Below are 275,340 nucleotides of genomic sequence, written 5' to 3'. Positions count from 1 at the left end.
TCCAAAAAAAATCATGAAATCTATAAAAGCGCGTTCCAAAAATCATTTCCAGTTAAGTGTTACAGAAAGTGCAATAGAGTGAAACTTTTTTTTCCATACACACCACCCCCTCCAAGTCCTGACTTGGAAATATTCTGCCATTCCTTCACTGTCACTGGATCAGAATCTGGAATCTCCCTCCCTAATGATGTGCCAAAGGGTATTCTTTAGATGCTGTATAACTCTAACAGCACTGTAGGTGTACCTATGCCACACAGGCTGCAGTGATTCAAGAAGGCAGCTCGCCATCACCTTCTCAAGGGCAATTAGGGATGGGCAATAAATGCTGGCCTGGCCAGCGATACCCACATCTTGTAAATTAATTTTTTAAAGTTCCATTCTGAGGTACCTCAAAATAAAATTTAAATTCTCTTGATATTTACAATATGCGTTCCATGTCAGGCATATAATCCAAGGGGTTCTACAAAGTTTCCAGCCATTCGGCATGTCCGCTATGACTCTCACCAACTTTTACAGATGTACCATGGAAAGTATCCTTTCTGGATGTATCACAGCTTGATGAGGCTCCTGCTCGACCTAAGAACACAAGAAACTACAAAGGGTTGTGAATGTAGACCAGTCCATCACGCAAACCAGCCTCCCATCCATTGACTCTGTCTACACTTCCACTGCATTGGAAAAGCATGATGTGGAGATGCCGGCGTTGGACTGAGGTAAACACAATAAGAAGTTTAACAACACCAGGTTAAAGTCCAACAGGTTTATTTGGTAGCAAAAGCCACACAAGCTTTCGGAGCTCCAAGCCCCTTCTTCAGGTGAGTGGGAATTCTGTTCACAAACAGGGCATATAAAGACACAGACTTAATTTACATGAATAATGGTTGGAATGCGAATACTTACAACTAATTCTGATTAGCTGTAAGTATTCGCATTCCAACCATTATTCATGTAAATTAAGTCTGTGTCTTTATATGCCCTGTTTGTGAACAGAATTCCCACTCACCTGAAGAAGGGGCTTGGAGCTCCGAAAGCTTGTGTGGCTTTTGCTACCAAATAAACCTGTTGGACTTTAACCTGGTGTTGTTAAACTTCTTACTTGGAAAAGCAGCCAGCTTAATCAATGACTTCACGTACTCTGGACATTCCATCTTCTTCCAGTGAGAAAAAGATACAAAAGTCTAAGATCACATACCAACCAACTCAAGAACGGTTTTTTCCCTGCTGCCATCAGAGTTTTTAGTGGACCTATCATATATTAAGCTGATCCTAGCTATGACTGTAACACAATATTCTGCGCTCTCTCCTTTCCTTCTACCCTTTGTACTCTATGAATGGTATGTTTTGTAAGTATAGCGTGCAAGAAACAATATTTTTCATGTGTACCAATACATGTGACAATTATAAATCAATTCAAAGGCCTTAGACAATGATCTTGTCCAATTCCACAGTGGCTGTCCCAAGCTTCAGTGTGCTCCTCAGTACATAATACAACTATACCTTTACCTTGATAACAAGAAAATAATGTTCATCAGGGATTCCAAGAATCTTTGAATAAGATTTTTTTCACTTTGAACGGAGTTCGATAAACTTTCAATATATGTGCCCATTAGTTTAAATATATCTCAAGAAACTGAAATTAATAGATGTTATACGCTGGTTTAGGATTTATCCACAAATGAGGTGGCAGTTCTCAGAAGAGCCCTTAACAAATAACTAAGTCTCTACCCAAAATCTAGAAAGGACAAACCAGGAAGCAATACAGAATCAGGTGAGCATCAATGAGCAGGCGATGAAAGAGTCCAAGGACAATATTTGGGTTACAAATTTCAGTTCAAACATTTTGCTGGACATCTTAAAGATAAATAAAAGGTGGAATTTTTAAAAGGATGCAACATCTGAGAGATCACATGGTATTGACAAAGTTTAACTTTATCTCCCTGCACTCACTAGCCTAAATGGCTTCCAGTTCAACAATGCCTGGATTTAAATGTTTTCAACCTTGTTCTGAAATCCCTCCATGGCTTTGTCCCTCCAAAGCATTGTAACCTCCTTCAGCACTACAACTCTAAGGGATGGCCGCTCCAGCTAATTCTGGCATATTGCACATACCTGACTTCGATCACCTAACCACCTTGTAGCTACCTAGACCCTAACCTTTGGAATCCACCTAAACCTTTTTGTCCATCTGCCTGTCCGTCCATCCATCCACCCACCTACCTACCCATCTATCTACCTCGCTCTCTCTCGTTCTCTCTCACTCTCTCTCGCTTTCCTTCAAAACTCAGTAATAGCTACCTGTTTGCCGTCATAATATCTCTTTATGTGTATCAGTGTCAAATTATGTTTGATAATGCTCCTGTTATTGTTTTTGGGCATTTCACTACATAAAAGACACTATATGAATGCAAATTTGTCATTTCAAATGGACTACAGTCAGTGAGAAACCTTACACAGTATATAGGTTAATTTTAAGGTTTTTTTTACCAAACCCAGTCCAAAACAAGTAATTATTCTGACTCAAAAAGTTGGTAGGTTCCCATACTTGAAGTGCATGAAGAAAAGAGATGTTATGTTACACATGATTTATGCTTCAGTATTGTTGTACACAGTGAATCACGTTACATGGTGAGTGCATTTTACTTCTTAGGCTATTAAAAGCAACAGCATGCCTTGCATGCATCATTATGTGTTTTTAAAAAGTTGCCATAAAGTTTGTTTTGGCTTGGAACCTCCACAGCAGCCTGCCAGAATTGGCAGGGATAATTTAAATTGGCATTATGATCTATCAGGTGCCACTGATTGAGCCTGGTAAATATGACTGCCTCTTGCCCCAAGATAAAAGCTCTCCACACCATGGCATTGAACTATAAATATATTTGACCGAAGATTTTTTTTTTCACAAATCAAATGGAATTCCTTTGTAGAAAAAACCCAACAAGTTTATATTTGGACTGTCTAGTTATGTGGTAAGTGCTTGAAAGCGTATCACAGAGTAACTTTGAAGTACCCTAACTTTGACATACTTTGAGTATCACTGGTCTCACAGATAAATCACCAACTAACCAGTTTTTGATGAAATTCCTTAAGAGAGGAATTCTCAGCTAGGATACTGAGAATTCCATGCAGAATAAGTAATGCCATGGGATTTTTAATAGATAGAATCATAGAATCCCGACAGTGCAGAATGAGGCCATTTGGCCCATCAAGTCTGCATTGACTACAATTCCACCCAGGCCCTATCTCCCTAACCTGAGGTATTTACCCTGCTAATCCCCCTGACACTGAGGGGCAATTTAGCATGGCCAATCAACCTAACCCACACATCTTTGGAATGTGGGAGGAAATCAAAGCACCCGGAAGAAACCTACGCAGACACAGGGAGAACGTGCAAACTCCACACAGACAGTGACCCAAGGCCAGAATCAAACCCGGGTCCGTGGTGCTGTGAGGCAGCAGTGCTAACCACTGTGCCACCATGCCGCACTACCAGCCAAGCTACATCTTGGTGCTTGTTTGAAAGTTCTGGCGATGAGGCATTCCGCCAAATGACCTTCACAATCTGCTCACAGAACCATCTGACAGGATTCAACATCTCCTTTTCTCACAGGGCATTGAGGACAAAAACGTGGGCCGCTGCCTGATAGGCTCATGGTCAAAGGTATTTTTCCACGTAAACACCTCCACAAGTGGCATGGCATTCTCCAACTGAATAAAGCATCGGCCAGACATGGCCAGACACATCCTTCGCAGCACTGGGGTCAAGTAGAACCTCAGGACGTAGTGACGGCTGGTGTTTGCACACAGAAGGTCTCGGCACAGTTCTATTTACTCACAATGAAAACCTCTTTGAAAGCCACACTTTTTAGAGAAGTAAATATTAAGTTTTTTAAAACCACAACACAATAAGATTGTACAGAAGTAGGCACTGGCAATAATGGACCAGTTGCCTCAATTGCATGACAGCCATTATAGATTTAGAAGTTAAAAAATTGCCATCAGACTTTTTGAATGGACCTACCTCACATTAAGTTGATTTTTCTCTACACCCTAACTATGACTGTAACTCTACATTCTGCACCCTCTCCTTTCCTTCTCTATGAACGGTATGCTTTGTCAGTACAGCGCGCAAGAAACAATACTTTTCACTGTATACTAATACATGCGACAATAATAAATCAAATCAAAATCAAATTAAACATTTCATCCAAATGATAGCCAGTATTACAGTGTCTGCAATTCACGGATTACTTATGCTCATTTCTAATTAATTATCTCCAATTAATTATGCTAATTTCTAAAGCCTCAATGGAATATTTCTAATGGCTCAACCATTTAATGGATTTCTCTACATTAAACTATGTATGTAAAACTTATTGAAATATTTTGGGAAGAGAAAAACTTTCCATGTTAGAGATGTTCAGGATTCTGTTTGATCCAAGGATGTACAGATGACTCAAATGTAAGGATAGGCAAGAGAGTACCTCGAACAATTTCACCACTTAAATAAACATAAACTACAGTAATATTGTAGCAAACAATTTATTTTATATATGTCCAAAGCCATAATCCTAAAACAAGTAGCAAGTAAGTTTAAGTTTATTTATTAGTGTCACAAATAAGCTTACATTAACACTGCAATGAAGTTACTGTGAAAATCCCCTAGTCGTCACACCCCGGCGCATGGTTCAAGTACACTGAGGGAGAATTTAGCAGGACCAATGCACCCTAACAAGCACATCTTTCAGACTGTGGGAGGAAACTGGCGCACCCGGAGGAAACCCACACAGATACAGGGAGAACGTGCAGACTCTGCACAGACAGTTAGCCAAGCCGGGAATCAGACCCGGGTCCCTAGCGTTGTGCCACCCCTTTTTTTTGTTTTTTTAGTAAGAGTCTCATTAAGAGAGTAAGCAACAGAGTCTTATTAATTTTTTTTGCAGGGAGATTTACATTTCAGGGGCGGCACAGTGGTTAGCATTGCTGCCTCACAGCGCCAGGGAACCGGGCTCAATTCCAGCCTCGGGTGATGGTCTGTGTGGAGTTTGCACGTTCTCCCCATGGGTTTCATCCGGGTGCTCCAGTTTCCTCCTACACTCCAAAGATGTGTGGGTTAGGTTGATTGGCCTTGGTAAATTGCCCCTTAGTGTCAGGTGGACTAGCAGAGTAAATATGTGGGGCTACGGGGATAGGGCCTGGGTGGGATTGTTGTCAGTGCAGGCTTGAGGGGCCAAATGGCCTCCTTCTGCACTGTAGGGATTTTATGACTCTATGATAATACTCTGGATAGCACATTTTCTGCAATGGAAATACTATGCTCCAAATTGTGCAATTTTAAACAGAAAGAGCATTTCTCCAGTATTTGTCTTCATTTCATTAGTACCAGAAAAGTAAATCTAAAAGGAAAGGTTTGCACTTACTGGAATCAGCTGTTATTTGCTCTGGAAAAATAGTCTAAAACTGATTCTCCATTCGTAAGTGAAATATGTGGAGCCAGTCGATTCCCATAAACATTTTCACAGCCTGGTAGCAGCATCAAAGTCTTCTCATACTTTAAAATGTGACCCTATAAAGCAGTAGACTTGCAAAGATTGAATTTGCATGAATTTGGTCATGGGTTTAATCTCCAGGATGACTGATAAATCAAGGTGGTACAGTAATATAGTTCACTCATCAATTGTTAAGCATCGATAAACTGTTGAAATAAAATGCTTCACAGCGGGAACAGTTGAAAAAAAAGAAAGATTTGTGGCTGGGTTTTACAGGCTCCCACCAGTCGTGTTTTCAGCAGGGAAGCACGTAGGCTATGTTGAATGGGTAGCCCACTGCTCACATCCTGACCCAGTCTCCAGAATACACCAAAACCAGCAGCCTGTCTGCCATTTGTAAAAAGATCATCGCTTCTCGGCCTTTTGGCTAAGATCAAGTATATGGTCGGCAGCCCATTGTCGGCCGCACTTGGTTGAGGTCATTGGGTTACGCTGAGGCTTCATATGTTTCATATGAAGCAATTTTTAAAAGCGGCATCTCGGCCTTTTGGCTAAGATGCAAATGAGCTCAAGTCTTGGAGGAGGAACCTCCCCCTTCTCCAATCAGCTTGGCTCATGTAGATCAGGCCCAGGACAGGGTGGTTTGGTCGCTCGCCCTGTCTTGTCAGCCTGGATCGGAAATGTCTCAACTTGTTGAGACTCTGAATTGGATTTGATTTGATTGAATTGGAAAAGTATATTAAAAAAATCAACAAGTGTTTCAGCTGCTGACTGCGTCAATTGGCCTGTATATTATGCTGCCCACGTCATGATACAGTTAGCACGGGCAGGCAGGTGGTAGTGGGCAGGCCATTTTTTTTAGTCTCGCTCTCATTGCCAGTCTTTGTTGGATCAGGAGTGGGATCAGGCCGAGGTTCACACATGCACAATTGGCAGAGTCATCTCAGCCAACTAAACCACCAGCTGCCTCCATTGAAATGGGATTTTTGGTAGAACAGGAGTGTGAAACCCAAAGTGTGCAGATTGGAACAGGTCAGAACTTGGTGGATTCATTTGGATAGCCAGGGTACCCATTTGGAGAGACAAGGTGCCCCTTTGGATAGTGTCCCAGGATTCCTTTGGGAGAGGCAAGGGACCCTTTGGAAACAGTAAGGTCCCCTTTGGGAGAAGTAGGACACCCTGTGGGATTGCTAAAAGTGAACATGATTATTCATTTAATATGAACAAACTCATTGGAATGACCAGCTGTCAAAGAACTATTAAGTCACTGCTCATCTGATAACAAACGGTCAAAGGATACTAAGTGAGTTGGCATGGAAGGATAATGGAAAAGGAAATGGGTGGGAGGCATGAATTGGAATAAGGCGGCACTAAGTTGACATGAGGTGTGAGGGACATGGATTGGCATGGAGGTATGAGGGGACATGGGGTGGGTAGAGGGACATAGGTTGGCATTGGGGGTATAAAGTTTAAAGTTTATTTATTGGTGTCACAAATAGGCTTACATTAACACTGCAATGAAGTTACTGTGAAAATACCCTAGTCACCACACTCCGGTGCCTGTTTGGGTACACTGAGGGAGAATTTAGCATGGCCAATGCCAGCATGCCTTTTGCATTGTGAGAGAAATTGGAGAACCCGGAGGAAACCCATGCAGACACAGGGAGAACGTGCAGACTCCACACAGACAGTGACCCAAGCCAGGAATCAAACCCAGGACCCTGGCACTGTGAGGCAGCAGTGCTAACCACTGTGACACTGTACCAGTATGAGGGGCCACAGGAAGTGAATGGGGGCATGGGTTGACATAGATTGCCATGGACAGATAAGAGGGATTGCGTGGGGTGAGGAGAGGTGGAGGGCTGTTTGGTCTCTTTGTTCCAATCTTATCTCAAAACCGGGCAGGAGCAGAGATGTGGGCCTTCCACCCAGCCTAGCTTCCCCCCATCCCGCCCTCCCGGCAGCCTCTGCACTCAATGCCCACCTTGATTCCTATCAATGCACCCCACTGACCGAAAATCTGACCTATGGACAAACTCTTTTAAAGGTCAGGTTCACCAAGCTGGTAAATCTCCCGACCCTGCCTACCTGTCCAAGGGTCCAAAATCTGGGCCTTAGCTTAATTTCTCAGACATAGTCTAGAACAGGCTGCTTGGCCACGCCCATTGAAGAAATCATGCACAGAATAAGGAAATATTAAATAGGAAAGAAGAGAAAATATTAAATGCATGCATCTGATTCACAGGAAGGCCAGATCAAATGAAGAATGATTAATAGTGCTTTCATTCTTTTGCCAAGTGTAAACTTGATCAGTGAATGAGATCATGGTTATAGTTCTGAGTTAACACCACCAGCATTCTGATATTTACATAAAAATTAATCATTGCACCTACCTCACAGAGCAAAAAAAAGGCAAATGTTCAGTCCAAAACTAAACAAAATGGCACCCTTAAAATATAAGGTTAAGTATTTTAACTGTGAGCTGAGGTGTCACTTCATATTCCATTCTTAAGTAGCATAAAACTTTAACCAGAAGGAACCAGATATTGGCATTATCAACGATCGCAATTCATGTGATTGTTGCAAGTGGCAAGGGTTCAGTTCCGGCCTTGGGTCACAGTCTGCGTGGAGTTTGCACTTTCTCCCCCTGTCTGCTTGGGTTTCCTCCGGGTGCTCCAGTTTCCTCCCACACTCCAAAGATATGCGGGTTAGGTTGATTGGCCATGTTAAATTAACCCTAGTGTCAGGGGATTAGCAGGGTAAATATGTGGGTTTACAGGAACAGGGTCTGGGTGGGATTGTTGTCAGTGCAGGCTCGATGGGCTGAATGGCCTGCCTCTGCACTGTAGGGATTCTATGATTCTAAGCGCTTCTTATTGCTTATGATTCACTCAGGAAGTTTCCAGATATGGACAGCAGTAGCTCAGTAAGTAGCACTCTTCCCTTTGAGTCAGAAGGCTGTGGCCTCCAGTCTCACTTCAGAAAGTTTGTGGTGATAGTAGGAATTCACTGATAGGCATTAGGAATGTAATCATCGGATTATAACTTAACTTGGTCTTGTAATGTTAAAGAAATGTCAGCAATCGTTAACAGGCAATGCTCTGTGAATGGTTGCTTGATTGGCTGGTAAACTCTGCCAACTAGAAACTGATTAAGCAGTTGTAACGTGTTCGACTCTCAAAATGCGTGTATTAGGGCCTTGTTCGCAAAAGCGCGAGTTCAGAAGTGGATGAACCACAATTGGAGTGGACCACAAACAGAGTGGAAACTGGGAACTTTGAAGGATCACAGACTGTGAAAGCTGAGGATTGGGGTGACAGTCGGAATGTGAGAGGGAGCAGGAAAGGTGTTTTCTCACACCAAACCCATAAACACTGGAGCTGCAGGACCTGAGGATTCTAGGATAGAGCAGGAAGATAGAATCATAGGATCCCTACAGTGCAGAAGGAGGCCATTCGGCCCATTGAGCCTGCGCTGGCATCAATCCCACCCAGGCCCTATCCCCATAACTCCACATATTTACCCTGCTAATCTCCCTGACATTAATGGGCAATTTAACATGGCCAATTCACCTAATCTGCACGTCTTTGGACTGTGGGAGGAAACCAGAACACCCGGAGGAAACCAATGCAGATGTAGGGAAAACATGCAAACTCCACACAAACAGTCACCCAAGACCAGAATTGATGTGCAGGTTAGGTAGATTAGCCATGCTAAATTGTCCCTTAGTGTCTCAAGATGTGTAGGTTAGGGAGATTAGAGAAGTAACTGTGTGGAGTTACGGCGATAGGGCAGGAGGTGGGCCTGGGTAAGATGCTCTGCCAGAGATTCAGTGCAGACTCAATGTGCCAAATGGCCTCCTTCTGCAGTGAAGGGATTCTATGATTCTATGGGCACTGATAGACCATTCAGTTTGCTGGCACCCTGAGGAATTGAAGTCCTGAGCCAGTCATGAGGCAAGGAACCGAACAGTTATACGGAGAGACTGGTGAATCCCAGGTTCTCCTTGGAGTAGAGAAGGCTAGGAGGAGATGTGATCGAAATGTTTAAAATTGTGACAGGTTTATATGGAGTAAGTAATAAAGAGAAACTGTTTCTAGTGTTTGGAGAGTTGGTTAACCAGAAGGACCCTGGTTTAAGATGATCGAGGAAAGAACCAGAGATGACAAGAGGAAAAACTTCCTCATGCAACGATTGGTTAAGATTTGGACAAATGATGGAATCAAATTCAATAATAGCCAACAAAAGGAAGTTGGAAAGAAAATTTTGGGGATGCTGTGAAAGAGTGGACAAGTGATGGGATTGCCCTTTGAGAGAACCAATGCAGATGTGATGGGTCGAATGGCTTCCTTCTGTGCTGTACTAGCCTGTGATTCAACTATCAAATATTTGTGAGATGGTTTGGAAAGGAAAGTCCTTTCCTCTCCATCGAGAACATTTCTAATGGACAATGTTAAACTCTAATAATAACAGGAGACAACCAAAGAGGGGAATTGAAAGCTGGAGGCAGTGGATAACTAAGGAAATGAAATAGATCATGTTGGGTCAAATGTCTCTATAAATATTAGCTGGAACAATGTTGATAATATCCTCATATGCACAAAAAAATAGGCTATGTTTGTGTTGCACATGTTTAATTCATTTTACTATTTCCATCTTTGAGCCAATACCTGGGAAGTCATAACCACTGACAGATCACTTTGGCATCATGTCTACCAGGTCAGTTTGTATGAATTAGAGTCAGCGAGATTTGGTTGCCAAGCATCTGGAATGCCGAGGCAGCTCACCTAATGCCTCATCTGGCTTTCAGTGCAATGTGTGTAGCTGTATACAATTGCCCAGGAATGAGCTCTTCCCTCATCAGTGTATGGCCAAGACCTATCCCTCAACAGGAGATTGACCATCCCCTGAGGGCTCCTGAGTTATTTAGACATAACTCTCTAATGCAGTATCTTTTCATAAATCCTGAGAGCAAAAGCCAAATCCTGAGACTTCTGTGTGAAGAAGGAAATACTGCAACAATGTGGACCGCTCAAGTGTGAAAGGAGTCTGAAAAGTGATCTTAAAAAACACAGAAGTCAATTTAAGGAATGTGTAGGTAAGTCTTAAAAAAAACTTCAGGATCTAACCCCATGCGTGAATTAATATGGGAAAGATGCCTTCTTATCTACAGATATCTTGTATTTCAGGCAGCCAGGGACATAAGAAGGTATACAACATTGCATAAACATTTATTTCAATATTGAAGAGGTATTCCAAGGATGGAAAGCAGCACGAAATATCTACAACATTGGCGGATGTTTCACCCGCAGAACCACAAGGTCAGTGGGGCTTGGGGAAAAGAGACAAATATCAATAGGGACATGTACAAACTTTAGACTGCCACGAGCTATATCCTGGGTTCAATCTTCCTCCATGGAAAACATGTTTTGATCACGTATCCACTTTCCACATTAGAATTTTAATTGTTATCAAGTACTCTAACATCAAACAGAAACAAATTAGGAGAGTCATTAGGATGAGAATTTGTAATTCCTGGGCACAGTGGGATGTTTATCCTACCCAGCAGTTCTTTTTAATTAAACAAAGCACCCCTCCTGAGCGAACTAATATACATTGTCATCCAAACAACCTTGTTTAACTGGTACATGTTTGGATGTCTTCATTGTCAAAGTAAGAAGTCTCACAACACCAGGTTAAAGTCCAACAGGTTTATTTGGTAGCAAATACCATAAGCTTTCGGAGCACAGCTCCTTTGTCAGATGGGGTGGATATCTGTTCTCCCAGTAAGAAGTTTAACAACACCAGGTTAAAGTCCAACAGGTTTATTTGGTAGCAAAAGCCACACAAGCTTTCGAGGCTCTGAGCCCCTTCTTCAGGTGAGTGGGAATTCTGTTCACAAACAGAACTTATAAGACACAGACTCAATTTACATGAATAATGGTTGGAATGCGAATACTTACAACTAATCCAGTCTTTAAGAAACAAAACAATGGGAGTGGAGAGAGCATCAAGACCGCTCGACAATCACCAGGCAAGACTGTTCTCTTCCTGTTGGGGAGCACTTCAGCGGTCACGGGCATTCGGCCTCTGATATTCGGGTAAGCGTTCTCCAAGGCGGCCTTCGCGACACACGACAGCGCAGAGTCGCGGAGCAGAAACTGATAGCCAGGTTCCGCACACACAAGGACGGCCTCAACCGGGATATTGGGTTTATGTCACACTATTTCACATAAATATTTCTGCTTTTTTCCTCCTGAGTCTTTATCATGCGATCCTAGAATCAGAATTTATGTCACACTATTTGTAACTCCCACAGTTGCGTGGACCTGCAGAGTTTCACTGGCTGTCTTGTCTGGAGACAATACACATCTTTTTAGCCTGTCTTGATGCTCTCTCCACTCCCATTGTTTTGTTTCTTAAAGACTGGATTAGTTGTAAGTATTCGCATTCCAACCATTATTCATGTAAATTGAGTCTGTGTCTTATAAGTTCTGTTTGTGAACAGAATTCCCACTCACCTGAAGAAGGGGCTCAGAGCCTCGAAAGCTTGTGTGGCTTTTGCTACCAAATAAACCTGTTGGACTTTAACCTGGTGTTGTTAAACTTCTTACTGTGTTTACCCCAGTCCAACGCCGGCATCTCCACATCATATCTGTTCTCCAACAGTGCACAGACACAGAAATCAAGTTACAGAATACTAATTAGAATGCAAATCTCTACAGCCAGCCAGGTCTTAAAGGTACAGACAATGTGGGTGGAGGGAGCATTCAACACAGGTTAAAGAGATGTGTATTGTCTCCAGACAGAACAGCTAGTGAGATTCTACAAGCCCAGGAGGCAAGCTGTGGGGGTTCATTGTCAAACACAGTAAGACAGAGCAGCATTATTATATTCTGAGGGGAGGACAATTTGCATATCATGATTGAGGTGTTTGGCTCTCTTGAATGGGTAATTGGTTGAGAAGAGGGAGACTGAGAGGAGGACGAGAGCATTCATTCTCAGATTGGTAAGAAGTGGCAGCGGTGCACCCCAGGGATGTATATTAAGGGCTCCGCTTTTCACCAGGTGAATTTATGCAGTGGATGAAACCATAATGGCGGCACAGCGGCGCTGTGGTTAGCACTTCTGCCTCACAGTGCCAGGGACCCAGGTTTGATTTCAGCCTCGGGCCACTGTCTGTGTGCACGTTCTCTCCGTGTCTGCGTGGGTTTCCTCCGGGTGCTCCGTTTCCTCCCACAGTCCAAAGATGTGCAGGTTAGGTTGATTGGCTATGCTAAATTACCCTTTAGTCTTAGGGAGATTTGCAGGGTAAATACGTGGGACAGGACCTAGGCGGGATTGTTATCGGTGCAGGTTTGATGGGCCGAAAGGCCTCCTTCTGCACTGTAGGGACTCCATTCTATTCTGTTCTATAAAGTTTCATGGAATCCCTCCAGTGCAGAAGGAGGCCATTTAGCCCATCAAGCCTCCACTCTCCGAAAGAGTATCTTACCAAGGCCCTATCCCCGTAACTTCATATTCCCCCCACCAACCTACACAACTTGGGGCACTAAGGGGCAATTAAGCATGGCCAATCCATCTTACCTCCATATCTTTGGACTGTGGGAAGAAACCGGAGCACCCAAAAGAAACCCACGCAGACACGGGGAGAATGTGCAAACTCCACAAAGACAGTGACCTGAGGAGGAATTAAACCCGGGTCCGTGGCGCTGTGAGGGAGCTGTGCTAACCACTGTGCTGCCTTGCCCTATAGCAAAAAGATGCAGCATGTTTGGGTGAGAGTTGGAAGGTAGAAAGGAACATAGCCAGACTAAACGAGTGGGTAAAACTAAGATGGATAGTGTTCAATGTGGAGGGAGATTGAGGTTATCGACTTTAAATCAGAGAAAGACAAATCAGAATATTTTCTTAATGGTGAAAGACTCAGAGCTGTAGAGAGAGAAATGGCTATTCATGTACACAAATCCCAAAAAGCTAGCGGACAAGTACAAAAAATAACCTAAGGCAATATTTGTCTTTATTTCAAGGGGCTTAGAATTCTAAAGTGAGTAAGTCATACCTGTACGGAGCTTTGGTCAGGTCCCATCTGCAATATTACATTTACTTTTGAGCACTAGATCTTAGGAAAAATATATTGATGTTGGAAATGGAACAGTGCAGTTTTGGTGAAATTATATCAGAGTTTAAAGAATTAAATTAAGAAGCCAGGCTACATAAACCTGATGTATGTCCCTGAAACTCTAAACATAGGGAGAGATTTTCCAGCCATCCTCACCCCGAGACTGGAAAATTCCACCTGAGATCACCAGACCTTTACATGGTCCTGTCCCACCCACTACACTTCCCGTGGCAGGCAGGATGGGAAAATTCCACAAAAGTATAGAGATCCAATTGTAATAAGTCTTCGGAAGCTGAAGTCCCTTCACCAAAATCCCTTTATTTACAATTCCAACAGCAATGCACAGAGTGCAATCTACCTTCGGGTGTGCCAGAGGAACTGACACTCCCGGTCACATACAAGGAAAAGAGTCCCTGATTGGCCCATCAATTGACTCCTTAATCAAGGAGTTTGTATTCCAGTAGGCCAACCTCAATGGTCTGATTGAAGTCATTACGCCAATAGAGTAGCGAGAGAGAAAAACTACATATTCTAGAGTGGGAATCCAGGTCCAAAAGGAAATAATATTAAAGTAAAAGTAGACTATTCAGGAGTCCAATCATGAAGCACTTTTCACACTAAAGGGAGTGTAAATCTGGACCCTGCTCCCTAAAAGGCAGTGAATACTGTGTCAGTTGAAATTTTCAAGATAGCGATCTACAGATATTTTTGTTCAAGTTACAAGTGGTATGAAAAAAGACAAGTAAATGGTGTTGATGTATAGATCAGCCATGTTTCACATGAATGGCAGAGCATACATGAGCCTTAACTGGCTTACGCCTGTTGCTTTTCTACTCAGGAGCAGTTGAAAACAGATTTTCAACAGACCAAATCAGGGACCATTGTGATATAAGATTGCAATTTTAGAACTGCAAAAATGTTGACTGGGACGGATGTAGTTTCTTGCCATGCAAAGCCTGGTGGAAGAAGCAAAAGATTAGCAGCGATAAAATAGAATACAATTCATAGAATCCCTGCAGTGCAGTAGGAGGTCATTCAGCCCATCGAGCCTGCACTGACTCTGCAACAGAGCATTTTACCCAGCCCCGCCCCACGCATTTATCCTGCTAATCCCCCCTAACCTACACATTTTCAGACACTAAGGGGCAATTTAGCATGGCCAATCTACCTAACCTGCACATCTGTGTGAGGAAACTGGAGCACCCAGGGGGAAAACATGCAAACTCCAAGCAGACACCCAAGACTGGAACTGAACCCGGGTCCCTGGTGTTGTGAGGCAGCAGTGCTAACCACTGTGCCACCGTACCACAATTATAGGGAAATGCACGTAAAAGAAGATTCATACCAGAAATGAATCACCTTAAAAGGGCACTAAATACTTTCTAATCTATCATGGCCAATTTGCATTCCCTTAGTTTTTCCACCCACTTTGGACTCCTCTCTGTCATTTCAAAGCAGTAGATTATGTCCTTAAAAAAACACCATGTGAAGGTAAAAAATAACATATTATGGGAGTAATTGCATTTCTCATACATTTAGGTGAGAGTGAGGTAGCAAAAAAATAAAGGGCTTATAGCCACCTTCTTTCTCCAATAGTGGGGCAGTGATATTGGGTGCCTTTTCAATATGGCGCCAGGGTGACACGGTGGCACAGTGGTTGGCACTGCTGCCTCACAGCAACAGGGACCTGGGTTCGATTCCTGGCTTGGGTCACTGTCTGTGTGGAGTTTGCACGTTCTCCCCATGTCTGCGTGGGTTTCTTCTGGGTGCTCCAGTTTCCTCCCACACTCCAAAGATGTACTGGTTAGGTTAATTGGCCATGCTAAATTGCCCCTTAATATCAGAGGGACTAGCAGGGTAAATATGTGGGGATTGGGCCTGGGTGGGATTGTTGTCAGTGCAGGCTTGATGGGCTGAATGGCCTCCTTCTGCACTGTAGGGATTCTATGATTTTATGACACAACAGTTGACTATGTGCCATCAAGGACTGCCTCACCACTGTATATGGCGTAAAACATCCAATAATTAATAAGACCGGGGCTGCAAGATTTGGCATGTTTTTCTGCAGCCTGCATAGTGGGAAACACTAATGCAATTTAGTCTCAAATTGGGAGAATTCCACCCCCATGGTCTTGTTTCCTTCCTGTTATTGAAATAAAAGACCAAAATGAAATTAAAGAAGTGAATATGTAAACAGTATTCGCAGAGCGTCATGCCTCTTTGGCTAATATTACTTTGCCTATGTTGACGCAGAAAAGGGAGCAAGATGAAATCTTATATTAGCAAGATTTCAATCTGTGACCCCAATTTGATCGCCAAAAAGAATCAATTTAATTTTAGATTTTGAAATGATAAGACACAATCTAATTTTATTTATGGGCTAAATAGTTATTCCAGTCCTGGATGAATGGGCATCAGGTACAGAAGTATTCATACACTGAAAGGTGACCCTTCAACGCACGTTTTTTTGTATCTGTTTCTTTTCTGAGAGCCCTGAAGTAAAATTTCATTTTGCAATTTCCAGGACATGTACAATGACTGATCCATCAAAGAGTGGCAGTTTTATTTTAACATCTTGTCATCCGTAAACCTCAGCGTAATGAAAACACCAGACAAACCAAGGATGCAATCACTAGACAGGTCTAGCAGAAATGTTTCTTCTATGGAGTTGGTGTCCTTCAGATCCTTTGCTGAAATAAGTGCTAAAACAGATGCAATATTCTCTGCTCGCTTCCACTCAATCCTATTGTGGTAGCTTTTGATGACTTGTACACATCAACAAAAGCCCTAGTATGCAGAGCAGTTGTTGGCATCATTCTCCTGTACTGTAGTGAGATCTGGTTGTGTATCAGTGAGACATGAGAGTGCTAGATAAATTCCATCGGCAATATCTCCACCACATCCCACAACAATTAAAGTGAGCTCAGATGGCTGGACAGCTGGTTCAGGATGCCACAGCATGCGTTCAATTCCTGCACTGGCTGAGGTTATTCATAAAGGCTCCGCCTTCTCAACCTCACCCCTCACCTGAGGTGTGGTTAACCTAAATTTAAATTTGTTCTTACTGGAGCGACGGAGGTTGAGGGGAGACCTGATAGAAGTCTACAAGATTATGAGAGGCATGGACAGAGTGGATAGTCAGAAGCTTCTTTCCAGGGTGGAAGAGTCAATTACTCGGGGGCGTAGGTTTAAAGTGCGAGGGGCAAGGTTTAAAACAGATGTACGAGGCAGATTTTTTACACAGAGAGTAGTGGGTGCCTGGAACCCGTTGCCGGGGAAGGTGGTGGAAGCAGATACAGTAGTGACTTTTAAGGGGCGTCTTGACAAGTACATGAATAGGATGGGAATAGAGGGATATGATCCCCGGAAGAATAGGGGGTTTTAGTTAGGTCGTGCAGGCATGGAGGGCCGAAGGGCCTGTTCCTGTGCTGTACTTTTCTTTGTTCTTTGTTCTTAAATCACCACCGGTCAACTCTCTCTCTCAAAGGGGAGAGCAGCCTATGGTCACCTCGGACTATGGCGACTTTCACGTTAAAAGCATATTTATTGGTCTTAGTTCGAGAAAGAAGAGGGAAATTGTTAAGAAAGAAAATGAAGAAACTATAAGTTTTAAAAATATTGAGTGGAATTTTCCACTCTCACCAGCGGCAGGAGAGGCATTTATTTTCTTGGGAGGCAAAAAGCCAGTTTCCCAGTGGAGGAATAAATTCTTGGAATTTTATTCTTGGGACTTTCAAGGTGGGTTAAAAGTGGGTCGAGCTTCCTGACAGGTAATGTGAGGAGCCCCATTAGCATGCATTAACATCTCATGCAGATTCACGGGGTGGCACGGTGGAACAGTGGGGCAGCACAGAGGCACAGTGGTTAGCACTGCTGCCCTCACAGCGCCAAGGACCTGGGTTCGATTCCTGGCTTGGGTCACTGTCTGTGCTGAGTCTGCAAGTTCTCCCTGTATCTGGGTGGGTTTCCTCCCGGTGCTCCGGCTTCCTCCCACAGTCTGAAAGATGTGCTGGTTAGCAGCATTGACCCGAACAGGCGCGAGAGTGTGGCGACTAGGGGACTTTCACAGTAACTTCATTGCAGTGTTAGTGTAAGCCTAATTGTAACTAATAAATAAACTTTAAACTTTAAAATTAAAATGTCAGCTCGTCGGAATTAATCTCACCTTCCAAATTAAGTTCCCGCCAATGAGAACTTCAGTTTCACTGGACTTAATCTCCAGCATGAAAAATTGCATCCCGAATTATTGCATTATTGCTGAGAAAAAACAGAGGTGGAGAACATCCGAGTTGGATCACAATACGTGTGAACAATAGGCGACAGAATAGTGTCACATTGTTTGCTCTAGTATCCAGAGAAGGTGGTGATATGAATGGGGAATAGGATGCCAGTGGTGAGAAGCATTTTCCCATCTTCCCCTCTCCCGTTTTCCCTTAAACAGACATCATTGTGTGTTGACTTCAATGGTAATTACAGTCATTTTTTTTCTCTCCCTCTGAAGTACCCAAACTAAATTCCAGCGAGAGTAAACAGTAGTCTTTGAAAAGGGGAAAATAATTTCCAGATGGGACAAGGCTTTGCAAAGACATCAAGTTATAATGACATCCAATATAATAAAACTATCAGAGCAGACTCCAGTTCACATTTTGGATTTTTTAATCATAAATGGAAATCTTGGGGGATGGGTGATGGCATAATATCAAATCCCAAGCAATGCAGATCAACCTAGAAAATAACTCTCACACATTTGGAGATCCTTCCATTGTTTGCTTTGTAAGCATTCAAACTTGGAAATACATATATGCAAAGATAAAACAACATGGTGACAATCAATATTTTCTATTCGGTGCAAATTTTCTACTCAATTCCGAACTCTGAGTGAGTTAATTAAGGGAAGATGAACAATTTAGGGAAGGGATGTAAGTACATTGCTGCAGTTGAATGAACACAGAGGTTGGAGCTGGTTTGGAAAGTGTATGATTGTGGTTTGGGAAAACCACAGCAAGATAAAGAATGCCTTCCTCGTGTCCTCTGCGTCCATTCAATCTCTTGGAAAGCAAATTGTTATTGAATTCATTTTGTGTTGTCCCCTTATTGACCCGCTTATTTGAACATGGGGATTAGATTGGAATGATACATCACAAGTTAGAATCATAGAATCCGACAGTGCAGAAGGAAGCCATTCGGCCCATCGAGTCTACACCGACCACAATCCCACCTAGGCTCTATCCCCATAACCCCATGCATTTATCCTTGTTAGTCCCCCTGACACTAAGGGCAATTTTTTAGCATGGCCAATTCACCTAACCCACGCATCTTTGAAGTGTGGGAGGAAACCGGAGCGCCTGGAGGAAACCCACGGGGAGAAAGATTTGATTTGATTTGATTTATTATTGTCACATATATTAGTATACAGTGAAAAGTATTGTTTCTTGCGCGCTACACAGACAAAGCATACCATTCATAGAGAAGGAAAGGAGAGAGTGCAGAATGTAGTGTGACAGTCATAGCTAGGGTATAGAGAAAGATCAACTTAATGCAAGGTCGGTCCATTCGTGCAAACTCCACACAGACAGTGACAAATTAAGATACAACAACTTTTTTTGTTCTTTTAAAACAAAATCCCAGAACTTTAATTAAAATGTATTTTTTCCCTCCTCTTGATCTCGTATATTTCATGTGGATTTCTGTATTTAGTATTTTTTCAAAATATTCCTTGCAGCAGGCAAGGTGGCACGATGGTTAGCACTGCTGTCTCACAGCTCCAGATATCTGGGTACAATTCCAGCCTCGGGTCACTGTCTGCGTGGAGTTTGCACGTTCTCCCTGTGTCTGCATGGGTTTCCTCCAGGTGCTCCAGTTTCCTCCCGCACTCCAAAAATGTGCAGCTTAGGTGGATTGGCCATGTTATATTGCCCCTTAGTATACTAGGATGTGTAGGTTAGATGGGTTAACCATTGGAAATGTGTGGGGTTATGAAGATAGGGCGGGGGGGGGGGGAAAGGACCTGGGCAAGTTACTCTATCAGGGAGTCGGTATACATTTGATGGACTAAATGGCCTCTTCTGCACTGTCAGGATTCTATGATTCTAACTCATGCCTTTCATGGATAAACTCAAAAAGAAGACTTCCTATTTTCACTCTATGAACAATCTTTCTCTACCCTATTGGCATAAGGGTTTCTTGCTCCGCTACCTGAAAAGTTGGCGGGGAATATACTATGCCAATGCCAGATGCCCCCACAGCCATTTAACGCTCAACCAAGTGTTAATTGACTGGAGACTGGTCTTCTGTCCCCTCACTTCTGAGAAAGTCACACCTCGGAGATCTGCAGACCAAGCTGATTGGACAGGAGGGAAGGCCAGGGAGTGGTGGTCTTCATGGAGCTGCCGGGGTGCAAAGGGGAAGTACCTGGCAGGAAACCTTGTTGGGGTGTGGGGAAGTGGGGGAGCATGTCCTGATCTGGAAAGGGGGAGGAGGCAGTGGTGGAGGCAGCCCTGACTTTCCCACCAGCGACTTGAGCAAGGTGATCTGCCGAGCTTCCCTCAGCCACCCCCATCTATGAACTTCGCCTGCAACCCAAAAAATTGAAAACCAGGCAGCAAGCCATTGTTAATTGGCCAATAAATGGCCACTTAAAGAGCGTATTATTGAGATAAAGACAGTTAGGCCGCCTTGTCCTCCCCAATCCCGTGTAAATTTGCAGACAGGACGGCTGCCAAAGGAAATTTACCAACCTGCTAGTGGAACTATAACATCCTGCCCTTGAACAGGATTATGGGAGGTGGTTAGCTGGACCACTGTTATGCCTCTGTGAGAATTTTCTGATCATTCACGATTCTCCGATCTCACCAGCAGCGCATTCTCATCTGTGGGTTTCACTGGGGGCATGGGAGGAGGAAATCAATGGGAGATCCCATTGACAACAGCGGGGCCAGAGAACCCCACCGCCAGTGAACAGCACTCCGTCTTCCACGGGAAACACGTGGCTGAGAGGCTGGAAAATTTTGCCCATCATCTTCACGAGAAAGTTAAATCTTAGAGGGGTGGACGGGGGACAAATGATTTTTCTAATGTTTTACATTCAGTCCTAATTTAATCTGTTTATTGAAAGAGCATAAGATTTGGACATGGACACAAAGTAACAAATGAATCCATATTGTTTCCTCAGGCTATTAAAACTATTAACATGTTGTTCAAAACTGTGAAGCTATTGCAATTTCTCAAAATCAACTGGAAGATTACATTGTCGCCAACATCCATATTTGTGGTTATTGGAATTGCAAGAAGATGTCAGTGATTAAAGGGAAAGTGGTAAGTATTTTAACATGGTACACCATGGTACAATTTAGTAAAAGTGACGTACGCTTTAGAATAAACAAATGTGTTTTTTGAATGGACTGTGGTACGCGTTCCACTGATTTTTTTTTTCTCAACTGGGAGTGGATCTACAACTCCAGTAAATGTACATGAAACTACATTGTAAAAATGGTATCACTTTAACACTTAGGAGGTCTATTAAAATAATAAGGGCCATAGATCAGCTAGATAGTCAACAGCTTTTCCCAAAGGTAGGGGAGCCCAAAACTCGAGGGCATAAGTTTAAGGTGAGAGGGGAGAGATACAAAAGTGTCCAGAGGGGCAACTTTATCACAGAGGGTGGTGAGTGTCTGGAATGAGCTGCCAAGGGTAGTAGTAGAGGTGGGTACAATTTTGTCTTTTAAAAAGCATTTAGACAGTTACATGGGTAACATGGGGATAGAGGGATATGGGCCAAACGTGGAAAATTGGGACTAGCTTAATGGTTAAAAAAAAAGGGCAGCATGGACAAGTTGGGCCGAAGGGCCTGTTTCCGTGCTGTAAACTTCTGTGATTCTATGACTTTCAACATTAAAAGAGATAATCTTCATTCTGAATTAGAGGAAGTCCTTGAAGGTTCAAGAGGCCTACTCCTCCTCATTTTAATCCTGTGTGGTTTAATGGATGTTGAATGAGTAAATGTCTTGCCCAGCACCTTTGACTGTGCAGCACTGAGAAACCTCGGTAGTTGTTGCCAAGCCAATAGCGCTAGTTTTATGTATTCTCAACACATTGCCCAGGCACTTCTTTCACTTTGGATTGTAGTTACTCATTGAGAGAAGGTGTGCTCTTTCTAATAGGTGCGTTAATGAAACCTTTTTTCAGTTTGAGCGCCTGGAGACCAGTGCCCAAATGCTCCCTTCCCTATCCCGATAGCAGACTCATGTAAAATTGAATCTACTTCTTTTCCGCTGGGGCAATGGAGCCCAGATTTAGCAGGTGAAACACAGGCCAGACTGTCATTGGCCTCCCAGCATCTGAAATGAAGTGACCCCAATGTCAAACACTTTAAAATACTTCAAGCTAAGCCTAGCGTGGATCTTTGAGGTATGACCAGAGTTCTCACTCTCTGAAGAAACCAAAAGTCAGTCCAGGCCACTTGTGTAGTTAAGGATGACATTCTTGTCGCTGCTTTTGAGGTTGTTCATGTTATAATTTGCATCTCAGGACTCACAGTTACCAACTTGATAAGCCTTCCTCAGTCTTTCCATCTCCTTGGGATATTTTCGGAAAAAAACATAATAATTTTGATTTTGATTTGCTATTAAGTACAAAGTGTTCCTGCTTCTTCATGTTGTAGTGAACTCACAATTTTTTGTGCAGAATTTATACAGATGGAAATTTGGAATGTATTTGGAGTATATTTTCCGGTATTGCGTGTCATGGGAATCATTGTGTGTGGGATGAAAAATCTGACAGACCATTTAAAGGTCTGTTGACCTTAGGCGGGAATTTCCAGTCTCGGGGCGGGCGAGACCAATAAATCCTGCTCAGAGCATTTTCTTCTGTAATTCTGCATTTCCCAATAAAATGACGACTAGCGTAGTGAAATTGTCACTGGGCTAGTAATCCAAACACCCAGGGTAATGATCTGGTGAGCCAGGTTCGTATCCCGTCATGGCAGATGGTGAAAATTGAAATTCAATAAAAATCTGGAATTAGAAGTCGAATGATGACCATGAAACCGTATTCAATTGTTGTAAAGACCCATCTGGTTCACTAATGTCCTTTAGGGAAGGAAATCTGCCATCCTTACTTGGTCTGGCCTACATGTGACTCCAGACCCACAGCAACGTGGTTGACTCTTCCAGGCCCTCAGGGATGGACAATAAATGCTGGCCCAGCCAGCGACATCCACATCCCGTGAAGGAATAAATAAATATAATCAGTGGAACATGTGCAAGGACAGGTATGGGATCATGTGGTTCCAGTGTGCTACTCTTGAAATGTGGATGATGTAAGTTAGTACGGTGCTGGTTTGGCAAGCTACCGTCACATTAGATGTAGAATTAAATGTACTTCAACCCTTCCAGTATATTTCCTTAGTTTACTGCACAACTTCTTCCATCAAAAAGCTCCTGGAACTTTGTAACCCTATCAATGTTAAAGATTAAATCCATAAATTAAATGTTTTTTTTTTATTCATTAAAATATACTTTACTGATTAACAGACCACTGAATTAATTTCTTTTCTTGAGTCTGTATCTAATGCTATTAAACCCAAGTGATTTTATACTCCAAATTTCCGTCTGTAAAAACTCTGCAGAAAAAATTGTAGGCTCACTACAACATGAAGAAGAAGGAACACTTTGTACTAAATAGCGCATCAAAATCAAAATGAATACAAGTTACTTTAGGCTGTTCCGTTGCAAATTCTGTTTTGTAAAATTATAATGTAAATAATGAAATTTATTTCATTGATGGGCAGCACGGTGGCTCAGTGGTTAGCACTGCTGCCTCAGCACCAGGGACCCAGGTTCAATTCTGGCCTTGGGTCACTGTCTGTGTGGAGTTTGCACATTCTCCCTGTGTCTGCGTGGGTTTCCTCCCACAATCTAAAGATGTGCAGGTTGGGTGCATTGGCCACGCTAAATTGCCCCTTAGTATCAGGGGGATTAGTGGGGAAATACATGGGGTTACAGATGTTGTCGGTGCAGTGCTAACCACTGTGCCATCGGAAGATGGACTTTTTCTTAAAGTGTGGCAACCAGAATTGTACAGTAAGAAGTCTCACAACACCAGGTTAAAGTCCAACAGATTTATTTGGTAGCAAATACCATAAGCTTTCGGAGCAATGCCCCTTCGTCAGATGGAGTGGATATCTGTTCTCCAACAGTACACAGACACAGAAATCAAGTTACAGAATACTAATTAGAATGCAAATCTCTACAGCCAGCCAGGTCTTAAAAGGTACAGATAATATGGGTGGAGGGAACATTAAACACAGGTTAAAGAGATGTGTATTGTCTCCAGACAGAACAGCTAGTGATATTATGCAAGATCAGGGGGAAAGCTGTGGCGAGCTGTGGGGGTTACTGATAATGTGACATAAATCCAACATCCTGGTTTAGGCCATCCTCATGTGTGCGGAACTTGGCTATCAGTTTAATCAGTCACGGGCATTCAGCCTTGGATCTTCAGGTAAGCGTTCTCCAAGGCGGCCTTCACAACACACGACAGCGCAGAGTCGCTGAGCAGAAACTGATAGCCAAGTTCCGCACACATGAGGATGGCCTAAACCGGGATGTTGGATTTATGTCACATTATCAGTAACCCCCACAGCTCGCCACAGCTTTCCCCCTGATCTTGCATAATATCACTAGCTGTTCTGTCTGGAGACAATACACATCTCTTTAACCTGTGTTTAATGTTCCCTCCACCCATATTATCTGTACCTTTTAAGACCTGGCTGGCTGTAGAGATTTGCATTCTAATTAGTATTCTGTAACTTGATTTCTGTGTCTGTGTACTGTTGGAGAACAGATAACTACTCCATCTGACGAAGGGGCATCGCTCCGAAAGCTTATGATATTTGCTACCAAATAAACCTGTTGGACTTTAACCTGGTGTTGTGAGACTTCTTACTGTGCTTACCCCAGTCCAACGCCGGCATCTCCACATCATGACAACCAGAATTGTACACAGCAATCATAGAAGAAACATTCATAGAATGCCTCCAGTGCAGAAGAGGGCCATTTGGCCCATTAAGTCTGCACCAACAACAATCCCACCCCAGGCCCTATGCTCACAACCCCACACATTTACCCTGCTAATCCCTCTAGCCTACACATTCTGAGACACTAAGGGGCAATTTAGCACGGCCAATCAACCTAACCCGCACATCTTTGGACTGTGGGAGGAAACCGGAGCACCTGGAGGAAACCCACACAGACATGGGGAGAATGTGCAAACTCCACACAGACAGTGACCCAAGCTGGGAATTGAACCCAGGTCCCTGGAGCTGTGAGGCAGCAGTGCTAACCACTGTGCCGCCCCATGATGCGATCACACAAATGATTTATAAGTGGCGCGATTACCTCACTATTTCAGCTCAATATTGACCTTTTAATAAATCCTGACATCTGACTTGGTTTACTTGCTGCGGGCGAGCATTGTGCAGTAACTTCAATTTATTGTCAGTCAGGGTCCCCAGATCCCTTTCATTTTCTATTCAAGTCATTGTTCTAACTTGGATTTTTAGCCCCCACGTGAAATACTTTACATTTCCCAAGATTGAATTTCGTATGGTAGCTGTCTATCCAATTCCCAAGTACATTTAAATCTAACTGCAGCTTATCCTGAGGGTAATAAGATTATTAAGATCTCACTTCACTTTAAATAGCTGACAGCTCCACGCCAAACCTTCTCAGCTCTGAATATATTTCAATCAGTTCAGGAAACCAATGGAATAATATATCTCATACATTGCACATTGGAAACTATATGTCAAGAATGGAAATACAGTTTTACGTAACGTCTATCTCATGGGTGCCACGACGAGATGGTACAGAAGGAGAAAAGATCCACTTTCAGGAAACACCAGGCCCAAATAATGAAATAAAATTCAAGTTAGAATTCCAAGAAAAATGATAGTGAGTGGAAAAGATAGGAGCCACAAGAAACCAAGAAAATCAACAGAAATCAACTAACCTAAACACAAATACAGAACGCAGCTTACAATGTCTGCATCATATACTGCAAAATCATAGAATCCCTACAGTGCAGAAAGAGGCCATTCAGCCCATTGAGCCTGCACTGACAACAATCCCACCCAGACCCTACCCCCGTAACCCCAAGTATTTACTCTGCTCATCCCCCTGACACTTAGAGGCAACTTAGCATGGATAATCAACCTAACCTACGCATCTTTGGAGGAAACTGGAGCACCCGGAGGAAACCCAGGCAGACACGGGGAGAATGTGCAACTCCACACTGTCACCCGAGGTCAGAATTGAAACCGGGTCCCGAGCACTGTGAGGCAGCAATGCCGCCATCGTGCCGCCCAAGATATTTCTCCTAGTTTGGATTTGTCCGTTTTGGACACTCACTTAATATGCCTGTGTCCTTTCATAACATCCTGCTCTCATGTGCACTCGCACTGTGCATGCCTACTGGTCTCATCTGCAGACTTGCATTTGCAACTCTTTTCTTTTGCCCAAGCCATTGATGAACATGGGGGAAAGCAAAGGTCCCATATAGATCCCCAGGGAATGTTGCTTGTCATATTCTGTCAATCAGATACATACCCTTTAAGGAAAGACATTTAGTATTTGAAATTAAATTTGATTTGATTTGATTTATTATTGTCACGTGCATTAACATACAATGAAAAGTATTGTTTCTTGCACGCTATACAGACAAAGCATACCGTTCATAGAGAAGGAAACGAGAGAGTGCAGAATGTAATATTACAGTCAGAGCTAGGGTGTAGAGAAAGATCAACTTAATGCAAGGTAAGTCCATTCAAAAGTCTGACAGCAGCAGGGAAGAAGCTGTACTTGAGTCGGTTGGTACGTGACCTCAGACTTTTGTATCTTTTTCCCGATGGAAGAAGGTGGAAGAGAGAATGTCCGTGGGGTCCTTAATTATGCTGGCTGCTTTGCCGAGGCAGCGGCAAGTGTAGACAGAGTCAATGGATGGGAGGCTGGTTTGCGTGATGGATTGGGCTACATTCACGACCTTTTTAGTTCCTTGCGGTCTTGGGCAGAGCAGGAGCCATACCAAGCTGTGATACAACCAGAAAGAATGCTTTCTATGGTGCATCTGTAAAAGATGGTGAGAGCTGTAGCTGACATGTCAAATTTCCTTAGTCTTCTGAGAAAGTAGAGCGTTGGTGGGCTTTCTTAACTATAGTGTTGGCAAGGGGGGACCAGGACAGGTTGTTGGTGATCGAGACACCTAAAAACATGAAGCTCTCACCCTTTCTCCTTCGTCCCCGTTGATGTAGACGGACATGTTCTCCTTTATGCTTCCTGAAGTTGATGACAATCTCCTTTGTTTTGTTGACATTGAGGGAGAGATTATTGTTGCCGCACCAGTTCACCAGATTCTCTATCTCATTCCTGTACTCTAAATTCTAAATCAAGAAAAGTGTGAAGTTGTGCATTTATGGTATGAAAAATGATGAGAGGCTGGATAAAGTAAATGATACAATTTTAAAATGGGTGCAAAAACTGTAAAGACCTGCGGCTGTGTGTACACAAATCTTTGAAGGTGGAAGAAGATGTTGAGGAGGTTGTTAAAAAATTTACATCTGGGATTCTCGTTAAAGAGATATGCCCTGAAAACCTCCAAACTCATCCGCGGCTGAGATTCTCCGGTGCAACTGCAGTGAGTGGACTGTGGGAGGAAGCCGGAGCACCCGGAGGAAACCCACACAGACATGGGGAGAATATTGCAAACTCCACATAGGCAGCGACCCGAGGTCAGAATTGAAAAGAGAATTTGGCTGAGCACCAAATTCTCCATTCTCGCTGGCAGCAGGGCAGCCATGGACGAGATCGGAGAATCTTGCCCATGATGTGCAAATGCAAGGGATTTGTGCTAAATCTCAGCAGGTCTGACAGCATCTGTGTGGAGAGAATAGAACGAAAGCTTTGAGTCTAGATGATCCTTCGTCAGAGCTGCATACTAAATATTTGTTCGACACAAGTGTGTCCTCGGCTGCAGTGTCGATGTTCAGTTCTGGGAATCACAGTTTAAGGTGGATATCAGGGCCTTGGAGGGGGTACAGAAGAGATTTATAAAAGTTATACCAGGGATGAGGGATTTGTAATGTGAAGAGGCTAGAGGAGCAAGAAGCAATGAAGTTAAGAAGAGATTTGATAGAGGTATTCAAAATCATGAACTATTTAAAGTAAATAAGGAGTTTAAATAGGTTAAATAATATCAGCGCTCACAGGAAAATTGGTAAACTGAGGAAACAGATTTATATTGACAGACAAACTAACCAGAGATGAGAACATAAGAACTAAGAGCAGGAGCAGGCAATTCAGCCCCTCGAGCCTGTTCTGCCATTCAATATAATCATGGCTGATCTCATCTCAGCCTCAGCTCCACTCTCCTGCCCATTCTCCATAATCCTTCAACTCATTACTAATTAAAAACCTGTCCACCTCCTCCTTAAATTTACTCAATGTCCTGACATTCACCGCACTCTGGGATAGTGAATCTGTGAAATTCACTTTGAAATAAGTAATTTCTCCTCATCTCTGTTTTAAATCTGCTACCCCTTATCCTAAAACTGTGACCACTCGTTCTAGATTGCCCCACAAGGGGAAACATCCTCTCTACCTCTACGCTTCAATCCCCTTTAGCATCTTCTACACCTCAATTAGATCTCCCCTCGTTCTTCTAAACTCTAGAGTATAGGTCTAAACTGCTTAATCTACCTTCACCTTTGGAATCAAACTAGTGAACTTTCTCTGAACTGCCTCCAATACAATGACATCCTTCCTCAAATAAAGGGACCAAAACTGTGCACAATACTCCAGGTGCGGGTCTCACTAGCGCCTTGTACAGTTGCAGCATCACTTCCCTATTTTTATACTCTATTCTTTTAGCAATAAATGCCAAAATTGCATTTGCCTTCCTTATTACCTGCTGTACCTGCATACTAGTTTTGTGCAATTCATGCACTAGGACACCCAGATTCCTCTGTACTGAAGCACTCTGAAGTTTCTTTCTATTCGGTTAATAAGTTACATTTTTATTTTTCCGACCAAAATGGATAACCTCCATCTGCCAAATTTTGGCCCACTCACCTAACCCATCTGTATTAATTTGTAAATTGTTCATTTCTTTATCGCTACTTACTATCCTACCTATTTTAGTGCCATCTGAACATTTGTGTATATTATCCCTGTGTCCAAGTCACAAATATAGATTGTAAATAGTTGGAGCTCGAGGACCGAACCCTGTGGTACTCCACTAGTTACATCTTGCCAACCAGAAAAAGACCCATTTATCCTGACTCTCTGCTTTCTGTTGGTCAGCCAGTCCTCTATCCAAGCTAATAAATTACCCTAACCCCATGTGATCTTATCTTGTGTGTTAACCTTTGGTGTGGCACCTTATCAAATGCCTTCTGGAAGCCCAGAAACTCTAATCTACATAATCCCCATTATCTACTTTGCTTGTTAAATCATTGAAGAATTCCAACAAATTAGTCAAACATGATTTACCCTCCACAAAACCATGCTGACTCTGATGGTTTGCATTTTGACTTTCCAAATGTCCTGTTGTTACTTCCTTAATAATGGATTCTAACAATTTCCCAACAACAGATGTTAAACTAACTGGTCTATACTTTCCTACTTTCTGTTTCCCTCCCTTTTTCAGTAAGGGTGTTATATTAGCATTTTTCCAATCTACTGAAACATTTCCCACAACAGGAACTTCTTTCCTTGCTATTTCTTATTTCTATCCAGATATGGACATTTGTTTTTAATGCAATGAGTTGTTAGGATCTGGAACACATGACCTGAAAAGTATGGTGGAAGCAGATTCAGTAGTAACTGGATATAGTTGTTAAGAATTGTAATGTGTAGGGAAAAGAATAGTGTAGTGGGACTAACTGGATGACTCTTTCAAAGAGCTGATGCAATCATAATGGACCGAATGGCCTCCTCTGTGTTGTACCATTCTATGCTTACTGATGATGGCGCAATTTCAGCCCCTAATATTGCAAAAAAATACACCAGGATTGTCCTCCAACCACCCTCATCTCTGGCCAATCCCCTCATCCTCACTTGACATTTCTCCATATACCGCTCCTAACCCCAACATGTTGACTAAGATGGGCAAAATTAGCAAGTGGAAAATAATGAGTAAGAATTTGTGTCCATTGACATATCAACAAAATCCATCAAATTGGAACATTCCATCATAACAGCAAGCCATTTGATCCTATTGTGCACTGGAGTTTATCTCCACAAGAGCCACCTAGTCAAGTCCTTGCACTGTCCTGTGTGTTCTTTTTAAGTTTATTCTTTCATGGGATGTGGGTGTCACTAGCTAGGCCAATATTTATTGACCATCACTAATTATCCTTGAGAAGGTGGTAGAGAGTCCCCTCTGGAACTGCTGCAGTCCATGGGGTATAGGTAGACCCACAGTGCTGTTAGGAAGGGAGTTCCTGGATTTCAATCCAACAAAAGGGAAGACCTCAGTCGGTGCCAGGTGGCCTGTCCAGTTTCATTCTTTTTTGACTCTTTTGCAGCTGTTTGGTGCCTCTGAATGGCTTGCTGGGCCATTTCAGAGGGTATTTAAGAGTCAACTACATTGCTGTGGATCTGGAGTCACATCTGGACCAGACCAGGTAAGGATGGCAGATTTCCTTCTTTAAAGGATATCAGTGAACCAGATGGGTTTTTATCACAATCAGTAATACTTACATAGTCACCATTACTGAGACTAGCTTTCAATTCCAGGTTTATTTATTAATTAAATTTCAATTCATTATGCATTCCCTTTTTAATAGCTTTTTCTAATTTGCTTTTAGAATAATTTATGGTCTGCGCTCCAACAATTGAAAAATATATTGGCGTTGTCGGCACGCTCGATGTAAAGATTTTTTTCTCATTATCCAGTTCTCCTGAAGGTACACATTTGTGCCATCTTGTTAAAATATTGCCAGCCAATGGAAAAAAGTCCATCTCATTAGAACCGCCATAATGTTAAAAGCCTTGATCGGGTCGCTCCATCACCTTTTCAAATTAAGGTTTAAAAAAAGACCCATTTGTACCTTTAAATTTTAACTTGTCTTCCCTCATAACATGCAAATGAATCTGTACTGCACCTTCTCCATTGTTTCATATTCTCCTTATAATGCAGCTGCAAATCAAGACTCATTTGATCCTCCTTATAAGGTTCATAGAAACATAGAATCGTACAGTGCAGAAGGAGGCCATTCGGCCCATCGGGCATGCACTGAGAATAACGCCCCCCCCCCCCAGCCCCTAACCCCATAACCCCATGTATTTACCCCGCTAATTGCCCTAACCTACACACATTGGGACACTAAGGGAGAATTTAGCATGGCCAATCTACCGAACCTGCACATCTTTGGACTGTGGGAGGAAACCCACACAGACAGGGGGAGAAGGTGCAGACTCCACACAGACAGTTACCCAAGCTGGGAATTGAACCCGGGTCCCTGGTGCTGTGAGGCAGCAGTGTTAACCACTGCACCACCTTGCTCCCTTATTGAAGGTATTTTTTTTCTATCTTCTTAATCCTTCTACATAGAACTGCATCTGCCATCAATCCATCCAGTCATCCTATTAGTAAGCCCCTACAACCTTTCCCAAATTCAGATCTCAATTTGCCAAACCCTGCGTATAGACGCATTTCAGCAAGCTGTGGGTAATCACTTTCATGAACAGGAAATGACACATTTACAATCTTCTGATGCCAACATCCAGTACGGAAAACTTCCGCCTAACACTGGGAACTTAAAACTTGCTGGGGAGGTGATGGCCCAGTGGTATTATCACTCGACTATTAATCCAGAAACTCAGCTAACGTTCTGGGAACCTGCATTCGAATCCTGCTGCAGCAGATGGCGAAATTCAAATTCAATAAAAAGAAACGATCAGGAATTAAGAATCTACTGACGACCATGAAACCATCGTCGATTGTTGGAAAAACCCATCCGGTTCACTAATATCCTTTAGGGAAGGAAATCTGCCGTCCTTTCCTGGTCTGGCCTACATGTGACTCCAGAACCACAGCAATGTGGTTGACTCTCAACTGCCCTCCAAGGGTAAGTTGCTCTAAGGATGGGCAATAAGTGCTGCCCAGCCAGTGACGCCCATGTCCCACGAATAAAAAAATGAAAAGTGGCCCTGAAATGCATTTAAATGTTACAAGACTTGCAGGATCATAGATATGAATATAGAATGACATAGGAGATGTTAGCAGGAGTAATCGAGGACGAGGATTGAAATATTTGCATTCACACCTTCAGTTGCTGAAAGTGAGAAAAACATGCTGAGATATTGGGCGGGAATTTCTGGCTCTTCCTGCCAGATGGATCTTCCGGTCCCAGCAAAAGTGCCACCACCCCCTCACCCGCCCTGCGACGGGTTTCCGGCAGCGGGACAGGCAGATAATGTAAAATGCCTTAACATACAAACCAATTTCACGGCGGCCCCCAGCAGGGTTCCTGATCTGCCAGGGCGGGCACCAGTAGAGGAGTCTGTGGGAAATTCATATCAGCATAAAACCAATTTCCACAATCCCCCACCCGCCATTGAACCCACTCACAGGGGCACGGTGGCACAGTAGTTTCCACTGCTGGCTCACAGCTCCAGGGACCCGGGTTCAATTCCGGCCTTGGGTGACTGTCTGTGTGGAGTTTGCACATTCTCCCCGTGTCTGCCTGGGTTTTCTCAGGGTGCTCCAGTTTCCTCCCATCGTCCAAAGATGTGCAGATTAGTTGGATTAGCCGTGGCAAATTGCCCCTTACAGTCCAAAGATCTGTGGGTCAGGAGGATTAGCGGGGTAAATGTGTGGGGTTACAGGAATGGGGTGGGGGCTGGGCCTGGGCAAGATGCTCTTTTGGAGAGTCAATGGAGACTTGATGGGCCGAATGGCCTCCTTCTGCACTGTAGAGATTCTATGATTCTAATTATGCCCCGTGTATTTGGAGCACATAAATGGACTTCCATCTTGTTCTTCAGCGCTCTGAACCAAAGTAAGGAGGAGACGTGGGTGGGAGAGGGAGAAAATGTCCATTCCAAAGCAGAAATTACTCAGTTCCAGGTCTCTCAGTGGAGTGCCTTGGTCTCAAGGAACATTGATACACATAGAAATCTAATGCTACGCTGACCAAAAGAAAAATCTCATGGGAGACAGTGTCATGGTCGATTCTGATGCAAACAACTCTGAACAGCAGTAGGTGAATTAATCCTGGGGATCAGCAAATACATCGTAATCTTGTTCACATATAAGCCTTTCCAGCAGAGGGCCCTACATAGAAATCTCTCGCTTTTTTCAAAACATTCTCTCGCTACCATTGCGATCCTGAGTGCAACTTGAAAGCTTTGATTGTCATCCTCATCAAAATCAGCAAATGTAACATTGACTAAGTATTTAACTTGGGCCCCACACTTACTTTGTATGAATTCTTTCTGTTCTTTTATTTCATTCCTTTCTGCAGCTCCATGCTATCATCTCCATCCTGACGTTGAAGTTCTCTGCTCAGCTCAGCCACGTTCTAACGCTCATCTTGTCTTCGCCCCAATGTTCCACTCTATTACACCTGACGGCACATCCTCTTTGGAGTGAATATATCATCAATCCATGATGCCAAAGCTACGCTCCTGTTCCCTCTTATCATAGAATCATAGAACCCTACAGTGCAGAAGGAGGCCATTTGGTCCATCGAGTCTGCACCGACCACTATCCCAACCAGGCCCAAGCCCCATAACCCTATGCATTTACCCTAGCTAGTCGCCCTAACACTTACGGGCAATTTAGCATGGCTAATCCATTTAACCCGCACATTAGGGCAGCACGGTAGCACAATGGTTAGCACTGCTGCCTCACAGCACCAGGGGCCCGGGTTCAATTCCAGCCTCGGGTCACTTTCTGTGTGGAGTTTGTACATTCTCCCCGTGTCTGTGTGGGTTTCCTCCGGGTGCTCCGGTTTCCCTACAGTGCAGAAGGAAGCCATTCAGCCCATCAAGTCTGCACCGACCACAATCCCACCCAGGCCCTATCCCCACATATTTACCCTGCTAATCCCCTGACACTATGGGGCAATTTAACTTGGCCAATCAAACTAACCCGCACATCTTTGGATTGAGGGAGGAAACCAGAGCACCTGGAGGAAACCCACACAGACACGGGGAGAACGTGCAAACTCCACACAGGCAGTAACCCAAACCGGGAATTGAACCTGGGGCCCTGGTGCTGTGAGACAGCAGTGCTTACCACTGTGCCATCATGCCGCCCCCTATAGTCCATAATTTCATATTAATCATATTCTTGGAAAGACTCAAAAATGTGAATATCATTTTTAATCCAGCATGTAATCTGTTTGGGGTTAAAACTAATAGTTGGGGCAGTTTGTAGAAAAGTTTACCCAATATCTGACCCACATAATACCTAAACTTGGAGGGTTTAATGCCAATACCAGTTGGTCACTTTGACAAAACAAATCCCAATTTTGAAAATCTGAATATTATTTTATCGGAGAAATTTAAATGGCTTTTATTTGTGACACAGTACTTTACCCTTCACATGAAACCACTGTCAATTGTCAGAAAAACCCATCCGGTTCACTAATGTCCATTAGGGAAGGAAATCTGCCATCCTTATCTGGTCTGGCCCAAATGTGACTCCAGTGCCACAGCAATGTGGTTGACTCTCAACTACCCTCTGAACAAGGGCAGCTGGGGATGGGAAATAAATGCTGTGATGTGGAGTTGCCGGCGTTGGACTGGGGTGGGCATAGTAAGTAGTCTCACAACACCAGGTTAAAGTCCAACAGGTTTATTTGGTAGCACGAGCTTTCGGAGCGCTGCTCCCTTCATCAAGTGAGTGCAGGACTTGTTTCACAAACAGGGCATATATAGACACAAACTCAATTACAAGATAATGGTTGGAATGCGAGTCTTAACAGGTAATCAAGTCTTTACAGGTGCAGTCAATGCGAATGGAGAGAGGGTTAAGCACAGGTTAAAGAGGTGTGAATTGTCTCAAGCCAGGACAGTTAGTGAGATTTTGCAGAGGTTGCTGTGTCAGGGTTGTGTGGTGTTGTGGTCACTGTTCTCCTGAAGGCTGGGTAGTTAGCTGCGTACATTGGCCTGTTTGAGGTTGCGCGGTTGTTTGAAGGCAAGTAGTGGGGGTGTGGGGATGACCTTGGCGAGATGTTCGTCTTCATCAATGACATGTTGAAGGCTCCGGTGAAGATGTCGTAACTTTTCCGCTCTGGGGGAGTACTGGATGATGAAAGGTACCCTGTCCACCATGTCCCGTGTTTGTCTTCTGAGGAGGTTGGTGCGATTTTTCACTGTGGCGTGTTGGAACTGTCGATCGATGAGTTGAGCGCCATATCCTGTTCTTATGAGGGTGTCTTTCAGCATCTGTAGGTGTCTGTTGTGACCCTCTTCAACTGAGCAGATCCTGTGTATACGGAGGGCTTGTCCGTAGGGGATGGCTTCTTTAACGTGTTTAGGGTGGAAGCTGGAGAAGTGGAGCATTGTGAGGTTATCCGTGGGCTTGTGGTACAGTGAGGTGCTGAGGTGACCGTCTTTGATGAAGATGCGTGTGTCCAAGAATGCAACCGATTCTGGAGAGTAGTCCATGTTGAGTCTGATGGTGGGATGGAACTTATTGACGTCATCATATAGTTGTTTCAGTGATTGTTCGCCATGAGTCCAAAGGAAGAAAATGTATCTAGTGTATAGCGTCGGTTGAAGGTCCTGTGCGGTGAATAGGTCTTGTTCAAACCTGTGCATGAAGATGTTGGCATATTGAGGTTCGAATTTGGTCCCCATGGCTGTTCCGTATGTCTGGATGAAGAACTGGTTGTTGAAGGTGAAGACATTGTGGTCCAGGATGAACGGATGAGTTGTAGAATTGCGTCTGGAGATTGGCAGTTGTCAGCGTTGAGTACTGAGGCAGCTGCAGCAATGCCGTCATCGTGGGGGATGCTGGTAAATAAATAAATTCTGGCCAGCCAACAATGCCCATGTCCCACAAATGAATAAAAAAGAATTCTGAGTATCGTGTAGTATTGTACCTTATGTTATAACGTGAATCAAATTATAGTACTGATACCCTAAAACCTCTAATTTGTCATTAGGAGCCACCACAGTATTAATAGAAGTATAAAAATTGAGAGAAAGAGAATATGTATAGGGCCAATATATAATATTTTTTTCTGATACTTTGGAGTGAAATTTCTCTTGGCTTCTCCCACTCAGACACTATTACTTCTCTGAGAGTTGTGTTTATACATGAACACTGTATTTCCTTTGAGCATACAGACATGGAAGAGGAGATAAAGAACAAAGAAGTACAGCACAGGAACAGGCCCTTCAGCCCTCCAAGCCTGTGCCGATCATGATGTCCTAACTAAATGAAAAAAAACCCTTCTGCCCTTACTCGGTCTGTATTCCCTCCCTATTCATGTACCCATCCAGATGCCTCTTAAATGTTGTGAATGTACTTGCTTCCACCACCTCCTCTGGCAACGTGTCCCAGGCACCCACCACTCTGTGTGTGAAAAACTTCTCCCACACATCTCCCTTAAACTTTCTCCCTCTCACCTTGAAACTGTGGCCCTTTGTACTCGACATTTTCACCCTTGATGTCTCAAGAAAATTTACTGCTCATATATTTTCTCCCTTTTATTTAATAAGTAAAAGAGATAATGTGTATAATATAATCGGGGAGGTGATGGCCTAGTGGTATTATCGCTAGACTATTAATCCAGAAACTCAGCTAATGTTCTGGGAACACGAATTCAAATCCTGCCACGGCAGATAGGGGAATTTGAATTCAATAAAAAGTATTTGGAGTTAAGAATCTACTGATGATCAGGAAACCATTGTCGATTGTCGGAAAAACACATCTGGTTCACTAGTGTCCTTTAGGGAAGGAAATCTGCCATCCTTACCTGGTCTGGCCCACATGTGACTCCAGAGCAATGTTGGCTGATGCCAAAAGACAGCAACACACCAATCTAGAGTCCCAGGTTAGCCACATGGACTCCCATCGACTATGGCAAGGTCTATAACAGGCTACAAGATGAAGGCATGTAGAATTGCCAGTCCCAATTCACCTCTCCCCAATGAGCTCAAAGCATTCTATGCCTGTTTTCAGTAAGACATCAGCGAGGGCACACTTTCCACCCCAGAAGCCTCGGCTGAACCAATATCCGAGGTCACCATCGCAGACATCAGATCAGCCTTCTTGAAAGTCAACCCACATAAAGCAACTGGCCTGGATGGGGTACCCGGGCAAGCACTCAGATCCTGCGTGGACCAGCTGGCAGGGATATTCACAGACATTTCTAACCCCCCTATGCACCAGTCCGAGGCCCCTATCTGCTTCAAGATGACAATCATCATCCCTGTATCAAAGAAAACCAGGCAGCGTGCCTTAACGATTATCGCCCATGGCTCTGACATCCATCATTATGAAGTGCTTCAAAAGGTTAGTCATGGCACAAATCAATTCCAGCCTCCCAGATTGCCTGGATCAACTACAGTTCGCCTATCGCTGCAACAGGTCCACAGTAGACATCACTGCCTGGCACTGTAACACCAGGAACACCAGGATTCCAAAGGCACCTATTTATGAGTGAATGATGAAGGAGCAGCACTCCAAAAGCTTGTGTTTCCAAATAAACCTGTTGGACTTTAATCTGGTGTTGTGAGACTTCTTACAATGATGAGATGGAGTACAGGAAAGAGATAGAGAATCTAGTGAACTGGTGCGAGGACAATAATCTCTCCCTCAATGTCAGCAAAACAAAGGAGGTAGTCATCGACTTCAGGAAGCATAGTGGAGGACACGGCTCTGTCGATATCAACAGTGATGAAGTGGAAATGGTTGAGAGCTTCAAGTTTCTAGGTGTTTGGATCCCCAACAACCTGTCCTGGTCCCTCCATGCCAATGCCATAGATAAGAAAGCCCACCAATGCCTCTACTTCCTCAGGAGGCTAAGAAAATTTGGCATGTCAGCTACAACTCTCACCAACATTTACAGATGCACCGTAGAAAGCATTCTTTCTGGTTGTATCACAGCTTGGTATGGCTCCTGCTCTGCCCAAGACTGCAAGGAACTACAAAAGGTCGTGAATGAAGCCCAGTCCATCACTCAAACCAGCCTCCCATCCACTGACTGTGTCTACACTTCCCGTTGCCTCTGTGTGAAAAAATTGTCCCTCTGGACCCTTTTGTACCTCTCCCCTCTCACCTTAAACTTATGCCCTCTAGTTTTAGACTCCCCTACCTTTGGCAAAAGATATTGACTATCTAGCTGATCTGTGCCCTTCATTATTTTATAGACCTCTATAAGATCATCCCTCAGCCTTCTACGCTCCAGAGAAAAAAGTCCCAGTCTATCCAGCCTCTCCTTATAAATCAAACCATCAAGTCCCGGTAGCATCCTAGTAAATCTTTTCTACACTCTTTTTAGTTTAATAATATCCTTTCTATAATAGGGTGACCAGAACTGTACACAGTATTTCAAGTGTGGCCTTACCAATGTCTTGTACAACTTCAACAAGACATCCCAACTCCTGTATTCAGTGTTATGACCAATGAAACCAAACATGCTGAATGCCTTCTTCACCACTCTGTTCACCTGTTACTCCACTTTCAAGGAGCAATGAACCTGTACTCCTAGATCTCTTTGTTCTGTAACTCTCCCCAATGCTCTACTATTAACTGAGTAAGCCCTGCCCTGGTTCAATCTACCAAAATGCATCATCTTGCATTTATCTAAATTAAACTCCATCTGCCATTCATCAGCCCACTGGCCCAATTGATCAAGATCCCGTTGCAATCCAAGATAACTTTCTTCACTGTCCACCATGCCACCAATCTTGATGTCATTTGCAAACTTACTCACCATGCCTCCTATATTCTCATCTAAGTCATTAATGTAAATGACAAATAACAGTGGACCCAGCACTGATCCCTGAGGCACACCGCTGGTCACAGGCCTCCAGTTTAAAAACAACCCTCGACAACCACCCTCTGGCTTCTGTCATCCACCCAATTTTATATCCATTTAGTTACCTCACCCTGGATCCCAAGAGATTTAATCTTATGCAAGAACCTACCATGCGGTATCTTGTCAAAGGCCTTGCTAAAGTCCATGTAGACAACATCAACTGCACTGCCCTCATCTACCTTTTTGGTTACCCCTTCAAAAAACTCAATCAAATTTGTGAGACATGATTTTCCACTCACAAAGCCATGCTGACTGTTTCTAATCAGTCCTTGCATCTCTAAATGCCTGTAGATCCTGTCTCTCAAAATGCCTTCCAACAACTTACCCACCACAGATGTGAGGCTCACTGGCCTGTAGTTCCCAGGCGTTTCCTTGCAGCCTTTTTAAACAAAGGCACAACATTTGCCACCCTCCAACCTTCAGGCACCTCACCCGTGACTATCGATGATTCAAATATCTCTGCTCGGGGATCCGCAATTTCTTCCCTAGCCTCCCACAGTGTCCTGGGATACACTTCATCAGGTCCTGGGGACTTATCTACTTTGATGCGCTTCAAGAGTCCTTGTCCAGGTACCCCATCCAGGTTAGTCGCTTTCCGTGGATTGGCCTTCGAGAAAGCTGCTCTGACATCTGCAATTGTGACCCCAGATACAGGTTCATCCAAGGGTCCCACAGTGGAGGGCATGCTCTCGCTGACCTCTTGCTCAAAATAGGCGTAGAATGCATTGAGCTCATCAGGGAGGGGTGCATTGGAGCCGACGATTTTACATGCCTTCATCTTGTGGCCTGTTACGTCTTGCAGACCTTGTCATAGTCGGCGGGGTCGATATGGCTAGTCTGGAACTTTAGCTTGGTCTGGTACTGTCTTTTGGCATCTTTGATGGATCTCCTTAGATCGTATCTGGCTTTCTTGTATAATAAGGAGTCTCACAACACCAGGTTAAAGTCCAACAGATTTATTTGGTAGCAAATACTATAAGCTTTCGGAGCGCTGCTCCTTCATAAGGAGAATAAGTTAATAGTTAATAAGGTAATAAGTTAATAGAGAATAAGTTAATAAGTTAATAAGCAGAATAAGGAGCAGCGCTCCGAAAGCTTATGGTATTTGCTACCAAATAAATCTGTTGGACTTTAACCTGGTGTTGTGAGACTTCTTACTGTGTTCACCCCAGTCCAACGCCGGCATCTCCACATCATTTCTTGTATAAGTCAGGGTCACCTGACTTGAACGCCTCAGACCTGGTCTTCAGCAAGCAGTGGATATCCCTGATCATCCATGGTTTCCGTTTGGGGAACACACGGATTTGCTTCTTTGGCACACAGTCTTCTACACACTTACTAATGAAGTCAGTTACTGTCGTGAGATGTAGGGAGATGTACGGGGCAAGTTTCTGATACAGAGAGTGGTGGGTGCCTGGAACTTGCTGCCGGGGAAGATAGTGGAAGCAGATACAGTAGTGACTTTTAAGGGGCGTCTTGACAAATACATGAATAAGATGGAAATAGAGGCATATGGTACCCGGAAGGGTAGGGGGCTTTAGTTCAGTCAGGCAGCTTGGTGGGTGCAAGCTTGGAGGGCTGAAGGTCCTGTTCCTGTGCTGTAATTTTCTTTGTTCTTTGTTTGCTCTTTGTTCTTCATTGACTGTGAAGCTCCTTGGGACATCCTGAAGTCTGAAGAGTGCTAGTTTTTATTTTATTGCCAATTCTTAAGAAGGGGCTTGATCGGATAGACACTGAGAGATTGTTTTCCCTTCTGGGGAATCTAGAACATGGGGACACAGCCTCAAGTTAAGGGCCAGTCAATTAGGACCGAGGTGAGGAGAAATTTCTTCAATCAATGGGTTGTGGGAATCTTTAGAATTGTCTACCCCAGAGGGTGTGGACACTCCATTGTTGAGTGTATTCAAAGCTGAGGGAGACAGATTTTTCAGGGAATTAATGGATGTGGGGGAATCGGGCAGGAAATTAGAGTTGAGGGAGAAAATCAACTGTGATCATACTGAATGGCAGAGCAAGCTTGAGGGGCCAAATGGTCTAATCTTGGTCCTATTTCTTATGTTCTGCCTCTTAACCAGTTGCAGAATTAATTATTATTCATGTAAGATTCTCCATACTGTACTTCTTTTAATGTATGTGCCTGTTGTATCGTGAGTGTTGGTAGGAGGAGAGGGACTCAATACAATTATTGTTACTAGAGAGGCAGTGCTTGGTAGACTAACGGGACTGAAGGTGGACAAGTCCCCGGGCCCGGATGGAATGCATCCCAGGGTACTGAAAGAAATGTCAGAGGTAATAGCGGATGCGTTAGTGGTTATTTATCAAAATTCGTTGGATTCTGGGGTAGTGCCGGCGGATTGGAAAACGGCTAATGTTACGCCGCTGTTTAAAAAAGGAAGTAGACAAAAGGCGGGTAACTACAGGCCGGTTAGCTTAACGTCTGTAGTTGGGAAAATGCTGGAATCCATCATTAAAGAAGAAATAGCAGGCCATCTGGATAAGAATGGTTCGATTAAGCAGATGGAGCATGGATTCATGAGGGGAAAGTCGTGCTTGACGAACTTGTTGGATTTTTATGAAGACGTGACTAGTGCGGTTGACGGAGGGGAACCGGTGGATGTGGTGTTTTTGGATTTCCAAAAGGCGTTCGATAAGGTGCCTCGCAAAAGGTTGCTGCAGAAGATTGGGGCACATGGAGTTGGGGGTAGGGTGTTAGCGTGGATTGGGGATTGGCTATCCAACAGGAAGCAGAGCGTTGGAATAAATGGGTGCTTTTCTGGTTGGCAGATGGTGACTAGTGGCATGCCGCAGGGATCGGTACTGGGGCCTCAACTGTTTACTATTTACATAGATGATCTGGAGGAGGGGACTGAGTGTAGGGTAACAAAGTTTGCTGACGACACGAAGATAAGTGGGAAAGTGAATTGCGTGGAGGAAGCGGAAGGTCTGCAGAGAGATTTGAATAGGCTGAGTGAGTGGGCGAGGATCTGGCAGATGGAGTATAACGTTGGCAAATGCGAGGTTATTCACTTTGGAAGAAATAATAGCAAATTGGATTATTATTTAAATGGAAAAAAATTACAACATGCTACTGTGCAAAGAGACCTGGGGGTCCTTGTGCATGAGTCGCAAAATCTCAGTCTGCAAGTACAACAGGTGATCAAGAAAGCAAATGGGATGTTGGCATTTATCGCGAGGGGGATAGAGTATAAAAGCAGAGAAGTCTTGCTGATCTGTACAGGGCATTGGTGAGGCCGCAGTTGGAATACTGTGTGCAGTTTTGGTCCCCTTACTTGCGAAAGGATATATTGGCCTTGGAGGGAGTGCAGAGAAGGTTCACCAGGTTGATACCGGAGATGAGGGGTGTAGATTATGAGGAGAGATTGAGCAGATTAGGTTTGTACTCGTTGGAGTTTAGAAGGCTGAGGGGTGATCTTATAGAGGCATATAAGATATGAAGGGGCTGGATAGGGTAGAAGTGGAGAGATTCTTTCCACTTAGAAAGGAAACCAGAACTAGAGGGCACAGCCTCAAAATAAAGGGGGGTCAGTTTAGGACAGAGTTGAGGAGGAACTTCTTCTCTCAGAGGGTGGTGAATCTCTGGAATTCTCTGTCCACTGAAGTGGTGGAGGCTACCTCGTTGAACATGTTTAAGTCATGGATAGATGGATTTCTGATCGGTAAGGGAATTAAGGGTTATGGGGAGCAGGCGGATAAGTGGAACTGATTCACTTCAGATCAGCCATGATCTTATTGAATGGCGGGGCAGGCTCGAGGGGCTAGATGGCCTACTCCTGCTCCTATTTCTTATGTTCTTATGTTACCTTCAAGATCTCGAAGCCGACTCCAAAGTTCTGAAGGCAAAGACTAGTGTCGGAAATGGCTCAACAGGCACTGGTTAGCCTCTTGTATGTTGAGTTTGGACAGTGAGCATTACAGGCATGTTGGAAGGTAGGCGATCACTGCTGAGCTAATCTGATCCACTTGTCAACAGAGATTACTGGACAACATGGGAACCATGACTAATATTTGGCGCTATTGCCTCTGCTACTATTCCACAGCAGAGGCTAACTCAGTCAACTGTGAGTTGAATTTGCATCCCTCTGGTTTGTACTGCTCAGGAACTCACTCTCTCACACCAACTAAGCCATTGGGAAACTTTTACCATTTACTTTTCATTAAAAAAAACCCAAAATGAATACGATGAACAATACAACTGCCTGTGAACATACAAAACTGCAACAACTTTGCAAATAGGCTAGGTAAGGTCATTTGTTTAACTATTAAGCCACTGTATCATCCAATTAACATTATAATTAACCTGACCTTCAATGCTAAAAATATTATGAACACAGTGGGGAATGCTTGAAATTTTTTACATTCCTGATTCAAATAACAGCATTCCTGACTAAAGCAGCAGCTTTGAACCCGGCATTCGTAGCTGTAGACAATCTGGTGACCATCTTGATTTGTAAGTATCCATTTTTTAAAGCTATTTTGAGGATTGATTAGAATGAGCCGTAGCGATAAGATATGTGTGTTAGTGTGGATGGAATGGCAGGAGTGGAAGTTATCTCTTTTTATTCTCATCAGGAAAGAAACTTGTCAACAAAACCCAGGTCTATTCAATTTAGCTCTCTTTGGTAGGCACAGATACAACAAATTATCGACAGAAGTTAATGGTGAATTAGGTAGAATTTGCTGGAAAATGAATTACAGTTCCTCACCAATTCCCCTCCATCTTTTTTGTTGTGTACGATTTATTTATTTAAGTGCACAGGACCTTTACGCATGTCACATTAACTCCAGTGCATTACCAGCACTGAATTCCCCACTTTCAACATCCTTCGGGTTACAATTGACCAGAAACGGAACTGGACCGGCCATATAAATACTGTGGCTACAAGAGCCATGATGTGGAGATGCCGGCGTTGGGCTGGGGTGAACACAGTAAGAAGTCTCACAACACCGGGTTAAAGTCCAACAGGAGCCAGTCAGAGGTTGGGAATTCTGCAGGAAATAACTCACCTCCTAACTCCACAAAGCCTGTCCATCATCTGCAAGGCACAAGTCAGGAGTGTGATGCAACACTCACCACCTGCCAGCATGAGTGCAACTCTAAAAGCACTCAAGAAGGATGACACTACCCAGGACAAAGCAACCTGCTTGATTGGCACTCCATCCACCGCCTTAAACATTCACTCTATATACCACCAATGCACAGTCGCAGTAGTGTGTACCATCTTTCGGTTTGTTGGTGTTCAGATCACCAACAACCTGCCCTGGTCCCCCCCATGCTGACACTATCGTTAAAAAAGCCCATCAATGTCTCTACTTTCTCAGAAGACTAAGGAGATTTGGCATGTCAACTAAGACTCTCAACAACTTTTACAGATGCACCATAGAAAGCATTCTTTCTGGTTGTATCACAACTTGGTATGGCACCTGCTCAGACCGTAAGAAACTACAAAGTGTCGTGAATGTAGCCCGGTCCATCATGCAAACCAGTGTCCCATCCATTGATTCTGTCTACACTTCCCGCTGCCTCAGAAAAGCAGCCAGCATAATTAAGGACCCCATGCACCCCGGACATTCTCTCTTCCACCCTCTTCCGTCGGGAAAAAGATACAAAAGTCTGAGGTCAGGTACCAACCAACTCAAGAACAGCATCTTCCCTGCTGCCATCAGACTTTTGAATGGACCTACCTCGCACTAAGTTGATCTTTCTCTCCACCCTAGCTATGACTGTAACATTACAATCTGCATTCTCTCCTTTCCTTCTCTATGGACGGCATGCTTCGTCTGTGTAGCATGTAAAAAACATTACTTTTCACTGTGTACTAATATATGTGACAATAATAAATCAAATCAAATCATTTACAAGATGCATTGCAACAACTCATCAAGACTCCTTCGACAGCACCTTCCAAACCTGCCACCTCTATCACTAAGATGGACAAAGACAGCAGATGCATGGGAACACCACCATCATGAAGTTCCCCTCCAAGTCACACACCATTTTGTCTAAGAATTATAACGCCGTCCCTTCATGTCACTGGCTCAAAATTCTGGAACTCCCTCTCTAACAGCACTGTGGGTGTACCTGCGCCACAGGGACTGCAGCAGTTCAAGGCGGCAGCTCATCGACACCATCTCAAGGGCAATGAGGGATGGGCAATAAATGCTGTCCTAGCCAGCAACACCCACATGCCCTGAAAGAATAAAGAAAAACTCAAAGGGGCCAACTTGGTCTCAGTCTACATGGGAACTTTCTAGAACTGCACAGCTTAGAGAGAACACTGATCCTCAAGATTGTGCATTACTTTTCTTTTAACATAGGTTCAGCAAGATCCCACAATGAGTGACCAGTTAACCTGACTCTGGTGGCTGTAATGGCTTCAATCAGGTCATTGAGATTGGCCTATTGGAGTATGAACTCCCTGGTTAAGGATCAAACTGATGGGCCAATCAGGGAGTCTTTGCTTGTACTTAACTGGGATTGTCAGTTCCTCTGGCACCCCCGGAGGTAGACTGCTGACTGCTAGCACTCTGTGGACTGCTGTTAGAGTTTGTAAATAAAGGGATTTTGGAGAAGGGACTTCTGCCTCCACAGAATTATTACAGTGGCACTGGTGAAGGAGGAATATTGGCCAAGGTACTGGGAAAACTTTCGGCCCTTTTTCAAATGATGCCATTGAGTTGTTAAGGTCCACATGAAAGAGACAGATGGGACCTCTGTTTTAATGCTTCATCTGAGGATGGTATCTGGGATAATATAGCATTCTTTTAGTGTTGGGGTGAGCCTAGCTTCTGTTCCCAAATCCTGCAATGGAATTTGAACTCATGACATTCTAACTCAAAGACACTGGTATCCAACATGCTAATTTTTTAGATATGGCTCCATGTATTCATCGAATTAATCCCTCGGTCCAAGAGATTTCATTTTTTATCAGATCTTAACAGCAACTGTATCATCAGGTCAAGGATGAACAGAAAAGCTGGGATGCAAATTCTTTTTGTACAAGTGATTTATAAGAACATAAATTTAACAAGAAAATACAACATCATTACATTCCGCAACTCAATGCTGGAATGAAACATTAGTGCATCAGGCCTGTCCACTGAAAATTTACAATGGCTAAATAAAAGAAGAAAATTCATTCTTCCATTAAATAGCTGCAACATCCATTTCGAGCATCCAATTAAATACAAGTGCAAAAGATATAAAGTGTTATATTAAAGTACCGTTAAAGCAATGAGTGCGAGTTGCTAGATGGTCTGTAACTGTGAAAGAAAGATATACAATAATTCAGTGACATAATTCAGTGAGACCCGATTTGGAGAATGGTGTTCAGTTCTGGGCACTGCACCTTAGGTGTAGTGCAGATTCACCAGAATGAAACCAGGGCCAAAGGGGTTAAATTATGAGGACAGGCTTGTAATGCTTTGAGTATGCATAGAGGCTAATCGAATTGAAATATTTTAATTGATTAAAGTATTTGATAGGGTAGGTCATGGACCCTATTTCCTGAATAGGTGGGGTTATGGGAGAGGGCCTGGGTGGGATGCTCTGTCGGACAGTCGGTGCAGACTCGATGGGCCAAATTACCTCTTTCTGCCCTGTGGCAATTCTATGAAAGGGATGTGGAGGTTGCGGGCCTATCCAGCATTTCTTGCCCATCCCTAATTGCCCTTGAGAATTATGGTGGTGGTGATGTGGGACATTGTGAATGTGTAAAACCTTCCAGGAGAAGTACACAGTATTGAAATTCCACAGGATAATTCTGGTTGTACAAGAGAAATTGGAAACAAGTTGCTTAGGGGCGGGTGTGAGGAAACACTTCCAAACAAAGAGTGGGATTTTCCAGCCACGTTCGACCTAAGGCTGAAAAGTCCCGCCAGAGGTCATGGCGGCATGGTGGCACACTGCTGCCTCACAGCGCCATGATCCCAGAACAGCAGGACACAGCGCCAGGAGCCCTGGTTTGATTCCAGCCTCGGGTCACTGTCTGCGTGGAGTTTGCACGTTCTCCCCGTGTCTGCGTGGGTTTCCTCTGGGTGCTCCGGTTTCCTCCCACAGTCCAAAGATGTGCGGGTTAGGTGGATTGGCCATGCTAAATTGTCCCTTAGAATCAGGGGGACGAGCAGTGTAAATGCATGGGGATAAGGTCTAGCTGAGATTGTGGACGGTGCAGACTAAATGGGCTGAATGGCTTCCTTCTGCACTGTAGGATTCTATTATTTTCCATGGACCTTTGCATGGTTTGTGTCCCACCCGCTACGATTCCCGTGGCAGGTGGGATGGGAAAATTCCACCCAACCGGTACTGGAAATCTGAAACTTTTTCCCTCAAAGCTGTTGCGGTGAGTGGTCATCTGAAGCTTTCAAAATGGAGGCAAGGGTATGGAGGATTGAACTGAGCTGGGAGGCTAGAGTAATGAAATATCAATGGCAGAGCAGACCCTACGAGCTGAATGCCTACTCCTGTTGCTATGTTCGCATGTTTACGTTCACGTGAGAGCTTATAACATCTGCATGGCTACCTGAATGGAAGCGCATCATTGCAATGTGAGTTAAGACAGGGTAAGGAAGGGACCCTGGTTCTAAGAGGGATTAGTTCCATATCTGCAATGTCAGAGCAGGTACAAAAAAAAACTTGTGAGAAATTATGTGCAACTGGGAGCACACAATGGCAGGTTCAAGGGCAAGACTTTTTAAAAAAAAATTATTTGCTCACGGTGCCAGGGACCCTGGTTCAATTCCAGCCTCGGTTGACTGTGTGGAGTTTGCACATTCTCCACGTGTCTGCATGGGTTTCCTCCAGATGCTCCAGTTTCCTCCCACAGTCCAAAGGTGTGCAGGTTAGTTGCATTGGCCATGCTAAATTGCTTCTTAGTGTGACAAGATGTGTATGTTCGGGGGTATAGCAGGGTGAATAGGTGGGGTTATGGGAGAGGGCCTGGGTGGGATGCTCTGCCGGAGAGCCGGTGCAGACTTGATGGGCCAAATTACCTCTTTCTGCCCTGTGGCAATTCTATGAAAGGGATGTGGAGGTTGCGGGCCTATCCAGCATTTCTTGCCCATCCCTAATTGCCCTTGAGAATTAAGGTGGTGGTGATGTGGGACATTGGGAATGTGTAAAACCTTCCAGGAGAAGTACACAGTATTGAAATTCCACAGGATAACTCTGGTTTGTACAAGAGAATGCTAAACTTGAGAATCAGCTCATTCTACACTGTACAAATATACAAGGAGGAGTTATATCTGGACAATACCTACCAGTGAGTGGTAACTACATGGAGAGGAATAATGAGGCAGAGGGTAGGAAATGAGTGAAAACCCAACGAGGAGTAGGATCAGACCGGAGAACCAGTCCACAAAAACTTTGTGGGAAGGAGCAGCAACCCCCCTCACCATCCCTCCCCCACCCACTGAAGATAGCTTTTGGAAGTGTTTGATGACAAATACGTGCAAGAAACAATACTTCTTACTGTATACCAATACATGTGACAATAATAAATCAAAATCAAGTCCTTAGAACATAGAACATAGAACATAGAACAGTACAGCACAGAACAGGCCCTTCGGCCCATGATGTTGTGCTGAGCTTTATCTGAAACCAAGATCAAGCTATCCCACTCCCTATCATCCTGGTGTGCTCCATGTGCCTATCCAATAACCGCTTAAATGTTCCTAAAGTGTCTGACTCCACTATCACTGCAGGCAGTCCATTCCACACCCCAACCACTCTCTGCATAAAGAACCTACCTCTGATATCCTTCCTGTATCTCCCACCACGAACCCTATAGTTATGCTCCCTTGTAATAGCTCCATCCACCCAAGGAAATAGTCCTTCTCCTACAGAGTCAAAATTACTCTTCTGAGACTGTACCTCAGCACTTCTATGCATGAAGACTGAGTGCAGGAGTGGTGTGTCTCTCTGTAAGGCCCTGTTAACACTGATAAGCAATGTCCCCCCTCCCACCAAGACAAGTTGGTGGTCACCTGGGCCACCATGGTTAGCAGCTCCATCAGAGTGGATGCTAAAGTTTATTTATTAGTGTCACAAGTAGGCTTACACTGCAATGAAGTTACTGTGAAAATCCCCGCATAACCACACTCCGGCACCAGTTCAGGTACACTGAGGGAGAATGTAGCATGGCCAATGTATCTAACCAGCACCAAAGGAAACCCATGCAGACACGGGGAAAACATGCAAACTCTGCACAGACAGGAATTCAAGCTGGGAATCGAACCCAGGTCCCCGGAGTTGTGAGGCAGCAGTGCTAACCACTGTGCCACCGCGCCTCTATTAACTTTCATCAGGAGCCTGGATCCTCAATTTCAGCTGTGACAGATTCAGTATGATCTCACCCTCCAGTGAGTTGGCACAACAGTGTATATTTATATTGCACCGTTAGCATAACAAAATGTCTCAAGGTGATAGACTGGAGAGAAAAATAGAAACTGAGCAGCATTTGATAATGTTTGGGGCAAAAAAGCTTGGGAGAAGAAGTAGGTTTTAAGGAGCGTTTTGAAGGAAGAAAAGGAGGTAGAGAGGGGGAGAAGTGTAGGGAGGGAACTCCAGCGCTTAGAGTCCAGGCAGCTGAAGGCATGGCCATTAGTGGTGGAGTGATTAAAATCAATGATGCGAAAGAGGCCAGAAGCACAGTTATCTTGGGAGGGTTGTGAGAAGATTAGTCATATGGGGTGGGACAGTGGCCCAGTGGTTATCACTGCTGCCTCACAGCGCTAGGGACCTGGGTTTGATTCCCGGCTTGGGTCTGCGTGGAGTTTGTATGTTCTCCCCGTGTCTGCGTGGGTTTCTTCCAGGTGCTCCGGTTTCCTCCCATAGTCTGAAAGATGTGCTGGTTAGGTGCATTGGCCCGAACAAGCGCCGGACTGTGTTGACTAGGGGAATTTCACAGTAACTTCATTGCAGTGTTAATGTAAACCTTACTTGTGACTAATAAATTAACTTTAACATCTGGTGGGGTGAGGCCATGGAGGAATGAGAATTTTTAAATGGAGGTGTTACTTGGCTGGGGGCTAACGTAGGGGCGATAGGGCACCACTTCATTCTGCCCTGGTTCCTGCACTGTGAGTTCCTGGTGATTCACCAAGTGTAGACCCCCCTCTTCTATCCTCTATACTATATGTGGTGCCAGACATTGACTGGGCTTCAGGAAGAGCAGCCTCCTCTCCCTGAGATTACAGAGCTACTTCCACATTTGAAATGGAGGAAAGAGAAGAGGGTTTGTTTTTAAAGTGTAGGGTGAGTACGAAGAGAAGTAGCTGCTGAAAGAAGCTACAGTTGCCATGCCGGGCGGATAGGATGTGAGATAGAAGCATGAAGGCAAATAGAAGATAAGGAATGACAAAACCCTGTGAGGATTGCCACCACTCAGTGACCATGAGTACCCCACCCTGCCAGTGTGGACTGCAGGATCGCACCCACAGGAGAGTGGGTGTGCAGTGGGCACTGCCTCTCCAGTGGCAGCCCATTATCTTGGGTTAGTTATGCACGGCCTTTCTGAAAGGAAAAAAGGAGTGTGTTCACGACATCTTAGTGAGGCGCTTAGAGAATCTGTGTGCCACGGTAGAACAGCTGCCATGCAGAGTGCCAGATATGGAGACAAGTGGGTTGCAACAAGGGTGAGTATGAGGAGAAGGAGGTGCAGGGAATTGTTGCACAATGATTGCGGGAGAGTGAAGGAAAGTAAGGAGAGGAACAGCGGGGTTACAGATGATGGGAGGTGTGAGCAGAGAGTAGGGATTCTTACCTTGACAACTCTGATGAAATTAATTGAAGGTTCTGTGGCATTACAGCCACCTCCTAGGAGTGAATCTCCTGGCATCGACCTTCCCGGCAACCTCTTCCCACCCGCAATGGGGGTGTTGCCTGGAGAACATTCTTCCCTTTTGCGGAGGGAAAAAAGATCTCCCTCCTCCTCATCACTTGGACCAAAGCCTCCGAAGCAGCATCGAAGAACCTGAGGGCCCAATCTACAGATCTTGCAGCTATTTCCCACTTTACAAGTGGTTCCTGCTCTATGCAGCCAGAGTGCACCTCTCCTCGAAGGAATGCTGTCTACCTCTAAGTACCTTTAAGTACTTACTGTGTTTACCCCAGTCCAACGCCGGCATCTCCACATCATGACCACTTTAAGTAGGCATCAGAAACACCCCCAAAAACAAATGGGCAGTCAATGAATAGCAGGGGCAGTACTGGTTCTACACTTAAGTTATCATGAGGTGACGACACCAATTTCACGTGGCCCCCTTGTCCTGCCTCCAAGCATGCCTCTCAGACATAATCAAACGGCATGTTTCTTCATTAGAAGGGTAGGCCACAAGAAATAAAGAAAACCAGAGTACTCTAGGGCATATCCTAGTGGCTGTTCACTAAATAAGTTAAAGTCTTAAGGGATGATTTACTTACTGTCTCAACAAGCTATGATGCACAGAAATAGAGAGATACATTGAAAATAAAGCAATAGATTGATGACTTATTTGAAGGAACTTCCATATCACATTTGGGAATACAATTTACAACATCTTACTATCTCCTAGAATATCGTAGATAAGTGAAATAACTCCTCCAAGGCCGCTGTCCCTTGGCCAAATTTAGATTTATTTACACAGTAACCAACACTCAGACGGGTACTTCCTTGTACTGAGTATAAACCCACAGTGCCAGTAACCCTGACACTCCACATTATATACTCGTACAGGGCTCTCTGATTAGAGAAGCCATTACTGCTGCTCTTTCTGGTCAACCAAATAAACTAAATCAAATTAACGAAGGGACAAAATAAAAATGGGCAACTTCCAAAAGGAGGGGAACCACCCAAAACAAAGGACAAAGTAGAAAGGAAACTTAAAGCATCAAATCAAAATGTGATTAAAGGGATCAATAATGCACCCCAGTCCCTGCGGTGCCCAGCAGACACAGAAGGCATTAACGGTATCCTCGGACACAGCATGCTCCCTCTCTGGGGACACCCGGCTGCGAATATAGCTGCAGTAGAGAGGCAGACAGTTGGGTCGGACGACTCCTTCGGTCACCCGCTGTCTGGACCTGTTTATGGCAAGCTTTGCCCTCCTCCTTCCCTGTCCCCCTCCGCACTGGGTGCCCGTAGATCAGGAGTGTGGGACTGAAGTGCAAACAAAACATCAACAAAAGGTTTTTGACGAAACAAAAATGGTTGGAAGCCATTACTGCCCTAATCAGGGAGCTAGGATTCTAAGAGGTCCACATAGTGGGCCTCATTAAAGTCATTATAATAGGATTAAAATAAAGCTCTTCCCAGGTAAATAACTTTTTAAAGGTCATTTCTATTCCTATAAGCAAGCTTTTAATCATACAGAACAATTACTTGTCAAAGGAGTTAAAGAAACAGATGTCATTATATCAGTCACTGACATGATATGTTAAAATAAGCATCCTTTCTGAATGTATCAGAGCTTGGTGTGGCTCCTGCTCTGCCCAAGACCGCAAAAAACTACAAAGGGTTGTAAACGCATCCCAGTCCATCACACGAGCCAGCCTCCCATCCATTGATTCCGTCTACACTTCTCACTGCATTGGAAAAGCAGCCAGCAATAATCAAGGACCCAATGCACCTTGGACATATTCTCTTCCACCTTCTTCCGTCAGGAAAAAGATGCAAAAGAGAACACATTCCAACTGACTCAAGAACAGCTTTTTCCCTGCTGCTATTAGACTTTTGAATGGACCTAACATATATTAAGCTGATCTTTCTCTACACCCTAGCCGTAACTGCAACACCATATTTTGCACCCTCTCCTTTCCTTCTCCCCTATGTACTCTATGAATCCTATGCTTGTCTCTATAGCACGCAAGAAACAATGCTTTTCACTGCATTCTAATACATGTGACAATAAGAAGTCAAATCAAATCAAATCAAACAATAAGAATTTATGTAACACACCTGAAGCAATGAAACATCCCAAGCTTCATAACTGGGTGTAAAACAAAAGGAAGGAAGACAAAGCTTGTTTGAAGAGTTCTATGGAGGTTTTAAGAAGTGATGAGGCATGGCTTAGTTCGGAGTAAGAAGTCTCACAACACCAGGTTAAAGTCCAACAGGTTTATTTGGTAGCAAATACCATAAGCTTTCGGAGCACTGCTCCTTCGTCAGATGGAGTGGATATCTGCTCTCAAACAGTGCACAGACACAGAAATCAAGTTACAGAATACTAATTAGAATGCGAATCTCTATTGTCGTAGCAGACGCTACGACAACGGATGAATGAACACCGCTCGACAATCACCAGGCAAGACTGTTCTCTTCCTGTGGGGGAGCACTTCAGCAGTCATGGGCATTCAGCCTTGGATTTTCAGGTAAGCGTTCTCCAAGGCGGCCTTCACGACACACGACAGCGCAGAGTCGCTGAGCAGAAACTGATAGCCAAGTTCCGCACACATGAGGACGGCCTAAACCGGGAAGTTGGATTTCTGTCACATTATCAGTAACCCCCACAACTTTCTCCCTGGTCTTGCAGAATCTCACTAGCTGTTCTGTCTGGAGACAATACACATCTCTTTAACCTGTGTTGAATGCTCCCTCCACCCACATTGTCTGTACCTTTAAGACCTGGCTGGCTGTAGAGATTCGCACTCTAATTAGTATTCTGTAACTTGATTTCTGTGTCTGTGCACTGTTTGAGAGCAGATATCCACTCCATCTGACGAAGGAGCAGTGCTCCGAAAGCTTATGGTATTTGCTACCAAATAAACCTGTTGGACTTTAACCTGGTGTTGTGAGACTTCTTACTGTGCTTACCCCAGTCCAACGCCGGCATCTCCACATTATCAGTTCAGGAGTTCCAGAGAGTAGGTGGTCATTTCCAACTACAAGGTATAGGGATAGAAAGATAGATGTCCAAAAAGCCAGAACTAGTCACTGATCGCCAACCAGAAAAACACCCATTTTTTTGCATTATATACTTGTAAATTGCCCATGCCCCAGTTCCAGTATCCCCATAAATTTGAGATGGCGATAATGTTGTTGACGTTTACGCGGGAAGTACTTGGTGACTTACTGCCAGATCTACTGAGTTAAACATGCACAATAATTCTAACAGAGGCAATGTGGTAGTGGACGACAAGCATTTCAATTCCGCCGTCTGAGCTTATCTTTCGAGGGGATCAGACAGCTCTTTAAATGATGGGGTGGAAGCCAACATTTTTCTGGGGGGGGTTGCAAATCACCCCAACACGTCCTGCTATTGTCTGTGAGAGTGTAATTGGGATCACTGAAAATAAATTACCAACACAAATGGAATTTGAGGCGGTAAATTGCAGCCATTGTTCGCATCAAATTGGTGCTCACTCCAGCTGTCAAGGTACAAGCACTTTCACAAAAATGTAACTAACAATGGTCGTTGTGATGTCGGCAGTGCTAAGGAACACTGTCTACATGGGTGGACAATGCCGCCACAGGTCTGCATATGCAGTACAACCATTATTTGGTGACAGGCACCTTATTCAGGATTCATTGTGGTCCAAGTTTTAAAGTTTAAAGTTCATTTTTTGTCACAAGTAGACTTACATTAATACTGCAATGAAGTTACTGTGAAAATCCCCTAGGTGCCACACACCTGCACTTGTTCGGGTACACTGAGGGAGAATTTAACATGGTCAATGCACCTAACCAGCACGTCTTTTGGACCGTGGAAGGAAACCAGAGCACCCGGAGGAAACCCATGCAGACACAGCGAGAATGTACGGACTCCGCACAGACAGTGACCCAAGCACGGGAATCGAACCTGGGTCCCTGGCGCTATGAGGCAGCCGTGCTAACTACTGTGCCACCGGGTCACCGTAGGAAGTGACCAAGCAAATTGATTTTGTAAATTGATTGTGCCTCTCTTTTATGGCTGCATTTCCAAGTCATCACTCCACGGTTTCCTTTCACATCAGAACACAAAGGAAAATCTGCAAGGGATGGCCGAAGGCAAGAGGAAGATAGTCAGTCAGTGGTGGAGACAATAGAGATTCACCCTGTCATGATGTGAAAGGACAGAGGAGTTGTTTGTCGGAACCCAGAGGTGCCTGTGGGAAGACACACAGGCATCCAGGTTGAACTGGAGACTGTGGTTTGGGGCCGAGGTCCAGATTTCTGTACTTTTACTGCCTAATGGAAGGAGCAACAAAGATTGCAGCAAGCAGTTGTGCCAGAGATTTTGATTTATCTTGCAGCGCCTACTCCTTTGTACTTTTCAATGATCAACTCGTTGAAGGGCTTTGAATATTTGCTGATTTAATGCAGTGTTTTGTTTTTCGGCTGTGCGGCTCAGTACATCTCGATTGTAACTCATTGTGTGGCCTCTGAGGAACATTTCATTCCACAGGCACAGGACAAGCTGACTTTCCTGTCGCACCTGAATCCATGGCAGCCCTGATATCACTGCTGCATTAAGATATAACAAAGAAAGATGGGGAAGTAAACAGCATATTTCACAACCCCAGGTTAGGCCAAAGCAATTTGCACCAATTACTACCTTTTATTTCTTTATTGTCTTTCTTTATTTTTCTATCCCCCTCCACTCTTTCCCCCGATGTTATCCCCCTCTTTTCTTACATTTTCTCCCCCTTTGCTTCCCCTTTCCCCCTTTCTCTCAATTTTACCCTTCTCCCACCCATCTCCCCCCTCACCACACATCTTCATCTGTCACAGTTCTCCCTCTGATTTCAGCTTCTCTGCCATTTGGCCATTCACACCATCTATTCTCTCTATGGACTGCCATTAGCAGCCTTTCCCCTTGTTTTTGTGGCTATGACTCATCTTTCATTCCCTCACCCTGCAGTATAAATATCTCCCATTTTCTATGCCTTTTAGGCATGATGTGTGATACGCGATTAATTCACTCGGGAGGCTGGATCGTACCCGGGAAATAAAGGCTTTGATTAGTAACAAGAATGGAGCATACTGCATAATAATACAATCCCAGACTAAAGGGTCACCAGGCAGTGCAGTGACCTTTATACTCCTACAGGTAGGCGGAGCCAACCGGAGTGTACCACAGAACAATACCAACAGGTAGAACACCCCAACCCTAACCCCAACAATGACAACAGTAACATATGTACAAGTACCCATAGTGCTAACCATCTATGGTTCAGTATCCATAGTGGTAACCATCTATGGTTCACCACATTCACCCCTCCTTTAAAACAAAGGCCGGTGGGGCAAAAAAAACAGCACGAACTGTCCATATATTCACAACTTCAGTCGTATCGGAGGGCCGCACTGTCTCTGCGACCTCCTCAACACTGGCGGTAGCGCCAGTTCTGGTGACCGTGATGACCCTCTCTCCAAGGCGGTGTCCAGTGACTCCTCCAGTTCCTCACGGACGGGTGGACCACGAGGTGGCGACAATCTCCTGGACTCAGGAACGCTCCGAGGTGGAAACAATCTCCTGGACTCAGGCAAGCTGTACACGGGAGTAAGAGGATTAAGTGGTGGTCCCGATACTGCCCGCGCCGTGTCAGGAGGGGAGATAAAGGGCAAGGGGTGCGGGAGCGACGGGGGTTTCCAGGTCCCCTGCAGGCGCCAGATCTCGAATAGAGGCTGTGTCCTCTCGCCCGTCAGGATATGCCACATAGGCATATTGAGGGTTGGCGTGGAGGAGATGGACCTGTTCAACCAAAGGGTCGGACTTGCGGGTGCTAACATGCAGGAGGACAGGTCCTGAGTACGTCAACCAAGACGGCAGTGAGGTCCCAGAGGAAGACTTCCTAGGGAAGGTAAACATCCGCTCATGTGGGGTAGCGTTGGTTGCGTACACAGGAGGGACCGGATTGAATGGAGCGCATCAGACGCCAACGGGAGACTGGAAGACCCTTAGACCTCAATGCCAGTAAGACAGCCTTCCAGACTGTAGCATTTTCTCTTTCGACCTGCCCGTCACCCCTGGGGTTGTAACTCGTAGTTCTACTTGAGGCAATCCCTTTTGAGAGCAGGTATTGCCTCAAGTCGTCACTCATAAACGACGAACCCCTATCACTGTGGATATAACTGGGGTAACCAAACAGGGTGAAAAGATCCCGCAATGCTTTGATAACCGTGGCAGCGGTCATGTCTGAACAGGGAATGGCAAAAGGGAATCGGGAGTACTCGTCAATCACGTTGAGGAAGTACACATTCCGATCTGTCGAAGGAAGGGGGCCCTTGAAATCCACACTCAGTCTTTCAAAAGGGCGAGTGGCTTTAATGAGGTGTGCCCTGTCAGGTCGGTAGAAGTGCGGCTTGCATTCAGCACATACCTGGCAGCTTCAAGTTATCGACCTGACATCCTCTACTGAGTAGGGTAGATTCCGGGCCTTTACAAAATGGAAGAGCTGAGTGATCCCCGGATGGCAGAGATCATTGTGGAGGGCCTGTAGCCGGACCTCCTGCACACTGGCACATGTTCCACGCGACAGGGCATCTGGGGGCTCATTGAGCTTCCCCGGACGGTACATGATATCATAGTTGTAGGTGGAGAGTTCGATTCTCCACCTCAAGATTTTATCATTTTTGATCTTACCCCTTAACGTGTTGTTGAACATGAACGCCATGGACCGCTGGTCCGTGAGCAGGGTGAATCGTTTTCCAGCCAAGTAATGGCGCCAATGCCGGACGGCCTCCACAATGGCCTGAGCCTCTTTTTCCACAGCGGAGTGCCGAATTTCAGGGCTTGGAGGGTGCGAGAGAAAAAGGCGACGGGCCTGCCCGCCTGGTTAAGTGTGGCGGCCAGGGTGAAATCAGATGCATCACTCTCCACCTGGAAGGGGATGGACTCATCGACAGCGTGCATCATGGCTTTCGCGATGTCAGCTTTTATCCTTTCAAAGGCTAACCGAGCCTCTGCTGCCAGGGGAAAAGAGGTAGACTTTATGAGCGGACGGGCTTTGTCCGCATAATTGGGAACCCACTGTGCGTAATACGAAAAGAAGCCTAAGCATCTTCTCAGTGCTTTGATGCTAGTGGGTAGGGGAAGTTCAAGGAGGGGGCGCATACGGTCTGGATCAGGGCCAAGGACCCCGTTTTCCACCATGTTACCGAGGATTGCTCGGCGGCGCTTGCTCAGTACACACTTCTCCCTGTTATAGGTCAGATTCAGGTGAGACGCAGTGCGTAAAAACTTTAGGAGGTTGGCATCGTGGTCCTGCTGGTCATGGCCGCAGATAGTGACGTTGTCCAGGTACGGGAAGGTAGCCCGTAACCCGTTTTGATCCACCATTCGGTCCATTGCACGCTGGAAGACCGAGACCCCATTCGTGACGCCAAAGGGGACCCTTAAGAAGTGGTAGAGACGACCATCTGCCTCAAAGGCCGTATATTTTCGGTCCTCTGGGCGAATGGGGAGCTGGTGATAAGCTGACTTCAAGTCAATGGTGGAGAACACCGGTACTGCGCAATCTGGTTGACCATGTCAGATATGTGCGGGAGAGGGTACGAGTCCAGCTGCGTGTATCTATTAATGGTCTGACTATAGTCTATGACCATCCGGGGCTTGTCTCCAGTTTTAACCACCACGACTTGTGCTCTCCATGGGCTAGTGCTAGGTTGAATAATCCCTTCCCTGAGGAGCCGCTGAACCTCAGATCGAATAAAGATCTGATCCTCAGCGCTGTAACGCCTGCTCTTAATTGCGATGGGCTTGCAGCCTGGCATGAGATTCTCAAATAAAGATGGCGGGGTGATTCTGAGTGTCGAAAGTCTGCACGTGGAGCGCGCTGGGCAATTTGGAGGCTGCTGTTCTCCCACTGAAAGTGGAGGGAGTGGCCCATTGTATTGCAGTGTCACACTCCTCAGGTGGACCATAAAGTCTAGTCCCAGGAGTATTGGAGCGCAAAGGTGCGGTAACACGAGGAGCCTGAAGTTCTCATAAACTGTGCCCCGCACCGTTAGGTTTACCACGCAGCTCCCAAGAACGGTAACAGATCGGGACCTCGATGCCATAGAAATTGTCTGTCTGACAGTCTGTACTCGGAGACCGCACCGTTTCACGGTGTCAGGATGAATGAAACTCCCTGTGCTCCCGCTGTCAAACAGACAATGTATTAGGCGTCCATTTATCTCTATGCCCATCATGGACTTGTCGAGTCTGTGAGGCTTGGCCTGGTCCAGGATGATTGACGCCACCGTTGAGTCCTGAGTGCAACTGCAGGCAGCTGAGATGGTTGATGATGATGACCCCTGCTGGTCGTCTGCGGTCGGTGCCGACCAAAATGGCTGCGCCCATGGATCGCACGTGGTCGATGGCGTCGAAAGTGGCGGCACTTGCAGATCGCACGTGTCTTGCGTCGTCATCTTCAGGAATGGCGGCGCTCGTGAATCGAACGTGGTGGAAGACCTCGATGAAGCCGGAGACAAGGAGACAGATTCTGGAGAATCACACGCCGCACTGCTTGGCTTCGAGGGTGGTTTAGCTCTGCACACTTTAGCATAGTGCCCTTTCTTCCCACACGCGGAGCAAAATACCGTTCTGGCCAGACATCGCTGACGAGGGTGTTTTGCCAACCCACAGAAATAGCACCGCGGGCCTCCCGGAGCCGCCGCCGCCGTCAGGTCCGAGGTTGAGAGCACGATCGCGCAGTTCCTCGGAGCCGCTGGGTAGAGTTGAGTCGATGGCTGTACTTGCCACGATGTTCCCACGTGGTCGGTGGGGTAAGTTTCTAGACTTCTGGAGGCCGTTTCCATCGCATCAGCCAATTCCACCGTCTTAGCTAGGTCTAAGTTACGTTGCTCTAGCAGCCGCAGGCGAATATAGGATGAGCCGATTCCCGCCACGAACGCATCTCGGATCAAATCATTAGTATACTGGGTCGCCGACACTGGCTTGCAATTGCAGGCTCTGGCTAGCTGCTGAAGTTCGCGCAGGTACTGTCCCGTCGTTTCGCCGGGCTGCCGCCGTCGAGTGCCTAGTAGGTGTCGAGCATGAATCTCGTTTGGCGGTTTGTTGTACAGTTTCTTAAGTAGTTCAATGGCCCCTTTGTAGTCTTGGGCATCGCGGATTGTTGAATATACAGTGTCGCTTACCCTTGCGTGGAGGACCCGTAATCTATCGGTGTCGTTTTGAATGGCTGTTGAGGCGTCAATATAGTCTTGGAAACACTTCAACCAATGGTCGAAAGTGTTCGATGCTCCAGCTGCACGTGGATCTAAGGTAAGCCGATCGGGTTTTAACATTTGCTCCATGGTTTTTTTTTCAACCAAAATTTGTTACTAATAAAATTGATGCGCGATTAAATCACTCGGGAGGCTGGATCGTACCTGGGAAATAAAGGCTTTTATTAGTAACAAGAATGGAGCATACTGCATAACAATACAATCCCAGACTAAAGGGTCACCAGGCAGTGCTGTGACCTTTATACTCCTACAGGTAGGCAGAGCCAACCGGAGTGTACCACAGAACAATACCAACAGGTAGAACACCCCAACCCTAACCCCAACAGTAACAACAGTAACATATGTACAAGTACCCATAGTGCTAACCATCTATGGTTCAGTACCCATAGTGCTAACCATCTATGGTTCACCACAATGTGTAGATGCCGGCGTTGGACTAGGGTGGGCACAGTAAGAAGTCTCACAACACCAGGTTAAAGTCTAACAGGTTTATTTGGTAGCACGCGCTTTTGGAGCGCTGCTCCTTCATCAGGTGAGTGAATGATGAAGGAGGAGCACTCCAAGAGCTCATGCTACCAAATAAACCTGTTGGACTTTAACCTGGGTTTGTGAGACTTCTTACTGTGCCTTTAGCTTTGACAAAAGGTCATCTGGACTCGAAACATCAGCTCTTTTCTCTCCTTACAGATGCTGTCAGACCTGCTGAGATTTTACAGCATTTTCTCTCTTTGTTGCAACCATTAAATACTTTTAAAGTACGGTCAAAATTGCAATGTAAGAAAGACAGGACGAGCTGATTCAACTATTCTTTTTAAAAAATAACTTTTCTAGTTGAGTAACTTCAGGAGCATTGCAAGTGAGTTAACATCATTGATTGAAAAAAAGCCCAGAAGTAACTTTTCTTCGACCTTTAACCTAGCTTCTCAGATTTTAGGTGTTGGTCAATCTGTCAATCCAACATTTTTTTACATGAGGATAGAAGTTACTGCAGGTTGGGCGATTGCTTCAGGCATTGGTATAACATTCCTCTGCCTGTTATTTAACAGAAGGGACAATATATTTAAGATAAATGTGTTAACTAAAGCCTCCATTGAAATAGCAGAGGGAAGTCATTCTAAAGCGTAGTCGCAGAGGGAGGAGCCGAGGCCCAGGCCACGGAGTTTGGAGATGTGTTTCGTGGGAGTAATGGCGTTGAAGGCTGAGCTGTAGTCAATAAATAGGAGTCTGACATAGGTATCCTTGTTATTTAAGTGTTCCAGGGTTGAGTGCAGGGCCAGGGAAATGGTGTCTGCTGTGGACCTGTTGCGGCGGTAGGCACACTGTAGTGGATCCAGGTAGTTCGGGAGGCTGGAATTGATTCGTGCCGTGGCTAACCTTTCGAAGCACTTCATAATGATGGATGTCAGAGCCACCGGCCGATAGTCATTAAGGCACGCTGCTTGATTTTTCTTAGGTACCGGGATGATGGTCATCTTCTTGAAACAGTTAAGGACCTCAGATTGTTGTAAAGAGGTTGAAGATGTCTGACTGGCCACCTCCAATCTGGTGTTTGCAATCAATCACAATCTTATTGATTGTTGACAGATGGCTCATCTCTGAATACAAAGGTCAGTGGTTCATGTCCCACATCAGAATTTTCGTGAAAAATCTAGCCTGATTTTCAAGTGTAGCACTGAGGGATATTGACTGAGGCGAGGTTGTTATTTCGGTAAAAATTGAAACCACTCTAGTCTGTGAGTTCCAGCAAGCAAAGTCTTTATTCAAGCATATGATGGAGAGAGCGAACCGAGCTTCTCTCTAAGATACAGGATTTCATAGAAGCATAGAATCCATCAAGTGCGGAAGAAGGCCAATGAACCTGCACTAACAACAATCCCACTCAGGCCCTATCCCTGTAACCCCACATCTTTACCCTGCTAATCCCTCTGACACTAAGGGTCAATTTAACATTGACAATCAACCTAACCCGCACATCTTTAGAGTGTGGGAGGAAACTGGAGGACTTGGAGGAAACCCACGCAGACATGGGGAGAATGTGCAGACTCCACACAGACAGTCTTCTGAGGCTGGAATTGAACCCCGGTCCTTGGAGCTGTGAGGCAGCAGTGCTAACCACTGTGCCGCCCTTTGTAGCCCATATTTACATTTCTGATCTTCCTTCTTTTCATTATGATGTTTTGCATTAATTTCTTAACTGACCATACTGTTCCATCAGCAGATGTTCCCACTGTCTTATCCCTCAACCTTGTATATGGGGTCAGTCCCACCTTATCCCCTTCTTATGCTGTTCAGAAATGGATGCCTGTGAAAACTGTCATTGGTATAACTACTGGGCGAGCTGCTTCTGAAACATTCCTAGACCAAATATCCCATCATGCCTATAGTATTGGCTAAATTTCCCATCATGCCAGAAAAGAGCTCTCATAACTATTCTTGTCTACTTTATAACCTGTTAAATGCTCATCTTAATATCAAACTATTACAATTACCCCACTTCATTGTAAAGTTAAGTTTAAGTTTATTTATTAGTGCCACAAGTAGGCTTACATTAACACTGCAATGAAGTTACTGTGAAAATCCCCTAGTCGCCACACTCTGGCACCTGTTCGGGTACACTGAGGGAGAATTTTGCACGGCCAATGCACCTAACCAACAACTAACCACAACTAACCTGATCTGGCATGTGGGAGGCTTTCAAGTGTAAGTTGATAGGGATTCAGGACCGGCACTTTCCTGTAAGGATGAAGGATAAGTATGGCAAGTTTTGGGAACCTTGGATAACGAGAGATATTGTGAGCCTAGTCAAAGAGAAAAAGGAAGCATTTGTCAAAGCTAGGAGGCTGGGAACACACGAAGCAAGTGTGGAATACAAGGAAAGTAGAAAGAAACTTAAGCAAGGAGTAAAGAAGTCTATAAGGGGTCATGAAAAAGCATTGGCCAGCAGGATTAAGGAAAATCCCAAGGCTTTTTAATACATATATAAAGAGCAAGAGGGTAGCCAGGGAAAGGGTTGGCCCACTCAAGGACAAGGGAGGGAGTCTATGTGTGGAGCCAGAGGAAATGGGTAAGGTATTAAATGAATACTTTGCGTCAGTATTCACCAAAGAGAAGGGCTTGGTGGATGACGAGTCTGGGAAAGGGTGTGTAGATAGTTTGAGTCATGATGAGATCAAAAAGGAGGAGGTATTGGGGTTCTTGAGAAACATTAAAGTAGACAAGTCCCCAGGGCCTGATGGGATATACCCCAGAATACTGAGAGAGGCAAGGGAGGAAATTGCTGGGGCCTTGAGAGAAATCTTTGTATCCTCACTGGCTACAGGGGGGGTCATGATGTGGAGATGCCGACGTTGGACTGGGGTAAACACAGTAAGAAGTAAGAACTTCCTACAGGGGAGATCCCAGAGGATTGGAGAATAGCCAATGTTGTTCCTTTGTTTAAGAAGGGTAGCAAGAATAATCCAGGTAATTACAGGCTGGTGAGTGGTAGGGAAATTGTTGGAGAGGATTCTTCGAGACAGGATTTATTCCCATTTGGAAATAAATGGACATATTAGTGAGGGGCAACATGGTTTTGTGAAGGGGAGGTCGTGTCTCACTATCTTGATCGGGTTTTTCGAGGAAGTGACGAAGATGATTGATGAGGGTAGGGCAGTGGATGTTGTCGACATGGACTTCAGTAAGGCCTTTGACAAAGTCCCTCATGGCAGACTGGTGCGGAAGGTGAAGTCGCATGGGATCAGAGGTGAGCTAGCAAGGTGGATACAAAACTGGCTCGGTCAAAGAAGACAGAGGGTAACAGTGGAAGTGTGCGTTTCTGAATGGAGGGCTGTGACAAGTGGTGTTCCTCAGGGATCAGTGCTGGGACCTTTGCTGTTTGTAATATATATAAATGATTTGGAGGAAAATGTAATTGGATTGATTAGTAAGTTTGCAGACGACACAAAGTTTGGTGGAATAACGGATAGCGATGAGGACCATCAGAGGATACAGCAGGATATAGATCAGTTGGAGACTTGGGCGAGAGGTGGCAGATGGAGTTTAATCCGGACAAATGTGAGGCAATGCATTTTGGAAGGTCTAATACAAATAGAAAATATACAGTAAATGGCAGAATCCTTAAGAGTATTGATAGGCAAAGGGATCTGGGTGTACAGGTACACAGATCACTGAAAGTGGCAATGCAGGTGGAGAAGGTAGTCAAGAAGGCATACGGCATGCTTGCCTTCATCGACCGGGGCATTGAGTTTAAAAATTGGCAAGTCACGTTGCAGCTTTATGGAACCTAACTAAGGTTGGAATATAGTGTTCAATTCTGGTCGCCACACTACCAGAAGAATGTGGAGGCTTTGGAGCGGTTACAGAAGAGATTTACCAGGATGTTGCCTGGTATGGAGGGCATCAGCTATGAGGAGAGGTTGGAGAAACTTGGTTTGTTCTCACTGGAACGACGGAGGTTGAGGGGGCGACCTGATAGAAGTCTACAAGATTATGAGAGGCATGGACAGAGTGGATAGTCAGAAGCTTTTTCCCAGGACGAAAGAGTCAATTACTAGGGGGTACAGGTTTAAGGTGCGAGGGGCAAAGTTTAAAGGAGATGTACGAGGCAGATGTTTTACACAGAGGGCAGTGGGTGCCTGGAACTCATTGCTGGGGCGGGTAACTGAAAATTGACTTTCCAAGAGCGTAATCGGACACTGCGGACTCAATTTTGAGCCCCCTCCCAACTCCCCCCTTGAATCCGGGTTGAGGGTGGCACACTGGTTAGCACTGCAGCCTCACAGCGCCAGGGACCCGGGTTCAATTCTGGCCTCGGGTCACTGTCAGTGTGGAGTTTGCACGTTCTCCCCGTGTCTGCGTGGGTTTCCTCTGGGTGTTCCGGTTTCCTCCCACAATCCAAAACATGTGCAGGTTAGGTTGATTAGCCATGCTAAATTGACCTTACAGTCAGGGGGATTAGCAGGGTAAATATGTGGGGTTACGGGAATCGAGCGCAGGTGGGATGTAGCCGGTACAGACTCGATGGGCCAAATTTTTTTTTAATATACTTTTCCAATTCAATCAAATCAAATCCAATTCAGAGTCTCAACAAGTTGAGACATTTCAGATCCAGGCTGACAAGACAGGGCGAGCGACCAAACCACCCTGTCCTGGGCCTGATCTACATGAGCCAAGCTGATTGGAGAAGGGGGAGGTTCCTCCTCCAAGACTTGAGCTCATTTGCATCTTAGCCAAAAGGCCGAGATGCCACTTTAAAAAATTGCTTCATATGAAACATATGAAGCTTCAGTGTAACCTAATGGCCTCAACCAAGGGCGGCCGACCATGGGCTGCCGACCATACTACACTTGATCTTAGCCAAAAGGCCGAGAAGCGATCAGACTCGATGGGCCAAATTGCCTCCTTCTGTATTGTAGGGATTCTATGATCCTATGGAGGTGAGGGGAGCCTGACAGTTCAGATGCTTGCTGGAGTATAAGCTTCAAGGTACAAATGTCTGTGTGGACTTTGCATATTCTCCCCGTGTCTGCGTGGGCTTCCTCCGGGTCCTCCGGTTTCCTCCCACACTCCAAAGGTGTGCAGGTTAGGTGGATTAGACATGATAAATTGCCCTTTAGTGTCTCAAGATGCGCAGGTTAGGTGGATTAGCTATGCTAAATTGTCATTTAGTGTCCCAAGATGTGCCGGTTAGGTGGATTAGTGGGGTAAATACATAGGGTTACGGAGATAGGGTCTGGGTGGAATTGATGTCAGCGCGTCAGTGTAGGATCGATGGCCGCCTTCTGTACTGTAGGGATTCTATGATTCTATACAGTTGCTGACACGAACAATGTTCAGCAGGTCAGGAGGAGGAGGGAACTAACCCATCCCCCTCCCCAATGAGGCTAATTAAAGCACTTAACATTCATTAAGAACTTGTTAAAGAAGGTGGTGCATATGCTTTAGGCGTTATCTGGTTTGGATTAGTGGGAGGCTAGTGCAGAGTGGGGAACCAGTCATAGCTGCATAGATTTAAGGTGAGGGGGGAGAGATCCAAAAGGGTACAGAGGGGCAATTCTTTCACACAGAGTGGTGAGTGTCTGGAACAAGCTGCCAGAGGTAGTAGTAGAGGCGGGTACAATTTTGTCTTTTAAAAAGCATTTAGACAGTTACATGAGTAAGATGGGATAGGGGCCAAACGCAGGCAATTGGGACTAGCTTAGTGGTTTAAAAAAATGGGAGGCATGGACAAGTTGGGCCGAAGGGCCTGTTTCCATGCTGTCAACCCCTATGACTCCGAAACCTTTAGTCCTGACAATGCAACAAGCAATTTCAAACATATCAGGCCCACACTGAACAATAGACAGACTGAGCTCATCCAATTTTTATAAGTGTCATTTTATCTTCATTTGTGACTAAACTTTGTATGTGTTTGTGTTTGTAACTTCATTGTTTCTTAAGTAACTTCCAGAGCAATATCGTGAAATATACTAACTTGTTCTTTTTAAGTAAGAAGGTTATTTATTTTAAATTGATGTTCCCACTCCATGGGTAAGGAAGTACAGACGCACGCACTCACAAATATAATTGTTCACAGGTGACTTTGGGAATGAACCTTTTAAAGCATCTGTGACACGTGTAATTACAAAACTCAGCAAACATCGGCCCATATAAAAATATTTCTGGTTCAAATCTACTCAAATGGGGAAGAATGTGGAGTCAGATTGACGGCTTTTAACAGCCTTCAGTCCCAGCACCCAGCCAAGCTGATTTATTGATAATAAAGAGTTTCAATTCCCATGGAAAAAAAACCTGTGTTTTTTCTTACAAAAACATTAACAAGTTCATACATGGTTCACAAAAGTTAACTGTCAGCTTAAAAATATGATGGCTGGCATGTTTGTTACCTATTTGCATTTATAAGCAGCACAGTTCCTTATTTTAACTAGTTGAGACTCATAGAATCCCTGCAGTACAGAAGTACGCCATTCAGCCCATCGAGCCTGCACTGACAACAATCCCAGCCAGGCCCTATCCCCGTAACCCCATATGTTTACCCTGCTAATCCCCCTGACATTAAGGGACAATTTAGCATTGCAAATCCAGCTAACGTCTGCACATCTTATGAGTGTGGGAGGAAACCGGAGCACCCGGAGGAAACCCACGCAGACACGGGGAGAATATGCAAACACCACACAGACTGTCACCCGAGGCTGGAATTGAACCCCTGGGTCCCTTGTGCTGTGAGGCAGCAGTGCTAACCGCTGTGCCACCGTGCCATCCATCATAGGGATTATTTTGTACAACAATTGTGCAATCCAATACGGGTAATTCTGTCACTTTTACCAAATTTTGATTTCCATAGTAGTTTGAGTTTAGAAATGTAAGTAAAACGCAAAACGGAAATTTAACACTGAAGCTAAGTTGAATTGTTAGATCCGCATGCAACAACTTTCACAAACCCAGTTGTCCAATTCCCAGACTCAAGTAGGGGCATTATTTAATGATTGCGTAATTTAGAGAGACATATCGTACAAGCTAAACTTGGTTGCAGCTGCATTTAAAATATAAAACCCCCTTAACAATATCCTTTAAAGTTACTGGCAGCGATTCTCCCCAAAAAATTCTAAGTGTCAGGTTCATGTAAAAACTGGAGTTAATCCCGCTGCTTTATTCAGCGGGAGTTTCAAGATGAATCTCCCACACTCTGTGCGCTGCAGAATGCACGAGTGTGAATCAGTCCAAAGTTCAGGGGGCGGGGTTTGTTCCCACTGGAGAGGCCGGCAGCATAGCGCTGAGCGGGCCACTGCGCATGCGCCGATCTGTCAGCGCCAAGGCACTGCCGGCCTCCTGATTGATGGCCAGCTCCACTGACCCGCCCCCCTCCCATTGCTGACCACCTGACCTCCCCATGGCCCCGATCACTGGCTCCTTGGACGTGTCCGGGCCAGCCTCGACCGCCAACCCCCACCCCGGCCCACCTTGAACTCCCCCCTGCCCCCTTCCCCCTCCCCGGCAGTCCCGATTTCCACCCCCCCCCACCAACCGCTGAAGCAGCGGAGAGGGCTGGGAGAATCGCCCGCACTGTGATTAAAAATGATCTTGAATCGCACATAAATTGAATTGCAATTTTGACTTGACAAAGAGAGATTATGAGATTGCCTCTCCTGAATTGGGAAAAGAAACTACATTTCTGATGAAATTGCATATTTCTCTAACATAGAGAATGTATATTTCTATATAACATTCTCTGGCCGTGTTCACCCCGAAACCAGAAATTCCTGCCCGAGGTCAATGGACCTTTCCATGGTCCGCCCCTCGCTCGCTACAATTCCCGTGGTGGGTGGAACGGGAAAATTCACCCCATGCCTTTGAAAGGACAATATTGAGTTTGTAATGAGTCTGCCCTGCATTGACATCAACAGCACAAATTCCCCTCCCCTATTTTCTTCATCCCTATGATCTCAGCACTTAACCAGCAGAGTTTGCTTTTAATACCACTTAAAACTCTCCACCTTTGACGACTAGTATTAACATCAAGTTCTCCCAAGGCAGGTATGAGCAGCTAAGTGCTGGGTAAAGCTCCCCTCTACTTTGCTCCAACAATGTCTTTTAATTCCAAGCATGGAAGAACATTCCCAATGCAGCAGTATTACTTGTTCTATTTGCTAAATCAGCAGCCTTATTGCCTGAGTACAACAGCTAATTTGCATGGAACAGGGAGTGTACAGGCCTTAGGCACTGGGTGGTGATTCCCCAAGCTCACTTAATGAAGGATCCCTGCAAGTCGCAAAGAAAGGAGCTCTTCTTACACTACTGTGTTCATGATAGTATGAATTAATTTAGTCCCATTTCTGTCAAAACTATCTCACGGCTGTTTACATTGAAGAAGTAGGGGGAAAAAAATGAATTATAGAATCCCGAGAGTAGAGAAAGAGGTCATTCGGCCCATCGAGCCTGCGCTGACAACAATCCTACCCAAGCCCTATCCCTGTAACCCCACGTATTTACTCTGCTAATCCCCTCAGGGACAAGTTAACATGGCCAAAGAAACCAAAGTTGAGTTCAGAGGAACTGTAAATATTAAAGTCAATATTCAAGTTTGGTCAACAATCTTAAATTTGCAAAGGATCTGTCCACAGCATAAGCCTTGCCTAAGGCAGTCAAAACATTGAACAAGGGAAGTGGTAATCTTATTTGCCTGTCTTTACATGTACCCTTGACTACATTTTGCTCCATATATATTCATCCGTTACACTGGTTTGGTTTTTTAATTTCTTTCCCTATTCCTCAGCTATTTTTCTGTTTGCTATGACACATCTTTAAAGACGGTAAGATTGTGTAGGTTCCTTAAAGACATTGCAGGATTGAAGTGAGAAGCAACTTGCCCTGAAATGTGAACTTTGTATCTCTCGCCACAACTTCTGCCAGACCTGCTGAGCCTTCCCAGCACTCTCTGTATTTATTTCGGATTTCCAGAATCTGCAGTATTTTATTTTTGTTTGATGCATGGTCACTTGGATCAAGAATTGAGCATTTATTCTTCCCCAGTGGCTGAGCTTGGGTCTTGTCTATCCACGTGTCCTTTCAAGGCCAGATACAGACCGTCATCACCTGAGATTTATCATTCTACTTGCTTTGTTTCTGTGGAAATGAAACCTTAAGCGATCTCTGGGAAAATGAAAGTTACAGAAAGTTACTCTTCCTTTGTCTATTGCTGATTTCCACCAAGAACTCTTCAAACATGCGAGTCAATTAAAAGTTTAGTTTAGTCTGTAGATATTCTTTAGGAGCTCAGAGTGAAAAAATCACTCGAGAAAGCTGCAATTTCTTACACACTGAAGCCGTAACTTCATGCATAATATCTGGTAAAGTAGCATCGACAAGGGATTGTACAGAAACCCTTCAGAACAGTAATAACTTCCTGGAATTGGTATGAGCCATTTAATCTTCCTCAATATAATGGAAAATTAAACTTTGTTAGACTGGTTTAGGTTAGAAACTGCGATACAAATTAATCTAAAATAACAATTAGACTGCAACCAAAAATCAATACAGCAAATGTAATTTCATGATGGGCACGTTTTTAATTTGCATTTCCATGGATACACAAAAAAAAAGTTTGACAATTTACTAACTATTCCAACACTGCTTTCCTGGCACTCGCCCCTATCATTATGTGAGGTTTCATTTAATCACCAGAGTTCATCTTGATCCCAATGGTCCCAGTATAAACTACTGGAAAACAGCCAACTCCATTTCCCTGATTGTTGTCAATCCACCCCTAGCCTCAGAGACACTCCGTGGGTCCTCCACTTGTCAGGCCTGAATAATGCTCGAGTCCCAAGTTTCACAAGCCTTTGTCAACAGAAAGCACAATGGCAACAGGCTGCGATTTAGCCTGACAGCCTAATAATAGATGCTGGACTCAAGTACATTCAGTTGACTAATTTCAGGACAAAGAAAATCAGTCTGTCTCCGCAGAAGCAATGGAAGAGCCTGCTACCCTGTAACAAGGCTTTTTCCTTCATACAGTTACTAGGATTTCATTCCATTCAGGTCCAAATATATCTTCTGTCTACATTAGACACATTTAGGCAACCAAACCACCCTGTATTTCTTCCACGCATTTTAAAATTCTATCACAATAAATAAGTCCAATTTATGGTCTGTCCTGTCACCTGCAGAAGTTAATCATTGACCTGGATTTTGTGGTTAGTGGTGAAGTAACGGCAATCGCCACTAATCTTGGAGAAAGATGCCCAAGAAGATCCAGCAGCCTCTGTGGAATTGATTTCAAATTTCCCAGCGCTAACTTGATTTCGGTTGCTAACCATAACGTTTATTTATTAATCACAAGTAGGCTTACATTAACACTGCAATGAAATTACTGTGAAAATCCCCTAGTTGCCACACTCTGGTGCCTGTTTGGGTACACTGAGGGAGAATTTTAGCATGGCCAATTCACCTCATCTGCACATCTTTGGACTGTGGGAGAAAAGCAGAGCATCCGGAGGAAACCCATGCAGACACGGGGAGAACGTGCCGACTCCGCACACAGACAGTGACCCAAGCTGGTCACCGACAATCCCACCAAGGCCTTATCCCGGTAACCCCATGTATTTACCCCACTAATCCCTCTAACCTATGCATCCCTGGACACCAAGGGACAATTTAGCATGGCCAATGCACCTAACTCGCACACCTTTGGACCTTGGGAGGAAACCGGAGCACCCGGAGGAAACCCACGCAGACATATGCAAAGTCCACACAGACAGTGATCCAAGCCAGGAATCAAACCCAGATCCCTGGAGCTGTGAGGCAGCAGTACTAACCACTGTGCCACTATGCTGCCCAAATTAGATCCTCTCTCATTCTAAATCCCAATGAATACAGGTCCAGTCAATCCTGCCATCCCAGGAATCAGGGGTATGATGAGCATGGCGCTGAGATAGAAGATCAGCCATGATCATGTTGAGTGGCGGAGCAGGGTTGAAGGGTTAAATGGCCTATTTTTGCTCCAATTTTCTATGTTTCTAATTCAGTTGATGCAGAAGATTTCCATCTGTGGGAACTTCAACAATACACCCTTCGACAGAGTAGGAAACAATGACAACAACTTCTGGATGGCTATGTTTAACTGCCCACTTCCAGAGGTCAGAGATTGCAGTCAGTTATATTGATGGCATGCACTGTTAGTTTCACAATCATAATGATCGCTAAATCCAGATTGATACCAGTCTTAAACATTATGTGCATTTGCAATTATCTACATAGTTAAAATTTGTGTAGTGCTGTCAAGCTCTCTCTCTTTTGCACATGTTCATTTGTCAATCCCAACTGAATGTCCAGCACGAACTCTCAGGTCAAAGTTGTAACTCAAGTTCCAGACAAAAGGATAGATCCATCTGAGGAAAGATCTTGCAGGCATTCACAGAATCATAAAATCCCTACAGTGCAGAAGGAGGCCATTCAGCCCATCATCTGCACCGACAACAATCCCACCCAGGGCCTAACCCCGTAACCCCACATACTTACCCTGCGCGTTCCCCTGGCCGTAAGAGGCAATTTAGCATGGCCAATCAAACTAACCCGCACATCTTTGGAGTGTGGGAGAAAACTAGAGCACCTGGAGGAAACCCATTGGGCCCTGTTTTACCATTTTGATTCCAAGTGCTGGGCGGACTTGAAACTGGGAGTGTTTCAGATCCGACTTTTAGACCCGTTCTCAGGCGCCCCCATACGCACTCTGCCTGAAAAAATATCAGTGCTTCCAAATCATGCCCCGCCTGTGGGTGGGGCTTAACGCGCCCGAAACCCTGCAGCTCCGATCAGCGCCTCCAACCGTGCATGCGCAGAAAAAAATTGACAGAATGCTGCTCCCCTGCCACATCCCTCCCGGGCTGGCTAATGCCCACTCCCCCCACAGACATTGCCCCCACAGACATTGCCCCACCCCCACAACATTACTGACCCCCTTATCCCCCCACACCGCCACCACCCAAACCAATCGTGGGCCCCTCCCCTCCCCCGATCTCAGGCAGAGTGGCAGTGGGCCCCCCTTCCACTTCACTGACCCAAGGCAGAGTGGCAACAGAACCCCCTTCCCTCCACTGATCCCAGGCAGAGTGGCAGCGGAACCCCATTCCCCCCACTGATCTCAGGGAGAGTGGCAGCAGACCCCCCTTCCCCCTCACTGATCACAGGCAGAGTAGCAGTGGACCCACCTTCTCCCCACCCCCCTGATCTCAAGCAGAGAGTCGTCAGACGCTCAGCACTTACCTCCTCACTAACTGGGGCGCCCAAATCGGATGCGAACTTGGTGGTAAAAGGGGAAGTGCCAGTAAGGTTGGGTGTGCAGCCCATTAAGTCAATTTAAATGCATGCAAATGTTTCGGGCGTGGTCCCGATCGTGGCCATTTTCAGGGCTTGGTAAAGAGGGAACTGGCGCAAAGGGGCACAGATCACGCTACTCGCCTTACCCCCGACTTTACTAAGTTTTCGCGCCAAAAAATGGGCGCAATATGATAAAATCGGGGTCATTATTCCTTAAACTAATTAATGAAATTTGAATGTTTTTTAAGATTGTTAAAGTTTTCTGTGTCTAATCGGCTTGTGAGTACTTATTGAATGGCAGCTTAGAAAAATAAGATGACCTAATTAAGAGCTGCCTTCCTTATTATTAGTTACTATTAAATCTATCATTGTCAGTTGCATAAAATTGATGAGAGTTCCTTCTCCTTCATTTAAATGGGTAACTAGTCAATTAAAACGTGGTTGGAAAATTTGGCTTGTCACACCTTTATGCGGACAGTGGAAAATCCAGCGTGACAATAGCTCTTAGCGACCAGCTCAGTATTATTTGGAAGTCATGATGATGGCAGATAAATATACCAATTGTTCACAATAGTACACGGACACTGCTTCCTTTGCTGATAATGTATTAACAATCTCGCTGCAAGTCTGAAAACATGTACCAACCAACTCAAGAACAGCTTCTTCCCTGCTGCCATCAGACTTTGAATGGTCCTGTCAGTGTACCCGAACGGGCATCGGAGTGTGGCAACTAGAGGATTTGCACAGTAACTTCATTGCAGTGTTAGTGTAAGCCCACTTGTGACACTAATATGTAAACTTTAAAAACATTAAGCTGATCTTTCTCTTTACCCTATCGGTAACCGTAACACTATATTCTGCACTCTATCTTTTCCTTCTCCCCTCTGTACTCTATGAATGGTATGCTGTGTCTGTATAGCGCGCAAGAAACAATACTTTTCATTACATCCCAATACATGTGATAATAATAAATCAATTCAATCAAATCACAGAATCCCTACAGTGCAGAAGGAGGCCATTCGGCCCATCAAGTCTACACCAACCACAATTTCCAGGCCCTATTCCCATTAGCCCACAAATCTTCTCTTAATCGTTTCTTCTCAAGGGAAAACAGTCCCAGTTTCTTTAAAAGGGTTACATTTCTTTAATACAAAGATATACCTTTTCCAATTTGAAATGTATTTAACTATTTAAGCTGTGAGCAAAATGGAGCCAATCAAAAAAAAGACTTTCTTGGTTCAAAATAGGAGCTGATTTATTAACTGTTAAACCCTAAGAAAAATAATGAAAACACTAAGCATTCAGTGCTTGTGCAGATATAGATGATGTTGCAATTGTTCCAAGATAGCAGTTCACTCGTAGGTTTCCGCGAGAGTTGACTTCTCAAACTGGCGATACAATTATTCTAAGAGAGCACAGCCTACAACCTGTTTCCTCTGCTGAGGCTTTCTTGCTACTGCCTGCAACCCTTCCAATTTCTCTCTAATGGCTAGCAGCCTTGCCTCAAAATACTTCACCCATTGTGTATTTCCAAGGGGTTTTGGATGGGTGTGCCTATGGCAATCATTGTTTCAATGTCCAGTATTTTTCATTTTAAATGTCTATCTTAGTTACGAGTTTAAATGGGTGTCTAGGAAATGTCTTTCTTTCACACTCCCCTGTTGGGTGATTTGTTTACTTTGCATCTTCACCCTTGGAATGTGGCCTTGCATTTTTAAGTAGTTTGCTCAGTCTCCAAAATTTCCAGTCAGTTGAAAGTTGAAAAATCTTATTTTAAAAATAAAGGGTTATAGCCTTGTTACAATGCAAATAAACTATTGAATTTTATCATGAATGGTACAACATAGAGCAATCAATTTTACAGTTCAGACAAGGTAAAGATTTACAAAATTATTAATAATTTGCAGCATGTGTCAGAATTCTTAGTAATTAACAAGCATGCAGCTAAGTTTATATTCAATGCATAGTAAAACGTAATACCAAATTCATTCACAAAATGAAAATAAGTATCAAAATATATTAAATCATAAACTTCCCTCAAGGTTGGAGTTCAAAGAGCAGAGCTTGCAGCCAAATTGGGTTATACAGATTCAAAGATCTCAGGTCCAAACCTCTGGTGTGTGTTGAGCACCCGTATCTGCTCCGATCGCTGGCAATGGGAGATCATTGGGAGTGAGACTGTTACAATTGGCTTCAACATCTCTGTGAAGGGCGGCATGGTGGCACAGTGGTTAGCACTGCTGCCTCACAGTGCCAGGGACATGGGTTCGATTCCCAGCCTGGGTCACTGTCTGTGAGGAGTTTGCACATTCGGTCTGTGTGGGTTTCCCCCGGGTACTCCGATTTCCTCCAAAGACGTGCTGGTTAGGTGCATTGGCTATGCTAAATTCTTCCTCAGTGTATCTGAACAAGTGCCAGAGTGTGACGGCGAGGGGATTTTCACAATAACTTCATTGCAGTGTTAATGTAAGCCTACTTGTGACTAATAAATAAACTTTAAACTTTTTCAATGGAAGGGAAATGCTCCCTTGAGCACTACTGGATGTGAGGTGGGTGAGGATCATGCATGGAGCGCAAGTGGGTGACTGTCCAACTGATCCTCTGGGCTCGTTTGTGAAGAATGTCTGCTGGGGCTGAAGTACTGGAGGGGTGACTGATAGAACCAAAACCCAAGCAAGTCTCAGTGCCTTTATTAGGCCCGGGATGGGGTTTAAAGTCAACTCCCAGCACTCAGCCACTCTACTTCCTATGTCTGTTACCTCCTTCATCCCTACAAATCACCACCCCCCAGAACATTACGCTCCATCAATTGTTTTTTTCTGTATCCAAGATTTCCTTCACTTCATCACTGATGGATGTTTTTTCAAATGTCTAGTCTTTGAAGTCCCTTCCTAAAATCCTGCTGTTTCTGTTCAAGCTTTTGATTGCGTCCCTTAATATCTTTCATATGTTTTGGTGCCTAATTCTTGTTGATAATGCTCCTACGAAGTGCTCTGGGACATCTTATGTTTTAGACGATTCATAAATGCAAGCTGTTGTTGAAAGGCAGAGATAATTGAAGGAGAAGGGAAGCAAAATATCATGAACCTCAAGAGCCTGGTTGAAACTGCATTTCACCTGTTGGGACTATTCATGTCACTATACAGCGATTAATGAAGTTTGTACTACACCAGATCGGGCTCAATGCAAGTTGGCTCCCGTCCATGTAAAGTTGCAGCTGTGAATTAAACAATCAGAAGGCAACGTGAACGGCACTATTGTAGAACCCAAATAAGAACCTCCACCTCTAATTGAAGCAAACATACCTCATATTCTTTGTGTTGTTGGTATATTCCTATAACGCAAGTGATAAATTGGTTTGATGTTACAGATTATTCCCTTTGTAAAGGTCAGCTTTGAAATGCAGATAGGTTGAATTACACCAGACTTGGAAGTTTAGAAGCTCTTGGCACGAAACCTTAGAATGCACTCGCTTTATGAATGAAATTATGTGCATCTGTGAATGCTATATATATATATATATATATATATATACTTATCTCTAATACGCAAGATGAGCAACAACTCCGTGGCTGCAGAGTGGCATTATGTCATGGTTACCTGGTCAAACATGAAAGGTCAGTTGCATTTATCATGCAAATATTGCACCTTGGTTCTGGAAATAAACAATCACGAAGATGCTTAGGTGAATGGGATATAAAAGCTAAGCAAATGCTAAGGGGGGAATTTTCCCATTCCCGCCCGCCACAGGAATGGTAGCGGGTGGGGGCAGACCATGCAACAATCTGTTGACCTCAGGCAGGATTTTCTGGTTTTAGGGTGAGCGCGGCTGGAAAATCCCACCCTTAGTGTGAGCAGCAGTGAGGTGAGCATTATGTTGGGACAGAAACATGTAGGTTGTTGAGACAAGGCAGTGTAATTCGACCACTCAGGTTACTGAGTTTCCTATCTTGGATGTACAAAGAACAAAGAAAATTACAGCACAGGAACAAGTCCTTCGGCCCTCCAAGCCTGCACCAACCATGCTGCCTGACTTAACTAAAACCCCCTACTCTTCTGGGGACCGTATCCCTCTATTCCCATCCTATTCATGTACTTGTCAAGATGCCCCTTAAAAGTCACTACCGTATCCGCTTCCACTACCTCCCTCAGCAACGAGTTCCAGGCATTCACTACCCTGGTAAAAAATCTGCCTCGTACATCTCCTTTAAACCTTGCCCCTCGCACCTTAAACCTATGCCCCCTAGTAATTGAGTCTTCCACCCTGGGTAAAAGCTTCTGGCTATCCAATCTGTCCATGCCTCTCATAAACTTGTAGACTTCTATCAGGTCTCCCCTCAACCATCGTCGCTCCAGTGAGAACAAACCAAGTTTCTCCAACCTCTCCTCATAGCTAATGCCCTCCATACCAGGCAACATCCTGGTAAATCTTTTCTGTACCCTCTCCAAAGCCTCCACATCCTTCTGGTAGTGCGGCGACCAGAATTGAACACTATATTCCAAGTGCGGCCTAATTAAGGTTCTATAAAGCTGCAACATGACTTGCCAATTTTTAAACTCAATACCCTGGCCAATGAAGGCAAGCATACCGTACGCCTTCTTGACTACCTTCTCCACCTGCATTGCCACTTTCAGTGACCTGTGTACCTATACACCCAGATCCCATTGCTTATCAATACTCTTAAGGGTTCTGCCATTTACTGTATATTTCCTATCTCTATTAGACCTTCCAAAATGCATTACTTCACACTTCATAGAATCATAGAAACCCTACAGTGCAGAAACAGGCCATTTAGCCCATCGAGTCTGCACCGACCCAATCCCACCCAGGCCCTACCCCCATATCCCTACACATTTACCTGCCAATCCCTCTAACCTACGCATCTCAGGACACTAAGGGGCAATTTTAGCATGGCCAACCTAACCCGCACATCTTTGGACTGTGGGAGGAAACCGGAGCACCCAGAGGAAACCCACGCAGACACGAGGAGAATGTGCAAACTCCACACAGACAGTGACCCAAGCCGGGAATCGAACCCAGGTCCCTGGAGCTGTGAAGCAGCAGTGCTAACCACTGTGCTACCGTGCCGCCCTTGTCTGGATTAAACTCCATCTGCCATCTCTCAGCCCAAGACTCCAACCGATCTATATCTTGCTGTATCCTCTGATGGTCCTCATCGCTATCCGCAAATCCACCAACCTTTGTGTCATCCGCAAACTTACTAATCAATCCAGTTACATTTTCCTCCAAATCATTTACATATATATTACAAACAGCAAAGGTTCCAGCACTGATCCCTGATGTACTAATGGCTGTGGAAGAGAAAGAGTAATGCCTCTAGGTTACTGTAGCACATTTGCTGTGGCTTCCTCAGGGGAAGATTAGTGGTAGCCTGGGGAGAACTTGCAGCCTATGTTCCAGGCTGTAGATGGTGCAAAACAAGGGAACATGGAAGAAAACAGGAAAAGTACCAGTGAAGAAAGACAAAATTAGCCTCCAATAGAGAAACTATTATTTGTATAATATACAACACAAGTAGGATATGTCTTACAAATGAGAAAGAAAAACAAAGCATTAGCAGAACACCAACTCAAAAAAACCAGCCTCCCATCCGTTGACTCAGTCTACATTTCCTGCTGCCTCGGAAAAGCAGCCAGCATAATTAAGGACCATGCACACCCTGGAGATACTCTCTTCCACCTTCTTCCATCAGGAAAAAGGTACAAAAGTCTGAGGACACGTACCAACCGACTCAAAAACAGCTTCTTCTCTGCTGTCATCAGACTTTTGAACAGACCTACCTCGCACTGAGTTGCTCTTTTTCTGCACCCTAGCTATGACGGTAACACTATATTCTGCACTCTCTCCTTTCTTTCTCTATGAACGGTATGCTTTGCTTGTATAGCATGCAAGAAACAATACTTTTCACTGTACACTAATACATGCGACAATAATAAATCAAATCAAACTAGCCATTTGAAAGCAATGTTATATTGGTAAACTGGCTATTAAAACATTACATCCATGTAAAATAGTAAACAGAGGTTTTGTAGCACAGTGGGTAGCGTCCCTGCCTCCGAGTCACAAGTTCCAGGTTCAAATCCCATTCCAGGATTTGATTGTTCAAAAACAGCCAACCAATTTGATTATCTACCTGCAATTCCTTCCGTCAATGGCAGGCGGTAAGTGATTATTGGTCAACCATGTGATGGAAAGAAAGTTAAAGCCCCCTTACATCACTATCCAGTGCTCTAGACTGCAACATGCACGTGAGATTGTATGTCGCCATAGCAACTCGGACTCCGAGTGATCTGTAACACCACCACCAAATTGGTAAACAGATGTAAATGAAAATAAAGCCTTTATTAACTTTTTTTTAAAAACACCTACAGTGCAAAGTAACTTGGTAATAAAAAACTACTGTACATCAATAACACATTTCTATCTTTTAGTTTTGCAGAAAAGGGTGTATTTACACGACAAATTTAATATCAGTGCATTACACCAATGCTAATCTTCTGCAGTGCAAATTGGGTTTTAAGGTTTGTACTAACAATTGTTGTTAATTAAACAAAGTGGAGTCAGAGTCATTACTTTAGGAGGTTCATTTTATTTTACTCTTTTAGGTGAAGCCTTGACTGCAGATTCAGATTAGATTATTATAGCTACAGCATTAAGCCTCACACCGACAGTAGCAATGTAAATGCGCCCCAAATGGTTCACAAACAAATCGACATTTAATTGGAATCACAGCACTCGAATCAGAAAACCTGCAACTTCAGTTGCGATCATGCTACTGAAAATTAGTAGGATGAAGGAGGAAAGAATCTCTGAAGGTCCCTTAAACACACATCAAAAATATCAAGTAGTCTTCTGCTTCAACTTTTTGTACCAGACTGGACATTCTCTGTTTGTCTGCAAGAAAAAAACATTCAAATTAAGAAGCACGCAGAACCTGGGATTGATTTTCTCTTAAGGAATTCCTTAGGGGTAAATGAAGATTCTTCCCCCTCCTCCCTACCAAGTACCAATAAAGACAACATGAACTGCCATTTCCGTGGACACCCATGTCGATCTTATCTTGGACTCTTTGGTCATGAGAGGATTCACAGAACACAACAAAGTGACCCACATACTCGAATAATGGAGTCAGCAACAACAGGGATAAAAGAATCATTAAAGACTGGTCCACTGCGCGATTTAAGGAAGAAGGGGTAGTAGGAGGCACCTTGCAGATTTTCTTTGGGTACAAAAACTAGTCACCCCATTATTACATCCAGCAGGGGAGTCCAAGTTCGTGGACAGCCCAGCATGTACCAATGCAACTTATTTATTTACACGCCGTCATGAATTTGTACATATCTCAAGGTGCTGATACCAAGAACGCTTGTTCCGATTGAGAATTTATCCAATAACGAGGCAACAAAAACAAAAGCGAAGCAAAACACTGCGGAAGGTGAAAAGCTGAAATATAAACAGAAAATTCCAGAACCACTCAGCACTTGAAAAAATATCTGGATGTGTACTTGGCACACGATAACATTCAGGGCTATGGGGCAGATGCTGGCAGATGGGATTAGGTGGGAGTTCAGGTGTTCCTAATGTGTCGGTGCAGACTCGATGGGCCGAAGGGCCTCTTTTGCGCTGTATGATTCTATGATTAAGTTTGGCGACATCTGTGTAGAGAGAAAGAGCATAAGATTAAACAGGTGAAAGTGGCTTTGGAGGGAAGCCTATGTGTGCCTCAAAGAATCAACAGATCTCAATGTGGTGAACATAAAAACATAAGAAATAGGAGCAGAGATAGGCTATTCAGCCCTTCGAGCCCACTCCACCATTCAAAACTATCACGCTGATCCTATTGCGGCCTTAACTCCACTTTTCTGTCTTCCTCCCATGATATTTTGTTAAGACCCATCTGACTGTAAATACAAGCTGCCAAATCCCAAACAGCTGCCAAAATGATGTTTGCAATTTGTGATTATGAGAAGGGTTTCTGAAATCAGGAAATGACTTCTCTGACCAATTATGATGATTTTATATTGAAGTAAAAGTTTATTAAAAGAAAATAAAAAAGTACACTTAAACATAAGAATAGCTTCTCACAGTATTTTAAAACATTTCTACAAAGATCTAAGCTTCATCTTACACTTAGAGCTCACCTTCCCTTTTCTGATGGCAACAGTCCTTATAGATTTTTAAATATATAGAATTCCAGTCACTTGACCTCAAAATGCCCAGTTGCTCTTGAGGTGACAACAAACTGGTTCTCCAGGTCTGGCCTTGCCCACATTGTGTTTCCTTTCAGCTATGACCAGCCACCACACCATCTGCTCTGGGAAATTACCAGCTTCCACGCTGTCTTTCGGGAGAGCTGACCAGCTACCACACGGTCTTCTGGGAGGTCTAGGCAGTTACCCCCTCACATGTGTTCCTTCCCTTTGGTCTCTCTCCACTTTCAATTGTTTCGTAAAAGTTTCCTTTTCCAAGGACTGATCAAACTCCTTCATAGCTCGTACATTTTAAAAAGTAAAAACTTACTCTATTTTTGCCTCACTTACTCATAATTTTACTTGTGTATGTTCCCCATTGAACTAAAACAACCAGTTCAAAATGACTTATTTTATTGCCTTATGTAAATTCTTATTCAAGTTTCTCATGGCTCTGTCTGATTATTAATGCATCAAACCCACTTATTACTGATATTTAGACCCTTGCAGTCTCTTAATCCAATTATTGCCATCACACCCCCACCAGTCTGTTTACCTGTATATGAGAAATAAGACTGTTATTACAAGAAAAATATTATAATTCCTCATTTTTCTGACAGCTTGGTTCCCTTGAAAATCAGAAATCCGTTTCACTCAGCCTTGAATATATTCAGTGACCCAATGCTCTGGGGAACAGAATTACAGACACAAACAACCATCTGAAAGAAGGAATTCCGCCTGACGGGAGGACTTTTCTCGTGTCTCCATTATTATCTCAAAAGGTTGAAGGTCAGCATTAGTAAACACCCCGAGGTTGATATGTTGAATAAACCTGGCTAGATAGATCTGTTATCTATGTGTTGGGTATTGCTATTCTAGGAGCCAGTGCACAATCCTGTTTTCTATCCAGATTTTCTCTTTCACTTGAAACTATTGAACTTTGTGTTATTAAATGCAGCATATGGATGTAATATCTCGAAAACAGCATGTGCAATTATCATGCTCAAAAGTATTCTGTTGATGTGATGTAGAGAACATGTTCACCTGTCAGGTTTCTTCAGCACAATGTTTTTTTTTTATTGAGTAAATCTTTGTACACTCTACCTTTCCCTATGGTATACAGAAGCATAGAAACCCTATAGTGCAGAAGGAGGCCATTCGGCCCATTGAGTCTGCACCGACAACAATCCCACCCAGGCTCTATTCCTGTAACCCCACATATTTACCCTGTAAATCCCCCTGACACTAGGGTCAATTTTGCATGGCCAACCAATCTAACCCACACATCTTTGGACTGTGGGAGGAAACCGGAGCACCCGGGGGAAACCCATGCAGACACGGAGAGAATGTGCAAACTCCACATAGACAGTGACCTGAGGCCAGAATTGAACCCGAGTCCTTGACGCTGTGAGGCAGCAGTGCTAACCACTGCGCCACCATAATCAATGGTCTTTGTGAAACAGAATGCGGAAGGTTGAGACTCTTCTTAAAGTGAGAAACAGAAAATTGCAAATTGACATATATACTAGATTGAAATTAAGATTGCGTTCACATATGTTTCAGTTTTCATTGCAAGTTTGTTGAAAAAAAAGTTCAATTATGTAAAATTATACCACACTTTGGCTGCTCATTTATCGCAGCATGAAATTACATTAATTATATCAAACTAAAACCTCCTGGCGAGTGATCCATTTCATGTGCTCTAATTATGGGTCCTCTGCCATCCCATTAGCCTTTTTGAGTGACTGTGTAATGTCTGGAACAGCAGAACTATTCCTAACAGAGATGGTGTCTAAATTACATCACTTGTAACAGAAGTGCTTGGAGAAGATGGAAGTTGATATGTTAATGATGACACCCAGCGATAATAGCTTCTCATAGGAATGAACATTTCCTTGCTCAAGGAATTAGGGAACCTTTAGGGGGTTTCAAAAAACCCATTGTACCATTAAAATTTGTTCCTATTATTCCTTGTGTCTCTGCCTTTTCCTTCATGAAATGGATGTAAAATCACAGAATCCCACAGGGCAGAAGGAGGCCCTTCGGCTCATCGAGTCTGCACCGACCACAATCCCACCCAGGCCTTATCCCCATAGCCCCAGACATTTACCCTAGCTAGTCCCCCTGACACCAAAGGGCAATTTAGCATGGTCAATCCACCAAACCCGCACTTCTTTGGAGGAAACTGGAGCATCAGGAGTAAACTCACGCAGACATGGGGAGAACATGCAAACTCCACACAGACAGCGACTCAAGCCGAGAATCAAACACGCGTTCCTGGCGCTGTGAGGCAGTAATGCTAACCACTGTGCCACCCGCTATCAATGTCAGGAGTGGGACATAATAGCATTGAAAACCTTAATATGGAACAGATCTTTGAAAATATTTTTTTATTGAGAATCATGCAATCTGTTCAACAAAGTAGAAAAGGTGGAAAACATTTTGGAATATGATTCGAAATTGATCACTGTTGGAAATCTGGAACCTACAATGGCTGTGGATGACGAGTCAATTGAAATTTTTTTAAGACTGACGGCAATAGATGCTTTTTGGTGGTGTCACTGATCAAGGAATACAGATCAAAGGTGGGTAAATGGAGTGCAGCTGAGGGTTGTACATCAGCCATGACTAAACGGTTGAACCAACACGAGGGATTGCTTATTCCTGGTTCCTGTGTTTATGACTGGAAGAAGCCTAAATATTTGGGCTGGTGAAAAACTAACGTCTTCTTCACTCCAGACTAAAAAAAACTTACAAAAAGTGTTGGCTTTGGTTTGTAGATGTTTTCGTCCTCATGTGGGGGAATACTCAGAGACAATTTTGTTGCTTGTGCAATGGGATTGCTTTCGACTTCATCTCCAGAACCTGGCATGCCGCTACCATACTGCTTGTTATGCAAATTTATCAGAACTTGCTTCATTACTGCCAGTTCCTGCAAGATATAAACGTAACTGACATTAAAACAAGTCATCAGCACAGACAGACAACATAGTCTCAAATGCATTTGCTGTCTGTCCAATTTTATTGCTAATTGCAAGTAATCTACTCCTGTGTTTATTTAACAATGAAACAAATTGAAAGATGGATGCACCTTAATAACTGATCTAGCATTCAAAAATTCACATGACTGCAAACACGTGACTTCAATTTTCAAAGTTAACTGAGAAACAAGCTATGAATTATTTTATAATAACAACTGGGTACCTTACATGCACTTTCATCTAACAAAGGTGCGTGCCCATTTTGTGCAATTTACACATAGTGTTATAGATGCAGCAATAACTGGAAGTATAATGTTCACTATACCATCAACCATTCATTTAAAAATAATTGCCTATTTTTGGTTCTAGATCCGTCAGAGTAACAGTGGAAAATTAGGTATGTCAGCAAAATGGAAAGTGGTAACAGCTCCCTATATATATATGGGACCACCTCCTCATTTCCCATCCAATAAATAGGCAATGTGAAGAGGAAACTCCAGGTTAGATGTCTATTTAAAAAAAAAATCAATGCTTTAAAGAGCAAAAAAATGGCAGTTTTTTTGTTTTACACACATTTAACAGATAGCTCCCCATCACATTTAAGGTATGCAAAACCATTTAGTTTGGATTTTTGGGAAATATTAGCTATCTCAGATTACAGCAGGGATATTAAACATTTTCATCTAATAATCAACAACATGATTTATTCATAAAATTTTGATCAAGTTGAAATTTCAACATGAAAACCCATATTTAAAATTAAAACTCATGGCTTAAGCTTATTCAATAGATGTTTTCATCCTCATGTGGGGGAATGCAATAAGCTTAAATACACTAAAGTAGGAACTGGCGTACCAATGTCTTGATCACTCAATGCAAGTGACCGGGCAATTTGTGATTTGCATATGAAAAAGCTGTCAGTGTCGTGCAGCTGTCCTGGAAGGCAGCACAGTTAATGTCAACTTGTTGATGAAGATGAGGTCAGCGCAGCATGCAAAATGACTCCAAGCGGATTCACAGGGGCAGTTTGCAGTGTGAAGGTGGATAAGTTGTGATGTAAACCAATACGCTCATGCTGAATAATCAAAGTAACACAATTTAATCTGATTCTAGCACAGAATCGAAGATTTATGCTCCAAACATTAGGAAAGCCTACAAATGAATCCCACAATTTTAAGATTTGGTGGATTGTAAGGTAAAAATAGCAAGAAAGATCTTGTTGCCAAACATTCCTGTTATGCCGTGTGGGCGCTCTGCCAATATTCATGCCAGCTGAACCTCATTAACTAGACATCTGGAGATACGCTGGGCCAACATTTCTACAAACATCTTTAAATGACACAAGCAGGTTGTCTCCTCCAATTTTCTCTCATGGATTTCACTAGTGTATTCAGCTATAAAGTGAGATTCTTTCTGAAAAGGGACAAGGATATAGACGTATTTACTGTTACGTCAAGTATGGTTAATGCACCCTCTACCCCCCAACTCTAAATATAAGCCTGACCCTTACAGTACAAGTAGTATCGCCCTGAACTCTGGTTGAATTTTATTCTGACAGGAATGACTGCTATAATGATTTAAGGATTCTAGCATACAAAAGGATGGCTCTCAAATTATTACACTGAAGGGTAAGTGAAAGACGTCCAGTTTTGGAAACTAAATCTCCACATGTTGATATAATTTTTCAGAGATGGACTAAGTACTCTGCCATTTGAGAATCTCCATAAAATTAATACATTCAATGAAGATTACATGTTAATTTTCAAAAGTATGTCACAATAGAACCATTTTGAGCCTGTCAAACTGTTGGAAGTAAATACATTTAGCTAATTTTAGCATTTAACTGAATGTTTTTGCAAGGCGTAGATTTAGAGCTATAAATATTACACGTTAAATGAAGACACTGCATTTTCCAAATATATAAAATATTTTAATAGGAATGACATTTGTAATTTTTTTAAAGTTGTGCCAGCAATATGTTAAGATAGTAACACTCATTAATCTTCCCTGCAGATAAATTTTTAACCCTGTTACTGTCGATTGTACTTTAAAAAGCATAACAAATCCTTGGTCAAGATAACTTCTCATTTATATTCCACTTCCTTGTTCAATTAATTATAATTATATACCTAGAACGACTGAACAAGTTCACAATATAATCTTGCTAAGTTCTTTTGCTTTTCATGGTCTGATACTTCTGTGGTCCCACAGAAATTGTTGGAGAAGATTCTTAGAGATAAGATCTATACACATTTGGAACGGAATGGTCTTGTTAGCGACAGGCAGCATGGATTTGTACGAGGGAGGTCATGTCTCACTAATTTAATTGAGTTTTTTTGAGGAGGTGACAAAAATGATTGACGAGGGAAGGGCTGTGGATGTTGTCTACATGGACTTTAGTAAAGCATTTGACAAGGCCATGGCAGGCTGGTGCAAAAGATTAAATCTCGCGGGATCGGGGTGAAATGGCTAGATGGATTCAGAACTGGCTTGGCTATAGAAGACAGAAGGTAGCAGTGGAAGGGTGTTTTTCTGAATGAGGTCTGTAACTAGTCCACAGGTCCTTAAAAGTGGCAGCACAGGTGGAAAAGGTGGTGAAGAAAGCATATGACATGCTTGCCTTCATTGGATGGGGTATCTAGTATTAAAGTTGGCAAATTATGTTAGTTACATAAAATGTTGGTTAAACCACATTTGGAATACTGTGTCCAATTCTGGTCACCACACTACCAGAAGGACATGGAGGCTTTGGAAAGAATACAGAAAAGGTTTACCAGGATGTTGCCTGGTATGGAGGATATTAGCAATAAGGAGAGATTGAATAAACCGGGATTGTTCTCCCTGGAAAGACAAAGGCTGAGGGGCGACCAGATAGAAGTTTATAAAATTATAGGGGTATAGATAGGATGAACAGTTGGAAGCTTTTCCCCAGGGCAGAAATGACAATTACAAGGGGACACCAGTTCAAGGTAAGAACATAGAAAAAATACAGCACAAACAGGCCCTTCGGCCCACAAGTTGCGCCGGTCATGTCCCTGTAAGGGGGGAAAGGTTCAGTGGAGATGTGCAGGGGAAGTTTTTTTACATAGAAGGTGGTGGGGGCCTGGAATGCACTGCCAAGTGAGGTGGTTGAGGCAGATACATTAGCAACATTTAAGATTTATCTGGATAGACACATGAACAGACGGGGAATAGGGATAAGGCGGTTGGTCTAGATAGGACAACGTGATTGGCACAGGCTTGAAGGGCCGAAGTGCTTGTTCCTGTGCTGTACTGTTCTTTGTTCTAAAACCATTGTACCTTGTGGACCATTTGACCGAGCTTTAATTGGTCCTTTCAGTCTTCCATTCCATTCTGACTTAGAAATGCTGGAGCTTCTTTTATTAAAAGGAAAAATGAGTTGATCAACATAATAACCCCTTTCCTGCTCCTACTTCTCATGTACTTATGTTCTGCCAATTACAAGATAATTTGAAAAGAATTACCTCCCGTTGGTTCAAGAGTCTCTCTAGATCTGCTGCCATTTGATTTTTCATGCGAAGTAAAGCCGCCTTTTCTTTTTTTAATTGACTGAAGGAAAAGCAGATAGATTTGTTTATAGAAATGATAGCATATTTCTTACTGAACAAAAGCTTTCCCCCGGTTGTATACTTAACTTACCAGATTAAATGAACAGGAACCTCATGTGGCAATCAAAAAGTCTGGGGTCGCGTACCAACCGACTCAAGAACAGCTTCTTCCCTGCTGCCATCAGACTTTTGAATGGTCCTACCTCGCACTAAGTTGATCTTTCTCTACACTCAAGCCATGACTGTAACACTACATTTTGAACTCTCTCCTTTCCTTTTCTATGTACGGTGTGCTTTGTCTGTATCGCGCGCAAGAAACAATACTTTTCACTGTATACTAATACATCTGTTAAATAATAAATCAAATCAAAAATATCCCAACCTTAAAGATTAATACATGATCACTGGTTTAAAAGAATATATCCACAAAGCTCATCTTTATGAGAGAAAAGCGTTTGAAAAATGATAGCTAAATAAGTTAAAAATGATACACCATGGCTGCCTGTTTGGAGGTTGGTCTTGAGTATGGACACTGATACAAGCTGAGTTTGGTGTCAAATATAACAAAATGACATAGGCCAAGGATAAGTAGCTGCTGTTGAAGTTCAGCACAGCCAGATGCCGGAAACATCATTTAATGGGTTATGGCTTGTGCCCATATTGCAGTCAGAATGGTGGCGGAAACACAGACACATATTTTATTGGTGAACTGTGCTGCTCACTATTTGTCACTCGTCATTTGGCTGCAGGTCTTGGCACCTGTTCCTTGCTTAGCGATAGCTCAAACTCTCGCCAGCAAGAGGAAAGTTAAATTCTCTGGCAGGATGGAGATGTCTGTGACAGCAGTCATATTGACTGGTTTCAGAGCTTTCTGGCTGTTGTCCCAAAAACAGAAGCCAGTAGGTTTCCATCTTCACACTTAAGGCTAACCTGGATAGGCACAGAAATGTGCACACTACTCAGATCTGAGCAGGGTTGGGATCAGGAAGTAAGGTCAGGAATGGGAAGTAAAATCCACCATCAATCTTGGCTCCTGTCAAGCAAAGGCTAGGATAAAGGGGCAGGAAGTGGGATCCTTCAACCTGCTTCTGCCCACGTTATCATCTCTGCAACTGTGCAAGGTGCAAGTGCTTCAGGCTTCCTGGTAACACCTCCAGATGTTCTGGGTATATAAAGCAGCCTCTGTACCATAACATATTGCTGTGGCTTTAAAAGGAACATTGACTGTTTCAGAGCATAAATGGGCCTGGAAACATCATGGCAAAGTGGGTCTTGCATTCACTCAAACTGATGATGTGCATAATGCACTTGCATTTTTACTTTGCATTGTATTGAGAATTGGCTCAGTGTCTTTAACAGGTCAGAAGATCTACTAAGTGCTTAGATCCGTGTTCCTGCTGGTTGGATTATTTACATTTAGAAGTATTGGGAAATAATTGTTGGCTGAACAAGGAAATTGACAAATCTTGATGCTATTGGTAGTTCAAGGTGCCAATCTTTCCTGTTCGATTTGCCATTAGGAAAAACTTGCAAGCTGTCACTATTTTCCAAAGGCTTCTTGGTTGCAGACAAGGCAATAGTCAAGTTTTAACAAGCCACATAATGTTAAATCCAGCTGGCCATTTATTTGAGGAAGGACAGAAGAAAGTTTGAAGATGCAGCAAGGCCAAGGGAAGCTTTTGTTTCATTGCCAATTTTCATGGTAACAGTACAAACTGCAGATCAAGAAAATAGAGCACTCGGGACAAGATAAAAATCTACTGGTGGCAAGAGGCAGATAGAAATAGAAACGTCAACAAGAGCTGCCTGATGAACCTCTGCCAAAACCATCTTCTCTGGGGACTCTTTCAGTCAAGAGGATTTCAACTACATTTGATTCCATATCTTGCCTGTGCGAGGTTGACAACTGATGCCAGAACAGGGAATAACACTGTCACAAGATTTACCTTGGTCCTGCCAAAATAAATTGTTGCCATGGATGGTTACCCCCTTATTTATCATCTGGCCCTTTGAGAATGATTCATAGATATCTAATATGTCAAGATTGTCAGAGACCTAATCAGCAGCAGGGGACAAGATACCCTGAAGGCTACGAAAGTTTGCATGATGCAAATTCAGGAATGTTTTGTTATTTGGAAACAAGGACTTCAGTCCAAAAACAGCAAAAAAAAATTTAATCATACTTGGTGTCACTGAAAATGTTCCTCCCACCCTCCAATTTATTTCAAGCTCGGTCCACAGGTATAATTTATTCATCACCTCAAGTTCCAGCTCCAGATCATTATCTGCTTTCATGTTACATTATATACAAAACACTTTAAATAAACTTAATGCTGTTACTGATGATTTGTGGGTTCTCTGACTGGGGCTTCTGACAACCCTGGCAAACAAATTCCAGTTTGAGTTCAAGTTCAACTAAAGTTCAGTCTTTGCAAAACAGCTTCAAAGCAGAAAAAAGTTTCAGATAGGCCTGAAAGATAGGAATAACAGCTAATGTTGCATACGCTATAAATGTTAGTTTTTATTAAAAAAAGGAGTAATCACTGACATTAAACACAAGTTGTGGTAAGTTAAATGCTAACAGCGGCTCTTTCCATCAACACTAGAGGTGAATGGCTTGGTCAAACTAGCAACATAGGAGCAGATTCGAAAGGGCATAGACCCAGACCACACTGATTTTTTGCCAGTGAATAAAATCGCACACTAACTAGGTCCTTATAACAATGTGAAATGCTGACACTTGGTGCACCCACCCACACACGTGTGCACCCACCCACACACGTGTGCACGCACCCACACACGTGTGCACGCACGCAGGCATACACAAGGACCCAAATTTGAGATCTAGTTTCCCTGACCTAAAATGATATCAGCTATGGCAATGACCCCAGGGTAGAGAAGGTAAAGAGAATCCCGTTTGCTCTGTTAGGTATAACAAAACTATTGCAGCAAGATGAAGATTTTGATCAACTCAAATTTTATGGGATGAAATCCAATTTACATATTGGTATAAAAATTTAATTTGCTTCAGAGATGTGGTCACACAGAATGAGTTGAAAAAAACGTCAACTTAATAAGCAACTTATAAGTGTTTATACCTCTGGTTACTTCTCTGACCAGCCATTATGTTTTATCTAAATGGAAACCTCCTTCATATACAAGTAGAAGTTAGTTCCAGGACAGGCTGTCTGAAAGAAATGTGGCACTGACACCATAATGAACTTTCTTTTAGAAGTATGTGCTGAAGTGTACTACTGGAATTGATGGAATGTACTCTGGTCCTATTGAGCAATGCAGTAGCTATAAAAGCCTAGATTCTCCAAATGAATAGCAGCATCAATCCATTCACTTTAAATAAGCTAAATTCATTCCTAAATAACATCAGTAAGAAATCTATCTGAAAGCCCTTTCTCCATCATATGGGTTAAAAAGTGTAGAGGCTCTACAAACACATTGGTATCCATACCAACCTGCTTCAGCAGCAACTGGGTGGCAGAGAGGGTAGCAGACTATCTTTTCTCTCTGGGATCAGGATCCAAATCCAGCCCACATGGGCTGAAAATCCCCTTCTCCTTTGCCGGCCGTATGAGTTTCAAGTGAACTGAGATTGGGCAATCTCAACCCAGGTCACTAGTGAGTGCGATCAAATGCACTAAACGTGGCATAACTGAACATTAATACTCAAGAGTGGCCACAAGGACGGCTGGTGAGGGCAGCATAAACTTCACAATGGCAAGTGGTGACTGCTAAAATACTTTGGTGACAAAATACCCGGAACTTCACACTGATGGAACCTGGCCCGAGAAGGTCAATTCTGACACTGAATGCCAAAAAAGAGAAAATATTCAATTTCTCAGTAGTAGTGGCTCCAAACATGATGTACTCAAAGAAAAGGTGCAATAACACATGTTTTTTTCCACTTATAAGTTTGACTAAAATCTAGACTATAAATTGATGATCATGGACCTGTTAAACTACTTTCCAAATATTATATAATGGAAAAGAAATACCTGGAGTACAAGAAAATTCTCAAAATTACCTTGCAATTTTTGGCACCACTAGTTGTGGGTAGGTGAACACTCACTATAATCTACCCTTCAAATTTAGCCACAACTATAAACAGATTGGAGAGGAATATGGATTCAAGCCAGCTTGAGCTTTCAATTCATATAAAATGATGGATGTATTTAACTTCCAAGTTGTTGCATTTAGCATGGCTTGGAACACATTCTTAAACTGCACTTTTAAAAAAAGTTTTCATTAATTTTCTCTGTTGTCCAGCTATGTGGGGCTACGCTTGCATGGTTGCACTCCTGCCTGTCCTAACAATGCCTATGTAGTTTGAGCTATGGCTTCTCTTCCTGCCCCGTTGGAGTCCCTCACGGATAAACTTAAGAACTAGGAGCAGGAGTAGGCCATCTGGCCACTTGAGCCTGCTCCGCCATTCAATAAGATCATGGCTGATCTTTTTGTGGACTCAGCTCCACTTACTCACCCACTCACCATAACCCTTAATTCCTTTATTGTTCAAAGATTTATCTATCCTTGCCTTAAACTCAAATATTTATCTGTCCTTGCCTTAAAAATCTGTCATTGGTTCCCTTCTGACCCTTAGTGTGGATTTGAAAAGGTCACCCAAAAACCATGGGATGGGCATTGAAGAGTATGGTGATGACTCAGTCTCCGCCACCTTCCTTCATTTTATGATCAGCCTCTTCCTTTAGACTGCCTGCTACTAATAGCAGATGAGGCAACATTCCCTGTAACTGAACCTGGGGTTGACCTAGGACACTGTTTTGTCATACTTTCCTTCGGCTGAATCAGACTGGTGTCCTATTCAACCTGGAGTTGAGTTGCAGATCCCACATCCTACCCACCGATAAGACTTTATATTTCCATGTCAGCACCTGGCAAGACCCCCATGTCATTATAAAAACAGAAAATGCTGAAAAATCTCAGCAGGTCTGACAGCATCTGTGGGGAGAGACTGGAGCCAACGTTTCGAGTCTGGATGACCCTTCGTCAGGGCTAAGAGCAGAGAATCAGCAGTGATTCATACTATGAGGTTGGTGGTAGAGGGGTGGGGTGAAATGGGACAAAGGGAATGTAAATGAGGATTCAGAAGGCTGAGAAGGTGCTAAAAGTGTCCATTAAATGATCAGAATGCGTGAATGGCAGAACAGAGGTACAGATGGTTAAGGGATTGTCTGAAGAATGTGGCAGTTGCCCTGAAGGTTGGGCGGAGGAGGGGGGAAAAAAGGAGAGCCGGAATGTATAAGTGGAAAAATGGATGTGAGAAAGAAGGATGATAAAATGGATGAATGAGATGAAGCAAAGTAAATAAAATGGAAATGGGATAAAGATGGAGGGGAGAATTCATGCTCTAAAGTTGTTGAACTCAATGTTCAGTCCAGAAGGTTGTAAAGTGCCCAATGGGAAGATGAGGTGCTGTTTCTCCAGTTTGTGTTGGGGTTCGCTAGAACACTGCAAAATGCCAAGAAGACATGTGGACAGGAGAGCAGGGTGGTGTGTTGAAGTGGCAAGCGACAGGAAGGTCTGGGTCTGCTTGTGGACGGACTGAAGGTGTTCAGCAAAGCCGTCACCCATTCTGCGTTTAGTCTCTCCAATGTAGAGTAGACCGCATTGGGAGCAGTGAATGCAATGGACCAGACTGAAGGAGGTGCATGTGAAGCAATGCTTCACCTGAAAGGGGTGTTTAGGACCTGGGCCGGTGAGATGAGAGGAGATAAAAGGGCAGGTGTTGCATCTTCTATGATTGCATAGGAAGGTGCCATGGGCAGGGGGTGAGATGTTGCTGTGATGGAGGAGTGGACCAGGACGTCCTGGAGAGAACAGTGCCTGTGGAATGCTGACACAGGGAGTGGGAGATGGCGAGACGAAGATGTGCTGAGTATTGCATCATGCTGGAGTTGGAAGAAATGGTGGAGGTTGGGGGGTGCAGTTGAGAGCTCTGTCAATCACAGTCGGTGGAAACCCACGATTGAGGAAGGAGGAAGGCATATCGGCAGCGCTATTTTGGAAAGTGGCATCATCAGAACAGATGTGACGGAGGCAAAGGAACTGAAAGAATGGGATGGAGTCCTTACAGGATGTGGGGTGTGAAGAGCTGTAGTCAAGCTAGTTGTGGCAGTCAATGGGCTTGTAATGGATCTCCACAGCCCCATCATCATGTTTTCAGCTTTCAGAAACAGCAAGCCTTTATTCGTCACAATGCTATGAAGGAAGCAGTTACAATCCTTCTGGACCCTCTTGCTGGGCTTAATTGCACGGGTTATCCAGACACCTAAAATGAGACTTCAGAATGCCTGCAGCCTGTTCTATGGCATTTCATTCACCTGATGGGTAAGATAACCAAGAAAGCACGGTAGTTGCATATTGATCAATTTAAAGCTTTTCACGTTCATCAAATTGAGATGGTCACCACATGGGTCGAGTGCCACAACGCGTTCTGTCAGTTGGTTAATGTTCAGTGGGAACCCTGCCAGTCTGTAGTAATGTCTCTGTTTCACTGGGATGTATATCCAAGTAGTGGTCTGCCTGAACAGAGCAGAACTTTGTGAAATGGTGAGGTTGCCTGATTCGTGGAAGAATTTAGTTAAAGAAATTCACGGCAGAGGTAGGCTCGAGTTGTAGAGAAATATTGCCTGTTGGACTGAAGTAGGTTGCAGATCTTCTGTCGGCTGGTGACATATCACTCCGGTTAACACTGGGCAAGAAACATAGCTTGCTGAGGCAAGTGACATGCAGAAAACATCTAACCAAGACCATGTTCAGCTGTAAACTCTGGTGTGTCATTTAGGAAACACAGGTGGAGAAGGTGGTGAAGAAGGCATATGGCATGCTTGCCTTTATAGGACGGGGCATAGAGTATAAAAGTTGGGGTCTGATGTTGCAGATGTATAGAACGTTGGTTCGGCTGCATTTGGAATACTGCGTCCAGTTCTGGTCGCCACACTACCAGAAGGACGTGGAGGCTTTGGAGAGAGTACAGAGGAGGTTTACCAGGATGTTGCCTGGTATGGAGGGGCTTAGTTATGAGGAGAGATTGGGTAAACTGGGGTTGTTCTCCCTGGAAAGACGGAGGATGAGGGGAGACTTAATACAGGTGTATAAAATTATGAAAGGCATAGATAGGGTGAACGGTGGGAAGCTTTTCCCCAGGTCGGTGGTGACGTTCACGAGGGGTCATAGGTTCAAGGTGAAGGGGGGGAGGTTCAACACAGATATCAGAAGGACATATTTTACACAGAGGGTGGTGGGGGCCTGGAATGCGCTGCCAGGCAGGGTGGTGGAGGCGGACACACTGGGAACATTTAAGACTTATCTAGATAGCCACATGAACGGAGTGGGAATGGAGGGATACAAAAGAATGGTCTAGTTTGGACCAGGGAGCGGCACGGGCTTGGAGGGCCGAAGGGCCTGTTCCTGTGCTGTATTGTTCTTTGTTCTTATGTGTGTTTTGAGATGCCTCCCTCTAGAACCTCTGTAATCTGCCTGCATCTCCTCAGAAAAAGAGTAATAGAAGGATTCTAATTGCAAAGTTTACAAAAGGTGCATTGGCCATGCTAAATTCTCCCTCAGTATACCCAAACAGGCGCCGGAATGTGGCTACTAGGGGATTTTCACAGTAACTTCATTGCAGTGTTAATGTAAGCCTATTTGTGACACTAATGAATAAACTTTAAACTCTGAAGGACGATGTAAAAAGGGCAATAAAAGTCCCTCAGAGAACCAAATGTTTAAATTCTGACGAAGAGTCATCCAGACTCTGTTTTCTCTCCACAGATGCTGGCAGACTTGCTGAGATTTTTTAGCATTTTTTTGTTTTTGTTTCAGATTCCAGCAGTAATTTGCTTGTATTTTATATTAAAACTAATATTCAGCCAAAGAACAAATATATAGCCCCAACAACAAGATGGCTTTCGCAATGTGGTAACTACCTCAGGAAGTTCTGGTGTGGGTGGAGATAAGCGAAATGGAGTAGAAGTGGCAATCCAATTCAATCAAATCAAATCCAATTCAAAGTCTCAACCAGTTGAGACATTTCAGATCCAGGCTGACAAGACAGGGCGAGCGACCAAATCACCCTGTCCTGGGCCTGATCTACATGAGCCAAGCTGATTGGAGAAGGGGGAGGTTCCTCCTCCAAGACTTGAGCTCATTTGCATCTTAGCCAAAAGGCCGAGATGCCGCTTTTAAAAATTGCTTCATATGAAACATATGAAGCTTCAATGTAACCTAATGACCTCAATCAAGCGCAGCATCCAATCCATACTACACTTGATCTTAGCCAAAAGGCCGAGAAGCGATAAGGGGCAATCATTAAAAGGGAACGATGCTCCTTTTAGAGAGATTCTTGGGCACTTCACCAATGTCGTTTAGCAGTAGCCATTACCTGCACATTTTACTCAGCTTTGTACAACCAGTTGGCTGGAGATCAGGTAGTAAATCAGAGAGAAATCCAACACATCGGGTGCAATCTTCTCAAAATTTCAGCATTGGATCAGGGGAGGAAAGCTGTGTGAAACCCGCCAGCTTCACGGACGCCTGTTCTCACCGGATTTAATTTAAAAGTGCTGGCAAGGATCACACTAGCTAGTGGCATTTGCTACCAAATAAACCTGTTGGACTTTAACCTGATGTTGTTAAACTTCTTACTGTGTTTACCCCAGTCCAACGCCGGCATCTCCACATCATAAGGATCACACGACCGGGGGGAGGGGCCTAAACATGGCAGCAAGGCTGGGATTCTGAGATTTGTACGTCCCAATTTCAAAGTTACATTTAAGGCACCCCCCCCCCCCTCCAATCCAACCAAAATTGGGCCCCCCCTCCCCGCCCTCCCCATGCATCGGGGCACCTCTCCACAATGCCAACAGTGGGGCATCCTCCCCCCAACAGAGATCATGACCCTCACCCAAGCATTGGGGCAACCCCCCCACCACAATGCCACCATTGGGACACCTCCTCCCACCCCTTGGGCATTGAGGATCATTCCCCCCTCACAACCCCCGACATTGGGATCTCACCTCTTCACCTCACGCAGGGATCTTCCCCCTCGCCCTCAAATGGTGGTGAATTACCCCCGCCAGCCCTAGTCAGAGCCCCCACTGACATCGACCCCTTCATGTACACCCTTGGCACTGCCCTTTGCAGTATCAAGGGGCATTGTCCCTCAACCTCCGGAGCCTAACGGCACCTCCGTGCCCCCGGTGTGGTCAGCACAACTGGGTTTTGCTTTTCAAAACCATTAGCGATACGCGCCGGCGTGGTATCATGCCAGGGGATCGGGGAAAGGAAACACATTGTGGCTTGAGGTTACGGCTTCAAGCTCATTAATTATATTAAAGAGTATCTAAATCCATGGAAATTAGGGTCACACCCTTGTTCAAACTGAGATCTTGCCGGTGCAAATCCCATTTCTGGCCGCTCGTAGAATAGAATAGAATCTCTACAGTGCAGAAGGAGGCCATTCAGTCCATTGAGTCTGCACTGACCACAATCCCACCCAGGCCCTATCCCCGTAACCCCACCTATTTACCCCAGCTAGTCCTCCTGACACTAAGGTGTAATTTACCTTGGCCAATCAGCCTAACCCGCACATCTTTGGACTGAAACGGAGCACCTGGAGGAAACCCACACAGACACGGGGAGAACGTGCAAACTCCACACGTTTGACAGTGACCCAAGCTGGGAATTGAACCCGGGTCCCTGGCGCTGTAAGGCAGCAGCGCTAACCACTGTGCCACCGCTAAATCATGAAATTTAGCGGCAGTTATGAAATTTGCGCCCACGGCTAAGTGGGGCGCTAGATCGCGACCATAGTATTTTTTAAAAAGATTGGAATTATTTTAAATTATGCCAAGCATTACAATGCATTTATAACACATAAAATGGCCATCCAGCTCAAGAGGCCCATGCAAGTGTTCTGGCTCCAGACAAGTCTCCTCACACCCTGCTTCATCTAGTTCCTTCGACATATCGTTCATTTCTTTTTTCCTCTCGCGCTTGTCCACAGCTTCACCTTAAATTTGTTTCAACTATCTGGCAATGAGATCCACATTCTGGTCACTCCCTGGAATAAAGTTTCTCCTGAATTCCCTATTGGATTTATTAGCGATCTTCTTCTATGTTTGGCCCCTAGTTCTGGTCCCACCCACAAGTGGGAACATCTTGTCCATACTTATCCTATAAAACCCTTTCATAGAATCCCACAGTACAGAAGGAGGCCATTCAGTCTATCGAGTCTGCACCGACCACAATCCCACCCCTATCCCCATAATCCCATGCATTTACCCTAGTTTGCCCCCTGACACTAAGGGGCAATTTAGCGTGGCCAATCCACCTAACCCACACATCTTTGGACGGTGGGAGGAAACTGGAGCACATGGAGGAAACCCACGGAAGGGAGAATATGCAAACTCCACACAGACAGTGACCCAAGCCGGGAATCGAACCCGGGTCCCTGGCGCTGAGGCAGCAGTGCTAACCACTGTGCCATATTGCCACCCTTTCAGAGATGTAAAGACCTTGATTGCGTCACCCATTTGTCTCCTACTTTCTGGAGGAAAAGAAAGAGCATGTTTAATCTTTCCTGATAAGTATAACCTCAGTTTTGGTTAAGCTAATAATTCTTGACATTTACCAGACTTCATTCTCCAGTTGTGAAAGTTGTTCTTTATATGCCTGAATCTGAGCGTCTCTCTGGCGCACCGTTTCAATAAGGTAGCTGTAAGGCTGTTGTGTGTGATTAAGCAAGACATTGGCATTTTCAAGCTGGAGAAAGAAAATAAGAGAAATATCTTGTTGATAATTACTCTTACTAACAATTCAATTACATAATATTATTAAAACATTCACAGAATCAATCATCATAACCAAAAAAGAAAATGCTGGAAAATCTCAGCAGGTCTGGCAGCATCTGTAAGGATGCCTGAAGGGTCATCTGGACTCAAAACGTCAGCTCTTTTCTCTCCTCATGGATGCTGCCAGACCTGCTGAGATTTTCCAGCATTTTCTCTTTTGGTTTCAGACTCCAGCATCTGCAGTAATTTGCTTTTATCAATTATCGTAAGTTTAACAAGTCTGAATAAACCTGAAACAATCACAAATTAATTTTTTTATTCAATCCTGAGATGTGGGCATCACTGGCCAGGCCAGCATTTGTTGCCCATCTCTGAGGGCATTTAAGAGTTAACCATGTGCTGTGGATCTGTGGTTTGATAAAATATTCTTTTTAACTAACCTTTCAAAGTGGCAAGTACTCCATTTTGAGGATGTAAGTCACACACTTTGCCAGCACAGTTCTGCACCAGTTACAAGACATTTCCCATCAAATCATTCTAAGCTGTACAGAATTGTTCACACATTTGCACCATCATAGAAACCCTACAGTACAGAAAGAGGCCATTCGGCCCATCGAGTCTGCACTGACCACAATCCCACCCAGGCCCTACCCTCCTATCCCTACATATTTACCCGCTAATCCCTCTAACCTACGCATCTCAGGACATGAAGGGCAATTTTTAGCATAGCCAATCAACCTAACCCGCACATCTTTGGACTGTGGGAGGAAACTGGAGCATCCGGAGGAAACCCACGCAGACAAGAGGAGAATGTGCAAACTCAACACAGACAGTGACCCAAGCCGGGAATCGAACCCAGGTCCCTGGAGCTGTGAAGCAGCAGTGCTAACCACTGTGCTACCATGCCGCCCACTACAAGCTTATTATCTTTGTCTCAAAAAAGGCATGACAAAACCAGCTTTATATGTAAATATTAGCCAAACTTGTCCATATTTGTCCAAAAAACTTAAATATTACCAAAGTAATGCAGCAAAGAAATTCTGAAGAAACAAAGCTGTAAATGAATAGGAATCCAGCTGCATACAATGTCCACCTAGAACAAACAGAGCAACATATTATCCTGCCTTCACCATCTGTACGACTGGAATCCTGGAACTCTAGACAAATGCTGGAGGGGAGACCAGTTCCATACATTTTCTGAATGTGTCAAAAATTGTAACACTTCCAGGGATAAATGAAAACTATGTTAGAGTCCTCAGTTGACTCTCACTACTTCCAGAAGATTCCAATCCCATTGCACTCTGGCACAGGGACATTTGAGGGCTTTCTATGGCTCTGTGACCTATCCCATTTAAATGGATTGAGATGCATTCCTCCCTGCCCAGTTACAACTGGTCAAAGCGCTTTAGGTGATAGTTCAGACTAAAAACAACTGCCCACATTTTGCTGTCAAAATAATGGTGAGGCTAATAGCACTCATGCGCAAATGAAACTGCAACTTTAGGCAAGGGAAAATATGCAATTTAACGCAGAAATCTAAAGTTTCACCAACTCCAGTGTGTGGCTTTGACAAAGGGTCATCTGGACTCGAAACATCAGCTCTTTTCTCTCCTTACAGATGCTGCCAGACCTGCTGAGATTTTCCAGCATTTTCTCTTTTGGTTTCAGATTCCGAAATCGAAAGTTTGCTGTGTTAGACGCACTGCGCCGTGCACACAGCTAGCTTTGCAAATATTGCACCTCATTGTTCACCTCACAATTGAAAAGCATTAAATGGTGAAGAAGCGCAATACTTGCAGGCTGGATACAATCTAAACTCTCCACAGAAAGTTAAGTCTAAGTATGCTTTTAATCACATGATAACTGTTAATTACTCAGTCAATCTCTGATGCTGAACCTTAACTATTAAAAGTGTGGATTCCCATTCCTTCTGATTTTAATTGTTGGAGATTTTAAAAGAATGAAAAATGTAAAATTTGTAAATTTTAAAACCTTTTCCTTCACTTTTTCCCTCTCTTACTCAAGCTAAGTTTTATTTTCATCTTCATTTCTCTTTCTGTACTGAATTTGACGCTGAGTTCACCTGCTCTAAGTTCTTTTGCTGCTTATTTTACAGCCTTTCAATCCAGTTTGTTAAGGAGATACACAGTCGTTTGTCCATTCACTCAAGTGCTAGATATCTGGTTTCTTCTCATTTCACTTTCAGCAACTTGCCACCCAAAGTTTTAAGGCGGCAAATCTGACAAATAGCAGGTCTTCAGTCCTATGGCAAATTATGCCTCACTGTTTTCAATCAGACTGAACCAGGTTAAAATGATCAGAAGCTGACTCACGTTCATTACCTGCTTCCAATGATTGATGAACAGTTCCCCTCCCGGGCCCCACTGTTTCAAACATTAAGTCCAAGAGACACTCGAAAAAAGCCAATAAGGAGCTAGTTAAACCCAATCAACTCCAAAGAGCAACCTTCAACGCCCCCACCAGCTGATAAACTCTACACTGAATGCTGGGACCTCTTGCTACGCTTGCCCAGAGGCCATTTATTGCTAAATTGCCAATCTATAATAAAAAATGAAAACGTCGAGCAACACATAGGAACATTGGACAAAACCAAGATACTGTCATTAAATCATCAAATCCCTACAGTGCAGGAGGAGGCCATTCAGCCCATCGAGCCTGCACCGACAACAATCCCACCCAGGCCCTAGCCCCACGTATTTACCCTGTTAATCCCCCCCGACACTAAGGTGAAGTTTAGCATGGCCAATCAATCTAACCCACAGATCTTTGGACTGTGGGAGGAAACCCAAGCAGACACGGGGAGAACATGCAAATTTGACACAGTGACCCGAGGCCAGAATTGAACCCGGGTCCCTGGCACTGTGAGGCAGCAGTGCTAACCGCTGAGCCACCATGCCACCCAACTGGACATTCTGCCTAACCATTCCAGCGCGAGTATTTAAAGGGCTACTGTGAGGATGAAAATTACTGCCGCAGTATAACATTGCAAACAGTATCAAGTTGAAAATGACCAGAAACATGTTTTGGTCTTTAATTTTGATTGCTTTATAATCAATTACACTAAAATGTGCCCTTTAAAAGTTAGCTTAAAATTGCTTAATTTGAATTACTGTTTCGTTTTGAATACCAATAATTGAATTAACAAGATTGGAAAGTGTATTAGAAAATGGCTTAAAGTTTATTTACTAATGTCACAAGTAGACTTACATTAACATTGCAACAAAGTTACTGTGAAAATCTCCTAGTTGCCACACTCCGGCACCTGTTCGGGTACACGAAGGGAGAATTTAGCATGGCGAATGCATCAAACCAGCACGTCTTTCAGATTGTGGGAGGAAACCCATGCAGACACGGGGAGAACATGCAGACTCCACACAGACAGTGACCCAAGCCGGGAATCGAACCGGGGTCCCTGGTGCTGTGAGGCAGCAGTGCTAACCACTGCGCTGCCTGATAATACTTAACATTGAAAACAAAACTGCTAGGGAATGCAAGGGATGTTTCTTTTTTATTAAGATATCCAAGTAACCAATTATCCATAACAAATTCTGAAAACAGTCTGTCGCCCAAATATTAAGTTAATTTATAAAAGATGCTTCTGCTGATCTTAGTTTACATACAAATCCAATTGACTACTGAAAACAACCTAATGTGACTGTGATCATTTCTTCTCTTGTTTACGACGGAAAGATAAAAAAAATTTGATTTTTGTACATTTTACAAGTTTGCTTTGAAGTTAAGTCATTTTGCAACAAAATAATGTTGCTAAAATAAAGTTATTTCCACTCAATCTTAAAAATGTTTATTTATGGTAAGTCTCCAGAGAATTTTAAAATACTATTTGTGTTCAAGTTGTAAGCACTTGGCTCCATTTAGAGAATGACTCTTGTGATTGTGAGGTAAATGATTATGTTAAATAAAAAATTCCAGAATTCTGTTTTTGATATTTCATTATTCAGTTAATGGCATAGATATTATTAATTTGAGATGCACATTTGTTCCAGAACAAAAAGCCACTGATAAAAGCAAGCTTCACAGTGGTTTAGTTTTACTGTGGGTAGTCCCACTCCCTCTGCTGCTACTTGCTGATGCCTACTATTTTTCTGCATGCCTTCTGGGGTATATATATATATATTCCATCTAAATCATCTTGGATTATGATCAAATGGGACTTTTGTTATTCTTTCTCTATTAGTTCAGCATGCTTTAGCTGGGTCTGAATGATTGAGATCGTATAAAAGGAGCAGGCAAGTTTAAAACTGTTGGCTTTGGTTTAAAAAATGTATAAAATCTTTTACTTATGATCAGCTTAAAGTAGTGTGACACATTTTGGATCAGTATCTTTGCATGAGTTCCCTACTTAAAACAAAATAAATACTTCAAAAGTTGTTTTTAAAAACACGCATATCAGAATTCTGTAACATTGATGATTTTCCTCAATTTGTTTAAACGTAAAAACACCCAACGATACACAAAGGCTTAAATAATTAAGCAGAACTTGAAACAAGACAACCCTACCCACCCTCCCCAGTAAATTTATTGTGCAACTACCAAGTCAATAATTTTACCCGTGGAAATCATAGCAGTTCTGTTTGTTTGCCCTCAGTATATTACATATTTGGGAACAGTGTTTTTGTGGGACATAAGTTATCCTCAGGTAGGGATTCGTGACATTTAGCCATGTGTAGAAAACAGAAGTGTTAGAGCCAAATGTCCGGAGAATGGGTGCAATGTAAGAAGGGGGAGAATTTCCCATGGCGAGTTACTTCAACTGGAATGTCAACAGGTAAACAGTAAGGACTTCAAAGGCAGCAGAGAAGGGGAGAAACAAAAAAATAATTTGTTGGATACGAAAAACAAGCTACATATTAGAAAAAATGGGGGAACCAAATCAAAACCGACCAGTTCCTTTAGTAATTGTTCTGAAGAGAACCTCTCAGCATACAACTTTACAAACATCACTCTGGCACTCCAAAAGAAAGGATTTTATTCAAAACTTATGTTCTCTCATTAAAGTCAGTTATTTCGCCTCCTTTTCTTCACTGTTCTTGGAAATGCGCGCAGTGGGGAACACATCGATGTATAAAAAAGTCATTTCATGCCAAAGCTAGCTAAAATCAGCAACCATTTTGAAAGATGAAACCAAGCTGGGGACGTTGTATTTAAGATCATCAGTTTTAGCATCAACATGCACATGTATTTAGTTTTTAAAACATTGTAAAACCTTTACTCAGCATAACCATAATTTGAACTTGGAAACAGTGATCGCATCATAAATAAATGCCATTTCTTTCATTTAAGTCTGTTGGCTTTCAGCCATTGCAGAAATTGAGTTCGTGGCTAATTCAGCTAGTTAGTTAGAAAACAATATATATCATTTCAAAGGACGCAATCGATCAAAGACACCAACATCTTAACTCTCCCTTTTAAGATAATAAAAGAGAAAATGCACAAGCTGGCCAATATTTAAAATATTTAAGCTCTTGCTTTTGAACTAAATATTAGCAAATTAGTCCAAAGAGGTGCAGGTTAGGTGGATTGGTCATGGTAAATTGTGCCTTAGTGTCAGGGGGATTAGCAGAGCAAATACGTGAGGTTACAGGGATGGGCCCTGGGTGGGATTGTTGTCAGTGCACGCTTGATGGACCAAATGGCCTCCTTCTGTACTGTGGGGATTCTTTGATTCCAAATTTTGGTCTCAATTTCCTCCGACTTGAACTGTTTGTTATACATCTTCAGATAGGAAACAAGAATAAGCATTGCAGAGTAGAGAAGTACTTAATATTGGTGAGCCCTGGGAAACAGCTTAACTGAAGACAGAACAGATTCACATTCCCAACATTGACAATAAGCATGGATAACTCCACACAGAGGTTAGAATCATATGAACCCTACAGTGCAGAAGGAGACCATTTGGCCCATTGAGTCTGCACCCACCACAATCCCACTCAGGCCTTATCCCCGTAACCCCACATATTTACACTGTTAATCCCTCTAACTTATGCATCACAGGACACTTAGGGGCAATTTAGGTTGGTTTGCTTCTGGCTGGAGGAAGTCATAATGTAGATCTCAAAGGAAAACATTGATTCTGTGTTGATTTTGTTCATCTTCAGAACTGAAGAGGATGAAACTGTTTTCTGCAGCGATGCAGACCAGTCTAACGATGGAGGTAGCTTCTGTTAAACAGTTCAACATTTTCTTAACACTTTATGAGGTAACATGCAACAGGGTGGAATGCCAGCAAACATTTACCTGAATAAGATAGAGTTAAAATTGATTTTTTGTAAAATCACAGGAATTATCCAGATGAAATCTTGGTTTACACAGCTTAGAGGTAGGCAACATTATCAGCTACACTTTAACTGTGTAAAAGTTTGAGTTCTTGCTTCATTATAAAGCCTATTTTGTGTTCCCATAATAGCTGAGTGAGTAACTGCACCACTTTTATACAGAGCATGTAGATGAGCAAGGTCATAGCGGCACGGTGGCACAGTGGTTAGCACTGCTGCCTCACAGTGCCAGGGACCCAGGTTCGATTCCTGGCTTGGGTCACTGTCTGTGTGGAGTTTGCACGTTCTTCCCGTGTCTGTGTGGGTTTCGTCCCATATTCTGAAAGACGTGCTGGTTAGATGCATTGACCCGAACAGGCGCTGGACTGTGGCGACTAGGGGATTTTCACAGTAACTTCATTGCAGTGTTAATGTAAGTCTTACTTGTGACTAATAAATAAACCTTACTTTTACTTTAGGTTTGATCCTTGGACTGTTAATTTCAGCCAGGATGGGCTTAGTAATCCTTAGCTAGGGAGGTAAGTAAATTAAGCAGGGTTGCCCTTGTGTTCATCATTTCATGTCCTCTACTGGAAAGTGCAGAAGAACAAGCTCTGTGGTGATTATTCGGCATGGTGTCACAGTGGTTAGCACTGCTGCCTCACAGTGCTAGGGACCCGAGATTGATTCCCGGCTTGGGTCACTGTCTGTGAGAAGCTTGCAAGTTCTCCCCATGTCTGCGTGGGTTTCCTCCGGGTGCTCCAGTTTCCTCCCACAGTCCGAAAGATGTGCAGGTTAAGTGCATTGGCCATGTTAAATTCTCCCTCGGTACCCAAACAGGCACCGGAGTGTGGCGACTGGGGGATTTTCACAGTAACTTCATTGCAGTGTTAATGTAAGCCTACTTGTGACACGAATACATAAACTATAAACTATGCCCTGGCTCTGATGACATCCATTTTCTAAACTGTACATGACAAATGGCCACATGTGGTTTTCTTGGAACCATGTTCCGTATGAGGCGCATGCCATCAGGAAAGGTTGGAAATTGCAGTAAATGCCGAAAGCTAAGCAATTCTTTAAACGAAGTTTAAATATTGGATTATGAATAAAATGTCAAAATGACGATGTTAGCATGTTCACGAAAATTTATTTTAAAACAAACATTGGAAGAGGTAGTGAAAATTTCAAAAGGTATTTACAATAAAACAGCGCAGACATAAAAAATGTTATTTTATAATCTATTAAAGAGATAAATAGCTACTCAACATGGGTGCAGTCTGGGTCGATAGTGTAGGAAGTCAATGGTATGAACCAGCATCCTAATAATTCATGGCAGCATCCCTGTGTGACTATATGCCCAAGCAATTGTGACAGTGACAAGTTAAACTGCAAGTACTTTGAATGCAGGCGGTTCAATGAATTTGTCCCTTTCTAAGTAAGGTTTGTCATCACTGGGGAGGGGAACTCACCAATTTTCTTTGCTGATAGGCAGAGGCAGGACAGAAAAGCTGATTCTCTCCTTCCACTTAATTGTGCCCATTAGAAATACAAACAGTGCAAAATTCACTAGATTGTAGTCCAAGCCCAAACACAGTAAAATAACATTTTGGGATACTTTTCTGTTTTCCTTTTGGATACTTTTGGATGTTTCCTGCTTCCAATCCTCCCTTGTGTACATCATAATGCAGTCTTTGGATTTACCTTCTGGCTATTGAGTAATCATTAATGTAGTAAATATAATTACAACCCATGCATAGACAAAACAAAATAGTACTTTCCTGTTACAGATTTAACATGGAAAGCATCAGATCATAGAAGACCATAGAATCCCTACAGTGCAGGAGGAGGCCATTCGGCCCATTGAATCTGCACTGACCACAATCCCACCCAGGCCCTATTCCTGTAACCCCACATATTTACCCTGCTAATCCCCTGACACTAGGGTCAATTTAGCATGGCCTATCAACCTAATCTACAAATCTTTGATGGACTGTGGGAAGAGTACCTGGAGGAAACCCACGCAGACATGGGGAGAATGTGCAAACTCCACACAAATAGTGATCCGAGTTGGAATTGAACCCGGGTTCCTGGCGCTGAGAGGCAGCAGTGCTAACCACTGTGCCACCTGAAGAAGGGGCTTGCAGCTCCGAAAGCTTGTGTGGCTTTTGCTACCAAATAAACCTGTTGGACTTTAACCTGGTGTTGTTAAACTTCTTACTGTGTCCACCCCTTCCTATCAGGGATAGGAAGGACTGCCCCACCCTGTCAGAAATTTTGAAGATATCTACAAGGTTTTTCCACAAGAGCACAAATTTCACATTACCTATTTGTAAAGAAACCCAGTTTGTGGTGAAAGAAACTGAAATCTGATCAAATGTTTTTTGCCAGTATTTCTTGCGGAATGCATAATGGATTTGGTGGTAAGGATTTGTGGCTGGAGTCAAAGATGATAGTTTCAGTCTTCCCCACATTTAACCATTGTGCACTGCATTAAGACTAACAAATGCTCAACTGCAGCCAGCTATTATTTCTGACTCTGAGCCGTGAACTTTGCTGTCGTGGCCTGGATCTCGCTGAAATCTGGTGGGCTTCCCCTGCTGACTCAGGAAAATAACTCACTTGCAACTATCTCTTTATGCTATTTCTATGGCTGTGGCCTCATCACAGGCCTCGCTCCTCTTCAGCTTGTGGCCTTGATGTTATGGTTCGTTAGGTTTTCTATGATTTCTAACTCTGTGCCATACCCATGCTGATGGGAGAGTTTCTTAATTTGAGAATGTAATTTGCAGTAAGTCTCACTTGGCAACTGCTTCCTTTCACAGAATGCAACTCAGTGCAATCTCAATCGTGTCATAATGAGTCCAGAATCTCTGACTTCAGAATGGTCCACAGTATTGGGATCTCGCAGGCAACATTAATAAGACATTCCATAAAAAGCATCCGGCCCATCATGGTGAGAAAATATTTACTTTACCCTCATTGAATCAATCATAGAATCCCAACAGTGGAGGAGGCCGCCATTTGGTCTATCGCGCCTGCACCGACAACAATCCCACCCAGGCCCTATCCTGTAGCCCCACGTATTTACCCTGCTAGTCCACCTGACAGCAAGGGGCAAGTTAGCATGGCCAATCAACCTAACCCGCACATCTTTGGACTGTGAAAGGAAGCCAGAGTACCCGGAGGAAACCTACGCAGATATGGGGAGAATGTGCAAACTCCACACAGTCACCCAAGGCTAGAATTGAACCTGGGTCCCTGGCACTGCGAGGCAGCAGTGCTAAGCACTAAGCCACCATGCTTCTCCCTATCTCTTGTCTGGACCCCACACAATTGTGAACATTCCTGTTAAAATCTCCTCTCAACTTTCTCTTCTCTAAGGAGTACGTCCCCAGCTTCTCTAATCTATACACCTAACCGAATTCCTGCAGCCCAAGAATCACTCTGGCAGTTTTGCAGTCAGCAGTATAGCATCAGCACTCGCACTCATCTGAAGAAAGCTGCCCAAAAAGAGCTAGCAATCACTGTGGTGTGGCTTTCCCTTGCTCAGTAAGAAGTCTCACAACACCAGGTTTAAGTCCAACAGGTTTATTTGGTAGCACAAACCACAAGCGTTCAGAGCGCTGCTCCTTCATCAGGTGAGTGGGAGTTCTGTTCACAAACAGGGCATATAAAGAAACAAACTCAATTTACAAAAAGGATCAGCCCTCTGAAAGCTTGTGGCTTGTGCTACCAAATAAACCTGTTGGACTTTAACCTGGTGTTGAGAGACTTCTTACTGTGCTTACCCCAGTCCAACGTCGGCATCTCCACATCATGGTTTCCCTTGCTCAGCAGCATCAAGCCATAGGACCTCTGTTGTGCAGCAGTAGTGGCGCCAGCAAGCAGGATAAGCAGGCATCACAGAGTAGTTTTCTCTCAGACAGCAAATTATCCTTCCCCATTAACTTAAATTTTCACATAGAAATATGAAGGATGATTGGACTCAGAAACTAAAATATCAATATATAAACAAAATAAAGAAAAAAGTGGAATCTTATCATAACGAAGATGTTCCACAAATAAAAAACATGCATTTCAGTGCCAGTGAGGATGTTTGGCAATAATTATAGAGTTAGTACGTTGCTAAAAATCCAGTTACACCTCATTCAACAAGTGTAAAATTTTCAAGGGTTCCAACAGCTAGACTGACAGAGTTAAAGCGAAAGTTTGCATGAATTCACTGATTACTCTCCCAGAGAGACCTCAGCAGTGCATCCTCTGGAGGAGTGTAGGACTGTAGTATTATTGTATCGCTGATCCCAATATCTGGATTTTCACGTGATTCTGCACGCTGAAGACCGCCCCCCCCCCCCCCCCCCCCCAAAGTCACTGACAGTTTGAATGGAGTAATGACGGTTTGAATGCTGAGTGTACCACAAAATCTGGGCTAACATTCTTTTCTGGTCCCATTTTTTTCCCCAATTCCTACTTTCCTCTATATATTTTTGAAAATGCAATCTCCCATACGGCTTTCACTGTTAGTAACTTTTTAAAAAAAGCCTCCAAAGTGCAAAAGAGGAAAATTAGAGTTTGAGAGCTTTCCAAACTTGTTTACAAAAGGCATTTTATATATACATGTTTTTGTGATGTGCTAGCTGACATTTCAATGACATGACACTAACAGAACCAGTTATATGGGTGACGAGACATTATTCAGTTGACAAATTGTCCAGAGCTTGGTTTTTCAAACATCTAGAAATGTTGTCACAAGAGGAAAAAAATGGTATCCACTATCAACATGAATACATCAGGGAATATAGCTCGTTAGAATAATCAAAAGCATGATTCTGCTAGAACAACATCATCAGTAGGCAAAACAATAAAAACTGAAGCAGGAAATGGTGGCACAGTGATTAGCAAAAGGAGCAACACTCCGAAAGCTCGTGCTACCAAATAAACCCGTTGGACTTTAACCTGGTGTTGTGAGACTTCTTACTGTGCCTCACAGTGCCAGGGACCCGGGTTCAGTTCCTGGCTTGGGTCACTGTCTGTGTGGAGTTTGCACATTCTCCCCGTGGGTTTCCTCATGGTGCTCCGGTTTCCTCCCACAGTCCAAAGATGTGCGGGTTAGGTTGATTAGCCATGCTAAATTGACCCTTAGTGTCAAGGGGACTAGCGAGGGTAAATGCATGGGGTTATGGGGATAGGGCTTGGGTGGGATTGTGGTCAGTGCAGACTTGATGGGCCAAATGGCCTCCTTCTGCACTGTAGGATTCTATGATAGGCCTATATTTCTACATTGTATTGGACCTGCTACGAATATCTATGTATTGCTATCTGAGGAGGAAAGCTGGTGCATTATAATACTGCATTTGTTTCCATACTTCTTGTTATGGTAATTTCTATTTACTAAGAACTAGGATAGTTTATATTCCTTGGAACTTACGTTTCCTTGGAACCTTTAGTGAGCTGTCAACTTCATTTAAAAAGAAGTCAAGCACCATTAGCACCATTTCAAAAACGGAGGCATAGTACATCCAGAATAATTCTCTTAAAACAAATCTACTTCTCCAGATCACTATGCACTATAATTATTCCAACTGTTATAGGGTTCACAGCACACTGCACCATTCCAAGTGCCTATTAAAAAGAAACATTAGCTCCATTCATATTGCAAACAAGAATATTTCAAAATTTAGACTGAGAGCAGGAACTAACTAACTAACAAGTCTCAAAACTTGTGAAAGCATTCATGTTAGCTTCTAAGATGAAAGGTTGCCATATAATACTCCAGTAATGGTCAACCTCGTGCACAATTTGACCTCAGACTTTTAGCCAAAAAAGCCAAACTCTTTGTACTTATCACCCGCTCACTGCTGAAGTCAAACCTGTCCTGGTGCCAACCTACCCATTAATAGAATCACTGAATCACACACTACTGAAGGTGGTTGTTCAGCTCCCCGTGCCTGCACTTGTCAACATGTGACGTCAAGGCAACCGATCACCTCGCTATTCCTACCAAACCCGCCCTCTAATATGGCAACATGATATCAAGGAGCAGTAGATACACAGCCCAGTTCAAACTTAAAATCATTGGGAATGCAGAGCAGAGAAATCATTGTGCGGCAGCTAGAGAAATTAAGATATTGGAGAAGGACGTTAAGAGATTGAAGGAAGCTCTTTGCACAGCTTCGGCTCCGTTTGTGCTAGTTTTGGGATGGAGTTGGCAGGAACAAACGCTGACCTTGCTGACCAAATCTGCAATAGCGAGACGATGGGAGGGGGTGGATTTCAACCCATTGAAACTATTACTCATTGAAAGGTTGACTCCCTACTCTACGCTAAACATTTTGCCTTAGACACTCGCTTTTTACACAAGTGTATACAGTATAAAATCTTTCACCATGGGAGGATGACGTTCAGGCCTTAGTATCTGTGCTAACTCTTTGAAAGAGCTATTCAATTAGCCTCTGCCTTGCCCTTTCCCCAAAGATTTCTTCCCGTACAATTATATATTCAATTCCACTTTGAAAGTCACGATTACATCTGCCTCCACCACACTTTCAGGCAGTACATTCCAGATCATCATAACTTGTGCAAAAATACGCAACTCCCTCTCTGGTTCTTTCGCTAAATAACATAATTATGAGCATTTAACTATCTTTGTCAAAATATTGGTAGTCTATTTAAAATTATTAGGATGTTCTAATTCTAGATTTTGCTGAATATTGTATTCATACACAATATTAATCTACTTTTACCACTTCCATGGTAATATCTTTAATTGCTGATCAATTATTTGGCAATGAAAATACCAAAGGAATAGAATGATGAAAGTCTTCTTAGCTTACTCCTTTGGACAGCCTGTGCACTGCAACATGCACTGTCATGGTCTTCCATCAACTCAATCAATCTACATCAGGTAGCAGAATAGATAACTGCAGATAAGCTGCCCGTGTGAAAGAATTTAAACTTCCTAAGTACTGCATGGAATACAGATATCAATACAAAGCCCTCAAATTAATCTCTCTTTTAATCACATGATTATCATTACAACCTTGCTACCAGTTTTTAGGAAATGGGCCAAATTTTGTCAATCTTGCATTTGTGTTCCCTACTGGAACAGCCACATAAACACTGTGGCTACAAAAGCAGGTTGGGAATCCTATACCCTTTTTATCACCTACAAGGACAATTCATGATTGTAATGGAATACTCTCCACTTGCCATATGAATGCAGTTCCAACAACACAAGAAACTTGACACCCTCTAGGACAAAGCAGCCCACTTGATTGACACTCCATGTTAAACATCCACCACGTTAAATATTCATTGCCTCCATCAATGGCACACCATGGCTGCCATGCGTACCATCTATTAGATGATTGCAGCAATTCACCAAAGCTTCTTTGGCAACACCTTCCAAACCTACAACCTTGAGAAGAATAAGGACATCAGGCACAAGGAATATCTATACCTGCAAAGGTAGGTAGTGCTTTGACAAAGGGTCATCTGGACTCGAAACGTCAGCTCTTTTCTCTCCCTACAGATGCTGCCAGACCTGCTGAGGTTTTCCAGCATTTTCTCTTTTGGTTTCAGATTCCAGCATCCACAGTAATTTACTTTTATCGATACCTGCAAGTTCTCCTCCAAATCATATACCACCCCGACTTTGAAGTATGTCACCATTTCTTCAACGTCTCTGCGTCAAAGTCTTGGTACTCCCTCTACCTAACTGTGGGTGCACCTCCATTATGAAGACTGAAACATTCAAGGCAGCCAGCAGCCTGGTGTGCAACAAATTCTGGTTTTGTCAGTAATGTTCACTTCCCATGAATGATTTTTATTAAAATTGCTGCACATTACATTTGAGTTAACTGACCTGGTTATCCGTCAGTATTCTTTACCAGGTGAAAAAAATTGCACATTCTTTAAAAATTATTTTCAACAATTTTATCTTGAATTACACTTACACGCTCAAATGTTTAATAGAATGTCATCATAGAATCACTACAACAGAAGGAGGCCATTTGGCCCATCGAGTCTGCACCGACCGCAATCTCATCTAGGTCCTATTCCCGTAACCCCACATATTTACCCTGCTAGTCCCCCTAACACTAGGTTTCCTCTGGGTGCTCCGGTTTCCTCCCACAGTCCAAAGGATGTTTGGTTAGATGCATTGGCCATGTTAAATTCTCCCTCAGTGTACCCAAACAGGCGCCGCGCCGGAGTGTGGCGACTGGGGGATTTTCACAGTAACTTCATTGCAATGTTAACATGAGACTACTTGTGACACTAATAAATAAACTTTAAAACTCTTAATTATCTAGGTACAAAGACAATGATAGAACTATGTTTTGTGAACTATGCACATTTCAGCCCTGACCAGGTGTACGACTATTAGCCAGGTTGCAATGTAATCGGCCTACAAATTGCAGAAACAGCAAGCAATAACTGACCTTCATCCAGTATCTATTGTGGCCATAATAAATAATCCATTATAGACAAACAAGTTTCATTTTTGTCATACAATTTACCTCTTGACTTAATTCATTAGCGTGGATCTTCTGACAATCTAAGTCTCTTCGAAGGAGTGAATTTTGTTTTTCCAATTGCAACAGCCTTCTCGCAAGGTGAACACTGAGAGAGAAGAAAGGAGTTTGCAATTAATAGACTGAAACACATTTGTTCAATTAGAGTTACAACGTTCCATGAGGCTTCCATGATTTCTTAATACAGCTTGGTGCTAAAGAAGCTCACCTTTTATAACCTAACAATAAGAAAATGAAGAAAAATAAGATTAGTATTATAAGATCAAATAGGGGAAACTACACTTTTTGCCAGTGTCAGCTTCAGTGCTATAAAAAGCTTGCGTTTGCCGGTATGAAACACATTAATCAGATTGAACAGAATATCTATCACTTGATCCGACAAAGTGATGTGGCACGTGTTGTCTGTTCCTCGTTTTCATCATTACGCAAAGTTAGCTTTGAACTAAGTGAATCTAATCATAACGGTTGCATGGTATGTTCAGTTTACGACGAATCAAAGCAGCACAATGAAATGTATCAAGCCTTGGAGAATCTACTTTGTTCAACTGTTTCAACTCCTCTGCAGTTGCCAAACTTGGTTTCCAATGCTGTTTTAACCACGTTCAACTTTTAAGAGCATTCCGACAATTTATTTGCAGCCCTCTGATCTGTACACTTTCTTCAATTTTCACAAAACATCCACGATTGTAACATTAATCTCTTTTCTTTTACAGGAGAAATTGATTTGTCCATCTTGATTTGATTTGGGTTATTGTCACATGTATTAGCATACAGTGAAAAGTATTGTTTCTTGCACATTATACAGACAAAGCTTATCGTTCATAGAGAAGGAAACGAGAGAGTGCAGAATGTTACAGTCATAGCTAGTGTGTAGAGAAAGATCAACTTAATGCAAGGTAAGTCCTTTCAAAAGTCTGATGGCAGCAGGGAAGAAGCAGTTCTTGCGTCGATTGGCACGTGACCTCAGACTTTTGTATCTTTTTGCCGATGAAAGAAGGTGGAAGAGAGAATGTCCGGGTTGCATGGGGTCCTTAATTATGCTGGCTGCTTTGCCAAGGCAGCGGGAAGTGTAGACAGAGTCAATGGATCGGAGGCTGGTTTGCGTGATGGATTGGGCTACATTCACGACCTTTTGTAGTTTCTTGTGGTCTTGGGCAGACCAGGAGCCATACCAAGCTGTGATACAACCAGAAAGAATGCTTGTATTGTGCATCTGTAAAGCTGGTGAGAGTCGTGGCGTGCATGCCAAATTTCCTTAGTCTTCTGAGAAAGTAGAGGTGTTGGTGGGCTTTCTTAACTATAGTGTTAAGTTATAGTGTTAGATTAAAAGAAAGAATTCTGCTGAATGCCAAGTAAATACACACAGTGATGAAATCTCAACTCAGTGAATGATGTCAAACCACACAGAGATGATTTTGTAAATACTTCACCTGCTGAATGACAGACTTTGTATGAGTATAATGTAAAGAAACATGCCTTTCTAAATAAAAATGCATTTCCAAAGATTAAAAATAGACATTCTGTATGATTGGGAATCAAATCCCATACCCAATTCAGCAGTATTAATTTTCTTATAGAAAATCAAACCAAACCGGTTTCCTGCGGTTACACTGGGAAATCTGCCACAGAATAAAGCATGTCAGGGCAACAACGTGAATGACATGCTATTGATATAACTGAGATCATGTTTTTTAGTTTACCATTTCACTTGACGTTTAAGAGGCAGGAAAGGACCTGCAAAATAGTAAATTAGTATTTTTTTAAGGTTATGGAAGTTCTCCACATTATCATCACACTTTTTTTTATTTCCGTGACTACAGAAATGAGTATGCCTAGCATTGATCGCAGAAATAATCTGAAAACAATTTCTAGCGTGCATGAAGAACTTTCAAAATATACTTTCAACTTTGTGTGTAAATAATGTCTGTGTGGAGTTTGCATGCTCTCCTTGTATTTCCGTGGGTCTCTTCTGGGTGCTCCAGTTTCCTCCCATAGTCCAAAGAAGGGCAGGTTAGGTGGACGACAATGCTAAATTGCCCTTTAGTGTTCCAAGATGTGTAGGTTAGATGGATTAGCCAGAGGACTTGTGTACGGTTATGGGGATAGAGTGGGGGGGAGAGGGCCTGGGTAAGATTCTCTGTTATAGAGTCGGTGCATACTCGATGGGCCAAATGGCCTCTTCTGCACTTAGAAATTCTAGAATTAATTCAGAAAATACATATTTTAGATATATTACCTATTCCTTCGAGCACAAGTTAGATTACTGATCTTTAGCTATTCTCTGAAACAACTTATATTCCTTAAAAAGTGTTCATAACAAGAACCACATGTCAAGAGATCAGTAAGGGAGATGATTGTCTCAGATGTCTTTTCCTCCTATAAGATTGTTACTCAGCGTCCAACATTTATTATTCTGAACACAGGGGATGCTACCTTCATGAAATAAACTTAGCAAATCTTCTTTTGGAGGAAGGGTAACGGACCATTTACCATCATCTTCATGATTCAGAATTGTATTATGATGATGATTTTGTGCCATTACAACATGTCTGCAAATGCAACAATATAATGATGGGTTTTTGTTGATGGTACTCTTTTAATAAAAGTCACCATTTTAGATAACACATTAGTTAAAATTATGAAATAGAATCCTAACAGTGCAGGAGGTCGTCATTCGGCCCATCGAGCCTGCACCGACAACAATCCCACCCGGGTCCTATCCCTGTAACTCCCCTGTATTTAACTCCCCTAATATTAAGTATTATTTTTAAAATTTTGTAACTTGGACAAGCGATGTCAATACAAATACTCTCCAATCAAATCTCAGAACAAGGATAAATATCTGAAGTTCAAACAGCGGAGGAAATATACACAACCAAGAATTCCCCGAAATCTATCCTCAGGGTACTCCGTGACAATCACGCATCTTCAACAATCTCATCGGTGTCCCTACTGCACTTACCCTGCTAATTCCCGTGACATTAAGGGGCAGTTCAGGAAGGCAAATCAACCTAACCTGCACATCTTTGGGATGTGAAAGGAAACCGGAGCATCCGGAGGAAACCCACACAGACACGGGGAGAATGTGCAGACTCCATAAAGACAGTCACCTGAGGTCGGAATTGAACCCGGATCCCTGGCACTGTGAGGCAGCAGTGCTAACCACTATGCCACAGTTATTGTTTTCGAACTGAATTCAACGCGTTGGGAAAAAAGAACCCTAACATTAAGTATTATTTAAAAATGTTTGCAACTTGGACAAGAGATGTCAATACGAATACTCTACAATAAAATCTCAGAACAAGGATAAACATCTGAAGTTCAAACAGCAGAGGAAATAAACACAACCAAGAACTCCCCGAAATCTATCCTCAGGGTACTCCGAGATAACCACGCATCTTCAACAACCTCATCTATGTTCCTATTGCAGCTTGCTGCCTGTGGATTCCAAATAGGACTGTGGGAGAATCATAAACCTGGTAAGCACCACAAGGTAACATTTCCCTCAAGTTAGGCTAGGTAACATGTATGCGGAATGCTACTCAATTCAGTCAGGAGGCTGAAATAAAAACAGAAAATGTTGCAAAAACTCAGCAGGTCTGGCAGCATCTGTCATAGTTACAGAAATCCTAATTCTGGGAAGAGGACAGGGCAGCCTATTCTCACACTAAGGTTGAATTGAATTGAATTAATTCCTATTTTCTAAAGTTACAGAGACTATTTCCTGTTGCTAATAATATTTGCATCTATTTTTCTGATGTCGCAGCATGAATTCTTGGGTCTGTGCCATCGCCTTTGATGGAATAGGCTGTTTGCAGTACTAAGGAAATAATGGAAATAGCAAATTCAAATAGTGGAAATACATAACATCTGTGCAGTGCCAGTACTTTTTATTTTATTCAAATTCCCCAAATTGAAGGATCTTTTCAGAAGGGGAATCTGTTTCATAGAATCCTAGAGTGCAGAAGGAGGCCATTCGGCCCATTGAGTCTGCACCGACCACAATACCATCCAGACCCTGTCCCCATAACCACATGCATTTACTCTAGCTAATCCCCCCGACACTTAGGGTCAATTTAGCATGGCCAATCAACCTAACCTGCATATCTTTGGACTGTGGTTGGAAACCAGAGCACCCAGAAAAAACACATGCAGACAGGGGGAGAATGTGCAAACTCCACACAGATAATGACCCAAGCCAGGAATCGAACCTGGGTCCCTGGCGCTGTGAGGCAGCAGTGCCAACCACTGTGCCACCGTGTCAACAGGGGTGAATGCGATAAATCACTATTAAATCTGATAACTGCGCTTGGAATTATAAAAGATAGCTAGATGATCAATGCCAGAAATATTCGATTGTTTTTAGTTTCTGTAACCTAGCCTGAACATTGCCAAGTTGACTTTGAGGCAAGGGGGGAAATGCAGAGGTGTGGATACAAGGGTTTCAGGTGTATAGAAAGTGAAGGGCTACTAGACCCAATAACAGCTAGACGTTAGGGGTAGATTAAGTGGTGCAGATGGTAAACCCTTGTAGCCCCTGCTGGTTTATTTCACAGCCACACCTTCCCCAGAAAGGAAAGAATAAACGAAACAGAGTGAATGGGTTAAGGGGAAGTAAGCAGGAAAGCCAAAAAAATAGAGGCAGAAGGATACAAATCATAGAAACAGCAACACAAAGATATTAGAAGCAAGCCCGTTTGATTGGCACTACATCCACAAACATCCACTCACTTCACCACCGACACTCAGTCGCAGCAATGTGTACTATCCACAAGATGCACTGCAGATCAAAGGTTCTTAGACAGCACTTTCCAAACCCACAACTACTTCCATTTAGAAGGACAAGGGCAACAGATACATGGGAACACCACCACCTGGAAGTTTCTCTCCAAGCCACTCACCATCCTGGCTTGGAAATATATCGCCATTCCTTCGCAGTCATTGGGTCAAAATTCGGGAGTTCCCTCTCTAATGGCATTGTGGGTCAACCCACAACACGTGGACTGCAGCGTTTCAAGAATGCAGCTCACCATTGCCTTCTCAAGGGCAACTAGGGAAGGGCAATAAGTGCTGGCCAGCCAGCAACACCTATGTCCCATGATTGAATAAAAAAAGTAAAGAGTGATCATATTCTCTGACATCCACCGGAGGGAACCCTATTACATATAGAAAGATACCTGACGGCCTATGTCATCCTGTTAGTTGGTTGGGACATATATTCATGTTTGATTAAAAAAATGGAAAATTCTCTGGCATCTTTCAGTAACAGGATTAAGGTGTCAACCATAGTATTACAAAAGGGAATCAGCAACTCAAGAGCAAGGAAAATTAAACATGATGACTGTTGATAGCTGATTGCAATATTCAGTAAGCCAACGGTTCCGCATAAACAAGTTGAAATTATTTTCTCCTTATCACAGCTCCTCCTACACAATCAATTTTCTAAGACTGCAACTGTTGTTTAAAAGCATTCTTCTGGTGTTTTATCATACCTGCCATCTGAGGTTCTGTTGAGGCCTGGATATGCTCTTGTTCAACCTGAGTGATTTCCAATTGCATGCCAAGGCTGCTTGTCAAAATAGTTTTACCCAAATCTTTCTCACTTTGCTATTTCCTATTTGTCAATAAGGAATCTAGCTTTTAAAATAAAGGTCAGCTTGACTAAATTAAATGCGAGTAAAGCAACCAAATTTCAACGTTATGTTTGTTTACATGTGAATGAATTTAGATTCACCTTTCATATTTTGTAAGAACATAAAAACTAGTAAGTCCGGTACTTATTGCCTATATTCTTAACTAAATTATAGATATTTATTAACTCAAACGATTTTTCCTTATAAAAGTTGATTTGCATCACCAATGTGCAATAAATCTTGAAGTTACCAGGCTTTACAAAAGCATTTCGCAACATCCTCTTACTGATGCATTCAACAACATCCTGGCACGGTCGCAGGCACTGCTGCCTCACAGCACCAGGGACCTGGGTTCAATTCCCAGCTTGGTTCACTGTCTGTGTGGAGTTTGCACGTTCTCCCCGTGTCTGTGTGGGTTTCCTCCAGGTGCTCCGGTTTCCTCCCGCAATCCGAAAGACGTACTGGTTAGATGCATTGGCCATGCTAAATTCTTCCTCACTGTACCCGGAGTAAGGCTATTCGGGGATTTTCACAGTAACTTCATTGCAGTGTTAATGTAAGCCTACTTGTGACTAATAGACTTTACTGTACATTTATTCTCAAGAAGTTCATAATCTACAGCAACAAACTAATGATAAAAATTAAACACAAGGTTATCATGTTAGTGCAGAAGTAATCAAATCTAGTAAAGATTAAAGTCCAGATTCATTTCAACCGCTTGCTTTTTTTGGCTTTACTTTGACTGAAGACATCTAGTGTTTTTACTGTCTGCATTTCTCAAAGGTTTCTTCTTAATTAAACTTATGCCCTAGAGCAGAACAGAAGGATAAGAATGGAATCTCAGAAATGTTGGAGAAAGGGCTAATTAGAAAATGAAGACCTGCTCCTGTTTAAACATCTTGCATGTCTGCCCATTGAGATGTTAAACAACCTTGTTGAACGCAGTTGATTGCAGTATAAAATGTGGAAAAAGATTGCAAAAACAGGGTCTGAAACCCAAGACTGATAGATAGCTTCACCAGTATCGGATATGCTAATCAAGTTTGAATGGCTGATATTTATTGACCAAAACAGGTTTTTCATGAACACGTTTGTGGCCAAATGTTTTTGAATCAAGCATATAGTCTATTAAACCATTCATTTTTGAAGAGTCAAAGACAGAAAGGATTCATGGAAGAGGGAAAGCAGCCAGCATTCCTACAGAATTAGGGCAGGTAGGGACAAGAACGTGATGCTCTGCATCCCCACACATTTTAATATCCCTTAAATTCACCATCGGAAGTGACTGATGACATACTGCACGTCCGGCTATGTGTGGGTGCGCACGGTTTAATTAATTTCAATGATGAAATTCATGTATCCAATGTATTTCTCATCATAATAATGGACATGAGGGATGATCATTTGTCCATTGTCACCCAGTGTGCTATGGATAGTGCAGGGAAGGGCCTTAAAGAATGATTTTAAAGTTTATATTAGCAGCATGGATACCATTGGCAGTGCCACACTGTGGAGATGCCAGTGTTGGGACTGGGGTAAATACAGTAACAGTTTTAACAACACCAGGTTAAAGTCCAACAGGTTTATTTGGTAGCAAATAACATTAGCTTTGACGAAGGAGCAGCGCTCCGAAAGCTAATGGTATTTGCTACCAAATAAACCTGTTGGACTTTAACCTGGTGTTGTTAAAACTCTTACTGTGCCACACTGTAGCAGAGCTTTTGGGCTCTTTAAAAATGCAAGTGTCTTATTTTATTGAGAACCGGATTAGCAGGGTGAAGATCTCTCAGCTCTGGTCAGAAGCCTGAGTGGAACAAGGAAAAGGGGGAACAGGTTCACATTTTATTTTTGCGACTGCCCGAATTATGATGGGCATATTGTGCAAGAATGCAATGCGAGACGTGAGAAACATGAATGCATTTGTTATGCACAGGATTGTTATTGGGTGGGAATGAGCTGTGAATTTATTTTGTTTCACTGTCTGTAGGGAGTACATTCTCTATGATACAACTTTATTTTTGCATTTTTAATAGAACTTTTGTTTTGAAATTGGTATGATTAACATCAACTGAAAAAGGGAAAGTCAGACTGCTTTGACCACTGTCTGCGATTCAATAAGGTTCTCGTCACTCATAGTTGTTCGTGTAAGGGCTTGATTTTTCAAATTTAATTTCCTGCCATTTACTTCCTCTGGATTGGCGTTTTATCTTTGATGGCCACAGAGTTGACCTTTCCTCTATTGGTCTTTGCTAAGCCGTGATCATTGCAGATTGTTCCTTGTGATTTTCCTATGGGGTCTAGATTGTTCACAACTTGGAAGTTTGAAAGAAAGACAAAAGGGGGGGAGGGGGCCATAATATTCCTCGGATGGCCTTCCCACCAGGCTCTCTTCACCCCTGACCTCTCTGCAATTATACAGTGTGGTCGGCCCATCCACCCTTTCTCATTTGAATCACTCAAGTGGCCAATTGATGACCACTTCAGGGATGTTTTCTGCCCAGCCTCAATTATCAGGATGGCAGGAGTTTTGCAGGCATAGGGGGACGTGCCGGAAAAATTACCATGCTCACTCCTCAGGTGGGAAGCTGGGGTCAGACGAGGAGAGCACCTCCATCAACAGCCTCCTTTCAACATCTCACACCCCCCCAGAAGGTGTGGCCCCTGTGGGTGCACCCTCCCCCACTGACCTCACCAACACCCCCAACTGCCTTTTGCGCACCTCCATGTCCCAGGGCCTCATTTTCCCTCTCCTCTTGACCCCCACACTTATCCAGCTCTGGATTCCCAGGATTAAGACTCTGGGGACTTCTCGTAATTCCAGTCACATCCCTAGCAGCTTCTGGCACTGCTGAGACCAGAGAGTTGTCGGGCAATTGGTGAGGGGCCATCTCCAGTTACTTAACACTTGCTGGAGTGCTAAGCCAGTAACAGCGGCAATGGGTTCGCTGCTGATGCTTTGGATGGTGGAGAGAGAAACACTGCCATCCGGAGAGTCCAATGTGGGTTACCTACAGCAGCTAACCTATATACAGCACAGTCCCAAGGCATTTTTTTTCTTTAGTGATGGAGATGAGAGACATAAAGTGACCTTGACAATTCTACAATTAAAATCTCCAAACTTAAATATGTTTTGAATTTGATTCTACGTCAAAGAGCAGTGCAGAATGCCAGAAAACCATTGTTCATCAGCATCACCGGGTGGCACGGTGGTTAGCACTGCTGCTTCACAGCGCCAGGGATCCAGGTTCAATTCTGGCCTCGGGTTGCTGAATGTGTGGAGTTTGTACCTTCTCCCCGTGTCTGCGTGGGTTTCCTCCGGGTGCTGCGGTTTCCTCCCACAGTCCAAAGATGCGTGGGTTAGGTTGATTGGCCATGCTAACTTGACCCTGGTGTCAGGGGGATTAGAAGGGTAAATGTGTGGGGTTGCGGCATAGGGCCTGGGTGGGATTGTGGTCAGTACAGACTTGATGGGCCGAATGGCCTCCTTCTGCATTGCAGGGATTCTATGATTCTGAACCATAACTTTTCTCAAGGAGATTCAATGAAGTGCCGAAATCTGTGTCAGCATTATTCTGACTTTGAAGTGGGTAGCAAGAACCAGATATTTGAGTTTGGTGGTTAGTTTCAATTTCTTTTTCTGACTTTTAGTTTGATAAATGAAAACAGTTAGTGACACTGCTATTCTGTACTCTTCTGCAAATATGCACAATTTCCACAGAAGGTGAATTCATGATCAATAGGATAACTGAGATAATATACATAAATAGCAGTGACAGCACAATCTTGTAAAATAAGCACGATATTTGAAACACGATCAATAAATGATCCAACACAAAACAACAAATTCAAGGTTTAATAAGGGCACATTTCATGCTTGTATTTTGAGGTTCTTTGAGGTCAAATAAAGGAAAGCAGAAACCGGCTGTCTGGGAACAGCTACTTAATTCAGGAAAGAAAATAGTTATGATCCCCAGAGACTGATAACTTTTAAAAAGGAATCCCCATAACGCCAATGGAAATAAACCGATGGACAAATTTCACTTCTTACAACTTTTGCTGTCATAGACTAAAATCACCCCGGATCAAACAGTAATTAACAGGCAACTAGTATATTTAACTAAAGGAAAAGATATGTTTCACATCAACTAATGCAATACTTTTACTCTATACCACACTTCTGACAGATAGGCAGCATAAAGAAACAGTCCATAAGACCATAAGATTACTCAAAATTATTCCCAGCAGAGGTTCACCTCTCTGTCAGGCCAAGTTAGAACCTTGCACATCCTTTGCCAATCATTCCACTCCACTGGAGTTTAAGCAAGGCATATCTTGACACATCCTCCTCTGTCTCAGGTCACTTCAGTCCCAATGATCCAGAATTCCAGAGATTCTAGTATCTGCCCCCTTTAAAAGATTTAGTCGTCTCTGCTAAATGCATTTTTGCCATGGAAAGTTTTACTTCCTGCCCATCGTTTCCTACAGAACGGCAATGTCCTGTCGTTGGAAGAGTTCCAGTTCTTTCCTGTCTGTGCCTCAGCAACAGCTGCTATTTGTTTGGCTTGCTATGGTGAAAGGTTCTAAAACTGCCACCTGACATCCCAATAGGTTCCTATCTGAGTTTCTCTCCCCATGATAATCTGGCATCACTTGGGCATTTCTCCGAACCGAGGTCTTGACCATCTCTCTTTTCACAACTTTCTGTTTTTACTCTGAAAGTACACCTTAAAACTCAATTGTCGTGTAAAGTTCAGCAATCATGACATAATACTGCAATATTTGCTTGAACAGTCTTTGCAGAATACAAAAATGTTTCTTATTACACTGTACACGGCACGGTAGCACAGTGGTTAGCACTGCTACTTCACAGCGCCAGGGACCCGGGTTTGATTCACGACTTGGGTGACTGTCTGTGTGGAATTTGCACGTTCTCCCCATGTCTGCGTGGGTTTCCTCTAGGTGCTCTGGTTTCCTCCCACATTCTGAAAGACGTGCTTGTTAGGTGCATTGACTCGAACAGGCGCCGGACTGTGGCAACTAAGGGAATTTCACAGTAACTTCATTGCAGCCTTACTTGTGACTAATAAATAAACTTTATTTTACTTTACACATGGTCACATACTCTGTAGCTGGAAATAGCACAAAGAAGAAGTGTCAATTTCTTACCTCTGCTTAAGGCGTCGTTTTGCAGTTGTGGGAACATTAGCACCGTAGCCATAAGAGAAAAGAACACGTTCTGCATCATCCTCATTTTCCACTGCGGAAAAACAACAAAACTAATTGAAATATATACCAATAGACATTGAAAGGTCAAAATACATTCTAGTCTTGAATTAATATGTGGAAAACTGTACAGTACTATTCATTACTGGTAGGCATTTATTTATCTTTGGATTTTGGAACTATCTTATGATACCTCACTTTTTACATGAAATACAGGGCTTAGAGGGCATTGAAAATCGAGGCTCTTAAGCGGCTTGCAGTCAAAATACACAATGTTGTGTGCAACTGATTCACATAAACCAGAAACTATGTACTGACTCAGCTGGCCTCATTGATTGTCTATTGTTGTAGATATTCTCATTGTCTCTGAAATAGTGAACTCGGTCCACCCAATTTCCTCAGGGTAGCATCTGAGGTCCAGCTATCTTCAATTGCTTCATTGATGACCTTCCTTCCATAAGTGTTTTGAAAAGGTAAACAAATCCCCAGGACCTGATGGGATCTATCGCAGAATACTGAGGGAGACAAATGCTGGGGCCGTGTACAAAATCTTTGTATCCTCTTTAGTCACAGTAGAAGTCCCAGAGGACTGGAGAATAGCCAATGCTGTTCCTTTGTTTAAGAAGGGCAACAGGGGTATTCTGAGAAATTACAGGCCGGCGAGTCTTATGTCAGTGGTAGGGAAATTATTGGAGAAGATCCTTAGGGACAGGATTTATTCACATTTAGAAAAATATGGACTTATGAGCGAAAGGCAGCATGGCTTTTTGCGCGGGAGATCATGTCTCACAAACTTGATTTGAGGAAGTGACATAGATGATTGATAAGGGCAAGGACTTTGCAAGGCCTTTGACAAGGTCCCTCATGGCAGTCTGATACAGAATCCGTGATGAGCTGATAAGATAGATACAGAATTGGTTTGGTTAAAGACAGAGTAGTGGTGGAAGGGTGTTTTTCTGACTGGAGATCCATGATCAGTGGTGTTCCACAGGGATCAGTGCTGGGACCCCTGTTGTTGGAGGAGAATGTAGGTGGTCTGATTATTTTGGAGATGACACAAAGATTGGGGGAGCTGCAGATAGCGAGGAGGATTGTGAGAAGATACAGCAGGATATAGACAGGCTGGAGACTTGAGTGGAGAAATGGCAGATGAACAAATGCAAGCTGACGCATTTTGGAAAGTCTAATGCAGGAAGTGAGTATACAGTAAATGGGAATCCTTAGAAATATTATATAGAAGGATCTAGGCGTACAGGTCCATAGTTTCTTGAAAGTGGCAACACAAGTGGCTAAGGTGGTTAAGGCGGCATATGGAAGGCTTGCCTTCATTGGTTGGGGCATAGAGTATAAAAATTAGCAAGTCATGTTGCAACTGTATAGAACTTTAGCTACGCCACATTTAGAATATTGCGTACAGTTCTGGTCGCCACACTACCAGAAGGCTGTGCAGGCTTTAGAGAGGACACAGAAAAGGTTTACCAGGATGTTGCCTGGTTTGGAGGGCATTAGCTATGAGGAGAGATTGGACAAACTTGGTTTGTATTCACTTAAACGTTGGAGGCTGAAGGGTAACCTGATAAAAGCTTACAAAATTATGAGAGGCATGGATATAATGGATAGAGGGAGTCTGTTTCCCTGGGTAGAAATGTCAATTACTAGGGGACAAGGGGAAAGTTTAAAGGAGATGTGAGGGGCAAGTTTTTTTACACAGAGGGCGGCGAGTGCCTGGAATGCACTGCCAGAGAACATGATGGAAGCAGCTACAATAGCAACACTTAAGAGGTATCTTGACAAATATATGAATAGTCAGGGAATAGCGGGATACGGACCACGTAGAGGCTTGGTCGGCTGAAAGGCCTGTTCCTGTGCTGTACTGTTCTTTCACGTTGGTAGGTGTATCCTGTATTCTAAAATATCATGATAAATCTGATGTGGAGAAAATGTCCTCTATGCACATGCTGTAACAACTATTCTATTAACACGTTTACCATTTTGCTACACAACAGAGCAAAGAAATCTCTGCCTAATTCATAAGAACATAAGAAATAGGAGCAGGAGTAGGCCATCTAGCCCCTCGAGCCTGCCCCGCCATTCAATAAGATCATGGCTGATCTGACGTGGATCAGTACCACTTACCCGCCTGATCCCCATAACCCTTAATTCCCTTACCGATCAGGAATCCATCCATCCGCGCTTTAAACATATTCAGCGAGGTAGCCTCCACCACCTCAGTGGGCAGAGAATTCCAGAGATTCACCACCCTCTGGGAGAAGAAGTTCCTCCTCAACTCTGTCTTAAACCGACCCCCCTTTATTTTGAGGCTGTGTCCTCTAGTTTTAACTTCCTTACTAAGTGGAAAGAATCTCTCCGCCTCCACCCTATCCAGCCCCCGCATTATCTTATAAGTCTCCATAAGATCCCCCCTCATCCTTCTAAACTCCAACGAGTACAAACCCAATCTCCTCAGCCTCTCCTCATAATCCAAACCCCTCATCTCAGGTATCAACCTGGTGAACCTTCTCTGCACTCCCTCCAATGCCAATATATCCTTCCTCATATAAGGGGACCAATACTGCACACAGTATTCCAGCTGCGGCCTCACCAATGCCCTGTACAGGTGCATCAAGACATCCCTGCTTTTATATTCTATCCCCTTCGCAATATAGGCCAACATCCCATTTGCCTTCTTGATCACCTGTTGTGCCTGCAGACTGGGCTTTTGCGTCTCATGCACAAGGACCCCCAGGTCCCTTTGCACGGTAGCATGTTTTAATTTGTTTCCATTGAGATAGTAATCCCATTTGTTATTATTTCCTCCAAAGTGTATAACCTCGCATTTCTCAACGTTATACTCCATTTGCCATATCCTCGCCCACTCACTCAGCCTGTCCAAATCTCTCTGCAGATCTTCTCCGTCCTCCACACGATTCACTTTTCCACTTATCTTTGTGTCGTCTGCAAACTTCGTTACCCTACACTCCGTCCCCTCCTCCAGATCATCTATATAAATGGTAAATAGTTGCGGCCCGAGTACCGATCCCTGCGGCACGCCACTAGTTACCTTCCTCCAACCGGAAAAACACCCATTTATTCCGACTCTTTGCTTCCTGTCGGATAGCCAGTCCCCAATCCACTTTAACACACTACCCCCAACTCCGTGTGCCCTAATCTTCTTCAGTAGCCTTTTATGGGGCACCTTATCAAACGCCTTTTGGAAATCCAAAAACACCGCATCCACCGGTTCTCCTCCATCAACCGCCCTAGTCACATCTTCATAAAAATCCAACATGTTCGTCAAGCACGACTTTCCCCTCATGAATCCATGCTGCGTCTGATTGATCGAACCATTTCTATCCAGATGCCCTGCTATCTCCTCTTTAATAATGGATTCCAGCATTTTCCCTACTACAGACGTTAAGCTGACCGGCCTATAGTTACCCGCCTTTTGTCTCCTTCCTTTTTTAAACAGCGGCGTAACATTAGCCATTTTCCAATCAACCGGCACTACCCCAGAATGCAACGAGTTTTGATAAATAATCACTAACGCATCCACTATTACCTCTGACATTTCTTTCAATACCCTGGGATGCATTCCATCCGGACCCGGGGACTTATCCACCTTCAGTCCCATTAGTCTACCCAGCACTGCCTCTCTGGTAACATTAATTGTATTAAGTATTTCTCCTGCTGCCAACCCTCTATCGTTAATATTTGGCAAACTATTTGTGTCCTCCACCGTGAAGACCGACACAAAAAACTTATTTAAAGACTCAGCCATATCCTCATTTCCCACTATTAACTCCCCCCTCTCGTCCTCCAAGGGTCCAACATTCACTCTAGCCACTCTATTCCTTTTTATATATTTATAAAAACTTTTACTATCATTTTTTATATTAATTGCTAGCCTAGCTTCATAGTCTATCCTTCCTTTCTTTATCGCTTTCTTAGTCTCTCTTTGTTGTTTCTTAAATTTTTCCCAATCACTTGTTTCTCCACTATTTTTGGCCACTCTGTACGCAGCTGTTTTTATTTTAATACTCTCCTTTATTTCCTTCGTTATCCACGGCTGGTTCTCCCTTTTCTTACAATCCTTGTTTTTTGCTGGAATATATTTTTGCTGAGAACTGAAAAGGATCTCCTTAAAAATCCTCCACTGTTCCTCAGCTATCCTACCTGCCAGCCTGCTCTCCCAGTCTACCTTAGCCAATTCATCCCTCATCCTATCATATTTCCCTCTGTTCAAACAGAGGACACTGGTTTGGGACCAAACTTTCTCCTCTTCCATCTGAATCAGAAATTCGACCATATTGTGGTCACTAGACCCAAGAGGGTCCTTCACAATAAGATCCTTAATTCTACCTACCTCGTTACACAATACCAGATCCAAAATAGCTCGTTCCCTCGTCGGTTCCGTAACATGCTGTTCAAGGAAACTATCCCGACAGCATTCTAAGAACTCTTCCTCCCTTCCACCCTTACCGACTTGAGTCTGCCAGTCAATGTGCATGTTGAAGTCCCCCATGATTATTGCCGTTCCGTTTTTACACGCATCCCTTATCTGCTTGTTTATAGCCCTCCCTACCTCAACATTATTATTTGGGGGCCTATATACCACACCTACTAGTGTCTTTCTCCCTCTACTATTCCTCATCTCTACCCATAATGATTCCACGTTTTGTTCCTCAGAGCCTATGTCATCCCTCAGTACTACCCTGATATTATCTCTTATTAATAGCGCGACCCCACCACCTTTTCCTTCCTGTCTATTCTTCCTAAACGCCTGATACCCCTGGATATTCATCTCCCAGTCCTGGTCACCTTTCAGCCACGTTTCTGTAATGGCCACTAGATCGTACCCACTCGTGCTGATTTGCACCATCAACTCATTTACCTTGTTCCGAATGCTTCGTGCATTCAGGCAAAGTGTCCTTATTCCAGCTTTTATCTGGACCCGCTTTGATGAGTCGCGAACACCCTCTCCCTCTACTCCCTTATCTAAATTACCGCCTTCATTCACTTGCACCCTCTCCTCTACCATTAATTTTGTAATTCCCCTTACCCCTGCATCCTCCACCCCATCAATTAGTTCCTTGATCCTAGTCAACTCTTCTAGCTCCCCTCCCCCCAACCTATCTAGTTTAAATTCTCCCCAGTAACCTTAGCCAACCTACCGGCCAGGATATTGGTCCCCGTGTGATTCAAGTTCCACCCGTTTTTTGTATACAGATCACCCCTGCCCCTAAAGAGGTCCCAATGGTCCAGGAACCTGAATCCCTGCCCCCTGCACCAGTCCCTCAGCCACACATTCATCTTCCACCTCACTCCATTCCTGCCCTCACCTTCCCGTGGCACAGGTAGTAATCCTGAGATTACTACCTTTGCTTTCCTCTTTCTCAGCTGTCTCCCTAATTCCCTGTACTCCCTTTTCATGACCCCTTCTCCCTTCCTACCCACATCAGCGGTACCAATATGTACCGCTACCTCAGGCTCCTCTCCCTCCCACCTCAGGATTTCCGGGACGCGACTAGCGACATCCTGGATCCCGGCCCCAGGGAGGCAGACCACCATGCGAGAATCCCGCCTACCTCCGCAGAAACGCCTGTCTGTCCCCTTCACCATCGAGTCCCCGATTAATACCGCCTTCCTCCTCTTTTCCTTAGCCCTCTGAGTTACAGGGCTGGACTCCACTGCGGAGACACGGCCACTGCTGCTTCCCCCAGGCGGGCTGTCCCCCCCAGCAGTACTCAAGCAGGAGTACTTGTTGTGCAGAGGCAAATCCACTGGGGTGCTCTCAACCACCCTAGCCTTACCCTTCCTGGCCATCACCCACTTGGCCTCCTCCCGTTGCCCTGGTGTGACCACCTGATGATAGCTCTTGTCTATCACCTCCTCATTCTCCCTCATCAGCCTAAGATCCTCGAGCTGCAGTTCCAGCTCCCTAACACAGTCCCTCAGGAACCGCAGCTCGACACACCCCTCACAGATGTGGATGTCCGGGAGGCCAGATGCCTCCAGGACCTCCCACATCCTACACTGGGAACAACACACTGGTTTCACACTCATACTGGACACTTTATGTCAAGTAAGACAGTGAAAAGTTAATGAGAGTGTAAGGAAACAAAAACTCACCCCTGCTCGTCCAAGCCCTGTGAGCCAAAGCCCTGACAGCTCACTCAACTTCCCACTCACTCTGCTGCCCGCTACGATGCTGCCCGCTGTATACTTTGGTGCGCTTTTAAACCCTCCAAAAACTTCCCCAGGCCTCTCCTGGCCCGACTTCCGGTTTTGAAAAAAACCTCCGATTTTAAACCCAAAATTAACTGAAAAAATAAATAATTAATTAAAGTCAGAAAACCCACTCTCTTACCCTCAGCCTGCTCCTGGGAACAAATCCCTGATATTAACAACTGATATTAAACCCAAACAACTGAGATTAAACCCAAACAACTGATATTAAACCCAGAACAACTGAGATTAAACCCAGAACAACTGATATTAAACCCAAACAACTGAGATTAAATCCAAACAACTGAGATTAAACCCAAACAACTGAGATTAAACCCAAACAACTGAGATTAAACCCAAACAACTGAGATTAAATCCAAACAACTGAGATTAAATCCAAACAACTGAGATTAAATCCAAACAACTGAGATTAAATCCAAACAACTGATATTAAACCCAAACCACTGAGATTAAACCCAAATAACGGAGAGTAAATCCAAACAACTGAGATTAAACCCACAACAACTGAGATTAAATCCAAACAACTGATATTAAACCCAAACCACTGAGATTAAACCCAAATAACGGAGAGTAAACCCAAACAATTGAGATTAAACCCAAACAACTGAAATTAAATCCAAACAACTGAGATTAAATCCAAACAACTGAGATTAAATCCAAACAACTGAGATTAAACCCAAATAACGGAGAGTAAATCCAAACAACTGAGATTAAACCCAAACCACTGAGATTAAACCCAAATAACGGAGAGTAAACCCAAACAACTGAGATTAAATCCAAACAACTGAGATTAAATCCAAACAACTGAGATTAAACCCAAACAACTGAGATTAAATCCAAACAACTGAGATTAAATCCAAACAACTGAGATTAAATCCAAACAACTGAGATTAAACCCAAATAACGGAGAGTAAACCCAAACAACTGAGATTAAACCCAAACAACTGAGATTAAACCCAAACAACTGAGATTAAACCCAAACAACTGAGATTAAATCCAAACAACTGAGATTAAATCCAAACAACTGAGATTAAATCCAAACAACTGAGATTAAACCCAAATAACGGAGAGTAAATCCAAACAACTGAGATTAAACCCACAACAACTGAGATTAAATCCAAACAACTGAGATTAAATCCAAACAACTGAGATTAAACCCACAACAACTGGGTTTAAACCCAAACAACTGAGATTAAATCCAAACAACTGAGATTAAATCCAAACAACTGAGATTAAACCCACAACATTGTTCATTCTTGTTTGAATATGATAGTATATATAATAATTCCAACTCTGCATGTTGACCTACTTTCAGCTGATTGCATTATAACACCATCCAGCTCCTCTTCGAGCTTCTCGTAGGTCACCAATCGTGCTTGAAGCTCAGAGTTTTGTGCCTGAAGTTCAGTGGTATGCTTATCTGCTGATGACTGCAGTCTGTAAAATTCTTTTGTTAAAACCTGTTGAGAGGATAATGCAAGAACTCACAATTAACTGTAAACTTGTTTTTACATTCTAACTCGTAAATGCAAATTACATGGAAAATTTAACTATCAATTTACTAGTTAGCATGCTTACATAAAATTCCTCTGTGTGCTATTCAACACAGGCTTTAACTGATTTACTTTAAAAGGCTAATTATGCTGTTGAATTAACACACTAAGGAATTTTGCACTAACTAGTGAAGCTCCAGTGCTTTTATCAATGAGGAGTGAAGAACCATTTCATAGTCAGATGAAGGCAGCAGGGAATAATTGGATCTAGGCAGGAGAAGTGGTAAGAAAAAGGGGCGAGGAGAAACATGGAAGGGTAAGATGCAGAACGGAATGAAGAGGAACATGGAGTCGCGGGAGTCAAGAAAAGGAGAGTATGGGATAAAAGGAGGAAAGGGGATGGATGGTATAGGTCAGAAAGAGCAGCTACAGGAAGGGGGCAAGCGAGGAAAAGTGTTGGGTGAAAGAAAGGAAGAAGATAGGGAGAGGAAGGGGAAGAGGATGATGACAAGATACTGTAGAATGAGGGAAAGGGGACAAAGGAGAAGAGCGGAGAGAAGAGGGTGTGGACAGTGGAAGACCAGGGGAGCAAAGTTAGGGGCGGTGGTGGGGGTCAGAAAATCCCACCCCAAGTCTTCAGAGTGAATTTATAATTCTTTGGCTGGTTCATAAATAGGAGTGAATGAAAACTGCAATGCACTTCAGTTGCATCTATACTGAAGACTATACTGTACAATTTTCTGTACCCAGTAATGTACCTTAAATTATCAGGTGAAAGACAAGACGCCAGCCATTCATTAGCTTGTTTAAAAAAAAAGTTACTAGCTCAAGTTATTAAAAAATGCCTGAATATTTAAATTCCACCGAGTAAAAGCTTTCTGCAATGTCACAGAACAGAAAGAGGCCTTTTTGTCCATCAAGTCCATGCCAGCCAATCATGTAAGCCAACTGGTGATTGGCTCCCCACATCAGTGAATATTCCCTTCTTCCAAACAACTCAGTTACAAACTTCTGTACTAAACTACCAGAACTACACAAAGCACATAAAATATGCTGCTTGAATGGATTAGTATTTTTTCTGTATGAATGTATGAATCATGACTCATGCTAATATGAAAATGACGTGACTTAGAATACAGCCTTAAAAGTGCTATGTTAAGATAATTACGGACAAGGAGGTACAAGATGACCTTAAAAGTAGACAATCCAGCAGTATTCTCCCATTGAAATACTAACTCCTCAACTTACGGCGACGGAATTAATCAAGAGTATTTTAATTCCACTAACTTGGTCCATCTTGTACCAAGTAAGAAACATAAGTTGCTTTGGTATAGGTGAGAAAAGTTGGGCGAGGTGATTAAATGGAAATATTCCATTGGGATCTATGTTCAGGAGAAGATACCGATTTTGCAGTGCTTTCAAATGAGCTTAAAAAGGACTAACTTGCATCTATATAAAGCTTTTCATAACTGCCAGATATCTCAGTGTTACACAACGTAAGTAGTTTTTGAAATCTAGTCACTGTTGTCATGTAGAACTGTGAATCACTTTTAATGATTAATCTATCTTAAACCATGTACATTGATTAAACTTAATGATGGAAATAAAAAATGTGGGATATTTTAGCAAATGATTAAAAACAAAATGTATGGCATCCAATATTGACGATATTAACATCTATTCCTAATGGATTCCAAATCTGCATACCTAATACTTCTGAATAACTATTATAGGTGCCACAGAAATAGTTCAATTTCTTTTAAAGAGTAGATTTTACTTGTTAATTTTAGAAGTAGCAATTTCAGAGCACATGGACAATTTTGAGGGGTAGACATTTTAATTATTTCTGGAAAGCACTGGTTGTACTCATTAGATGCACCTCAAAAGTTTCATTGATATTCTAATACATCGTTTTCATTGTAGTAGTCAAGGTAACAGTCTGTAATTCCCAGGATCATGCTTCTGATCTTTTCAAAGATTGGAATAACATTTGTTACTTCCCAGACTTCTGGTGCCATGGTTTTACCTAATGAACTGAAACAATTTTTCTTTCAGAACTCTCAGACCTGTTCAATCTGATTGTGGTGCTTTATAAATATTCAAGTGCACCATTTTTTGATGGCTGGTGCTGAGTGTTATTTTTTCCATGAACATAAATCAATCCTGCATTCTCTCTGAAAGAGAACGCTCCCCAGGTCACTTTTAATTGTAATTTCAAACTCTCAACCTCTTAACCTTTGATTTACCATGGCACTTAAAAGTTTATGATCTGCTCAAGCACATCCTCATCCCCACCTTTGTTGTCCTTGTCCACAGTGAAATCTTTGCTCTCATGTCAGCTTCATTCTCCCATTATGATCCTCACAGCTTTGCTCCCTAAAGTCAAATGGGCACAGATTTGAGCGTATCTGGTTTAATCGCCCATCATCAGATATGGCTATCAGGCCGCAATTTCTTCAACCAAAACCGCCCAATACCCCATGGACCATCCTGGGGATGAAAAGTTTTGTCTAGCTTCTTTTCCCCATGACTAATGTGATGATACTGTGCCTTTAAGAAATATATTTTTATCATGCTGCTTGTAAGGGGTATATTTAAAATTCAGCTCCATTTTACACAATGCCGATTTGTCTGCACCAGGCAGCTCACATGTGCTGATTATGTGCATTGGCCATGCTAAATTCTCCCTCAGTGTATCCGTATAGGTGCCAGAGTGTGGCGACTAGGGGATTTTCACAGTAACTTCATTGTAGTGTTAATGTAAGCCTTCTTGTGACACTGATGAATAAACTTTAAAAGAATTAGAAAATATACTTTCCAAGAAGGGACAGCTGGTTCCCAGTACAAACTCAGAAATGTTTCAGGACATATTTTATAACAGGGCTCAAGAAATCTGCTGTTATTTCTTCTCCAGACTTTCCCCCTTTATCCCCCTGACCTTGAAAGCATCAATTCATATTGGGCTTTTGTGTTAAATCAGTGAAACAAAATGCATTGTGTGCTCTGATGCAGCTTAGCATGTACTGTCCCTTGCTATATTGCTAAATTTACTTTTGGTCCCATGGAATTTGGCCTCACTGATTGTGGATAGAATTTCACGACATGAAGTAAATACTGTTAGGAGTGCATAGAATTTGAATACAAAATAAAAAGCAAAATTCTACAAAGACCACCAGATAAGGGTGGCACGGTGGCACAGTGGTTAGCAATGCTGCCTCACAGCGCCAGGGACCCGGGTTCAATTCCAGTCTTGGGTCACTATCTGTTTGGAGTGGGTTTCCTCCGGGTGCTCCGGTTTCCCCCCACAGTCCAAAAATGTGCAGGTTAGGTTGATTGGTCATGCGAAATTGAACATAATGTCAGGGGGACTAGTAGGGTAAAAATATGGGGTTACAGAAATAGGGCGGGGTGGGATTGTGGTCGGTGCAGACTCGATGGGCCGAATGGCCTCCTCTAGTAATGTAGGGATTCTATGATCCACAGTGACATTGTTCATACGAAATCTCTCAAACCCTCATTCCATTGTCAGAAGTACACTATGGTAGGGACTTCTGATTGCCACCCTGGCTGGGCATTGTCCTGGATGCAAATCCATGGTTTGGAGTCAATTACATAAAGGCGATGGCTCTTATACATTTAACACCTGCCTTGGGACCTTGTCCTGTAAAAGGGCAGCGAAGATGAATTAGCGCCCAACTGTTCTATTGTGGGGAGGGGGGCCTGGCTGTTTTTGGTAGGGAGTTACATTTTTCCAAAAGTTACAGTTAGAAGTTCCTCGGCCGCTACTCCACACAGCAATATTACCTTTGGGAAAGAAGCATTATGCCCCCACCAGTGCCATGATGGTTTCGTCAAAATGGCTGCTTCACGCAGATTTGATCATATTAACAGTGAAACTGGCAGGGGAAGGTAGGTCTGTCACTTACAATGGCTTTAGATAAGATGAGGGATGGGTGCAAGACATTTCCCCCTCCTCCATAATTTTGGGACGAAAATAATGGAGAGGCAGAGGTGTGTCCTGTCACAGATTCTGGCCCCCCTTACACTGCCTGGCTTTCATCCTTGCGCACCATCGAAGATGTAGGTTCAGGGCCACTGTGCAAGGCAGTGGAGTTAAACAGCAAAATGGATAATGCAAAGTGGATCAAACTAGCGCTGTGTGTAATGATGTGGATTTTGATTTTTTTCACCCTGTCTTATGTGTATACTATCTGGTGGCTGTAAAATGAAAACAACACCAAATATTCTACCTCAAGTTTCTTTTGGTATTTGTCACATTCCACCTGGCACTGCTTGAGATTCCTGGCCGTTTCCTCTTGCACCAACTGAGCTCGCTCTGCATCAAACGTTTTTAGCTTTGTCTGATTCATGAGTTCAGATATGCGGCTATCTGTGCTGACTTGCATCTGTCTAAACCTGGAAAACAAGAGAGAGGTAGGAAAATATATGTAATGTCTGCTTTAGTCAATTTACATTAAATTATAATAATACTCACATCGCCATAGAGATTTCTAATGAATATCATTCAAGTCGGCTTCCCCAAGTAGGGCGAGTTGTCGTCCAAGTAGGGACGGCACAGTGGCAAGCACTGCTGCCTCACAGTGCCAGGGACCCAGCTTGGGTCACTGTCTGTGTGGAGTTTGCACGTTCTCCCCGTGTCTGCATGGGTTTCTTCCGGGTGCTCCGGTTTCCTCCCACAGTCTGAAAGACGTGTTGGTTAGGTTCATTTATCCGAACAGGCGACTAGGAGATTTTCACAGTAACTTCATTGCAGTGTTAATGTAAGCCTACTTGTGACTAATAAATAAACTTTATAAACTTTGTCAAAATGCTAGTAAGGAGGACATGTGTACCAAGAGTAGCCTAGATCAATTTAGGTTTTTTTCCCTCCAGATGAGGTTGTCTTAGGTTTGACAGTGGTGAATGCATCGTGTATATTATGTAGGAGGGCAAAAAAAAAAATCCTGTGAGGACTTATACTCCCAATTTCAAATTAGCCAAAAAGAACCTGGCTTAAATGTTGGACTTGGAAAGCACAGTAAGAGCTTTAACAACACCAGGTTAAAGTCCAAGAGGTTTATTTGGTAGCAAATGCCATTAGCTTTCGGAGTGCTCTCCTTCTTCAGATGGAGTGGAAATCTGCTTCGAAAGCACCAGGCCAGGCTGAAATCTCAACAAGCTGGATGCTGACAATCACTGTTCACACCTATACATAAAGGTTAAATGTTTGGGTGAGGTACTGGAGCGCTACAGCCTTCAGAGTAACCATGTGCCATGAGGGTCTGTTGGTGCAGAGGGGAAGTGAAAAACAGGAGTGTAAAATATTACCTCCAATGATATGCCAAAGCTAATCAATCTTATTAGGCAATTCACAGCATCAAAGTACATTACATGAAATAAAAGCAAATTGCTATGGATGCTGGAATCTGAAACCAAAAGAGAAAATGCTGGAAAATCTCAGTCCAGCTTTGGAGCTTTGACTAAGGGTAATCTGAACTCAAAACGTCAGCTCTTTTCTCGCCTTACAGATGCTGCCAAACCTGCTGAGATTTTCCAGCATTTTCTCTCTAAATTACATGAAACTTCACTTTGATATAACTGTATTAAAAAACAAAATATAATAGGATGTGAGATTTTATCAATTGCAAGCATTGGAACTTGGTCAAGACCTGATAAATGATCATTTTAGCTCAACTAATAACTTCTCCCCCTGCTCCATGCATCCCTTAAAATGATGGAGTTGCAGAAACTTTCCTTCTACTATATTTATCCTGAGTTTTGAAAAGGTTAAGAGTACTTATGTACAGCATATATAAAAACAGATCAATTATTTACAATTTCCTCCTAAAGGTACAACCAACAGTCCAATAATACTTCACAAATTAAACAAAAAATTCTCTTTTTAATCACTGCTCAAAAGTGGCCCAATAAAATATTATACATAATAGAGCCATAGAGGTTTACAGCATGGAAACAGGCCCTTTGGTCCAACTTTTCCATGCCGCCCTTTCTTTTTTAAAACCCCAAAGCTAATCCCAATTGCCCGCATTTGGCCCCTATCCCTCTATACCCATGTAACTATCTAAATGCTTTTTAAAAGATAAAATTGTACCCGCCTCTACTACCACCTCTGACACTCACCACCCTCTGTGTGAAAGAATTGCCCCTCTGGACACTTTTGCATCTCTCCCATCTCACCGTAAACCTATGCCCTCTAGTTTTAGACTCCCCTACCTTTGGGAAAAGATATTGACTATCTAGCTGATCTGTGCCCCTCATTATTTTATGGACCTCTATAAGATCACCCCTCCGCCTCCTACGCTCCAGAGAAAAAAGTCCCACTCTATCCAGCCTATCCTTATAACTCAATTCATCAAGTCCCGATTGCATCCTAGTAAATCTTTTCTGCACTCTTTCTAGTTTAATAATATCCTTTCTATAATAGGGTGACCAGAATTGCACACAGTATTCCATGTGTGGCCTTACCAATGTCTTGTACAACTTCAACAAGAAGTCCCAACTTGAAACCAAGCATGCCGAATGCCTTCTTCACCATTCTGTCCACCTGTGACTCCACTTTCAAGGAGCTATGAACATGTACCCCTAGATCTCTTTGTTCTGTATATCTCCCTAAAGCCCTACCATTAACTGAGTAAGTCCTGCCCTGGTTCAATCTACCAAAATGCATCACCTCGCATAGTATAAAATAATATCTGCCAACTCAATAATTAAAAACATTTACAAAACAACAAATTTATTTTATTTTACACATACTAGCAACTTGACTTTTGTACCACAGGAGCTGTACTACTTGATGGGTTATCTTTTATGTTACACACAGTGTTAAGTTTGGTTACAAAAATAATCCTTGCTATTTTGCAACAATACCATTCCTCCTGCATCCCTAACGCAACACATATGAAGGATCAAGCTTAATGAAATGCTGAAGCCATGTCTTATGGATCCGTAATGAAAGGATTTCATGGCAGCGAGTACCAACATCGAGTTATTGCTGCGTCCTCATCTCCAGACATAGTACAGGAATCTCAAAAACGCTGCTCCTTTTTCCGTCTTGACCTGAAGAAAATGCAGTTTGAGTAATTTCCTAAACCATTTTACATCTCAGCTGTATCACGGCATCTGTCATTGTTGGCTCAGAAACTTTGGATTGTATGAATGTGAGCAATCTTTTTTTTGCTTGCTTAGAAACTCTGGGTATGCTCAACAACTGTACCAAGGATTTACAGGCATTCAAAGCATGTATTTACTGCGCTGCAGCACATCTCTAATACCAGGAGCAAATAGGGTAAGAACTGTAATGTTTAACGATCATGAAAAATAGAAAACTTCAAAGAGGTATCAACAAATGTATGTTGGTGTGAAAAATTGTAAGACGGCGTATAATAAATGTGACACAATTATATTGTATCTTCGTTACATGGTTGAATACACAAACCGAAGTCTGTGCCCAAATATGTTGTGGTAAATTATTCTCATCATTAGAATTGCTAACATACGCCAACTTCTTTCATTAAAGCTATTCTGCAGCAAGCAGTTCGGTCAAATATTTTAAAATAATGATCTAATACAGCAGCTATAAAACCAGATTATTTTAGCAACTCCTCCCACCTGCCACAAGACATTTAAGGGCAACACAACTTTTTGAAAATGATAGGTTGATGTTTTGTGCTTCAAGGAGCGAATTTAAGATTTGGTTCGCCAAATCACAAGCAAAATATTTAAAATAAAAACTACTAATCTTACACTATACAAAGACGTAACCTATATTTGGATATTCTTAAAGAAATAGGCTATGTCAAATATAGCTTAATCTTACTACCCGGATAACACATTGCTTGCTACTCAGTACAACATGCTTGTTCTTGTAGAACTGCATATTTTGCATACTGGGGAAGACAGAGGGTAACGAGTGGGCAGATGAAGTATAATGCAGGAAATGTGAATTAATTTACTTTGGTCGCAATAATAAAAATGCAGCATATTTTTTAAATGGTGCGAAACTATAAATGTTGATGTTCAAAGAGATTTTTGGGTATGCTCATACAAGAAACACAGAAGGGTAGCATGCTGGTACAGCAAGCAACTGGAAGGCAAATGGTATGTTGACCTTTACTGCTGGGGGATAGGAGTACAGAAATAACGTCTTGCTACAAGTATACAGAGCTCTTGGTGAGACCACATCTGGATTACTTGCAGAATATTTTGCTCTCGTTGGTGGAGATCATATAATCCCTACAGTGCAGAAGGAGGTCCTTTGGCCCATTGAGTCTGTACGGACCACAATCCCACCCAGGCCCTATTCCCGTAACCCCACACACTTACCCTGCTAATCCCCCTGACACGAGGGTCAATTTAGCACGGCCAGTCAACCTAACCCGCACATCTTTGGACTGTGGGAGGAAACCGGAGCACCCAGAGGAAACCCACGCAGACACGGGGAGAACGTGCAAACTCCACACAGACAAGACCAGAATTGAACCTGTGAGGCAGCTGTGCTAACGACTGTGCCACCGTGCGGAGTCTCGGAGACGGGAAGAGCATTTTCTAAGATTGGATAATGACGTACTGGAGCCCCGCCTCCATCAAGTTCTGGGTGGGAAGGAACAGTCTGCCTTCTCACCCCACTGCCAATAAAGGTCCTTAAATGGCCAATTAATTTCCCTCGATCAAAGGCACTCAAACACCTGATTGAGGGACTGAACGTCAGGAGGGTGCATTGACGGTCAACCCCCATACACTTGCTGCTGACCCCTTCCCCCATGACAACCCCCACCCCTCTCCCTCCCAAAATTGCATAATTGGGGCCTTGGTCTCCGTGAGTTTATGGGACTCTTGTGCCGGTCTCTCAAGTGGCACTTCTGAGTAAAACGCTGATGGCTCTCAATCAGCAAACATCTTGTCCTGGGGAAGGGCCTCTGTATGATTGGTGCGTGGCTTGGCAGCCTTCCCAAAAAGAGGGGGGATTTGGGCCTGTTGCCAATTCTCCAGCCTCAATAAGATTCTGACCACTGCGCCTAGTTTTGGTCTCCATATTCAACAAAGCATAATACTTGCATTAGAGGTGGTACAGTAAAGATTCACTAAACTGGTCCTGAAGATGAGGGGGTTGTCCCATGATGAGAGGCTGAATAAACTAGACTTTTATGTAGAAGTGGCATTTTTTCTGTCATACTGGCAGCTTCCAGTTCGCAGGCCCTAACCGCCCCCTATGCACCATGGATGTGCAATCTCTCTACACCTCCATCCCACACCTTGACGGCCTGAGAGCTCTTCGCTTCTTTCTTGAAAAGAGGCCTGAACAATTCCCATCCTCCACCACTTTCCGCCTGCTTGAACTCGTTCTATCTCTCAACAACTTCTCCTTTAACTCATCCCACTTTCGAGCTTTGACAAAGGGTCAAACCAAAGAAGAACGTACAGGGTAAATGGTAGGACTCTGAAGAGTGCAGTTGAACAGAGGGATCTGGGAATACAGGTACAGAGTTCCCTAAAAGTGACGTCACATGTGGATAGGGTCGTAAAGAGTGCCTTTGGTACATTGGCCTTTATAAATCGGAGTATCGAGTATAAAAGTTGGAGTGTTATGGTAAGGTTGTATAAGGCATTGGTGAGGCCGAATTTGGAGTATTGTGTACAGTTTTGGTCACCTAGTTACAGGAAGGATGTAAATAAGATTGAAAGAGTGCAGAGAAGGTTCACAAGGATGTTGCCGGGACTTGAGAAGCTGAGTTACAGAGAGAGATTGAATAGGTTGGGACTTTATTCCCTGGAGCGTAGAAGATTGAGGGGAGATTTGATAGAGGTGTATAAGATTTTGATGGGTATAGATAGAGTGAATGCGAGCAGGCTTTTTCCGCTGAGGCTAGGGGAGAAAAAAACCAGAGGGCATGGGTTAAGGGTGAAAGGAGAAAAGTTTAAAGGGAATATTAGGGGGGGCTTCTTCACGCAGAGAGTGGTGGGAGTGTGGAATGAGCTGCCGGATAAAGTGGTAAATGCGGGGTCACTTTTGACATTTAAGAAAAACTTGGACGGGTTCATGGATGAGAGGGGTGTGGAGGGATATGGTCCAAGTGCAGGTCAGTGGGACTAGGCATAAAATGGTTCGGCACAGACAAGAAGGGCCAAAAGGCCTGTTTCTGAGCTGTAATTTTCTATGGTTCTATGGTCGTCTGGACTCGAAACGTCAGCTCTTTTCTCTCCTTACAGATGCTGCCAGACCTGCTGAGATTTTCCAGCATTTTCTCTTTTGGCTTTTATTTAGAAGATTGAGAGGCGATTTCATTGAGACAGACAAGATTCTATAGAGGTTTGACAAGGTAGATGCTGAGAGATTTTTTCTGCTGATTGGGGAATCCAAAACACGGGACACCGACTTAGGATGGGGGTGGGGTCAAACATTCAGGACCAACATGAAGAAAAATGTCTTCACTCAAAGAGATGTGAATCTTTGGAATTCTCTACTTAGGGTTGTGGCTGCTCCATTATTGAATACATTTATGGTTGCAATAGACAGATTTTGGTCTCGCGAAGAATCAAGGGATATGGAGAGTGGGCAGGAAAATGAAGTTGAAGCCCAAGGCTAGCCACGATAGTGCTGAATGGCGGAGCAGACTTCATGGGCCATATAGCCTACTCCAACTTGTGCCTTCTTAAGCATAATCCTCCAATTTATTGTGAGTGCACAGTAGTAAGTCCACCTGTCTATTTGAAAGCTTTAAAGTTTTGTAGTACAAGAGGTTAAAGTGTTCTTCTCAAAATATTTTTGTCTTTCATAATTGTGGAAAGAGCCAAGGTAGTCTGACACTTCAAACTGTGCTCTTAAAATGGAACTTACAATAGATAAATCTCCAAGCCACAATGATAGCATCGACAAGTATCAAAACAAGAATGGGAACAGTTATAACCAGGGGCTCTTGCCGAATTCATTTGTTCCCTGTGAGTCAAAACAATTTTTGCAGAGCAAAAGCATTCCATTATATTTTTGGTCTGAAGAAAGAAATATTTAATTAGATCATCAGTTTTGTTATCAGAAAACAATCTTTTCTGACCCAGTACTTGCTTAAAAATGTAGCTTTGCTATGCAAGCATGAATTACCTCAAATGGTGCAACCATTGCTCAGTTTGTATGTGTCAATAGCTCAACCACGTTGCCATTGAACAACTAATATGTTGATTTGCATTATGTAATTCTGATAAGATCTTAAAAATGTCTCAAAGCGTTTCACATACAACAGATTGCTCTGAAGTGCAATCACTATTTTGATGCAGGCAGCCACATTACACAAAGCACAATTCCACTCACAGATTAAGCATCCCAATTCTATTTCAGGTGATGCTGGTTGAAAAATGAATGTTGTCCAGGACACTAGGGATGCAATGCAATTTTCCATTTTATTTTTGTAACTTTTGCTCTTGCATCAAACTTGAAGAAGCAATCTGCTCCCACACTTCTGCTTGCAAGATACTAAGAGGGAGTATTAAATATATGCCCAGTGACTGCTCCTCTCCAAATTTCTAAGCCATATTAGTAGCCTAGCACTTAAGAACAGATGCCTATCAGCCATTCTTCTCAGTTACATTCATCTCTTTAGCTTTTCATTTGATTTATTATTGTCACGTGTATTGAGATTCAGACAAAAGCATACTCTTCACAGAGTATATAGGAGAGAAAGAAAGGAGAGGGTGCAGAATATAGTGTTACTGTCACAGCTAGGGTGCAGAGAAAGATCAACTTAAAGTAAGGTAGATCCATTCAAAAGTCCGATGGCAGCAGGGAAGAAGCTGTTCTTGAGTAGGTTGCTACGTGATCTCAGACTTTTGTAGCTTTTTCCTGTTCATATGCAATAGAGTCTTCATGGTGGGTTTATTGAATTATATGTGTAGAAGTGATTCGGTTTAAATTATGTTATATTTGGCTTTAAAAAATTTTTAAAACATTTTAGTATTCCACATTATGATAAATAAATTGACGTTGATGTTCCCCTAGATGCAACAAATCCCTATTTCAGAACCCTTAACTTGAAGAGAAATGAAGTACCAAATTCAGAGCCTGTTAAACAATTTTACTTAGTAAATCAACGCAGACCAAAGTTAAACCAATCTAAGCAGTCCAATCACTCAAGCTGCAAAGTACAGGTAAGATGTGCTAAATTTTACTAAAGATGGCCACAACCAAGAATTACTTTGCAACAAACTACAATGGATCTTTTGCAAACAAAGGATAATCTGATAAGAAATTGTCCAGCCTGTACAGGTCGCTCAGTTCATAAGCTATCACAACAAAATGCAGATTTTTAAAAAACTGTCACAGGATAAGAAGCAGGAAAGATACATGATACATACATAATGAAAAATGAAGCTACTTGTGGCTCAAATCTGCAACGCCCAGGCATCCTTTGATACTAAAAGATGCTGAAAGGGTATATTACAGGATTTATTAAACAATACTGCTCGCTATGTTTCCGTATTCACAGGAGAACCATATTATAAGCATTATATTATGCAAGTTGCATCTTGTAAAGTTCATTTTTCCCCAGGAAACAAGAAAACCTTTTTTTGAAATCAAGGATGATGATAGATTGAGATCCACATGTCCTCCCATCCACTGACTCTATCTACACTTCCCGCTGCCTCTGCAAAGCAGTCAGCATAACTGAGGACCCCACACACCCTGAACGTACTCTCTTCCACCTTCTTTCGATGGGAAAAGATACAAAGTCTGAGGTCACGTACCAACCGACTCAACCTGCTGCCATCAGACTTTTGAATGGACCTACCTTGCATTAAGTTGATCTTTCTCTACACCCTAGCTATGTCTGTAACACTACATTCTGCACTCTCTCCATTCCTTCTCGATGTACGGTATGCTTTGTCTGTACAGCATGCAAGAAACAATTCTTTTCACTGTATACTAATATTTGTAACAATAATAAATCAAACTATTTACAAATCACACAAAAATCACAACATTGTGGAATATTATAGAATATAGAACAGTACAGCACAGAACAGGCCCTTCGGCTCACGATGTTGTGCCGAGCTTTATCTGAAACCAAGATCAAGCTATCCCACTCCCTATCATCCTGGTGCGCTCCATGTGCCTATCCAATAACCGCTTAAATGTTCCTAAAGTGTCTGACTCCACTATCACTGCAGGCAGTCCATTCCACACCCCAACCACTCTCTGCGTAAAGAACCTACCTCTGATATCCTTCCTATATCTCCCACCACGAACCCTATAGTTATGCCCCCTTGTAATAGCTCCATCCACCCGAGGAAATAGTCTTTGAACATTCACTCTATCTATCCCCTTCATCATTTTATAAACCTCTATTAAGTCTCCCCTCAGCCTCCTCCGCTCCAGAGAGAACAGCCCTAGCTCCCTCAACCTTTCCTCATAAGACCTACCCTCCAAACCAGGCAGCATCCTGGTAAATCTCCTCTGCACTCTTTCCAGCGCTTCCACATCCTTCTTATAGTGAGGTGACCAGAACTACACACAATATTCCAAATGTGGTCTCACCAAGGTCCTGTAGAGGGATTATCTGTTATATTCATGAGGATGTATAACCATGGCATATCAACATGTGCTTTAACGAGAAGCTAATGCAGAGCTGTATTAATGCATTATGTATATAGGATAGCAGTTAGCAGGGGAACCCTAAAGTCATGAATGACTATGGCCCCAAAGATATTCAACTGATCCTCAATAGAGTTTATTTATGCAATACATATGGAAACAATTTTACTGAAATGTAAATGATATTTAGCTCTATAGGGAATTATTACTAGCAACTGTAACTTCTTTAGTACAGAAATTTATTGGTCGGAAACACCAGTAATTCCAAATTTATTTGAGCAGACCCTTGACATCATTGGTATCATTTTAGTAAAGTACTTCAGGAACAGAAACATGGAAGGCATCATTTTTGGATAAATAAAACAACATTTACGACTGTTTTATGATGCTTTAACACTGTCTCAGGTAAATATGCTTTTGTGCTTTCTGGTTCACTCTTGCCGTCAGGCAAGCTGATGTCATTCTATATTCCAGAAAATTCTAAGATTAAGAAATGGCTTGGTCCCGAGCATTCTGGACTGGAGAGGTTACATTCTATTCCACCTTAGGTCACATGAATTACTTATGGCATTCATCTAGATGCACTAATTTCTATGTCAAAAGCTGGTCGCTATGAAGGTGAATGACAAACTAAATTTCATTGTTGACTGTAAAAGAGACAATACTATTACAGTCTTTATTCGTGCATGAATATGATATTATTGCTATAAATTGCCTCAATACTGTGGACTGACAGCAATAATAGTTTCAGTCACACTTATACTGTGCCATGTAAATTAAATACATAAGCAATGCTAACTAATGTTACTAGATGGAGAGGTTATCAAAACAAAGTAGAATTTATTTTCCCTATTTCATTCAATTACATCAGTCCAATGGATATTTATATTTCAAAGCCACTCTGGGCAATATAAAAAACAATATTGCACGTGGATGAAGATAACCAACAGTGTTTAAAGTTTATCAATGTATTTTCATATATTTACAATGCAACTGCCCTTTTTATAGCAATGGAAATAACAATGCTGGATTCCTAACAATCCAAGCTGTTATGGGACTGGGATTGTAATCATTCACTGCAACCAATTATTAACTTTTTAATTAATGTAATTAAAGGTGTCTCAGGGTTTAAAGCTCCAGTTCCTTTATGTAACATCTATGGTGTTTCACCGTTTCCTCCAACAACAAAAATGGTAATTGTCATGGTGCTGTGCACCCCCTCTGCTGCCACTTCCCCCAGCTGGCAAATTTCAAGTTTGCTGGCATAACGCCACTGTGGTTCATTAAAGAATGATGCTGGAGAACTAGCAAGGATATGTTGCTATTGCACATCCCTTTTTAATCCAACTGTAACAAACTTTCCTGCCCAAGTGGGGGAATTTTCCCATTTCCTGCCCAAGTTGGGGGGGGGGGAGGAGGAGGAGGAGGAGAGAGAGAGACGTGGCCAGAAAATCCCAGCCATTATTTCCGAAGCAAACGAACCAAGTTAATTATGTGGCACTAAGTTGGAGATCGATTTTAGCAAAGGCAATGGACAAACAGAAGGAGAGAATTAAAAAAAAGGACCCCTTCATATAATTAATTACCAAAGGGAAACTATAGTTCCACGCTAAATATTGACTACAGTGAATGTGGTTTCACAATCTTGGATTAACCTTTCTGAATGTATTTTTGTTTGCAGAAGTAAGTAAGTTGTAGGTGAATATAAATGAACTGACCAATAAGGAAAGCTAATATTCTCTCAGAAATCAACAAGCAAAATGCATTTAGAACTATAGAACGTCAATAATGAGTCCCCTTTTATTATCTTGTAACGCATTAAGTATAACATTATGCTGCAAAAGTTCACTATTCTTAAATGTTTACCTCAGTTCCAACAACTGTGATAAAGACAACCCATCAACGTTTGAAGTCCAGCAATGACTTCTTGATCAGTTTTCAAGCAGCAACATTTAATCACTTTATAGAGGCTTGCAAACATTATCTTACTAAAGGCAGAATACTGCGGATGCTAGAATCTGAAACAAAAACAGAAAATGCTGAAAATCTCAGCAGGTCTGACAGCATCTGTGGAGAGAGAATAGAGCCAACGTTTTGAGTCAGGATGACAAAGGGTCGTCTTGACTTGAAATGTTGGCTCTATTTTCTCTCCACAGATGCTGTCAAACATTATCTTGTCTTTGATTGACTTATTTATACTTATGAACTTTGAAGGATTTCAAGATCAGCATAATACACTTCAGTTATAATCAAAATTGTGAAATGAATTTCTAGAATAGAGAACTTTCATTGTTGCAATACCTTAAATTGCACATGTGGGTTTCTCTTAATATTTAATTCTAGGTATTCAATTCTCTCATATTTTATTGTCTGCATCAAATCAACACTACCTTATTTAGATTATCACTATGCTGTGCTGTAATATATATTCTTGAGTCTACGACTCTAAAATACCCACATCCTATTTGGGAAAACATTCAAAATGACCTTTACAGTTTATTTCAAATTAATTATCCTTCAGAAAAAAGTATCATCAAATTTTCCTGGGTGTTGCAAGTGAAAAAAAAGGTTGATTTCAGTTTATTTATTGGTGGGACGTGAGCTAGCATTTATTACACATCCGTAATTGCCTCAAATGCAGAGGGCATTTAAGAGTCAATCACATTGCTGTGATTATGGAGTTACAATTAGGCCAAACTGGATAAGGATGGCAGATTTATTTCCCTAAATGACAACAGTGGACCAGATGGGTTTTTACGACAATCATTGGCCCTTTTTATTGAATTGAAATCTCACCATCTGCCGTGGTGGGGTTTGTACCTGGGTCCCCAGAACGTTACTCTGGGTCACTAGTCCAGTGACAATACCACAGCGCCACAGGTTCACTAAAAATCACCCAGATAATTGTAACATATTTTTTGATTACTGAGAATAGAATGTGCAAATAAAACATTTATGTTTAGTCATAAATAGTTTTTCAGAAGATTAAATTTACATAACTCTATATGTCCGGCTTTAATCTTGACTTTGCAATCTTATGCCTATCATTATTACTGGAGCTTTTTGTGACTACTTTAGAAAGTCCCTCAGTGGCGCCCTTTGAACTTGGAAAACTATTCTTAAGTTTCATTGAACTTTTTCTACAAAAATACCCTCGCTGCTAATGTTTTTATATCATATAAAGCACTATATCACCAATGGTGCAGGCTTCATGCCAAATTACAGTTGAACAGTCAACCAGCAAGTGAACTTTATTTTATACAACCCATACTGCAAGTGACGAAAATAGAGTGGCAAAACATGTTGAACCAACAGTGGATATTGCCATGGGAACACAAACTGCAAATACAACCCTAATTGTAAACAGTTCATAATGCTGGTTAGAAATCAAGATAGTCTCCACTAAGGGAGGGAACATTAGAGGGAGAATCACCATTTGGTCTCACATAGGTCTGTTCTCAGGTACTTATCTACAAAAGCAGACCTCAGCAGTTTTCCTTTTTATGTCAAGGGCAGTAGCACTTTTGACAGTGCTCAATCACTTCGTGGAGAATTTGTTTATGAATGTTTAAATAATACTTTGCGCTTAGAAATTACTCAAGGATTGCCTCTTATAACTACTTAAGCAGCAGGCTTCGCAGTGCATCATTCTGGAGCATTCCTGAAGCTCAGTGTATTATGTGATGACACAACATCGTCTCTGGTGATGTTTTGGTAAAATTTGCAAGGCTGAAATAGACAAGTTTCTCTTTTATATCTGAGATGGCCAAGTTGACTGACGGCAGCAGAATAGTCGATATACATTTCAGTCTTGGATTACCTATAATGATAAATATTTCACCACACATTCTTAAAAATTCTTGTATTGCCTTGCAGTACAAATTTATCTGCAGTAGAGGTTAAGGAAATACCAGCTTGGACGTCTTCCAAATACCAGATTGAAAATACTCTTATCGCATCTGTTGTTGATGGGCATGGATGCCTGGATATGTCATAGAATAGTTTTAATAGAGGGATCAGTGATTCGGGATCCAGAACGCACCAGTTAGCACCACCTTCATCCTCGGATACCAGCATACCATTAACATGCGTGCAGAGTTTAATGTATATATAAAATTCGATTTAACTATGTGGAGAAAAGTCCCTTCCATGTCTTTTAAATGGGAACCAAAATAAACCTGAAAGTTATATTTTCAAATCCATCTGACAAACATTAAGGTTCAGAGGGAGAACACTGAGCAATCAATCATTCTAACAACTCCTATTATCCACCTTTAACATATAGCATGTCCAAAGGCAGTTTACAGAGTAGCAAGAAGTGAAGACGCCAACTAATGGGAGACAAATATGAGGAGGTGACTAAAAACACAGCCTCAGAAGATTTTTAAGATTCAAAAGCAGTTTTTACGGAGGTGATTTCAGAGATCAAAGCCAAGGCAACTGAAGGTGTGTGTGTGTGTGTGTGTGTGTGTGGGCGGGGGTGTAGAGGGAGGGGCGAAGACTGGGAGGCCAGTGGGGGGCATGCACAAGATGCTGAAATCAGCAGTCCAAAGAGAGTGTGGAAAACGTGCAAGGCTGCAAAGGGATTTGAAGAATCCCTGCGTAAAACATCACAGATCATCTACTATTCAAGGTTATAAAAAATATACATGGTAATTTTGATGGGATTGTGGAATACACCAAATGTAAAACAAAATTATTTCTTTGCAATCTCATGTCCACACGAGCAATATGCTTCTCACATCGCCCCTATACTGTGAGACAACTGTTTTTAAATTGGAATTATTGAATGTTTATGACTGTTTAAATAATACTTTGCTCAAGGATTGCTTCTTATAACTATACTTAAGCAGCAAGCTTCGCAGTGCACCATTCTGGAACATTCTTGAAGCTCAGAGTATTACACAATGACATCATCATCTCTGGTTATGTTTTGGTAAAATTTGCAAGGCTGAAATAGACAAATATCAAAGATAAACATGTATCAAAATTAATGAGTAGGCTACACATTGAAATGTGATCATACATTAAAACTGAGATCCCTGCCTCCCACCATACAATACAAAACATGGTGTGCTGCTGAAAACAGTGAGATCCTTAAAAATGTAAAATTCAAACTCGCTCTCTTCCCCTGCCCATTCTCATCTATTCCAAAACCCGAATGCTTCAGTTCTGTCACACTCCTGGACAAGGAGGACTAGTATAGGCTGATTAGTTCAAAAAGGCTGCTCCCTTATTGGTCAGAGAATATCAGTCAGAGAGCAAGCTCTTCCAAGTTTCCACATTCGGGAATCTTCTGGAACTAAAATTAAAATCAGCTTTGTGCACAGGATTCAGAGAAAGGAACCTGAAAAGGACTTTAGTCTAGATCATGCGGTGAAATCTGAAGTTATGAACACAATAAACTGTATCAATGGGAACAAACAATTTCAAAGGGACATATACAGATTAAGTTGGCAGGCAAATTTTTGGTAGATGGAATTCAATCTGGGTAAATGTGAGGCCATTCACTTTAAGTCAATGAAAAGCTAATCAGAATATTTTCTTCATGTTCAACAGACTATAAATGATGGATGGACAATCTGCCATAAATTTGTGTATGTCCTTCATAGCTTGCTGTTGTCATTGACACCATGGCCGCGATTCTCCCATCCCAACCTGCAACTTTTCTGGCGGGTAGGGGTGGGAGATGCGCATCGCCGGTCTTGTTCTGGGATTTGCGCATGCGCCGGGAACGCATGCGCATCTCCCAGAGCCGACCCTGCCCAACTGCAGCAGAAATCCCGGCCTCTATGTCTTCTTCTGGGCCATTGTAACATACAGTCAAAAGCTGAGCTCATAGTACAGACCCTGGGCAACACACTTACCCAACAAAGGAATTTTGGTATCCATGAACACGAGTACAAAAAATAATTACAAAGACTTGAATGCTGGCCTTTATCTCAAGGGGGCTGTAGTTGTTCACACGGCCTTTGTCAGACCCCAACTCTGGGTGTCCTTGAATTGTGCATAAGCACAGAAGGTAGTCATTCAGCCTATCGAGTTTCTGATGGCTCTTCCATAAAACAATCCTGTTAGTCCCATTCCCCCAAGTCATTCCCATATCCTTGCAATGTTTTGTCCTTCAAGTGTTTAAGTCAATTACCGTTTGAAGAATACTATCAAATCTGTTTTCACCACCATGTCATGCAGTGCATTCCAAATTCTAACCAGTAATTGCATAAAATGTTTTTTTCTCATGTCGCCTCTGATTCTCTTGCCAAATACCTTAAGTCTGTACCTTCTGGTCATTGACCCTTCAGCCACTGGAAACAGTTTCTCGATCTATACCTTAATGATTTTAAACAGCCCCATCAATTTTGTCTTTACTTTCTCTATTCTAATGAGAACAACCTATTAACCCAACTCCAGTCTGTTCACATAACTGTAATCCCTCATCCCGAAAACCATTCTAGTAATCACTTCTCTACCTCCTCTAAAGCCTTCAGGTTGATCCTGAAGTATGGTGCCAAGATTTGGAAACAATACTCCAGTCAGGACTGAACTAACACTTCACACAGGTTTAACCTAAGCTTACAAATAGAGCCAGGGCATTCAAGGGTGAAATAAGGAAGCACTTTTGTACATGGAGAGTGGTAAAAGTCTTTAATTCTTTATGCCCCAAAGGGTTGCTGATGCAGGCTCGATCAAAATTTCCCAAACCAAAATCAATAGGTTTTTCCTCATGCAAGGGTATCAACGGATATGATCAAAAGCAGATCACAGGAAGAAGAGGTACAAATCTTCACGCCATAACTGAATGGCTGGATTGGCCGCAGGGATTGAGCAGAATACTCAAGTCCCTAAATTTTTACTAACAATTATAATCATTTTTAAAAACAATTGGCAAGGGTAATGACACTTGGCAAAACTACAAGAGCAGCGAATTCATAAATAAGTATAAACTCATCAAACGCACTCCTAAATCAACATAGTTACCCTGGAGGCCCATTTACAATGACTTTGAGCTACTGAAACAGGTCTTTACAGATGTTACCACTGAATGACTCACTTTTGAAATAATAAAATTGCTTCTTAAAAGCAAGGGTGTTAGCTACCAGTCACTGAAAATGTCCTGTCCAAAACCTAATGCCATCTTGCATACTGCTCAACAAGTCAGTTTTCGCATCATTTATCTCTCCCGAGCAAGTTAGTATCCTCAAAGCAAATACTTTCATCTAAATATCGAAAAGCACACAGAAGTTACAAATGGAAACAGGTCAATCACTCCAAACATTTGGTCAAGATTTATCCTCTCACAAGCAAATAGTTCCAAACACATTTAGTTATTGTGTTCCCAAATACCTTCAAGCCTTTGCCCTTCATCTACCTAACTATTCTACTCTTGGATCCTTACATTTCTTTACCTAAACTGTTAATGAATCCCAACACCCTCACAAGTCCATGTAAAGGGGTTTATCCAGGCTTCTGTCGTAAATCCTTTATATTCAATCTTGTCTTGTAATTTCTTAACTCTTGTACTCTGCCCCTTAACTACTGAAAATCAGTTGTCTTCTACTTACCTTATTACATCCTTTCATACTTTTGCTCATTTTTAATATGCTGTCCAGTAATTTGTATTTTTCTAATGAAAGAAAGACCTGGTGTATCAAACCTATTTCGTATTTTTATTTTCTCACACCAGAGATTAGCCTAGTGAATCGATGCTGCAACCTCCCAAAAACCTCTTTCTAGCATTGCAGCCCAAAACTGCAGACAACACTTATATCAGAGGGTTTATCAAAGTTTGTACAACTTTATCATTACCTCTTGACATCTTTCAGTTACTGCTAATTCATATTTCTCAAAGGGGCTAAATGAAAAACATTTCTCACGTTATCTAAAGTTGCCTTTGTGTTTCTATTCTCCGCAAGCCAGAATGGAGATTCACTTTCTAGGTCCCCCCCCCCCAATTAAATTCATGTTCAGTTGGCACTAGCGATTGGTGATAAATTAGAAATATTGCCATAGTGTGCTTAAAGCCAAACTTCATTTCCTTCATGTTTATATGCCGTCTCAGAGACAATTATGCACATTTGAAGGAATATCGCTCGCTTTTATCATTCTTCAGTTGACTTCTCTCTGTCAATCCTTCACAACAATCCAAATTTCCCTTCTTTAAGAGTACAAACATTTATTTGTGAATCATTATTTCTGTAAGATTAAAGATTCCTGCTCATGTCCACTGACACAGAGTACAGGAATGAGATAGAGAATCTGGTGAACTAGTGCGACGACAATAATTTCTCTCTCAATGTCAACAAAACGAAGGAGATTGTCATCGACTTCAGGAAATGTAGTGAAGAACATGCCCTGTCTACATCAACGGGGATGAAGTAGAAATGCTTGAAAGCTTCAAGCTTTTAGGTGTCCAGGTCACCAACAACCTGGCCTGGTACCCCCTTGCCGACACTATAATTAAGAAAGCCCATCAATGCCTCTACTTTCTCAGAAGATTAAGGAAATTTGACATGTCAGCTACGACTCTCACCAACCTTTACAGATGCATCATAGAAAGCATTCTTTCTGGTTGTATCACAGCTTGGTATGGCTCCTGCTCTGCCCAAGACCGCAAGAAACTACAAAAGGTCGTGAATGTAGCCCAATCCATCGTGCAAACCAGCCTCCCATCCATTGACTCTGTCTACACCTCCTGCTGCCTCAGCAAAGCAGCCAGCATAATTAAGGACCCCACGCACCCCGGACATTCTCTCTTCCACCTTCTTCCTTAGGGAAAAAGATACAAAAGTCTGAAGTCACGTACCAACCGACTCAAGAACAGCTTCCTCCCTGCTGCCATCAGGCTTTTGAATGGACTTATCTTGCATTAAGTTGATCTTTCTCTACACCCTAGCTATGAATGCAACACTACATTCTGCACTCCTTCCCTTCTCTATGAACGGTATGCTTTGTCTGTATAGCACGCAAGAAACAATACTTTTCACTGTGTACTAATACATGTGACAATAATAAATCAAATCAAAACTCTGGGGCAAACTTTCCCGTTCCGCCCATCATGGGAATCGTAGCAGGCGAGGGGCCGACCAGGGAAAGGTCCGTTGACCTCAGGCAGGATTTCCGGTTTCGGGGCGAGTGCAGCCAGAAAATCCCACCCTCTAGGTCTCTTCATACAGTTTTGACACCAGGTTCGAGTACAAAGGCTGTCAGCTGTAATTACAGTTGCTGCAGCAATGAACATTGGCTGCACCATAAACTACAAAATGATCCCGGTGCACAACATTTACTCAAAACATTACTAACATGATAAATCAATGCACGATTGTCGGGTTTTCTTCCAGACCATGAGCTATCACCTTGTGTAAATGGATATTTTCCAAACCAAGTATTAATCTAATGTGATATTCTTGTGCCAAACCAACCCAGTTTGCCTCAACATGTTCAACCAAATTTCAAGCAGCCTTGTAATTGATGTTAGTCTGATTACCATTTCTTTCCTGCTTATGTCTGGCAGAACATCATGTTTCTTTACACCGGGAGTGCCAAAACATCTTTTCAAAGAACCACATCAAAAAAACAGCTGTCAGCCGATAAAACAAAACAAAAACAAGTGACCCCTGACAGCTAAACATAAGTGGATGTCACACTAGAACAATACTGATATCAGATGTGACAACATTCACTTAGCAGGTTGCAAAAATTTGATTTGTGGTTTTGTAACATTTAGAAGGTTGAAGTGCGATCTGGTCAAGATATTTAATTGATAAAGGATTAGATTGGATAGATATGAAGAAGCTACTCCCTCTTGGGTACAAGAGGACCAAAATATCCTTCCTAAGGTTTGGTATCCAGAAGTAAAAGTAGGATCCCAGCAGAAGTCTGACCAGAGCTCTTGTACAGCTGTAACATAACTCCTACCCTTCTTTTCCAGCTCTGAAGTGATGATGTTAATCCAGAGGCCCAGGCTAAAACTCTGGAGATAGGGGTTCAAATCTCATCATGGCAGCTGGTAGAAGTTAAATTCAATAATAAATCTGAAATATAAAGTTAGTCTCAGTGGTGTTGATCATGGCTACTACCATTGATTGCTGTAAAAACCCATCTTGTTCACTGATGGCCCTTCGGGAAGGAAATCTAACATCTGGCCGACATGTGACTCCAGACCCACAGCAATGTGGTTGACTCTTAACTGCCCTCTGAAATTGCCTAGCATTCCTCTCAGTTTAAGGGAAATTGAGAAGTTGACATTGCAAGAATAAAAAACTCCCAAAATTCCATTATGCTTTGCAATTAATTTCTGCGCACATCTCACATATTCCCACATGAAATTCCATCTGCCTGGAATCTCTCCTGCCTTCCACCCTTATATTCAGCAGGAACCTTCCATTTCTTCCTTCTCCTTACCTCCATTACCCTGCTCTGTTCTTGCTTAAACCTTGTGGTTTTGCAATTCTAACAAAAAGTAATTGATCTGAAACTTTAATGTGGTTTCTCTCTTGACAAATGTGGCCTGATCTGGTGATCATTTCCAACATTCTGTTTTTATTTGATACGAAGTCGCAGTTTAGCATGTCTGTAGTCACACTCTTAATATGTGTGAAAACGCTTTTCGTGTTGTCATTGATATCCTTTGCAATGTGGACAAAAAGAAACAAGATTCTTGAATGGGGAAGAAACATATGTGGGTGAAGTCATGCATTAATAAACCTTTATGCATCACTTCAAATTGAAGCCTTTTCCCGATAACATAAAATGAACTTACATTCAGGCCACATCTCTTAACTTAAACATCTTCTCTGACAAATATGGTTCTTATTCAAAATAATATGGTAGCCAGATGAGAATACCAAATGCTTTACCTAAGGAATGCCCAGGGGAATACATTGTTTTCTCTCAATTTGCCAGGCACTTTTGTGTTTAAAACTAAGGTAAAAGAAAGACGATAACTCCCAAAAATAAGGTCCAATTCCCAAGAAGATTGAGGTACATAATTTCTCAGCAATACTTCAGCAAATGGCCACACCAATGATTGGGCCTGATAACTGCTGCTGAGTGGGACTGAAAGAAGGCCGGTATATATATTTGAAGCATGTACACTGTGTGCTTCTGTAACTAATCACAAGATTTCTAATGATAAGATAAAACTTAACAGAATATTAGGACGCTTCTTTCTTTTTTACTGAACATTCAATGTTGAACACTCATGTTGCAATGCTAATCGTGTGAAACTACCTATATTATACAACTTCTCATTCAATGCCAGACTAAGCAATGATGTCATTATAACATCCTTACACCACATATCAATATCAATTGACGCATAGCATAACAGCAACATGAAACCTCATGAGTTTGAAGCAAAACCAATTCACAGTACCAAGCTATATCAAAGAATGTGTTTCACCACAGGTGGCTGTCTCAGCAACAAATGCAGGAACTGATGGAAGAAAGTTGAACAATGGCAAATTGTCATTAAAATGTTAAACAATATTGTTTATTACACTGGCAGTATTCATTTAGGTAGCTATACTTCCACTTTTACACACTGGTACAGATCAAATTTGATCAGCTATCACAATCCAGATATTTACCAAGTCAAGAAAAATGAAAATTGAGAATCAGGATTGGCAGTTTTTTCCCCTCCCTCCCCTATACTACTTTTCCAAATGCTAGGATACAGTTCTATGGCAGGAGCTATATTCAATGTGAGAACTTTTACAATGAAAATCAGCATCCCACTGACAGGGGAAAGTATTTCAGTCAAGCCTGATTCTTTTGTCACGTGTTGTCCAGATTGGTGCACTTCCCAGTAAAGCTTATTAAAGATCAATAGGATTTGGGAAAGTTAAGTGACTTTTACTTTTCCTACTCCAGCAATATGTTTTCAACAACCTCATGTGTTGTCTGACATTAAGTAAGTGCAGTAAGGAGTCTAACAACAGTCTTGCCTGGTGATTGTCGACAATCACCAGGCAAGACTGTTCTCTTCCTGTTGGGGAGCACTTCAGCGGTCACGGGCGTTCGGCCTCTGATATTCGGGTAAGCGTTCTCCAAGGCGGCGTTCACAACACACGACAGCACAGAGTCGCTGAGCAGAGACTGATAGCCAGGTTCCGCACACATGAGGACGGCCTCAACCGGGATCTTGGGTTCATGTCACACTATCTGTAACTCCCACAACTTGCCTGGGCTTGCAAAGTCTCACTGGCTGTCCTGTCTGGAGACAATACACATTTCTTTAACCTGTGCTAAGGCTCTCTCCACTCACATTGCCTGTACCTTTAAGACTTGATTAGCTGTAAAGACTCGCATTCCGATCATTATTCATTATTCTGTAAATTGAGTTTGTGTCTTTATATGCCCTGTTTGTGAACAGAACTCCCACTCATCTGACGAAGGAGCAGCGCTCTGAAAGCTAGTGGCGTTTGCTACCAAATAAACCTGTTGGACTTTAACCTGGTGTTGTTAGACTCCTTACTGTGTTTACCCCAGTCCAACGCCGCCATCTCCACATCATTAAGTAAGTGAGCATGGTTTAGCAACGAAGCTTCAGGTTCCCCTGATCTATGTAGTTAATTATAATATGAATCCATTCACCTAATCACCATATAATTTGAAGAATATATATGGTCTTTCCAATTTACCTGCTATTTGTATTCTGATGTGATGCAGAAATCGTGAGGAAGAGGTTTTTTTGATGTCTTTAAAAATAATGCTTTATTCCCTAGCCAGAATATCACAGCCTTTAACAAAAGATGACAAAAGTGGAAATTCAATCACATTGTTTGAAGTATTCTGGTCCACACCAAAGACCTCTTGCCTCAACAATGGCTCGGGCTACTGTGTTACATGCCTTGAATCACTAAAGTTAGCTTCCCAGTACTCACATCGTGCAGAAAACCTGGACCCGCAGCATATAGGTAAAATTTCTAAAATGACTTGTATATAAATTACTATGGCAGTAGAAAATATAAAATGCAATCACTGGAAACAAAACGCTTATCCGGTTCTAACCAAGATGGACATGGAAGAATGATGAATTTTCTGTGCATTCAACCTGCAGAGGACAGGATTAATTCATCACAAACTTACTGTTCCAGAAGTTGGTCACATTTTGCGAGTGCATCTTTTTCTGCTTCAACTGCTCGCTCCTTTTCTGCAACTGCATTTTCTCTTGCTTCTCTTAAATTTCTGAATTGGAATAGATTTGAAAAATAATTTTCAGTGAATACAAAGCAAAATGTGGAAATGCACCCTGCGCCAAATTTATTTCCTTTCAATAACGAGTAGAAGGCACTACTTTCCTATAAGAAATTCAAAGATTATCAATCTTTGTTTATACAAACTTAGCGTGAAGATAACCATCATAGTAAGTTATAACATAACATTTAGAGTTACTGACAAAGAACTATCAATATTATTCAAAGTACTTCTTCTCCCTTTTCATATTACATGTGCAGTGGACAATGGGGAACCTGTGGATGTGGTGTATCTGGATTCCCAGAAGGCATTTGACAAGGTGCCGCACCAAAGACTGCTACGTAAGATAAAGGTGCACAGTGTTACGGGTAATGTATTAGCATGGATAGAGGATTGGTTAACTAACAGAAAGCAAAGAGTGGGGGTAAATGGATGTTTTTCTGGTTGGTGATCAGTGACTAGTGGTGTGCCTCAGGGATCAGCGTTGGGACCGCAATTGTTTACGATTTACATAGATGATTTGGAGTTGAGGACCAAGTGTAGTGTGTCAAAATTCGCAGATGACACTAAGATGGGTGGAAGAGCAAAGCGTGCAGAGGACGCTGAAAGTCTGCAAAGGGATATAGATAATCTAAGTGAGTGGGCGAGGGTCTGGCAGATGGAGTACAATGTTGGTAAATGTGAGATCATCCATTTTGGTAGGAATAACAGCAAAATGGATTATTATTTAAATGGTAAAAAATTGCAGCATGCTGCTGTGCAGAGGGACCTGGGTGTCCTTGTGCAGGAATCTCAAGGAGTTGGTTTGCAGGTGCAGCAGGTAATTAAGAAGGCAAATGGAATCTTGTCCTTCATTGCTAAAGGGATGGAGTTTAAAAACAGCGAGATTATGTTGCAGCTGTATAAGGTGCTGGTGAGGCCACACCTGGAGTACTGTGTACAGTTTTGGTCTCCTTACTTGAGAATGGATATACTGGCACTGGAGGGGGTGCAGAGGAGATTCACTAGGTTGATTCCGGAGTTGGGAGGGTTGGCTTATGAGGAGAGACTGAGTAGATTGGGGCTATACTCATTGTAATTCAGAAGAATATGGGGAGATCTTATAGAAGCATATAAGATTATGAAGGAAATAGATGGAATGGAAGCAGGGAAGTTGTTTCCACTGGCGGGTGAAACTAGAACTAGGGGGAATAGCCTCAAAATAAGGGAAAGCAGATTTAAGACTGAGTTGAGGAGGAACTTCTTCACACAAAGGGTTGTGAATCTGTGGAATTCCCTGCCCAGTGAAGCAGTTGAGGCTACCTCATTGAATGTTTTTAAGGCAAGGATAGATAAATTTTTGAACAGTAAAGGAATTAAGGGTTATGGTGAGCAGGCGGGTAAGTGGAGCTGAGTCCACAAAAAGTCAAGCCATGATATTATTGAATGGCGCAGCAGGCTCGAGGGGCCAGATGGCTTACTCCTGCTCCTAGTTCTTATTTTCATAGACTCCCTACAGTACAGAAGGAAGCCATTTGGCCCATCAAGTCTGCAATGACCACAATCCCACCCAGGCCCTATTCCCACATATTTACCCTGCTAATCCCCTGACACTATGGGGCAATTTAGCACGGCTAATCAACCTAACCCACACATCTTTGGACTGTGGGAGGAAATTGGAGCACCCAGAGGAAACCCACACAGATATGGGGGGAATGTACAAACTCCACATAGACAGTCATCCGAGACCGGAATTGAACCCGTGTCCCTGGACCTGTGAGGCAGCCATGCTAACCACTGTGCCACCGTCCATCCCTTTTATTCATAACACGGGTAAGAAAGTTTGAGGCCTTATAAATATAAAGTTTGGTTTGATGGAGGTTGTAGGGCAAATTAGCAGATAAACTTTCCAGTTTCATCCAGTTCTACAGCAAAAGAAAAATTTGGGAAAACCAAACCTATATGTAAGCACCAAGAAAAGACATACGGAAGTTTTAGTCACACTGGAAAAAACTGTTGAGATTTATTTCCCCCAGTAATTATGACTAATCATGCTGCTAAAAATGTGCTTACTTCTGAATTTTAACTTTTTCTGATGTGTCTAGCATGTAACGAGTGGGCAAATAAAGTAAAAAAGTAAAGTTTATTTATTAGTCACAAGTAGGCTTACATTCACACTTCAATGAAGTTACTGTGAAATACTGCAACCAAATGCTCTTACGCTGATGTCAATGTTAAATCTATCAGTGTGTTACTTTATAATGTAGCCTGGCTTCGGGCAACTCAGATCACAACTTACAGATTTTCACATTTAACTGCATGTACTTGAAGTTGCTGTTCAATTTACACCATAACAATGCTGAATGTGGTTACCCTCAGCATTATTTTCAATGCAAAAATCAGGTCATTGTAGCTTTACCTAACCTTTACAAAGTATGCTGTTAAGTTTTATGGTGATTGAACTCCATGAATCATTAAAAATTCTTCCTCTAGGACATAACTATAAAACACAAACTTTTTTTGAAGCTTGAGGTGCATACCAGGGAGGTTAGGAACAAACATAGGTTGAAAGAGAATCCTGTTTGACTAACAGTTGATCAGAGGTTAATCTCCATGTAATATTTAGAAAAGTCATTAAAATGAGTAATGTGGTGGAGTGGCATCAGTGTACTAACATGTTGCACCATAAATCTGTAGGGTGTGGGCTTGCAGCTATAACTACTCATGGCAAATGTTCGATCTAAGCTGGGTTGGCACTGAGTAAATGTTAGGCATTTCACTGCTATTGTTGAAGAAAATATATCACAGGAACAATCCTTCAGCAGCACTTTGATGCAACTCCTAGAAATAGTGCGAGCAGCAGAGGGCTGGAAAGAGTGAGCCCACTGAACCTGTTGTGTGTGAAATAAGTGGAAAAATTAACTTTTTAAAGAAAGGAATATTACTGTTATTTACCTTGTATTTAATTGCAAGCAGAATAGTACATGTAAATAAACACCCATGAAAACTAGGCTTGTAAAAAGATTTAGCTTATCATCACAAACAGGAAGCCGCTGCCACTTTCATGAGAACCAAGAGATTTAGAGCAAGCTGAGGCTCAACTATTGGGTACAGTGGATTCTAAGTTGTATTCAAATCCAAGGTAATGGATTGCCATTAAAATTACTCAATTTTAAAATTGCAATGTTAAAAGGTACATCAGCACTCTGTGCCTCCGAGAGAAAGGATCCAGGTGCAAACACTGACCAAACAAAAGTGTATGACGGCAGTTGTAAAGTCAAATAAATTGTGGTGGTATGTAAACAGATTTGTTGAATATAAATCCAAGGAGTGCTATTGATACTCTATAAACCATGAGAGAGAGAACAAAGGCCAGTATTTCATTCCGGTGTGGTCACCATATATAAGATGTGGAGGCAGATAAAAGGATCCAAATAAAGAATCTTTTTATGAACTTGAGTGCAGCGAAGTTAAGGAAAATGAATCACTTGTTTTCGTAAAAGAATGATTCTAGCTTTTTTTTTTAAAATGGGAAGTAATTAAGATGGATAAAATCAGGACAGAAGAACTCGACTTTAAACTATGCAAACCGTGAGCAAAGGAATGAATCATTCAACTTACGGATAGGACTGCCACCTAGTGCAAAATGTAAGGACTTGATATGAAGCATTCAAAGAGGAAATACTACGGCCTGAATTTTTCAGTCAGTGGCAAACAAACGGCACTCAATGTACATTATGTTTACAATCTACTGGTAGGATCTTGAGCTGCAAATTATGGTAATCAGGTAGTCTGATACAACACTGCAGTTTCTACAGGGGATTTGTATTGTGCGTGAGCAGGACAAACAACAGGATGCCTCTTCCATAATCAGGTAGAAGAATAGTTACTGAGACACGCAGAATATGAAACAAGAGGTGTAAACTCGAATATTTAATTAAACATAAAATTGTGAGCAGAAAAATAGAGACGGACAGGAAGAGATGAGAGTGAGAGAGAAATAAAAGAGACAAAGAAAATATTTTAAGTTGTAATAAAATATGCAATAATTGAAATTTGAAAGAATCAGACTCCACACTTGTAAAGTAAATTTTCAATGCCAGAGGGGCTGTTGGCAGTAATTAAGGCATTACACTATTAAAACTTCACTTACATGTGAATGGCCAGCTCTAACTTTTAACTTTAATGTGTCTCTAGTGATTAGGTATTGCAACATCATGCCCATCTTGTGTTTGAATGCTGATTCTCTTGGCAAGATATCGATACAGCACAACTTAGGGAGGAGGGGGAAAATTGGACAACAATTTCCTGATTTCAGTGTTTAGCTATGCATGTATAGATGCTGGGAGTTGTTATTTATTCCAATAGAGGTAAGTTCCAGTAGCCTTGTTGTTATTTCTACCTCAAAGTTCAGACCAATTAATTTCTGATTCAAAAAAAGATAGTTGCTTCTCGTTTGAAATTGAATAAGGTTAGAGAAAGGGCCTGAAAGAGAAGCAGCAGGGCAGAACAAATTAATCTGCTCAATAGTCTTAGTTCATCACTTCATTCTTATGCTGTTATCCAGTTCTGATGTGGAGATGCCGGCGTTGGACTGGGGTAAGCACAGTAAGAAGTCTCACAACACCCAGGTTAAAGTCCAACAGGTTTATTTGGTAGCAAATACCATAAGCTTTCGGAGCGCTGCCCCTTCGTCAGATGGAGTGGATATCTGTTCTCCAACAGTGCACAGAGACACAGAAATCAAGTTACAGAATACTAATTAGAATGCAAATCTCTACAGCCAGCCAGGTCTTAAAGGTACAGATAATGTGGGTGGAGGGAACTTTAAACACAGGTTAAAGAGATGTGTATTGTCTCCAGACAGAACAGCTAGTAAGATTCTGCAAGATCAGGGGGAAAGCTGTGGGGGTTACTGATAATGTGACATAAATCCAACATCCCGGTTTAGGCCGTCCTCATGTGTGCGGAACTTGGCTATTAGTTTCTGCTCAGCGACTCTGCGCTGTCGTGTGTCGTGAAGGCCGCCTTGGAGAACGCTTACCTGAAGATCCAAGGCTGAATGCCCGTAACTGCTGAAGTGCTCCCCCACAGGAAGAGAACAGTCTTGCCTGGTGATTGTCAAGCGGTGTTCATTCATCCGTTGTCGCCCTTTGGGGAATTGGGGCATTGGGAAACCATGCAGACGCTACGACAATGGATGAATGAACATCGCTCGACAATCACCAGGCAAGACTGTTCTCTTCCTGTGGGGGAGCACTTCAGCAGTCAAGGGCATTCAGCCTTGGATCTTCAGGTAAGCGTTCTCCAAGGCGGCCTTCACGACACATGACAGCGCAGAGTCGCTGAGCAGAAACTGATAGCCAAGTTCCGCACACATGAGGACGGCCTAAACCGGGATGTTGGATTTATGTCACATTATCAGTAACCCCCACAGCTTTCCCCCTGATCTTGCAGAATCTTACTAGCTGTTCTGTCTGGAGACAATACACATCTCTTTAACCTGTGTTTAATGTTCCCTCCACCCACATTATCTGTACCTTTAAGACCTGGCTGGCTGTAGAGATTTGCATTCTAATTAGTATTCTGTAACTTGATTTCTGTGTCTCTGTGCACTGTTGGAGAACAGATATCCACTCCATCTGACGAAGGGGCAGCGCTCCGAAAGCTTATGGTATTTGCTACCAAATAAACCTGTTGGACTTTAACCTGGTGTTGTGAGACTTCTTACTGTGGTTATCCAGTTCAACAGCTGACCAAAAGTCAAAGATTGCTGCTCCACCTCTTCAACTCAAAATTACTTAATCAGCCTAAGACCAAGAGTTTTACAAGATCTAAACTAAAGTGGACATGAGGTTGAAGAGTATTACAATTGTTAGCTTGCCATTGTTTGCTGACAACTCTGCCTGAGTGAGATGGACCTGGCTTCAAGCTCGACATCAGACACTTGACCACATAATCTAGGCTGACAGATTGAAGTATTGAGGGAGTGCTACATTGTGAAGGTTGCTCGTTTGTAGGTGATATGTTAAACTAAGGCAATGTCTGCCTATTCAGTGGATGTAAATATTTTAAATGGCAATGTTCAAAGAAGGGGTGGGGAGCTCCTTGATGTTAAACAACTGTATTTATATCATACCTTCAACTTGAAAAGAAATCAAAGCCTTTACACAGGCATAATCAGATAAACATGGTCATCTAGGAAAAGCAGGGATGGCTAAGATGATTGAATGGTGGTCAGAAATGGGTTTTAAGGAGACTCTTCAAGGAGGAGGGAGAAATGGAATTGTGGAAGGATCTCAGGAGGGGCTTCCAAAATGTTTGGAAGAGAGAGCAGGAGGTATGGGAGCGAATGGTAGGATAAAGGGGCAGAGGAGAAAATGCACAAAAGATTAAAGGAATATCAACATACACTTCAGGATTGATGAGGTGATGGGCTGGAAATGGTTATGAAGAAAAAAAAGTAAAGATTTAAACAGGCAGCTGAGAATCTTAAATTGGAAGCACTGACAAGGCAGGAGTCAATGCGTGGCAGCAAGGATTGGGTAATAGATGAGAAACAAAGACTTGCATTTATCCCCTGTAAAGGAGCGATTCTGGAGTAGGATGTTGGCAACAAAATTTAAATCAGATGAAATTTACAGTGAGTAAAAGATGGAATGCCAACTTGGCAATCATTGGAATAGTCCAGTCTGAAGGTGACCAAGCGTTTCAGCAGCAGTTATGTTGGTGAAGGTTGCAGGATTATGATTTTGAAGGCAATGTACACATTATGAAGTTCACTAGATGGATTCCATAGATGCGGGGTTTGTTTTATGAAGAGAGGTTGAGCAATTTAGGTCTATTCTCTCTGGTAGTCTAATTGAGGTGTATAAGATGTCAAAGAGGATTGACAGGGTAGAGGTAGGGAAGATGTTACCTCTTGTGGGGCAATCTAGAACGAGAGGCCATAGTTTTAGGATAAGGGGTAGCAGATTTAAAACAGAGATGAGGAGCAACTACTTCTCTCAAAGGGTCATGAATCTCTGGAATTCACTACCCCAGAGTGCAGTGGATGCCGAGACATTGAGTAAATTTAAAAAGGAGATAAAACAGATTTTTTGATAAGTAATGGGTTGAAGAGTTATGGAGAACGGGCAGGAAAGTGAGGTCAAGACAAGATCAGCCGTGATCGTATTGAAAGGGGGAGCAGGCTCAAGGAGTTGAATTGCCTACTCCTGTGCCTAGTTCTTATGTTCTTGTGTCTGATTTTGACATCGTGATTATTTGAAAATGTGGTGCTAAAGATTTGCAGGGAGCACTGAGGTTCCATACAAAGGCTCAGCAGTTAATTACGCTTTAAAAGATCATCAACGTGAAACATCCAATTCTTACTTCCCTCTTCACAGCTGCAGCCTGATTGGCTGTGTATTTTTCACCTGTTTAGATTGCACTTTATCGATTTATAAATGTGCCAATTCGATGTAATGTTACACTGTGAATGCAAGGTGTCCACATCACCACGAATAAAAATTGCTTCTCAAGACCAGCATTTAAACATACTTCTCAGCTTTCTCCTTTTTTTGTTAAACATCATAATCATTACTAACAGGAACATCTTAAAACACATGAAACAGGATCCTTCATAAGCCTATACACAAGATCAAATTAAGTGATTAAACTAAATAATGAAACAACAAACATATTTAGCCTATTATAACTACACTGGTTAATTCACTTTAACATTACTTGAATATTCAAATGATGAATTACATAATTGCTTGCCACATATGGTACAAGATTGAACTTGATTGTATAAATTGGAAAAGCATCAGAAATCGCTTCAAGACACATGCATGCATGTGAGACAAACACTATTTTATGCAATTGCCTATAGTCTCAGTTTCCAGTGCAGGTGAAAGTGGAATACTGCATGCAATTATAAGCAAAATACTGTGGATGCTGGAATTCTGAAATAAAAACAGGAAATGCTGGAAAAACCCAGCAGGTCAGGCAGTATCTGTGGAGAGAGAAATAAAGTTAATGATTTGAATCTGAAACTCTTTTGCAGAGCTAAAGAGAGAGAGTAATGCAATGGATTTTATACTGTAAGAGGTCTCACAACACCAGGTTAAAGTCCAACAGGTTTATTTGGAAATTGTTGGTCTTTAACCTGGTGTTGTGAGACTTCTTACTGTGTCCACCCCAGTCCAACGCCGGCATCTCCACATCAAGGATTCTATACTGTTTAAGAGGAACTGGAGCAGGCAGAGCAAAATAGGTCAATGGTAGATGTGAGCTAGGAGATTGATCTCTCTTAGCTGATACCTATCACTGACCTTCTATTTTGCTCCACCTGCTCCACCCTCTAAAATCCATCACATTTCTCCCTCTCTTTAGCTCTGAAGGGTCATACAGACTCGAAACTTTAGCTCTATTTCTCTCTCCACAGATGCTGCCAGGCATGCATTTTCTGTTTGTATTGCATATAACTTGCAAGTTGGCCTATAAAGTACATTTTAAAATCTGTGCATTCTTCTTCAGTGAGACACATAAACAAGAGTTTATCTTTGCATCTGAATCAGAGAAATTAACATTTCTTTTTGTCTCAGCAGGCCTGACAGCTACTGTGGATGGAGAACAGAGCCAACGTTTTGAGTCAGGATAACCCTTAGGCTCTGGCGAAGATTTCCTGCTGAGATTTTCCAGCTTTTCTGTTTTTGTTTCAGATTCCAGCATCTGCAGTATTTTATTTCGTTTTGTTTCCTGAGTATTTAGAATGCTTTATTTGAAGTGCATGCCTTTCTGATCACGATTCTTAAACATTGATCTTAAAAGAATAATGTTATCATATAATGTCAAAAGATAAAAACTTTCTTAGAACCATTCTTTAGGGCAGAATATAACAGCTTGGATTTATAAAGCACCTTTCAGAATAAAACATCCCAAAGCACTTCAGAGACCTAACAAAACAAAATATGACACTGATATTAGGGTAGATAGCCAAAAGCTGGGTTAAAGAGGTCAGTTTTATGGAGTGTCTTCAGGGCTGGATTGAGAGGAGCAGATATCTGAGGGTTGTAAAGCTGGAGGAGGAATGCATTCCAACCATTATTTTGTAAATTGAGTTTGTGTCTTTATATGCCCTGTTTGTGAACAGAACTCCCACTTACCTGACGAAGGAGCAGCGCTCCGAAAGCTAATGGCTTTTACTACCAAATAAACCTGTTGGACTTTAACCTGGTGTTGTGAGACTTCTTACTGTGTTTACCCCAGTCCAACGCCGGCATCTCCACATCTTGATATATTTCTAACTATCTTCTTTCCACACCCACCCTTTTACTCGCCCACAAACTTTAGGAGCTGTCATCTAAAGTATGACTCAAGTATCGCATGAATAATTTTTGACACTAATACTCTGATAGGTATAATTCCTAGAACTATTATGGACAATAATGCCTTACAAGTGCTTTAAACGGCAGTCTCCCAATGCATTGTTTATGGTATGTCGGAGGACATGGCTGCCCTCTCAGATGTCTTTGGGTTGCTGTTTTGCTTTGTCTCCCTTTCTGTTTATTTGCAGTTAAGGAGCAGGAACTCAATCACTTTTTTTAGCGACTGTGGATATTGCTTTACCTGTTTTCCCTCTCATACATTTCTTTGGAGCCACATCGAAGATGTTCAATTTCCAGGTCTGTTTTCACTCTGATCTGCTCCAGTTCATGACGAAGCTTGTCTTCATATTCATTTTTGTAATGGTCCCTTCCAAAGAAAAAATTCCGTATGCTTTAAGATTAATCTTCAACATCAAAAAAGATGTATGCTGAATTCTACAGGTCTATGATACAACTAATCAAAACACTCACTGCAATAAATCATGCTAAAGAACAATAGCAATGTAAATTCAGTGAAGTTAGACGCAAGTATTTTACGGTTTGATATCTGTTTTAAAGTTTGTTCATTATAACAAAGCTTGTTCATACTCCGCCATCATTTTCATTCTTCTATTAATATTGACATTTACACACATTTTAAAAGGAGCACTTATATTCAGCCATAACAATTTCCAATCTGATGCTTCCTAATGAATATTTGCAGCCATACAGAATATGAGTTTTAATAAACAATCAAAATTACTTTCACTTTAGTTTTTAATTGAATTAAATGTTAAATTAAGCATGGCACAAAAGCCACTGTGATCAAATAAAATTAATAATCAAAGTTCTCATCCTACAATCAGAAAGCTTATATGTCCTCTGCAAGCAAAAGGAATATATCCAGGCATTGTGCCTTTGTTGAATTAAACAAATGGTCAGTCACAAGGGGACATTGGTTCAAGGTGAGGGGCAGGAGGTTTAGGGGGGTGATGGTCTGAAATGCGCTGCTTGGGAGGGCAGTAGAGCGGGTTGCTTCACATCCTTTAAAAAGTACCTGGATGAGCATTTGGCACGTCACAGCATTCAAGGTTATGGGCCAAGTACTGGTAGATGGGATTAGGTGGGAGTTCAGGTGGAACTCTCACCTAACTCGATGGACCGAAGGGCCTCTTCTGCATGAACATATGATTCTATAAAAGGCTGGGGGACAACAGTATCCTGGTGCATTTGCCATGGCAACACCTCAATCAATCAAATTTCCAACCGATCAGCATCCTCTTCTCATGCAGTATAATTTGTTTCTCCTTCTGAAATGTGGCATTCACATGTCTGTCCTGATGAGTGCAAGATGAAAAGCTTTGGCAGCATGTTTCTTTTTCAGCAATACAAAAGTTCTGTACTATCAAGCGACTGTCAATTTAGAATCCAGATGTATTTATATTTTGCACAGTAAATAAAATATTAATTGATATTAAAACAATGTGTATTTGTATAACACTTTTGAATGCCCTAATGTGCTTGCAGGAACATAATCAGACAAAAACTTATCCCATATCAAAGAAGGAGACATAGGACAGGTAACACAAAGATTGGTTAATGGGGTAGGTTTTAAGTAGCAATTTATAGGAGACTGGTATAAAGGGAGGGGTTTACACAGAGCATCATAGGTCTCAGGGCCTATATTGATTGGCAGCTGTGCATTCATCTTTGAGGCAAAGGAAGTGGGGGATATACAAGAGACTAGAGGCAGAGGAGTACATAGTTCTCAGACAGTCAGGAGTTGGGCGAAAGGAAATAGGGAGGGTGAGATTATGAATAGACTTGAACATTTGGAAGATGATTTTACAATTAATATAATCAAGCACTTGGCTTCCCGACAATCAACTGATGGAAATACCAAGTAGCGCAGGAGTTGGGAGAGGTGATGAGGAGCTGGAACTGATAGTCAAGACTGACACTAAACAACATCATGTGAAAGGAATGATAAAATTCATGTGTGGATTACTGGAGACATATATGGAGCTCAACAGACAACCGACTGTTGTGTGAAGAACTGCTGTAACATTATTAGTATTTCCGTACTTTAAACTGTTTAGAAGTTAACATCTAACAATTATAAAAATGCTCATCGGTTCAGGGTTTTTGACAAAATGGAAATGATATCAAGGCAACTTCAAAAGTAATTAAATAGCAAACAGGATTCTGAAGTCCTGCATTTGTGTAAACATTATTTATTCATCTTGGTTTTGAGCTGAAAGCTGAAGCGTAGTGAAAGCGATTGGGTAATCTCTATCTACCATCGTTCCTGACCATGCTGTGGAAGTCTGTGTAAATTGAATAGCACTGATTTTTCAAATGTTTTAATATATGAAGCTTGCATATTCTCATAATTCAAAAGGATGCAATACAAGCCGTATTGAGACCTGTGATCTGACATGCTCAAATACAAATCCCGTTTTCATGAAATGGATAGGGGCTGAGTTCATTCATAACAAAGGATTCACCTTAAAAGCAGTATTGTTAGTTCACCCGTAAAATTATAGTGAAATACACAAAGGTATTAATAACACTGGAAAATAAACATGTAGGCTTGTGTTTTCCCTTCATTCTCAAATACGTAGCTTACTGTAATGATTGCGTTATCACAATAATAGATTATATACATTATTGTGGCAGGCGGGAAAATCAGAGAACAAAAAATTCACAGGTCTCAGGGCCTATATTGATTGGCAGCTGTGCATTCATCTTTGAGGCAAAGGAATTGGGGGATATAGAAGAGACTAGAGGCAGAGGAGTACATAGTTCTCAGACAGTCAGGAATTGGGCGAAAGGAAATAGGGAGGGTGAGAAAACAGAGACAAAAAAATCAGAGACAAAAAATGTGTTCAAGTGTTGAGGGAAGCAGCGAGCGCCACAGCATGCATAACCATCAGTTTACAACCCAAGCACTTTCGTTCTGTAAAACCAGCATTTCTGGTAAAATGGTACGACATAAATTCAGGACTTTACTGCAACATTTTGCATTTCTGCTGCTAGTTATTTGCAGGAATGTTAAATAAATTTATTGCACTCTCACACACAATAGTTTGTTTAACATTCATATTCATTAAAAAAAAACCAACATCCTCACTGTGGACAGAATGTTACCGGCACACCTGCCTGAGGCCAACGGGGAATGTCGGGCGTGCCGGTAACATTCCGGCCTGTGTGTCTCAAAGGCTTCATAGAGGTTAAACAGAATTATCCCCATAATGAAGAAAATTGAAGTGGAACATACGGTCACGAACTGGTTAGGGGCCTTTAACATTTAAAAAGAAACCTAAATGCCTAGTTTTGACCAACAGAACTACGTCACAGGATTTCATTAAAAAAACACAAAGTTTATTGTTTATGAAACAAATAAACAAAAATAATTACTATTAATTTATCAGTTTGGTTTATAAATATGTATGTTATGCACGCGTTTACTTCTTACTTCTCCTAAGAATTCTCTTACAAGAAATGTCAATCTTAAACTATTTACTTCTCGAGGGACCATCTGTAAGGATGCCACAGTCCCCTGGAAATGACCTTTAATTCACCTCAGTTCCAGCTATTTTCAGAGGTAAAACCTTCATTCACTATCTCTTGACTGTGGATGCCCCTGTCCCTTGTTCTAGTTACTTTTTAACACTCCCAAGCTAATTCAACTGATTACTACTCTCTTTTGCCACAAGACACTGAGGCCAACAGTAGATTCTCCCATGAGGCAATTTTCCAGCTTCTGTTCCCTCACATTATTCAAACGGAGGTTAAGGGGCGAATTTTCCCGTTCCGCCCGCAACAGGGATCGGAGCGGGCGTGTGGCGGACCATGGAAAGGCCCGTTGGCCTCCAATTTTGGGGTGAGCGTGGCTGGAAAATCCCACTCCAAGTCTCATCAGCTTCTATTATGCTTACAATGCAGGTAGGTCTGTTTAACTCTCATTTATTCTGGCTAATTTCTCAGAGAGTTGCAAACTGCATGAGGTCCAAGTTGCAACTAAACACTCTCTCAGCATACACTCAGATGAATTGAAAAGAGAGAATCTTCCTAAGTTCCACCCAACTCCATGACAATGAAGCCTGCTTTGAGCTGTCCTCAAACTAACCTTTAAGTTCATCATCCCTCATTTACAAATTTATTTGTTGATCCGAGTATCTGAGTTTTTAATCACCTTTCAGCGTTAATGCAATGCCTTTAAACTAATTTAGCTCTACTTCCCAAATCAAAACATTCCTCTGGACTACAACTTTGCCAAGATTTGTAGGCATCACATCTCCAGATCTTTTGCTGAGTAAGCCCACCTGCTGTTTTGTAGTTCTCTTTCTTCTGATTAATTAAACAAACATGAGTCAGCTTTTGAACTGGTATCTTGAGGTTTTCTGGCAATCTCCAAAGTCCAGCATTTTGATTACTATACTGTACTTTTCCAGTTGTTAATCCCGCAAGGCAATTTGGAGTGTAATAGGCTCCAAGCTTGTTTTAATTGTGTTTATCCAATTTTCTACAGTTAAATTTTACTTCCTAAAACTAAAAAGTATATTCTAAAACACATGGCCCACAAACTAGATATTCACAACGAATAAGAAGGTCAGTGATGAAGGTGTAAAACTTCTATCGAGTCTGTATTTGACCTTTGAAACAAATGACAGCAAATTCACACCAATCTTATTTGTGTTTCTTCAGAAGATCACAGTGCGGAGTTATACTAGACAAGAGTAGGGGATGCTGTGTATCTGGTGCTACCTGTCCTAAGGCGGTGAGAATCATTTTGAACCATGGAATTTGCACTGTTAGGTCAATGAACTGAGAAGAAATCCTTATTTTAATATGAAAATTTAAGTCTTAGACAATACGACATACCTTGAAATCACATATTTTTCATACATTTCCTCCCTAGCTCGCTTTGCCTCCTCAAGGTGAGTTTGAAGGCGCTCTATACGGTCTTCTTCATGGGCACAGCGGACATTCAGCTCCATATTCTGGCGATTCAAATATTCTTTATCCTTTTGCAGCAAGCTAACAGACTGTTGCAATGCTGCCACCTGTGTGGGCACAAAGAAGCATTTTTGATTGAAGATCATTAAAATTTAACCGTGTTATTTAATGATTTGAACAATTAGCAGCAGACAAACAAATTTTAAGATGGTGTTATATTTCCAAACAAGGTTGTTATTAACCAGGCTTCAGACACGGAAATCGTTCACAGGTTGTGACTTTCAGAAATGCTATAAATTCTACATAGAATCTGACAGTGCAGAAGGAGGCCATTTTGTCCATCAAGTCTGCACCGACCACAATCCCACCCAGGCCCTATCCCCATAACCCCATGCATTTACCCTAACTAGTCCCCCTGAGATTAAGGGACAATTTAGCATGACCAATCTACCTAACCCACACATCTTTGGACTGCGGGAGGAAACCCGAAGCACCCGGAGGAAACCCACACAGATGCGGCGAGAATGTGGAAACTCCACACAGACAGTGACCCAAGCCAGTAATCGAACCTGGGTCCGTGGCGCTGTAAGGCAACAGTGCTAACCACTCTGCCACTGCGCCGCCCCTAAAATATCAAATACTTAGTTACATTAACTTAATAAAATCTGCACAAAAATTACCACATTTCTTAATCACATAAATAATTATGAACAGTGACTATTTAAAAATAGTCAAAACATTTCAGGTTAGCGTAGAAAATAAGAACCATAATTGAGAGTAAAACTTGTACTAAGCTTTTATGAAAAGTGGTGTCGGACATGTATGATTAGTTTTTGGTTTGGTGTGATTATACAAACTAGTTTTTTTTTACATTTTATAATGTAGCACTATTTCCAAATAACCATTTTATAGTACAAATCAAACACGAATTGAACTTCTGAATTATCTCTAATGTTTTTGTCCAGATCATAAATAATCTGGTTAGTGCTCCACTGGCATCGTGACCACACATATATCAAATTCCAGAAATGCTGACATTTACTTTGGATGTAGTGTGCATGAAATGGATTATTTTGATAAACTTGTTTAACAAGCTAGGAACTTCACTTGTGCTTCCCACTCTGAAAGCTCTCAGTCCCAGGTACGTATCCACTTTTTGTTTGCTCAGCCGTCAACAATAAATTGGTAGTATTTAATTAAGATGCAAGTACTTGTGATTTATTCTTCCCTTCACCCTCTCTAAGGTCTTCCTCCCTCTATCTCCACTGATGGATTTGTAGCTATTGATGAGGCTGTGTTTGGTGCATCATGGCGAGGGAGATTTTCCCACCATCAAGTGTGGTGACCAATAATCAGAACTGGAAATGATGGTCATTTGCCATGATCTGGACCCAGTCACAATGTTGCAAATCAACATCCTTCATGAGCATTTCCCTCTAAAACCGGCTTCAAGCCTACTTCATCAATAGTGAAATAAAATCAATTCAATATTAGAATATAAATAAAAATCAAACCAATTTATTTTTTATCTGCTACTTGCAAATGATAGTTAATCGAGGATCTTCTATCCAATTTTCCTCATGTTTCACTTCTACAGCAACAATGAAAATTCGCAGATAATTCCATTGTGTGCTGTAACCCCTATTCTTTATCTTTGTCATTATGAATCACTCAAAGCACTGTAGCCCCACAGTAGCAGGATGAAAACTGCAATGTCCATGTTACATCTGTCACATGTACAAAATTTGTCCATCACAGCTGGAAACCGTCAACTCCCAAAGTCCAACTGAATTTTCCAACTCGAGTCAGGCTTTAGAAAGACAGAAGGGCAGGCCAACGGGGAGAAACATCTTACAGGCATAATTCTAAACAGTTAATTCTCTACTTAAAAAGTGTATTGATATTTTCTGAATTGTGTTATTTTTTAGCTCAATGCACAGCCTGGTGGAAATGTTGACTGAAAACATTGTCATGGAAATACCTGAATGATTTGAAAGCAGGGTGAAAGCTACAATTCTGGATGATTTTTGGTGGTTTAAACACACTAGTTTACAAAAAAAAATAGACCTTTACTTGTTTGGTTTCCAAGTGATTATTGATTCATCGTGTTTATTTTTTGTGATTCTTAGTATATTTGCATTGTATCAATTGGATGTTTGATTACTAATAGAAAAACTCTAATAAGATAACTGAGCAAATAGAATGTTCTGGACATGTTGTTTGAGGGATAAACCCATGCTCTTGTTTGAACAATTCTGTGTGACCTTTAACATCCCGCTGATAGACAAAATGGAGCCTCAGTTTAATGCTTCATCCAAAAGATGGCAAAACTGACAGAGCAGCATTCCCTCAGTACTGCACCGAAATGTCAACCTAACTTGTGCTCAAGTCTCTGGAACAGGGCTTGAACACGAGACCTTGGTGGTGCATGGGATGAGAGAGGTTGCTGATTGGAAACTCGAATTCCAGACAGCACTCGGAAGTTTCCATGCCTGTGGGGACCAGGAGCGGGCTGTGCATGCTCAATACAACACTTGAAGTTGGTAGGGTGTCGACATGAAAAAGAAAATAGAAAGGTACGAAAAGTCAGACCACGTGTCTGGAAGTGAAGCACCGTATTCAGAGAAAGGAGGCCCCAGTTAAGAAGAAACAGCAGAAAAAGAAGCTTCAGAGATAAAGGGCTGCAGTTGTTAGACCTTAAGTACAGAGGGCTCAGGAGAAGCACAGGCAACCACAAGGGGCCTGAGAGAAGCCCTGAAGATCTAAGAAGGAATTTGGTGAGCCCTGTGCTGCGGAACATTGGGGCAATATTCTGCTTGGCAGGGCCAACAAGCTGAAGTTGCGCTTGTGAGTTGGTGCTCGAGTGCAGACCCTGAACCCAAGAGAATGGGGCCTTGGGAGATGAGACTGAAATCCTGTGAGCCATTATTGAAGCGATTTCTTCAAAGCTGTAGACTGGAATCCCTTGCGACAGAGAAACAGTTCTAATGAGACTGGTTCACTGACGTCTGGGTGAGTTGAGAAATCCATGCAATCTGTCTTGTTCACACCTGCCAGTTCTTGTGCAGTGTGCTGTGTCTGATCATCATTTGCCTTTTATTTCACAAGTACCTTCTAGTAACCCTGAATGTTAGATTACAAGATAAATATTGTGAAGAGGTGGGAGTTGGACTGGGGTGGGCACAGTAAGCAGTCTCACACCAGGTTAAAATCTAACAGGCTTATTTGGAATCATGAGCTTTCGGAGCACTGCTCCTTTATCACTCATCTGATGAAGGAGCAGTGCTCCGAAAGCTCGTGATTCCAAATAAACCTGTTGGTCTTTAACCTGGTGTTGTGAGACTGCTTACTGTGCCAAGATAAATATTGTAATTTTAAAAAAATCTTTCTGACCTTGTACAGTAAAGTTTATTTTTGTTTGTTCAAAACCTGTGAAACCTTGTGACTTTATCCTCATAGCAAGTGTCTATTTTAAATAAAATGTTACTGGTTGCTAAGTAGATCGTACAGTAACCTTGGGGGTCTGGTCCAGGATCATAACAACTGAAAAGAAAATGATCAGTTAACACCCAGTGAGAGTTCGAAGTTATATTAACTCTGAGATTGGTAAGGACTGATTGATGGTCATACCTCTTTGGTTAAGTCATTTCTCTCTTTAGTTTGTGTTTTATGTGTGACTTCCAGTAATTCTAGCTTTTTCCTGAGGTCGGAAGCCTCCCGATCAAGTGCATCTCTCTCACTGAAACAAATCACATGGAATGTGACCAGACACACAATAACTATAATGTGCTGAGTTCAAAACAACTTGTATACATTTTTCACTCTTAAATCTCAACAGATATCTCAGCATTGCTAAACAATCATTCAGAGGTTTTATCACATGTGTAGTACATTATAATTCTTGCAATAGCTGCAATCACCCAACCCCATTAAGTTTACTACTTTTGCCAAGTGTTGGGTCTTGTTTTTGTATCTATGGGCGAGATTCCCTGGCCTCCCAGCCACGTGTTGTTTGCTAGCGGCGGGACTTTCTGGTCCCGCCGCTGTCAATGGGCATTCCCAGTGATGAGTCCCCATATTAAGTAAAAAGCGGGATTTTGACAGGTGCAAAACAGGCATTGCTTTTATCCCATATCAGGTTTTGGTCCATACTTGAAGTTGCGTACAAAATAAATATCAATTAAAGAAATTAACTACCAAAAAGAAGAACAAAAGAACAGTACGGTACAGGAACTGGCCCTTTGGCCCACCAAGCCTGCGCCAACGTCTTTCTAAAGACCTTTTGCCTCCACGCGGTCCGTATCACTTTATTCCCTGCCTATTCATGTATCTGTCAAGATGCTGCTTAAGTGTTGTTATTGTTTCTGCTTCGACCCCTCCTCTGGCAGCGCATTCCAGGCACCTACCACCCTCTTTGTAAAAGACCTGCCTTTCACATCTTCTTTAAACATTCCCCCTTTTATCTTAAAACTATGTCCTCTAGTAATTGACATTTCATAGAAATTCATAGAAACCCTACAGTGCAGAAGGAGGCCATTCGGCCCATCGAGTCTGCACCGACCACAATCCCACCCAGGCCCTACCCCCACATATTTACCCACTAATCCCTCTAACCTACGCATCCCAGGACTCTAAGGGGCAATTTTTTAACCTGGCCAATCAACCTAACCCGCACATCTTTGGACTGTGGGAGGAAACCGGAGCACCCGGAGGAAACCCACGCAGACACGAGGAGAATGTGCAAACTCCACACAGACAGTGACCCGAGCCGGGAATCGAACCCGGGACCCTGGAGCTGTGAAGCAGCAGTGCTAACCACTGTGCTACCGTGCCGCCTTGGGAAAAAGACTCTATCTATCCGTTCTATCCATGCCTCGTATAATTTTGTAAACTTAAAAAGAACAATGAATGTACTTACTGCTTTACTCGGTCGTAATTCTCTCTCTTATAGTCCGCTTGCTGAACAAGTTGTTTGGTGTCTGCTAGTTCCAATATAAGGCGCTGACAGCGGACTTCAAGATCAGAGCGAGTTCTCCTTTCAGATTCATAGCTCTAAAGATTATAAGTGTGGTACAGGATAAGTGCTAAATAAACGTACCTGAAACATTTAGCATGGTGCCATGGCTCTAAATTGATCATCTTTCCGCAGAAAAGGATCTCACTAACTTTAACAAAGGACCCAGGTGGAGAAAATACAAAATCTCTCAAAAATCTTGTGAAACACACATTATTTCCCAGCTTGTCCCAGTGATTGATAAATGGCTCATAGCCACCTGGCTACTTAATAAGCTGCAATTATTAAGTTTCTATCATTGTGACTTAATCTGTCAATCCTCTATCTTGGTTTATATACAAAGTACCGTGGAGACTGGACAGTTGTTTATTCTTCTCTGAAATTTTGTCCATCTTTTTCGAGCTACCTTATACAAAAATGTACTGGTAAATATTTTAACCAGAACTTAACAGTGGCCTGCAGTGGAGCAGTGGTTAGCACTGCTGCCTCAGTGCCAGGGACCCAGGTTCAATTCCCGGCTTGGGTCACTGTCTGTGTGGAGTCTGCAGGTAGGGGACGTCAGATGCAGGCCCTTCCCTCCACTTGTGAATATGGAGATAAAAGTAAGACAGAGGTGCACAGGCAGGCATTCAGATCCAGCAGATGCCAGGCTCAGAAATTCGGCATAGAGTCATAGAGGTTTACAGCATGGAAATAGGCCCTTCGGCCCAACTTGTCCATGCCGCCCTTTTCTTTAAACCCCTAAGCTAGTCCCAATTGCCCGCATTTGGCCTGTATCCCTCTATACTCATCTTACCCATGTAGCTGTCTAAATGCTTTTTTAACTGCTAAAAGACAAAATTGTACCCGCCTCTACTACTACCCCTGGCAGCTTGTTCCAGACACTCACCGCCCTCTGTGTGAAAAAATTGCCCCTCTGGACCCTTTTGCATCTCTCCCCTCTCACCTTAAACCTTTGCTCTCTAGTTTTAGACTCCCCTACCTTTGGGAAAAGATCTTGATTATCTAACTGATCTATGCTCCTCATTATTTTACAGACCTCAATAAGATCACCCCTTAGCCTCCTATGCTCCAGAGAAAAAAGTCCCAGTCTATCCAGCCTCTCCTTATAACTCAAATCATCAAGTCCCAGTAGCATCCTAATAAATCTCTTTGCACTCTTTCTAGTTTAATAATATCCTTTCTATAAGGTGACCAGAACTGTACACAGTATTCCAAGTGTGGCCTTACCAATGTCTTGTACAACTTCAACAAGACGTCCCAACTCCTGTATTCAATGTTCTGACCAATGAAACCAAGCATGCTAAATGCCTTCTTCACCATTCTGTCCACCTGTGACTCCACTTTCAAGGAGCTATGAACCTGTACCCGTAGATCTCTTTGTTCTGTAACCCTTCCCAATGCCCTACCATTAACTGAGTAAGTCCTGCCCTGGTTCAATCTACCAAAATGCATCACCTCGCATTTATCTAAATTAAACTCCACCTGCCATTCGTCAGCCCACTGGCTCAATTGAACAATATCCCGTTGCAATCTGAGATAATCTTCTTCACTGTCCACTATGCCACCAATCTTGGTGTCATCTGCAAACTTACTAACCATATCCCCTATATTCTCATCCAAATCATTAATATAAATGACAAATAACAGTGGACCCAACACTGATCCGTGAGGCACACCGCTGGTCACAGACCTCCAGTTTGAAAAACAACCCTCTACAACCACCCTCTGGCTTCTGTCATCAAGTCAATTTTGTATCCGATAACTACCTCACCCTGGATCCCATGAGATTTAACCTTTTGCAACAAGCTACCATGCGGTACCTTGTCAAAGGCCTTGCTAAAGTCCATGTAGACAACATCAACTGCACTGCCCTCATCTACCTTCTTGATTATCCCTTCAAAAAACTCAACCAAATTTGTAAGACATGATTTTCCACTCACAAAGCCTTGCTGACTGTCTCTAATCAGTCCTTGCATCTCTAAATACCCGTCGGTCTTGTCTCTCAAAATACCTTCCAACAATTTACCCACCACAGATGTGAAGCCCACCTGCCTGTAGCTCTGAGGCTTTTCCCTGCAGCCCCTTTTAAACAAAGACACAACATTTGCCACCCTCCAATCTTCAGGTCCTGACTATCGACGTGACTATCGATGATACAAATATCTCTGCCAGGGGACCCACAATTGTCTCCCCCAATGTCCTGGGATACACTTCATCAGGTCTTGGGGATTTATCTACCTTGATGCGCTTTAAGACTTCCAGCAACTCCTTCTCTGTTATATGTACACTCCTCAAGAATCACTATTTATTTCCCCAAGTTCCCTAACATCCATTCTTTTCTCAACAGTGAATACTGATGAGAAATATTCATTTAGGATCTCACCCATTCTTGTGGATCCGCACATAGATGACCTAAGGCATGCAGGAGGTATGTGTAAACGGAAATGACTGACTGATGGGGAAGCATAGCATGTAGTTTGCATAATCACGTGAAGATAATTTGCATGATGAAGCATGCAAATCATGATGATCATAACTATAACTGTACACTTTCCCATGCTATGAAAGGAAGCTGTGAAACAATTCATAACTGGCCCCAGCTGTTTTTCTACTTTCCTCCCTCTGCATTATGTAGTTAGACATTGGGTAGTACAGTTACACCTTTAACTAGCAGTCAAGCAGACTGCCTACAGGAGTGATGAACACCATTATATCAGAATATCTACAGACCCAAAACACTTTTCTTTACAAATTGCAGTTGTGATGTTACACCGTTTCCCAAAGCACAAAAAAATTAATACTCTGAGTCTGCACTCAGACATGTGTTAACATTTAAAGTTTTAAAAGCTTTTAAAATTCATTTATTAGTGTCGCAAGTAGGCTTATATCAACACTGCAATGAAGTTACTGTGAAAATCCCCTAGTCACTACACTCCGGTGCCTGTTCGGGTATATAAGCTTCCAGAAGGAGTTGCTGAACAACAATCAAAATGGGAAACCTATCTGAATTTACTGAGCAAATGTTACATCTCTATTATCGTTGCAGTTGAAATCAATCAAGACAAGGAGATCCTGGGTCTGCCTCGTCAACTCTTCATTGGATAAGCTTGCTGAACTATTTGGTAGGTTGGCTGATATATTTCTAACCATCTTCTTTCCACACCCACCCTTTTACTCGCCCACAAACTTTAGGAGCTGTCATCTAAAGTACGACTCAAGCATGGCATGAATAATTCTTGACACTAATACTCTGGCAGGTGTAATTCCTAGAGCTGTTATGGACAATAATGCTTACAAGTGCTTTAAAGGGCAGTCTCCCATTGCACTGTTTATGGTATGTCGGAGGACATGGCTGGCCTCTCACCCTTCTCAGATGCCTTTGAGTTGCTGTTTTGCTTTGTCTCCCTTTCTGTTTATTTGCAGTTAAGGAGCAGGAACTCAATCGCTTCTTTTAGCGACTGTGGATATTGCCTTACCTGTTTTCCCTCTCATACATTTCTTTGGAGCCACATCGAAGATGTTCAATTTCCAGGTCTGTTTTCACTCTGATCTGCTCCAGTTCATGACGAAGCTTGTCTTCATATTCATTTTTGTAGGGAGAATTTAGCATGGCCGATGCACCCAACCAGCACGTATTTTGGATTGTGGGAGGAAACCAGAGCACCCGGAGGAAACCCATGCAGAAACGGGGAGAACGTGCATACTCCCCACAGATAGTGACCCAAGCCGGGAATTGAACCCAGGTCCCTGGCGCTGTGGGGCAGCAGTGCTAAACACTGTGCCACCGTGCCGTTTAACAGGCCACTGTTAAATTCAGGTTAAAATATTTATCAGTACATTTTTGTATAATGTAGCTGGAAAAAGATGGCCAAAGTTTCAGAGAAGAAAATACAACTGTCCAGTCTTCACTTTGTAAATAAACCAAGATAGAGGATTGACAGATTAAGTCACAACGATAGAAACTTTATAAGTGCAACTTTCCTCAATGCTTGAAAACAGAAAGCTCCTAGTAAAACTATCTGTCCCATTTTAGAGTTGGAGACCAGGAGAAAACTCATTTCTATCACATTGGATAGAAATATAAATGTTTTCTTGAATTGTTACACAATCCACTATTATTGATGAGTGTATTCAACTTCCTTTCTCGTAAAGGTGAGATGGAAGCATATTGGTAATGTCACTGGACTAATAATCTCGAGGATCAGGCTAATGCTCTGGGGAATTGAACCCCATTACAGCAGCTGGTGGAATTTGTTTGCAATTAATAAAGTCTAGGATATAAAGCTAGTCTCTGTGATGGTGACCATGATAATATATTGATTGTTGTAAAAATCCACCTGTAATACCCTTAAAGGGAAGAAAGTCTGCCACTCTTATCTGGTCGGGCATTTACGTCATTCTCAAAATCTAGTAGCTTTAATGGCTATTAAATTCTTCCAGCTGCCCTGGTGGGGTTTATACTCAGGTTCCCAGGGCATTAATCCAGATCCCATGTCCAGTAACATTACCACTAAGCTACCATTGCCACAAAGCCTTGCCTGACAGGACACGAGGAAGAAGTGCGAAGATTGGAACATTGCAAGTGGTCTTTCCAGTAGAAACATGGCTTCCTTTTACCTGATCAGAGAGTCACGGAATGCATTCACACTATAACCGCGGCTACAGTAAGGAGGGATGGAAATTCAGCCTGAATCTAATGTCAGATTGGGCCCTAAACAAAATGGAAGTTTCAGCTTGCTTTGCTTCAGTGAGTTCAGGTTGTCGTGCACAATCTGCTCTGCCAATTCAGCCTCAGTGCTAAGGGCTTTCAACTTTACCTTGCTGACTGTGAATATCCTGACAGATACAAGTTAAAGGGCTGTCAAAACTATTTGGCACTATCAACTGAAGCAGAAAACATAACTTCAAGATGGAAACCAAAACAAAGATTTTTTTTTAAAAGTGAGATTTCTATTAACAGCAATTGAGACAAGTATTTTCACAGTAACTTCATTGCAGTGTAATCCTTATCAGAAAATAACTTTATATTAATAATGACTAATAGAATCCCTGCAGTGCAGAAGGAGGCCACTTGGTCCATTGGGCTTGCACCGACAACCATCCCATCCGGATGCTATCCCCATAACCTCACGTATTTAGCTTGCTAACCCTCCGGACACTAATGGTCAATTTAGCATTGCCAAACAAACTAACCCACACACCTTTGGACCTCAGGAGGAAACTGGAGCACCCAGAGGAAACCCACGCAGACACGGGGAGAGCGTGCAAACTCCACACAGACAGTTCACCCAAGACTGGAATTGAACCCGGGTCCCTGGCACTATGAGGCAGCAGTGCTAATGACTGTGTCACCGTGCCACCCCCGATGAAAACCAATGTTATTTTGTATGAAGCTAATACGCAAACATAAACTATCACTGCAGTGCCAGTCGTTCGTTAGGACGATCGCTGCTTTTTAAACCATCCACACCCACCAGCTCCATCATTCAGATTGAGTTAACAGGAAGGAAATTCAACTGCAGGAGTGACATTTAAACACGAGCAAGAGAAGTGGATTGGAGGTAGGAGCGTAAAACTAAACTGCAATCGAAGTTGCAGCGGGGAAAACACACTGGGGAGAAAAAAACAAAATGTGAGAAACCACTCTTTAAAAAAATAAAGGGCGGGGGGGATTTTTCGCTCTTTCCTCACCCTCTCAAGTCGGAAATTCCCATCCAAGGTCAACGAGCCTTTTAACAATCTGTTATATAAACTGTCTCACCCGCAACGATTCCCATTGCAGGCGAGATCAGAAAATTTACCCCAAAGTTGAGAGATAAATGGTGCAACACCCGTACAATTTCAAACATGTGGTCCGTCCAAAGGTTGCTTGAATATATAGGGTCAGAATTTAGAATTTTTTTTAAAAAGTGAGGTAAACAGTGCAAACGATTGTAAAAAACTGCAAACTCTTCTTTTAAATAAATTCACACAGGTGTGACTGTATTGCAAGTAAAAGTTACAAACATGAGGACGTCAAGACAGTCAATCCATCTAAAAATAATATATCCATTTTAATTTAAAAATATATCAGAAGTTACTAACCTCAATCATGCTGTTCAATTGATTTTTCTGGCTGTTGCTTTCTTCCCAAAGATTGGTTCTCTTTTGTCGAATCTCTTCAATCTCTTCTCTCAAAGGTCGCACAACTTCATAAAATCGTACCTAAGAATGAAGGTATGATAGAAGATTATAAACATTACGACACCATAATGACTTGAGCTATATTTCACAATTTACTAAATAAGAGCTACAAAACCATGTCTTTCACCCCAATGATGCTTCAAGAACATAGGGCCATAACCTCCAACCAGCAGCGCAAACTAATTCTCTGCTGGAATTACAAGAGTTTAAAGTGCATTGAACCGCTCTGGAAAACATTGTTCAAACCTCCACTGGCTGAAGCTGTTGGAACCTGCAGCACAAGCATCCCGGAAGGCCGCAGCGCAGGGCAACACCAACAGGTTCAGGACGGCCACGTCCCCAGTTATATTGCACTGGCTGTCGGATAGCAGGTAGGTTTATCAGGTCCAGTGCGACTGACAGGCCAGGGAGACAGTGCGTGTTTAGGTGATGGAAGGTGCGTGTGATGTTTGAAATAGTTATGCTGAAGTTAGAAGTGTTTTTATTTCTTCTAACTCTTTCATAATAACTATGAGTATAACACAGGCAAAAAACAACTGAAGTTAGCAATTTAAATCGCTTTGTTGGATAGTTCCCAGCGCAGTGCAATTGTCCGGGGGAAGTTGGCACTTCTGGACCATTGCTGCATAAACCCTTACCTGAGAACTTCCCAGAGGGATTCCCCAGCACATATTTCGTGTGCCCCCAAATCCGACGTTGGGGAGCCAGGTAGTTGCAGGCTTTGAATTTTAACCTTGAATTTAAGCCTTTCTAACATTATACTTAATTAATGGAAATAAATATAATTTGAGAAGACAAATGGAGGACAGTTACAAAATCATTCAGATACAAGACTGATGGGATTCCTTGCACTGCAGCACTGTGTTGCATGGTGAAAATAGAAATTCCAGTTCCTCTCAGTCTGATAGATTTTCAAGTTTGCTGACGAGTGGGTTGGATCTCAAACAATGACGAGACAGAGTACAGGAATGAGATAGAGAATCTGATGAATTGGTGCGGCAACAATAATCTCTCCCTCAATGTCAACAAAATGAAAATGATTGTCACTGACTTCAGGAAGTGTAGTGGAGAACATGCCCCTGTCCACATCAATGGGGACGAAGTAGAAATGGTTGAAAGCTTCAAGTTTTTAGGTGTCCAGATAACGGACATCCTTCCTGGTCCCCCCATGCCAACACTATAGTTAAGAAAGCCCACCAACGCCTCTACTTTCTTAGGGGACTAAGGAAATTTGGCGTGTTAGCTACACTCTCACCAACCTTTACAGATGCACCATAGAAAGCATTCTTTCTGGTTGTATCACAGCTTGGTATGGCTCCTGCTCTGCCCAAGACCGCAAGAAACTACAAAAGGCTGTGAATGTAGCCCAATCCACCACGCAAACCAGCCTCCCATCCATGGACTCTGTCTACACTTCCTGCTGCCTCGGCAAAGTAGCCAGCATAATTAAGGACCCCACGCACTCTGGACATTCTCTCTTCCACCTTCTTCGGTCGGGAAAACGATCCAGAAGTCTGAGGTCGTGTACCAACCGACTCAAGAGCAGCTTCTTCCCTGCTGCCATCAGACTTTTGAATGGACCTACCTTGCATTAAGTTGATCTTTTTCTAACCCCTAGCTACGACTGTAACAATACATTCTGCACTCTCTCGTTTCGTTCTCTATGAACGGTATGCTCTGTCTGTATAGCGCACAAGAAACTATACTTTTCACTGTATGCTAATACCTGTGACAATAATAAATCAAATCAAATATTTAATTATTAATCAAGTTTGAATTTTACTTCTTCATGATAGCAGAACTTTAAGAAAATAACCAAATGATCATATTACTGTAGGATATCATAAACTGTTTTGTTTAGATGCGAATTCCCATAACTGCAGTTTGGTTCAGCTATACCAACTTCTGTTCTTGCTGATGGCCTTCCTTAGATATATCTTCCGTTAAATTTTTGTTGAACGCATAACTAACCACTTCACTTGCTTATGGCAGTGGCCCTAAAGTCAGCACAAGAAATATTTAACAATGACTTCTGTTAACAATTTAACATTTATATAACTCCTTTCAGGAGAAAAACATTCCAAGGGGCACCAGGTTGTAAAACAATTTGGAGGGTCAACTATAAGCTTAGAGATAGAGGTGGGAATTAAGGTGGATCTTAAACAGGGAGAGGGCAGTGAAGAGGTAGAGCAGTGTAGCAAAGAAAATCCAGACTTTAAGGTAGATGGAAAAAAATGCTGGCAATATTAGATTGAAAAGATTGGGAGGTGCAGAAGGGGCCAGGGTTGGAGGAACAGAGTTGCGAAGGGGTGGAGAAGGCTACAAAGATAGGAAGCTGTGAGGCCACTGGACATTTAAATAGAAGGACGAGAACGTTGAATAGAAGGCATGAATGGATGGTAAACGCAGGATGCTGAATGAGCAGAGATGGTTGCAGGATTGAATTGGGGCTGCAGAGTTTTGGATCAGCTGAAGTTTATGGCACACTCGACGGTGAGAGCCTTGCGAGTAAGTACTGAGTCTGGACTTGATAGAGGTGAGGAAGAGGGTTTCAACAGCAGCTGGGCAGAAACAGCAGCAGAAATGGGTAAAGTTTGGGAGGTGAGAGTAGGCATGTTTTTTGTGAGATGTGGAGTCAGAAGTTCAATGTGAGATCAAGAGGAAATAGAGATTGCCAACCGCCTGGTTCAATTTAAGATAATGGCAGAAGAAGGGAATAGAATTCATGATGAAAATATTGTTCAGATCATGTTTCTTTCTATTGTGTCTCTGCTCTCACTCAGTCCTTCAACAGGACTTAGTCTCCAGGTGGGAGAATTCCAGCCAATGGTTTTCAAGTATGATACTATGGCACCATCTAGTGAGCAAAAACTGATCACTGCAGATCCAGTAACACGTGGAGGAAAATAAGCAGCTGTGTTTTTTTTAAGTGAACTATTGAATATCAAGTTTACACTTAATTGGACATAATCCAGGATACGTTGAAAATTAATTGCTGCTGGCAGGTTTACCGTACTTTCACTTTCTCGTACTGTATTTTCAAAGAATAAAAGCCCTAAATAAAAATCCATAGCTTTGTAGAATTATATAACAGCACAGAAATAGCTATTTAGCCAATACTCTGCATTCCAGCTCTTTGAGAGAAACTGTTTAGTTAGTCCCTCTGACTGCTGCTTCTCTGCACCTGAATAACATTCTTTTATATTTTGCATTTCAAGTCACTTAACTCTCCTTCTTCATGCAGTTCTCCCCAATGCATCCATTCACCTTGATGTTTCTTCATTTTTTTATCACAGCATCTCTACAGTGCAGGAGGCAATCTGACCCATTGAGTCTGCACCAACCACAATCCCACCCAGGCCCTAACATATGTGTAACCTCACATATTTACCCTGCTAGTCCCCCTGACACTAGGGTCAAATTAGCATGGCCAATCAAGCTAACCCGCACATCTTTGGACTGTGGGAGGAAACTGGAGCACCCGGAGGAAACCCACGCAGACACGAGGAGAAGGTGTAAACTCCACACAGACAGTGACCCCAGCCGGGAATCAAACCTGGGTCCCTGGAGCTGTGAGGCAGCAGTGCTAACCACCGTGCCGCCTTTCTACTCTCATTCTCAACCAATTCCACACAGGATCACAATATTTTCATTTGTTTCCCAATCTTTAAATGCTCCCCACCATGCTAGCTTAAATCTATCCCTACAGTGCCATTAATGGGAATTGTACATAACCGCTGCTTATGGCAATTAAATATTTTCCTCAACAGTACTGTGCAGTTAAAGAATTCGATTGCAGGGAAATCTCGCTGTTAAAGATTTTACTTACAGATACATATTCAGGGATGGAAAGCTGGTCTTCAGACCTGGTTTTCAATTCTGCATACTGATCTTCAGTCAATTCCAGATCGCGCAAACTGCGGCGGATGTCACCTGCTCGTTCCTGCAGCTGCTGATTCGTCTCTTCAAGTTGTTTCTGTCTCTCTAAAATGGTTTCCATTTCTTGCTTTCGTAGATCTTGACGTCTCCTGTGCCATAGAATAAAATCATTTGTTGGCAGCAGGTGTCATTTTTAAAATATATATATATTTTCTTTTCCTGTGATGTATCAGAACTGATAGCATCAGGAGCAGAGAAACAAAAAATATGAAAATTATTGGATTATCTGACTCAAAATTACACCTTGTATGTACCAGCCATTCTGATTTTTGCCCTCCAATTTATCTCCAGATACAGCAGTAGGTTCAGATGTTATTGGCACTTATGCTAAACATTCATAGAATCCCGAGTGCAAAATGATGCCATGTGGCCCAAACTCCAAGTCATCCAAGGACGGAATTGAACCCGGGTCCCTGGCGCTGTGAAGCAGCAGTGCTAATCACTTACCAAAAAATAAATCAGAATTAATTCTACATTGGAAACATTTGTTTTTGCCCCACAGGGATTCTATTGGAGGGGCTACAGCTCTAAAGTTTGGAAAACTGAATACAAGGACAGCACATTTCAAATATCATACCGTCCATGTGCTGCAGACTTACCTGGCATCGTCCTGCTGAACTTTCAGCTGGTTCTCCAAGCGGACCTGCAGCAACTGCTTCTGGTGAAGAGAGTCATTCAGCCTTTCCTCCAAGTCTTCTATCTGTACAGCAGAGAAACAGCGTAAGAACTGGGGGTCTGGGCAGAGTCGGGGAGCGTGGTGGTTGAAAACAAAGCATTACTGCAGATGCAGAATGTTGCTTGCTTCTGTAAAATGTTTCCCACTTGCACTGAAAAACAGATTCCGACAGCAGGGTTCAAACTTAGTCAAGGTACCTCACAAATGGCCAACGAAAAATCAAAGATGGGCGTGAGGAAGGCTCGGTGGCACAGTAAGTTAGCACTGCTGCCTCACAGCTCCAGGGACCTGGGTTCGATTCCAGGCTTGGGTCACTGTCTGTGTGGAGTTTGCACATTCTCCCCATGTCGGCATGGGTTTCCTCCGGGTGCTCGGTTTCTTCCCACGGTCCAAAGATGTGCGGGTTAGGTTGATTAGCCACGCTAAATTGTCCCTCAGTGTCCCAGGATGCGTAGGTTAGAGGGTTTAGCGGGATAAATATGTGGGGTTACGGGGATAGGGCCTGGGTGGGATTGCGGTCGGTGCAGACTCGATGGGCCGAATGGCCTCCTCCTGCACTGTGGGGATTCTATGAAAAAATATAAAATATCTGGAAGAAAAGTCACCCCTATTGATATATTGTAACATCTGGTCCAAAACCCGGAAAAAAACAATTTGTCCGGTATATTTTTTCAGCTGGTCCTGCAGTTCCCACACTTGTCACTTGCGATGCCACAACAGTCTTGAAACCACTGGATCGATGCCAGGAAGATGAGTTCAAACTTTCAAAGTTGCTGCCCCTAGCCCTTTTTTATCTAATCCAATGTATCCAGGATCTTTTGCCATCTTGCAAGCAGGCAGCTGTAGTGTGGGGCTGCTTCCCCAGCTTTATGCCCTCCTCCGTCCCTCCCCCAGTCAGAGCTGTTTGCGATTGCTGGTGCAGTTCATCTCACTGTCAGCTGCTGATGGTTCTTTCTCTCCCTCTGGTTTGTAGGTTACAGAAGATGAAATTAACATTAACTGTCCATCAAAGCGCTGCCTCCCCTCAGTGACAATATAAGTGGAGAGAGCGAGAGGGCACATTTTTTGCAATGTTAAATATTTATGTGTTTGTGTATGGAATTTTCTCTCTCACTTTCCAGAATTGCCAGAAAAGCACTGATCTGGAAATAGGATTTTGGACATTTTAACCTGATTATTTTAGTCAAACCTGTGCTCTCAGGGTTGCTCCACCTACTTTTCAACATATTTTCGATGTATCCTCTTTAAAATAAAACAAAATTATTGTCCCGATAGCAAACAGACACCTTTGATCAAACATATTTACAGATCAGTGCTTTCCTGACAATAATGGAAGAAAACTCTGGATACAACCACATACATATCATAAAGTCCCTGTAATCTCTTTTCACTCACATTATGTGTGTGTGTTTGTGTGTGAGAGGCAGTTTTTTTTCCATAGAAGATACCACGGTAAAAAATAATTTTGACCATGGCTTAAAGGAGATTCAGTATCAGATGTCTCAGTGGTGTGATTGCATGAGAGAAGGTGCAGAGGAGATTCACCAGGATGTTGCCAGAGCGTTTCAGCTCTGAAGAGAGGCTGGTTAGGCGGGGGGTTGTTTTCCTTAGAGCAGAGAAGGCTGAGGGGGGGGGGGGGGGACCTGATCGAGGAGTACAAAATTATGACGGACAGATAGGGTAGATAGGAAGAAACATTTCCTCCAGGGGACACAGATTTAAGGTAAGGGACAAGAGACTTAGAGGGGATTTGAGGAAAAAACCTTTTCACCCAGACGGCGATGGGAATCTGGAACTCACTGCTTGAAAGGGTGGTAAAAGTGGGAACCTCACAACATTTAAGAAGTATTTAGATGAGCACTTGAAACACCACAGCATATGGGACTACAGAGCCAAGTGCTGGAAAATAGAATTGGACTAAATAGATAGCTGCTTTGATGGCCGACATAGACAAGATGGGCTGAATGGCCTCTCTTTGTGCTGTAAAACTCTATCGGCGGGGTTTTACAACCTCGCTCGGGCGAGATCATAAATCTGGCCCGAGGCCAATGGAGATTTCCGTTCTGGGAACCTCGCCCGCCCAGATTCCAGTGCCTATGACTGTGAAAATAAGTCACGATCCAGTATTCCACATTTAATAATTTATCCGCCTAATTATAAAATAGCTGCATATATAAAGGGCTAAACTAATTCCTTTGGTAAGCTTCCCTGTAAATTCATGAACAACCCTGTTAATTTTGCACTTGTAAAATGGGTAAACCAGCAAAGGTTGCAAATGTCCCACTGGATCCTCACAGTAAGAAGTCTCATAACACCAGGTTAAAGTCCAACAGGTTTATTTGGTAGCAAAATCCACTAGCTTTCGGAGCGCTGCCCCTTCGTCAGGAACCATTGAGGGAAAGGAGAATTTGTTCTGCAATATCACGAGAGGAGAAAACGTTTTGGCGATATTGTACAAAGTTAGTACAAAGCATGCATTCAGTAATAAAGAGGAACTCTTCACCTCTGCACAATTAGGTGTTTAAAAAAATGCAGCATTGTCCCAAGAAATATTTTCTACGAATTTGTTGTATACTAAACATTGTTAAAAAGTATAAGCGCTGTTAAACTTTTTCTTCTCCATTCAAAGAAGAAATAGCAGTCACTGAGAGTAGAAAAGTTACTTGGAGCAGGTCAGCATTATGGCAAGTTAGTGCTATCATCTTTCCATATTCCAGAAAACAGGTAACTTGGCCCAACTGGTCTGTGATGGTGTTTATGCTTCACATCAGCCGCCTTTCATCTCACACCATCCAACTGTGTCAGCATATCCTTCTACTTCTTTCTCTCTCATACACATATATGGCTTCCCCTTAGAAGTATCTATGCGGTAGTCTGAACTACATGTTAAGTTCATTTATATATTAGTGTCACAAGTAAGCTTACATTAACACTGCAATGAAGTTACTGTGAAAATTCCCTAGTCACCACACTCCGGTGCCCAGGCCCTATCCCCGGAACCCCACATATTTACCCCGGTAATCCCTCTAACCAAGCAATCCGGGACACTGAGAGGAGAAATTAGCATAGCCAATGCACCCAACCAGCACGGAGGAAACCCACGCAGATGTGGGGAGAACGTGCAAACTCCACACAGACAGTGACCCAAGCCGGGAATCAAACTCAGGTCCCTGGTGCTGTGAGGCAGCAGTGCTAACCACTGTGCCACTGTGGTGGCAATTAAGACATTCTAACTGCTTGTTCAACAATTTAAAACATTAATGTGCCCTGTTCAGACTAATTTAAAGAGCTTACTTTCGTGAGGTATTCCACCTTCAGGTTGTCAATGATCAGGTTTTTCTGTGATAGTTCAATTTTCAGGAGTTGGAGGTTGTGAAGAAGCTCCTTCCTCTCAATGAGCTGTTTGGTGACTTTGGTGGTGGCTTCTCTCTCTTCAGATGAAGAAATGTCATCCGTCGGCACAGTTGTTTCTAAACTGATGTCCTCGGACTCAAATGAGCTGGAAATGTGGGCTTTGGTGTCATCTTTACATTTCTTCCGGGACATGGCTTTCTTCTGGAAGATTTACTGCGACACGGGATGAAGACACTGGATCTTAAACATGAAACAAAGAACTTTTAACCCTCTCTTCCTCAAAAGGTGAGGATGGGCTGATCGCCTCCTCCTAATGACCCACAGAAACGGGTTACAAACAACATAATAAATTGGGGTTTTAATAAAGCAATATTTTAAAAGGAAAATAAGTAGAAAAAAAACGGTTAAAACCAAAAAAAAACAATCAGTTGTTGTTGAAAGTTCTTTGTGCCCAAGTCAGGGAAGTACCTGTTTTTTTGGTACTCATTCACAGAACGTTGGCACCACTGGCAAGACTTATTGTCCATCCCTAATTGTTCAAGGTGGCGAACCACCTTCTTGAAAAGTTGCAGTTTGTACCGAAATACTCAGCACGTCAGACAGCATCCGCGGAGATAAAGATCAGAGTTAACGGACAAGATTTTCCAGCCATGTGTTTCCCACCGGCGGGAGGTGGCGCGTTGTTTGCTAGTGGCAGGATTCTCTGGTTCTGCCGCTGTCAATGGGAATTTCCATTGACGTCACCCCACACCGGCGGGAAACCTGCAGGCGGGGGTGCGCGCTGCCGGCGGGACCGGAGAATCCCACCAGCGTGAACGGCTGGAGAATTTCGGCCAACAGGTGCAGGCATGTCACAGATCTGAATGTTAACGCTGTTCTTATCTCCATAGATGCGGCCAGATCTGTTGGGTATTTCCTGCATATTTTATTTTTTATTTCAGATTTCCAGCACCTGCACCATTTTGCTCTTGCTGTTCGTTAAATGCAAGTACACCCACAGCGCTGTTAGGTAGGAAGTTCCAGATTTTGATCCAGTGACAGTGAAAGGGCGGCGATATAATTGTAAGTATATTCGTAAGTCAGGATGGCTGTGTGACTTGGGAGGGAAGTGTGAAGGTGGTGATGTTCCCATGCATCTATTGCCCGTGGCCTTCTGGATGGTACAAATCACGGGGTGGGGGGAGGGGGTGTAAGAGAGAGGAGAGGTGGGGTGTCAGAAGTCAGTATACTTGGCAGGTGGTACACAACGAAGCCATGGTGCATCATTGGGATAGGGAGTGATGGGGTGTCAATCAACAAAACTCTTTTGTCCTGCGGTGGTGTTGAGCTTCTCGAATGTTGATGGCACTGCATTCATCCAGGCAAATGGAAATTATCCACCATGCTCCTGACCTAAGGCTTTACCAGTGGCTAAAAGGCTTTGGAGTGTCAAGAGGAGAGTCTGACCCTTTCTTGTAGCTACAGCAAGGGTTCCAAACTGGGGTCCAGGGGATCTGTGGCAAGACAGGCATATTTGTCAAATGCTGCAGAGCTGCTTGTCCAATGTGAGAAGGCGATGCAGCTGACAAATGTATTTGTGACTGTGTGCCTCTATAGCTAGAAAAGGCTTGTTCACATTTGATTTCTGTTTTCGCACTTACTTCATGGCAAAAGAAAAGGGCATTGACATTAAGATAAAGGCAAAATACCGCGGATGCTGGAATCTGAAACAAAAACAGAAAATGCTGGAAAATCTCAGCAGGTCTGATGATGGAGAGAGAATAGAGCCAACGTTTCTTCATCAGACATAATGGGGCATCAACATAATGCTTGGGGTACCCCGATGCACTTGGGAAGTTCTTTTGCATTGCCTTTTGTGTCAGCTATCGATGTTCTGCTTTGTTTAAAGTTTAATTATTTATCACACGTAGTCTTACATTAACACTGCAATGAAGTTACCATGAAAATCCCCTAGTTGCCACACTCTGGCGCCTGTTTTGGGTACACAGAGAATTTAGCATGGCCAATGCACCTAACCAGAGCATCTTTGGACTGTGGGAGGAAACTGGAGCACCCGGAGGAAACCCACACAGACACGGGGAGAACGTGCAAACTCCACACAGACAGTGACCCAAGCCGGGAATCAAACCCGAGTCCCTGGCGCTGTGAGGCAGCCGTGCTAACCACCGCGCCACCAATCTTGTTCTTTCTCCTGTCTTCTTTTTTTCCCCAACAGAAGGAATGAACCTTCCAGTATCTGCAGTAGTTTGCTTTGTGTGTTTGAAGAGTTTGGATCACCTCCACCTCCCAAAAAGAAGTTTGAGCCAGTCCTTCTCCTCCCTGAGTGTTAAATTTCCAAGCTGTGTGTGATTTCCAGCATTTGGCATTGCAATGCTATTAATTTTAGTTACATTTAAACACAGCATCTGCTTTGGTGGGGGGTGTGATTTGAAGCAGATTTTTTTTCTCCAACTGTTGATCAAAGAGAAAGAGAATCATCTCCTGTTTTAAACAAAAGCAGAGTTAGTTGTCGTTATGATTGTACCAGAGGCCCATGGTAACCATGGCGCTCGCACAGTGAGCTCCCGAACCCGTGCCCTGTCCCGCTCTCAGTCACACCAGCACCGACTTACCCGGCTCAGCCACCGCTAGAAATCAAACACACTCTGCTGCAACTTGAAAATGCCGCCTTAGACCCCCAGCCACTAACCCACCAACATCCCGAACAAGGCCAGGGAAATAGGCACCAGCAGCGCCCCCTGCCCTGGATGACCAGGTCCCGCAGCGCCCTCTGCCCTGGAGGACCGCGTCCTGCAGCGCCACCGTGCCCTGGAGGACCTCGCCCTGCAACCCCCTCACTGCCCTGGAGGACCAAGTCCCGCAGCGCCCCCTGCTCTGGAGGACCGCGTCCTGCAGCTCCACTGTGCACTGGAGGATCGCGTCCTGCATCGCCCCCTGCCCTGGAGGACCAGATCCCGCAGCACCCCTGCTCTGGAGGATCGCGTCCTGCAGCGCCCCCTGCTCCGGAGGACCCGCCTCCCGCAGCGCCCCCGACTCTGGATGATCGCGTTCTGCAGCGCCTCCTGCTCTGGAGGACCACGTCCCGCAGCGCCCCCTGCTCTGGAGGACCGGGTGGGTTATAATCATCACCCAGCGTCTGAAGTTGGCCGACCAAAAAATGGCATCGACCCTTCATATTATATTTTGGATAAACACTATAATATAGCATTTTCCACTATAATATAGCATTGATTCACACCCCAAACAAGTTTAAAGTTTATTTATTAGTATCACAAGTCGGCTTACATTAACACTGCAATGTAGTTACTGTGACAATCCCTTTCCCAAAACCAGAGGATTTCAGCTCATAAAAAAATGAAAAACCTAACAACAGACTGAACAGAAGGAGAGAAATAAATGGGAACAAAACATAGATGGAAGGAAGGGGTATTGGCGGGAGAACCCCTTTCAAATATGATTTCTCACAGAAATGTGACAGCCCAGGAGGCCGTTTGGTTCATCGTGACTGCACGTGTCCACCAAATGAGTTATTCACCCAGTAGCATTCTCCCTCCCCCCCGTAACCCTGCACATTCGTCCTTTTCAGATAACGGTCTAATTCCCTTTTGAGAAGCACGTGTCCTCTTGATCCTTTCACAAGTGGAACAGTTTCTCCGTATCTGCTCTCTCCAGACTACGGAGGATTTTGAATACCTTCGTCAAATCGTATCTCAATCTACTCTTCTCCAAGGAAAATATCCCATTTCCCAAATCTCTCTACATAAACTGAAGTTCCTCATCCTTGGAATCTTTTCTGCACTCACTCTGGTGCCTTCACATCCTTCAAAAAGTGCACAGTCCAGAACTGGACACAATACTCCAGCTTAGGCTGAACGAAAGTCTTATACAACCTCCTTGCTCTTGAACTCCATGCCCCTATTAATAAAGCCTAGAATACTTTATGCTTTTCTAAACCACTCTGCATGGCGGCACAGTGGTTAGCACTGCTGCCTCACAGCTCTAGGGACCTGGGTTCAATTCCGGCTTTGGGTCCCTGTGTGGAGTTTGCACGTTCTCCATGTGTCTGTGTGGGTTTCCTCCGGGTGCTCCGGTTTCCTCCCACAATCCAAAGATGCTTGGGTTAAGTTGATTGGCTATGCTAAATTGACCCTAGTGTTAGGGGATTAACAGGGTCAACATGTGGGATTGTGATCGGTGCAGACTTGATGGGTTGAACGGCCTCCTTCTGCACTGTAGGGATTCTATGATCTGTCCTGCCACTATCAATGACTTCTGCATTGAAATGTTCACGTAAACATTAAAATGGAACTCCAGTCTTACTAATTAAAAAAATACTAGGGCTTTTGACCAATTTGAACTCTTTTTTTGATTTGATTTATTGTCACATGTAATGATACACAGTGAAAAGTATTATTTCTTGTGCGCTATACAAAGCCTACCATTCATAGAGTAGATAGGGTTGAAGGAAAGGAGAGAGTGTAGAATGTAGTGTTACAGTCATAGCTAGTATGTAGAGAAAGATCAACTTAATATAAGGTAGGTCCATTCAAAAGTCTGATGGCAGCAGGGAAGAAGCTGTTCTCGAGTCGGTTGGTACATGACCTCAGACTTTAGTATCTTTTTCCCGACAGAAGAAGGTGAAAAGGAGTATATCTGGGATTCTTGATTATGCTGGCTGCTTTTCTGAGGCAGCGGGAAGTGTAGACAGAGTCAATGGATGGGAGGCTGGTTTGTGTGATGGACTGGACTTCGTTTAAATCTTTTGTGGTTTCCTGCGGTCTTGGTTGGAGCAGGAGCCATACCAAGCTGTGATACATCCGGAAAGGATGCTTTCTGTGGTGCATCTGTAAAAATTGGTGAGAGGCACAGTGGACATGCCGAATTTCCTAAGCCTTCTGAGAAAGTAGAGGCATTGGTGGGCTTCTTAATGATGGCATCAGCACGGAGGGACCAGGACAAATTGTTGGTGATCTGGACACCTAGAAACTTGAAGCTCTCCTGGCCATTTCTACTTCATCCCTGTTGATGTAAACAGGGGCCTGTTCTCCACTACGCTTCCTGAAGTCGATGACCATCTCCTTCATCGTATTGACATTGTGGGAGAGATTATTGTCGTTGCATTTTTTTCACCAGATTCTCTTTCCCTTTCTGTACTCTGTTTCATCGTTGTTTGAGATCCAACCCACTGCGGTGGTATCATCATAATGCCATGCTGTTTGTTGAGATAAGCTGTCAAAAGGGGCCATACATGCAACAATATGAATTAACAGCATCCATTTCACACTGTGAGCCTGCTCCGCCATTCAATAAGAGCATAGCTGATCCAATTCAACAACATTTTTCTGGCTATCGTCTATTATCTTCTCAGGGAGGGCAGCAAAACTTAAGGGATGCCAGTAAAACTTACCTGAAATGGTCTATAACTTAAGGCATATTGGTAAAACGTATCCAAAATGGTCCAAAACTTAAGCGATACTAGTAAAACCTATCCAAAATGGTCTAAGACATAAACGATACAAGTAAAATTTATCCAAAATGGTCTTAGGGGAAAGAAGTAAGTTTTAAACCATTTAGGATGGGTTTACCTCTTTCCCCTAAAGACCATTTTGGATAAATTTTACTTGTATCGTTTATGTCTTAGACCATTTTGGATAGGTTTTACTCGTATCACTTAAGTTTTGGACCATTTTGGATAAGTTTTCCTGGTATTCATGAAATCCCTACAGTGCAGAAGGAGGCCATTCGCCACATTGAATCTGCACCGACAACAATCCCACTCAGGCCCTATCTCCACAACCCCACACATTTACCAAGGCGAATCCCTCTAACCTACACATTCTGGGACACTAAGGGGCAATTTAGCATAGCCAATCAACCTAAGCTGCACATCTTTGGAGTGTGGGAGGAAACCAGAGCACCTGGAGGAAACCCACGCAGACAAAGGGAGAATGTACAAACTCCACACAGACAGTGACCCAAGCCGGGAATCGAACCCAGGTCCCTCCCTGAAGCTGTGAGGTAGCAGTACTAACCACTGTGCTACCATGCAGCCCAGGTTCCTTAGGTTTTAGACCATTTCAGTTAAGTTTTACCAGTATGCCTTAAGCTTTAGACCATTCCGGATAGATTTTACCGTGATTCCTAAAGTTTTAGACCATTTTGGATGCATTTTACCAGTATTCCTTAAGTTTTAGGTTTAAGGAATACTGGTAGAATGCATCCAAAATGGGCTAAAACTTTAGGAATCATGGTAAAATCTATCCGGAATGGTCTAAAGCTTAAGGCATACTGGTAAAACTTAACTGAAATGGTCTAAAACCTAAGGAACCTGGGCTGCATGGTAGCACAGTGGTTAGTACTGCTACCTCACAGCTCCAGGGACCTGGGTTCGATTCCCGGCTAGGGTCACTGTCTGTGTGGAGTTTGCACATTCTCCCTTTGTGTGGGTTTCCTCCGGGTGCTCCGGTTTCCTCCCACACTCCAAAGATGTGCAGCTTAGGTTGATTGGCTATGCTAAATTGCCCCTTAGTGTCCCAGAATGTGTAGGTTAGAGGGATTCGCCTTGGTAAATGTGTGGGGTTGTGGAGATAGGGCCTGGGTGGGATTGTTGTCGGTGCAGATTCAATGTGGCGAATGGCCTCCTTCTGCACTGTAGGGAATACCAGGAAAACTTATCCAAAATGGTCCAAAACTTAAGTGATACGAGTAAAACCTATCTGACTTAAGGGATACCAGTAAAAGTTATCCGAAATGGGCTTGTAAACCTTAATGGGACTCCAGTCTTCCTGATTTAAGAAAAAACTAGGTCTTTTGACCAATTTGAGCTGGTTTTCCCGCTTTTTAAAAATGTATTTTTGCACGCTTGGGGGGAAATGATGGGGAGAAAGGGGATTTACTTAGTTCTGAGTTGAGTGTTGTTTGGGTGTTTGACAGTAAGGGAGGGGGTGAACTGTAGGCTTTCAGTCGGCCACCCGGGTTGACAGTCTTTCCTCTCCCGGGGCCGGTGCAGTTGGCGGCGGTTGGATTTAAAGTTTTGAATTTTGTTTCGGTTGGGAAGGCGGGAGAGGCGGCGGGGGAGGGATGTTAAAGTCCAAGAGTTTCATCAAGAAGACGCGCTCGGGCGGCGTGCTGAAGGTGGTGAGGGAGCATTACCTGCGGGACGACATCTTGTGCGGCTGGGCTCCGTGCGAGGAGTGCAGGGGCTCGGCGGCCGGGGGAGCACCGGGAGCGGAGCTCAGCCCCAACTCCAGGCCCAGGCCCGGCTGCGGCCGCCTCACTGACCAGCCCCACACCTCCAGCCAGCTGTGTCCGGAGCCTCACTATGTGCTGCCGGACACCAACGTGGTGCTTCACCAGGTAAAGGGGGGGCGGGTAATGTGACCATGTGCTGCATTTACATATCGCCTTTCGCCTCCTTTGGGAAAAGTCTGCATTTATATACCGCCGCCTTTGAAATGAGGAGGAATTTCTTCAGCCAGAGGGTGGTGAATCTGTGGAACTCTTTGCCTCAGAAGGCTGTGGAGGCCAGGTCATTGAGTGTCTTTAAGACAGAGATAGATTCTTGATTAACAAGAGGATCAGGGATTATAGGGAAAAGGCAGGAGAATGGGGATTAGAAAAATATCAGCCATGATTGAATGGCAGAGCAGACTCGTTGGGTCCAGTGGCCTAATTTAAAGCCAAACAAACATTTTCTGTTTTTTCATTCTGGTCCCTTAAAAAAAATGGGGAACGGATTGGGAGCAAGGATATTTGTTCATCCATCCACCCCTCCCCTACAAACAATTTTGAAAATAATTTCAGTTACGTATCGCGTCAGGCCACTTTTTGAAGCCGCGTGTGTGTTGACAAGGATGTCCATTCACACATCCCACAATTTGTAAAGATTTACATTTATATATCACCTATCATCACCTTTTCCAGCCAGACAGGCAGCTTCCATTTTTTTTATGCCTGGTGTCTTTTTTAATAATGCATGTCGACCAACATCATTGCTGTTGAACTAACTTTATTGATAACACATTTTCCCATCATAAACGCACATCTACAATGCATTTCTAATGTATGCTATCTGACCTTCAACCACCAGATCAGGTGACCCCACGTGTAGCACGGTGTGTTACATATAGTATCTAATACTGGAGTCCACAATCCACTATGGCAGGTGGTTCCCAAAAAGAGGAACCTAAAATGAAAACAAAATGCTGCTGATTCTGGAGATGTAATAAAATCAGAAAATGTTGGAAAAAACTGAGCAGGACTGGCAGCGAGAAATGTAGTTAATGTTTTGAGTCCAATAAGACTTTGGAATTGTTTTGTTGAATATTGCATTTGAAATATTATCTGTTTCTCTCTTCATAGAAACTGTCACACCTGCTGAGTTTTTCGCATCACTTTCTAATTTTAATGCTTACCAGTTCTACTGCACTGGAGTGCCCCAGATTTGTGAGATCCAGTGTCTGAAGTAGAACTTGAACCCACAACTTTCTAATGCAGGAGGTGGAATACCACTCATTGAGCTGCTGTGACTTTCTCACTCCCTATTGGTGCCAATTGTCCTCCTGTTTTAAATTGTAATTAATTATGAGTGCATGAGATTCCTGCAAATGTTTAAAGAAACGATGATTCTGATTGAATACAAACATAGATTTGAAATAGTTTTGTGATTATTGTAATTCTTTTGGGCGTTACTTTTTAAAAAATTAGATTGATATCCTTGAGGATCCTGCGATTCAGAATGTGGTGATCCTGCAGACAGTACTGCAAGAGGTCAGGCATCGAAGTGCTCCCGTATACAAAAGAATTAAGGACGTGATTAACAACGCTGAAAAACATTTTTACACTTTCACCAACGAACATCACAAGTAAGAGAAGATAAAACATGAACATTTAGGATTTAGTGCTTAGCATTCAATCTTGCTCAGAAAACATGCTGATGTTTCTTCCAACTCCTTGCCTAACTCTCAACATGTGGTAGTTTCCTCTGTAATGTGAGAGAGTGAAGCTCTGTTCTGGATGAAGGCATTATTGTGTTGAGTTAACCATCTGATGCTATTGAAATCTGAATTTTGTTCCTTGGTGGGAAATTACAAATGTTTTTTCTGATTTAGACATGAAGGAATGGCAGGTTGCTCTCCAGTTTTTTGCCTTTACTGAATAAAATTAGATAAAGTACTCTTATTTATTGGTAATTATAGCAAGTGTTGAATTGCAGTCCTATCCTCTTAATCAGATGGGTTGCTGGGCAGAAAAAACAGGTTGATAGCCAATCTCACTCGGGGCAACAATCTAATTGTTACAAATGCCCTTAGCTGGGAGAATGAAAATCATTGTGTGTTTCTGTTTGTTGAAACCAATGAATGGGTGGCATGTGGTGATAAGGAAATGCAAGACCACCACAATTTCCGATCCTGAATTTCCCAACTTGTCCCCTCTCATCCTTTCCTTCGCTCCATCTGTTTTTATATCTAGGAATATCACAGTGAGATTTTTAGAAAAGGTGTTTATAGTTGTAGAGTATCACAGCTGTCATGACCTAAACATGTTTCCAAGAGAGATTTTTCAAATAAAATTGGATTGGTGAAGTCCTTTGTTGAAACCCTCTGAAGTTACTGCACTTCTCTGACTCGTGGCCTTTTGAACAGAAAAGACTTTAACTCTCCTGCGAATGCCTTGAAACATTTTATTGCATTAAAAGATCTATATCAATTAAATGAATATTATGTAATGACAATTGTTCTTTAAATAATTAGTTCATATTAACAAATCTGTGCAACATATTACAATCATATTTCTTTAGTGTTGATACCATCATGTAGCAACAGGATTCAATGCTCTGACCAAGATTATTCACACAGTGATGCCCACTGTCAACAGACAGAATAAAACAATCCCAGCAACCCGCAAATTCTTGAGTCATGATTTAAAGTATAAAAAAGGTACCTAGGAGTGTTGAAACTACTGACTCATCCCATAGTTGAAGTGACATTTTATAAACTGTTTGCCAGTATCTGAACTTATTGATGATCCACCTCATAGCTAGAAATTATGTTATTCTCATTGTAATATGTTCAGTGAAAAGGTCTGTGCTCAGTTTTCAAAAAGCCACTATGTAGCCGAGAATATATTGTGACCTCATTATAGATTTACCTATCAGTAAATGAGAAATCAAGGTGAATTCACTTTAAAAGAAGTTTGTAACTTGTGACGCGTGCTGCCTCCTCAGAGACACCTATATAGAACAAGAACAAGGTGAAAGTGCAAATGACAGAAACGACCGAGCAATACGGATAGCGGTAAAATGGTACAACGAACATCTTAAAAAATCGCAAAACAACACTGTTCAACCTCAGGTTATCTTAATAACAAATGACAGAAAAAACAAAGAGCGTGCTGTGGAAGATGGTCTGGTGGCATTTACATGTAAGTATTGGGGGGGTTTGTAGAATTCAAGATATATTTCTTTATCTGTGGAAAATTTGTTCACAAGCCCTTCTGGGGTATTAGTAAAATTCTTTATAATATACTGCTTGAAAAGTGTGATTTATTCTCTGGAAAAGGCAACAGTAGAAGTGGGTGATTTTCTGATTATATAAAATGGGCAGAGAACAGTAAATATCGAGCTATACTCCAGATATCAGTAATTGACAAGCATATGATGAAATTAACATGGTTCTCTTACCAGTTACATCCTCCTGAGGCTCTTGTAATGGTTCAATAAAAATATTCATATTTCATGAGATGTGGGCATCACTGGCTAAGCCAGCAATTATTGTCCATCCCTAATGACCCTTGAGAAAGTGGTGGTGAGTTGCCTTTTTGAACTGCTGCAGACCATGTACTGTAGTACACCCATAGTACATTAGGAAGGGAGCTCCAGGAATTTGACCCAGCAACAGTGAAGGAACACCAATTTAGTTCCAAGCCAAAATAGTGTATCGGTAGGAGCGGAAATTGTAGGTGGTGATGTTTGCATGCATCTACTGTCCTCCTAGGTGGTAGAGGTTATGGGTTTGGAAAGTGCTGTATGAAGGAGCCTTGGTAAGTTGCAGCTGTGTACCTTGTATACATTGCTGCCATGGAGCATTGGTGATAGAGGGAGTGAATTCTTAGGTTGGTGGATAGGGGTGCTAATCATGTAGACTGCTTTGTTCTGGGTGGTTTTGAGTTTCTTGAGTGTTATTGGAGCTGCAATCATCCAGGCAAGTGGAAAGTATTCCATCATCATCCTGATTTGTGCTTTTGGGAGTCAGGAGGTGAGTTTCCTACCATATAATTTCCAGTCTCTGACCTGTTCTTGTCGTCATGGTGTTTAAATAGTTGGTCCAGTTCAGTTTCTGATCAGTCGTAAATCCCCAAGATGTTTATGGTCAGGGATTCAGCTATGGTAATGCCATTGAATGTCAGGGGGAGATGGAAGGATTCTCACTGTTGGGATGGTTATTGCCTGGTACTTCTGTGATGTGCAAATGTACCACTTATTAGCCCAAACCTGAATATTGTCTTGATCTTGCTGCATGTGGATATGGACTGTTTAAGCATATGCGGAATCACAAATGGTGCTGAACATTGTGCAGTAATTTGCAAACATCCTAATTTCTGACCTACTGGAGAAGGGAAAGTTATTGATGAAGCAGCTGAAGGTGATTGGGCCTAGGACACTATCCAAGGAATTCCTGCAGTGATGACCTGGTGCTGAGATGATTGACCTGCAATAACCACAGCCATCTCCCTTTGTATTAATTATGACTCCAACCAGTGGCGAGTTCACCCCAGATCCCCATTGACTTCAGCTTTGCTACGGTTCCTTGATACTACACTTGGTCGGATGCTGTCCTGAAATATAGGATAATCACACTCGCATCCCCTCTTGAGTCCAGCTGTTTTGGAATAAGGCTGTAAATTAGGTCAGGAACTGAATGGGCCTGGTGGAACACAGAGTGTCATTGGGCAGGTTACTGTTGATTAAATGCCACTTGGAAGATGTCAATGACAGTGCTACCATTACTTTGATGATCGGGAGCAGAACAATGGCGATGAGTGTAATTAGTTGGGTTGGATTTATCCTGCTTTTTGCAAACAGAATGTATCGTGCCATTTTCTACATTGCTGGGTAGATGCCAGTGTATTAGCTATCCTGGAACAGTTAGGATGTTTGGTGTGGTACTGGATCCCATGGCGTTCAGTCATTTATTCTATTAGGGACATTGACTCTCATGATCAAATAACGTGTTAACATTGCTGAATATAGTCCCACGTGTGAAAAATGATCCATAGGGCTCTTGCCGTTCATGGAATTCTAACCCAGCATAAACCATTACCAACAGGACACAAAGGATTAGGGTTAATAATTAGTCTCTTGTAGTGAGCAATATTAATGCATGTGAAAGTTTGTTCTTTGCTATTGCTAAGTGGAGTAATTTATGAAGTAAACAGGTTTGTCACCAGTTATATTTGTTTTAAGCAGGTTTAAAGAATGTGTAGCGAAATTTGTATAAAATGTTTGTGTGGAGTGTGTACCCCATTAAAAATGGCAAAAATGCCCACTCTGTCCAATTCAGTCATGTCTCTAGATGGCATTTTGACATGATGATATCAACCTATAGCAGACACATCAAAGTACTGGAGAAGTTACCACCAGTGGTACCTTTGCAAGATCCTGCAAATCTGGTGGCAAGAAAGAGGCTCCAACAGCAGCATCCTCTCCAAAATCAACATGCCTGGCATCGAGGTGCTAATGACTGCTGGGTAGCTCATGTCATTCGTATACCTGACACCAGATCCCAAAACAACATCTCTGCTCTGAACTTAGTTGAGAAAGGAGACTCCCAGGAGGACAAAGGAAATGCATCCCTGAGCAGGTCAAACATTCTCACTGAATCATGGGAGTCCCTGGCTTGTGCCTGACCAAAATGGAGAAGGGTCATTTGGGAAGGCACTGAACACATCAGGAGAGTTGGGAGCAGCTAAAGGAGAAGTTGGAGAGAGCACATAAACATCCCAGTGCTCTAAGTACCATCTGCCACAAATGTGGCAGAGTCTTCAGATCATGCATTAGATAGAACCCTTTGAACCGGAGTGAAAGTAAGTCATCCTCAATCCGGAAGGAATGGTTAAGAAGAAAGAAGACTTTGGTGGATTTGATGACGGGTCTGGGAAGACAATATGACGAGAGGTTCAGAAATCAATTTCATGCCAGCGTGAATTTCCTGCTGGATCCTCCGCTGGTGTCGAAAAACACCATCAAACTAATTTTCAACCTGCTCATGGGATGTAGAAGAAGGCCCAGTCGGAATCTTCCACCCACTCCTGATTCTTTGCGACGCCGGCAATAAAACACACCGCTCCAAAGCACTCTTGGAGCAATGTGGCCTCCAGATGTCGGGACTCATCTAAACAATGCCGGGGGCTGCTTCCAGAGTTTGGAATGGAGGCTGCCAGCAATCATGGCGCCTGGGACACTGCAGCAATGGGTTGGGGGAGCATCTATAGGTGGATCTTCCAGATTCAGTGTCATTGAGAAGGTCCATCATCCAGCCTCACTGTTCCTGAAGATCAAGTTGTCAGTGATGTTAGGCACCGGCAGGCTTGCCCTGCTTTGGAAAATGGCACAAAACACCTGGGTGCTTAATTATTGAGGTTGGGTCCAGAAATATGGCATGTTTTTCCACTGGCCTCTGCAGCAGGAAACAATCAACATTCCCTCCCTGCCACAGCACTTAGTCAATATGGGAGAATTCCGCCCTTTGATACAATTAGGCGGCACGGTGGTACAATGGTTAACACTGCTGTCTCACAGTGCCAGAGACCTGGGTTCGATTCCCGGCTTGTGTCACGTCTGTGTGGAGTTTGCACATTCTCCCCGTGTCTATGTGGGTTTCCTCTGGGTGCTCTGGTTTCCTCCCACAGTCCAAAGATGCGCGGGTTAGGTGGATTGGCCATGCTACATTGCTCCTTAGTGTCAGGGGGACTAGCTAGGGTGCATTGAGACGTGGGCATAGGGCCTCGGTGGGATTGTAGTCAGTGCAGACTCAATGGGCTGAATACTCTTCCTTCTCCACAGTAGGATTCTATGAATTGGCCGTGGTAAATTGCCCCTAGTGTGTAGGTTAGGTGGATTAGCTATGGTGAATATGCTTCAGAGGGTCGGTGCAGACTAGATAGGCCAAATGGCCTCTTTGCGCACTGTAGGGATCCTATGATTTCTATGAATTGTTAATAAATATAAACCGGGTCTTGTCAGTACCAAAAGGTAGAGCCTGCTCATCCTTCGACTTTCCATTAGCTATGCAATAAGACAAGTGCTAGTATCTTTGGTGCCATTTTCATTCTAAAAATAAATTTTCCAAAGTTATCACGAGTTGCTTCCTAAATTCGAAATTAGTGTGGCTTAAAAAAAAGAAATCACGTAACATAGTCAATTTTAACATGATAAGATGTGAAATCTAAGAATAATTGAACAAGCATTAACAGCTGAAATTGAATTAGCAAGGGTAAATGTACAAGCTTTCAATAACTCATAATCTTTGAGTGTTTGGTTTTGAGCAAAACCGACTCGTTCAGAACCAATTTCAGAGCATCCTGCAGCCAATAATAAATAAATTTGCAAGATTTCTGTTACGTATTAAAAATATGAAAGTTAGTGATGGATTAACAGTCATTCTTGTGAATTACTGGAATGGATGCTAATATAAAGCAGATATGATTGAAATGTGAATATTTCATTAGGTCACAATTTTACAACACAGTCCTTGGCTGATTTTGTTTAGCTATTTTCATTCATGTAATATTGATCGTACTATTCTTCCAATGGAGTGATTTAGATTTTGTACTGTTCAATGGTGACCATTTCATCCCTCCACCCCTTGCTTTTAGGTGATGAATATATCAAGAGTTTGGTTGCGAATCCTGAACTTGTTGATCGGCTAGCTTGTATTTCAGATGCATTTGTAAGTACCCTTCTCAAGATTGCTCTATGGGTCAGGGTGTGGGGAAGCTGAGAGGTTCTAATGTTTCATTTTGTCTTGTGTTATTTTACAAGGAAAATTGTAGTGATGTCAGTTTTTGGATTGAGTAATTTTCTGTATTTGTTTGTCAAGATCTCACGCACAAACCTTTGCTGATATGCAGCCTGAGTGCATGACCATAATATATCCTTTATTTTGTATTGATGCACCATTGGTTGATTGAAATGTAAAGATAGAATCTACAATTAATTGGCACAGTAGCTGTTATCTTGTGTATATAATCCTAATAATATAGAAAAGAATATTTAAAAACGTTAGAACAACACAAAGGTCAACATGATGTCCGTGATTTGAGATTTTGGTTTGAGACCTTCACAGAAGAATGCAAATTGCTCTTGCTAATAAAGTAGGAACTTTATCATATCCAATTGTCCTAATATCAATTTTTTGTATTTTTAAAAAAGGTTCTTGGGCATGGGTAGGCTGGCAAAACATTTGCCCAGCTACATACTGTTATAAAGCAGAGGTTGATCCCCCCTCTGAAAACTAACAACCAAAGAGAGACTACCTTGCCTCATAATCTGTTTAAAAAGTGTGTGAAGTGGTGTGACCTGCTCTTTAGCAACTCCTAGTAGTTAAATACAAAATAAATCCCCGACACTCATTCTAAAATCAACACATAACAATTTATTTATTTAACTAACAGTGAACAAATTTACTGAACTATTAACAAACCAAATAAGTCCCTTCTAACTATTAACTATTCCCAAATAACACAAGATTCTAATGGTGTGCTGTTCAAATAAATACAATTCCCACTCTAACAAAAAAATGAATTTAGTCACTCTCTAAATTACAACCAGGGTTTGTGTCTTCCGGAATATTCTGGGCCGTCTCTGTTGATTCTTCTGTCTGGAACTTCTTTCTTCTTTGTTACCATTGCTGTCTAGATGGTGTTTTCAGCTGAGAGCTGTGGCAGCTGGCAGTTGCTCTCTCCTTTTTGTCCCACTGCCCCCTTCTTTTATACCTGTGATGACTTTTCAATATTTCCCACAATAGGATTAGACCTAGATTGTCAAGACCATCAGATTTAAATTTAATAGGTTCTTGGTATCTAAGTGCCTAATTCAAATTGATTGGCTAAATTCAAAAGCCTGTTGTCTTGTTTAAGAATTGCTGCTTGGCCTTTCAGTTTCAGTTTGGAGCTCCTTATGTACTTGCATTTTTTTAACTCTCTAAGCACAGAAAAAGCACCACCTTTTAAAGGGACCATGCAATGCTTTCTCCCTAGCATTTTACAAACACCAATCTACAATTACTCTACCCAGCTTCGCAGCAATACCCTGAGAAGCTGCTTATTGGGTCTTTTCCTTGCCTGCTGCAGCCTTTGTCGTTATTATGCTCTCGCAGTGATGTTGCAGTCGAACATTTCAAGAAATTGACCTAGAGGAGATCTATGTCTGAGGGATATTAATCAACGATGCTGTTAGAAGTTACCATACGTGAAGTTATCAGAACAGTTTGTCATAAATGGGTAAGATTGTGGTCGGTGCAAACTCAATGGGCCGAATGGCCTCCTGCACTGTACGATTCTATGATTCCAGGTACATTGTGCTGCACCATAATAAAGAATGTGGACTCAGATTTTCTCAATTGCAGTAGAAAATTAATAGAAATATCACCTAACATGCAATACTCCTATTCAGCTGTATGAATCTTAAGTTGTTTTGCTGAAATACGGTTAACTGGGTATGCATAATGTAACCAAAAGTAAAATTTTGTTCCACTGTAGAATGAAATAGAGTGTGGTAGACTGATCTTCGCAGAACATCTGCCTTTGTCCAGAATACACCAAGGCATAAAATCTAATCATTACTTCCAAGGGACCTTCCGATCCAACAGGGACAACTATTTGGAAGCCACAGTCTGGATCCATGGAGAAGAAGGACAAAACAAAGAGGTAATTCTGGTTTTTCTTTGATTTACTACATGGTATTGCCATGTTTTTAGAAAAATGGAGTGGAAGTCTGGCTATTGGAAATAGCAGGGGTTTGGCATTTGGTGATTTCCACGTTTCAAACTTGGAATCAATCCAAACTGAGCAGTGGAAATCTATTGCCTCTGGTGGTAAGGGTCTTGCACCAAATGAGTTTGCATAGTGTTAGTCCATTTTACTACCAATAGTCTAAATTGTCTGCCTTGATTTCAAGACACGTGAGGGTCAAATCAGGGCAATACAGATGCTCTGTGGAGATGAATGACTCAAGTGGAAAAAGACAAAGTCTTTTGCATTAGGAGTTGCAAAGAATTTGATTCTGAATTCTGTCTGTTTTGTGAATTTGTCAGATAGTATCCTATTGAACTTATTTTTTTTAAAAATAGGCTAGACAGCAGTTGTACCTTCCACACAGTGGGTGGGATTTTACGGCTTAGCTCGACTCGAGACCGGAAAATCCAGCCTGAGGTCAACAGACCTTTGCGTTGTTCGCTCCGATTCTTGTGCGGAGTGGTATAATGCCGGCGTCTATCTCAGAGTCACTCCTCATAGTTGGCAGTCATTTCAAGCCTGCCAATTTATTAAATGTAAGATCTATTTTGTGCTACAGGAATTCCATTCCTTAGCTTATTCTCTTATTGCTACATAATCTGCACATGTGCCTTGAATATAATTGGAGTACATTTTTGATTTGAACTTGTGGACTTCTATGATTTTTGTTGTGGAGAGGAGCGTTTGAACTCTATTGGAAGTGGGAGAGGTATTGATAGCAGGTTTTAGTGGGCCAATGTTATGAAATGCTCAATTCGTTAGACCTCGCTATAGATATCTCCACTGGTTTTATAATTAATATATAGTTACTTAGTCATATAGAACTTGAGGTATTTCTGAAAGGAAGCTTTTCACTCATCAGGTCAGAGAAAAGAATGTCAAATTTCAAAGGGCGCAACAATTTATGCTACCTAAGAAAAGGGTGCTGATTGGTTGACAAGTTGATATTGATTTGTCGGGGTGTTGCATTGAAAATGCACCAGGGAAACTATTGTTCCCCATGCGTTTGTTTACTTCAAAAAAGGTGCAATGGCCGGACAATGTTCCCTTTGGTGCAGAGGACAGATCCCTATGTAGTAACATATGTAGCTTCTAGCAAGTGTTAGTGAGCCACATTGATAATCTTAAATTGTTTTTTGTATGATTCTTAGCACACCCGACATTGTTCAGCAAGTGCTGTCCAATCAAGGAGTCATACCTAATGTCAGACATTATGTGCTGACTTAGCAACCATTAGCTGGTTGATTATGGTCACTGATATGTCTGTTGTTAACAACCAAAGGTGTGTGTTGTTAAACTCTATCAGTTTTTGGAAAGCATGGTCTACGTACCTGGCAACACACTGGCACTGAATTCATATACCACGTTACTCAGGCAGAATGTCTTTTTGGTTTGATGGCTTTTTTGAATTCAACAGAAGCATTGGGAGCAATAGTTTCCATGGTGTATTCTCCATGACAATGCCTCGACCAATCAGACTCGACTTACCAACAAATCAGCGCCCTTTTTTCAAGCAATATAAATTGTTGCTCCCTTTTAAATTTGGCATTCTTGCATCTATCCTGTTGAGGTCAAGACAAAAAGGTTCTAGAGCATGTTTCTTTTTTCAGCCATATATAATATGTGAAGATTCTCCTTGTACTATTAATACTCCCCCTAAGCTTTCCTCTGCTTCAATGAAGAAAGTAACTTGTTAATGCACTGTAACCTCTCCAATCTGGGAACCGTTGTCCAAGGGCAGGATTTTCTGGCTGCACTCGCCCCAAGACTGGAAAATTCCACCCCAGGTCTACAGAACTTCCCATGGTCAGCCCTTTGCCCGCTACGATTCCCGTGGCAGGCGGAACGGGAAAATTCCTCCCCAGTTGTCTGGAAATGTTTTGAACAGAAACAAAGAACTCAAACTTGCATTTTAGTACAGTATTGTAGAAGCAGAAACATAAATGATGTTATATTTGGATAAGTAAAACAACTTTCATAATTGCTTTATGATGTTTTATCCCATTTTTATATTTCTGGTAAATATTCATACCCACAATGTTTTCCAGGTCACACACTTCTGGTTAGGTATTCTAATGTCATTCTATAATCCAGCAAATTCCAAAATCCAGAAATGACTTGATCGCAAACATTCTGTACTGGAGAGGTCACAGGGTATCAATAATGCTTTGTTTCCTTTCTAAATTATGCAGAATTTTTGTCCTGCATAAATTAATTGGGAATCACAAAATGTGGTTTTCAGAATCTTGGTAATACAAATGAAGTTTGAATTTATTTTTGTGATTTGACAGGTCCTTGTACAAGGGCTGAAGAATCTCAATCGTGCTGTACATGAAGATATAGTGGCAGTAGAATTGCTCCCCAAAGAGAAGTGGGTGGCACCGTCAGCTGTTGTACTTCAGGATGAAGGACAGGTTGAGGCTGATGAAGAGGATGAAAAAGAAGACCTTGTAAGAGATTTAATACTGTGCATGCACAATGTTTTCATAAATATTCATTAATAAAACCATGCAGTAATGAAAATAAATTATTTTCACCAAACTCTCCATTCCAGTATTTGAAAGTTAAAAACGATAGACTTAATCACGCCAGGAACTGCAACAATGATCTTGCTGGCTGCCAAGTATTAAAAGGATAAAAAGTGTGGAAGAACGTGACTGCAGGCTCTGTTTTGATTGTACTTACCGTTACCTACAAACCAATTGGCATCTGATTTATATTCAGCCAGATCAGATTTAACTATTCATAATCCACCCCTTGCTACATGACTTCTGCACATTATTTTATGCAAGGGCACTATATAGATAGCAAGTGACCTGCTTTTGTATACTTAAAATGAAGGATAAGTTCATCTGCATTAATAATGGTTATGCAAAAAAAATTGAGAAATTTGATTGAACTGTTATCATGTTGTTCAGATCAAGAATGCATTTATAAAAGTTGATAACATGCTTTTTAAAATTTTCTCTAAGCTGAAGAACATTACAGCCAAAAAATTTTCAAAGCCAACTGGAAAAGTAGTTGGGATAATTAAAAGAAACTGGAGATCGTACTGTGGCATGATTTCAAAGTCACAAATTAAAGAGGTGAGCTTATAATAGGAAAGAGATATTGCTTTCCTTTAAGTAATGTAATGAGTGATTCTTAAATGAAAATTTGTATTTGTACTACTGGTATCTGTGTTTTTATCTGCATTTCAAGTCAACGAGACACTTGTTCACACCAGCAGACCGCAGGATTCCTAGGATTCGAATAGAAACGCGGCAGTCCTCTGCACTTGAGAACCAGAGAATAATTGTTGTAATTGACGGTTGGCCCAGAAATTCTCGCTATCCCAATGTAAGTATATCAATTAAACATGCTTGTTAAATTTGCCTGGGAAAGATCATGAGCAAGAGTATTCAAACAACATAACATTTGAAAAGGAAACTCAAATAGTTTGTGACAATATCTGAGTTTGAAGATTGAAATAAATTACTCAAGGGCATCTGTCATTTTAAGTATAGTATATACTGGTGTTTATTTTCAGTTTTTTATTTCTTGCTCACAAAAGCTATTAAAGACAACTAACAGTTATTGGTACCTGATGGCTTCCACAGCAAAGAATCAACAGCTACATTGTAATCAATGCAAGTTTATTGGAACAATTTCTAAATATACATAATTCATTAACTTTTGCCCCCAAATCTTGGAAAAGCTATTTAATTGTAGATGGTCTGGAGTATGCTCTTTTCTACTTCATTCTCAAAAAGCAATTTAATTTGAGTTGATTTGGGTAAAGCAGTGGAAAAAAATGAATATGCAACTAAGTTTAAAAAAGCAATGTGTAGATAGTTTCAATTGGTTTAGGAGAGAAATCCTATGGACCGGATTATGTAGTCAGTGACGAAGTAAATGGCAAGTGCTGTTGCTATGCATTCAGCTACCTCACAAAGTTGTTTACGTACCTTTGAGTGGAGGCTCACTATCCCTAGACATCTGATCCAGTGTTACTTCCTCTACAGGGGGTCTGTGATGTCTTGAGCCAATCAGATTGAAGAATCCTCATTGAGACAGTTTAATTTAGGAATTCGATTTAAGTCATCTACAGAAAGTGAAATAAAGACAGGGAAAAAGATGGGAGTAAGAGATACAAAGCAAAAACGTGGAAAAAAAGTCCCCAACACTAACTAAATTCTGAAGGAATGGGACTCCACATTGGTAAAATTATATTTTCTATGCTAGGTAGGTCATGTGACAGTAATTTTGACAGACTGAGAAAAATTTATATACTCCTGACTGTACCAGCCGTAATATTTTCCTGGGTGCTTATTGGAAAGTACCCTAATTTCACAACCTTGTATGGATTTTAATGTTGAGCCGATGGGGGAGATACTGTTATAATGCAGTCTGTGGAAGAGCAGGGTAACCTGGACAGCAGTTTCCAGATTTCTGCATTTAATTGTACAGGTGTGTACTCTGAACGTCACTACCTAATTTACTCTATAATAATGATTAACTCTATTAGCCTCATCTTTATTCTCAATGCAAATTGAAAATTCACTTGCAAGACAATTTATAAGGAAGACAAAAGCAAACTAATTGGCCTTTTTTGTGATTTAAAGTACATTTGAGTAATCGTCTTCACTTTGGATGACTCGTCGTATTTTTAGCATTGGCAGTTATTTCAAGATTGCCTTTTTTTTTCGCTCCGAAACCATTTTGGTATTTCCAGTTTGAAAATGTGGAATGGCAGGAGATAAATATGAAAATAAAAACTAGTTCCAATCTTGTAGTCATCTTGTGGAAAGAAAGGGGAAAATAGGCAACAAGGTAAGCACAAATTGGATGTGTTACATTTGAATTTTTCAGGGTCACTTTGTCAGAAGCCTCGGAAATGCTGGGGATAAAGAAACAGAAACTGAAGTTCTCCTGCTGGAGCATGACGTCCCTCATCAGCCTTTCTCACAGGCTGTTCTTAGTTTTCTACCTAAGATGCCATGGCTAATCACAGAACAGGTATAGTAAATATCAAATTATTCAATCAGTCTTGAGTGGATATTGAGGTACAGGGTACCACAGTTTTCATATTACTGTACTTTTCTACTTCTTGGAAAACGTAAGAGCAGAAAATCAGACATTAACCCCACGAGGTAAATTTTCAGATAAAGAAGTAATAACATCTTTGGCACAACCTCTGTAGTCTAATGACTTTTCAGAGTTGATGTTATAGATAAATTTCACCAAATTCATGAGACTTTAACAGTGAACTTTGCATTTGTATGTGTTTGCCAATTTTAAAAAAAAATCATTGACAAATAGCAACATTTAAAATGGATGTTTTTGTCTGAGCAGGCATAACTCACGTGATGCATTAATGAAATAACTGTTCCATTTTATTGCAGGACTTGAAAAAGAGGATGGACCTAAGACACCTCTCTATCTGCAGTGTGGACCCTCCTGGATGTACAGATATTGATGATGCTCTGCATTGTCGAGAGTTAGAAAATGGAAATCTGGAGGTAAGATCTGATATAAAGTATACATTTGGATCTGGATACAAACAAAAATTTAGATTGCATCTGAGAAAGAGATTGTAGTAACAGTTTTTAAAGTTATATTATCTGGTTTTGCTGAAGTTTTATGCCACAAACTTGCCAGCAGGTTTGCTCGGTGTCTACCCACCTCTTATTAAAAATGATACCTCTTTGGACAATTCTTGCCCTGTGAGCATCAAACTTCGCAAAAGTTAATAACATCCACATTTCTTGCAGTTGATTGGCTGATACAAAAGTTTAAATTTAGTAATGTGCAATTTTCTTGCAAAGTTGAAAGTAAGCCAATCAAACTATTAAAAAGCTTTATTGAAAACAATTGTCAACTATTTTATTTCCCCAATTAAGGGCTCAATGAAGTTTGTAATGTAATACGATGCCTAAAAAAGAGTTAGATATCCCACAACACCTCTACCCAAAGCTCATCCCAGTGCCATTGCCCTCAGTGAAAAGCAACACTGAAACCCCTGTTATACTTCATAATGTTCCTGCATTCAAGTACCTTAAGTATATGTTCAAGTTGGGCCCAAAATTGGTACAATATTGATGAGGCATCGGCCCAATGTGTCATTTGGAAGGTCTGAGCTGTTTTTTAGGTTCAGACAAGTTGTGGGCATCGAGCAATTCCTTCATTGCAGCTTGTCAGTTTAATGTTGCCGAAAATTAGTTAGGATCAAAGAGCAAGAAGGGTCTGCAATGAGGCCTAAATATTTATACAGGAGGAGGAAAATGGACAGTTTTGTGAAACTCAATCCCTGCAAAACAATTTAAAAATACCATGGTTGCCAAGTAATAAAAATATTTAATCAAAATACATTGGTTTTCCTGTAACATATGCATCATAAAGATTTGTTGTTGAGCAGTGAAATGCATTTTACAGGGGGCAGATGGCTCAACACAACCCGCATGCCCCTATCTTTGTCAGAACTGGCAAATGAAGTAGCTTATTCTTGAATTGCCAATTACACCAATGTTAAATTGGAACCATTTGTTAAATTAGGAAGTTTAAACAGTCAACAAATCTGAGTATTGGCTGTGATTTAATTTACTTTGTTTCTACTTCTGATAACAGAACAACTTTTGAATTGTAAGCTGTGGCAAAATAATTTACTGAGAAATGTTGGGAAGACAGCTGGACTTCTGACAGTTAATAGGTTTCTTAATGCTCCAAATAATTTTGCACTCTTCCACTACTAGTTAATAGCCTGAATTTTTCGCATGTACAAAGCGTGTCCAGAAGCGGGTGCAAAACGAGTTCCCATGGGCGGTTGGCCCCGGAGCGCGATTTTACATTGGCTGACCAATCAACAGACAACTAGCATGGAATGTGTGCTGTGAAAGGCTGAGCACTGCTGGGGAGAGTGGAAAGAGGTCAGACACCGAGAAAAGGGAGGGTACGGGCAGTGTGCTTCCTCAAGGTGAGCTCACTGCGAGCTGTCTCAAGGAGCATCTGACCTGTGAAAAATAAATATTGACAGAAAACCTATGCCCCAAGTGACTGGACAGCACAATCATAGATAGACCTTAGTCCCCAGACACAATTTGTTCATTTTATTTGTGCCCTGACGGTCCATCCCACCCTGGATTGAGGTTGCAGCTTAAATATATAGACTGCCATGCCAATCAGTCTGCTCATCAATTGTAAAGGCAGACAGGCAACGTAAAAGTCTGGTCAGTTAGCTTTAATTAATTTAAATTGGGTCCTTAATTGTTGACTGGCACGCCTCCGACACTCATGCCTGCCCGCTGACTGAAATACTGTGCGAGTGCCTGATGTAGTCGGGATGTGTCCCCACGCATGGTTTTAGAAATTTCTGGGTCAGGCACATGCTCAAACCTTGTACGTAAAATTCTGGCCCATGTTTATGACATGTTTGTATGGTAAACTAAAGCATAACATGTTCTAATTCTGGTAACGGTCAGAGGTTGTATGTTTCTAGCTCTACAGTCCAATGTATGATCACGAATGATAATTTTGTTTAATTCCTTAATTTGAATGAAATTTTGCTTGCTGTCTGTGCACTTTAGGAATAATATTATTTGAATGTTCCAAACAGGTTGGAGTACATATAGCTGATGTAAGCCATTTCATCCGACCTGGTAATGCTCTGGATCAGGAGTCAGCAAATCGAGGGACCACTGTATATCTTTGTGACAAGGTAAAGATCCTACAATTCTAATTTTAATCAAATAATTTTGTAACGTTATATTTAATTGGACTTGTTTGGTGCATAACCATACATGTTAAATATGACAATGCAGGCATATGTTTTGGTCAAGAAACTAGTAGCTCTGGGGAACGTATTGTTTAATTTCGGTACATGCACAATAAAAGAGAATGTCACAAGAGCAATAATACTGGTATTTTTGATTTGTAATAGAGAATTGACATGGTTCCAGAACTACTCAGCTCTAACCTTTGCTCCTTACGATCCAACGTGGAGAGGTAACTTAGTTTTCTGTGCATGTTTCTTAATCTTAACTATAGCAATGAAAGGTACTGATTGAATGACAAGTACATTGTCCTTTCTTCCTCCTTCCATCCCACCCCTTTGCTCACAATAAGTAAATTAGATGATATTAAACATTCACTACAGAATGGGAAGAGGTTGTCACCTCCTTTAAACCTAAAACTAAGGATAACAACATATTAAATTTACAGTAATTTGATAAGTCAGTTCCTTTTTTTAACTTGGAAGATTTTGACAATCACTTAACTCGTGTTCAATTATTTTATAGGTTTGCATTTTCTTGCATTTGGGAAATGACACACAATGCTGAAATCCTACATACCATGTTTACAAAAAGTATTATTGATTCTAAGGTAAAGTAATATTTGTATGCCTTGAACCCAGGAAAAATAATTTTGTTCATTCACACCACATTCCTTGATGTAGCTTGCTTAATATTTTGGTTGTATATCTGGAAACTGAAAACAGGGCAGATGAAGAGAATGTTGAGGGCTGACTGCGAAGCTTTAGTTAAAATATAATATAACGAACAATTCCATTTGTCCAATAGCTCATATTCAATTTCCTTTGGAATAAATTTGTATGAACACAAATAATTTTGAACCTAACCTATTTTAACCTTTGTGTTCCTTTTTTTAACACGTGAAAAAAGGAATCTGTTATATAAACTTGATTATTACAAACTTTGTACGACATATCAGCTTAGATATATGTCTGATGCCACTGCGCACATCATTCAATGTTTTTTATTAAAATCTTTTATACTTCTTGCCAGTACCTTACCTGAATATCTTGATTTATGAGACACCATGTGACATATACGGTTCAAAAATGTCAGATAATCAGTTGGCAGTTATTGCTGGATAAATTTGCAACTGTGAATATCACAGCCATGGTATATCCTTCATTCTGTATGTTGCTTATTCAATATTGACATAATTATTCTGGCAATCATCGGATTCAGAGAAAAGCTCCTTCCCAACCAGAAGTAAACTAAATAACCCCATGTTTTCTATAATGTATATATATATTTTAAAAAGCCTTTTTTTAGTTATATGGTACGAACTTAATTTTGTAGTATAGAACTGCTAATAAAATCTGAAAGATTAGATTGCAGCCTTTTAACCATACCTTGGTATCTATTGTTGTGCTCAATATGTACAGTATTCCGTAGTATTGTTCTATGACACCTCTGTGCTTTGTTGTATTATGTATTTAGATGCAATAGTCTGTTATTTATTTGCTGTGTGTTTGAGCTAGAAAGCAGGCTGTGAACATTGAGCGTGGTAAAGGAACGCTGTCACATGAGTTTTTGAATACAAATGTTATCACGGCAGAATCTAATATTTTTGAAGCATTATCCTATTTAATAAAAAAGATCAGCAACAAAACTATCAACACAGCTCTAATGTGATTTGAAATTTAACATCTGATAATCTTAGCCCCTACATATTAAAGCAAAGTATAGTTTGTCCAAGCAGACTAAGTGAAGAAATAATTGGTTTTCATTAAGAGTAGTTAATTGACAGTTAGCTAGTTATAACATTGCAACATCATTCTGAATCCTAAGGACATATTCTGCAGGCTGCAGGAAGCAATTATGTACAAATTTGACGTTTGTACTTCTATCTGTTTCTTTTGGGCTTGCACATTTGTGTAATAGGCATCACTTACATATGCTGAAGCACAGATGAGAATCGATGATGAAAGCATGAATGATGATGTTACGTTAGGACTTCGCCGTCTAAATAAGCTGGCAAAGATTCTGAAAAAGAAGAGGATTGACAATGGGTGAGATTTTGAAGCTTTTATCAATGTAAACCTTTTTCTTCCTAAAATGGAATCTATGACCCAGGATTGTTTCTGATATGGACTTTTGCTTCTGAGTCATAGGTTCAAGTCCCACTCCAGGATTGAGAACGAAATAAAAATGTTACTCCAGTTCAGTACATTATGTTGGGCATAAAACTGAGTCTATGTCTGCTCTCTCATATGGTGTGTAACATATTGTGACACTATTCAAAGAAAAGCAGATCTGTTGTCTCAGTGCCCTGACCAAATTAATCAACTAAAACTAGTTAAAAACAGATGATCAGCATTTTTTTTTTAGAAACATATACATAATTTTCTGATCATGTTAAGCAAAAGGTATTTAAATTCAAGCTTGGTCTTGCACTAGAGTACACTTGAAATCTAAATTTGTGTTCAAAATTTTGGCATGTCTGACTTGGTATCGGTGAATTTTTAAAAAAATCAGTTTTTATCCCGTAAATGTCTCTCAGATGTATAGGTATAGATTTCCCTCACAAGTGGAGGTAGCAGCACATGCCAGCAGTTTGTTTTATAATCCAGGTGGGAGGCCCAGTGCATTTTGAGGCCAGGTCTCTTTATGGGCAGAAAGCTAGCTTGCCTATAGTACAGAAAATTATCGGGCCATTTGAGAAAGGATATTGAGCATTACTGAGGCTGTCTAGATAATTCACTCAGTGCTGGATACACTCTTGAACCTTGAGCCTTGATTGCTCTGAGAATCTGAATGTTGTTGAGCTGAAAGCTGTTCTTGTTTTTAGTGCTCTCACGCTGTCTTCTCCTGAAGTGCGGTTCCACATAGACAGCGAAACCCATGATCCTATCGACCTGCAAACCAAAGAATTAAAGTAAGTGCTGCAGAATTTGAATATTGGGTAGCTTTGAAAATTTTGTAAAATTATTTGCTTCTTTATGGTAACGGGTTAAGCCTAATCAAACTCTAAAGATACAGATAAAAATAGAATTCTGTTTTAGATTTTATTTATTTTTAGCCAGTTAATTTTGAGATATGATGCATTAGAGCAATTTATTCAGTGATTACAGTACATGATTTTTAATGATGTGCTAAAATTGATTTTCAAACCATAATGTGAACAGAATTTGTTTTTGTCCTTGTACTTCTGTATGACAGGCACTAAAACTTTAATTATATCCGGTGTTTTTCGGATATAAAGTGAAAAGAGCATTCAAGACTTGAACTGTTTCCTCTATCACAACATGTTTATTCTTAACATTTCATTTATTATTTGAATGAGAATGTGTTTTAGGTTCAAGTCTCCCTCCAGGACTTGAGCACAAAAATCTAGGCTGACGGTCCCCGCACAGTGCATTAGATTCGCTGCATTGTCGGAGGTGCTGCCTTTCAAAGAAAACATTAAACTGAGGCCCATCATCAATCTCAGGTGGGCGAAAAAGAATCCATGACATTATTTTGAAGGCCATCAGAAAAATTATCTGGAGTATCCCAGCCAATATTTATCCATCAATCAGCATCCTAATAAACAGATTATCTGACCTTTATCACATTGCTGTTTGTGAAAGCTTTCTGCATGCAAATTGGCTCAAGTGTTTCTTACATTATAATAGCAACTCCTTCATTGGCTGTAAAATGCTTTGTGATGTCCTGAGGCCATGAAAGGTGTTATATAATTGCAAATTGTTTTATAATGAATTTGCAGCTTTGAGCCACTGTTAGTTGAATTATTTAATTTGTTTAAAAAAATGTAGTCTCAATTCTTCAGAGCTTGTACCACTATCATTTTGGTGTAATTCAGAATACTGCAGTGCAAACTTTTTATATATCAGTGATATTTTAATACAGGTCTGTTGGTTATACGTCAATTCTTTGGTTCCCTCCTTTATTGCTAGTTATTTCTTTGTTTCCATGTGGCAACTAATGGCCAATAGTTAGTGTGCGTGCAAAATCTGAAGCATTTGAAATGGCTTACTAGATCACTACCCAGTATGATAGGTTCTACAGCTGACATTTAATCCTAGTTAAAGCATTTGTAACATTGTTCTATCTTCATTTACAGAGAAACAAATTCAATGGTAGAAGAGTTCATGTTGCTGGCTAATATCTCGGTTGCACAGAAAATTTATGAGGAGTTTTCCGAGTGTGCATTACTCAGAAAGCACCCAGCACCTCCACCGTCAAACTATGACATCCTTGTCAAAGCAGCAAAATCCCAGGTGAGTAAATAAGCCACACTTTACGGCAGTGTGCTGATTGCAATGTTCTCTTAATTGTATAAGATTCAAATAAGGTGGTGCTGTGGGATGTTGATTTATTGAAGTTAATCGGAGTAAATAATGTTTAAAAAAAAGTTACTTCAGTTGTGCAAAGTCTGCACTTTTAATGAAATAGTACATAATTTAACCTGTAAAGAAATCCCGTATGGTTACTGAATAAATCTCAGATCGTTTTTGACATTGTTTTTGTGTGGTTAGCCTTTAGTAAGTGTTGTGAAGAGATGGGGTGGGGGGGGACTTTAAAGTGTGTTCATTTTATGGATTCTATTGTTTTTAATAGAGAAGTAGCACAGAACAAAATTTAAATATTTAGAGATTATTTTAAAAATGAATTGGTGTAGTTTTTGCAATTTCTTATAAAATAGTTCACAAATCTGTTGATCAAACTGGGCAGGTCACCAGACCATGAATCCCAGCTATCAAATCATTCACAAAAACCTATAACACATTTTTTCACGCGATGGTTAGAACAAAGTCTGCTTAGTGAAATCCGACAAAAGGTACAGCGAGGACCAAAATGTTAAATGGACACAGAATTAACATGTCTTAGGGTATAACATTTTTTTAAAGCTAAACTGAAGGTTCAACAAAATACCGAGGGTGCTTAATTTGTTTTCTGTTCCTCAGAATTTAGAGGTCCGAATTGATTCAGCCAAAGCCCTGGCAGACTCTCTGGACAAAGCTGAAGTTCCTGACTCCCCATATTTGAATACACTGTTGCGAATCCTGACAACCCGTTGTATGATGCAGGCTGTCTACTTTTGCTCAGGAATGGACACTGATTTTCATCACTTTGGTCTGGCTTCACCTATCTATACTCATTTCACATCACCAATCAGAAGGTGGGAATCTTCTATTAAGTGTTTTTAAGTCTTTAGCACATGAGTAAAATGAATGTCCACGTGGCATTCCACCTGGATGAAGGGTGGTCTCATCGCTGATGCTTGGGTGTTTTATGTAACCTCAATTAATTAACCATTTGCTGTGCGAGAAATTCTCATGTGGTCTTGAAAAGGAGTTCCATACACAAGTCTCTGATAGAGATGCTGGCTGGAATTTTTCAGTCCCCCTGCAGAGGGGCAGCATGTAATTGAAATCTTCAATCGTTCACATCAGCGGCGTGGAACTGGGAAATTCCAGCCAGTTTTTTTCTCTCTCAAATTGACTTAATTATATAGACCACATGGAAGTTTCATAATTTAAAAAATAAGGGCGGGATTCTCTGGCCTTCCCACGTGTCTTTCTCACAATGGGCTGCAGTGTGCCGCTGGCTGGATCTGCTGGTCCCACTGCTATCAAATTTCCCATTGATTCCACCCTATGGCACTGGGAAACCCATGGCAGGAGTGCGTTGTTGGTGGGACCAGAAGGTCCCGCTGGAGTGAATTCCGGTCTAAACAATCTTCATGGCCAGAGTAACAGTTGGATGCATTTAATTTCTTACTATTAAGGTCAAATATAATTTCAATCTTATTATATGATCTGATCAAATATTCAGTATATTTTGTTAGAGCATTTGTAGAGTTCACCATTTTGTTTTTTACCTGTATAGTAATAGATATTACTTTGATCATTTGCTCACTTGTGATGTCTGGGTCTTGCCTTTTTGTAGATATTCTGATGTAATAGTACATCGTTTGTTGGCTGTGGCAATCAATGCTGACACTACCTACCCAGATATCATGGACAAGCACAAACAACAGGCTCTGTGTAATAATCTCAACTATCGTCACAAAATGGCACAGTATTCCCAGCGAGCTTCTGTGGCATTCCATACTCAGGTAAACAGCAAAATATTTATTTGTGAATATTTCAGTTATTACTCCATTCCTCATAAAAGCTTAACTTCATGGAAAAAGCTGTTTTTAGCTTCAGATGTTCACTCCAATGATTGTAAGTTTGCTGATGATTATTAGTAAGAAAGATATTTTGCAACCAGGTTAACCAAAGTCTCAGTGTTAATACTTTTTTCTTGTTGTTTTCTCTTCTTCCAATCCGTCCCAAATCATCACAAAAACTGTAATATAACTACACAATGAAGCTTTTGGCTGTTGTAGTTTAAATTAGTAATATGTGGAACATGTCCATCAAAGGGCTTATGTTGGCATGTTACAGCTGTACAGACACAGTAAAAAGTCCTTCAATCTTTTGAAGCGACAATTTGATTTTGAGTGGAAGTGATTTTTATTGAACGTTCAGTTAATAGACCAAGTCAGCTTGTTTGTTCACACTTCCTTTGTGTGTTTGCCATTCGATTCTAAATTCTTTCTGTCCGATGTTATTGCAGTTATTCTTTAAAAACAAAGGATTTGTTGATGAAGTCGGTTATATTCTGTTTGTGAAAAAGAATGCCATTGTGGTGCTTATTCCGAAGTTTGGTTTGGAGGGCACTGTCTTGTTTGAAGAGAAAGGCAAACAACCTCCAAAATTGCGCTACAATGAAGAGGTAGAGAACTTTCTTTCCATTTCTTTTACAACTGATATATGTGGCATCTTCCAAATAGTAGGTTGAATTGTGCGTATAGGTTTAGAATATACAGCCAATATCTTTGTTACTTTTTCAGAACCCATCTTTAACTGTAGAAAACACAATCTTCAACATGTTTGACAAGGTAACCGTGACAATCACTTTGGATGCATCAAATATCCAGCACCAGAAGATTAGAATGTCACTGGTTGAGCCAGTGGTAAGAGTTCAGTTTTATTTAAACTTTCATCGTTGGAGTCTAGTTGTTTAATATGTAAACTATTAGACACATGTTTATTTTGAATGTTTATATTAGTGTTTGTCATTTTTAAACTGCAATATCTATATCAAAAATTTAGCTTTCCTACCCCTCCCTGACAGGAATGCTGTATCTTTGTGTGGCACGGTGGTTAGCACTGCTGCCTCACAGCGTCAGGGACTCGGGTTCAATTCCGGCCTCAGGTCACTGTGTGCGTGGAGTTTGCACGTTCTCCCCATGTCTGCGTGGGGGGTGCTCCGGTTTCCTCCCACACTCCAAAGATGTGCAGGTTAGGTTGATTTGCCATGCTAAATTGCCACTTAGTGTTATCGGGACTAGCAGGGTAAATAGATGGGGTTAAGGGGATAGGGCCTGGGTGGGATTGGGTCAGTGCAGACTTGATGGGCCAAATGGCCTCCTTCTGCACTGTAGTGATTCTATCTTTAATTTGTAGTGGACCAAACATGGAAGCACGTGAAAAGACATAGGGCACACATTCTGACGCCATCGTGCACTCGCACACGGTAAATTGTTGGTAGACATTCAAGAGTTGGAAGTGTGCCTGCCAACAATCAAACAGGCAACTTAGCCCATTAAGGGGCCAATTGAGCACAATTTTATGCAGCTCGCCTGCTTTTACGGTTGATGGGTGGGTCAATGGCCCAGGCAGCCTTTACGTTTCAACTTCAACCTCGATCCAGGGCCGGATGAACTGTCCCCGTGCTGAAATAAATGTGGGCGGCATGATGGCACAGTGGTTAGTACTGCTGTCTCAGCACCAGGGACCCAAGTTTGATTCCCAGCTTGGGTCACAGTCCGTGTGGAGTCTGCACATTCTCCCTGTGTCAGCATAGTTTCCTCCCACAGTCCGAAAGACATGCTGGTTAGGTGCATTGGCCATCCTACATTTTCCCTCAGTGTACCCGAACAGGTGCTGGAGTATGGCAACCAGGAGATTTTCACAGTAACTTTACTGCAGTGTTAATTTAAGTCTACTCGTGACACTAATAGATAAACTTTTAAAACTTAAAAAAATTAAAAATGTGCCTGGGGACTGAGCTTTGCGTTTGAATGTGCTGCCTAGACACTTCTTGCATTGTTTTTCCAGCAGCTCCACAACGGCTATCCTCCTGAGGTAGCACATTAGAAGCACCAGTCTGCACCCTCCTTTTTCTCAGTGTCCGCCCTCTCTGGCAGCGCTGTACCTTTCCCAGCACATATTTCATGTTGGACGCCATTAATTGAAATCACACTGGTGGGGGCCAACCACAGAGGGAAGCATGTTTTGCACCCACTTCCAGGCCTGATGAGTGCACGTGACCGACAGAAAATTCAGGCCTAGGTTTTATATTCCTCCCTCATTTTCTGTAAAGTGGAAGGAAGCCATGCTCATTCATCACGGTCTATCCCTGGAGGATAAAAACATGAGGACAATTAGGTCACTTCCTGTTGATTCTCTACCTGAATGGCAGCATGGTGGCACAGTGGTTAGCGCTGCTGCCTCACAGCGCCAGGAACCCGGGTTCGAATCCCGGCTTGGGTCACTGTCTGTGTGGAGTTTGCATCTTGTCTCTGTGTCTGTGTGGGTTTCCTCCGGGTGCTCCGGTTTCCTCCCACAGTCCGAAAGACGTGCTGGTTAGGTGCATTGGCTATGCTAAATTCTCCCTCAGTGTCCCCGAACAGGCGACTAGGGGATTTTCACAGTAACTTCATTGCAGTGTTAATGTAAGCCTTAATTGTGACTAATAAATAAAATTTTAAAAACTTTACTTCAAAACCTTGTTTAAAGATTGAGATCCAAAGAGTAACTTTCCTTGCTTTGTAACTGAAATTTTTACAGCCCTAGTCCTTTGTTTGCTTGATTTATTAGCAAGTAGTGTTGTGGTGGTGAACTGGGTTTTCTTGAAGATTTGAAGAGCATTAAATTGAATGTTGTATTTTACTATGTTCCAATTAGTACGCTTGCTAGTCAGAATACACAAATCACACACTCTATAAACCAAACCGTTGTGTTGTTTATGCCTCAGGTTCATCAGCTTATTGGTAGTTTACTATTGCCTGCTCATTCAACACTAAATGACTCCCTTATATTTGCTTACAACAGATGGCCTTTTTAGAGATGATTAAAACTTTCAGTCTTTCACCAATTAGCAATTTTGCTTCAAGGTGAACGATGCATTTCGCAATCAGATGTTGGAATTTAGTTTTCCTTTGTTTCCACTTATAGCTTCTATCCTCTCCACCCATCCTTCTTTTGAAATGTCTCAATATATAAGTTTTGTAAATTTGTTCTATATGTTTGTTTCTCCTGACAGATTCCTGGAGTCAGTGTTCCAAGAAGTTCATCACTGAAAAATGCCATTATTGAAGAACCTCAGATGAAGAAAACTAAGCTAAGCTAGAAAAGTCCCACTCTGTTCGACTATTACTTTGGCTAGTATTTGTTCTAGCTGATTTAGTGTGAAATGTCTGTTTTAAGCAGAGATAATTATATGTGGATAATATGGAAAATCATTTGTATGATTTACACATTTTTATAAGAGAAATGCCATCTTTTTTGAATAAAATGCTGACTTTTTTTATACATCACTTTGTATTTTTAAAACTAATTCAAGACTATATTCTAACAAACAAAAATACTGGAAATACTCAGCAGGTTATGACAGCATCTGCGGAGAGAAATAAGAATTAATGTTTCGGGTCTGTGACCTTTCATCAGAACTGGGAATAGTTAGAAATAGGTTTTGAGCAATGGGAATGGGTGGATGAGACAACGACAGAATGAAAGTCGGTGACAAGGTGAAAGGCAGGAGAATAACAGAAGAGTTGATCTTCCAGGATTGTATAGGATGGGGGCTTGGATTATCTGTAGATTGGTCTTTATACTGCAGCAAGGATAGTAGTACATTGACTGTTATCATACCTAATAGTGCAGGTACATAGTTCCTTCAAAGTGGCATCACAGGTGGACAGGGTGGTAAAGTGTTTGGCACTTTTCTTCATCGGTCAGAGTATTGAGTACAGGAGTTGGGACAATATGTTACAACTGTACTAGACATTGGTAAGTCCACATTTGGAGCATTGCATACAATTCAGGTCACCTTGCTATAGGAAGGATGTTATTAAACTGGAAAGGGCACAAAAAAAGATTTAGAATCATAGAATCCCTACCGTGCAGAAGGAGGCCATTCGGCCCATCGAGTCTGCATCGACTACAATTCCACCTAGGCCCTATTCACATAACCACTCATATTTACCCTGTTAATCCCCCTGACACTAGGGTTAATTTAACAAGGCCAATCAACCTAACTCGCACATCTTTGGATTTTACAAGGATGTTACTGGGACTGGAAGACTTAAATTATAAGGAGAGACTGGATAGGCTGGGACTTTTGTCCCTGGAACATAGAAGGATGAGGGGTGACCTTACAAAGGTTTATAAAATCATGAGGGGCATAGATAAGATGAATAGTCGGTAGGGGAGTCCAAAACTAGAGCAACTTCTCACACTGAAGGTGGAATGAGGTGCCAGAGGCAGGTCAATCACATTTAAAAGACATTTGGACAGGTACATGGATAGGACAGGTTTAGAGGGATATTGGCTAAAGACAGCCAAATGGGACTAGTTCAGTTTAGGACAGCATGGACCTGTTTCCATGCTGTATATCTCTCTGACATTGTCAGTCCCTTGATGGCTAAAGTCATTGATCAAAAGCTAGTGCTGGACACACTTCAAAAGTATTATTTACTAAAAGCAGAGTTTCAACTGTCTCTCAATACTTAATGTTCGACAATGTAAGCGGAGCATTTGGCTCAAGTTCAAGCCCAGTTTTCCACTTGTTTCTCCTTTGAAAAATACTATATGTGGAAAAATCAATTTGTTAAAATAGCAATGAAAACTGACTTTAATCATTCTTTCACAAAATGTCTTTGTTTTCCTTTAGTAGTGTAGTACTTCAGTATGCAGTCTGAAAAGTTTTCCAAACATTTGTGGTAGTTTATAGGTGGGGGTGGAGTACACAAATTAAAGGATTGTATGAATTGCCACCTGGATGTAGATCTGTCTCAGCCAATTTCCCAGCCACAATAGTTGTTGTCTGGGGAGGGAGAGTGGGACTTGGTTTGCAAGTGCAGGGCAAGATCTCTGATCATTTTGTATTAGAAAAAATATCCCAACAGGAACAATCTCTCTCTGGCTGTGGAACACTTCAGACTACTCAAATATGCTGTTTCTACATTTACTGGTTTAGATAATCCTGTAGCTTGGGGGAATCTCAATTTGCATACATGATAACCTTAGCTTTCCGAACACACACACACATATTATACTTCCTAAGTTATAATGACTAGACTTCAAAGGTACTTCATTGGCTGTACAGTGCTTCGGCTATAAAGCAGAGATGTTAATTTTCTACAAATTCTCATAAATTCCTTATCTCTAGGTCTTCAAAAACTGACCCCTGGAAAGAAACTTTGGTGATTTCTGAACCCATTTCTCAGTGTGCAATCTTGTGCTGTTTGGCATTCGAACCACACATCCTGTGTGGCACTAGTCACTCTTACTGCATAAGCCTTTGTTGTCATCAGTTTGAACTTTTCCAACACTCCTCACTATAAACTCCAAAACAATCATAGTAAAAGGGGCAATCACTGATATCCTGTCCAAATCTGCCAATACCTCTACCTTGACCAATTGCTCCTTGTTTGTCAGTGCGTTGAATTCAAAATCCTGATTCACAAGTCATCCACAACTTTTACCCTCCCAAATTTGGAATCTCATCCAGCTCTGAGTTTGCTAGTCTTGTATCTCTTCTAATCCTGGCATCTGCATCCTTCACCCCTTCATCAGCAAGGCTGTCAAGCACCCACTTCTGAATATCATACCCCAGTCCATGCCTAGCGACCTTTCCTGCCTGCTACAATTTGTGTAAACGTGTTGTTTTCAGTTACATTAATACTCAGTGTGCCTTCATTCCTGTGAGAACAATCATTATGGACAGGGTATGGTAAACACAGTAAGAATTTTAACAGCACCAGGTTAAAGTCCAACATTTGGTAGTAAATGCCATTAGCTTTCGGAGTGCTGCTCCTTTGTCAGATGGAATGAATATCTGCCAGATATCCATTCCATCTGACGAAGGAGCAGCGCTCCGAAAGCTAATGGCATTTGCTACCAAATAAACCTGTTGGACTTTAACCTGTTGTTGTTAAAACTCTTACTGTGTTTACCCCAGTCCAACGCCGGCATCTCCACATCAGGGTATGGTAGCCAGTAGGTCAGGGACCCAACCAACAAGCCAGGTTCTGTTCAGATACCATCTTGACAAAATTTGGAAAGTGAATCTATTAAAGCTGGTGATTTGAGAGCCAGCACTAACATAAAATAACTGAGTATTGCCAGTCATAAAACATGGTTTTCTCCTTGATCTTCCCTATGTGACTCCTGACCTACACTTATGCTTTACTCATTGCATTTATTGCAAATAAGGATGGATAATAAATGTGGCATTGCTAGTGCATCCACTTCTCAACATTATTTTCAATGATTGCAGTTGGGAGAAGAATTAAACTTCTAACATTTAACTTTCAATAAAGTTTCCAAAGCAATAGATTCCAATTGCTTGTTGGAGCATTGTTTTCTGACCAACTGTCACTTCTGCATCCAAAATAGAGCAGTTATTTTGCAATATAGAAGCAGCTTCCAACCCCAGCTAATTTAAAGAGGATAGCTCCCTTCTCATGAACTGTAGGGTGCAGTCAGGGGTGGTCAGGCTTGGTTGTAGAATAACATGCAGAGGTGAGTGGAACAAACCAGGAAGAGAAAAAAATCATACATGAGGCTCAAGAGTTTGCAATTTAAAAAAAATTGTCATTCCTTTTGTATACCGGGTTAGATTCTTGTACACGGGACCCAAGTACCTGTTGAAGGTTGAAATTTCTAGAAGGCCTGCAAAGGTTGGAATAATCAAGTTTGTAAACCACAAACATGATGTTTAAAGGGAAGGGGTGTAATTTGTTTGATAGACTATTTTACAATGCTCAGTTAAAACCTTGTCCCTTTAAGACAAACACCAAATAAAGCTCAGTTTAGTTACCGTTTAGATTGTTGGTCCGAACTTGATTTTGTCATAAATGAGCTATAACACTAGGAAGATCAAAGTTATTTTCAACTTCCCACCATGAAAACTACTCTTGCCTTTATATCCTCCGTCATTCCTTTAAGCTGAGCATAGTGGTGCAGAACCTCAATAGTGTTTAACCCCGAGTTGAGCTTTAAATCCCACATTCTATCCATTTATTTTCATCTCGATACCAGACTATTGACAACACCACTGTTAGTCAATGAGATGGAGTTGAGTGGGACTTACAATATGAATTGCAGAAAACAATTTATTTGAACTGTGTAAAGCAGATTTCTTCAGCAAAATGCAGTGAGTGGAGAACATACAATTTGTGTAAAATCACGTACGGTAGTCTCCAGGTACAATTGATTCAAGAATTTACCCTATCTTCTCCATTCTCCCTGGGAATAATAGTATATGTAGCCTCATAACACTGTCCACCTCTACTACCTGAAAACATCATGTTTGTGGTTTACAAACTTGATTATTCCCTTTAAACAGCATTGAATCATAGAATGGCTACAACACCACAGACGAGCTGCTCATGCAAAAAGCGACTAAATAAATAAATCTAAAGTGTTCAGGAGACAAACATTAAACTAGAAATGTTTTAAGAACTTCTGGGAAATACTTGTTTGCAATGGGTCCTCAAATGTGCTTTCTGTAAACCATTTAAATTTCTGCAATGAAAAGTGTAGAGGAATATATAAAACACATTTTGGAATGTACCTTTGTTGCAGTGTTCAGAAATAATGATATGTTCTAGTGCAAGGACAAAAAGAAACACAGGATTTGGAAACTTTTATTAAATATCGATTTTTAAAAGGCACAAATATAAAAATATTGCTACTGGACGGACAATTGTAATTAAGCATTTAGGCCTAAATTGTAAACATTAGTTTTTTTTGCTATTTAAAATATTTAACTACTGAAATCAAAAGCAAAATCTTTTAAAAGGGGAATATTTTAGGAGTATATTTTTCATTTCAAATTTAAACTTGATTGTACCAGCCATTCTGCATCCAGGATCCTGATTTCGATGTCCCCAGATGAAGAGCCAAGTGGCAAGTCATTGAAAAGATGGTAAACTGCCATTGATTTTAAATTTTCTTTAAAAAGTTATTAATTCCATCTATTTTCTTACATAATAAAATAAATGACAATACATGCCACGGCATAAAAACATTGACAATCAAGCCTGATTCATGGGGATATTTGCTTATGCATAAATTTGAATGAAAAACAACACATAGACTAAAGTTGTTGCTTTAAATTCATGATTTTATGGCTAACAGATCAGTAAATTCAGATACTTTATAAATAGTTTCTCTTTAACTACATGCAATTAATATTTTTATAAGTGCTGATTGAGATTTTTGTTTGACTTTCATCCTAGTTGCCAATTGTGGCATGAATTTTAAATCCATTCACAGTCAACAATGGTTCTAGCGATTAAGACTGAATTGTGCAGCCATAACTCAGTTAAAAGAAAGACAGTTATCCCCAGTGGGCTCTGGTTCTCCACGGTCATTTCAAGAGGTTGTTACATAAAACAAGGCGACTTCTCATCACAGTCGAGGTGGAGAATATTTTACTGCAAGGAAAGAATAAAGATTTAGAGGAAACTAGTTTTGCATGGTCCCAAATCCACATTAACATTTCAATTTTAAAGCAAACGTCCACCCCACCCCACTTAAGCATCAGCTTCAACAAATAATTGCAGCTAAACCTGATCTGATCTTCATTTGCAATCCACATGTGTACTTTCAGCCGGAGTCAATATTTAATCAAGGGCCACTGCTGCAAACTCCAGCACCCTTAACTATCCCAGTTAAGACCATTTAATATTAGCAACCTGAAAACAAATCTTCCTGTTCAATATAGTTCAAATGGAGATCTCCTCTGAGGATTTATTCATCACTGAGGTACAGACCATTGTTCAATTGCCAATTTCCCCTTTTCCAACAAGCTGAACCTCTTCCCTGCCCACCCCCAGGTTCTCTTTATATCCTAATCATGAATCCCATATGTCCTAATCATGAACTGATGAACTCTAATTGCTCTCCCATCTTCTGTAATTGCCTTTTTTCAGCGAGACCCACCTCCTGCTCACCCACACTCCATTCCGACAACTACTGACAACAAAACTCCCCTCCTTGTTCCTGATGCGAGATCATGAAAAAATAGGTACAGAAGCAGGCTGTTTGGCCCCTCAAGCCTGGTCCACCATTCAATAGGATCATGCTGATCCAACATTCCTCATGCCCTTGATTCCCTTACTGATCAAGAATCTATCTAAGCCTTAAACAAACACAAGGACTCTGCCTCCACAGCTCTCTGTGGCAAGGACTCCCAAAGACTCTGAACCCTCAGAAGAAATTCCTCCTCATCTGAGTCTTAAAATTTGGCATCCCTTTATTCTGAGACCATGCCCTCTGGTCTTAGACTTGTCCATTAAGGGAAACATGCTCTCAGCATTTACCCTATAAAGCTCCTTAAGAATCTTATGTTTCAATGAGATCACCTCTCATTCTTCTAAATTCCAATGAGTAGAGTCCCAACCTGTTTAACCTTTGCTCATAAGATAATCCCTCCTTACCAGGGATCATCCGAGTGAATCTTCTCTGAACTGCCTCCAATGCAATATCTTTCCTCAAGTGACAGGAGCAAACTGCTCTTAGTATTCCAGTATCTTGTACAGTTGCAGCAAGACTTCCCTACTCTTATACTCCAACCCCCTTAAAATAAGGGCCACCGTTCCATTAACCTTCCTGATTACCTGTGTGCATGCACAAGTACTGCCCCCCCACCCCACCAAGTCCCTTTGTGTTACAGCTTTTTGCAGTTTTTCTCCATTTAAATACTACTCTTTTGTTCTCCCATCCAAAATGAACTTCACATTTTCCACATTATACTCCATTTGCCAACTTTATGCCCACTTACTTAACCTATCAATATTTCTTTGTAAACTGCTAGTATCCGTCGCGCAACTTTCCACTTATTTTTGTCATGTCTGCAAATTTAACTAAAGTACATTCGCTTCCTTCCTCTAAGTCATTACAGTTGCGGTCCCAACACTGATCTGTGGAACCTCACTGGTCACCAACCTGAAAAACAACCCCTTATCTCCACTTGCTGTTTCTTGCCCAGTAGCCAATTATCTATCCATGCCAATATACTACCTCCAACACCATGGGCTCTTATGACTTAACCTTTTGTGAAGTACCTTGTTGAACACCTTCTGGAAGTCCACATACAATACATTTACTGGTTCCCCTCTATCCATTCTGGTCGAGACTACCTCAAAAAACTCTAAATTAGACAGGATTTCCCTTTCATGAAGCCATGTTAACTCTGCTCGGTCATTTATTCCCAGATCTAAAATAGCCAGTTCCCTTGTTGGCTCCATGACATATTGCTTTAGGAAACTATCCTTAATGCTCTCTCTGAATTATGCCATAGCTAACCGTTCCAATCTGATTAACCCTATCAATATGAAAATTAAAGTTACCCATTATTATTACTCCATCCCTTTTACATACTCCTATTATTTGTTGATTTATACACTTTCCTTATGAAGTGCTTCAAAAGGTTAGTCATGGCACGAATCAATTCCAGCTTCCTGGACCACCTGGATCCACTATAGTTTGCCTACCGCCATTTCCCTGGCCCTGCACTCAACCCTGGAACACCTAGATAACAAGGACACCTATGTCAGACTCCTATTTATTGACTACAGCCCAGCCTTCAACACTATTATTCCCATGAAACTCATCTCCAAACTCCGTGGCTTGGGTCTTGGCACCTCCCTCTGCAACTGGATCCTGAACTTCCTATCTCTCAGACCATAATCAGTAAGAATAGGCAACAACACCTCCTCCATGATCATCCTCAACACCGGTGCCCCACAAGGCTGTGTTCTCAGCCTCCTACTATACTCCTTATACACCTGTGACTGTGCGGCCAAATTCCCCTCCAATTTGATTTTCAAGTTTGTTGACGACACCACCGTCGTGGGTCGGATCTCAAACAGTGACGAGACAGAGTACAGGAATGAGACAAAGAATCTGGTGAACTGGTGCGGCAACAATAATCTCTCCCTTAATGTCAACAAAATGAAGGAGATTGTCATCGATTTCAGTAAAGGAGAACATGCTCCTGTCTACATCAAAGGGGACGAAGTAGAAAGCGTCGAGAGCTTCAAGTTTTTAGGTGTTCAGATCACCAACAACCTCTCCTGGACACCCCCATGCCGACACTACAGTTAAGAAAGCCCACCAACGCCTCTGCTTTCTCAGAAGACTAAGGAAATTTGGCATGTCAGCTACGACTCTCACCAACTTTTACAGATGCACCATAGAAAGCATTCTTTCTGGTTGTATCACAGCTTGGTATAGCTCCTACTCTGCCCAAGACCACAAGGAACTACAAAAGATCGTGAATATAGCCCAATTCATCATGCAAACCAGCCTCCCATCCATTGACTCTGTCTACACTTCCCGCTGCCTCAACAAAGCAGCCAGCATAATTAAGGACCCCACGCACCCCGGACATTCTCTCTTCCACCTTCTTCCTTCAGGAAAAAGATACAAAAGTCTGAGGTCATGTACCAACTGACTCAAGAACAGCTTCTTCCCTGCTGCTGTCAGACTTTTGAATGGACTTACCTTGCATTAAGTTGATCTTTCTCTACACTCTAGCTATGACTGTAACACTACATTCTGCACTCTCTCGTTTCCTTCTCTATGAATGGTATGTTTTGTCTGTGTAGCGCGCAAGAAACAATACTTTTCACTGTATGTTAATACATGTGACAATAATAAATCAAATCAAAATAAAATCAAAATCCTAGAGTGTGGCTACTGTTTGGGAGTCTAGATACCACTACCAATGTCTTCTTTCCCTTGCTGTTTTTTTACTTCCACCCAAATGGACTATGCATCATCCGAGTCTAGATCATTGCTCACAACGGTCCTAATTTCATCTCATTAACAGTGCTGCTACCCCACCACCTTTTCATTCCCTCCTGTCTTAATGATCTATCCCTGAATATTAAGTTCCCAGTTTTGATCGCCTTTTAACCATGTCATGAGATCATATCCATTTACCGTGATTTGCGCCATCAGTTTGTCTACCTTGTTCTGATTGCTTCATGCATTAAGATACAAAGCCTTTCAGCTTGCTATTTTGCTAGTTTTAATCATCCCAACTTTTCTTTGGACTATGGCCCTAATCGCCCTTGATTACCTTGTCTACCATTTTAAAATTTTAATATTCTCTCGTCTATAACTGTCCTTGTTTCTTTCCTTGTCACCCAGCTTAGGTTCCCATCCCTCTGCCATTCTATTTTAAACCAACCCCAATCATACTAGCAAACACTCATCCTAGGATGATATTGTAAATATATAGCCATTGCCTCATCATCTCTGCTTTAAAATAAACCTCAATGCATCTATATTTAAGGAGGCAGTGGCATAGTGGTAACGTCACTCGTCTTGTAATTCAAACAAAGCAGGGTGATTGGCACCCCATCCACCCTGATGCACAGTGGCAGAAGTGTGTACCACCTACAAGATGCACTACAAAAACTCGCCAAGGCTCCTTCGACAGCACCTTGATGTCTAGCTAAGAACAAGGACAGCAGGTGCATGGGAAAACCACCACCTGCAAATTCCCCTCCAAGCTCCTCACCATCCTCACTTGGAAATATATTGCTTTTCCTTTACTGTCATCAGATCAAAATCCTGGAATTCCCTAACAGCATTGTAGGTGTTTCTTCAACCTTTTTGGTTCAAGGCGGCGGCAACAATACCACTATCTCGAGGACAATTAGTGATGGACAATAAATGCTGGTCACTGACCAGTGACATCCACATCCCATGAATGAATAAAAAAAATTTGCAAGCCATTGTCCCAGTTCTAAGCTTCCTTTCATTTGCAAATTCCTTCAATGTGTTGTCCATCTGCTCCATAGTCCCACATTTGAATGTTTCTAATCAGCGTTCTCCCCTGCCACAACAATAAAATGGCCCCCAACCTAAATCACAAATTATGTGCTCTGTGGCTGTGGTACATTATTTCTCCCATCTCATCTTCGCCGTAGCCTTTCCTCCTCCTCCAACCTCTCCTCCATTGATTGTCCAAATAGATTTACCTGTGCTTGGCTCCACTCTCACCTGCCCAATCATAGCTAAAGCATCTCCATCAATGGCTCCTCTTTCCATCGCAGCACCATTACCTTTGGAGTCCACCAGGGACTTGTCCTGGACGAATTCCCATTCCATACATCTCACTAACCCCTCTATTGCTCGTCTGACACCAGGGACTTGTCCTGGACGAATTCCTATATATCTCACTAGCCCCTCTATTGCCTCTGTGTTGTCAGACTGTTTGCCTGACATCAGGTCCTGCATAGGCAGCAATTTCCTCCAGTTAACTATCAGAAGGATTGAAGCCATCAACCGTGACCTCAATATCAAACTTCATAACTAAGCTAACTGATTCCATTTCCAACCCTGCGTTCTCCACCAAAGGTTCCGCCTACTTTCACCTTTATAATATTGCCTGTCTCACTTATCTACTACTGAAGCATTCATCTATAACTTTTGATACCTTAATTTGATTATTCTAAAGCTCTTCTGGCCAGTCCCATCCTTTACATTAATACCATTCATATCCTTCTCCTACTTTCTAATGCTAGGGACATTTTCCAATGCCAAAAGTACAATACAAATATTAGATTTTAAATAAAAACTAGCCCGCAAGATATATATGGTCGTCAGAGCAATGAAATTATTTGTTTTCATTGCATTAAGTATTATTACAATCCAGCATGAAGCAACATTGACAGTGGCAAATGTTACATGTGTTTGACCCACTACTTGCTGGTTTGACCCACTATTTGAACGTAAAAGGACAGAAATCCTAATGGGTTTGCTTATGATTATTCAGCACATGCTGATCAGTCACCATGCATAGATAAAGGAATTTTGGTCCAATTTACACCACAATGCATTTTTTATACTTCAGACAATTTATCACAAGTAAAGCTAGGTTAAAGAAAATAGCCTCTTGCATAATGCTAATGCTACAGAGAACAGAATTGCAAACATGTGGATAATCAATGCAACCTGATTGATGGTGATCACAGTATTTAACCAAGTCCAAAAGACAAACTATTCATACCCATAAACCAGTATCCTACTGCCGATTGTTATTGTTTCTATGAATTTTGATACAAACATCTTAAGCACGACCATAACTGAATTATTTTGCTGCATCTGAAGCCAAATTAACAGAGGAATCCAAATGAACAAATTGGAAACAGGACAATGTCTCACACTGAGAATGAACTCAGCAAACTCAGATATTACTCACTTCATTCTCTCCTCCAGTAATATTGTACTTGTCATAAAGGTGCAGGAAGAACTTATTGGTGACTTGGTATAAATTTACTATTTGTATCAGAAGAATAGAACTTTAAAGAATATTTTCCAAATAAGCAAAAGGGCATTAGAATGTTAGATGTTTTGCCACAAGGGGCTACTGAAGTCAGGTCAAACACAGCATTTAAGAGAGAATTAGAAAAATATGAAGAATAATATTAAGTCTGGAAAAAGAATACAGAAATAAGATTAAACTGGGTATTATTGACAAGGAGCCAACACCAACACAAGCATGATGGACCAACTGGCCACCTTCTGTACTGAAATGACCATGACTCAGGATAGGTTGATAATGTATTATGATGTTCTGATCTCATATGGAGTTTTACAGAGGCAAGACAATTTTTCTCCTGAATCCTAATATAACACGAGCCTGCATGATTAAAGAAAGCCGATAAAGAACAAAGTTTTACATTTCATACTACATCACACGTAGCAGCAGGCAATTCTAAACTTTGAAATCATAAACTGGGTTCATGTATGTAGGGGTGACATGGCCATTTGCATTGAAGCCAATTCCAATTCAATATTAATCAGTGCTTGTGAAGGCAACAAGTAGAACTTTCCAGAACTTGTGCGCAATCTCCTTATTTTCTAAATAGTAGCCTCGATTAACAGATTAGCTATAGCCCAGCACCTTGCAATTTCATATTCTCTTTACAGTTTGCAGCTACTAAGATGGCTTCTACTAGGATTCCATACCATTCTTTGTAAACATTCTATTCAGTGTTTGTTCACAGGGATTCTTCCAAGCATTCAGGTAGCATATGTTCTGGCTTAGCACCACGTTGTGCGTTGAACGCGGCCTACTGTTGTGAAAAGGCTTATTTAAACGAGAAGCTGAGTTCATTCCCAATGCTTCTTTGTTCTCTTTACACTCCGAACAAAGGAAATCCTGGAAGTAAAGAAATGCACGTTATTTTTCCCCCCCAAAAAAGCCAATTCTGATTAGGAACGAATGTTCTTTTGATAACAAAATGGATAAGTTGATTCGCAGACAATACATTGCCTTTCATACATTACACAACAGAAACAGGCCCAACAGGTCCATATTTATACATCAACCCACCCTTCCAAAGATAACCCCATTTACACATCCTTCTATTCTTTTCTCAAGTACATATTCATCTTTCCCTTCAATGTGTCTCCCTTACAAGTTGAAACACTTCCTCCATATTAACCTGATCAAAATAACTATCAGGTTACTTCTCAGACCTCATATTTCTGGAGAATAGAGCCCCAGCCTCTTCAATGTTTCACACAGACTTAACTGCCAGAATTTTACCGCCTCACCCACCCAAGGCTTGTAAGATCCCATCCGAGGCCAACGGAGAATGCTGTTCTGCAAGCCTCGCCCGCCCCGATTCTAGGGTGGGCGAGGCGGTAAAATTCCGGCTAACCTCTCTGTTCCGGTTTCACACTTTCTCCAGTGCCTGTATATCCTATTTATAATATGGAGGTCAGAATGGTTTGCAGTAACCCAAGTATGGTGTGACCAAGGATTAAAATAATTTCTTTGCTTTTCAATTCTATTCTTCTAGAAATGAACTCCAATGCTTTATTTGCTTTTGTTCTCAGGGCTGCAGTAAGCCCTTTCACTATTTTTAATGATCAGTGGCCCATACCTCTGTCTCATTTAGACACTTATTTCCGAGAAATATGCAGCCTGCTCATTCTTCCAATCAAAACACATTGATATAGTCACTCATTGGCCAAGTATGCACATTCTGCAAGTTTATTAATTTGTCTTCCTGTATTTTTTGCAGTCGTCCATTTTATTAACTACACTCACAATTAGGTGTCGTCTGCTAATTTTGAAATTGTACTTCCAATTCTTGAGTCAAAGTCATTTATGCAAAGGTATAGCTGGAAGTAATAGGCTGCTATTGCTGTGTCATGTTAAATGATCTAGCCTGGTAGGTTTGGTTTCATTCTTCAATCAAAATCACACACAAGAGTTTGGATTCCTTTTGTGTATTCCTTAGGAATGAATGCTTAGCCACTAAAGTTTGAGTTTGCTTGTCATGTCTGCATTTTGACACAAGCATCAGGAACCAACTACTTGAAATTCCTCAAATTTTAGATGCTTTGATGTTCTGTAGGACCTACGGGAAAGGCTGTGTGATGATGATGGTGATCAAAGAATGTTGTCATCAGAGGACATGTGCAAGATAATCTATATTTTTCTCATTCCGTATTTTCAACATGTGTAAGAGCATGCTAAAGCGACACAAGTTAGAAAGGGAACTCCCAAAATACATTCTTGTCATCTGCCAAGTTATCTCTGGTAAACATTCTGTGCGGTCACCAGACTGATGATTTGAGTTTAGAAAATGTGCGTGAGTTGCTTCATGTTACTCCTGCAAAATGCTATCAATCTATACTCAGAGAGATGTTCCAAAAAGCAACTGTAAAAAAGGTGAAATGATCTTTACTTTGCCCTTTGGATGGCTAAACAGTGAAATGGAAATGCCCTTTATTCATTTAGCATTTTATGTTAAGACACTGGCCTATCACTGACCTTTTTGACTACAGGGAACGGTAGAAACTCATTAGGGAATTGAAAATATGTTAATGTACTATATTAGATTTCTGTGGGTGTTCTAAATGTTCTAAACCTGGTTGATGAGGAGGTGGCCAGCAAGTCCAATGAACCACTGGGATAGAATACCAAGTTAAAGTAGTTAACCTCATTCACTGCAACATTGACTGTCAGATGTAAATACTGTCTCTCTTCCAAACCACCCCATCAAACAATGGCACATCTTAGATTACCAGAAATAGTGACAAATCAAGGTAAATGGGAGAGAAGTAGATGTAGAGGAAACAGATCCAAGAATGGAATTCAAAAGTTTTAGAATAGAAAAGCAGTATATTATTTAAATAGAGAAAACTCGGTGAGTACAGAGGGATTGGGTACATGAATCACAAAAAAATTAGTATGCACATACAGCAAATGATTAGGAAAACAAATTAAATGGTAGTGTTTATTGCAAGGGGGATGCAATATGAAAATAGGGAAATTTTACTGCAGCTGTACAGGGCATCAATGAGACCACATCTGGAATACCGTGCACAGTTTTGATCTCTTTATTTGAAAAAATATATAATTGTGTTTGAAGCAGTTCAGAGAAGGTTTACTAGACTCATTCCTGGGATGAAGGGCTTATGTTAGGAAGAAATGTTGAACAAGTTGGGCCTATCTATACCCATTGGAGTTTAGAAGAATAAGTGATCTTGTTGAAACATACAAGAACCTGAGAGGACTTGATAGGGTAGATATGAGGAGGTTGTTTCTATTTGGGAGGGAGATTAGATCCAGGGACACAGTTTAAGAATGAAGTTTCCCTTAAAAAAGGGAAGGAGAATTTTTCTCTATTGGGACGTCATTAGTATTTGAAATTCTCTTCCCCAGAAAGCAGTGATGCCTGGGTCATTGAATATATTCAAGGCTGAGTTAGGTAGATTTTTGATATACAAGCAGGTTGAAAGTTATGGAGGGGATGGTAGAAAGTGAAGTTGAGACCACAATCAAATCAGACATTCTTACTCAATGGTAGAGTAGGCTTGAGGGCATTACCTTAGATTTTAAATTAAGCTTATTTGGAGGTAAAGTTCCAGCTAGAGTTCGCAGTTCCAAATTCTCTTTGCCAAGCTGGCTATCTGTTCCAATAGCATCCATTAAGCTACTCGCAGAAGTGGTTTGTGTATTATAACCACTATCAGCCTATTAATTTAAAAAGTCAATACAAACAATGATAAAAACATGACACATGCATTAACACTCATACTGAAAATTAAATAATAATGTGCAACTAAACCATATTCTATATATATCTTTATTCATTCATGGGACATGGGCATCACTGGCTGGCCAGCATTTATTGTCTGTCCCTAGTTGCCCTTGGAGGACAGTTAAGAATCAACTACATGGCTCTGGAGTCACATGTAGGCCAGACCAGGTAAGGATGGCAGATTTCCTTCCCTAAAGGATATTAGTGAACCAAATGGGCTTTCCTGATAATCGACAATGGTTTCGTGGTCATCAGTTGATTCTTATTTCCAGTTATTTTTTATTGAATTCAAATTCCACCATCTGCCGTAGTGGGATTCGAACCTGGGTCCCCAGAATATTAGTTGAGTTTCTGGATTAATAGTCGAGTGATAATATGACTAGGCCATCATCTCCCCTATGTAATTGGTGGTAATTTTATGCAGTCAAAAATCGCAAAACAAAACTTCTTATTTACTTCTTCAGAATCAATAGGAGTGATAGTTTAATTATAATTGCTCAAACATGATCCTTACCTGCATACTAATGCTCTCAGGAGGAATAGCGCTGCTCTCTGCAAGAGGTGACATATACATACGAGGGCTATCCACATTTCCAGTTATTGAGCTACTCATTGGAATACTAATGTTGGTTTCCGTTTCCTTCACCCAAGTGCTTTCATCCCCGTCAATTGTTCCTAAGTCAGCCATATCAACAGTGTGGTGCTCATTCCCATCCTGAAGCATATTTTCATTGGCTTCTGAGAGATTGTGTCGTGGAATGCAATTTGTTTCACTTTCTGTTCCTAGATATAGAGAGAACACTTCTGCATCCATTTCGGGATACAAGTTAGCTTGAGATGGAGAACGGGGTCTATCCTCAATTTTGTGTTCGTGCTGCAGAGTTAACTTTTGCGGAGAAGTGTGACAAAGTCTGAGATTCATAGGAGGGTATGTTTTAATTGGCGAACATCCTTCTATTAAAGGAGATTCTGTATAGTGGTCAAAATTCCCATCCAAGTTTGCTGCAGAAGGAGCAACAGGAGACATGAAAGTAAAGTCCCTTTCTTCTGTATAAAGAAAACAAAAGAGAGATTATGCAAAGAATAGACTTTTCCAAATAAAGTTATCAGAATATTGAAGCAAAATATGAGACTACTATGAAGAGACGTTAATTGGAAGAAAGGTGTTTCTCAAAGAATAATGGAGCATTATGGAGCTCCGGCAAATTCAAACAGGTGGTCAGTGTTCAAAGAATGGACAGTCAGCTACATATTTGAAATTTCATATTGTAGCCAAACCTCAAAATTCTCCAAGTTATACATTCATCAAGTGGTATTTGTGCTCAGAATAGTCATGAACGTTTATCCCATAATTTTTCTTTTAATATGTGATGTGATGGTCCGTGCAGTTCAGAGAAAACTTATATTTAGTGTTGGAATGGGGTTCCACTGAGAACTAAGTTTCTCTGGAAGATGATTTCTTGTAAAAGATAACCTGCTTCCAATAACTGTTCATATGACAAAGTTGCTGGGAGATAAAGAATAGAGAAAAAGAGGGTAAACAAAAAGATGATTAGTGGTGGAAGAGATTCCCAAGTTTGGGTCTGATTTTCAAGCAGTTCAAGCTGGCTGAAGGGAACATTTCTTTAACACCAAATTCAGTTGAAATTCTGCATGCTGGCTAAAAGTGTTTAAATTCTTTGATAACTGAAGGCATCTACTAACCATGAGTTAGACTTCTGGGATAGCTGAGAAGAGAAAGAGAGAGAGAGAGAGAGCTCCTAGATACAAGATTTCAGGGTTAAGGAAGATTGGGAGTTCTGACCAGAGGTGGTTAAATTTAAAACACTATATGGAACCGAAAGTCTACAAATGTGGGACAGTTAGAGGAAGTTTGAATGGACAATCTTATTGGAAGCAAGCACAAGGCCCAGAAATCCTAACCTTTATACAAATCTTTGAAGCAGTATTCAGACCAAGTGCTTAATCTCCCAATTTATGATAAGTATCTGGTTTGAGTTTTTTCAAGGTGTAAATCAGATGGGTATAGAAAGTAATTTAAGTGAAGAAGTTTGGTTTAGAGTATAACCTGTGTTCATTGTACGTCTTAAAATCTTTTAAGAACTGATTATTTAAAGAAAGAGTGTAACTATTTGTATTAATGTTCTTTGATTTTTGGAGTAAAATTATTTTGTTTGAAACAGTGAACTTATGGTTTCAATCTTTGTGGATATTTGAGTGGGTTTCCAAAAAAAACTTTACTGATCTCAAGCAAGATCATAAAAGCAAGCAAGGAGATAAAAATAACCATTGAATGCTGCAGTAATGATAACAGCAATAGCTCTGATTCGACCAATGTCTTAATAATGAATGTAAAGACAGGAGATTTTTGAGGCTTTTACCAGCCTGTTTTAGCAATCTGGCTTGTTTCATGTCAGATTAATTCATGTCAAGAGAAGTAGTGTCATAAATAAGCACCAAGCTGCAAGGTCCTTAGAGAACGATCATACCCAGGTACAAGATAGATTTAATGTGGTTAACCTTATGTGGGAGGAGAGGGGAAAGAAGTAATCCAAAGCAAATATCAAGCCTCAAATTCTCCATTTAATACAAGTCAACATTTAAAACAGAAAAAATACCATTTTTAAATTCTAAAAAAAGATTAAGTTCAAACCTGAAACTGGTATTTTGTCAAATTGAAATCCAATCGGAGACAAAGGTGGTGACGCAGAATTTGGACAAGACATTGCTGGAAACATGGGGCTTGTTAGGCTTCCCAAACTGCATGCTCTTCCAGCATCTTGAATGGGACTCGATGAAAATTGCCCCTAAAATTGACAACAATGGATTTACATTATCACATTCTGTTGTGTGGCTTGCCACAAATTTTTGGTACAATGTCTTTTTGTATGAATACTAGAGTGATGAAAGGAATGGAACCACATGATGGGTCTCTTATTCTAGTCATTCTTCTGTTTACTTATTTTGCATTCAAACACTTCGCTGTTTTACCGCAAATCAACGGAAGTCAGAAACATTGTGTGGAGAATTGGAGGCATTAAAACCCTTCTCACCTATCTACAAAAGAACACATTAGAACCTCACATTCTACCAGCTCTTTACCCTTATAACCTACAGCATGGATCCCAAAAATGATATTTGAAGTTTTATATATATAGTACTTACAGAACTGGGAGTTTTTGTGGGGCTCTTGCAGCGAAATGGAGGAGACTCCAATGAGCTTAGATTTCTATGGGATTGAACAGGGCCAGCACATGGATTTTGCTCTGGAGAAGGAAGGGAGGAGCTATCAGAGTAGCTTCTTTCACCATCGATAAATAGTTTCCTTCGAAGTGAAGATGCACTCAAACTTTCATGTGACTGGTCAACAGGGTCTTCCAATTTATAATGTTCACCTGAACACAGAAATAAACTTCATTGGTGTAATATTAAAATTTGCAGCACAGCTAAGAAAAAAGATATTTGTAGCACAGATTTTACCTTGCAGCAACATTGAGAAAATCAAACAGGGCTTCCCTTCCTCCTTGGCCACTGTAGTGACAATAACTTACAGCAAGTGTCCATGTGCATTGCACAGTGGCTCCACTGCAAATACCAGAACTACAGGGGGCGATTCTCCCAAAAATGCTGAATCAGCGGGAAAACTGTTCTAAATCCCAACTGTTTTGTCAGTTCAGCTTCTCATCTGAATCTCCGCACTCTGAGCAATGCAGAGGTCCCAGTCATGAATATCATTAAAACCGGGGGGGGGGGGGGGGGGGTGGCGGGGTCCATTCGCACCGGAGTCTGACAGCTCTGGAAATCTGTGCATGCACAATGGCCCCGATCTGTCAGTCTCCCCATTTGCTGGCCAGCCCAAGACTCCCGCAGTGCTGCCCCTCCAGCCCCCTCCACGGCCCAATCGCGGCCCCCCACAACAATTTCTGGGTTAACCCTGACCGCCCCCATCCCAGAGCGCCCTGATGCCTGATGTACAGCCCTCCCCCCCCCCCCACCCCCAACAGTGGCAATTCCCCCCTCTCCCCCCCCCAACTCCCGGTGGCAGCCCCCCCCTCCCCTCACACCCCAACAGACTACCCCCCCCCGTCAATCGCTGCCCTCCCTTCACCCCAGACCGATCCTGTCTGCAGAGTGGCAGCAGAATCCCTCACCCCCACTGATCACCCCAGGCCCTGCCCACAATAGGCCCTGCCCTTTGGCACTGCTCAATGCCCGATGGGCAGTTCCAAGGTGCCCAAGGGCCCGCTGGGCATGGGCACTTTGCCCCATGGGCAGTGCCAGGGGGCACAGGCTGGCACTGCCGGGGTGCCCATGCCCAGGGGACACCACTCGCCTGCCGCCCGACACCCTGGGGGGCCCCCTGATTGCCCACCCCCTTCATTCCGGTGGGGTCTCCTGCTAGTGAACTAATAAACATATTTAAAATACATTTTAAAAAATATTTAAATTACTTACCCGCCTTCCCGCCGGTTTCCAGCGTGATCTGACCAGCGACTGTTCACTGGCTCTGGGAGATGCGCATGTGCTCCTGGCACATGCGTAAATCCCGGTTCAAGGCCAGCGACCCGCATCTCCCACCTTGACCCACCAGAAAATTTGCGGGTCGTGATGCGAGAATCGGGGCCACAATTTCTGACAGGACTGGCAATTATCTAGAGTTGCTGAATCTTGGGAAGCAATATTACAGGCTGGGAATACGCATCCCTTGCCTTGCTTCCTGGATGACAGCTCTTGTTTTTTGGAATGGATACCTTATTGCCCAGTGACACCAAAAACACTTCAAACAAAATCCAAATTAGTTGGTTAAACTGCAGTTAACTAGCATCAAGTGAGATCCCACTCCTGGAATGCTAACTCACAAGTAATCTGAGCTCAAACATGTTGCAGCCTTTGGATTTTGAAAACTGGTTTCGGATAGTTGAAATTTTCTATTATTACATTAACCTTTTAAAATTAGTACTGAATTTTTAAAAATAATCACTAATCATCATACCATCTCTCATACTATTTGACAGAATAGTTGTGTGAATTCTGTCTACTTAATAAAAGAGAGGTTCAACTTCAAATATCTTAAAATTTGTTAGTTAAACAGAGGGTTTAGAAGTTGTGCATTCCATGAATTAGATAGTTGATATTATGATAGACGAATGGCAAGTGCCTTTCATGAAAAGGCAAGGAAATGCCCATCAATGTGAACAGCAAATATTTCTGAGATTCTCTCAATTTGTCCAGTGCAGAAGGATTTAAGTGTACCAGTGCATAATGCATTAAATTCCCCCAAGCGATGTGACCAAACCAGTCAAGAGGGGACAGTTATAGGTCTACAAAAGATATTGGGCGGGATTCTCCCATCTCGTTCATTCCCGTCCTTCTGCCAGCAAGAATTTGATGCTCAGCCAAAACTCCATTCACTGCAGCGGTACCGGAGAAGCCCAGCCACAGACAAGGTCAGAGGTTTCCGGCAATTATTACAAGGAAATAACATTGAATCAATAAAGCACTGGGGAACACTGTGCACAATTTTGGTTGCTCTGCTTAGAGAGTCAAAAGCATTGTGATTTATTTTTAAAATAAATAGATTGACAAAATTCCAAAAGTCAAACGACTCTTAAGGAAGATTCATCCATGAGGAACCAAAAGAGAAAAATATACATTCTTAAAGTGGCAAAACTCCCCAATAAAACAATCTTTGACCCCTCCAGCCTTGCAATGTGCCGTCCCATCTCCAACCTCCCATTCCTTTCCAAAATCCTCAATGCACTGTCACCTCCCAGATCCGTTCCCAAATTTCCTGGAACTCCATGTTTGAATCCCTCGAATCAGCTTTCTGTTCCTGTCACAATACCAAAACAGCTCTTGTCAAAGTCACAAACGACTTCCTATGCGAGTGTGACAAATGTCCTGATGGTGATTTTATTGTTTAGTGAGGGAGAGAGAAGTGGCATAGGCAACTTCTAAAAGTAAAAAGTGTTGTATGACACAAGCTCATTATTTTGTCCGTTTCAATTATTACATTCAAACAGTACATTAATGCTTTCTACGTTACCTATTATTTTTTCCAGATCAAAGTCCACAGGCAATGACAACAAGGTCTGACAAGCTGCTGCACAAAAACAAGAATTTAAACACATTTTTTGATAATTCAGACTCATATAGATTGTGTTTACTATTTCATATGTACAGGGAGTAGCAACATTTGGGTACAACATTTATCACCAGGACAATTTGTGACCGATAGAATTTCAAACAAATAATATTCTTATTTCAAAATCAAGGGCGAGTATGCAGTAATATTATTAAATGGCATCTTTTTCCCTAGGGCAGTGTCAGTGAAGACCGAATAATGACACATGATCCAAAACAAAAAAATGAACAGGCAAGTTTGGTTTGTTACAAATTCATATTGTCGTGCACTGCACAAGTAGTAGTTAGCACCAAATTATATTATGCAAACTTCCCATCAAAGCAAAATATGGCAAGCTCCATTAATCTGGTAAAGATACTCACGTATGTGATCCCCTTACTTGCAAAATGTACGTCAGGATCAAACAGCTACTTAGTTGTTTATTACATCAACATTTGTGAGAAAGTAAACTAAAGTGATACAGGGTACAAGTGTTTTACTTTTGGAACACAGCATCCTATGGATTAAATTGTTCTGTAAAGTAGATGATCTATTACATGAGTTAAATTATGAAATCCACAGAACAAATGAATTTAGTTCAGATAGGCACTTGCTCCAGATTCAAGTAGGATAAATAAATCACTAAACTGCAATAAATAGAATGGCAGAATGCCTTGCGGTGATTACTTAAAACTACTAACCATTATGCATCCCAGGCAATTCAACAGATTCTTTTGATACAACTGAAGAGTCCCTATCCCAGGATGAACCTGAAAGGAACAGCAAATAAAGAAGTGTAATTGCTTTAGACGCACGACATCTTCAATTAAGGCTCTAGGCATAATCACATTTTTTAAACCAGTTAATCTCACCTAAAGATGTCGACTGCATCAGAATACTTTAGCATAACAACAACAGGAATGGTGGAAAGGTAGCAACCAATAGGAAAACAAAAAAAAACACACACTGGGGGCACTCAGTACAAACAAGGGAAATCTGGCGTAATTTTGATGGACAAGAATTCTCCACCCCTTACTCCACCTCACTCCAATTTAATTTGAACCTGCCAAGCTCATAATGTGAGAAAAAACAAAGTGCTGGGATTCTCTCTCCACAGATGCTGTCAATCTTTTTGGTAAAACAATTAAACTAATCAAATCAACTGAGGGACAAATAAACATTCTGTTAATCTTTTTGGCAAAACAATTAAACCAAATTAAATTAACTGAGGGACAAATCAAAAGGGGCAGTCCCCAAAAAGAAGGGAAGCACAAAAAAAGTAGAAATGAAACTTAAAACATAAAACTAAAATGTGATTAAAGGGGTCGATAATGCACCCCAGTCCCTGTGGTGCCTGGCAGGCACGAAAGGCGTCATCAGTGCCTTCGGACATCACATGCTCTCTCTCCAAAGACACCCGGCCATGAATATAGCCACGGTATAAATGCGGTCAGATCTGTTGAGTTTTTACCACCACGTTTTGTTTTCATTTCAGATCCCCAGCATCCACAGTACTTTGCTTATAAGCTCACGACGGGATAGTGTCCCAAAGCACTGGCCGTCCTAAAGTGTAGCATATGTAAGTCTAGACAGCATCAGCAAAGTATGTGATTGTGTATGCACACAAGCAAAGGTGAGCCTGACCAAACAACCACACACAACTGACTAAAGGTATCACTGTATTGTGATTAGCAACAGGAACTGTGGGTACTTTTGCCTCCATTTCCTACTCTTTGGACGCTTAGCAAATTTGGGACTACCCTGGTCTATATGATATTTATCCACTCAGATATCAAAACGCTTCCTTAAGAATTATTAGATAAAATGGCAATGACTCAGCAAACTTTGGTCCAATTTCTAGAGAAGTGTTACATTGGGAAATTAAGTGGAAGTTCAATTTATTGATTTAATAAAAACAAAGTTCTGAGCTTTAAATCACATAAATAATTGCTGTTGCAATGAAATAAATAAAGTGGACATGCTTGTACTCAGGCAGATCTCTTACTTGCCATGCTGAATTAAACTGAACTATGCATCATTTACTTTCTAAGTTTACTGAACATGTAAATCTTGTACACTCAGTACAATACCTTGCATCAAAGAAATCCTCCACCTTTGTGAGCCCATTTTAGATAGCTGGCATACAAAGAAGATATTTCACTTATTACATAATTGTTGCTGTTGTCAGAATCTAATATATTGATAATAGCAATAATAGCATGCAAATTAATTGATTGAGAGGTATAAGTTGTGGCCTTAGATTCCCCCTCCTCATCTAAGACCCAAAGTCTACTTTTGGGAAGGAAATCCATTTGTGAGAATTTTGCTCTTTACATAAAAGTAACAAGTAATCACTAAGACCCAGGAATTCTCAAGAACTCACATTTGACTCGAAGGGACTGTGCAATTGGTTTCCCCTCAGTTTGAGTCCAAGGAGAAGGGACAATGACACTATTCAAGAAAAACTGCAAATAAACAAAAGTCAGATGAATCAGAATATTAGGGTACATTACATGTTTAAATCTTAAACTCGAGGTGAATACTCAAGTATATTACATGGCATTGGATCAGTGCTTGAATCCTAATTGTAGGATTTCACCGGACATTCCTCTCATGAACTGTGCTAAACACCTCCCCTATGAGCAAGTGAAATTATCCGCACAATATTTCTCACAGCAGCATTATCCAGGGTCAAGCAAAAATCTCATCATCGTGACCAGCTATCAGATAGAAAACAAGTGTAGGGATCATGTGACCCAGGAAAAAACCCTCAAAAAACGTTTATTTAAAAAAAGAAACAGTAATAGAAAGTTCATATGGCAAACCACTCCATTGTGGAACATTGAGGGAATCTCTCCCTCAATGTCAACAAAACGAAGGAGATTGTCATCGACTTCAGGAAGCGTAAAGGAGAACATGCCCCTGTCTACGTCAACGGGGACGAAGTAGAAAGGGTCGAGAGCTTCAAGTTTTTAGGTGTCTGGATCACCAACAACCTGTCCTGGTCCCCCCACGCCAACACTATAGTTAAGAAAGCCCACCAACGCCTCTACTTTCTCAGAAGACTAAGGAAATTTGCCATGTCAGCTACGGCTCTCACCAACTTTTACAGATGTACCACAGAAAGCAGTCTTTCTGGTTGTATCAAAGCTCTGCCATGACTGCAAGGAACTACAAAATGTCGCCCAATCCATCACGCAAACCAGCCTCCCATCCTCAGCAAAGCAGCCAGCATAATTAAGGACCCCACGCACTCCGGACATTCTCTCTTCCACGTTCTTCCGTCGGGAAAAAGATACAAAAGTCTGAGGTCACGTAATAACCGACTCAAGAAAGGTTTCTTCCCTGCTGCTGTCAGACTTTTGAATGGACTTACCCTGCATTAAGTTGATCTTTCCGTACACCCTAGTTATGACTGTAACACTACATTCTGCACTCTCTCGTTTTCTTCCCTATGAACGGTATGTTTTGTCTGTATAGCGCGCAAGAAACAATACTTTTCACTGTATGTTAATACATGTGACAATAATAAATCAAATCATTAAAAAAGGTTGAATATTCAAACTATCCACTGGTGATCTAAATCTGAAAAAATGAATTACATCTTTTAATTTTCTCCCCAGTATCTATATTTGGCATGCACTGGTGAACTTAAAAACCTATATATCCAAGATCAATTATACGTAGATGAATGAATTGTACTTTAAGAAATGCGTAGAAATCAGTCACTTGAGAAGAAGTTTTTTTTAAACCAGTTTGTCAATGAGATTTGCTGGCCGGATTTTACTCAAAATTAATGTCACACCAAAACATTTTCTTCACCTTGGTCTAAGCACTTACTTCTTCAATAGCTTTTTGTTTTCTTGCCTCAATATCATTGTCTAATCTGAAAGCATAAACAAAAAAAAAAATAGAAAGTAATATCACCGTCACAAGTCTATTGACTTTGAAACTAACCCCTAGCACTGTACAAAGAAAAATAATCTTTCCCTACTGGCGATTTAACAAGAATACCTATGCATGTTTTTAACTCTTAATTTTTTTATCCACATTTTTGAATTACGAAACATTGTTTTGCTCATCGTTGTAGCTTAATACTTAAAAATAGAATCAGGCAATATTGTGATTTAGCCTTCAACTAATGCAGATAATGAACTGCAGTTTATATCTGCACAAGCCACAATTAGAAAGATCCACACTTCAAATACCTGTCTCATTAGCAAAATAAATATTGATACACTGGTAGTCAATGGGTAGTCAGAACTTGAGTATTGCTGAAAAAAGAAACATGGAGTTGCGTTTTCCAGACCCGCCAACCACCGGGATTGGCGGGTCCTGATGACTTTTGACTGGGCCACCAAGTCTCCTGTGGCAAGTTCCACTATGATGGGGCTGTAAAATCCCAGCCATGTTGTTGAAGTTTTTTGTCTTGCACTTATCAGGAGAACTCACAAGAGTACCAAGTGTAAAGGGAACAACCAAGTTGTTTTGACAAAGCTTTGACAATGTGTCCTTTTTAAGCGATATACTGGCAAAGGTGCATTATAATGCGCAATTAAAATTACAGTCAATACAGGTCAAATGAAGTATCATCCACCATATGATCCTAAATGTAGTAACAGTCCTATATATATATGCAAGAAAATACAATGTTATGGAGAAAATATGATGGGTGACTTACTGAACCAATTGAGACCATGCTAATATTATTAAATCATTCTGAATTGAAATTAAGCTCTGAAGTGAGAGTTCTTCATAACCTCCCCCTCCTGAATTGCAAATAAATTTCTACCGCTTTAAAAAAATTTAAATAGATGAGAAATTGCATCAAATATCACACACATTGATCGAATGACTGCATTGTACACAACTCATAGGAGAATAAAAGTGGTAACCTGGTGCAGCTCATGTATGTAGATTGCTGGTGAACATCTTCTGGGTCAATTTCAATTGGATGCAAGATTGCTAGCTCTTCAATGGACCACTTGAATTTTCCAGGTGTCTAAGTAAGGAATGTAGTACATTTTTAAGCTATCCACCAGATGTAAAAACATAATTTACACTTATGTATCACTTCCAAGAGCTCAGGACATCTCAAAGCTTTTTGAATTGTTGTCACTGTTGAAATGTAAGAAACACAACAACCAATTTGGTCACCTTTCGGTCCCAAAATGGCAATGAAAAGAAATTACCAAAAGATGACACCTCCAACTATACAGCGTTCCTCAGTGCTACATGCCATTGCTAACCTTGATTATGTACTGAAGATTCTGGACTAAGCTGAAGACTATGCATTTCTGCCAGCGATTTTCAAACTGACAAAATATTAAATCGTCCCAAATGAGTGTAAATTTAAAGAGAAAATGATAGCCTGTGTCTTGTTTGCTGTTAAATATTTCTTCTCCCTCCTATCCATCTATTTACAAATAACTTTAATTTGCTACTGGCTAATCCAATCTGGGATAGCTTTCAAAAATAGCTTTTATATGGTATATATTCTTTCTTCTAAAACAACGTAACTTAATATACAGCATTGCTAATTAGGGTTATATGCAGAACCCAAAATATAATAATCAGAGTCAAGCTGCCTGATTTAAATTTCAAACAATGCTTGGCAGTTAACTGTCAGTCACCATCAGCTGTGCATTCTCCATGACAATGCCTCTACCAATCAGAATATTTGCCAACCAACAAGCACTCTTCTAATACAGATTAAACTTGTTGTTTCCCTTGATGTTGGTATTCCCGATGTGAGCAAGATGAAAAGCTTCAATAAAAAAGTCTATTTTTCAGCAATACTAAATTACAATATTGTGTGCGCAAGATAAGAGAAAATAACTCTCCCTTTGAAGAGTGTCAAACTTACCCGTGTGTCGGGTGTTTTCACCAATCTGAAGACAGATGGACTGGGAACTACTGGCTCATGCAAACTTGCATAATCACTGGGGCTCTCAAAAGGGTTTGAGACAGGAGGCCGTCCAGGTGTGTCTGGCGTTACATGTAACCTGGTCTCACTTTTCAGATCTCCCATTACTCTTTCTTAACAGTATGCAATACTTTTCCACGTCCAGTTGGTTATCATTGGGATACAAGAATCTACAGGAAAAAAAAATACTTAAATGAGTTTTCTTTGCTTCTATGAAGCACTTTGGGACATTTTTCTACTTAAATGCACATATAAATGATAGCACTTCTTCTCCAGTAATCCATTAGCATTACATTAATAATAGGTAATAAGATTTTTTAAAAAAGGATTTCCTTCATTACAGCTCACATTAACTATTTTTGAATTAAAGTTCTTCAGTACACATAGACAAAGGAAAATTTCAATTGAAGAGTGTTGCAAAAAAAGGGCTTTAGTTAGAAGTGTGTAAGTGGAGCACATCCTCAAAGAGAGAGCTTGGAAACAAGCTTGTAACGGAGCCTGTGGATTTTATGTTTGCTTGGAAAAATAAAGGATAAAATATTTGCAGACTTCAGTTAAATAAATGAAACAAGTATTTTAATTGATTTCCTCACATAGAGGTTCAGCTCTTTATTGGTCAATTGTTTAGGTTGATCCTTATTGATGTAAACGATCTTTTTTTATACATCCTGTTAATTAGATATCCTTGAAGTACTACTTAGCCCAAGCAAGTTGTGCAAACTGTAGTGCCCCAGGAACTGCATCATTGCTGGTTACTGTAAAATTACCCATCTCTATATATTACTCCATATTGATTATACTTCAGCCTAGTCTCTATACTGATTATATTTTACCCCAGTCTCTCTCTCTTTACATTATGTGGGGCAATTTTTTCGCACAGAGGGTGGTAAGTGTCTGGAACGGGCTGCCAGAGGCTGTAGCAGAGACAGGTACAATTTTATCTTTTAAAAAGCATTTAAACAGTTACATGGATAAGATTGGTATGGAGGGACATGGGCCAAACACAGGCAATTGGGACTAGCTTAATGCTAAAAAACTGGGCAGCATGGACAAGTTGGGCCAAAGGGCCTGTTTCCATGCTGTAAACGTCTATGACTATATTGATTATATTTTACCCCAGTCTCTACATTTATAGTATATAGATTATATTTTACCCCAGTCTCTCTATATTCTATATTATATTGAGTATATTTTCAGAATCAGAATCCTACTGTGCAGAAAGAGGCCATTTGGTCCATTGAGTCTGCACCAACCACAATCCCACCCAGGCCCTATCCCCATATCCCTACATATTTTGCCCACTAATCCCTCTAACCTATGCATCCCAGGACATTAAGGGGCAATTTAGAATGGCCAATCAACCTAACCCGCACATGTTTGGTCTGTGGGAGGAAACTGGAGCACCCGGAGGAAACCCACGCAGACACAGGGAGAATGTACAAACTCCACACAGACAGTGACCCGAGCTGGGATTCGAATCCAGGTCCCTGGAGCTGTGAAGCAGCAGTGTTAACCATTGTGCTACCGTGCCGCCAGTCTCTCTATATTTTATATTATATTGATTATATTTTACCCCAGTCTCTCTCTATTTTATATATGGATTATATTTTACCCCAGTCTCTATATATTTTATATTATATGGATTATATTTTACGCCAGTCTCTATATATTTTATATTATATTGAGTATATTTTACCCCAGTCTCTCTATATTTTATATTATATTGAGTATATTTTACCCCAGTCTCTATATATTTTATATTATATGGATTATATTTTACCCCAGTCTCTATATATTATATGGATTATATTTTACCCCAGTCTCTATATATTATATGGATTATATTTTACCCCAGTCTCTATATATTAAATAGATTATATTTTATATTTGATAATTTACCTTCCGCGTCCTCTCTCCGAGTTCGTTGCCTTGAATATCCCTCCTGCATCCGGCAGCCAATCAGAGCCTTCAGCTGTCGGCGGCCGTTAGCCAATCAGTCTTGAGGCTTTGCGGTGACCAATCACTGCCGGCGGCCCCGCGACCAATCAACGGCGTCCTTTGCCGCCGACCAATCAGCGGTCTGGGTCGGCGGCTGGCAGCGCCCAATCAGGCGGCGGTTCCCGGCCTGCAGCCAATCAGATTCAAATGCTAACGGTCGCTCCGTCAATAAACTTTATTGACACCGATTCCCGTTCGAAACAGCGAACAAAGAGCGGCGAGGCTAATAAAGAGAGGGGCTTTATTACCGTGCGGAGCTCGCGCTGCGGGATAATGTCCGACTGTTCAAGCAGGTCCCGGTGTATTTAAAAAATATTCTAAAATAGTTGTTTAGCGGGCCGGGTGGGCGGGGTGATCCTGGCCAGAAGCGGGAGGAATGGCGAATGCTGGCAATCTGAACGCGGTGAGGGAGACGATGGACGGTGAGTCTCTCTGTCTCTCTTCTCGTTATTTATCTTTCCCGGGATGTGGGTATAAAGGCCAGCATTTATTGCCCATCCCTCAAAGCTGGAGGAGGAGGTGACGATGATGATCTGCGCTGCCTTCTTGAACCGCTGCCTGTGGTGTGGCTACACTGTGCTGTCAGGGCAGGACGTGCAGGAATACTGTCAACACTTCTGGTCCCCTTATCTCGGGAAAGACCAGGCTGGCATTGGTCGCAGTCCAGAGAAGATTCACCAAGTCCATCCCAAGTATAGAAGGATCTTCCAATGAGGAGGTAGGGTCAGTACTCATTGGAGTTTAGACAAATCAGTAAGGTGATCAGGGGGTATGGAGATAGAATGGTGAAGTGGAATTACATTGAAAATAGGATCAGGAGTAGGCCATAAGATATAGGAGCAGAATTAGGCCATTTGGCCCATTGAGTCTGCTCTGACATTCAACCATGGCTGATATCACTTGGAATCATACAGGGCAGAAGGAGGCCATTCAGCCCATTGAGTCTATCCCCATAACTCATTTACCCTAGCTAGTCCCCCTGTTCCCCTGACACTAAGAGGCAATTTAGCATGGCCAATCCACCTAACCTGCGCATCTTTGAACTGTGGGAGGGAACCCGGAGAGAATGTGCAAACTGTGGAGTTATGTTTCCTCCTGGAAAGTATACAACGTTTTGGCCTCAACTGCTTTACGTGGTAGTGAATTTCACCATCTCGCCACTTTCTGGGTGAAGAAATTTCTCCTCATCGCATCCCTAAATGGTTACCCCCCATATCCTGAGACTGTGGCCGCTGGTTCTGGACTCTTCCCACCATCTGAATGTTTGCCATTGCCTATCCATTGTCATCCCTTTAAGTAACATTCCCCAATTCATCATAACTAGATGATTAGATGAGAGCAGACTCAATGTGCCGAATGGCCCATTTTGCCCATTTTGGCTCCTGTGCCTTATGGTCTGCGTGTCTTATTCTGATCCAGTGACAGTGAAGGCATGTTGATATATTTCCAAATCAAGGTGGCATGTGGCTTGGAGGGGAATTTGCAAGTGGTGATCTCATGCATCTGCTGCCCTTGTCCTCAATGGTAGTGGTCACGGATTTGGAACGTGCTGTCAAAGGAGCCTTTCTGAGCTGCTGTTAACCATGTTGAGTCATAATCATGAACCTTTTTTCTGATTTCCTTTCCACTTCATGATGAAATATCCTTAGAGGAACTGGGAACATTAACTCTGTATCTCTCTCCACAGATGCTGCCAAATCCGCTGAGTATTCCAGCACTTTCTGATTTTATTCCATCTTGTCTAATTGGATAGAGGTGTTAAAGCACAGACAAAGCCATTGTAGCTGATCATGTGCATATCAGCTTTCGTAGGGAACAATTCATGTACTGTCACCCTTCCTGCTCTCGCCCTATATCTGTGCACATTCCTCCTTTTTCAGATATTTAGAAAAATGCAGGAAAAATTACAGTGCAAAAGGAGGCCATCCCTCCCATCGTGTCCCATCGAAAAGCAAGCCCTCCAGCTTATTCCTGTTTTTCAGTACTTGGTCTGTAACTCTGGAAGATTCGGGAGTTTAGTGCATAACCAGTCAGCTTTTAAGTGAATTGAGAGTTTCTGCTTCCACTACCCTTTTAGGCAGCGAGTTCCAGACCCCTACCATCCTCTTGATGAAAAAGATATACTTCATCTCCACATATTTCTACCAATCACTCTAAATCTCTGTTCCCAAATTACCCACTGTGCTGCTAAGGGAAATGGGTCCTTCCCATCTACTCCAATTCCAGCTCTGGGCACCTAGGTTGAATCCCACCATGGCGGATGGTGGAATTAATAGGCAAGTAATAGACAAGAGCTAAGCAATCCCACAATCAACGAATCAACTAATAAGATCTGAGTTTTGCAGTCTGGGCACATCCAGCCATTAATGGTGATGGATAGTTAAACAACTTATGGGAGGAGGAGGCTTCACAAAAATTTCCATCCTCAATGATCAAGGAATCCAGCACATGTGTGCAAAAGATAAGGCTGAAGCATTTGCAATGATCATCAACCCAAAGTGCGGAGTGGATGATCATCTTGGCCTCCTCCAGAGGTACCCAGCATCACCGATGCCAATCTTCAGCCAATTCGATTCACTTCGTGTGATGTCAAGAAATGGCTGAAGGCATTGGATAATGCAAAGGCTATGGGTCCTCCTAAAATTCTGGGGTGGCACAGTGGTTAGCACTGCTGCTTCACAGTGCCAGGGACCCAGGTTCGATTTCCGGTTGGGTCACTGTCTGTGCGGAGTTTGCACGTTCCCCCTGTGTCTTTGTGGGTTTTCTCTGGGTGCTCCGGTTTCCTCCCACAGTCTGAAAGATATGCTGGTTAGGTGCATTAGCCATGCTAAATTCTCCCTCGGTGTACCCAAACAGGCACCGGAATGTGGCGACTAGGGGATTTTCACAGTAACTTCATTGCAGTGTTAATGTAAGCCTATTTGTGATAATAAATAAACAATAGTACTGAAGACTTGCACCACGTCCCTAGCTAAACTGTTCTAGTATAGCTACAACACTGACATCTACCTGGCAATGTGGAATATTGCCCGGATATCTCCTATACACAAGAAACATAACAAATCCAACCTGGCCAATTACTGCCCATCAGTATACACCCCTTCATAATTTTACTGATGAATGAGTCATCAAGCAGCACTTACTCACCAATAGCCTGCTCACGGACACACAGTTTGGGTTCCACCAGTCATTCAGCTCCTGAACTCATTTCAGCCTTGGTTCAAGCATCTAAAAGAGGTGAGATGAGAGTGACTGCCCTGGACATCAAGCAGCATTCGACTAAGGATCCCAAGCAAAACTGGAGTCAATGGAAATTGAGGAAAACCCTCTGCTATTTGGAGTTGTACCTGGCACTAAGGAAGATGGTAATGGTGGTTGGAGGTCTTGGCCCAACCATTTTCAGTTGCTTCATCAATTACCTTCCTCCCATCTCGAGGTTAGAGGTGGGGATATTCACTGATAACTGCACAATGTAAAGTCTCATTCATGACTCCTCTGATACTGAAGCAGACCATATCCAAATGCAGTAAGACCTGAACAATATCCAAGCTTGGGCTGACAAGTAACATTCACACCACACAAGTGTCCGGCAGTGACCAAGTCCAACAAGAGAGGATCTAACCATCTCCCCATGACATTCAATAACATTACCATCACTGAATCTCCCACTATCTACATCTTGGGGATTCCAGCTGACCAGAAATTGAACAGCATTGGCCATGTAAATACTGGGGCTACAAGAGCAGGTTACATGAGAGGATCTAACCATGGCCCCTTGACATTCAATGGCATAACCATCGCTGAAACCCCCCACTGTCAACATCTTGGGGGGTTACCATTGATGAGAAACAGAACTGAACATATAAATACTGTGGCTACCAGAGCAAGTGAAAGGCGAGGAATCCTGTGGCAAGTGACTTACCTCCTGACTCCCCAGAGCTTGTCCACCATCTACAAGGCACGAGTCAGAAGTGTAATGGAATACACTTGACTGGATGAGTGTGGCTCCAACAACACTCGGGCTCGACATCATCCAGGATACAGTAGCCTGCTGGATTGCTTCCTGTTCCACAAACATTCAACCCCTCTACCACTGATGAACAGTGGAAGCTGTGTGTACCATCTACGACATGCACTGCAGGAACTCGCCAAGGTTCCTTAGCACATTCCAAACTTATGATCACTACCATCTAGAATGACGAGCAGCAGATACTTGGGGACACCGTCACCTATAGATTCCCCTCCAAGTCACTCACCAACCTGACTTGGAAATATTGTCGTTCCTTCCCTATCACTGGGTCAAAATCTTGGAACTCCCTCCCTAACAGCACTATGGGTGTACCTACTGCAGCGGTTCAAGTAGGCAGCTCACTACAATCTTCTCATGGGCAACTTGGGATGGGGAATAAATGGTTTAGCCAGCGATGCCCACACCCTATAAAAATGAATAATTATCATTTCACATTCCAGGTAATGGAGATTTTTAGGCTCCAATTTAACCTGTTCATTTGTGGGATACGGAAGGCTGAGGGGTAGCATGATGGAGACCTTTAAGACAATGAAATTGTTTGTTATGAACTTGAAAATGTTTCCAATTGTTTTGCTTTGTCTCTTCACTATGACCGGTAGCAATCCCTTTGCCATTTGTTGCATGACATCTTTATCATGTAATCTTTCATCCTGCCCTATATCCTATCCTAGACACTCCCTTTTGTTCTTCCTCCCCACCCTGCTTCAAAGGCATAAAACCACCGTGTGTCTCCTTCTGCCCATCTGAAAGGGTGGCAGAGATGCAGTCTAAGATCATCTTCAAAACGTAGCGCCCACAACAGTACGGCACTCCCTCACTGTTGCACCACTGAGATATTTGCTCTGAACACCCTGGAACTGGGCCTTAACTGCTGACGTTTTCATTCCCGTAGCATGTTATGGCACAGCTGTAGCTGATTGCTTCTGTTGATTATTTTTAACTGTCTGATGCATGGTGGGAACCATAAATGGGCAATTCTTTCTTTTTGAATTTGCACAGAATGCACACATTTATGGAGTGTAGTTTATCTTCAGTCTGCTTCTAATTAGATTCTGGAACAGCTCCTGAGCAGCTCTTTGCTTCTCTAGTGAGTTGTTGTCCACCATTTACGACTTGATGTGGTAAAAATGGGATGCTTAAATCTAATTAGTTAGTTGTGGGATTGCTTAGCTCTGTCTATCACTTGCGTGCCAGAACAGCATAAGTAGCAAGTAGTCCTGTGGTGTAGCTTCACCTGGTTGACTTCTCATTTTATAGGTATGCCCGGTCCTATCCTAGCATGCCCTCCTTGACCCTTCATTGAGCCAGGGCTGATTGCTCGGTCTGATGGTAGTATGGGAAAAGCCAGGTCATAATGTTACAGATTATAGTTGAATACAATTTTGTTCATGACCCATAGAGCCTCATGGGCGCCCAGTTTTGAGTTGCAGTATCTGTTCTAAATTTGATTCCATTTGGCATGCCACACATCTTGATAAAGGGTATTCTCAATGTGAAGACAACTCTAAGGGCTATCAGGTACTCAATGCAACTGATACTGTCTTGGACGGATTTTTCTGTGACAGGCAGATTAGCGAGGGAGAGGTCAAGTTGGTTTTTCCCTTGTCAGTTCCTTCATCACGTGCCTCAGACCCAATCTAGTAGCTGTGTCCTTTTTAGAGCTTGATCAGCTATCGAGTCACTCCTGGTGATGGACATTGAAGTCCTCTGCCCACAGTTCTGTGCCCTTGCCATCCTTGGTGGTGCTTCCAAGTTGTGTTCAACATGGAGGAGTACTAATTTTTATTTAATTCTATAATAGTTATTGTATAAAACCTGGCATAATGATAGTCATTAAAAGACAGCATATCTTCTGACTCACTATTATGGCATGTCTGATAGTTTCATAAAACACTGTCCAAATCACTACAGACTTCAAATTGCATTAGTTCTTAGCTCCTAGTATTTGATTTACACACACCACACTTAATTTTTTAATACATGTAATGTGCCTTACAGCGAGTCATTAGGACTCGACATTCCCATATTTGCTGTAAGCAATTTTTATAAAAGTGTCAGTGTGGATTAGGTGTATGCAGTGGTTAATTAATCTAAAATTATCTACCGTGTTTGACAAACCTGCTGGTTAAATCCTGTGTACAACAATATATTACGTGTTGAAAATGGTGTTCTCCATGAATCATCACTAATTTGTCTTTACTTGCAGCTTCTTGACCGTTGCCTTACTTCTACCTCTTTCCCCAAATGCAATGGGCAATCCAGCAATCAGTATAATAGCAGGACCTCATGGGTTACGTATTGCAAATGCAGTGAGTGCAAGTCCTTGGTCGCTTTTATTGAATAAGTTTGGGCCAAGTGATGTTAGTAATGAGCATATTAAAATGAGCCAGTTGATGCATTTGTTAAAATGGGATGAAGGTGTGCCCCCCCCCCCACACACTTTTTCTGCTTTGTTGTATATGTTTTGGTGTTTTGTGCTTGCATTTTCTGAGGTAATCAATATATTTTTAATCATTAAACAAGACAACAGCCACAGTGAACTTAATTGCAATTTTGGTTGTTCCTCAAACATCTGAAACATTCAATTATTTTAGAGCTTTTGATTTCTAAGTCAACATTTGTAATTATTCCACTAATGTTGCTCTAATTTAATTGCAGTGCATTTCTTCAGATTTGACTGAAATGTGAATTCATTGTAAGAAGGTTCCATGCTTTGTGTGAGAAATGGCAGTATTTTGCAGATAAAGGTGTGAGATCATTATCCTCTCGTGCATCATTCCACCCTCCCTCATTGTTCCACGCAGACTCTGGCTCGACAGTCGAAGGCCTTCAGAGCTACGAATGGTAGCAGAGGCCATTCAATGTTACGTTTCTTCATTTTCAGATGCCTCTTCACAGTCAACAGAATTTATCTGACTGTGTCATTACTTCTGCATAAGGACTGTGCATGGCAATGCCAGCCCTGCTGACACAGCCAAAAAGGCCATGTCTTGTTGACTCCTGGTAGGAGGGATTTCTCTGGATAATTAGGTATATGTAGTGCCTTTGTTTGTAGATGCATTGACCAATTGGCAAGGCAGCCATGGGAACTACATTCTCAGGGCGAGACAGCATGTAAAAAAATGCCCCCTGCTTGAATCTCGTTCTTTCTGGAAGAGAGGTTGATCAGGGTCATTGGTCTGCTATGTACTTTCTATTCTTGATATAACTTGCCTCCTTATGCTGGGTGGAGCAATACCAACAAACGGGTACAGATTACCCGCTGTTGTAGGTTTCAGGCAGCCAGTAATAGCTCTGTAAGCTGCGGTGAGGATGAGATCCAATTTCTTGGCATGAGAGCGTATTCCCAAACTGGGCAGCTATATTCAGTTACTGAGTAGCACAGGGCAAATGCAGCTAATCAGTTCCCCCATTTAGAATTGACTAGCTTCAGTAAAACGTTTCTGATTACCACCTTGGACTTTATTTTGAATGATCTTGGAGTTTCAAACATGACCTAACACTGGCACACAACTTTAAGCCAGTTTACCGTGGACTAGTTTTCTCCTAAAGCAAAGTAAATTAACTCCATCCTTTGCACCTCTATTCCTAAGATGAAAAGAACTGATCTGTGTCTTTTTGGGTTTGGTCTGCAGATGATTAATCACAGTCACTGGTTGGCTCAGCTAGTTTGAAACTCCAAGATCATTCAAAATAAAGTCCAAGGTGGTAATCAGAAACGTTTTACTGAAGCTAGTCAATTCTAAATGGGGGAACTAAAGGATTGCCCTGAGCTGCACAAGTCCTCAGCATAGAGGGCACTTGCGGTATGTGGCCAAATAGGAGAGTCATTGGTATAAGTAATGAGCAGCAAGGTTGCAAGAATACTGCCTTGAGGTAAACCATTCTCTGGCTGCGCCACCTGCCTCCCTTGCTATTTGGCCAACAAAGAAATGGGAGGTGAGGTATATAACAGCAATTGGCTTACTTCTAGAATCATATGTGCCAATTGCCTTGATTCTGTGTAGATGCTGCTGACCTACTGTGTGTATTTCCTCTTACATAATTCCCTGCCCCGTCGAGCTTTTTTAGCTCTGTAGGGCGCTATCGTTCTCACTCAAGACTAGAAGACACAGCATGTCTGATATTCTCTGCTTCCCCTCAGCAATGCCTCTCTTCCCTACTTCAACCCAAATAGAATGTGGAGATTTGGCATGAAATGAGAAAAAGTCCTGAAATCATGTTCAGTAGCTGAATATACTTTGAAAGCTTGTTTTCCAAAACTGACTCTAAAATAAACCGAATTTCCTGGACCTACTAATAGTAACTGTGCTCTCAGTTTTAATCACTGCGGTAAATCAGAAAAAAAACACTTGTGTTTCCTTTTTATTATTATTAGAGTTCAAGCAGCTGGAGTAGCCCTGAGTCCTGATTAATAGCACAAGGTTTTTTTTTGCAAAAGAAGCAAACAAGATGTGAGAAAACACTTTTCACATGGTGAGTTGTTCATGTCTGGAATGCACTGCCTGGAAATGTAGTGGCGGCAGGCTCAATTGAGGCATTCAAAAGGATGATGATTTTTAATTGCAAGGATACAGGGAAAATGCCGGAAGATGGAACTAAGTCATAATTGCCATTTGGAGAGTTGGTGTAGACACAATAGGCCGAATGTCTGTCTTCTGTACTGTAACTGCATTCACTGCACTGGGGCCTACCTATCGTGGTGGAAGTTGTATTTGCTGCTTTTCTGAATGGCCAATTTTTCTTTGAAAATCGAGTACTCTAAGATTGAATTAGCAATATAAAATACGGATCAATATGGGATTGAATACCTAGAGGAGATTAGTGAAGTTAAATGGGATAAAGCCATGAAGAGATTTGAAACCAAGTCCAAAATATCTTAAAGTGCAATAGCTTGAGCAGGCATATCCAATCTTTTATGTGTGTGGAGGGAATGCATATTTCAAATACTTCTCACAGGTGGGTGGGGTGAGGGTGTATGGTATGCAAGTTTTGAGGGAAAAAAGGAAACCAATCAGAGGCATTGAAGTTATGTTGCTCTTGCTCCAAACAACACATCTACATCTCTGTGAACAACCTTCAGATGAGAAGGCTGATTTATTGTCTTGCCTTCTCTGCGCCATGTTGCTCTGTGCCCCATGCCCCCAAAACCCGTTTCTTCAGCCTTGGTGTGCCCAGCTCCTCGCCCGCTTAATCGGTCTTGCTCCTTTTCAATATAGTAACTGTTGGCAGAAGGAAAGCACTCGGGATGTATATTACAATAAGTGCTTCCATTGTCTCTTTGTTTCCTTTGGAATTGGGTGGGCTAATAATAATAAACCTTTCTACATTTATTCGGTAACCTAATTCAAACTCTGACTCCAATCCTTGCTGACTGTTATTTCATTACTGGTTTAAAAGGGTGCCTAGTGAGTATCATCATCCCACTCCTGAGTGGTGTAATGTGAACTAATTATTTCTTAATTCTGGTATTGCATAGACCTGAAGAAAAAACTAATGTTCTTATTGATGATCTACTTGTGGAATCTTTGAGGGTTAAGGAATGCCCTTGAATGGAAGTCTTGAGGCTCGTGTGTTGTATGAATTTTTGAGTTATAAATTCTAGTGTTGTTTGGAGGGAGAATGAAATCTTGTTTGCTTTAATGGAGGAAAAAATCTCTCCTGTATGACTAACATATATACTGAGATGGTTGCTATTTCAAAATTATAAACATTTGCTTTTTTTCTTAAATTACTTCCAAAAGGAATTTCCCAAATCTCGCATGCATAAGCAATTTGGACCTGTAATCCAATTTGCCCATTTAAGTAACTTGCAGAAAAAGGGCCATAACTTCCATTCCCTAGGATATCATACCCCAAAGGTACCCAGGACGCCACCCCTTCCCACTCACTTCCTCCCAAAAGTCCTCACATAAGGATTGCACATCAGTTGCCCAGGATGTTCAGATTGGATTGGGCAATTACCCTGCACTGGGAACCATCCAATTTTTAAATTGCACGCTCAAGTGTTACAGGAATAAGTACCCAGGAACGGTTAGAATTAAAAGCACCTCTAACTCCTGGGTAACTAGTACTGATGACGAGTATGAATGCACCGTTTTTGTTCTCTTCATGAAAGTTCAAATTTGCTCTTCTGCCAGTTGGGTTCAAGTAGAGCTTTGCTAGATCATTTTGACCTATGTTTGTGGGACGTTTCTTAATTAATGCTGTGAATTATTGAATTGAAGTGCTGTATAGGCCTTTGGTGTGACTTTAATTGCAAATACCTACAATATTTGGGCACACAGTGCTGTTGGGCACAAAACTGTTGGTAATGTATAGATGCCAGCCATGGCTCAGTGTTGGAACACTCTTGCACCTGGAGTCCCGCTCCAGAGATTTGAGCATAGAATCTAAACACCATGTTTTTCAGATGAGATGTTAAATTTAGGCCTTGTCTAGTGGCTATAAGAATCCCATGACACTAATTTGAAGAAGTGCTGAGGCATTCTCCCCATTATTCCTAGCTAATATTTATCCCTAAAATATTATCTGGTCTTTATGTTGGGGTCTGTAGAATCTTGCTGTGTGAATTGCCACGCGCAATTCCTACCTTTTTAACAACCGTGGTAATTCCAAAAACTTTCAAAAATATTTCATTGTCTTTGCAGCATTTTTGGGACACTGGGGTTCTGAGAGGTGCTATGCAAATAGAAGTAACTTTTACTGTGTTTCTTCCAGTTCTTCTTGAAATTTCGAGATTGCTGAACACTGGTCTTGATATGGAGTCTCTGTCGATTTGTGTCCGTCTTTGTGAGCAAGGAATCAATCCCGAGGCCTTGGCTTCAGTCATCAAGGAGCTGCGCAAGGCTACTGACTCGCTCAAAGTAAGAAAGATTAATGTGCAATAAAATCTGATGCGTGTTACATATTGTTTCAGAGAGAAATCCTTTTGGTCCTTTATACCAGTGTCTGCTTTCTGACATCTTTTAGAACTGGTTTTATCCTTTCAGGAGGACGAAGTGGTTTACACCAGGAGAGCTTGCATTTTGCAGAACAGAATTTATGTGGTGGATAATTGATATAAAACCTGTGATGGGTAGTATGAAAAGGATTAACTAGAGAAGCAGCAGAAATCTTGCAGATGATTTGATGGATGAGTGAATTTGCTAGTTAAGCATTGATGGGGCTTTGTTTTATGAGGCTAAATTTCAAATTTTACTTTCAAACAGGATATTCTTGAGCTACAATATCTAGGAGTTACTAATTAGCATTTAATTACAGTTTTGCAGTTGTGAGCAAGAAACTGATTTATGTGGATGTTTTCTTTTGAGAGAATGAATACAGATATAGAATATGCGGTTAGAAGGAAGGCTGTGTTGTGGTTATAAGTACAAATAGGGTATGTCTTTGCACTGAAATATAACACTACATAATGAGATCCGCAGGCCCATAAATTGGTAAAGTTTCCTAAGAATTGAATAGTAACCAAATTTAGGATTAACAGATCCACATGGTCGAATAATAATTGACTCCAACAGGAATGTGCTGTGAGCAGGAGTGACTGGTACTTAAATCTCAAAACCAAAATTGAAATAAGGAATAGTTAGCATGGATTTCAGAAGGAAAGGTCATACTTGAATAAATTTAATGAATTATTTTGACCAGGTAAAAGTAATACAGTAAATATAACAATTTGTATTTTTTCAAAAGGCTTTTGAACAGAGAAAGTGAGAAGAAGTTTAAGAGGTTGTTCAAATTGTGAACAGTTTTGATGGAGTCAACAAGAAAACTGTTTCCATTGTCAGCAGAAGACATAGATTTAAGGTCAATAATACAAAAGTAAAATACTGCAGGTACTGGAAGCCAAATAAAAAGACGCTGGAAAAATCAGCAGGTTGGTAGCATTTGTGGAGGTAAAGAGAAACAAAAGTTAACGTTTCGAGTCCAATATGCTTATTTTTCGGAATTGAGGGGAGGTAGAAATGTGATGGGTTTTGCTATTGGAAAAAAAGGAGGGAAGGGGCTGGTGGAGATTATATACCAAATGGAACAAAAGGCAGATGGAGTAATAATAGTAAAGGAACAAAACGTAGGTCCAGGGAATATGTTAGTGGCAGAATAAAGGTCAGCTTGTCTAAAAGATCATTGATGAAAGAAGTGTAATGAGAGTTTATGCAGCAAGTAATGATTTGGATACAGTATCTGAAAGGTTTAAGTTTAGTTATTGTCACAAGCAGGCTCACATTAACCACTGCAGTGAAGTTGCTGTGAAAATCCCCTAGTTGCCACACTCCGGTGCCTGTTCGGGTACATTGAGGGAGAATTTAGCACGTTTTTTGAATTGTGGGGAGAAACTGGAGCACCCAGAGGAAACCCACGCAGGCACTGGGGAAAACATGTAGACTCCACACACACAGTGACCCAAGCTGGGAATCGAACCTGGGTCCCTGGCGCTGTGAGACAGCAGTACTAACCACTGTGCCACCATGCTGCCCCCACTGTGCCACCGTGCCACCCTTTAGTGTAGGGTAGTGGATTCAGTAGTAACTTTCAAAAGAAAATTCGGAACATATTTGAAGAGAGACAAGCCTCAATCCTTCGATCTGAGAGCAGACACAAGCACAAATAACTAAATGAGCACTGTAGCACTGTAAACTACTACAGAGTAGATTCTGCCTAATTAGGTTAGAGAATGTAGAGTTAGAACGAGTAACAGAATGGAAAACAAGCTACTTGCAAAACCAAGTAGGGTAAGAGTACTCAGATCGGCTGAAGATGTGAAGTGATGTTCCACGGTGATTGTTGTTGGGATCATTGTTAGTCATTTAAATTATTTGGCTATCAGAAGTACAGTTTTGAAATTTTTAAAACCAAATCTGTGGTTTGGTGTAGTTCATTCTGGGGGCAAACGCAGTGGAATACAAGACATTAGTAATCTTGTAGTATGAGTGCGTAAATTGAAAATAAATTTCAATATACATGTGAGATGGTACATTTTGATAGCAGAAATGAGTTCATACTTTCCTTGGGAGTTTAGAGTCTTAAAATGAGGATGGGGAGTGGATGAGCTCCAGGGTTACAGGTTCACAAATCATTGAACGTAGCATCTAAAATAAAAGCAAACTACTGCAGATGCTGGTAAGACTCGGCAGGCCTGGCAGCGTGCTAGTGGCAATGCAGGTTAACTAGGCTGTTTTTAGAAAAAGTAATGGAGTTTATTTCCAGAAAAATAGAATTAAAAGTTAGAAATATTGACCGCGATTCACCCATCCCGACCCGCAACCTTTCTGGCGGGTCGGGCTGGGAGATGTGCGTCGCCGGCCTTGTTCCGGGATTTGCGCATGCACCAGGAATGCATGCGCATCTGTTAGAGCCGGAGAACAGTGGCAGGCCAGACCACGCTGGAAACCGACGGGAAGACGGATAAGTTATTTGAATCTTTTTTTAATATGTTTTAAATGTATTTTAAATCTAATTATCGGGAACTTGGCAGTCCCGATTGATTGTCCCACCCCACCAGGAGTACTTCATTCCGCTGGGGTATAGAGTAGCTCCCCACGTTCGGGGAACTCGTGGGAGACCCTGCCAGAACCAAGAGGGGCAATTGCCCCCCCCCCCCCAGGGAATCGGTTAGCGGGAGTGCCCCCTGGGCATGGGCACCCTGGCAGTGCTGGGGGCACAGACTGGCACTGCCAAAGAGGCAAAGTGTCCATGCCTAGGGGACACCTTGACTCTGCCCACCAGGATCGGGCAGTGCCAAAGGGGTGGGGCCTCTTTAACTATGGTCAATGTGGCACATTTTGCTAGAAAAAATGAAGTATTTCATAAAGATTAATTTTATTTTAAAAATATACAGATTGTAACCTTGTCTTCAATGGGACTGAACCCAAATTGAAAGAAATGGCGCACGAGTAGCCAACATAGGCCATAGAAGGAATGAATTGTAGGTCTCATGTCTGATCCATAGCAGTAGGGACAGAAGGAGTGTACTAAACATACATTTCCTTTCTATAAAGGAGCAGTCTTTTACAAATTAAATGTGGTACAAGGGGAGGGGGAAATTTTAAGCAAAAGATTGTACAATCGTTTTGCATTTACTTTGATTTGAACAAATTATTTGTATAAATCATTAGTATCCAGAACTAGTCTACACATCTACCCAGAGGTTACATGTTTGGTATTGTATGACCAGTGTGGTCTTTTTGGCATAGTGAGTAGCATCCCTGCCTCTGAGCCAGAAGCTCTGGGTTCAAGTCCCGTGTTAAGATCGGGAGAGATTCCTGGCCAGCCATGTGTCTGCAGTAGTCAATGGCAGGCCACTGCAGTATGTTGCCAAGTGTAACCATGGACCCAGAAGCCCATGATTTCTGATGCCTTAAGGCATGGGAACCAGAAGAAGAATGTATGACTCAATCATATTTCAAATGTACCTGCTGTGCTATAAAAGCATTTCTTTTCAGTGACCACTGACCAATCTCATCTGTCTTTAGTATTTTTGTAAAATGAGCACTTAATACATATAATTATAAACCAAGAGGAGATCTTAAAGAAAAAATACTCCTTTAGTTTCCAGATTTATTGTGCTGAGAAAGTGAACCGAAGACCCTGTACTGTACTTAATTTGGACATTTTTTCTTCTCCTTAGGCTGCTGAGAATATGACTGGTTGACATCAGCTTTATAACAGAGCTTCCAGCTTGATGCCTGTATCAGGTTGCACTGAAAATCATTGAAATGAAAGATGTAGCGAACTGGCAAAAGAATCATTTTTGTTCCATAGAATGTAAAAATGGTAATTTCCACATTGTGGAGTAGTCTGTTGATGTTGACATGCCTATGCTTGCTATAAAGAACCACAATGAATTTGCTAATCTGTATTAAAATGTGCATTATTGAGTCAAAAAGGATATGTATGAAAAGCACTGACTGCATGCAGAAGGCCAGTGCAGAAACCTTACATAGTATAATTTAATTTAGATTGTGGCTGGAAATGGCAATTTTAAGTTTGACTATGATATTGATACTAATTCTAATTATGCTTTTTTATGTGGCCTTTCTGTTTTGAGAGCAAAATGTACTTCACCTCAGTGTGCAATGCCTCCTAGTATGGATCATTCTGAAACTGATCTTTTACAAGTTTTTTTTATCGTATTACGCATCAGCAAGGTAATGTGAACGTTACGTAAACATACTTTGTTTCGCTTTAGAGTTAGAAGCAACTGTCATCTATATAATTAATCACAATGTGTTGAAAATGAGCAATACTTAATGAAATCCATTTAGTTTTGAAAAATAAATCCTAATTTGTTATTTGCAATATTGTAATTAAATATTGTTATTTACAATTGTTATTTTATCAAGTTGGCAAATTCAGAATGTAGAATCCTTCTGGATCTGAAATTTTAGCAGATTCTGAGGGTTTTCTGTAGGAAACTACCAGCCGATTCACTCCAGGATTATGGTTTGCGAGCATTGCCTAGTTTTTATACTACTTCTGTATAAATACACTCCGTTCTTTTTGTTTTCGAATGTGTCCATTTTTAACATTTGTTTAAAGTTACTGTACAAGCTTAATATGGCTTTATATCAGTGTTAAAGTTGCATCAACTCTTGTATAAAGGTACACAATAAATAAATCTTTTTGTTTTTTGATTCACATTCTAGTATGATCTGCAATTCATTTACAAAGTAACTTTAACATTCTAAATGAAAAGTGCATTTGAGTCATTTTTATATTTAGATTATTTCACCTGGTTTCATTTTCATATTTGTTAAATGAAATGTAAATTTTGTGCTGTCAACTTACTGTAATAAAGTCCATTTATGCTTCACCTAAACATAACAATGAATTTAAAGTTGAAAAGAAAAATGGCCTTTACCCTTGAAGTGCTGGTTCTATTTTAACATAAATACAGTTTCCGCTATCTATGGCAAAGATTTTCCACCCAAAATAAATTGTTTCTATAAATATAATTTATAAATACACCAATTACCCCAGGTCTACCCACAATTTGAGCATTGGACCCTATTTTAATAGTTGTAGCAAGCTGACTGTTGCGTTGCCAGAGCAAGTTTGTCAATCTTCCATGAATGAATATTTGGTAACAGCCTTCAAGTATGTCCCATATTGGAAAGGAGAAGCACAGGAAGTGGGTATGTCCAGACCACAACTGGCATCTGCCCTCTGGAATGCTTTGGAGCTGGGAGGAGTACTTCTACTCCTGGCTCCATGTAAATATATTAGATCTACAGCTGCTCATTGAGGGGGAAAAATGTAGGTTTCACCTAATCCACTGGATGGGTTTTAGATCTCCTGCTTATTATAGACCCACACCTAATTTTACTCTTTGCTGAGGTTAATGGAAAGTAAAATTGGATAGGGTTTAAAATGGACAGCCAACTCAAACCTGGCCGCTGAGTTAAATATAAATTTCTTCCTCTGTTAACATTTGCGATTAGATTGGATAAGAAAATGAAAGAAGTGGTTGACAGGATATGCAAACAGGGATGCTAAGTGTGTTTTGAACTATCTGCTCATGGGGAGAGCTTGGGCTAAATGCTTGTTTCTATTTTGTAACTTCTGCCTTTCTGTGCATGCTTTCTGGAAAAACTTTTGAATCCTGAGCATAATTTAACTCAAATTTGGATATTGGTAACTTAGGTGCTTATATCCATGGAGTTATGGAAACAGGTCCTTCGGCCCAACTTGTCCATGCCTCCCAGTTTTTAACCATTAAGCTGGTCCCAATTGCCTGTGTTTGGTCCATATCCCTCTATACCAATCTTACCCATGTAACTGTCTCAATGCTTTTTAAAAGACAAAATTGTACCTGCCTCTTCCTTTACCTCTGACAGCTCGTTTCAGACAGTCGCAACCCCCAGTGTGAAAAATCTGCCTCTCTCTACCCTTTTGTATCTCTCACCTTAAACCTATGCCCTCTAGTTTTAGACTCGCGTGCAGTGTTGGGAAAATATGTTGACCTTATGTATGACCCTCATTATTTTATAGACTTCGATAAGATCACTCCTGATTCAACTACGCTCCAGGGAAAAAAGTCCCAGTCTATCCAGCCCCTCCTTATCACTCAAACCATCAAGTCCCAGTAGCATCCTGGTGAATCTTTACTGCACTCTTTCTAGGTTAATAATATCTTTTCTATAATAGAGTGACCAGAACTGTACACAGTATTCCAATTGTGGCTTTATGTCCCAACTCCTGTATTCCATGTTCTAACCAATGAAACCAAACATGCCAAATACCTTCACCACCCCGTCCACCTGTGACTCCACTTTCAAGGAACAATGAACCTGTACAACTAGATCTCTTTGTTCAATAACTCTCCCCAATGCCCTATCATTAACTGAGTAAGTCCTGCACTGGTTCGATCTACCAAAATGCATCACCTCACATTAATCTAAATTAACCTTCATCTGCCATTCATCAGCCCACTGGCCCTATTGATCAATATCCCTTTGTAGTCTGAGATAACCTTCACTATCCACTATGCCGCCAATCTTGGTATTATCTGCAAATTTACAAACCGTGCCTCCTAAATACTCATCCAAATCATCAATATAAATGACAGTGGACCCAGCACTGATCCCTGAGGCACACTGCTGGTTACAGGCCTCCAGTTTGAAAAACAACCCTCTACAACCATCTCTGTCATCAAGCCAATTTTGTATCTAATTGGCTACCTCACTGGATCCCGTGAAATTTAACCTTGTTCAACAACCTACCATGCGATGCCTTGCTTAAGTCCATGTAGACAATGTCAACTGCACTGCCCTCATCTACCTTCTTCGTTATCCATTCAAAAAACTCAACCAAATTCCTGAGATGTGATCTTCCACTCACAAAGCCATGCTGACTGTCTCTAATCTGTCTTTGCCTCTCTTAATGTCTGTAGATCCTGTCTCTCAGAATACCTTCTAACAACTACGGGTGCTAGGCTCACCGGCCTGTAGTTCCCAGGCTTTTCCCTGCAACCCTTAAACAAAGGCACAACATTTGCCACGCTCCAATCTTCAGGCAACTCACCTGTGGCTCTCGATGATTCAAATATCTCTGCTAGGGGACCCGCAATTTCCTCCCTAGCCTCCTGCAACGTCCTAGGGTACACTTCATCAGGTCCCGGGGATTTATCTCCCTTGATGTACTTTCAGACTTCCAGCACCACCTTCTCTGTAATATGTGTACTCCTCAGGATATCACTTTATTTCCCCAAATTCCCTAACATCCATGCCTTCCTCAACAGGAAGATTCCTCAACAGTAAGTACTGATGAGAAATGTTCATTTAGGATCTCGCCCATCTCTTGTGGATCTGCATTTAGAAGACCTTGTTGATTCTTAAGAGGTCCTATTCTTTTCCTCTTTTTGCCCTTTATATATTTGTAGAAACTATTTGGATTCTCTTTTTTGCCTTATTTGCCAAGGCAATCTCGTGTCCCCTTTTTGCCCTCCTGATTTCTCGCAACTCTATTCCTACACCTTCTATACTCTTCAAGGGATCCATTTGATCCCAACTACCTATACATGTCATATGCCTCCTTTTTGACTAAGGCCTCCATATCCTAAATCATCCAAGATTCCCTACTTCTACCAGCCTTGTCCTTCACTCTAAAAGGAATGTTCTTACTCTGAACCCTGGTTAATACAATTTTGAAAGCCTTCCACTTACCAGACATTCCTTTGTCTGCCAACAAATTCGCCCAAACAACTTTTGAACGTTCTTGTCTGATGCCATCAAAATTGGCCTTGCTCCAATTTAGAATTTTAACTTTGGGCCAGACCTATCATTCTCCATAGCTATCATAGAGTTCCGTCTCATCATTTTGTATTGGAGCTAAGCGAGTAGCAAAGTTTATGGAGGAGAGGGGGAAATGCTTTACTAGAAATATTGGGCAGGATTTTCTGGCCTCACTCGGCCTGAAACCGGAAAATCCAGTCCAAGGTCAACGGACCTTTCCATGGACCGCCTCGCCCGTTCCAATCCCTGTGGTGGGCAGGACGGTAAAATTTGTTCCAATGTATCTAGGCAACATCTGATATCTTGGATCAAATAGTCTTACAACAAGCATGCGTCATTGCAGAAAACCCAAAGTCCTATCTCTGCAGCCTGGAAAACAATACTCTTGCAGTTGCTTGAGTGTGAATGTTTAAAGAATACAAAATAAATTCCCTCACCCAACTTCCCCTATCTTGCCCCTTTGTCATACTTTTTTTTTTCATTTATGTGATATGGGTCTCGCTGGCTGGCCAACATTTATTGCCCATCTCTTATCGTCCTTAAACTTGAGTGGTTTGTGAGACCATTTCAGACAGCATCTAAGAGTAAATCACATTGCTGGATCTGGAGCCACATGTAGGTCAGACCAAGTAAGGATGGCAGATTTCCTTCCCTAAAGGACATTAGTGAAGCAGAAAGGTTTTTAAGACTATTGATAATGATTTCATCCACAATAAAAACAGAAAATGCTCTAAAATCTCAGCAGGTCTGATAGCATCTGTGGAGAGAGAACAGAGCTATCATTACAAGTCGAGATGACCCTTCATCAGAGCTGATGACAATGATTTCATGGTCATCAATTGGACTTTGATTCCAGATTTTTAAAATTTTCATTTCACCATTTGCCATTATTGGATTGGAACCTGGGTTCTCAGAATATAACCCTGGGTTTCTGGATTACTAGCCCACTGACAATACCACTATACCATTGCCTCCCTATCATCTTCTTAGGCAGTCCCTTGGGGTTGACTTCCATACTGAAATTGAGTTCCCTGGTGACGGAGGAGTCCAATATGCGATCTACAGTCTCTCATAGGTGTGGTAGATGGTGGTTGGAGGAGTGAGTGGGTGGTGTGCCTGGGTTGTCAAGTGCTCCTTTTGCTGTCAATGCTTGGCCTCAAGTTGTTCTTGGCGATACAACTCGAGGTGTTCAGTCCTTCCCACGTGCTTTTTCTCAGCTTTGGGCAGCCTTGAGCTGGGGATTGCCAGGTGCTGGTGGGGATGTTGCACTTTATCAAGGAGGCTTTGTGGATATCCTTGCTGTATTTCCTCTGCATTCACAGGGCTCACTTGCTGTGTCGAAGCTCTGAGTCGACCACTTATTTTGGAAGTCACATGTCAAGTGTGTGAAAGATGTGGCCTGCCCAGAGGAGCTGACTGACCATGCTCAGTGCTTTGCTTGGGACGTTGGCCTGAGTGAGAACACTGATG

General features: G+C 41.9%; 4 protein-coding genes and 2 pseudogenes across 8 annotated transcripts; 2 read left to right on the top strand and 4 right to left on the bottom strand.

The window, feature by feature from the left end:
• Positions 1–64,977: 64,977 nt before the first annotated feature.
• On the bottom strand, positions 64,978–65,183 carry LOC144500125 (U2 spliceosomal RNA; annotated as a pseudogene).
• A 12,940-nt stretch (positions 65,184–78,123) lies between these two features.
• Positions 78,124–199,190, bottom strand: pibf1 (progesterone immunomodulatory binding factor 1). Of its 2 annotated transcripts, none has more exons than XM_078221574.1 (18): positions 199,046–199,190; positions 191,834–192,133; positions 188,463–188,563; positions 187,754–187,952; positions 183,826–183,945; positions 177,643–177,776; positions 176,355–176,463; positions 172,650–172,831; positions 168,025–168,150; positions 158,323–158,421; positions 135,884–136,049; positions 131,450–131,600; positions 123,838–123,928; positions 113,024–113,126; positions 98,049–98,179; positions 87,299–87,383; positions 83,588–83,764; positions 78,124–79,537 (listed from the first exon to the last, which is right to left on the bottom strand). In XM_078221574.1, the coding sequence occupies exons 2-18, from the start codon at positions 192,083–192,085 to the stop codon at positions 79,484–79,486; spliced, it is 2,280 nt and encodes a 759-aa protein (XP_078077700.1). In that variant the 5' UTR covers positions 192,086–192,133; positions 199,046–199,190; the 3' UTR covers positions 78,124–79,483. The 2 variants fall into 2 exon arrangements, with proteins under 2 accessions (XP_078077700.1, XP_078077699.1); XM_078221573.1 differs by lacking the exon at positions 199,046–199,190 and adding an exon at positions 194,506–194,642.
• Positions 95,504–95,713, bottom strand: LOC144500195 (U2 spliceosomal RNA; annotated as a pseudogene).
• dis3 (DIS3 exosome endoribonuclease and 3'-5' exoribonuclease) lies at positions 198,855–226,287 on the top strand. 2 transcript variants are annotated; one of them, XM_078221571.1, is made up of 21 exons: positions 198,855–199,249; positions 200,600–200,757; positions 202,119–202,315; positions 206,768–206,841; positions 208,652–208,819; positions 211,198–211,356; positions 211,879–211,992; positions 212,108–212,245; positions 213,758–213,904; positions 214,291–214,407; positions 216,498–216,599; positions 216,822–216,886; positions 217,180–217,264; positions 218,575–218,702; positions 219,482–219,568; positions 220,757–220,913; positions 221,601–221,815; positions 222,586–222,754; positions 223,261–223,419; positions 223,538–223,660; positions 226,015–226,287. In XM_078221571.1, the coding sequence occupies exons 1-21, from the start codon at positions 198,974–198,976 to the stop codon at positions 226,099–226,101; spliced, it is 2,925 nt and encodes a 974-aa protein (XP_078077697.1). In that variant the 5' UTR covers positions 198,855–198,973; the 3' UTR covers positions 226,102–226,287. The 2 variants fall into 2 exon arrangements, with proteins under 2 accessions (XP_078077697.1, XP_078077698.1); XM_078221572.1 differs by lacking the exon at positions 200,600–200,757 and having other exon boundaries at positions 199,118–199,249; positions 226,015–226,284.
• A 4,021-nt stretch (positions 226,288–230,308) lies between these two features.
• Positions 230,309–255,751, bottom strand: bora (bora aurora kinase A activator). 3 transcript variants are annotated; one of them, XM_078221567.1, is made up of 13 exons: positions 255,010–255,692; positions 253,051–253,280; positions 252,080–252,186; positions 251,025–251,070; positions 249,568–249,649; positions 247,886–247,954; positions 247,107–247,163; positions 244,226–244,455; positions 243,714–243,867; positions 241,575–242,107; positions 240,847–240,993; positions 237,969–238,161; positions 230,309–231,415 (listed from the first exon to the last, which is right to left on the bottom strand). In XM_078221567.1, exons 2-13 carry the CDS (start codon positions 253,213–253,215, stop codon positions 231,390–231,392), a joined length of 1,809 nt encoding a protein of 602 aa, XP_078077693.1. In that variant the 5' UTR covers positions 253,216–253,280; positions 255,010–255,692; the 3' UTR covers positions 230,309–231,389. The 3 variants fall into 3 exon arrangements, with proteins under 3 accessions (XP_078077693.1, XP_078077694.1, XP_078077695.1); XM_078221568.1 differs by having other exon boundaries at positions 230,607–231,415; positions 241,575–242,062; positions 255,010–255,107; XM_078221569.1 differs by lacking the exon at positions 240,847–240,993 and having other exon boundaries at positions 230,607–231,415; positions 255,010–255,751.
• On the top strand, positions 255,264–270,777 carry mzt1 (mitotic spindle organizing protein 1). Its single transcript, XM_078221570.1, has 3 exons — positions 255,264–255,530; positions 265,859–266,004; positions 269,766–270,777. Exons 1-3 carry the CDS (start codon positions 255,485–255,487, stop codon positions 269,787–269,789), a joined length of 216 nt encoding a protein of 71 aa, XP_078077696.1. The 5' UTR covers positions 255,264–255,484; the 3' UTR covers positions 269,790–270,777.
• Positions 270,778–275,340: the final 4,563 nt, after the last annotated feature.

This window comes from Mustelus asterias, chromosome 10, assembly GCF_964213995.1.
Source record: "Mustelus asterias chromosome 10, sMusAst1.hap1.1, whole genome shotgun sequence".
In the NCBI taxonomy this organism is placed as follows: Eukaryota; Metazoa; Chordata; class Chondrichthyes; order Carcharhiniformes; family Triakidae; genus Mustelus; species Mustelus asterias.
This window is presented reverse-complemented; position numbering and strand designations above follow the sequence as displayed.

What these genes read in the sequence shown, in the direction of transcription:
- pibf1 (XM_078221574.1), bottom strand. Translation starts at nt 192,085, where the DNA reads ATGTCCCGGAAGAAATGTAAAGATGACACCAAAGCCCACATTTCCAGC. An exon ending in GAAAAATATGTGATTTCAAG is followed by an intron (nt 168,151 to 172,649) that starts GTATGTCGTATT and finishes TTTCTTTGGAAG; the next exon opens with GGACCATTACAAAAATGAAT. An exon ending in CTAATGAATTAAGTCAAGAG is followed by an intron (nt 98,180 to 113,023) that starts GTAAATTGTATG and finishes TTCTTTCTCCAG; the next exon opens with CTTGAAAATGCCAATGTCTT.
- dis3 (XM_078221571.1), top strand. Translation starts at nt 198,974, where the DNA reads ATGTTAAAGTCCAAGAGTTTCATCAAGAAGACGCGCTCGGGCGGCGTG. An exon ending in CTTGTATTTCAGATGCATTT is followed by an intron (nt 206,842 to 208,651) that starts GTAAGTACCCTT and finishes GTTCCACTGTAG; the next exon opens with AATGAAATAGAGTGTGGTAG. An exon ending in AGGATGAAAAAGAAGACCTT is followed by an intron (nt 211,357 to 211,878) that starts GTAAGAGATTTA and finishes ATTTTCTCTAAG; the next exon opens with CTGAAGAACATTACAGCCAA.
- bora (XM_078221567.1), bottom strand. Translation starts at nt 253,215, where the DNA reads ATGGGAGATCTGAAAAGTGAGACCAGGTTACATGTAACGCCAGACACA. An exon ending in TGAAAACACCCGACACACGG is followed by an intron (nt 252,187 to 253,050) that starts GTAAGTTTGACA and finishes TTCCTTACTTAG; the next exon opens with ACACCTGGAAAATTCAAGTG. An exon ending in ACAGTCCCTTCGAGTCAAAT is followed by an intron (nt 247,955 to 249,567) that starts GTGAGTTCTTGA and finishes TGTTCCTTTCAG; the next exon opens with GTTCATCCTGGGATAGGGAC.
- mzt1 (XM_078221570.1), top strand. Translation starts at nt 255,485, where the DNA reads ATGGCGAATGCTGGCAATCTGAACGCGGTGAGGGAGACGATGGACG. An exon ending in GGTGAGGGAGACGATGGACG is followed by an intron (nt 255,531 to 265,858) that starts GTGAGTCTCTCT and finishes TGTTTCTTCCAG; the next exon opens with TTCTTCTTGAAATTTCGAGA. An exon ending in AGGCTACTGACTCGCTCAAA is followed by an intron (nt 266,005 to 269,765) that starts GTAAGAAAGATT and finishes TCTTCTCCTTAG; the next exon opens with GCTGCTGAGAATATGACTGG.